Raw genomic sequence first — 255712 nt, forward strand, 5'->3', positions numbered from 1 at the left:
TTTAATCTGCAGCCCGCTAAAGCACACGTGGCTTCACCCTTTTTGCTTTCCTTTCATTTTCCTTTTGATTTACCCCTTTCAAAAAAAGTGAGCCCGGGTTAAGCAGTGAGGGGGCAAGCCAGGGTGAAGGCGTGAGAGACGGTAGGGGGAAATGAAACAACCCGTCTGCAATTGTCGCCATGTAGCACTGGATAAGGGTGACAAGGTGCTGTGGGGTGGTGGCAGTGTCATGCGCTTGTGTTTGTAGAATGTGGTGATTTGGTGGTATGTAGAAAGAAAGGCTTCTGCAGGCGAATTAGTTCGGATAGTGGCGGCGGACCCCACTCTGCCATCCTCGTAGGCAGCGACTGCAGTGAAAAATCCTACTTTAGAATTCCCTGCCGCATCGACATAGAGGATATCAGAGCAGTTGCGGTATCTTTTGGTGTAATAGCTGGCGCTAACTTTCCGCCTTCCCTGATAAAGGCAAGCGCCCATGTTGCGTGGTAGGGGCTTCTGGTATATGTGATCCTGCGTGCCCGGAGAGATCATGAAAGGTGTAGCACTTGCTGGGGTGGCGATGGGTGGATTGAGACGGAGATGTCGCAGTAGGCATCGTCCTGTTTCCGTGCGACTGAGGCGGCCTAATTGGTTGGTGCGTTGAGATTCTATTAATTCGTTCACGGTATTGTGAGTACCAGTGGCCAGCAAACGTTCTGTGCTAACCGTCCGTGGAAGACGTAGGGCGGAGGTTACGGCCATGCGTATTAGGATGTCCGCCTGCTCTGTTTGGCGCTGAGTGAGTATATGATATGGGAGGTGGTATGTGATTCGGCTAATGATTAACGCATTGGTCATATTGAGGGTTTCGCGTTCCGACAGCCCATGGTTGCGCGCAGCCACACGCCTGATTAGTCCAGCAACCTGCTTAGTCTGTCTTTGCAAGAGTTGAAGGGTGGCGGTTGCATCAAGTGCGTTGTTAATGAGAAGGTCGAGAATCTTCATCTGAGACACAATGGGCACTGGGTTACCGTAAATGTGAAGTTCAATGGGGGGATCACCAGGTATGGGTTTAAGCTGCATTAGTTCCGATTTAGTTGGGGAACATCGGAGGCCTGTGTTTTCTAGATAGGTGGTGGTGATGTCTATGGCAGACTGCAAGATATCCTGGGCTGTTCCAAGGGATCCGCCTGTTGTCCAGAGGGTTATATCATCTGCATATAAGGCTGTGTGGAGCTCTGGGATAGCAGCAGGGGCCTTTGCTAATGGCGCTAGGGCCACGTTAAAACGTAGCGGTGATAGGACCGCCCCTTGAGGTGTTCCGCGGTTAGGCAGGGGGAAAGGCTGGGAGGCAATATCCCCAAGGTAAAGTTGTGCCGTGCGTCCCTGAAAAAAGGCCCGAACATACTGCCATATGCGCGTGCCGCAGCCCGTACTGGCTAATGTCGTCAGGATATGGTCATGGCTTATAGTGTCAAATGCCTTGTGAATATCCAGGGCCAGTATGGCGCGCGTAGAGGCTGTACGGCGCTTAGTGTGTAAGAGAGACTCTTTAAGGGCGAGAAGTACGTCTTGTGCCGAGAGGTTTAGGCGGAATCCAAATTGAACATGGGAGAGAAAGCCTGTTGCTTCTAGGAACGGTTGCAGACGATTGAGAATGACATGGTCGAAGAGCTTGCCGACACAACTCGTTAAGGATATAGGGCGCAGGTTTTGAAGAGTGAGGGAAGAGTGAGGGCGTGGGTCCAGGTTGATGGGAGCGCCCCAGCGTGCCAGTGGTTATTAACGAGTTCCGTGAGTTCCTGGAGAGAGACTTCGTCCAGATTGAGTAATGCCTTGTACGTTATGACGTCTGGTCCTGGCGCCGTGGAGCGGCGAATCTTAAGGAGTGCTCGGCGAACTCCACTTAAGGTGATGTCAGCATCAAGTTCGGAGTTAGGCAGAGGTGGATTTAGTGGATCTGCTGACTGAAGGGATATGGGTATATAGGTGTCCCGTAGTTGACCAATTACGTCGGTGCCTTTTTAGAGTTCTAGCTGTATCAGACGTTGTGTGTTTACTTGTGTCTGTGCTTTAGTGGTTGTTGGATCTAAAAGAGCGCGTAGGAGGGCCCACGTGCGTTTAGTGCTTAATGTACCCTTGAGGTCGTTACAAAGGTTGCCCAGTTTGCAGGGGCTAAGGCGTTGGCGTATTCTTCTGCCTCACGAGTGAGAGCGGCTATGCGGAGTCTTAATTTAAGATTGTGTCGCTGGTGACACCAGCGTTTGAGAAGTCCCTGTCGGGCCTCCCATAGATGAGCCAGGTGCGGATCAACCTGTGGTGCAGTAGGAGTATTTTTAATGCATTTGCTGTTCACCCGGATGGCCTCCACCAGGCGGCCTGTCCAGTCGGTGACGGTAGGGACTTCGATAGAGTCAGCTGCCAGGTATGAGCGCAATTTATCCCAGTCGGTGAGAAGGTGTGTGCGAGGGCTAAAAATCTTGGAATCGTAAGCGATAGTAGTGGACACTGGGAAGTGGTCACTCCCAAGGCTGTCTTGTAGAACCATATGAGATTTAACAATTAAATTTGGTGAGGCCCATGTGAGGTCCGGCGTGGTATCACGAGTGACACTTGTGCCGATGCGAGTGGGTACAGTGGGGTTTGTGATCAGGCTGAGGTTATGATCAGCCATTGCGGTAGATATTAGGTTACCTTTGGGTGCGTCTGAGGTGTATCCCCATTGCGTGTGGCGTGCATTAAAGTCCCCCACCACAAGGAGTTGTGAGGTGCGAAAGGAGCCCAGGATTCCCGGAATAGATCTGCCTTTATCTTTAGGGTTGCTGTATATGTTAATAATTGTGAGGCTGCTTGTCTGCCCGCGTGAGCTGAGCTCTATCGCGGTATATTGAGTGTCTTTACTGTCGGGCGTGCTTGTCGGTGTGCGGTCTAGCACCGGCATTGATGCGAGTGTGAGGATTGCCGTACGTGACGTAAGGGCTGCTGTCCGATAACCACGGATATGAATGCGATTTGTTTCCGTCTCTTGCAGAACGATGACATGCGGGGGATTAGGGGACTTTGCGATATATGCTGCTAGTTGCGCTTGTTTTCTGCGTATGCTGCGGCAGTTCCATTGCCAAATTATTGTTTCTGTTTGCGTAGTGGATTGGCGTCGCTGCCGACGTTTTCGCGTGCTATTGTTCTGTGCCATGTTGTTGAGCTGCCGACGCTGAATGAGAGCAGGCTTCGGGTTGAACTACGCGCTGCTTGCGAGGCAATTACTGATGGGGTACAAGTTCGAAAAGTTTGTTGATGCCGGCTTCATGTTTATCCAAGCGTGTGTTGATCGTGGCTTCTATCCTCTCGGTCATGGATTGTATGAGCTGTGCCTGGACTTGTATGAGCTGTTTCTGCATCACTCCGATTTGTTCGGCAGCTATGGTGTTGATTATACTAGTAACCTCTGACCGAAATTCGGCGGAACGTATATATTGTTTAACTGCCTCTTGAGGTGTAATGGGAAGAATGGGAGGGTTAGGGGTTGGATGGGGTAAAGTAGCGGAGGCTGCTTGGACGGACAACTCACCTTTTTTAGCAGGGCCGGCTCCTTTCTCGGATGTGGCTTGCCGCGCCGACAGCGCCTCCTGGGTCTCCTTGATGCGAGCTGAGGACTCACTGGCTTTCGACTAGATGCCTCAGACTCGGGGTCTCGAACGGCAGACACTATGTCACGAACGCCGGATGAGGGACCACGGACGCTAGTTTCTTTACTGCGAACGCTGGACGCGGAGTCATTGTCTGGCCTGGCAAACACAGGGCGCGTCTTGAAACGGCGCTTGCATTGCGGAGCACCAGTTTGATGGTTTTCTTTACAAATAACGCAGGAGGGCTCACAGTCATGGTCCATGGCTGGATTATCTGCTCCACATCGCGGGCACAGCGAAAGGCCTGTACCGGGGCAGACGTCCGGACGATGGCCGAGCTTGCGACAAAGGTTGCAGGCTTCAACCTTGTGTCTGAAGGGAACGCAGCGGGTTACACATCCTTGATAAAGTATGTAATAGGGGACTCTGATGCCACGGAATGTGATCAGAACAGACTCGCTAGAGCCCATACGCCTACCCATAATCATGGTATCGTGCCGGTCAAAGTCAAGAAGACTAGAAGTGATTTCCTCTGCGGAATGGTCCAAGGGAATTCCGTGGATGATGCCTCTGCACGAATTCAGGGGATCAGCGACGTGCGTGGCAACGTCGTAGGTAGTATTGTTAAACTGGAGGGCTTTAATTTTGTGATAAGCTTCAGTATGACGCACGTTAGGCATGCTGATAAGGAGGGTGTTATTGACGGGATTAGGTCGAAATATATCAGTACTTGCTTCAGCAGTTGAGATTTTCGAGGCTTGCAGAACGGCTTGGCGAAGAGCGTGAGCAGGAATCTTGGAGCAGTCAAGGTCCCCGCGAAGACGAATAATAACCTTGTAGTCGCTGGCTGGTAATGGCGGTGGGCGAGGCGTGCGCCTGCGAGGCACTTGCGGGGTAGTTTCCTTCATCTCCGACTGGAGGGTGATGGATTTCTTGAGTGAAGGATTTCTTGAGTTTTGGGCGCATCTGTCGTGCACTACACGCCAGCTGCTGTCGGTGGCTTCTTCCGGGGAGATCTCTTCCCCACCGACTGTGTATGCGTTGAGCGTAGTGGGAGGGTAGGCCTAGGACGCCAGGCCTAGCAATGATGTCGGGGCCGAAGTCCCAATATCGGCCTGATTCCAGGGGAACGGCGCACAGTAACCAGATGATGGTGGTCCAGGGTAGTCTTGAGACACTCACGATGATCTCAAAAATCTGGAAGTGCTTTAGAGAACTTCTGAAGCCACTAATTAGGAAAATCGCCGGAGCCCATCAGAGACGCGTCCAGTCGCTCCGGCCCCCTAGCGTGAGTCCTCAAAGGTGGACTGGACATCTAGGAGGGCGAGAAAGGCGACGTCTCCCACATGCTTTGCCTCCTCCAGGGTGGACACCACGTCCGCGATAGAGTACGTGGCACAACTGTGTCTCCGGAACCTGGACTGGCTTTCAGGGAGATAGTTTTTCACCCGGGCAATCTTAGAAACGCTCCAGGGCCACGGACTCCATGGCCTTGCAGGCTGCGGATGTCAGGGACATGGGGCGGTAGGAGGAGAGCTGCTGGGGGGACTTCTTTGCCTTGAAGATGGGCACCACGATGGCCGTGGTCCAGCTCTCGGGAAGGGTGCCGCTCTCCCAGATCACGTTGATCACCTGCAGGAGGCGGGCCTTTTCGGGGTGTCAAGGTTGCGTAGCATTTGAAGGGTGATCCTATCTGCACCTGGAGCTGTCTTTATCTTGGACCGGTTTAGGGCCCGAAGAAGCTCGTGGGTGGTGATGGGATCCGAGCACTGGGCAGCGACCTCGGAGATTTCTGCGCAGGGAGGGAGTGATGGCTCTGATGCTCACGTAGCAGAGAGCTGGGTTGAGGGCCGAGGACAGGGCAGGCAGCCTTGGACAGGTGGTCTGCCAGCTCCTCGGCTAACACCTGGTAGGACACCCCGCTGGAAATGGCTGCTCCCAGAACAGGATGGCGGTTAACGGTCACCTGGAGGAGGGATCGAAAGAGTCGACATGCTGTCACCGACTGCCGGGCGGTCTGCAGCTTGTGGCAGATGCTGGCCCCTGTAGCCTTCTCGTCCCCGTCGGTTGGCCTGTCGGCGGCAGCAGGAATCGACCTTCCGCCATTTGGACCAGTCCTGTGGGAGCTCCATCCGCTTGGCCGTGCGTCCCGCCCTTCGCCTAGCTGCTCGAAGGCCCAGCAGCCGGAGGTCAGGCACCGGGGTCAGTCTGGGGATGTGGGCAAACACGGTGGCACTCTGGGCACATTCTTACAGGAGGGTCAGGAAGTCACCTGCATGCGGGATACCTTTGGTCAGCTCCCTAAACTGCGACCCCCTCGTTACCCATACACCCTGTCTCGTTGTCGAGGCTGCTTGGTAGGTGTCAGGTAGAAGTGGTCAGAGCCCATGGAGTCAGCTGCTCGCTCCCAGGTGAAGAAGGCCTCCGTCAGCAGGTCCAGGTCAAGGATGGAAGAGCATCGAGGCCTGATGAAGGTTGGGGCCGTGGGCTTCAGGAACCACAGGCCAGCAGCTGAGATGGCATCCAGCAGCTCCCTGCACCTGGCTGAGGACGTCTGGCTGCCCCAGGCCCTGTGGTAGGAATTTAAATCACCACAGATTACAGCATCATTACCTAGGCGGCAGTGCAGGGCCGTGAGGCAGGAAGGATCCCAGGGGACGCCCGGGGGGAAGTAGACCAAGGCCACCGAAGTGTCCGTGTTGCCAAGACGAACACGGATGGCACAGATCTCGAGGTGGCTCAGGTCCTGTAAGTAACATCTAGCATCGTGTGCGGGATGGAGTTGCGCACGTATATGGCAGTGTGAGGTGGATCCTGAGGATGGTTGGGGTCCAGGCATGGGGCGTCTGCGCACGTCCCGAGGGCACAGCAGGACAGGCCAGAGTAACCAGTGTAGCCTGGTATAGGCAAGCAGATTCCGCAGGTATCCTGGTCTCCTGAAGTGCCAAGATGTCGACGTTCAGGGTTCCCTGCAAAATCAGATCGGTCCGTTCACACTACACCAAATTTTCGGCGAGCGAAGCGGATTCGCTTCGCCGAAAAAGAATGGCCTGTTCTCATCTACTCCTCCCGCGGCGGCGGCACCGACGCGGAACTGCGGCTGCTTCTCGCTTTTTCACGAAAGCAGCGAGATCTCACGGCAGTTTCTTTTCCGGTATCGAGAGTTCGCGAATGAAGCGAGAGCGCGCGTGAGCCCCGGAGACAGTTCGCGCGCTTTTCTGTCTGTTGCGTGGCTGCATACTGTCTTGCGTTGTTATATTGCAGTTCTCGTTCATTTTCCAGTTGCGCGCTTGTAGCGGATAAGTAATGACGACCATTTCAGAGAATGAAGAGATCGTTTCGATTCTCCTCGGCAACTATGTAATGGTCATGCTGGAAGAGTTGCGAAAGCAGATGAAAAATCAGGTTCGCGGCGGAGGCGGTGGTGGGTGCACCCATCTTTGCAGGAACGCGCCCGGTTGGTCCAAGGCTACAACCTCTTGCCGCTGCTTCATGACTAGGACGTGGAACATTACAGAGAGTAAGTTAATGTGAACTTCATAGTGACTTTATTATGCCAAGCGCTATCACCTCACTGGCTTGTCACCTCACTGGCTTGTTCTCTTCCCGGCAGCTGCCTGCATATGTCACCCAGCAGCTTCGGAGCCCTTGTAGAGCTCCTTCATCCTCGTATCCAGAAAAAAGACATGCGATTTCGCAAGGTGATACTTCCAGATCCACGCCAGGGGTAGGTTATCAGGTAAGGTGGTTTCTGTATTTTTGGTTTCATTTTTATTTGATTTATGGAGAACGTCCCAACGCGACTCTGGTACGTGATACTTTGGTTTGGATTGCCATTTTTATTGTGATTGTCGAGCATTCGATTGTCATGCCTGAGCAGTTATAGTAACGTGTATATAAATTGTGCAGTGCTAATATTATAAACCAACTTTGCGCAGTTTAAGTCGTTCTTTTTTTTTTTTGGTCTGTCCGCCCACTTGTGAGCTCTTTTATTTTGGGAGCTGAGTTGTCTACAGTTGTGCTGCCCCAGTCCCGCGGTAGCGTAATGTAAAGCCCTCATGTGAGGTCCTGGACTTCTTGCACATGTTTTACGCGCATGCTTAGTGACAGTGTTAATAAAAATAATTATTCAGGAAAGAATGTCCTACACCAGTGCAGTAAATATGAAGGGCAACATATAAAGAACACAAAACTGTCAAAAAATTTTTGTTATCATACCAGTCATTACCATACCAATAACAAATAGGCTAAGTTTGTTCATTTTAAATGGAACGTTTTGGGTGTGTTTATCTGACAAGCTTGTTTTAAGCATAATAATTATAATGTAAAGAACAACAAATAGTATTTGTCTTATTCTGCTCCAAACCAAGGTCGTCAAAGATTTTCAATAAATCTGGCAAATACCTCACTGCATAGAGTCTGGCAAACATGTAAACATTGAGTGTCCAGCCAACTCAGGAAGTGTTGACCGAAATTACAAGAATGCGTTTAGCAAGTCTATGCTGGCAGTCATTGATGCTTGCTACAGGTATTCAAGTATATTTGCTTTGCTAACTGGTTCTTATAACCTTTCTATCCTATGAACACCTTTAAATTTGATATCCTATCAAGCAGCAAGCTTTTTTTTTCTATGGTTAGTCCTCGGTTGTCTAATGAAATGGTAATGCCATTTGATATCCTTGTGTAAACTAAATTACGACAAAGCTACCCATGCCTAAGAATAAATGAGGCGAAATGTTTATGCATGCAGGTGAAATGTTTATGCAAATGTGTGCCCTTTAGGCTAATATTAACCAGAAGATACAAGTGAATTTTAATTTGCTCATTTAGGTTCTTGTTGGTGGAGATGGGCCACAATTGGAGCGAGTCTGATGGTGGAAATTATGGTCGAAGCACATTTTTCAAAAATGTAGCTAGGCCAGGTAGGCATCTCAAAAGACGCACCGTTGAATGATAATAGCAGAATGCCTTCTTTCTTTGTGGGAGATGAGGCCTTCCTTCTGAAAATCTTCATGTGACTGTACGCAAGAAAAGTAAGTAATTCAATTTGTTGTATTCTTCAATAAGTCAATTTGTTAGAACTGAGATTAACTGGTGTCATATCACCTTCAGCGCCATTTGATATGACAAGCTGCTTAATGTTCACCAGCCAAAGTTATGAACGTAAAATGAGGCATCATATAAAAGGCTTAAAGATCTTTTACTTCAGTCAACCCAACCACTATACGGGTATTGGTTGCAAATAAAAGGCAGTATCTGCCTCACTCTTCTGATAGGAATTAAACATTCTGCCTGGGATTGTCATAGAACAAAACAATATACACTGAACACTGAGTAGGCCAAAATGTATGATTAAACTGAATTTGATTTTTATTTTCAAATTAAACTTAATTTGTTATTTTGCAAGTCTTTCTTCCTAGTTTTCTAGTCCTGAGGAACTAGATGACCAGTCAGCTGCAGGAACACCCAGCCAATTCTCTCAAATACATGCAAAACGAGTATTTAGTTACTGATGAGTTGAGCGAGGCGTGTCGTAGAAAACGTCTTTGGATTCTCGCCCAACAATGGCTCATCTTACGCCAGCCATTCAAGACAAAAGAAGAGAACATCAGTCGCATTATCACATCCTGCATGTCACTGCACAAATGCATGGTGTTTGAGGAGAAACCAGCTTCCCGTGCAGTCTACTCCCCCCCCCCCTTCCAGCACCACATACTATTGGCAAGGGCAGCTGATCGAGGGAACCTGGAGGTAGGAGACAGAGGGAAACGGAAGGCTACCTCCTCTTCCAGCCTTAGGTTGTCACCCAGCCATGTAATCATGCTGTTGGCCAATAAGCTTAGAGAAACTGAATTACTGGTTACTTTTAACTCATCGAAATGAGCTTATAACTAGGAGTCAGAGCTGTCAGTTTGATGATTTGGAAAGGGAGCCCTTTCTCTTTAATGTTCCATGTTCTCTCCTTTCAGGCCTGCACAGGCTATCAGGGAAACGCTGTGCGAATACTTCATCAGAAGCAGCCAAGTAAATTTCGTGGCAGGAGAAAATAATCAGAGGCAGCCAAATGAAGACAATGGTGACATTTATTTTTGCTTTGTACTTACAGCATACTTTGTAGTTCAAGGTTAATATTGTCCTGAAAACGTGCTTACTGTCCTGTATGCAGAGAAGAAACAAAAAGAAATAGGCATGTAATATGTCAATAGTATATGCCTTAGGTATTTCCTGTCATTAATTTGAAAATACATGACAATGTCGTTAATTTGTAGGAGCTCGTCTTTGGACTTGGCCTTCTATAAAATGGAATGCTTGTGAAGAGAAAATTAAATTCACTTCAGAAGCAAGCACTGCAGTCACTAGTTAGGTTCAAGTAAGCATGCATTACAAGAGAGATGAACGACAGGATGTCATATTGCAGATTTATCTTTCCACATCTGAATCACAGTCCTCTACTCTGCTTTCCAGTTGGCTGCAAATATTAGGGCAGATGACGTGCACTAAATTTCAGTGACTTCAAGTGCACACCTTACTTTGTCAGATGGTGCAAGCTCTGGAACGGCAACTTGAGTGGTGGCATCTGGCTGGTCTTCAGATCTATTTTCAATCAATAAACAATACCATGAATTGTACAGGATTTTTTTATCATTTTAACTCAATCCACACATGAATCCTTTGAACAGAATTTCTAGGCATGGGTCATGGGCAATGAAGTTACAACCTGTGAAGAATGAAAAGTTGCACACTGTTTTAAAACTTACTCTTGAGACTGGGTGAAATGAACGCTTATACAGTCTGCAAAATATTCAGCCACATATAACAAACACAACACTATATCACATTTATAATAGTGCACCTAAATATTTATATTGTGCTTGATAATACAATCATGAAATGAGCACCCTGAGAGTGCACACTAATGAATACTGAGAAAATATTGAGAGAATATTGGTTCATCTTGACACATACTCCATTATGGGCTGCATTTGCTTGAAGTGTTTCCATTTCACAGTAGCAACGTTGACCGCTCCAGCTTCACCCCTCATACTGGACCTAATTTGGTTTTCAATTTTGAAAAAAAATGTGTCTTTTAAGTTCTTAAAATATTTTTCTGACAGATGGCCCCTACAGGAAAAAAATAAGTCTGGTTATCAAGCACAGTAAACAAGAATTGGCGTTTGCTTATTTTTTGTTCACATGTTCTATCGGTCTCTTCAGCGTTGCCACTGTAAATTATTTAATATGAACTGCACAGCACTCCAGCACAGCACGATCACTCCAATATTAGTTTTTAAATGCACGAAACCTGAAAAACTCGGGATTATCCCTTCGCCACACGAAATAAGTCTGTAAAAACGCATCACGCTCGCGGTCCGCCCTAAAGCTTGTCACGGAGCACACAGCGCCGCTACCGTGATGCTACACGCTCCAACATATTCGTACGAGCTGAATATTCACGACCCAGGAACCCGCAACGGCACAAGTAAAGTAAAAGAAGTACGTAGTGCATGCTCGCTGTACCTGCGCATGCATGCGATAGGTGCAAATAGCGGGAATGAGCGAAATGATCAGTGTTATCGCTTCGCAGCACACATGGGTTGTACACGATCGCGCGAGGTCCGCTTGCATGGGACAAAAGAAAGTTAGCAGCAGCGTGAACACAACCAAGGCTGGATACGCAAAGCATACCGCACTGGCACTCGAAAAAAAAAAAACTAGTTCTCAAACAGTGGCATGAGCCAAATGGTCATCAATGCGCTGGTTCCGAAGTACGTAATAAATGCGTCGTACACGATCGCGCGAGGTACGAATGCATAGGATAAAGCTAGCAGTAGCGTGAGAACAGAGCGAAACGTACTTGTACCGGCATCCGTAATGTTCTCGCGACCATCGGCGTGATGCAAGATATAAAAGCAATTTTTCTTACCTCTCACTCCCAGTCCTTGGCCAGTATGTTCCCACAGGTCCTCGTTGTAAATCATGACCTTGAAATTTAAATGTCGCTTGGATTGGGGCTTCCTTTATGGCATCAGGCAGCACCCCCGCAGAAACAGCGTCGGCCCACTCCGCTGCAGTGCTTGCCGCCATACTGGATTTTGAGTAGACGTGACGTCAACGACCCATCGCCGTACCGCGGCGAACGCGGAAAAATCGGTCTCGGACCGATCGCCCTCGCCGCGTTCCGTCCTCGACGGCGTCAAAAGCAGCCGAATCCGCTTCGCTCGCCGGAAATTTGGTGTAGTGTGAACGCGCCTTTAGTCAGCCAGGCGAGCACGTAGGGAATTCACTCCAATGGAGATCACGTGGCCTCTCTGTGGTTCTACGGATTTTAGGAAACGTAGCGCAGACAAGGACAAAATGAGGGATAAACACACGAGCGCTTACTCACAACCGATTTTTTTTATTGAAAATGCTAACAGAATATATAGGGTACAAAAAAATTATCAAAGACATGAAATAAAGGAGGTGAACTGACAAAATTGTGGAAAAAGCAAGTCTGGAAAGGTACACAAAACACGTGAAAAAAACTACTTGACAACTGATTCAAGGTATGCAATCTCTACTTCTGTTAAGTTAATGGATGCTTCGCTAACACTTATTCCCTCCTTTCGTGATATGATATGCCTCTATAATTTCTCTTGTACGTTGATTGCGCGATGTGCCAAGCACGATAGGCTTACCGAAAATGGGGTGGCATTTACATTTCGAGCAATGTTTTTTCTATGTTCAAAGTGACAGACATTCAGCATTCTTGTGCAGTTCCTCTACGGCTCACCATGATTAAGGAGAGAAGGGCTCAACAGCGAGTCTGGACCGCCAGTCAGATGGCAGCGGTCACGCATGGTTGCACTGCTTTCACTGTGACTGGCTTGGCAGCGGCTTGGGCAGCAGGGCGAGGTGGTCTCTGCGGCACGCCACCTCGTACCGATCTTGCACATGGACGGCATTTCCCTCCCGTGGCGAGACACTGTTCGCTACCTGGGGCTAACTATTAAATACAGACTCACTTAGCGGCCTGCGGTAGAAAAGCTCCGAAAACAAGCAAACCTAACTGCAGCGGTGGGGGAGAAGGAGACCAAGACTGAAGATAAGCACTGACTGCGTTTAGAGGGCTTGAGCTGCCTGCAAATTTCCCTCCTTTGGAGAGTTGAGTCACTACAGCAGAGAGCAATATCGTTCGCGTAAATGCACATTTTTACCTGAAAAAATGTCGATTTTGGCGATGACATGAGGAAGCCCGCTCAGTACTAAATTGAATACAAATGGGCTAAGCACACTCCCCTGAGGAACGCCAGCAGTTAATGATGGGGGGGGGGGACTTTTAGTGTTGTTTATCTTGATAAAGAAAGTTCTGTTCATGAGAAATGCCTGAATATAGAGCAGGAGGTTGCCGGTGACGTGGATCGATTTGAGAGCTTGGAGAATAGCTGTGTGGGAGACTAAGTAAAATGCTATCTTGATGTCTAAAAGTACCAAAAAAGCCACTTTGCGTTTGTAGTTTGCCTCTTCTAGGAAAGTGGCTATGTCGAAAATGCAGTCGGCTGTAGAGCGGGAATGATGGAAGCCGCTTTGTTCCGGCGCCAATGCATACGCTACGTCAGCAATCAATTGCAATCTTCATAAGGCTATGCCCTCTGATTTTACCAGCTGAAATGCCAATGAAACCCTCATTTTTTCTACGTTATTGGGATTCGTGTGGCTGTTTGTGATGCCATGCAGTGCCTACAAAGTGACATCATTCCGGGTACAGTCCTTTTTGAGGGTCTTCCGAACTACCCGCATGGAAGCCTGAAATAAATGTAATAGTCACTGAATATATGGCTATTATGAGAAAGCTAATTCAATACAGAACTGCATTGTACAAATTGCTTAAACAATTATTCAAACTTGCCATTCCATCTGAAACTTGGTAGTCAGACTTCAGAAGCCCGTTCCGCAAAAACTTAATCAAATGCGGAAAATCTGACAGGAAGTAGAGTTGACGAGCAGGGTCGGCAAGGCGCACAGAACTGCACTTAGTGCCGGTGAGTGATGCAGAAATGCCCATTTTGGTCCACATTTTTTGATTTCAGATTGCTCCATCTGAAATAATGAAATCAACTCGCAGTCCAGCCTTTTCTGCAAGAATCACAGCTTCAACTATAATTTCGCTAGAAGACTGTCTTCTATGTTTCCCAATGTGGCAAATGCCCCAAGTATTTGAGTCCATTTGCCTACAAAAGGAACAAACATGATGACTATGCCATGGTCACACTTCATGCTTGTCTTCTGCTGTGGTGAAGGGGCCAAGGTCTACAAATCCATCCACTTGACTTGCAGTGGTCATGGAAAGGTGCTCCGATAGTTTCATTCATCCGCTATTAGGCCACCGTGACATGAAAAATTATCAAATGAGGAGGTTGTCTTGCTCAGCACTGCACGTGGAGATGCACAACACACGGTCAGCATGAGAACACCAGACCTTCACATGAAAGTTCAGTTTAGTGGGGTTTAATGGCACATAGGCTACAAGGCCATTATGAACTAAGCATGAAGTTTAGTGGGTTGTGTGTGAAGGGTCTAAAAAGTTAGTTAAAAATTCTATCCCATTTAAAAATGTACCTTCTTTTAGGAATTAAGCAACACATGATGTATTGACAGGTGTGATTTCCTAAAAGTAGGTGAGGATGAAAAGGAATATGTTCACTGAAGAATTGTGGGAAGTTTATTATCTTGACCAGTGTTTTGCATGAGCATAAAATGTGGATTATTGCCATCTCTTTTCCACGAAATCCACATGTCGGTCTCCTGTTTTGCAAGAATAAAGCTGTGTGTGTCCGATGCGTAGGCAACATGACTTCAATAAAACGTTCTTGATGATAGCATGACTTCCATTCTCCTATGGCAGGTTTTTCTTAAGTGCTCTTTATTTTTCAATTCTTTATTGCATTCGGACTGCATTTTTCTTTCATCTTGTAGTGCACTAACTTTAACTTCATGTTGTGCTTGTGCAGCACACTCATCTGCTTTCTCTTGCCTGCAGTTGCAATGACTTGGAACCCAACACGATACTATGCTCTGTCCTTGTGCTGTGGCTTTTGCTGTTTTGTATATCAGCAAGCAATGGTGCAAATGAATTTCTAGGGTGAAGCGCTGAGTACATTTAGGGAACCGGTGTAAATCCCACGGAAATCGCATAGCACTCGGCAGTGAAAATGGAAGCACAGAAGGTAACCTAATTTTTGTTGGTCTTCCACTATGGCACTTACATAAAATGCAGTTTTAAAACCATCAGTGTAAAATGATTTTAAATTCTGTATTTATCACTGATGGTCAAAAACTTGTAACAGATGTTCATGTGGTGTCCGGTTTATGTGGAATTTTTTAAGTGTTAAATCAAATACATTGAGGAAATTGTACCAGGGCGGCAGTGGGTGGGGACATTGTGCAACAGCAGGTAGTGTATCGAGTATGTTTCGGTAGTGAACAATTTTTCAGGATTTACGAAATGTAAGCGTGGTTGTTCGTTATGCAAGAGATGGCTCATTTGTTTCCATGTAGACTTAATTGGTGAGGTCCTGTAGGCACCAGTGGATAGACGCAGTTGTGGAGTGGATAGAGTTTTTCACGTACGAGGGTCTTGCAGATCCACACTATACAACCGTAATCTCAGCACGAGCGAACAGAACGATAAATATGCAATATGCATGTCCTGTCGCATCCCCAGCATTTATGTGACAGAACTTTAAGTCTGTTCAAATATCGGGAGGCTTTCTTTTTGAGTGTGTTATGTGAGGGAGGAAAGTCAGCTTTCTGTCGGATGTCCCATAAGGCTATCTTCATCCATCCATCATCCTCAGCCTGACTATACCCACTGCAGGGCGAAGGCCTCTCCCATATTCCTCCAATTAACCCGGTCCTGTGCTAGCTGCATCCACTTGACCCCTGCAAACTTCTTAACCTAATTCGCCCACCTAATTTTCTGCCGCCCCCTGCTACGCTTTCCTTTCCTTGGAATCTAGTTTGTTGCCCTAAGCGACCATCGGTTATCGTTTCTTTGCACTACATGTCCTTCCCATGCGCATTTCTTCTTGATTTCGATTAGAATGCAGTGACTTATTTCTCTCACCCATTTCGCTTCCCATTTCTCAACGTTATTCCTACAGTTTTTCTTTCCGTAGCTCTCTGCCTTGTCCTCAACTTAAGTAGATCTCTGTTAGCTTTGACATTTCAGCCCCATAGGTAAGTACAGGTAAGATGCTAGCTTATTTACAGTTAACTGAATCTGTCTCGCATGTTGATACACTGAAAGACGTACATGCTATTCGCAAGTCGACATACACTGAGTACATGATGGACTTTGGAATTAACACCCTTCTACTGTGTGAAATTTCTTGACAGGGTGGCACCCAGACATACTTAAAATGAACGGTGGGACAAAAAGTCAAGCGGTTAAGCATTCTGCCGCAGATGCCAAGGTGACCAGGTCACACAGGACTCCAAATCTCCATGTCGTGTCGTAAGCTTTTTCTAAATCAAAAAAGGGCTGCGAGGCAATGTTGTCTGTGTATGAATGCTTCTCGGACTGCATTTTCCAAGCGTACAAGATGGTCGTCAGTGAACATGTATTTTTTAAAACAACATCGGTGATCAAGAAGTTTGCGAGATTCCAGTGTAAACATGAGCCTAATATTTAGGGCACTCAAAGAATTTTGCGAGGCAACTCGTTAGGACTATGGGTCTATAACTGCTTTGAGAGGTTGGTGACTCAAGGTTTCAATAAAGGAACAATCGCTTTCTTCCATGTCATCGGTATTTCTCTTAACGTCCATAGTTTATTCAAAAATATCACGAGTCTCAACTGCAGACAGAAAATGGGCCAGCATTTGATAATGTATTTCACCTGGGCATGGTGCAGTCTTTTTACCTGAAGAGAGGACAAGATTTATTTCCTGTAGTGTAAAAGGACTGTTGTATAGCTCTTCAGCATTTCCTTTTGTAGGTAGTCTGGCTTTCAACTTTGTTTCTATACTTTAAAAATGATTCCGTAGTGTGATGAGCTAGATACCATAAAAAATACCTAAAATGTTTGCTTGCTCTTCAATACTTGTCTGGGTATTTGGATCTGTAAGAAGGAGGACTTGTGAAAAGGGAGTACCTGCTATTTAATTAATTTACTTGCATCCACATATTCTTGGGTGTTACCCAGTTATTTATAGAGGAGATACAACATTGCCATGATGCTTTTTCAGCATTTTGTCATATAGCGAGCTTTAGCTCCAACTTTTTAAAAGCAATATTCTCTTGTGTGGGGTACCTACGAAATATGCCCCATGCATTTTGTTCTTTCTTCGCCTCTTTACAATATTGCGTCCACCAAACATTAGGGTTTTGTCGCACTACTGATGATTGAGGGATGGTAAGGCGTGTGCCAGCTATGAAACTATCTCCGACTAAAAAATATGGATTTGCCGATTGGTTTGAAAGATCTTCAATATGATTAAGGTATGGATCTAGATAAACACTGCAAATTGTGATGGTTTTGAATGTAAGAAGTGTGGCAGCTACTGCTTCTAGTCGAGTCTGGAGCCTGTGCTCACAAGCTGCGATACGTCTTAGGACTATTATGGTAACGCCAGCCGAGAGCCTGCTTGTACGCTCTCGGTGATGGTGGAAAACTATATATTTAGGATATTCGTGTGTTGGAGACTCGGGTTTGTTTCCTGTAAGCACAAGGCCACAGGTGAGTATGTCGCTAATAAGTGTTCATGTCACCTAAGTTATCAAGTAGTCCTCTGCAAATCCAGCTTATTACAAAAGCCATATTTTATGAGTAGGTAGGAGGCTAGGTTGTTTCTGGCCCGGTAATTCGAGCTTTGTCCTTTTTCCGATCCAAGGAATCCCACCATGGTGCAGGACTACCCTGGGTTGTGTCGTGTCTGTTGCATATTGAGGTGCTCTGGATGGCCGTGGACAATGCACAGGAATGCCCAAAGTACACATTGCCATATGAGGGGAGACCTTTGGCCCCGCTGACCTGGAGGGTAACGAAGCCTGCAGTGGAGCAGCGCCAGCTGCATCCACAGCGGGTGTAGATGGCCTTGTGGCAGATGCCAAGGTCTGCGGTGACGCTGCGTCCTGTTGCTTCACAACAGAGTAAGTTAGATTCTGTACCAACGAAAGCCGTTTTCTTGCCTCTCCCAAAAGTAATGTTCTCAATGACTTTCAAAGTAACAATCTTTTTCCTTTTTCCATGTAGGGCAAGATTGTGAGTAGGCTGGATGATTGTTCTCACAGTTTATGCAAATGTTTGCTTCGGTGTGACAGTTATCAGTGGCATGTTCGCTGGAAGCACATTTTGCACGGGTGAGGTGGCCTCGGCAGCTTTGGGAGCTGTGACCATATCTTTGGCAATTGTAGCAGCGGCGTGGGTTGATAATGTAGTCAGAGTTTCGTTTTTGGTAGCCTACTTCAACTTAGTCAGGGAGGGTGCTCAGTGCAAATGTCAACATGATGTGTTTAGTATGAATCTCGTTATTATCTCTCCCGATTTTGACTGGATAAAGATTGGTTACAATTTGGTCCCCGAGTTTTAGTAATCCTCCTCGGTTAGGTACCAGAGGTCATTATCTGAAATGACTCCACAAACTGTACTGAGGGATCTGCGGGGCTGATTGAGACAGGGATGTCTCCAAACAAGGTAATGGTTGTTAGCTTTGCACTTTGATGGTTAAACAGCACTTCTAGGAGGAGGCCACCATTTGGTAGTTTCTTGATTTTGTAGCCCTGATTTACGGCGCCTGTGAGCGTCTTTGTCACCACGAATGGCGAGATTTGATGCGCAGTTTTTTCAGGGTGTTCACAGTGCACGACATGGAAGTGGGGAAAGCTGTTCACATTTTTTGCGAAGAACTTGTTTGCAACATCGCTGCACTCTCTCTTAGTGGGAGGTCAATCAGTTTCACAAAGGAAAGAGGCCATGTAATTCAATTTTTGTTCAGTTATGATGCCAGCCACCCACCACAGGGGACGGGACAGGAGCTTAAGCAAGCACCCTGCGCACACCAGCTGTACATCTTAACTATCCTACTATTGGGCAATACAGGGTAGTTACTCCACACAAGGTTAACCCTCACTGCTGGGAAGTAAGGAAAAACCAAAAAGAGTAGAGGACAGGAAAGCGAAAGATGGTGAGGAGGATAGGAAAAGGCGACTGCCGATTTGCCCAAGGTGGATCAGCCTGGAGGTGGTCTGGGAAGCGTGGGCCAAAGTGGTGTGTTGCCTCCACCGAAGGGTTTCAAAGGTCCAAATACTCGGCATTGATTCAACCACCAGGATCCCCTTTTCCCCAGGCACGGTGATAGAACCCATGGCTAAGCATGGATGCTCGGAGTGCGTGGTGTCGCACATTACATGCAAACATCCGCTTTAACAGATGCTCCCTGCAGGGCCTTCACATGAAACACAGGCACGAAGCCAAGGGCTGGACACATAACTACAACTCAGCCAAATGTAGCAGAGATGGCCCAACAACCATCTCTCTGGTGCAAGGCCGGTGTCACCCCTCAGCAATAGCTAGCCGGCCATGCCGCACTAATATGAGACCAGCAGCGCCCCTAGCGGCTTTCCAGAGCATAACGGGCCACCGGAAAGCCATGTGTGCCTTGCAGGACGTGCCACTAGAATATACTCTAGTTCACTATACTTCTAGTCTTGGATTCGTACCTTGGATTTGGTTGGACGGATGTTTATTGCTCGCTGTGTGGAAGAGGAAATCTTTTTTTTCATGCACGCAAAGGTGACGATTGACATAAAAGTTATTCAACTAACTTTTCTTCTAGTTATGATGCGTCATGGCAATTTTCAAAATACCGATTATTACTCATTCTTTCTTGCATTGGCAATGCCAGCTGCTGGTGGGCTTGCCACAATTTATTTTTATTTTAAAGTGATTTATGCCTTTTTTTGGTCAGACCCCTTTGTGGTGGTTGCCCGTTGAAAAGAGTATGGCCTCATTGCCATCGCACTTGTGCAATGCTTCACTGTTATGTGCTTTGTGGTGAACTTTATAGCTGTGCTTAGGTGTTTTTTTTTTGTGTTTTCCGAGATATCCTGCCAGGCAGCGATGTTCGCTGTTGTGCAATTTCTTTGTGACCACAATAACTGTCTTCATGTCATTCCTGGCAGTGATATCGAAGACTGCACCCGCAAATGAGAAAGACTTCTGTAACCAGACCGTGTACAATGCTCATTGGCATGACCCGGTTGATGGTGTCAAAAGCGGCTATTAAAGCGCCGAAGTTCTGATGCTGGCTGGTATGTGTCGCTGGCTGATATGTGTCGATGGCTTATCTGTCTGCATGCAGTGACGCCTATTTTATTATTTTATTGCAAAACCAAGACTACAGCAAGTTTTGGCCTTTAGCATAGTCCGTGGCCACAGTCACAAATGGCCTTGAACAGCCGCAAAGACGAACACTCGCTCACCTGTAGCCAATGCTTTTGCTCCATATTTAGTTCAACAGTGTTGAACCCTTCTCATTTGCAGCGTTGAACCTTTGTCTGAAGCTTCCGCCGTTGCTTTTGCAATTCAACTAGGGTTAATCAGAGCTGAACCACAACTAATTTTTGTTTTTATTGCAGAGAGCAAAAATGGTGCCCATGAGAGGATGCGCGCCCAAAAGTGATGATCCCGAAAATTCGTGTCTCAGAGGAGACGACATGAGGATGAGGAGGCAGCTGTCGAAGGAAAGAGAAAACAAGGCTGAAAAAAAGGGTTAGCCATTTAAAGTCATTTATTCCTTAAATAAATGGCAAATTTAGATATCTCGCTCCCGTAAGTTCCACTTCATGTTCTTTCAGAAACAGAAGAATGATGCGGCTACCTCAAAAAACGTTATGTATATTGAAATTTTGAAAAAAAAACCTAGAATCACACATAAAAGGCAAGGCAGTTCTCAAATTTGGCACACGTGTAAGTGTGGCATTTTAGCACATTGAATTATATATAAAAAAGCATATCCCGCAGTTAACACATAATATGCATCCTTTTTCAGTCAAAGAACTCTATGCCAGTCTGCTGGGTCATCATCAGAAACAGATGATGACCTGTGCTCAAAAAGTGAGCTCCGGGAAATGAAAAGGCAAAAAGACTTCTGGATATCCCGTGCTCAAGAGCTCAAGGCAGACAATTCCTTTTTTAAAGGAACATATTCAAAGTATAGAAGTGCTTTGAGAGCAAAAGTTTTGACGGCAAGGTTGCGTTAGGATGTACTCTGGTGTTTCTGTTGATCCTGGATGTAAAATTAGTTTAAAAGTAAGAGCTCATGTGCTTTTTGCCTGCTCGTCATTATGCTTTAATACAAGAAGTTGAACAAGCACACCACTTCAACATACTCACTGTCAAGGCACAATTGCAGATTTGTTTTACATTTGCATATCATAAGATGTTTTTGAAGGGGTGGCACAATATGTTGCAGTTCTCATGATGCAGCCAGCAATAATAAGCCGCTAATGATAAATGGGAGCCAGGTGCACCTGGACTGCTTCAACTGGCATCGCACAAATGGGACGCTATATGGCGGTGGTCAGATATGTGCAGCCATACTAATCAGACGTAAGGTATCAAATATTACTCCTGTGCACAAGCTGCTTAGACGTTAAAGCAGCTGCTGTGGTTGAGTTCAAAAAGCACTGAAAAACTGGTGTTCAACTAATCTACTTGTTGCATACTTTTTGCCTTGTATTTTAGATGGTAGCCTCGGTACTCCAAGGTGACACCTGTGATGTGCAATCTATTGCAATATAGGTACTATCTGCACAAACCATTCGAACTTGAGGCATTATCCTTGAAATGATATTTTTGTTACAGCCCCTTCTGCAATAGCTGCCACAGAAAGCTCGATGGAAGGTAATTACTTAAGTGAATTTTGTAATATTCTGCATTGCCGAACCATTTCCAAACTTCACTATTATTTCATATATCTGACTTGAGAAGATATGTATTTATTTGAAACTTGCCTTGAAGTCAAGTTCCGCTCTGTAACATTTCCTTTTGTACTGTAAGATCATGATTTATTGATTGCCGAATGTTCTGCAGCACCATTTGCAGAAACTAGGCAAGGGCAGGAGGAATGACAATGCAGGCGTGAAAACTAGCATCTACTTACAGCTCCAGGTAGGCAAGAGGCTGAGGTAGGACTAAATAAAGTTACCTGCATATAGCATGAGAAAGAATCTTGCTTAGTCTCTTCTATCATGCAGTTCCAAGTGGACACTTCGTTTACATCGAAGACGGTTCTGGGTGTATAATCTGAACAGTTATATAACAATTTTTTAAAGCTGTTTTCATGCTTGACATCCTTTTGTTTTCCGCGGGGTTCTGTTGTATGTAGTTTTGTTTTCGGTTTGTATTCTTTATTCCCTAGGGGGCATTTCTGTTCGTTATATACGTGTGTATGTGTGAATAAATGGATTGTGTTCGTTCGGGACGCCTGGAGTCTGCTTCCACCTTTAAAAACACGTTGGCGACGAGGATGCTGTGAACCTACCCCCACCCCGCCACACCATGTGTAAAAACGTGCGGAAAATTTTTTCCTTAACTCCTCTAGTTCAGTGCATGAAAGTAGGACGTGGTTTATTGTTAGTTCACCTCCACATCTTTCACAGAAAGGTCTGTCGTCTTTTTTAGAATAAAGCTATGTGTCAGATGAGTGTGTCCAATGCGAAGAAGACATAAAATGACTTCGATGAAGGATTTTTGGTGACAGCATGATTTCCATTCTGCTATGATCGACTTGACAAGGTGCAATTTATTATTTATTTCGTTGTTCCATGAGGTCTTCCATTTTACTCTGTTCTACAGGCTGCTGCAGCACATGCATCAGCTCTTTCATTGCCGCTGATTCCAACGTGGCTTGGTACCCAACAGTTTAATTGTATGCCCCTGTGTTTCTGCTGCTATTATATTATGAATGATGTTTCCGATTAGAGGTTCTGTAGCATTTCTATGATTTAATGCTGTGATAACGCTGAGAGAATCGGTATAAATGACGCTATTTTCAAAGCCTGTCCTTAATATTTTTTCTACCGCCAAAGAAATAGCGACATTCAGCTGTGAAAATTGATGAGAAATTCGGTAACTGTACTATTTTTTCCCATTTTTCTTGTACCACAGCACTTCCAACGTGAGATACTGTTTTCGACCCATCTGTACAGACAAGCGTCATGTTTGTAAACAAAGGTGGTGCTGCGATCGTCAGCGACATGGGGTGTAGGCAAAAACACAGCTTGCCAGCGACGCTGCTTTCGAAACCAGTTCGCGCGTGCGAATATTCTGCAGCGTTAGCTTCGCTTCTACGTAGAAATAGTTTGGCTTATACCTGGAGAGTAGTTCAGCCCGTTATCAGCCGATTACTGTTGGAATTACATGGCGAAGAGCGCTGCATTGGCTTCCTTCTCCGTGGCCTGAACAGCGCGCGTGCAGCTATGGTATGTAGGCGACTTGTTGCAGTGAGTGATTAGGTTAAACAAAAACGAGAAAGCGCAATGCGCAAGAAAGACTAATAGTCAACAGTGTTCAACTCCCAATTCTATTCCTAGCGCATGCAAGGAGGCTGACGATATGAATGACTGGAAATGTGTTTTTCATATGACGACCCTTTCGACTGGCTTTCTGCAGCTGCTTCAAGCACTTTCGCTCTAAAGAGCAATATTATCGGCAACTATAGTGAACTAGAAATCACATTTCTAGCTCACTGTACCGGCAACTTAAGAAATTGAATTTCATATTTAATAAGAACTCATTCTTTTAGTTCTTTGTAACAGATTCGCCGAGTGCGCTGCGAACTTGTTTTAGCCTGCTGGATAAAAAAGGACATTTGACGTCCGTGTCATCTTACAGACGTAGGCAGGTCATTCACAGGTTAATATACACATGAAGGCCCGTAAAAATGCTCATTTTGTTCTCTTTGCTCTATAGGAGATGCGCATGAGTGCAGATGCAACGTTCTTCACGATCGCTTACACAGGGTTCGTACAGGTGGCAAAGAAAAAAATTCAAGGATATTCAAGGAATTTCAAGCCCCCATAGGAGGATTTTCAAGGCCCCCTTCGAGGGCTTAATTTTTTTTTTTTTCATGTATAAGATCTTCAAACAGTGCTCTCAAAACGTCTGAAATATTTATTCCACAAAGAAAAAAAAAACATCACTATGCAGATTTGCTTCTATTGCACAGAAAAAAAATTAAATATAGCTTCATAAAATATCACAGTGAAAGTTTAGTCATATCCCGCAGAAAAGTAAAAAATTAGTTTTATAAAATTGTTGGTTATTTCCTATACCCTCACAAAATATTGTCCACTGCTTCAACTGCACAAAACAAAAAATCCTTAGGAAGCAGCTCCTCAGGGCTACTTCAGGGGAGCTCCAGCAGCTTTTGTTGAATTTGGAGCTTGATGGCGTGTAGCTCCTCACTCTTGTCTTTGGCCGTCTTTCTGAGGCTATTGGACTTTACAATGTGTGTCACATTGTTTTCTGCCTCTGCTTTATCAGCATAGGCATTTGCAGATGCCATGAGATCATCAATTGTCAATTCCAGCTTCTTTTTCTTTCTTTTCATTGAATCAAGCTCTTCCTCAATGCAGTGCTTTTTCTCTGCTTTGAAGCTTCAAGGTCCTGCTTTTTCTGGGCTTCCAGGTATGCTCCATACTTTTGCCTTGCAGCTGACACAGCGATCCTCAGTTCCTTGGTGATTGGAATGTTTAGAACACCACCTGCTTTCTCAACCGCATCGCACACGATCCGCTGTGAAATATATGAAAGGTCCTTCAGATTCTCAACGCACACCTGTCGGTTTACACTGAATCCACGCTCGACAGTTGCCTGGCCATGACTGAGGACAAGCAGAAGTTTCACAATGCTCCATAACTTGGAGTAGGTTGAACTGAACTTCAAGAGATCAGGGTAAAATTCATCCAGTCTGTCAGCGCACTTGTCAAATTGTCTAAGCTGATGTTTCTGCTGGTGCAGGAGCTCCGTGTACTCGGCCAGCACCGTGTCTCGAAGGTGATCAGCCATTCTACCTGCAGTGATGAGGGTGTCCAAACCTGCAAGGCATTCCTCTGGCTTCGAGCACATCTGCCGTGGGTCTAGTGAAGAAAGGCTCCTAGCAAATGCAAACTTTAAGGGGCTTCCGTCTAAAACTTTCTTTGTGGCACTGATCAAAAACTGTTTACATTCCATCCGGAATTGAAACACGTCCTTTGAGCTCACTTTAGAATTATTGAGAACTTGCTCTGCTTTGTAGCCTATCACAGCAGAACTCCCACAAGTTATTGAACGATGCACATTTTGGCAGGTTGACTTTTTTTTCTAGCAGCCTCAATGTACTTTTTCATGTCACACCACAACAGCAACGCCCACCCACCGGTGGGCGACAAACTTAAGAGGAAAGGTATCTTGGCCTGAAACTGCCGAAAAGTACTGTCTCCGTGCTGGAGCACCTTCAAAAATTGCACTCAGACTAGACAACAAGCAGTCAAGTCCCCATTTAGTCGCTGAAACTCCAGCCCTATAAGCATTGTGCACTGTGTGGAGCCCACAAGTGCCTAAGTCCACACACAGAACTTGGTGGTTTTGTTGCAAGTGCTCTTGAAGACCTTTGAAGAACTTCAGATTGACATTGGGCCCATCCATCGATATCTGAAGAATCTTGGCAAGAGGCAAAGGCTCGAGGGCGCTTAGCAACTTTTCCTGAATGTCATCGGCTCTGGAATGCCCCATAAAAACGGAGGTGTAATACCTGGTCGTCACTTGGTGAGCAGAGTCCCAACACTTCACGTGCACATCCATTTGCTTACTTTGTAGAAAGTCATTTGCCGACTCGTCAAACAGTACGACATAGAATTCACACTGTTCTATTTCTCGCTGCAATGCTGAAAGAAAGAAAGGCCTGAGACCGTGACACGTCATATAGGCGCATTTCTTCTCACCACAAGAAAACGCCTTTGCCACTTCACTGTCCGGAAACATGCGCTGAAATAGCTCCCCTGCTTGGGATGACGACCGGTACGAAAAGTGAGATGTCACAAATTTCAGAGTCCAAAGAGTTTCAGCGTCAGTGACAAGCTCGTGCGCTTTGCAAGCATCGTTTAGGCTTGGCGACTGCGAGGAACACGCGCTAGTAGACTGCTCTACCGCGACCGGCGTCAGGTACCTTTTCAACGCGCTCCCTTGCGCTAACTTCATTGCGCCAATATGCTTGCCGCTTTTCATGTGACTTTTTAAAGCGGATTCACCCATGGCAGTCACATCCACAGTTTTACCGCAAAGCTTGCACTTAGCCCGATGCGGACTCGTTGTATCAGGCGCAATCCACTGCTTGTATTCGTCATGGTGGAGCCACGTAGCCTGAAACTTGCTCTTTCCGGGCATTGTGTCACATATGAAAATATCACGTGCGCTGACAGGCAGAAGCCACGCTCATTCCAAAAATGCAAGCACTAGGGCAACGCCAGCGTAGACACGGCCGCACGGCTCGGTAAACCTATCTAAAAATGTTGGGCTCGGTGAGTGATGGCGATGCGATAGCGATGGGACGACGCAGCTATGCAGCCGCGCGCCCACTGCGGTGTTGCCAGCCGCCTAACGAGAATGCGCTAAATAGGCTAAAAATCGATACGTTTCCTTCCCCGCAGTTCATTCAGAACTCAGTCAAGAATAAAAGTTTAGCAACAAAAACGTTTTCATGACGAAAAACACCAGTTAAAATTTAGTATTCAAGGAATTCAAGAATCTTCAAGGACCAGTCATAAATTCAAGGTTTTTAAGGGCCTTGAAAACAGATTTCCGTAATTCAATGGTATTCAAGGTTTTCAAGCACCTGTGCGCACCCTGTTACAGCAAAATTTGCGCGATCTGCCGACCTTCTTTAAATATACTTCGAAATTTTGTACAAATGCACGTCATTTTATTCTGCTTATTTGCACCCCTCATAGCCTATTCTACTTTGGGACATTAAACTCCATGTATCATATCCTTCCCCGGTGACTGTGAGACTTCGCCCCCAGAACGCAAGGCCGCAAAATGTTTTTGAAAAGAGTAGCTAATAACGCAGTTACAGCCACCCAAATCACCCGATTCTGTCGTGTTTCTCTCCTTCCGTTCCCTCGCAAAGGTTTTCCACTCTCCTACCCGGTCGTCTAGCCTCCACAAGACAAATTCCCCTTCCTCCTTCGCGTTTGGCGGGAGGTGGGGCGTGGCACTCCGCCTGCGCGAAAAAAAAAAAACGGGCGAGGGAGCGCGCGCCTCTGAATTCAGTCAGGCCGTGGCGAGGGAAAAGCGCGCAGCGAGCGGTAGACACCCATCCTTCACCCTCAGACAGCGAGACGGACCAATGGACGTCGTTCGCGGAAACTACATCATTACTGTGGCTCGACGGGCCGGCGCAGGAAACGGGGAAGCTGGCTTCCCGAAGGAGAGCATGAGAGAGCTTTGATTTGTATTTTCGTTGCTTTGTGGCGCGCATGTCACTGTAGCATTTTGCACGGACTATCTCCGGTACCTGATCGAAACACTGGGCTCCTTTGCCTAAAAGGTCCTTCCCTGGACAGTGGCCCTTTAAGAATATGAGAAGGGTTGGGTTGGGTTTTTTGGCACATAGGCTACTATAGCCATCATGCGCCAAACACTAGGTTGCTGAGCTTCTTTATGAGTGAAAATGAAAAGTTTAGAAAATTACAGCTGATTTAGAATCCCTAACTCTTTAAGAAAACTAAAAACAGATGAAATTTCAAAAAGCGGGTTGTCTCCTAATAGTAAACAGGGGTGGAATGGGATGCGTTCATTATAGAATGGAGTAAAATATTTTTTCCTTAACTGTTCAAGTTCTGTGCACGAGATCAAAATGTGGTTCACGGTGAGCTCACCTCCACATTCTTTGCACAATGGTTTTTGCTCTTTTCTGAGTAAGAAATTGTGTGTCAAGTATGTCCGATTCGAAGACGGCACAAAATCACCTCACTGAAGCGTTTGTTCTGTGTACATGATTTCCATTCTCCTACTATGGGTTTTACTGTGTGTAGTTTATTTTGCTCTTCGTTATTCCATTTTTTTCTGCCATTTATCTATCAGGCTTCTTTTTACTAACTTAATACAATCCTTGTAGGGAATTGGTATTTTCTTTATTTTCTTAGTTCGAGCTTGTGCAGCACGAGTCGGCTACTTCGTTACCATCTATCCCAACATGGCTAGGAACCCAGCAAAAGATTATGGTTTGGCGTTGCGTTGTGATTTTTTCTATGCCGTGAATGATGTTCCCTACTATAGGCTCGACTGCATTTTTGGAATGTAATGCCGTAAGCACACTTAAAGAATCGGTATAGATTATGCTCTTTTCACAGTTCTGTTGCATAATTTTATTTACAGCTACATAGACAGCATAACATTCTGCAGTAAATATTGAGGCACTGTTAGGTAGCCTTACAACTTTTTCTCTATTGCCTTGCACGACAGCACATCCAACATAATTTGCTGTTTTTGATCCATCTGTGAAAAATTCTGTGAAGTTCATATACTTCTCTCGTAGTGCTAGGTATTCCTGTAATATGTGTTCGTGTGCTGTTTGATTTTTTTCGGAAGGCTGTCAGTGTGAGGTCACATGTAGAGGGAAGGCTGTACCAGGGCAGAAATGGATACTGTCTCTGGGCTACAGTTGGAAGTGCATCCAGTATTCCTAAATCTTGGCATATTTCTTCAAAGCGGAGTAGTAAAGGCCTGATAGCATGGGGTTTGTTTATGAACAGTGTTCTGGAAGGGCACTTTGTAACTAAGGGAAAACAGAGATGTTTTGGTAAAGATCTTATCCTGAGTATGTATTCACATGTAAGCACGCTCCTCCTGTCGGCAAGGGGTGGTTCATTTGTTTCTACATAGACGTTTTTAATGGGGGATGTTCTGTATGCACCACTAGAAAGACGTAAGCCGAGGTTATGTATTGGGTCTAATCACTTTAGATATGATGACCTCGCGGAGCCATACACAATACAACCGTAATCTAAACTGGAGCGTACAAGAGCGGTAAATGTGTAAAAGGCATGTTCGATCGGATCCCCAGTGCTTCTTTGAGAGAACTTTGAGTACGTTGAGGGACTTAGAAGCTTTCTTCTTAAGGTTAGTTATGTGAGGCAGGAATGTTAATTTTTTATCAAAAGTTATACCTAAAAATTTGTGTTTATTTTTTACTGGCAGTTCAGCTTCATTTAGGTATAAAGTTGGATCTGTCTGTAGGCCTCTCTTCAGTGAAAAAAGAACAGCTACTGTTTTTTGAGGGGAGAATTTAAACCCATTCCTGTCTGCCCATGTAGCTAACTTATTCAATGTTATCTGTATTTGCCTCTCACAGGATATGTTGGATGATGTGCAGGCAATTTGCAAATCATCAACGTAGAGTGAATACATAACAGACTCTGGGATTGCTTTACTTATACTATTCATTTTTACAACAAACAATGTAGTACTTAAAATACATCCCTGTGGTACGCCATTTTCTTGGATAAATGCTTTTGACATAGTTGTGCCTAGACGAACATCAAATGAGCGGTTAGAGAGGAAATCACGCAAGATGTTTAGCATTCTCCCACGGATGCCCAAGTCTGCCAGGTCACGCAATATTCCGAACCTCCATGTTGTGTCGTATGCCTTTTCAAGATCGAAGAAGACCGCTAGACAATGCTGTCTGTGTATGAATGCTTCTCTGACGGTATTTTCCAGACGGACAAGATGGTCAGTTGTACAACATGCCTTCTTAAAACCACACTGATGAATATGAAGAAGCTCTTGGGATTCTAGGATAAACATTAATCTAATATTAAGAATACTCTCAAATGATTTTGCCAGACAGCTAGTTAATGATATTGGCCTATAACTGCTGGCCGAAGTTGGTGGTTTGCCATGCTTCAAAAATGGTACAACAAGAGCTTTTTTCCACGCCTCCGGTATCTGTCCTACTACCCATATCTTGTTGAAAAACTTTAGAAGGGCTTCTACAGATGGCTCAGAGAGGTGGGACAACATTTCATAATGTATCTCGTCGGGGCCTGGGGCAGTCTTTTTGCCAGTAGATAGAACTCTATGAATTTCTTGTATTGTGATTAAACTGTTAATCAGTTCGTTGCTGCCACCGCTAGTTGGGAGTTTCTGTTTTTCAGCTGTGATTTTATATCTTAGGAATGATTCTGTGTAGTGGTTAGAGCTAGACACTCTGCAGAAATGCTCACCGAGTATATCTGCCTGCTCCTGCAAGCTAGTTTGCACACCTGGAGGGGTTAGGAGAGGGACTGTGTAGGGGGAGTAGGTACCATCTAGTTTGCGAACTTGTTCGCGTACCTTTTTGGATGTGATGGAACTGTTTATAGATGAAACATAGTTTTTCCAAGATGTTTTCTCTGCGCTGCGACGAATATATCTTGCTTTTGCTCTTGCTTTCTTAAAGTTCATTAGGTTCTCGTGCGTTGGGTACCTGCGAAAGACACCCCAGGCTTTATTTTGTTGTTTTTTTGCTTCCTTACATTCCTCTGTGTACCACAGTTTATGATTTGGTTGTATTTTGCCCGAGGACTGGGGGATAGCAAGGTGAGCAGTAGCAAGGATACGGGTCGTGAAAAGCTCATTTAATTCATCTACACTGAGGCTGTCTGAAAAAATGTTTTCTAAATTGGCTTCTGATTTGAACAATGACCAGTCGGCTAGGTGGAGCTTCCAGCGACGTGGTTTAGAAGGGATGATTGATGGAGAAGATAAAAGCTCAATAACAACAGGTAGATGATCACTTCCATAAGGGTTGTCTATCACGTCCCATTTAAAATAATTAAAAATCGATGGCGAGCAGAGGGATAGATTTAAACAGCTCATTTTTCCAGACCTTGGTGAGCAGTATGTTTGCTTTCCGGTGTTCAGCAAACATATGTTGTTACATAATATAAAATCTTCTAATATGCGGCCTCTAGTATCTGTTAATTCACTGCCCCAAAAAGATGAATGGGCATTAAAATCCCCAACTACCAGATAAGGCTCTGGCAGCTGGTCTAAAAGCTCCTCTAAGTCATGGAGGTTTACTGGTGAATGAGGTTGAAGATATAAGCAGCACATCGTTATCGTTTTAAAAAGCAAAGTGGTAACAGCTACGGCTTCGTATTTAGTTTTGAGCTTGATTTGTCTGGTTGCAACACCACTCTGGATAACAACAGCGACACCTCCTGATAATCTACCAGACTGCTCCCGGTCACACCGAAAGACTTTATAATTTTTTAGAATGTTTTTATATTCAGGTCCTAGGTTTGTTTCTTGTAAACAGATGACGAATGGAGAGAACGTGTTTAAGAGATCTTTTACATCACTATAGTTGTTAATTAGGCCTCGACAGTTCCAGTGAATGAGGAACGCCATGTTGGGTGGATTTTGTTGAGAGTTAAAAATTTAGGTTTCGGGTCTCTCAGGGCCCGTTATTCGGGGTTTGTCCCTTTTTTTCTTTTCAAGGGAGTTGTGCCGGCGCAGAAGCGGCGGCGAACTAAGACTAGTGTCCATCGCTTCCTCGGAGGCGCTGGACGTCCGCTGGTCAGCTGCGGGTGCTTGTGTTTCAGGCTTCTTCTGAAGGGAAGCCTTTTGGGCTGCCGGTTGTGAGACCGGTAGGCCCTGTTTTGCAGATGGCAAGGAAGCTTTCGCTGTCCCTGCCTGGGGCGGGGTGGTCCTGTCTGAGGCATTGCCTGGACAGGAGCCAGATTCAAGTGTGGCGTGTCGCCCCCACGCGCCACCTTGGAGTAGTCTGCCTTCGCTGTAAAAACAAATGGGTTTTTCTTTTTCAGTTTTTCGCGCGCTTCTTTGAAGCTGATGTTTTCTATTGTTTTTATGGCTATGATTTCCTTTTCATTTCTCCAAGTTTGGCATGATCTGGAGTAGGCAGGGTGCTTCCCATCGCAGTTGGCGCACGTGGCACAGCTGCACAGTTTTCAGAGGTGTGGTCATTTCCAGCACATCCTGCACATTTTGGACGGCCATGGCAGCTCTGTGAGCCATGACCGAAGCGTTGACAATTGAAACAGCGTCTGGGGTTGGGGATATAATGTCGCACAGTCACTTTGATATATCCTACTTCAATAGATTCGGGGAGTGTGGAGGTGGCAAAAGTTAGGGCAAGGTGCTTAGTGGGTATTTCTTTGTCATCTTTTCTTATTTTTATTCTGTGGACATTGGTTACATGCTGTTCTTTAAGCCCCTCAAGCATTTCTTCTTCTGTGAGGTTCAAGAAATCGCTCTCAGATATTACGCCACGGACAGTATTTATTGATGTGTGCAAAGACACTACAATTTGGATGTCCCCAAATGACTCAAGCTTTGGAATGTTGTCATATTGAGTTTTGTCTTTGACTTCAAGCAGGAGGTCCCCACTGCCCAGCTTGGATACTTTGTATCCTGGACCCAGGGCTTGTGTGAGAGACTTGGACACGATGAAGGGAGACACCATGCGGGCTGGCTTTTCTGGTTTTTCACTGTGGATAATGTGGAACTTGGGGAATATTTCTAGTTTTTCATTAAAGAATTGAGAGGTTACTTCGGTCCGCCTTTTCTTTGTTTGGCGATCATTTTGTCTTGAAGAAGCCATAAAGTAAGTACGCTGTTCGGTCACAGTGCCAGCCACCCACCATCGAGCCCAACAAGGGGACGGGGCAGGAGTTAAATAAATAAGTCCTACTCTCGCCAGCTGTACACAGTAACTATAACCTAATATGGGTAACTTAGGGTAGTTACACCACACACGGTTAACCCTAGCCGCCTGGAAGAAGGAAGAATCCAAGAAGAGAGAAGAAGACAGGAGAGCTGTAGGATAGAAGATAGGAAAGTGAAAGATGGTGGGGAGGATAGGAAAAGGCGACTGCCGGTTCCCCCCGGGTGGGTCAGCCCGGAGGTGCCGTCTATGGGAAGCGTGGGCCAAAGTGGTGTGTTGCCTCCGCCGAGGGGCCTTAAAGGTCCAAACACTCGGCATCGGCTCAACCACCAGGATCCCCTTTTCCCCAGACACGGCGATGCCACGCACGGCTAAGCGTGGGTGCTTGGGGTCCGTGGTGTCGCACAAAACACACAAACACCTGCTTTAACAGGTGCCCCCTGCGGGGGGATTGATTTTTGTGTTACAATGGCAACGCCACCAGAGGAGTGAGAGCTGCCTTGCCTGTCGTTCCTGAATACATTATATTGCTTAAGGAAATTTGAGTCTGCTGGTTTTAAATGGGTTTCTTGCAGACAAAGTATGTTTGGTTGATAGTCCGCAAGAATTCATATATATCATCTAAATTTTTAAAGAGTCCTCGGCAGTTCCAATAAATGAGGAGCGCCATAATTAAAAGTTATTTAGGGGACAAGTTTAAACTTAGGTTTGTAGGTCCTTGGGACCTGTTATTGGGACTTTTCCCCTTCTTTTTCGCTCCAATGAGCTTTGCCGCCTAGGCAGCTGGGGTGAAGTTGTGTCCATCGCATCTTCAGATGCGGTGGACGACTGCAGAAAGCACAGGATTGTCAGTTTTAGGCCTCGACTCATGGGTCGAGGCCTTTGAGCCGGCTGACCTGGGGGTCCGCGCAGCCAGCTTTGCGGGTGGTGGTGGAGTAGCGCTAGCTGACTCCACCGAGGGCGCAGGTGCCCTGGAAGAACTGTGTGCTTCCTGGGCAGGTGCCGACGACCGCTGTGATGCCGCGCCCTGCTCTGTCACAACGGAGTAGTGTGGCTTTTGAGGAAGAGAAAGCCGCTTTCGTGCCTCTCCGTAAGATATGTTTTCGGTGACTTTCAGTGTAATTATTTCTTTTTCTTTTTTCCAGTACGCGCATGAGCGTGAATAAGCTGGGTGGTTACCTTCACAGTTTGAGCAGAGAAGCGGCTGTTCTTTGCAGTTGTCTGTAGAGTGTTCGTGCGAGGCACACTTTGCACATGTGAGTTGGCCACGGCAACTCTGAGAGCCATGGCCATATTTCTGACATTTGAAGCAACGGCGTGGGTTAGGGATGTAGGGTGTGTTTTATCTTTGTGTAGCCTACTTCGACAGATTCTGGAAGAGTGCTTGCAGCAAAGGTGAGTACAATGTGCTTTGTTTCTATCTCTTTGTTATCTCGTCTGATCTTTATCCGGTAAACATCTGTGACATTTTGTTCCTTCAGGCCTTCAAGAAGTTCTTGTTCACTCACGTGCCTAAGGTCATCATCAGAGATGACTCCTCGGGCAGTGTTTAGTGATCGGTGCGGGCTAATCTGTACCGGTATTTCTCCAAATGATTCGACTGCACTGAGCTTCTGATACTGATGATTAATTCTAGTAGCAGGTCACCGTTTCCCAAGTTTCTTTATCTTATAGCCCTGGCCAATGGCCTCAGTCAACGTTCGAGAAAGAACAAATGTGTCAAACAAGTCGTGCAGTGATTTCCTCGTGGTCACTGTGGACCACGTGGAAACGAGGAAAGTTGTTTATGTTCTTTGAGAAGAACATGGTGGTCTCGGTGCGCCCCCTTTTAGAAGGAGGACGATCGGGGTTAAGGAGTTTAGATGCCATAAAAAAGTATATTGTTCGGCTGCAGTGCCAGCCACCCACCATGGAGCCCAACGAGGGGACGGGACAGAAATTGTCAATTCCTGCCCACGCCAGCTGTACACCGTAACTATAACCCAATATGGCCTAACTCAGGGTAGCTAGCCACACAAGGTTAACCCTCGCTGCCTGGAAGTAGAAAGAAATGAAGAAGGTAAGAGAGGACAGGACAGTTCTAAGAAAGAAAATAGGAAAGTGAAAGATGGAGGGGAGAACAGGAAAAGGCGACTGCCGATTTCCCCCGGGTGGGTCAGCCCGGATGTGCCGTCTACGTGAAGCTGGGGCCAAAGTGGTGTGTTGCCTCCGCCGAGGGGCCTTAAAGGTCCGAACACTCGGCATCGGCTCAACCACCAGGATCCCCTTTTCCCCGGACACGGCAATGCCACGCACGGCTAAGCGTGGGTGCTGGGGTCCGTGGTGTCGCACAAAACACACAAACACCTGCTTTAACAGGTGCCCCCTGCGGGGTCGTCCTTGCTGACTCTCTCGGTAGGGTACTGGACTTTGAAATCTATCAAGGTGCCACAACACAATTCCCTCTGAGCCCAAAGATCTCGGAATTGGAGGAGGGATTGTCATGCGACTTGCAGACACAATGCCTCGAGGGGATGATTACGTTTTTTGATAAATTTTTTACGTCCGTGCCATTATTCGAGCGCCTTCTAGAGCAGGGAATGTTCGGCCACGGCACTGTGATGACAGAGTCACGACAACTCTCAAATCCGATAGTTAGTTGCTGAAGGACAAGGATCAAGTCATGAGAAGGTGAGCGCTGAAGGAAGGCTGGTTATGGTGAGTTACTGTGAGTTATGGTGAGTTACTGTGCTGTCTTCATGTTGTGGAGCTGAGCCTGTGGACTCTACCAAGCGGTACGACAAGAAACAGAAAAAATATGTTGAAGTTGAAAGGGCTGCTAGGGTCCGTTTCTACAAGTCACAAGGAAGGAGTAGACCTGAACAACTTTCTCATCAGCCTGTATCGCATACGAATGAAAACTAAGAAATGGAATGTGAAAATCATTTTTCATTTCAGGGATCTCGCCTTGGTTCACAGCTGGCTGAATTACAAAGAAGACACCAAAGAGGCAGGCTACACGAAGAGTACCCTGACACATAAAATGCTTCACAAATTTGAAGCTGATTAGCTTGGTATGCTCTTTCAGCGGCATTGTTACACACGCACAAAAAAAAAAAAAAAAAAGAACTCAGGAACATAGGCGTGTTAAAAATGCTGTTTTGTACTTCCATTACTCGGCGGAAACGTAATCATAATACGTTTTCACAATGACGTGAATGTTTCTGGAAGAAATTATCATTTTCTACAGTATGACTTAAGGCATGTTTGCAAGAAAAAAAAAGGAATATTTGTTCTTAGTGAGTAGATTGCTCTGTGTTAAGTGTTGCATCTACATTTGCTCATTGCAGCTAAGCGATAAAGACCGCCAGATACAAGGTGGACATTGCAGCTGCAGGTACGGCGCGGCAGGAACCTGCAAGCACTGCGCCGCCGTCACACTTTATGTAAACCTACATGAAGCCGTATTGTGCACATCGCAGCGGCAGAAGTGGGGAAAACCAGCCAAGAAGCCGCGTGTGGATGACAAAGCATCAGTTGAACGTTTTGGTGGTAAGCAATGCATATAAGTACTGAACTCATGCATGATAAATGTACATTTTATTTTATTACCAGGCATTTTCGTGTGCAATTGTTAATCAATTAAAAACAGTGTTAGTGCTTTGGTTTTGAAATTGCAGTTCCCACAAAGTGTGCTGCAACTTCTTTATTTCATCTTACTTTCACATATTCTTACAGCTAACAAGCATCCATTGTAGGTGGAGCAGAAGCTCCAGGACCCTTAGACCCAAGCTTCCTGACAAAGCATTTTTCAGATTGACTGCCTAATGGCAAGGATTTTGAAGACGAAAAATGTAACTTGCAAGGGGTCATACAAGACTGTCCTCCAGGATATTGTAAACAAAATAGTGTTGGAGGAAGACATAACACAATTGAAAACAGTTCTGCATGAGCCAAAAGAGGCCTTGTACAGTTTAAAAGTTGTTGGAGACTTTCCAAAGGTAGTAATAAGAAAAAGAGAGCATGAAGAATGACAACAGAAGTGGCTGACTACTACGCAAAACATATAAAATGCACAAGTTCTCTGCGGCCGTGTGCCTTGACCAAATGGCAGGCTAGTAATTTTAGGTGAGTGTTTCTCCTCTCTGCCAACATGTCACACTTCATAGCAGTAATAGAATTCATCTCTTAAACGTTCTGACAGGTGGCACCAAGAAAGTAAGCCAAGAATAACGTGCTCACAGGCACACACAATCCTGAGAACAAGGAAGTCACCCCAAGATTTTGCAAACTATCTTTAATGGTCGAGGGTTTTATACAGAGGCCACTTCGTATGGTATGTTCCCCAACATCAGACCATTGCATGTTTGGTTCATTGAAATTGTTTTTTCAGGCATGAAGATGGAGCCAGTGGCACGCAAAGAGTTTGAAAAGAAAGTTGGCACACATGTGGTAGAGGTAATGCATGTGACCTGTTTGACTTAAAAGCTGACACAATGGATAGTCTTATTGCTCACATGAATGCACATAAACACCGCATTGTTTTTTCCATGAATTTATGAAGTGTGGACTGACATGACATGTATTTCAGAAGAGGACTTCTCTTTTCCAGACTCGACTTGCTGTGCACCCAACACAGCCGTGGCTGTGTGGAAGCCGCAATGGGCTTTTTGAAACTGCAAATGGCATCTGCCTGCAGATGCCTGCCTTGAGAACGGATAAAATGTCCGTTCTCAAGGAGAGACAATTTCATTATTGATGCCGAGCAGCTACTGACATTTGTGCCCTACATTAAGTATATGAACAACAAACTGACCCTGCGACCTAGCCATCAATATTATACACAGGTGCAGCTGCTTATGTATATATGTAACCTAACTGAATGCTTTCTCTTTGTTTACTCAACCAAGCACAGCATTTCTGTCACTGTACAGAGGGACAACAGTTTTCTATGCTCAGCTGTGCGAGCCTTAGAGGATTTTTACTTTACTTGGCTGCTCCCCACCCTCATCAAGAAGCCGTGAACTATTTGTATAGAATAAATCCCACTCTCATCAAGAAAAAGAAACTGAACTGTTTGTATAGAATAAATATTTCGGCCAACATCGTAGCCTCTTGCGTCTTGTCTTCTTCCGTCGATCCAGAGGTGACCTCCTGCGCCCGTCGTTTCGAAGCTCGACCCGCCGCCCCAAGCCCCCCGGCTCGATTCCCGGAAAAGCGTCTGGGCCACCTCGCGCTGCCGGCTCTCCGCCGCCGCTGGCTACGCCGGAGCTGGGCCTGGCAGGCCTAGCAACCGAAGCTCTCGACACCGAGGAGAATATCGGGGCTGCGATGCAGTACCAGGTGCCTGGGGAAACTATCACTCCGGCCGAAGCCCAAAGCGATGACTGGGAAACCGTCATTGCTCTCCGGAACCGCCACCGACCACCGAAAAAAGGCACCGACGCAGCTATTGAAGGTGGTGGGCGAAACGGAACACCACCTACCACACAAAAAGCTCTGTCGTCGCCGCTGCCACGCCGGCGAGGCACTCCATTGCCACGACTGCCGCAAGACGACTTAAAGATTGTTGTGCGCCCGCGAGGAGGATGGAATATCACCACAGCTATCCCGAAATCCATACTTCTAGCGTCCTGCAACGCTGCTAAGATACCCCCCCAAGAAGCCATCCATCAGGACAAAGTGCGGCTGCACCCGATCAACAACACATTCACCATCAGCACGCCAGCAGAAGCACGAGCACGAGCCTACGCCAAGCTCTCGGCCATCAGCATAGGGGGCCAAGAATTCACAGTGACAGCGCACCTTGCGCCGCCTGACGAAGCAGTAAGAGGGGTCATACACATGGCCTACGATGGGGAATCACGCGCAGAACTCCTAGAAGGACTGATCCCCTTCAACCCTCGTGCACCAATTGTTGATGCACGCCCCTTCGGGCGAAAGGGATCAGTCCTAATCACCTTCGCCAAAGGACCAATTCCAGATTCCATCTGCTACTGGGGAGGTGTACATGTGTGCTACCAACACAAACCCAAAGTAGAGGCCTGTTACAACTGCCGAGAAGCCGGCCACCGACGCGACGTGTGCCCCCTAGCAGATAGTGGGCGATGCCACAATTGTGGCGAACAACACACACCATCCGACCCCCCTACTTGCGCGCCCAAGTGTATTGTGTGCGGTGGAAACCATCACACTGGCAATATCTTATGCCAGCACCGATACCTACGACCACGAAGACCCCCGACCCAGTCAACGCAAGGCCACCAGCCCAGGACTGAAAACCATTCCCGCCAGTCAACACGGGACAACAGCCACTCCGAGACGAATTCCCGTTCACCATCCAGTGAAAAAAAGCCTAAAGTACAGAAAGGACTAACGTGGGCAGACAGAACCAAAGAAAAGCCAGCCACAATCCATCCAGAGGCCCGCGAATCTGGACAAGAGGAGCTCCGGGCCCTGAGGGCGGAGGTAAGTCGACTAACAGCTCTACTACATAACAGCCCCACCATTCCCGCTCCACAACACCTAACCCCTGCCCCAGTGCCACCCCCACCCCCGCCGCATGCCGCAATGGAGACGAATCAAAGCCCAGTAGAAGATAAACCTAAAGAAACCAACTCCAGCCCCCCAGCAAAAAAGCAACGAATTACCCCCAACCCAAAAACGCAAACCGATTCCGCCCCTGCCGAACAACTCGACAAACATATTCACAAACTAGTCGAACAATTCGACAAAAAGCTTCAAACCCTTAACTCTCAATTTGAGAGCCAGTACCAAACTTTGTCAGCAAAGTTTGCCGAATATGCCGCTGCCTTAGAACGGCGCATGGAAGCCCATATGGAGGCAATGTTTCAGAAACTGGTAGTCATGCAGACCACCGCACTTCATGCAGCTCCCCTACCCCCACCTCAGATAGGAGAGGCTGCACGGCCAGCAGACGCCTCTGCTGCTCCCGTTTTAAAACCCCCAACGCTTCAACATGGCGGGGCGGGCCCGACTTGATTCCCTGAACATTCTGACATGGAACTGCTGTGGCTTTCGCGGCAAGCGAGCACCATTTCAGCTTCTTCTCCCTACCTTCCTCCCCACCCCTCAAATTCTCCTCTTACAAGAAGCCGGGACGAAATCCCACATCCCCGGCTACACTCCCATATATTCCGACTCCACAGACGCACCGCGCGCTGCCACATTTATACACCGTAGTCTCACCTATATCACACACCAGGTAGCTGCAGATGCCCCATGCGTAGTTACAGAAATCATACACTCCACCCACTCTCTCCCATCCATCTACGTCGCCAACATATACCATTCACACTCATTACCCATTGCCTCGCTAGAATCTCTCCTAAAGAGTATATATAAATTGGCGGGTAAGCACCCTCTACTCATTGGGGGGGACTTTAACAGTCCCCACACAGACTGGGGCTACATCAAAACCACACACAGAGGCCGCAGATTATGGACCCTTCTTCAAAACCTTAATTTTTCCGTCCACAACAACTTCAACACACCCACGAGAATTGGCAATAGTGTATGTGTCGACACCAGCCCCGACCTCGTATTCAGCCGCTGTTTAACAAATGTGACATGGGACAGAACTCAACATACATTAGGCAGCGACCACTACATCATTCTCGCCTCCATCCCCTTTCAACAAAAGCGCAAAGCCTACACCACACACAAACTCATCAACTGGGACCACTTCAGGGCTACCCGGCAATCACGTGAGTCAGAGCCCATCACTGACATAGAGGCCTGGATGAACTCGCTCACACAGGATCTCCAGACCCACCTCCGATACATTGAGACAAAAGGGGAGATTCCTACCCTTGACAGCCGCCTCGCTCACCTCTGGGAAGCTCACCATAGCCTCTTAGAGCGATGGAAAAGCCAAAAACTGAACAGAACGCTAAAGAAGCGTCTCTCAGCACTTCAAGCACAAATCCAACAGCACTCTGAAGACCTCTGCCGCTCCAATTGGAACCAGATCTGTGACAGCATGTCTGGCAAACTATCCTCCAAAAAAGCCTGGCAACTCCTTCGCCACCTCATAGATTCAACACGAACAAAATCTGCCACGCAACACCATGTTACTCGCCTCATTCATAAAAACATAGATGACACAGATATCCTAATCGACACCCTCAAAATCACATACACGTCTCCGGGCACTCCTACCGCTCTCCCATGTTACAACGGATGCCCGAACCCAACATTAGACGAAGAAATCACGGTGGCAGAAGTCCGAGCGGCACTTCTTGCGCTACGAACAAATTCTGCTCCAGGGGCAGATCAAATCACAAATTCCCTTCTCCGTAACTTGGACGATAATTCTATCGTGCAGATTACGGATTACTTCAACAAATGCTGGAATGAAGGCACTCTGCCCCAATCATGGCGGCATGGCAAAATCGTCTTCATTCCCAAGTCAAACAAACCCCTCACGCTACAGAACCTTCGCCCCATTTCCCAGACATCATGCCTCGGAAAGCTCTTCGAGCATGTTATTCAAAACAGACTTGCCCGCCATATGGCTGACAACGACTTGTATCCGCACAGCATGGTCGGCTTTCGTCCGCACCTGTCGGCTCAGGACGCTATGCTGCAGTTAACGAACGACATTTACAACCCCCTCACACCAGGACACACCAAAGCAGTTCTCGCTTTAGATCTCTCCAAAGCCTTCGATCGCATCCACCACTTAGCGATCGTTAGTGCACTCTCCTCCCTCAATGTTGGAGAACGCACGTACTCATACATCAAGGCCTTCTTATCAGATAGAACAGCTGAAATCCATTTTGGCCCCCTAACCTCAGAGAAATTCACCCTCAAAAGTGTAGGCACCCCACAGGGGTCTGTACTATCGCCTCTCCTCTTCAATATCACCCTCATACCCCTTGCTAGCAAATTGAACACCATCCCACACCTACGCCACACACTATATGCTGACGACATAACCATATGGACCACACATGGCAACGACGGAGAAATAGAGGAAGCCCTACAAACAGCAGCTACCACCACCCAAACTCACGCAAGCAGCATAGGGCTATCATGCTCTGCGGAGAAGTCAGAGCTCCTCATCATCCGTCCACGAAACTCTCCGTGTGCCCCGATTTCAGTCACCATTGAAGACCGGCCCGTCCCTGAGGTTCCCAACCTCAGGATACTAGGACTCCACATCCAATCCAATGGGAAAAACACCATCACACTCAAGAAACTCCAGCAGATTACTGGTACCATATCGCACCTCATTAGGAGAGTAACAGTAAGGCACAGGGGAATGAAAGAACGCGATTTATGTCGCCTCATTCAAGCCTTTGTCCTTAGTCGGGTGCTCTACACAACTCCCTACCTCTCACTTGCAAAACACGACATCAACGCTTTAAATATACTCATTCGCAAAGCCTATAAGACCGCACTCAAACTACCCTGCAACACGCCTAACGAACGCCTTGCAGCCCTAGGCATACACAATAGCATTGAGGAGCTCATTGAAGCCCACAAACATGCCCAATACATACGACTCACACGCACATCAACGGGTCGCCACATACTCTCTCATCTCGGAGTCAGGATACCCGCAAATGACCCAGACCTCTTCCCTATACCCAAGCATATCCACAAGGAGCTTATTATTAAGCCCCTTCCCCGAAATATGCATCCCCATCTCCACGAACAGCGCCGTATAGCCCGTGCTAAGGCACTCCACCGACAGTACGGCTCCGACTCCGAAACCGCATGGGTGGATGCAGCATGCACAGGCAGCAGTAAACTCCTCTCTCTCCCCACTTTTTAAGCTGCCACTTCTACCAAACCTCACCTCTGAAGAAGCCGAAGAAGCTGCAATAGCTGCCGCCATAACGCATACGAAAGCAAATTACATTCTCAGTGACTCCAAAACTGCCATTCAAAATTTTGCGCGAGGCAGAGTCCATAGTCCAGCCTTTGACATTCTAAGCTCGTCTGCTGCGCAAAACCCGTCCCGCCAAGTGGAGCTGATTTGGGTGCCGGCACACTCCGGGAACCCTGGCAACGAGGCTGCCAACTTTTTAGCCCGAGGTACCATACACCGGGCACAGGAAGCCTCCGACCTGGGATTCACGAGGGAACGCATGCACACTTTCAGCGAGCTGACCGAGGCCTACAGAGCCACTCGGCAGCTATACCCTCCGCCTCACTCATCCCTAGACAATAGACGTGCCACTATTTGGAGACGTCTCCAAACGCACACCTTCCCATCCCCTCAATCTCTTTCTTACTATCATCCCCTCTGTCCTACACCCGCATGCACCCTCTGTCCCGAATTACACGCTAACGCCCTTCACATCTTAACACTCTGCCCGGCGGACCCTCCCCCGCGGGGCCTGGAGCACCTTATCACCTGGGAGGACTGGGAGACCCTGCTGCGCTCTACGGACCCGGCTGATCAGGAAACTGTCACAAGCCGGGCTACCAGCGTAATGGACCTTCGGGGCGTGAACGCTTGAGTACAGTGGGGCCGTGCGGGGGCCCAGGGATCTGCGAGTCCCAAACTCCTTTGCTCAAATAAAGTTTTATCCATCCATCCAATAAATATTTCTGCAAAAATAGTACAGGCCTGCTCACTGAAGGGGGTACACAGTTTCAAGAATCACTTCCCATAGCGTATAATAGGTGGCTGCAGATTTGCTAAAGTGCAGCAGACATGAAATATGTAGCTCATTGCTGGAATCAGCTCTGTGGGCACACGTGTGTTAAGTATATTGTACATCTTGATAGGCTGGATAATCCTTTCTACATGAATTCGTACTTGTGCAATGTGATAAGTCTCGTGCACCTCACTTTCTGAAAATTGGTCATGTCCTTGCAAAAAAGGGGGCATCACTAATACAGCCTGTGCACCTTGAAGGCTTCCCCTTATACTTGGAAACCCCTTGTCAGCCATGACAACATCGCCTGACTGAACCAGCACTAGAAATCCAGAGTCCACTGTAATAAAGGCATCGGAACACCTGCCTTGATAAGTCTCGTGCACCTCACTTTCTGAAAATTGGTCATGTCCTTGCAAAAAAGGGGGCATCACTAATACAGCCTGTGCACCTTGTCCCTTTATACTTGGAAACCCCTTGTCAGCCATGACAACATCGCCTGACTGAACCAGCTTTAGAAATCCAGAGTCCACTGTAATAAAGGCATCGGAACACCTGCCTCCATATGCTTTCGAGCAGAAGCAAACTGTGCCACATGGTGTGATTCCAACAAGGAATTTTAGTGTATATCCTCCCTTGTAGTGTGAATACAGCACTCTTTGCTGCTGCACAGTGCTGGGCTGTTCTGTATGAACCTCAGTACAGTCAATTATCATTGAACGCTCCTTGTAATGTGCTTTGAAGCAATTTGGCATTGTCTGCCTAGTGACATCCACGGGAGAGCGATATATCCACTTCCATGTGGAAACGCTCAAAGTTCGAAGGACACTCTTCAAGTGGCGAGACACAGTATTCCTTGATACAGAAAGAGCACTGCAAGGGAAGAGTAAGTGATCCCAAGCTAAATCTTCATCAAGAATAACACAAGTCTGTCGGTCATTGGAACATCACATGACCGCTCTGCAGAACGAGGCAATATGCTTAGCAAGAGGGCAAATACATCAAGGGACACTCCGCACTAGTCTTTCATGGCAGCAGCGCAGACTTGGACGCTGTCATACCCTGTGAAGCAAGCTGTCCTAGGGAAACCACAGGGGGCTTGCACTGGACTTCTGCGTCACAAACACCTTTGTGGTTCACTTGAGTGCACGCATCATTCTCTCTTGAGGAACATAAAAACACTGAAAATGTGTCTGAAAAGCCCGCGTGGTCGTCTGTTTGGCAAGCCTGCACAGAAAAACAAAATAAATGCTGGTGATTAGTAAACATCGCATAACAAAAATGCACAGCACATTAATCAGTTGTAGTGTAACGAGAGAATATACATAACTTAACAGTTAAAGCTTCAATCATAATAAACACAGCATGCACGCAGCTACTGCAATGTAATTTGGACCACCCAAGTTTGGGCAGTGCGCACTTCACATAAACAAGATGCATTTCTATGAATTTAATCAATTGCAATATGCACTTTAACAGTGCTGCCCATAATGATGACATTTATTTTTGTCGCACAGTCATTATAAACTACCCAGAGCTATGGGCAAGACCACATGGGAAAAGTAGTGCAATTTGATTTCCACTACTTCCTTGGGCCGTGCGACCGAGGTTGTTCACCACATCGACACCGGCAGTCATGCCCCTCGTCGCCAGCGCCCTTACCATGTTTAGCCTAAGGAGCGCAATGTTAATGCTGACCAACTCGACGACATGCTACAACGTGGTGTAATTCAGCCTTCATGTAGTCCGTGGTTGTCTCCCGTGGTACTTGTGAAAAAGAAGGCAGGCTCCATAAGATTTTGCGTTGACTACCGCCGTCTTAACAAAATTACTCATAAAGACGTATACCCACTACCCCGCATTGACGACGTCATCGATTGTTTACAAGGAGCAGAGTTCTTTTCATCCCTGGACCTGCGTTCTGGCAAGTCCCTATGGCTGAGTCCGACTGACCCAGGACAGCCTTTGTTACACCTGATAGATTATATGAGTTCACTGTGATGCCGTTTGGTCTTCGCAACGCTCCTGCTACGTTTGAGCGAATGGTGGACAACATACTACGCGGCCCCAAGTGGAACATTTGTCTTTGTTATTTGGATGACATCGTCGTTTTCACTTTTCAGTGACTGCGGCCGCGGCTTCCTATCTCAAGTGGTCAATGAGTTGTTGGAAGCTTGCCAAACAATACATCGAACCACCACAGCTTACCATCCTGAAACCAACAGCCTCACAGAAAGGTTTAACCGAACTCTTTGTGACATGCTCGCCATGTACATTTCTTCTGATGCGTCTAATTGGGATCAGGTGCTTCCGTACATCCCCTATGCCTATAACACAGTGTCTCAGGCAACGACAGAATTTTCCCCATTCTTTTTCCTATACGGTCATGAGCCTTCCTGTCTACTGGACACCATACTTCCTAACCACCCCGACAGTTCAGAGTACACTTCTCTTTCTGCTGTTGCCCGTAATGCTGAGCAGTGCCGTCAGCTGGCGCGCTCATTCACGTCAGACATTCAAGATCTTCGCCGACATCACGGAAAGCCCGGAAAGCCCGCTGCTGACTTTCCTACCAACACCCTCATCTGGCTGTGTGTTCTGGCTGATCCCAAATTCCCTGCAAAGATAATGGCCCTTATCGTGTATTAGAGCGTACATCACCAGTTAACTACGTCGTGGAGCTGGCAACGCCTTCTTCAGACCACCGTCGCTGAGGGCGAGAAGTTGTTCACGTCAGTCAACATAAGCCATACTGCGACCCCCTTGTCATACCCTCGCCCTAAGTCGCCAGGATAGCTCCCTCTTTCCGCCGGGGCAATTGTAAGGAAGATAATACAGCACCGAAGCTAACGACGATAAAGACGCCGATCAGGTGGCGCGCGCACTGAGAGCTCGGACCGTCTTGTGTCACCGGTCGCCGTCTCCAGTCCTCCGAATACCCACCAATAAACCCCTCTTCAGATACATATATTGTCCACAAAAAACCAACTTGAGCCTTTGCAGCATGCCTTCTTTGTATTCTGTTCCTAAAGGCGCGGTACAAAATTGTGTTGTTTTGGGTTTTATGGCGCATAAGCGACTAAGGCTATCATGCACCACATACGAGGTGTAAATTTATTTTTGTACAGAAATTATTTAAATGCTGCTAGGCTATTATAGCTTGTTTATTAGCATAGTTTCGTTTAGGTAATTAAAACACATGAAAATAACAATTGCATTCTCTCCTAGAAGTGAAGGATGGAATGGTATCTGTTCGGTGTAAAACTCGATAAAATGTTTTTTTTCCAGTTTTTCAAAATGTTACATGACATTAATATGCGGTTTACTGCGCTATATCTACACACCCTTCACATATTGGTTTATTCTCTTAATTGAGGACGAAGTTGTGCGTCAGATGTGTGTGGCCAATGCGAAGACTACATGTTACCCCGAAGAAATGTTTTTGGTGACTGCATGATTTCCATTCATGAATAACAGGTTTAACACAGTGTAGTTTGCTATTTCAGAGTTCCACGAAACCTGCCATTTTGATCTTAACTTTCTCTGCACAAATTTTATATCTTTGTGCGGTATGTTCATGTTTTGTATTTTAGCCTTGCGGGCGGTTGATGCACATTCATCAGCTTGTTCATTACCTCTAATGCCTACATGGCTAGGCACCTAGCGAAACTTGATCTCATGCCCGTGTTTAAGCTAATACTACCAGACATAGCAGTGCTGTGATTGCACTGAGGGAGTCTTGTAGATTATACTGTTTTTAATGCTGTTCTTAGCTATTTGTTCTACGGCTAGGAAAACTGCATAGCATTCAGTAGTGAAGATTGATGCACACTGAGAGGCAACCTTGCTATTTTTTCCCCTTTCATTCACTATGGCGCTACCAATATGGTGTAAAATGTTTTGTAATTTCTGTAGTTTTCTTCCAGGACTTTGGGATTTCATTTGCTATGGAGTTGATTTTTACTATGAATAGTGTAAAACGTAAGATGCACCTTTGAGGCACACCATTTTTTTGTATGAAGTTCTCTGAAAGGGTGGCCCCAAGATGTACCCGAAATGAACGGGCAGAAAGAGTCTTCCATGCATTTCAACATTCCGCCATGAATGCCAAAGTCACATAGAATTCCGAACCTCCATGTAGTGTTATAAGCTTTCTCGAGATAAAAGACTGCAAGGCAGTCTTGCCTGTGTATAAAGGCTTTTCTGACTCTTTTCAAACTGGACGAAATGGTCACTTGTTGAGCCGCCCTGATTTACGTCAAGAAGTCTGTGTATGGGTCTGTAGCTGCTGGAAGATTGGTGTTTCGCCAGGTTTCAAGAACAGTATAGTTACAGCTTCTTTCCAAGCTTCTGGTATTTTGCCTGATATCCATATGTAGTTGAAAAATTGCAGGAGTTTCTATGGACCGATCAGATAGGTGGGCAAGCATTTTGTAATGTATTCCATCTGGCCCTGGTGCCGTCTGTTTGCCAGCTATTACATTATTTATATCCTGAAGTGATTAGACGGTTGGAAGGTTCATTTTCATTACCGCTTGTTGGAAGTCTCTTTTTCGGCTGTGATTTTGTGCTTCAAAAATGACTGCGTAATGTGAAGCTCCCCAAGTATGTTCGCCTGTTCCTCTATGCTTGTTTGTACGCCTGGGTTTGTTAGAAGTGGAATTGTGAAAGGCGAGTATCTGCCATTTAGTTTATGCACTTGCTCCCACATTTGTCTGATGTGATAGAGGTGTTGATGTCAGATTGCCCAAGATGAATTTACAGCATTGCAGCTGATATATATCGTGCATGGGCTCTTGCTTTTTTTGATATTTATAAGGCTCTCGTAAGTAGGGTAGCTACCAAGAACTCCCCAAATTATTTTGCTTCCTTTTGGCAATTTTGCATTCTTTTGTATACCAAATTTTGAAATTTTCCCGTATTATACCCAAGGACTGGGGTATAGCTAGGTGTGCAGCAGTAATGATACATGTCGTAACCATTTCATTCATTTCATTTACATCAAGGCTGTCTACAAATATTTTTTCTAGGGTTGCATTTTCACAAAATATTTGTCCAGTTGGCCAAATGCATTTTCCAATGGCGTGATTTGTGTAAGGTGATGGAAGGTGAGAGTGCTAAAGTGATGACAGGAAAATGATCACTACCATATGGGTTGTCCAAAACATCCCACTTAAAATCTGTAAAATTAGAAGGTGAAGTAGAAGACATGTCTAAGTAGCTCATTTTTCCACTGTTAGGTGAACATTGTGTGTGTTTCCCTGAATTTAGAAAACATTGTTAGAAATAATAAAATGCTATAAAATCTGCCCTCTGGTGTTAGTATTCTCACTTCCCCAAAGCAACTGGGAATGAGCATTAAAATCTCCCACTATAGGTATGGTTCTGACAACTGACTTTTTTTTTAAGTCTTCCAACTCGTGCAAGGTTAGCTTTAGATGTGGTTCCAGGTATACCGAGCACACCGTAATAGCTTTATATTTAGAAGTATAACTGCTACAGCTTTGAATTTTGTTTTTAATTTTAGCACATGTGCTGCTATACGCCTCTTTACTATGATTGCTACTCCTCTCGAGAGCCTATTTGTTTGCTCCCGGTCGCAGCGGAAGACAACCTTTTTTTTAAGACATTTGCATGTTTAGGGCCTAAATTCGTTTCCTGTAAGCAGAGTGCTAGAGTAGAATGTGCTTAAAATGTCTTTTGTCACCTATGTTGTCGAAAAGTCCCCTGCAGTTCCAATGGATTATGAAGGCCATCTTATTTTATTTGAAAAAAGAAACTATGCAAATTTTTCAGGAGATGCGACTCAGGCCTTGTCTTTTCTGGACCGATCCAAGCAGCTCCGCCGTCTCTGTGACGACGACGGCAGAGAGCAGAGGCACTGAATGAACATGCTATAGGCACATCTTCAGTTTTTTAGACCTTGCCTTGCGGGCAGAGGTCTTGAGGCCCGCAAACCCTAAGGGAAGCGTAGCCTGTTTTGGAAGCAGTGGAGTAGCCTGAGCTACTTCCACCGAGGGCGGGGATGGTACTAGGTCAGGCCCACTTTGCATAGCCTAGGCAGATACCGAAAGCTGGTGTAGTGCTCTGCCCTTTCGCACATCGGCGATATTTTGTTTAGCTGTGAACTGGTACGTGGTCTTTATTGTATCTGTTCTGTTTCTTTGTATGTAATGGTTTGTTTTCAGCAAATGATTTCTTTCTCGTCTTTCCATACTTGACAGAATCTAGAGTACGCGGGGTGTAAGGTCGTAAATAGTGCATGTTTACTCGGGTTTTCCTTTTGTGTGTGTTTGTGTGCTTCCTCCAGTTTCGGAGAGCCGGCCCGCGAGACGCACGGGTTGAGCGGCGTCCGTACCCAGGGAGGGGGCACCTTTTTCTTGTTTTTGTTTATAGTGGGAAGTGTCTTTGCGTGTGCGCGTTGTCTGTTTTATGTCTTTCTTGAGGGGCGGGGGCTCTCGCGCATTGAAAGGCGCTCGATCGTTCTGTGTTTGGCTTGGTGGATAGCGCGCGAGGCTCCGAACGCTGTCGGCAGACCCCGTCGAGTGCCCGTAGGGTGTTTTTTTTTGGTATGTGTAACAGGTAGCCGTAAATCTCGTGCGCGTCCTCGAGTGGAATGCCAGTGGTGGAAAGGCCGGGGTTTGGACGCTTCGACGAACTGAACCTTGGCTGCGATTTTCCACGAATCTGTGTGAACGGGGGGGACACCAGGGACGTTTCACGGAAACGTGGGACCGCGCGAAAACGACGAGGTACGATGGGTGGCCCAGGGAGTTGCGGCCCGAGCGAAGGAGAAGACTGACGTTGTCCCGTACGCTCGCTTGGGATGACGGACTGTCCTAAGCCGGAGGCGACCCAACTCAGTGTCTCTTCTGTTCTTTATTTCGACTGTGCTGTGCTTGTTTATCCAACCAACCTATTATTTTAATTAAATCAGTTTGTTAATTTAATTCGGCCCATTGCGATTCTTTCGGCGAAGCAAGGAGACTGAACCACCACCAACAAGAAGAAAAAAAAAAGGAACTTCAAGAAACAGCAAAAAGAAGTTTACTGGCACAGCCGACAGGATCACCGTCTCCCGTCAGCCTTCGGCGATCACAAAACAACTTGTTGAGCAGGAAGACTTCCGGGCCGATGGACAGCGCCTGAGGAGGAGGTCTCCGTCGAAAGAAGGCAGCACGAGAAGACAGCAACATTGTGGCCGACGGACCGAGCCATCACTTCAGATCAATGGACAGGCGCAGCATTGAAAGACGCCCAGCATGGTGGCCAACGGACTGAGCCATCAGTGTGCGTAAGGTGCGAGCCGCGCAGGCAGCAAAAGACGCCCCCACGCATCACGGCCAATGGACCGTACCAGCAGTGCTCAGCGCATCAAAGAACAAACTTCCAGCGCACCAGCCATGATCGGGCCACGAAAGTGACATCAGCCGCTGATGGACTAGCGGTGGACTTTTCATGTGTTTTCCAAGTGTTACATCGCGCATTGGCAGCGGAGATGTGCAAAGCCAGGACGCAGGAACGGCAGACGACGCGGTAGTCGGTGAAAGCAGGGTGGCTACGCCAGCGGCAAGGTGAGTGGCCCTTATGCTGGTCCTCGGAGCCTACTGGTGCCGTGCGTTGTGTAGAGAGTAACAGGAATTGTGCATGATACTGCGTAGCGCCGCAAGGATTGCAATAATGAGTGTGGAGGAGAGCAGAAGCGGTAGCGGAGATTCAAGGGGAGAGGAGTTGACAGGGGCAGACGAGAGAATGGGAACAAAAGGGCCTGCAGGAGCAGATGGGAGCGCTGGAGAAACCCCCGATTCAGCTATGCGACGGCTAGAAATGGAGCTGGAGCTGAGCAAAACCACGCTGCTCATCAAGTGAGAGAAAACGTGGCAGTTGGAGCTGCAGAGCGGTTTAATGAAGTGATTGCACTCAGGCGTGGGGCAAATGCGCGAAGAGAGGCTGGCGTATTTCGCTAAGCGCCTAAAGAGTTTGCTCACCCCGATTCCGACAGACCCAGAAGTGGTGGTATGGCTGGAGGGACTCGAGGGCATATTCCGCTCCTATCAGGGGCCCGACAATGTTAGGAGCCATTTAGTTTTGCCTCTGGTGACCAAGAGAATTCCGCACCTGTTCTCAAAGCTCTCTATCGAAGAGCTAGATAATTACGATAGGGTCAAAAAGACCATTTTGTCCGAGCTGCGACTGTCTCCAGGTGATTACCTAAGGCAGTTCCAAAATGCGCTGCCGGCTGAAAACGAGACCTGGCAACATTTTGCGTTGCGAATCAAAAGCTACCATACTTTTTATACGGCGGTGCGGGGATCAAGACGCTCGAGGACCTGATTGCTCTGAATGTGGCAGATCAGATGAAGCAGGCACTGAGCACTGAGGCTCACAAGTATGTCAAACGAGAGGAAGGGGACAGCTGAGTGAAGCCACACGAGATAGCAAAATTGGTGGAGGATTTCGAAGGAAAGGGGTCAGGAAGGAAACAAATAATTGCAGGCCGAAGCCCCTCTGGCAAACAATAACCAACTTTGCAAAAATCAACTTTCTCCGCCGGCGCACCCAGGGTCTTCCAAATCTCCTGCGTGCTTCATTTGTGATGGCCCACATTTTGCAAGGTCTTGCCCTGAAAACCCCACCAACAGGGGAGCCGGCAAAATGCGGTGGAATAGAGAAAACATTGTAGGCCAGGGGAGTTGCGGAGATGCTAGCAGCGGCGGCGGCGGAGCTATGGATGAGGGTGGACGGATAGCCACTGTTGATGTTACGACATGTGCAGTGTCATTGTTAAGGAAGGGAAAAGCCTCACGCGACTGCGTCAACCTGAGATGTGGTGACGCGGTTCTGCCAGCGCTGGCTGACAGTGGCACCGAAATAACTGTCGTAAAAGAGGGCGCGCTACCTAACAATGGAACGGAGAAGGTGGGAGACGTCACACTTGTGGATGCATTTGGCAATAGAGTGCTAGCAAAACTAGCTCGAGTTCCACTCAGCTTAGAGGCAAACCAGGGTCAGCATGTCGGGAAAAGCGCGTCACTGCTCTGCGCCGTAACAGGGGAACTGGCTTCCGAGGAGGCAGACTGCCTGCTTTCTGCAGACGCTTGGCACGCGCTTGGACAACAGGCACGCAACAGCGGTTGCGAGGTGCCCGATATGAGAGGACAGGCAGCCGTCACCTTGGAGGCAGGTAGCGGTAAGGGAGGTAGAACCTCGCTCGTTGGGAAACGCCGAGAGGGACCGGAGAGCGGAGGAGGTTATTGGAGACGCAGAAGGAAGATGTCGCAAAAACCTGAGAGCACCATAGGAACTAGGGGTAAGCTGCGGCAAAATCAAACCTGTGATGCAAATCATCGGCAGCTCTACCATGGCGCAGCAGGCCACCAGAGCTGTTGCCGCCCACTGTGGTTTCCGAGGGCAGGCATGGGGACCACTATGAAAAATGTTTTTTGTGTCGGATGCGTTCACATGGCACCATGCTAGATGCCTCGCATGCGGAGGTTGCCTTGTGTCTCAATACCTAATTGTTGAAAGTGGCGTTACGTTTTTTTTTGTGCGTTGTAATGAATTTGTGACGACCTTTGTGTTATTTATTGTGTGCAACAACCAGTGAGGTTGTTGCAACGATCTTAGGAGGGGCATGTAAGGTCGTCAATAGTGCATGTTTACTCGGGTTTTCCTTTTGTGTGTGTTTGTGTGCTTCCTCCAGTTTCGAAGAGCCGGCCCGTGAGGCGCGGGTGGAGCGGCACCCGTACCCAGGGAGGGGGGACCTTTTTCTTGTTTACAGTGGGAAGTGTCCCTGCGTGTGCGCGTTGTCTGTTTTGTCTTTATTGAGGGGCGGGGGCTCTCGCGCATTGAAAGGCGCTCAGTCGTTCTGTGTTTGGCCTGGTGGTTAGCGCGCGAGGATCCAAACGCCGTCAGGGGACCCCGTCGAGTCCCCGTAGGGTGTTTTTTTTTTTTTTGGTAAGTGTAACAGGCAGCCGTGAATCTCGTGCGCGTCCTCGAGAGTGGAATGCCAGTGGTGGAAAGGCCGGGGTTGGGACGCTTCGGCGAACTGGACCTCGGCTGTGATTTTCCACGAATCTGTGTGAACGGGGGGGACACCAGGGACGTTTCACGGAAATGTCGGACCGCGTGAAAACGACGCGGTGTGATGGGTGGCCCGGGGAGTTGCGGCCCGAGCGAAGGAGAAGACGGACGTTCTCCCGTACGCTCGCTTGGGACGACGGACTGTCCTAAGCCGGAGGGCGACCCAACTCAGTGTCTCTTCTGTTCTTTATTTCGACTGTGCTGTGCTTGTTTATCCAACCAACCTATTATTTTAATTAAATCAGTTTAATTTAATTCGGCCCATTGCGATTCTTTCGGCGAAGCAAGGAGACGGAACCACCACCAACAACAAGAAGAAAAAAAAAAGGAACTTCAAGAAACAGCAAAAAGAAGTTTACTCGGTGTAAGCACCCTCACAGTTGGCACAGTGTGGCCTTGAGGTGCAGCTTTAAGACTTGATGTTCATTTGGTGCACATTTGGCACAGGTTGTGGGGCCGCGGCAGCTCTGCGATCCGTGGCCGAACTCTGGCCCTTAAAACATTTTCTTGGGTTTGGGATATATGGTCAACATTTATTTTAACATATCCCACTGTAATCGATTCTGGGAGCATGCTGGCGTTAAATGTCAAGACTAGCTGTTTGGTTGGGATCTCGCAATGCAGGAAGGTGCACATACTTCCCAGATCCAAAAACTACAGATCCCAAACTCAAAATCTTGGCAGCATCATTTAACACGTTCTGTGAGCTGCATGAGTCCGAACAGAATGAGCTTTTGCAGATTGCTCCAACATTGTCATTGAAGACATTGAATACTTCAAACACAGAGAAGCAAAATGCAGTTGGCACCGAGAATATTCAATTCATCAACTGTGGCAGCACTTCATAATACCAACATTCAGCATGCTGATGGTATGGCTCAGTATATTAGCATGGTGCTAACATGGTGGAATGTTAAGATTAGAACTCATCGAAAGGGCCAGTAGCTTTCAGATGACCTGAAAAAACCCATATCATCGACATCTTGTCCCCAGTTCAGAGTTTTTGGGGAAAATGATGCACACAACTCATAGGCTCCATGAGGTCGCTATCTACTGCCTTGAAGAACTTGGTATGCAGTATGTTTTGCTAAGCAAATTTAAGACAGATTCCCTCAAGGATCGCTTTGGTCAGTACTGTCAGTTGTCTGGTGCCAACTATCATGTGTCAGTTAGGCAGATTTATGAGTCCGAGACAAAGCTACGGCTACAAAAAGTGCTCAAATTACCAGACATTGGCATGGTGCACATTGTTCCTGTCATTGCAGAGCCAGTTTGATGTCACAGTTAGCAACAGTGATATTAAGATCAAAGTGGCAAGGCTGCCAGCTGCGACATATATTGCCATTTACTGCACTCCTGCAGCTGTGAACAAACTGTTGCGCCACTCGTGCAAAGAAAATCTGGTAATAAATGATGCAGAGATACAATGCCAGAAATGTCCCAATTACCAGCATGACAAGAGGTGAGCTGAACTTCTCACGCGAACTTGTGAATGCTGTTCTAACCAAAGAGTAGTGCTGGACAAGCTTAGAAGTCCACGCTTCGCGAAACAGTTCTTTGCACTTCCTAAGCAGAAAGAAGTGCTAGTGGTCCGTGTGTATGGCATCATCAATAATAATGACCTGGATGTTTGTGTTAATGGCCATGCTCTCAACAAGTCATGCATTACATTTTAAATGTAGTAGCAAACACCCTTTTGAACAACTTGTGCAAAGCAGCAAACAAGTTAGCAAACGAAAAGTGTGCCACAAAGGCAAAGCAAAAACTTGAAACTTAAAAATTGAGGTGTCATTTATGCAGTTTTGCTTCCACCAGTGTTGTTTGTAAAAAAAAAATACCTTTTTCTCTCATCAATGCCAAATAGAATGCCTTTCATCCTACCTTCATTATCAAGAAGGCTTCTGATGTTATAAAATCTCTCTGTTCTGTGTCGCAGAAAACTGTACACGCCTGGATTTCCTTACTTCAAGCAATACTGTGTGCTGAAGCAGTCAAGTGTATTTGCAGAAAATTTACCCTACCAACATTTTTTCCTGATACTGACAAGCATCACATTTATGTTCATTTTACCAACAATGTGTTCTTGCACAAAGAAGAGACTGTCAAGCTGTATAATAAAGGATTCTGTATTACTGCCAAGCAGAAATGAGTTTGTGCCATTTTACGAGTGTTGCTTTCTTAGACTTTGAAGTCGACATTTTACATTCATGTAATGTCAACTTTTGCCATTTTTATAACATCCCTGATAGGGCTTTTGAAAGTATAAAAAAAGGAACAAAGTGTTAAATATATTATATAATCATGCGGTACCTTGAAAAGTGAATAGCTTATTTAGTAGATCATAGAGTTGATGCTCGACAGTGATGGTAACATTTTAGATATAGAGCTTCCAATCAGTCAGAAAACGGTTCTTACATGTGTAAGCATGCAAAACGCCGCCTTAAGGCATGAGGCTACAAACTGGCGATTTTGCCCGGCCAAGCTTCGTACATAACTGTCGACACAGCATATTAGTTCCTATTCGTAACACAAGCGAGCGAATGTAATTTTATTTCACGGCAATGCAGCTTATGTGGAGAGAGCGGGCGCAATGAAGTCCACTTCCATGACCATCTGGCTTGTAGTTAGGGCGGTTAGAGTCAACCAGCGACGCAACGTCAGTGCTGTGGATAGACACCCCTCTGCTGACCTTGACCCTCTCCCGGCCATCAACACTTACGGTGTCAAAGTACGAGTCAAAGAGGCAGGTGGCAAGACTTCCACTGGACTCATTTTTTTCAGCTGACAGCAGTCTCTGTGAGGATAAGATCCTTAACGGCCTCGAAAGCAGCGTCCCTATCCTGGGATGTTGGCGCAGCAGCAAAGACCTCGCAGTTTGCTTCACAGGAACCGAATCACAAGAAGTAGCCCTCTATAAGCTTCGCAATTCTTGCGCACTCGCCGCCCAAGCCCCCTTCAATGCCACAAATGTGGAGCTTATGGACATGCCACTGCGGCCAGCACCTTCCCCCTCCCCCACCGCTGTCTTCACTGCGGTGCTCAACACCCAACTGACGACTGTGATGCAGACGCACCTCACTGTCAACTGCAAGGGGAAAGATGCTAATACTGAGCCCAGGTGCCCACACTTGCAGCTGAGAGGCAGGTCGCCCTTACTCTGGCCTCAGCGAAAACTTGGATTGCACGGCAAGAGGTCATTGAACTAGTGACAAAGGACAAAGCTGAGTCTACTAGCACAAATGCTGGCAAAGCAGAAGAATCGAATAACACTGTCCAACGCCCACAAGACCACTCAGCAATCAGACTCCTGCAACTCCACATCGTCTCATGATCCTAATTCGTACTATGGTGTCGCGAGTTCACCTCCACGCTCAGCCCCTGCACCATGCCCTGCTCACACCGACCAGCGCAAAGCAGTCACAGCTGCCGTGGCGGCACTCATGGGACACCTCCCTGCTGAGTCACCTGCGCGACAACTATGCGCGGCGGCTCTCGCCGCTAACGAAGCTCTCCACCAACATGGCTAATGACCAACGGGTACATCAGCCGTAAGTGGTTCAGTGAAACTGTTCCTCCACCACCGTCAACCAGAGCTCGCAGCCATCCTGCCACTTAAGCAGTGGAATATCCTGGCTCTCCAGGAAACCGATGCTCGAGCATACTTCCTCCTACCTGGGATAGAGTGGTGCGACACCATGTGCTTCATTTCAGTGTAGTGCTAATCCGTAATTCGACCCCTCTCATCCTTCCGGCACACCTCGCACCGCTATTTACGTCCCCTTCACTCTGTAGTAGCGGTGGAAGACCTTACAGGTGGACCCACCCAGTGTGCTGCCATCAGAGTGCGTGTGGAAAAAACGGACACCACGGTCGCATCCGTTTACGTTCGCCCGGCCACCTGTGACTACAGGTGGAAAACTTTGGCGGACACAGCTGGGCCAGATTATGTTCGCATAGAAATTACTCCACTCCAAGAACAGTCGCCTGAGAACATCTACTATGTTGTGCAGTGGAATCTCGGGAGTTGTGTTAGTGATGAATGTGCCAATGCAGACTTCTTTTGACACATAGCAGCGTGTGCTACCTCCGCCACAATACACTGTGCTGCAAGTCCTGGATCCCCGGTCCCAGATGTTAAACTGCTTAATTTGCGCTCTGCTCAACGCAGACCACAGCGCAAAGCACACCGCATGGGCAAACCCAAGCACTGGAGATTCTCTCCTGGATTACGCAACCGACAAGACGTTTTTCGCCCGCTCTAGTTTGGTGATCCCCATCCCACCCCATCCCGACCCACTCCCTCTATAATAATCCCTTCATAACTTTCTTCATACCTTTCCTTACCTACCTTTTATCTCTTCTACATTACCTTTTTTTATATATTTCTACTTTTTTCTATTTATTTTCAAATCTACCTATTTATTCATTTATTACTAATCTTTTTTTCTCTTCCTTTATCTTCATCCTTTTTTTTTCTATCTGTACAATGGCCTTACACGCTCGCCTCTCATTAGTCCTCCCTGTTTGATATATTTTACACAGGTCTCGCTAGGCTCAATCCATTAACAGAATGGATGACCCATCTGACCAAGTATTCGATGTTGCCAGCATTCGTGCCCGCAATAGTCGCCACAGACGTGCAAGAAGCGTGGGCTGCTCATGTGCCCTTCAGCAGCTTCTCGGTCATGCGTCCAGCATCTGCAAAGAGCATGACGAGGCAAACGTATGCTCAATGCCACCCAGAGGCCACCTGTTGTGGAGGGAGCTGTGGATCTCTGTACCTCTCAGGAGAGCTTCTCATCGGCGCAAGAACAACCAGGTGATGCACTTTTTGATTCCTCCATCCAGGAGGCTGACATGTCGTTTGTTTACTCAACCATTCAACTACAAACAGGGCATGCGTCCTTCCCCACTCAACACCACCCATTATGAAGCCACTCAGAATAGTCCCACCACCTCAAACGCAGAGGGTGGCACAAACTGAGTCCGCCAGCCAAGCTGCTCCTGTTCTTAGCACAGCGCCTGCAGCAGAGGTTATACTATCCGCTAATGAGCGACAACCCGCTATCGCAGATGCCTTTAGCGATGAAGGCTATGTTCGGCAGGAGCAAAGGGGTAATCCCCGCCACCAACCAAACTCACCCACCAGTCGCGACCCCCGTTCCAACATTTCAAATGACAGCCAGATCTATTTTTCGGTGTTGACCAAAACCTCAGCGTTGATGAGATCACAGCCTCAGTTGAGAGCACCGTCCCTGTAGTGGGATGCCAGAGCAGTGGGAACGCAGTGGTTATTCACTTTGAGGGTATGCAGCTGCCTGAACAAGTGGCCCTCTTTAAGCTTCACCGTACAGTCCGCACTAGACGGCCACGCCCCACACAGTGCCTCAAGTGTGGATTGCTGGGGTGCGCCACAGCTGCTTGCCGAAACGACAAGCATTGCTTCCGTTGCGGAGCTGTAGAGCACACCATGGCGGACTGCAAAGCAGAAAAGCCGCGTTGCGTCAATTGCAACGGCACTCATGCCGCAACAGAGCCTCGCTGCCAATTGAAAAAGAAGCTGGCAACTCTTCTGGCTACATCAGAAAAGCCACTTACGCGCTGTCAGGCAGTGCAGATCGTTCAGGGCACGGGGAACGAGACAGAGCCCGCTCAAGCACGCATTCGTACTACAACTGTTTCCGGAAAGCAAAGCATCGCACGCGGGACTCCCGCGCACAAGCCCGTAACAAACAAATCTCGCGCTGAGGCAACTGCGGGCAAAACACAGCCTTACAAGGCAGCTATGATGGGTAACACCACATCTGCGTCTGAAGCGCAGAAAGATAGTCATCGCTGCCCTCTCGGCAGCGGTACAAGCCCTATTGGAGCACCTCCCCGAAAACTTGGCAGCGTGTCAGCTTTGCCAGGCGGCTTTGGCTGCCCAACAGTCACTCAGCCACAATGGCTAATCAGCTAGCAGTCAGGCAGCGGATATTTCAATGGAACTGCCATTCCCTCCGCCGCCGGCAGGCAGAATTATCTCGCATCCACCCGCTTCGCACGTATGATGTTCTCGCGTTACAAGAAACATATGTGCGAGCGGAGAACCTGGCGCTACCTGCCTTCATCAGGTACAGCAGCGAAACCCAGTGCAAACTCGATTCAAGTCAGAATTCGCCATGTCTCGACTCCTACCCTCCCGGCGCACCTCGCACGGCTGTTTACATACTATTTGCTCTCCCGCACGCGGCTATCTCACTGCACGGCACCGGAATGGATTGCATAGAGTGTGTAGCGGTCAAGGTCCGCCTCTCTGGTACTGACACCTCTGTTGCATCAGTGTATGTGCGCCCCCTTTTCTCCCCATGGAATGCACACTTTCTCAACCGCCTCTCCCAGGCTGCCATTTGTGGCCTCATCCACCACCGCCGAGCTGGCTGCCCTCCACCTGGCGGCGGACATCCTAGCGGAGAGTCCGGACATCCGAAAGGCGGCCATTCTCACGGACTCCCGCTCCACCCTCCAGCTCCGGCAGAAAACAGATGCTGGCCCTCCTATGGTGCGTAGCCTGGCTGCACGACTCACCACCATTGGACTCTGGGGTACCACCCTGATCCTCTGCTGGGTGCCGGGCCACTCTGGAGTGGCTGGCAACGAGGCAGCCGATTCCCTGGCCAGGACTGCCCGCGATCCTGGCACCCCCACCAGCACCGCAGTGGGACCTCTGGACGTGGCGAGAGACATCCGACGCCACCTCCTCCTGGAACACCCGGACTCCAGAGTTGCGGGCGGATCTCCCCCCGTCCGCTTCCCACCACGGGCCTTTCCTTTGCCGACCGGTCCTTCCTTCTCCAACTCCGAGTCGGCTCCGCTCGGACGTCTTCCAGTCTCCACCGGTTCGGCCTCACCCCCTCTCCGGCATGTCTGGAGTGTGGACACCAGGAAGAGACACTCAGACATCTGTGTGAGTGCCCAGCCTTCGCGCTGCAGCGTGCCGTCCTCTCTTCTGGCTATCGCTCTCTTTCCCTCCCCTCTTCCACCTCAGAAAAGGTTCTGTTTCCTCGTGGGCCGATATCTGACAAGCCCTTCCGCCTGCTCCTCGCCTTCTTGGCGGCAACCGGCCTCGACAACCTTCTCTAGATGCCCTGGGGGGGCACGATTGCTTTTACGTAGCGCCTGCGTTTCTTTCTTCCTTATCTTTCTCCCCCCCCCCCCCCCTTCTCCAACTATCTGCACTCGGCAGTGGCGATGTCGACACCGTCGGCAGTCAACCGGCCAGTGCACTCCCCCTTCATCTTCCTATCAACCACCACCACCCCACCCCTCCGCATGCTTATCACCTGATAAAGTTACCTGCGGGGATTTCAATGCCCATCATTCTGAGTGGGACTGCAGCAACAGCACTAAACAGGGTCGTGATCTACTGGATGCAATTCGGGTGGTGGGTCTCACTATACTCAACGCCGGCAGCCCCACCCGCGTCAGTCTGAGCACCACCCCTTCTGCCATAGACTTCACCCTTGCGTCACCGTGCTCCTCCTACAGCTGGAAAACCAGTCCTGACACACAGGGCTCTGACCATCTGGGGATTGAGATAACACCAAGACACAATCTCCCCAGTACTATTCACAGCTTGTTTAGAGGAAGTATTCAGAGACTTGGAATGGGAGCAGTTAGGGATAAGGGTAGATGGAGAATACCTCAGTAATCTGCGATTTGCTGATGACATTGCCTTGCTAAGCAACTCGGGGGATGAATTGCAAATAACGATTGATGACCTAGACAGAAAAAGTAGAAAGGTAGGCTTGAAAATCAATATGCAGAAGACTAAGGTATTGTTCAACAGCCTCGGGAAGGAACAGCAGTTTATATTAGGTAGCGAAATATTGGAAGTAGTAGGCGAATATGTCTACTTAGGACAGGTAGTAACTGCAGATCCGGACCATGAAAAGGAAATAACAAAAAGAATAAGATTGGGATGGAGCGCATTTGGCAAGCACTCGCAGATTATGACTAGCAGCTTACCGGTATCGCTCAAGAGGAAAGTATACAACAGTTGCATCTTGCCTGTACTCACCTATGGGGCTGAAACGTGGAGGCTAACCAAGAGAGTTCTACTTAAGTTGAGGACAACCCAGAGGGCTATGGAACGAAAAATGGTAGGGGAACATTAAGAGATAGAAAGCGCGCAGAGTGGGTCAGAGAAATAACTCAAGTTACCGACGTTCTAGTAGAAATTAAGAAGAAGAAATGGACATGGGCAGGACATGTAGTGCGAAGAGAGGATAACCGATGGTCGCTGAGGGTAACAAACTGGATTCCAAGGGAAGGAAAGCGTAGCAGGGGGCGGCAGAAAGTTAGGTGGGCGGATGAGATTAAGAAGTTCGCAGGGGTCAAGTGGATGCAGCTAGCACAGAACCGGGTTAGTGGAGAATTATGGGAGAGGCCTTCGCCCTACAGTGGGTATAATCGGGCTGATGATGATAACACCAAGGGCTGCCCCACCAGCAAGCAAAAAGGTGTATGCAGTTGTACGGTGATCACGATTCCGCGAACTGACAGCCCGCAAGACCAGCGGCAGCTGTTCTGGCAGGCCTGCAGGATTGAGGCGGCACATGGAGCCCTGAACTGAGGGCTCCACTCAGGAAGAAAAGGAAGTTTATATAATAAATGTTTTTCCTCCTCCTCCAGGGAGTGTTTTCTCATATAGCCGAGTGCGTACGTGTAGCTACATAATTATGCTCTGTTGTTTTTGGGGCGGCCGTCCCAGACATCAAACTCCTCAATGTACGAGCCGCCAGGCGCAGAGCGCAACGCAGGGCGAGACGGACTGGCAAGGCGGAACATTGGACGCTATATAACCGCTTAGACACGGTTTGTCGCCGCCACGCCAAAGGACTACGCTGACGTAGCTGGGCTCGGCTCTGCAAATCCCTCTACAGCAATATCTCGCTAGCCAAAGGATGGCACATATTGAATGTGCTTCTTCGGCCTAGGACCCCCCCACCACCCCGTCCTCGCGATAGCTGTTACTAGGGGCCTCACCAATGCTGAATTGGCCGAAGTCCTAGCTGACAATTTCTTAGGCGCTAGGAGTGGGCAGACGTCGACACCGCCTCCACTGGTACTCACTATTGTTCCAGCCCATCTCGCACCCAACGTCCTGGCACTTTGCACAGAGGAATTTTCAATGCGGGAACTGAAGGAGTGTCTCGCGGGGAAGAATACTAGAAGTGCGCCAGGCCCCGACGGTGTCACATATCGAACGTTAAAAAATGTGGACACGAATGAACGGCACCGCTTGCTCCGCAGCTATAATGCCATATTCAGCGACGGCAATCTTCCCGAAGTATGGCTTACAGCAACTGTTATACCCATTCATAAAAAAGGGAAGCCGGCAAATGATTTAAACATGTACAGACCCGTGTCATTCACATCTGCACCCTGCAAAATCATGGAAGCGATGATGCTTAAAAGGCTGCACTGGATTGCAGACACAACCGAAGCCCTCGCACCGGAGCAAAGCGGATTCCACAATTCCCAATCCACCATCGATGCCATCGCAGATATTGCGGCTTTTTTAGAGCAGGCCAAACATAATAAGAAGGCCGCCTACCTCTTATTATCGGACATTCAGAGTGCCTTCAATTGCCTGTCACATGAATCCATAATCATGACTGTGCGATCAATGGGCGTGACAGGCAATCTTTACAACTTTGCTAAAGCATTCCTCTCTAGGCGCATATTTCGCGTCAAGGCCGGTGGACATCTCAGCGCTCCTCATCCTATCACTGCAGGAGTGCCGCAGGGCAGCGTGCTTAGCCTGTTATTTAATTTAGTCATGGCCAAACTCTCCTCCCTTATACCGAGCAATTGTATATTTCCAGTTCGTGTATGTCTATATGCCGACGACATAGCACTTTTTTTTCCGTGGTCCCAAACTTAAAGGCGAACCGTTCGAGCGAATCCGCAGTATGCTCACCCTCCCTTATACTGAGCAATTGTATATTTCCAGTTCGCGTGTGTCTATACGCCGACGACATAGCACTTCTTTTTCCGCGGCCCCATGCTTAGAGGGCGAACCGTTCGAGCGAATCTGCAGTATGCTCTTAACATCACACAGGACTTTCTCAAATCTGTCGGGCTGGCACTATCTGTCACCAAAATGGTAGCCCTGGTTTTCCACCCACGCCCCACAGCAAGAAGCCTTATTCCCCCCCTCCAGCTAAACGGAGAGGTTATCTCATGGAGGAGAACGGCCAAATAGCTTGGCCTGACATTAGACTGCCAACTAACTTGGCAACCAGCGGTCAGACGACTTAGAAAAGAGGCCAACCAAGTACTCACGGCAGCCTCCAAACTCAAGGCCAAAGGTGATGGCTGATCCCCTTTGCTGGCTCTCCGCTTTTATGAGGGCATCGCGGTAGCCAAGTTCCTTTACGCCCTCCCGTACTTTGAAATTCGTATGAGTCTATGGGACTCCATAAACAGCGACCACCACAACACTATTAGGCGCTTTTTGCGGATTCCCAGCTATTCGGAGATCGCGGCAACCTACGCTGAGGCAGCGCCATGGCCAGACTCTGCGGGCGGAATGCCCGGTGCTCAATGTATCGAACGCATTAGAAGGGCGCCTGGAACAAAGCCCCTTATCGTGTGCCTCAAAGCAGCACCAGAACCTAAGATGGGGTGCATGCTCAACCTCTTTGACGCCCACATAGCCGAGCCTCCTCCCCGAGCTCCCATGCCCACACCCCCGCATCGCTACTGCTCTCTAGATCTTGGGCTTACCATACCTGGCATAAAGAGTAAGCACAGCACCCCTGTGTGTGCTTTAAAGCAGGAAACTGCAACTATAATTAACGAGAAATTTAGTGGTAAGACGTTCCTTTACACAGACGGCTCGGTCTCACGCGACGGTGCTTCTGCAACTGCAGCCTGCATTGTTCCCGCACTGAACTTGAGCAGGCAGTGCAGACAGCATCCCCTATCGCGCGTCCTCCACAACTGCAGAGCTAGCGGCCCTGCACTTGGCGGCGGAGCTGCTATTATGCAGCTAAAGAACGACAAGCCCCTCCCAGTTACCCGGTCACTGGAAGGAAAAATCTGCGAAGCGGAAACAGACGGCAAAAGCGTGTGCCTGCAATGGCTCCCCTCCCATGTTGGGATTGCAGGCAATGAAGCGGACGAACTTGCCAAACGGGCGCATAATAACAATGCCCCCATTTCTAATGCGATCACGCGCTTTGATGTAGTGCGTCTCAGCATTTTTCACCGGACCTACAGAAGCACCCTGATAGCCGCGTCACCTCAGGCAATGCACCCCGCGCCCTGCATCATGCTGACTAGGACGTCACTGAGAGATCAAGCATCCTCAAGATGCGAATTGGCTGTGTCTGGACGGCAAAGCGCCTGAGCAGACTTCACGGCATCGGTTCCACTCTGTCAGGACTGTGGAGCAGTGGATACATTCGCATTTGGTGTGTGACTGCCCCGCTCTAGACGCACACCGGCATACTCTTTGGGATGCCCTCGGCAAACTTGGGCTGCCGGGCCTCCTCAAATGATTTGCTATTTCCTAGGGCATCGCGGGAAAAAACGCGACGCAAATTCGCCGAGGACCCGCGCCTTCTTGAGCGACTGTAAAGCCAGTTAAACTCTTTTTTTTTTCTCCCTTCTCTATCTTTCTATTCTCTAACTACTTCACTTCCTTCCTCTTCAAACGCACAACTTGCGCCTTTACCACGCAATCCAACGCGCACTCTAAGCCTGCTAACTTGCTAGACCAGTTCCAGCATTCTGGCGACCTCCGCTAACCCTCGGAGATTGGCCCAAAGACGCTTCCAGCGCGCCAACCAGCTCCTGCGCCCCCCCATAGGTCCGCGCACCGGAGGCTCCGCCTACTCTCTCGCACTTCGTGAGCGCGCTCTTGGCGCGGGTCTGCTCTTTTCCTCCTCCTTGTCTCCATTCTCACTTCCAACCCCTTCTTTTCTTTTATTCCCACAACCCTCGAGTGTTGCAAAGGCAGCAATTCCCTATATCGAGGAGACAGTTGAACGCACCACGTAACCCCTTTCCATCCATTCCCCACAAGAACATCACCCCCCAAGCACTGGACTATCTACAACCTTTAGATGCCTGTTGCTGCAGTCACGCCAAAAAACTGTGCCGACGAAGCTGGATTAATCTGCGCAGTCCATGACAATCCCCGTTCTCAGAAACGAGGATGGCGTATTGTTTTTGTGAATGCTGCGGCCCTGTGACCCCCGAAACCCTGTCCTCGCTATCTTGGTAGCGCGTGGCATCACTGACTCACCCCTTTCAGAGCATCTTGCTGACCACTTTGCTGCCTCCCTAGCTGTGAGTGGACAGCACTTCCCATGCCCGCATCACCCTTGTACCTGCTCATCTCGCTGCTGACATCCTAGAATTCTCCATGCATGACTTCACTCCTCACGAGCTGGAGGCAAGCCTAACCTCCAGGAAACAATGGTGTGCCCCCGGGCTTGATGGTATCACGTATCAAATGTTCAAGAACTTGGACACTAACCAGTGTGCCAGACTTCTAGAAGCGTGTAATGCTCTAATCGATTGTGGCGCCCTTCTCGATGAGTGGTGCTCAGCCACTCTCATCCCTGTCTTGAAGAAGGGTAAACAAGCATCACAGCTGAGCTCATATCGACCTATCTCCCTTACCTCAATGCCGTTCCACCGTTGACAGCATCACAGAGATCATTTCCTTTCTTTGAATGGCCACGGCTACCCATAAATGCACATACTTCCTCCTATTTGATGTCCAGAATGCTTTTAACTATGTCTGACATTCTCTGACAGTTCTCAGATTCTCTTCGCTCCCTTGGTGTAGTCGGGAACCTCTCGTTACGTTCGAAACTTTCTCTCTGACCGCACCTCGAGTGTAAAGGCTGGCTCCTCTGTAAGCTATCCTCGCAGGCTCTACTCTGGCGTCCCTCCGAGTAGCATATTGAGCCCCTCTCTTTAATCTCGTCCTGCGGCAGTGATAATGCCCTTCGTGAACAACTCATTTAGCTTGTTGACACTAAAGGTACTTAAGAAAAGTTTTTCTAAATTCGCTTCTACTTTAAACAGCCCCCAATCTGCTAAGTGAAGTTTCTGTTTCGGTTTGGTCTGCATGACTGAAGGTGAGGATCTTAAAATCCATACATGCCCAGTGTCCTATATGTAGGGCGCTTCTTTGATGTCTTCTGAGATCGCTATTTTTTTAACTGAAGACTACAGTGAATCAAGCAGGCCTCAACGTCGTTGTGCGCAAGCGCACACTTTACTTGCCCTTCCTGTTGCCACTGCAGACTGCTTATTCCGAGCGGATCCGTGTTCTGTACGAAAGACGTCATGGAGCAGCAGAAAAAGTAAGTTATGATACTTCTGTAGTTGCAGAGTAATTGCAATACTTTTCGGACCAGCTCGTAACAGTTGCGAAATTAACTGGGGTCAGTTGTGTTGTTCAAATCTGAGATTATAAGTTACACCGTGGTAAACCCAGCTGTCCTATGACACTGGGCAAATAAGGTGTAGGGGAGATGTGAAGAATGAAAGGAACGGTTACAGACTTTCTGCTTGTTCACACGCCGCTTATAGACATGTTACACCATCTGGTGTATCATAGATGAACTTTGATAGTTGCCCTCTTTTAGCGGTGTTATGAAAGACTGAAGATGCGTTTTTTCCGTTGCACTACACGATTTGCACCTATAACTACATAATAAAACATTTACTAGGAACATTTACGCTATGTTGAATATCTAAATACGAGCTCATCTTATTTCATGCTTTTTTTTTTCAGGAAATGAATACCATGTCCAGTGTTCTATGCGAAGACTTCACCACTCAGATGTCTGAATAATGTTCTAGACATAGTTCATTCAGAGGCAGCAGGTTAAAATACCCTCCGCCCCACAAGCGACTCACACAAGAAGAAGCGACCAGCTGGAGAAGACTGCAGACTGGCACCTTCCACAACTTATACATTCTAAACAAAATGTTTCCCACACAGTATAGAGATAGCTGCCCCTGGTGCGGAGACAGTCCGACCCTATACCACGTCACATGGGAATGTAAACACAACTACACTTTCCACAAACAAACTAACCTGAGTGCGGAGCAATGGGAGGGCCTGCTAACCAGCTGCGAGCTCACCGCCCAAAGGGCATTGGTGCAGCACGCATGCGAGGTAGCCAGGACCAGTGGAGCCCTGGAATGAGGGAACCACCTGTGCTAAGGAGTCTCCAACGGTGGCGAAGAAGCGGCTGCAGGAAGACTCTCCGAGACTAACCAAAAGACCTCAATAAAGTTTTTTCACTCACTCACTCACTCTAGACACAGTTGATGCTGAAGGCAGCGTGCCCTCTACACAGGCAATATTGCCTCCTGATAATTTTGCAGCCATGGTCACCGACAAAGAAAGCGGCAATGAAAATGACACTGACATAGCTCGCTTGCCTGGAAGCCTCCTTCGAGCAGAAATTGTGGAACTCAACAATACATCCAGTGAAGACGATGATGACTGTGAGCCACCCAAGGTCACCAAATGCACCGCTCAATGGAGAGAGACTTGAAAACAAAATTACCTCAGAGTGGCTGGAGGACCAAGAGGATGAAAGTTTACTTTCTCCAGCGGAAGAATTCGACAAATTCTTTGACATCATCACACTTCTCATGCAGGAAACAAACTGTTATGCGGAGCAAAAAATCAGAGCCTAGGAGTTTTATAGGCGTGCTTCTTCTTAGTGGCTACATGCCTGTACCTGGCCGAAGAATGTTATGGGCAATCTCCGATGACTGCCACAACGAACTCGATGAGGCCTAACCGCTTCGAAGAAATTTTCTCATGCATGTTGCGGACAACAGCCTGCCTCAAAATGACAGATTTGCCAAGATGTGGCAGCTATTGAAGATTTTGATTAAGAAATATCTTTTGCATGCACTGCTTTCGAAATGCTACAGTATCGATGATAGCATGCGTGAATATTTTGGAAAACATGGTTGTAAACAGTTTCTGAAAGGAAAACCAATCATATACGGATATAAACTATGGTGCATGTGCCCTCCTCTTGGCTATTTACTGTCAGCTGAGCCCTACCAAGGAACGTTTGGCCTGACCACTGAAAGCAAAAATGACCTTGGTCTTGGAGGTTCTGTTGTGATGGGCCATGGTTGGTCGACTCAAAGCTAAAACTGGCCACTGTTTTCATGTATTTTTTGACAATTTCTTCACGAGCATGAAGCTTTGCCGAAAACTGACAGCTATTGGCGTGAAATGCACTGGAACAGGATTGAAAAATGTCTACTTTTTTCACAAAAAACTATGAAATGTAAAGATGGAGGCACAATCGATTGCAGGGTGGACACAGCGAAGTAATCCTATGCAGTCTCTAATTTTATGTATTATTACTGCCGTCTCTAATGCACATGGTGTTGAGCCAACACAACACGTGAAACGTTACTCGAGAGGGAAAAAAACAAATGTTGCCGTAAATGCACCATTATTGATTGCTAAGTATAACGCCAACATGGGATGGGTAGACAGAATGAACCAGAACCGTACAGCTATGAGAAAAGTGGTGCTCCTCTCTGTTCACCAACCATCTTGACGCATCCATGAACGATGCTGTGCAGTTGTGCAGGCTCAAGAATGGGAACATCGACCATCTCTATTTCCGGAGGTCTATTGCAGTGGCCTACCTCAAGAATTATGGATGCAAGAACTCCCGCGGAAAATGCCACCAGTGCGCCATTCAGGCACAGTCGTTTGACCACCCGCTGTTCACTAATGCGTGCACTGGCATTGCTCAGTACACAGGTCCCTTGCACATTTTGCCTGCATCGAAGTGTGGAGCATCCGTCACTGCTGTGCCTGTGGCATCGAGTGCGTTACACTATTAATACTCGGAGCTTCGAGCCGGAGTACTTGCAGATTCGAGCCTGGCCGCATTGCGATTTGAAGATGTGATAGGAAGGAGTTGCTGTGGAGACGTGGTTGCTGATTAATTGTGCGAATGGCATGGAGGCGAACCGAAAATGCCACCCGTGCACTGTACTATCTCGGCGTGGAGTTTTGCTGACTGTCCGGCTTTTCATTCACTAAGTGAAATAAGTTAAAGACAATGCAGCAGCAACACAGATGAAATGTGAGCCCAGTGCGTCTGAGAAAAGGTAGTTTTGTTGACTTGTGTATTACTTCTTGCCCCGCCGTGGTGAATGAGCGGCTAAGGTTTAATGGGTTTAATCCTGGCTGCGGCCACCAAGAGGGAAAAAAATACCGGCCTTGTACTTTGCGATTTCAGCACACGCTAAAGAACCCTATATGTGGTAAAAAGTATTAGGAGACTTCTACTGCGGCGTCCCCAATAGTCCGAGGTGTCCTGTGCCCGTAAGCCCCAAGAACATAGTCTTTATTCTTTTTTTTGTTGTTTTTGGATGAGCGCTGTAGTTTAGTCATGATCTGAGCCGTAGATTGAGTCTATCAGCGTCGCTCACGGCACATTGTGCAAGTAATTCTTAAAGCACGCATGGCCACGTTGGGCAGTATAGGGGCATAAGTTAAATGGTTGTTCTCTGCGATTGAAGAGCAGTAGTCACGGAGAGCTCTCGCGTGTTCAAAAGCACAAAACCTGGCAGCGGGCTAAGTGTGACAGATACTGTGCCTTTCCCTTAATCTGAACCAATTATTAAAAAAAAAAGATATTGTGGTGTTGAGCGAAGTGACGTAACGCCTTCGCACGGTTCATATTTTCAATGTGTACATTCACCTGCTAAAGCACATGACAACGGTGGCTGCTTCATTTTTTTTGGAAATTACCTTTCTATTAAAAAGCATGGCGCATTTTTTGTTTTTGTTACCACTGGTGACTGCTGATCAACATTGGAAGGATGAATGTCCGATGGATGGCGAGCTGCCATCTGTTTTAAGATTGTTTTCTCTCTGACGTCTAAGCCGGCAGGGCAGGATATGTGCGTGCGCGGTACACATTTTGTTTTGAAGACCCGCGTCTTGCTGACGCTCATTGGGTCGAATTACTCAAGCGGCGGCGCCTAACGCCCTCCTGAAGGGAGCGGCTAAAACTCGCCATGAATAATTCCAGTATTGCTTGGATTTTCGCACACCAGCCGCCCTGAATCCCCAGCATTCCCTAGCCCGAAATGTCCCTAGTGTGCCTAGCCCCAGCCGGTCACCCGCTCAGCGGTCGGCGTTAGTTCCATATCGGGTAGGGTGAACTCTTTTGGGCGGCGATTCCGCGAGGCGCTTGCGACCGTGTAGCTATGAGTAATCCTGGGACGTCTGTTGCAGCCATGGAGGAAACTTCGGAAGAGAAAGATAAGTATCCTTGTCCGCTTTGCGAAAAGTGTTACTCTTCTCATTCAGCAAAGAATCTTCATCTAAGAACAAAGCACCCTGATGAGTGTGTATCCTTTGTGCCAAATGCTAAGCCTTATGCATGCGACGTTTGCGACGATGGCCCGTTTGCTAACCGTTCTTTTCTGATGCAACATTGTCAGCACCTGCATGGATTTGTCCCGAGGTACACAACGCATAAGTTCAGCACAACCGAAGGTGAGCACGGCGCATGTGCATTATTTTTTACCTGTGCGCTGATTATGTTTTGGCGGTTCGTTTTAGATAGCAGACTCCTGCAGCTGCAGCTCATTGTTGCCGCGAACCATTCACATCCTTGCTTGTTGTTTTTCCGCAGCCGCCGACATGCCGACTTGGCACTGTGATTGTGACGCACTGACCGATTTTGGGCTCGTTGTTTATGGCCGGTGTTGCGAAACGCGCCTTTATCGCTTTCTTTGCAGCGCGAGATGCGCCGAGATTAGTCTGGAATGATTGCAGGCAAGCACAACTATTTCAGTATTATTCTGGACTTTTCCAGTCTTCCTTGAGCGGACGATATATCTAGACGTTTCTGCGTCGACTTTAAATTGAGCACTGCCGAATGCAACGGGCACTCTTGCTGCCATCGCCGCCGCCGAATTTCGTAGTTCTTTTGCAAGCGCAAGCGAAATCACACGGTCAGGTTTGCTAGCATTCTTTTGTCATGGATTAGGTATATCAAGTGCAGGAGGAACGTGTGTGACAGTGTAACCACAGATGACTTACGCGTCTGTACACAGGTTAAGCGAGAGACCAGCCCTGTACTGTTTACTATTTGGAAAATAAACGCATCCCGCTATTGCGAAAGAGGGGTGCGATACTGGAAGAAAATCTATTTTGCAATGGACTATCACTTACACCTGTCAAACAATATAGCATACTTGTTAAGGTCTTTATCCCCTTTTTACTGATGGCTAGTGATGCCTTTATTTGGGTAGTGCAATGTGAGGTAACAAACTTAGTTTACTATTCTAACATTCTTGGTAAGTAGATGCATGCATGCACTCCCATACACATTTCCTACATTTGAATGAACACATCCACGAGCACCTTTTTAAAGAAAGCAGCAGCAATTATTCACAAATACCTGTACAAGGATGTACAAGAGAAGATATTGCCTTACATTTAACAGAGCGACGTTTTCCCTGAGCAGCATCATGCGCTAATTAGGTCGGGCCGGGCTTTATGTCGAGCACTGGTCCGAGCTAAGGCCCTTTAAGTGTTTGGCTGGGCTCGGTCCTGTGGAGTAGGGCCGGGCTCAGAATTTCAGCCCGTACACACTTCTAGAATACAGCTGTTAGATAATTAGAATGCATAAGCGACGGGTCACAAATCAATTCAAGTGTTACCGGATTTAAATTTTTTCGTAGTCGCAAACCAATTTATGATGATGATGATGATGGATTTTAATGGCGCAAGGGCGACTCAGGCCAAAGAGCGCCAAACTCAAGGTTAATGGTGCACTCAAGTTTATATGATGGAATAGTTGTGATTTTTCATGAAGGGATAAAAAACTGGTGTATAGGGCCTAAAAATGTATTCGCTCTGTAATATCGCTAAAAACAATGGTGTATAGGGCCTAAAATTCATTTGTGATATATAATGGATGCGAAATGTATAAGTAGGTGTATTAAAAGATCTCATCCGTCCTCTCAAGGAGGAGCGGGCTGAGACCCACGTCGATAAAAAATTTCATGTAAAAAGCCTACTTGTGATAAAAATTTAAGCACCTGTTTTAAAGGAAACATTGGGTTGTCGCCAATAAAAATGGATGGGTGTGCAGGTATTTGATGAGTGAACAAGGAGGGAAAATGACGTCTTCTTTCTGGTTCCAGTCGTGCACATATGATTAAAACATGTATGACAGTGAGTCGATCACCACATCTCGAGCAGTGTGGTGCAGGAGAGTTGGTTAAAAGATATGTATGGGTTATGTATGTGTGGCCAATTCTCAGCCTGCACAGGGCTACTTCTTTAAATCTGTGTTGTTTTTCTGTGTTGTACCTGCCTATTTTTGCCTTTATTGTGTGTAGTTTATTTTCTGATGCTGCGTCCCATTCCTCTTGCCATTGTTGTCGAATCATGTTTTTTATGTGTGGTTTGAGGTCATGATAAGTTATCTTATCAATGTCTGTGTCATTTCTAAGGGCAGCTGAAGCAGCTAGCCTATCAGCTGCCTCATTACCAGGTATACAGCGGTGGCCTGGCACCCAACACAGTGTAATTTTAATTTCTTGTTCATGGGCAAACATAAGGGTGTTATAAAGAGAGTTCAGTACTGGGTTCTTATTTTGCCATTTCCAAAAGGATAGGGACTTTAAAACACTGAGGGAGTCTGTGTAGATGATCGACGTCTGTATTTTATTTTCTATAATGTGTCTCACAGCTAAAAGGATACCATTGCATTCAGCGGTAAATATACTAGTATTTCTGTTCAGGGTTTTTGACTGTGAAAACTGTGGTCCATGTGCTGCACAGGAGACTTGAGCAGACTTCGAAGCATCAGTGTAATATTCGTCACAAGTGTACTTCTCCTGAAGTGACATGAAATGCTGCTGTATGGCAATAGGGGATGCATGTTTGCCCACTTCAAGAAACGACAGGTCGCAATTAACACCGTGCATTTCCCAAGGAGCAATTAGGTCTTTTATGGAAGTTGTATGAAGACTGGTAACCGAAACATTCAGATATTCAATGTGCGTGGCAACTCTGATTGGATATGGTGGTGTTAGAGATGGTTTTTTTGAGAAAAGTGCTGTGCCAGTTTTGTCAAGCAGGAGCCGACGACATGGATGGTCCAGTTGGCATAGTACCTTCATAGCATAAGTTAGAGAAGTAAATTGTCTCCTTCGTTGCAGTGACCATCGGTTCGCCTCGACATAGAGGCTAGCAATTGGGCTAGTTCGGAAAGCGCCTGTAGCGAGGCGAAGGCCGAGGTGGTGCACGGGATCGAGCAATTTTAGCGCAGAGGATGATGCTGACCCATAAACCATCGAGCAATAGTCAATGCGTGATAGAACTACACTATTCAGAAGGTTCAGAAGGCAGTCGCGGTCTGTGCCCCATGACCGGTGAGAGAGAATTTTTAGCAAATTCATCGCTTTGAGACACTTCAGTCGCAACTGTTTTATGTGGGGAATGAAGGAAAGTTTTTCGTCAACAACTACGCCAAGAAATTTATGTTCTTTTTTAAAGGCAAGGCTCTGGCCATTCAGTGTAATGTTGGGGTCAGGCCTGATGCCACGCTGCTTAGAGAAAAGTACACAAACACTCTTTCCAGAGTTAAATTTAAACCCATTGTCATCAGCCCACCTGGACAATTTGTTTACACCTAGCTGAATTTGTCGTTCACAGATGGCCAAGTTGCAAGATTTGAAGCTTATCTGGACGTCATCAACATATACAGAACAAGAAATAGTTTTTGGCAGCACGCTTTTTAAAGAGTTCATTTTGACTACAAAAAGTGTGCAACTGAGAACACCACCTTGAGGGACACCATTTTCTTGAATGTACTGCTTTGAATACGCATTGCCAACACGAACTTTGAAGGTCCGTTCAGACAAGTAACTTCGAATTGTGCTCAACATGTTTCCTGTGATGCCAAGAGAGAAGAGGTCGCAGATGATACCATAGCGCCAAGTGGTATCATATGCTTTTTCAAGATCGAAAAAGACAGATAAACAATGTTGTTTATGTGCAAAAGCATCCCTTGCATAAGACTCAAAGGCAATGAGCTGATCAGCTGTTGATCGCCCAGCTCTAAAACCAGCTTGGTTTTGATAAAGAAGACCATTGTATTCAAGGAAATGGAGAAGGCGACGATTTACCATTTTCTCAAAAAGCTTGCATAGACAGCTGGTTAGTGCGATAGGCCGATAACTAGCAGCAAGTGTGGGTTCTTTTCCGGGTTTTAATATTGGGATGATGATCGCTTCCTTCCATGCTTTAGGAAAGCGTCCTGTGGCCCATACTTTATTATACAGGTAGAGTAGGGTTTCAACAGTGTTCACATGCAGATGCCTGAGCATTCCATATGTGATCCTGTCAGAACCTGGAGCTGTGTTACCACATGTGTCTAGTGCAATCTTCAGCTCCTGCATGGTGAATGGGCTATTGTATCCTCCTGAGGATGGCCTTTTATCATGTATGTGCTTCCTCTCCTCTCTTGCCTTGTGCCGCAAAAAGGAATCTGTATAGTGTGCTGAGCTGAATATGTATTCAAAGTGTTGCCCTAGTGTGTCTGCTTGATGTTCAAGAGAGTCACCACTGGTGCTGACAAGGGGCGTTGGGACTGTGCTATATCCTTTAAGTGCTCTTATCCTGTTGTGAACTTTGTGTGCGTCAGAATAGGAGTTCACTGAAGACAGGAATGATGACCAGCTTTCTCGCTTGGAGATGCGTCGAATACGCCTGCCATTTGCCTTTGCACGCTTAAAGGCTATTAGGTTTTCGGCTGTGGGGTATCGGCGTAGTTTCGACCATGCCCTGTTTTGAGTTTCACGAGCAGTCTTACATTCTGCATTCCACCAGGGTCTTCGTTTATTTCGTGGCTTACTTGACGTCTGTGGAATGTATTTTTCTGCTGCCTCTATGATGTGCAGCGTGATTAAGCGTTGAGTTTCATCAACGCCTAAGTCAGTAACTGATGAACTGGCCAATGATGACTGTTCCCTGAACATCTTCCAGTTGGCTGCATTTTCTTTGAATTTTCTGGGATTCGACACATTTTCATTTCCGTTCCCAGTATATTTTATTAAGATCGGAAAATGGTCACTTCCGTATAGATTGTTAATGACAGTCCACTCTGTAGCTGCCAGGAACATCGAGGAGCCAATGGCTAGGTCTATAGATGTGTAAGAGTTATAAGCTATATTGTAGTAAGTTGGCTGTTTCGTGTTTAGTAAGCATGATCCCGAGGACAATAAGAATTTTTCGATTAGAACACCTCGGGAGTCCGTTCTTGTACATCCCCATAATGGGTGGTGAGCATTAAAGTCTCCGACCAGCAACCAAGGTTCCGGAAGTTGATCAATCAATTTTTCAAAACTTTCGCTACTTAGCTTATAAGTTGGAGCAATATACAGGGAACATACGGTTGTTATTTTGCCATAAACTAAGCTTCTGATTGCCACTGCCTCTAAGTCTGTGTTGAGTGAGATGTTTCGAGAGGGGATTGATTTTTGTGTTACAATGGCAACGCCACCAGAGGAGTGAGAGCTGCCTTGCCTGTCGTTCCTGAATACATTATATTGCTTAAGGAAATTTGAGTCTGCTGGTTTTAAATGGGTTTCTTGCAGACAAAGTATGTTTGGCTGATAGTCCGCAAGAATTTCATATATATCATCTAAATTTTTAAAGAGTCCTCGGCAGTTCAAATAAATGAGGAGCGCCATAATTAAAAGTTATTTAAGGGACAAGTTTAAATTTAGGTTTGTAGGTCCTTGGGACCTGTTATTGGGACTTTTCCCTTTCTTTTTCGCTCCAGTGAGCTTTGCCGCCTAGGCAGCTGGGGTGAAGAAGTTGTGTCCATCGCATCTTCAGATGCGGTGGACGACTGTGCAGAAAGCACAGGATTGTCAGTTTTAGGCCTCGACTCATGGGTCGAGGCCTTTGGGCCGGCTGACCTGGGGGTCCGCGCAGCCAGCTTTGCGGGTGGTGGTGGAGTAGCGCTAGCTGACTCCACCGAGGGCGCAGGTGGCGCTGCCCTGGAAGAACTGTGTGCTTCCTGGGCAGGTGCCGACGACCGCTGTGATGCCGCGCCCTGCTGCGTCACAACGGAGTATTGTGGCTTTTGAGGAAGAGAAAGCCGCTTTCGTGCCTCTCCGTAAGATATGTTTTCGGTGACTTTCAGTGTAATTATTTCTTTTTCTTTTTTCCAGTATGGGCATGAGCGTGAATAAGCTGGGTGGTTACCTTCACAGTTTGAGCAGAGAAGCAGCTGTTCTTCGCAGTTGTCTGTAGGGTGTTCGTGCGAGGCACACTTTGCACATGTGAGTTGGCCACGGCAACTCTGAGAGCCATGGCCATATTTCTGACATTTGAAGCAGCGGCGTGGGTTAGGGATGTAGGGCCTCAGTTTTATCTTTGTGTAGCCTACTTCGACTGATTCTGGGAGAGTGCTTGCAGCAAAGGTGAGTACAATGTGCTTTGTTTCTATCTCTTTGTTATCTCGTCTGATCTTTATCCAGTAAACATCTGTGACATTTTGTTCCTTCAGGCCTTCAAGAAGTTCTTGTTCACTGACGTACCTAAGGTCATCATCAGAGATGACTCCTCGGGCAGTGTTTAGTGATCGGTGCGGGCTAATCTGTACCGGTATTTCTCCAAATGATTCGACTGCACTTAGCTTCTGATACTGATGGTTGTATATTAATTCTAGTAGCAGGTCATCGTTTCCAAGTTTCTTTATCTTATAGCCCTGGCCAATGGCCTCAGTCAACGTTCGAGAAACAACAAATGGGGACACAAGTCGTGCAGTGATTTCCTCGTGGTCACTGTGGACCACGTGGAAACGAGGAAAGTTGTTTATGTTCTTTGAGAAGAACATGGTGGTCTCGGTGCGCCCCCTTTTAGAAGGAGGACGATCGGGGTTAAGGTGTTTAGATGCCATAAAAAGTGTATTTTTCGGCTGCAGTGCCAGCCACCCACCATGGAGCCCAACGAGGGGACGGGACAGAAATTGTCTATTCCTGCCCACGCCAGCTGTACACCGCAACTATAACCCAATATGGCGTAACTCAGGGTAGCTAGCCACACAAGGTTAACCCTCGCCGCCTGGAAGTAGGAAGAAATGAAGAAGGTAAGAGAGGACAGGACAGTTCTAAGAAAGAAAATAGGAAAGTGAAAGATGGATGGGAGAACAGGAAAAGGCGACTGCCGATTTCCCCCGGGTGGGTCAGCCCGGAGGTGCCGTCTATGGGAAGCGTGGGCCAAAGTGGTGTGTTGCCTCCGCCGAGGGGCCTTAAAGGTCCAAACACTCGGCATCGGCTCAACCACCAGGATCCCCTTTTCCCCAGACACGACGATGCCAGGCACGGCTAAGCGTGGGTGCTCGGGGTCCGTGGTGTCGCACAAAACACACAAACACCTGCTTTAACAGGTGCCCCCTGCGGGGCGCAAACCAATTTATCTACGTACATAAGACCAACTCAGCAGAAGACTTCTGTGCCCAAGTCACAAACATAATATATTATGCAGGGCTAACAGTGTACTACAAATAGTTTCACCTTGTAACATTTCAGATGTTTTTATTTGACAAATTTTGCAGCACGTAGGTCGAACTCACAGATATACATATGGTTCTCCACACAGTGGGCAGCAGTGGTTTTGCCACCCGCCCATCTCTCTGACTTCGAAGTTAGCTGGGACAACTTTCTTTGACTGTGATGTTGCCAGTCACGCCATTTAAGATGCTGCAGCGGGTTGGTGTCACATTATTCTAATGCATACTCATCTATTTCTCTTGAATCCACGTGCTGCTTCCACTCTTTGGGTACGCTGAACCGTTACTGTTTTAAGATGCTTCACTGCACGGGTCACAGTCCGTGCGGTGAAGCATCACTTCTACTGCGTCGCACTGCGAAAAGGGCGTTAGTGATACTTTTGATTTTGGAGCAATACTTCTACGCTGTGTTTTAAGCGCCTTATGTTGCTAATGAATATGTCTAGTTTTTTTATGCGGAGCTTGGAGGTTTGCTGTAGTCTGTTCGGCCATTCATGTACAGCAGGGTTGTTTTTGCACTGTCTCGTCGATAGACTCACTTTCCCGTCTTTAGTTAATGTAGGAGGTGCATCAGTTATGGCTTCTGTATTTGCAATAATATAATTTGAGGTGGAGGAGATGTCTTTTTTTAATTGCGAAAGCAATACTATGCCAGGTCCAACAGCCTGTCGCTGTGTGCCGTGTACGTGGTCCCTTAGCAGGAGCTGCCAACTTGTGTCTCTTATTTCACATGGGATGGTTATGTCAGAATCAGCCTGCCTGGACTCTGGCCCTATAGGCCACTAAGGCACATTCATACGGCTTGGTTAAAGCGGGGCCTTATATGTGGGCTGGGGGAAGGAGAAGAACGCTCGGTCACCGGCAACTAATGCTTTCACTCCACATTCGGTTCAGCAACGTTGAAACTCTCTTAGATTTTGAATTCCATAACGCCACAATGGAGCCCACGACTGCCAAAATTAATATTTACAGATGCTGGAGCATCGAACTACTACTATAATTTCTGCATTGTGCACGAAATGTATGACCTACCGAGAAAGCATAAATCAGAGGCCGAAGACGCGCTTGTTCGACAGTTTTCTCTGCTAACGACTTGCTTGCTTATTTGCTTTTGAATCAACTTTTTTTTTTTGTACTGCGCTCGTTTTTGGGCACAGGCTGCCCTCATGACACAAGGTGTGGATTTTACAGACAGTAAAACATACTTTAACGAGTCTTGCGAGCAAGATGCCGTGACAGCTGATTGTCAAACCGTCGTAGAAGGAAAAAAAAATTGCATATTTTCTTGCTTTTTGTATTTTTTTTTTATCATGAAGTTTGAAATTCCGCTCGTACGTTTATGGTCGCCCCTTTGAAGTTGTGATCAATCATTATGTGCTCTACTAGCTTTCCGCCTTGAAAGATCCATCCGGTCCTCTTGCTAGGTGGGCTCTTCATCTACAGGAATTTGATGTAAACGTAGTCAACCGCTCTGGCTGCAAGCATCAAGATGCCGATGCCCTTTTTTCGCTGCCCCCTTCCAACTGACGTCGCCAGCCTTTTCACCTTAGGACGCTGCTTTTTGAATCTTGATGCTTCCCAATGCACGTTCAACGGAACGCGCTGTTTGAGTTCGATGCTAGACTCGAGGACTGTATCGCAAATTGTACAACGGAATGACGTTTCATCTACACTGTCAATGTTTCTCAGTCTTCAATTTTATTATATATTAACCGCGACCCATTCAAATCTTCATTTCATGAACGCGGTGATCCTATGACATGTCAGCCAAGAAAATCACACCAAAAATCTCGTGATTTTTAACAGTTTCCAAGGGTGCCTCTTCATGAACTAGCCTTTGTTTATCCATGCCTGCTTGCCTCGAGCCACGAGTAATATGGCATTGGATTTATTGTTGTTCTTATTAATGATTTTTATTGCAAGCTTTCTTTTTTTGGATTCTCATAGTCTCCATCTTCATTTTTACTACTGAAAAATATGCTCATGTCGTCTGCGTAGAGCACGTATATTGTAGTTTTCCCTCACCATCATCGGTTTTATGACTCACTTCTCCTTTTTTTTTTTGTGATACCATGGCTTGTGGTACAAAACACTTATTTACAAGAATAGGTTCATGCCGGATTCCAAAATGAAATATGCCTGCGCCGCTGATAGGTGGCCCTTTCTAGATTTCCTCTGATCTCATTCATACGGCCTGACATTCACATCTCTTGAAGTTTTTTAATTTTTTTATTTTTGTGCTGAAAGTAAGGTTTATTCCCTGTTTAACCACTCTGAAATTTGAATTTGCGCTGCAAAGTGCAGTTTTTATTTCTCCTGTAAGCTGCTCCAAATATGGATATTACTGCTCCAAAGCTAAGATTTTGCTGCTCAAAAATTGCTATAAATCCTATTTCACGTGTTGCACCCCTGTAATTAGGATAGTTATCTTGCCATATCTTCTTCTTGAGATATTGGAAATCTAAATGATTTTTGAAATCAGCATTCTATTTTGTATTTGCATGGTAAGTTTCAACAAAATATGATGAAAAAGAAAAAGTTCTCAAGCCTTGTCCCCTCCCCCCTCGTCCTCAAATGTCTACCTCTGAAAATTTTCTGGGGAGAACCCAGGATATTATAATGACTGTGTTTTCATGGCCTGGTTAAGCAGGCGTAATACCAATCAGTAGGCTCTCGAAACTACTACTTCCTCCTCTGGTTGTATGCTAGCGAGTTAAACGGTGATTCCAGTGCAAAAGTGTGACCTAAAGGTAACACATACCCACTGAAGCCTGGAAAATAATTACTGAAGTAATGACGGAACTAAATAATGCGAGCATTGCCATACCACAGCATTTGATGCCGGCTCGTACACTGCTGGTTTTATGGCTACTTATATAAAAAAACATCACATAATGCAACCCAAAAAGGGAATATATCTCCATGAAATATGTAAATTTATTTTAGTGTTGTTAATTTCAAAAAAGGGGAATGTAGAAAAAAAGCATTGCAGGAAGTGGATTCGAATCGCTCTTTCAGGATTTCGAAATGCATCATTAATCCGTTGTGCCACAGAAGCGATGAGACGAGCGGGCTTTAATTGCGCTGTTCTTTGTTTCTGCAATATTTCTGCCATTTGTCACCAGGTGATGCTGCTCAGAGGACCCTACCATTGAGAGTGGAATCATGCATTAAGGAGTGCTGGGAATTAACAGCCTCTAACTACATGGATTGTTTCACCTTTGACAAATTTCAAATTTTTATCAAAACTGGAAATCATGAAAAGTGTAAGATAGCAGTATGACGGCTCTTCGACCGTGTAGGCTGGAATTGCCACAAATACGAGTTTTCATAGCAGGGTCGCGAATGAACAGTTAAGTGCACCTTATAAAACGTTGCCCTCACTTTGTCTACCTTTTCATTGCATCTGGACTCTCGTTTAATTATATGAAAATCTTTTCCTGCCCACAGAGTTCAAAGCTTGGAAAGACAGCCAGGAAACTCGAGACACAGCTCATTTTGTTACTTCAGGTGGGCCAAAACAGCCAACTCCAGGTGTGACAAAGAGTTACTTTGTCTGCCATCGTTCTGGTTTTTACGAAAAAAAAGGATTAGGCAAACGGAGGGCAAAATCACAGGGTAGTGTAAAGTGCAACGGTCACTGTTTTGCTACTATGGCAGTGACCACAACACACAAAGAGGTGACTGTAGAATTTCAGACTGAGCACTATGGTCATCAAAAGGAACTGAAGCATCAGCACTTGTCAGAAATTCATAAGATTTGTATGAAGGAAAAACTTCTATTGGGCGTACCATCAAGAGTTGTTGTTGGGGATGCACGTTCATCTTCTGGCCAGCTGGGTCGATGCCATCTGCTAACTTCAAAGGAAGTGAGAAACCTCCGCGTGAGGTACTGAATTGGTTTTAAAGAACAGCAAAACAAAGATGATCTTATAAGTATGGGGATATGGATTGAGCAGCTTAGAAAGAGCTCGGACCCAATTCTCCTGTATGCAGATAAAGATAAGTTGATAAACCAAAAAGTGGGTGAGTTTGAAATGGCGTTCATGAACATTGCCGAGCAGGATGAGTTGATAAAATGTGGTCCGCAAGCAGTGTGCATTGACTCAACGCATGGCACAAATGGGCACAACCTCCAGCTCACAACATTGATGGTAATTGGAGGCAATGGTTCAGGAATTCCATGTGCCTACCTCCTCTCAAAAAGTACGTCAGAGATGACAATGGTGAGATTTTTTGAAGCCATCAAGGAAAGGCTTGGTGGGCCGCTGAATTGCAAATTCTTTATGTCGGATGGTGCACAAATGTATGCCAATGCCTGGACTCGGCTCATGGGTGCTCCTGGCAGACGTTTGCTCTGCATCTTCCATGTGTGGCGAAGCTGGGAGACAAATATCAACAAAGTCATTGGATCTGAAAACAAAATATCTAAAAAATGCACTGCATGCATTGATGCATTGCCCAGATGAGCCGCAGTTCCAGGCACTTGTCAAAATTTATTTCTGCAATAACCGAACCTGGACTGACAAACTTTGTTGAATACTTCGAAAGGATGTACTCCCATCACCCAGAGCAGTGGGCCCTGTGCTACAGAGCGTGCACTGATCTTACTACGAATAACCACATAGAGTCTATGCATAATGACATCAAGAGAAATTATTTTGAAGGGAAATGCAACCATAGGCTGGACAAGCTGTTGCTTGTATTATTCGAGCTAACTCGTGACAGATTTATCAAACTGCTCACTTTCCAGATCAAGGGCCAATCAGACCACCGTACAACTAGTCAATACAGGAAACACCTTGTTGGTGTGGAAATTGCTAACTCTGGAGGTGTTTCAAAATTGTCTGAAGGGCAGTGGACAGTGGCGTCTCAGCCCCAGGTACGTGTGAACTACAATGTTGTCCTCACTAATCAGTGTAAGCAGTGCACATATGCCTGTAAGGACTGCTATGCCTGTGTTCACAAGTTCTGGTGTGAGTGTACACATTTTCATGTACACCTCACCATGTGCAAGCATGTCCATGCTGTAGCACACTGGGAGTTGTTGCAGGGAGGTGGCTGACACAATCAGGCTAATGAGGATGCAGAGGTTCCTTTGTCAACTGCTGATGATCAGTCACCTTTGTTGTACAATCCTCAGGCTCTGCTTAATAATATCCAAAGCAGCACGAGCCTTGAGGCACTGAATTCTGATCGGGCGGCACGTCTCCGTGCTGACTTAGCTGTTGCTGACCGCATTATTGCAGCAGCAAACACAGCTATTAGTGAGACATTAGAACAAGAGGTTCGCAAACATACTGCACAGATTATCCAGCTTGTGCAAGGAGCCCTTGGAAAGGATGTGTCAGTTTCTTCCGTCACTCCTGCCAATAAAAACCTCGAGAAGCAACCAATAAATTGGCAGAGGAGCAAGCGTGCCTCCAGTAGTGCTTCTGTTCAAAAAAAAGGTCCCACACCTTTGCAGCAGCATTATATTACGCAGCAGCTATTAGAGGGTGGAGAAGTTCCAGTAATCCACACAGGAAGTGATCACAGCTATCAAAAGGACTAGTTGCTAGTTGGCATTTCATCCTATGATTGAAATATGCTAACTTGCTCATGGTGACAAGGCTAAGTGGGAGGAATAGTGTTGGATTTGACAAGGTGCATGTTCCTGCCACCTCGCCACGGTGGTGCAGTAGTAAGACGCCAGACTACTGTGCCAGAGTACCTAGGTTCAATCCTGACCACCGGCGGCTCCATTTCGAAGGAGGCGAAACGAAGAGGCGTTTTTGTGCTGTGCAGTGTACGTTAAGGCACGGCCGGTCTCGAGGGAGAGAGCGCGCGCTCTTTCTTACGGCCTTCTCAATCGCCGCGTGAACAATGGGAATTTTTCTCCTTGAGTCACGCTCTCCGCCGCCGCAAGGGGCGCGACCTGCTCACTGTTCGCTCCGCATCTGCTTCAGTGGCGGCGGGTGGCTTTTGCCTGGTTTCGCGCTGTCGCCCGCGGGTTTCGTGGTGAGTGCAGCCCCTAAATGAAAGATTACAGAAGGTAGATGCTGCAGCAGCATCCTGTCAACGTGCTACACACGTGAATGGAGTCTTTATATTAAAAAAAACACTGTCGCTCAGCAAACGTTCGACAAGCATATGACATACATTGTATTGCGGCATGGTATCTACATTTGTTAATTTTAATCTGAATTTTTTTCAAAGCCTGTACAAGAAGATGAAAAAAAAAAAATGAATGAGCAGTGATCACATCGAAGCTTCTTCAAGGCAAACATAACAGCAACAATAGCAAAACCGTCTTTCAGCGCTAGATGAGAAACCATCGAGGTAACACCGAAGATGAAAAAATTTTTATAAAAATGGAATATAAGTTGCACAATGCTTACATGACATAAAGTATTAGTATAAAGTCAGAGTAAAAGTTTTGTTATCAATTTTGCTATAATTTATAGACCAGCAAATGTTTTATGTTGTATTATAAACATTATTTTAATTTTGTAAATAAACGTTGGTTTAATGAAATGTTTACATGATATCATGATTATTTCATGAAAAAAAAAACAGGAAATCTATTTCAAGCACTAATTCCTAGCAATGTGTTCTTTCTTTTTCTAGTATGTTTTTGAACTAATAGTTTTTGTAACTATCTGTGCAGTGTAATGCCTGCCTTAGAGAGCATCGCTGCCCCATTATTTTGGTAGAATGCTTTGCTTATTACACACTAGCCACTGTTACTCAAGGGACACTCCTGAATAATGGATATAAAAACTTTTCTCTGTGCTATTTATTCAGAGGTGACTATAGGAGTTGTGTGTCGCGCTGTATTGCGTAGTTGTGTACCATCACCAATGGTAGGCTACATGCTCGTGCAGGGTTGTTTTATCATTTTCAAGAACGCTAGTATAATGCTGCATATATATTAGATATATGTTGTTAAAATGTTTATAGAAAGGTTATGCTAACGTTTATTTATAGCTATATTAGGCGTTAAAAAAAAGAACGTTAGGAACACTGAAATAACATTTGACCAAAACTGAAATTGAACCCTACTGTAATATTTTGAGCGATAGCTGGGCCGAAATGGAGGAGAACAAAAAAAAAATTACAGTCGTGCCTCATTAATATGGACAGTTTTGTTCCCGAGCAAATTTGTCCTTAAAACGAGTTGTCCGTAATAACGAATCGCGAATAAAAATTTTTCAAATATTATGCCATGATAGGATCTGCTTCTGCGCATAGTGGGGTTCATTGAAGTTGGAATTAGACAATATTTTTGCCGCTCCAATCTCATTATCCTCGTTGTAATTATGCCTGAAATAACATAGTTCCGCTTCACTCGCTTGGATATTTATACGTTTAATGGCATATCTTATGTCTAGATGACTTACTCTTACCACGGCTGTTCATGCGATTGAATAGCTTGGTCCCCAGAAAAACTGCCCAAAATTCGAGTTGTCCATATCAACGCAGCTTATATGTTAACGATCGAGGAACTTTAGCTTGTAGATAAATTTCCGGTCTGACCTATATGTACACGGTCTTGCGGAATATTGATGTCTGCCTCCTTTCTTTTTTTTTTAAACAAACCCACTTGAGTGGCGCCGGGTAGGCCGCTACACGATTGTTACAGGGTTGTGGCGGCCACCCGTGCCCTGGGGCACCTGAGGAGGGCACGGGCAGCGGCGTCCAGAAAGCGTACCGCACACGTGGTAGACAGATTGGGTCTTTTCTTTTTTTTTTTCTTTTTCCCCCCGCTTCTTGCCTGTGCACACAGATGGACTCGGGTGCCATCAAGAAAGCACTCACAGGAACCATCTGGGACACTGCATTAAAGTCATGAACGCGTGCGCTAAAGCGCCCCAACCTAACTTCCATTTTCTTCCATTCGCAAAGCGATCGGCAGCCCGTGCTTTGCCGGTTTTTTCTCGAGACTCGCGTTTTGTTTCCTTGAGCTTGGTGCACACGCCGCGTGCTCTCATCGCACTATGCCGTTGCAGCCAGCGTTGTGCTTTGTGCCGTGAATTTTGGTGTGGATTTCAACCCGTTCCAAGCTTGCTCTGATTACGTGTTGTATGCCGGCGTGGACTGCTCACCGCCGACTCTTCGACGCGCCGATGGTGTACTGTTGGGTACTACGAAGAGCGAGCGCGCGTTTCCCTTGCGCGTGAACGACTGTAGCGGAGGAGTAGCAGTGGGGCGGTGGCGACCCCACCGAGGCGCGGAGGGCGGTGGAAACAGACCCCATTGGAGAGGCCGTAAGAGAAGAGAGAAACGCGCTCTCCCTCGAGACCGGCCGTGGTTAAGGATACCCAGGTGGTCAAAATTACTCCGTAGTCCTACACTACCCAGCACCCCTTTCTCTCCACTTTCACTCCCACCTTCCTCTCTTCCCTTATGGTGTGGTTCAGGTGTTCACAGAACAAATATGACAGATACTGCGCCTTTCCTTTCCTGTGAATCAATTATGTTCCTGCCAGGTAGTCCTGTGCCTATTTGCAAGGCAGTGCTTTTCAAGCATAAGATCATGTCTGTTATGTAGTCCATTTATGGTAAATGCCACTTATTGAGCCGTAGTTTGAAGATTTTCATGTAACTGGCACAAGAGTCAAGCTTGTGTAATATGGCACATTGGTGTATAAAAATGACAACAGGCAAATACTTTAAATTACTTTTATATGGAGCGATGGAGTCTAGCTCTATTATTTGGCAGTATATGCTGTGTTTCTGATTGCTCTCACGATTCAGTGCCCTTATTGCAATATAAGAGACCATGTAAGAACTCGCATTCTGTAATTTTTGTCATAAGTGGGTTGTGCCGTATGCATTTCCACCTATATGTTAATTGGTAAATTGTATATATCAAAGGTCTCCAACGTGTGGCCCGCGGACTGCATTTTGCCCGCAGAGATGTGTGATGCGGCCTTCCAATAACATGCCAGCTTCATGAATTGGCTTTGCTACCAGACTTTTCCAACTAAATTCAAGAAGCCTAACCCCTATAGGGTATACGCATTCTTTGTGGAAATGAAAAGAGGCATTGGCTCTTTATCTGCATGAATTTTGGATAGATGTCAGCTGCTTTCAAGATGACAAAGCTACGCATTGCACTCTGTTTTTGTCATCATGTCTCCTTTTTTTTTTTTTTACTGACAGGAATATTTAATAATTGTTTTACCTTTTCAGTAGCCCTCTCAAAGGCATCCTGAAATCGTGCCCATTTGGCATTTAGGCATACCAGAGCACACACCACTTTTCTTTTCCACAAAGAACGGTAGGGTGTGGTCTGGGAACCAGCTGGTTTTGCTGAATATGTAGTTATTAAACTTATTGTTCCCACTTTTATTTTTCTGTAGTTTGTGTTTCCAGGCTCGCAAGGGACTAAATTTTCTCAGTGTGGCCAGCATTGGGGTATAAGTTTGAGACAGGTGGCATCATTTGCTGTGTGGATTCATATCTTCCATATGGAATAAATGATAGTATGCAAGCTTTTGCTATGGGTTATGATGTTAAAACCATGAAATGTAGCTGCTGCCTTGTCCTTGTCAACTGTTGCCGAGTCACTTTATTGGGCACCACGCTACGAGGCAAAAGGTGTAATGGCCTGCTTGAAGTAATTGGTAATCTTTTCAAAGGTTGGCTCATGTGCAAAGGATGGCATGTGCTTTCAGGCAAGAGATGTGTCCTTTGTCATGAGCCACTTGACAGGTTTTCTGTTTCTCATTTTCAGTTTGTCAGATAGCAGAGTAATAACCATAAAAATTTTTTACTCTGGTTTTGCAGAAGACAGGCATCCCATCAATTGTTCTCTGTGCATTAAATTTGTTTACATACTTCTTGTGCAGTTCATATTCATGCATGTGTGGTTCACTTTGTTTTCAGTAGTGACTGCAATGTGTGAAGCAGTGCAGACATTTTAAAATTTCGTACCTTTATTTTGCAGCCCTTTCACAGGTGGTAGGACTTTATCAAGCTTCTTGTCAACGTTGTTCTTGTATTATAAGAATGTTTGGGGACAAGAATACCATTCCCAGGGAAAACCTAAAAGCTGCCTGTATCATTCCATTACAGTGTTTTGACCATGTTTATGCTGGCGTGCCAACTGGAAGCATGGTTGATCGCTAAACTGCATGCTGTGGCACATGCATAATTCCACTGCATGTTTATGCTGGAACGTTAACTGGAAGCATGGTTGATTATTAAACTACATGCTGTGGCACATACATCTCCATTAGAGTGCTTTAACCTGGCGTGCCAACTTGAAGCATGGCTGATCGTTAAATTGCATGCTGTGGCACATATGTCATTTCATTACAGTGCTTTAACAATGTTCATGCTGGTGTGCCAACTGGAAGCATGGCTGATCATTAAACTGCATGCTGCTGTGGCACATACATCATTCCATTACAGTGCTTTAACCATGTTTATGCTGGAATGCTAACTGGAAGCAGGTTGATTGTTAAACCACATGCTGTGGCACATACATAATTCCATTAAGTTAACCATGTTCATGCTGGTGTGCCAACTGGAAGCATGGCTGATCATTAAACTGCATGCTGCTGTGGCACATGCATCATTTCATTACAGCTTGTTAACCATGCTTATGCTGGTGTGCCAACTGGAAGCATGGCTGATCATTAAACTGCATGCTGCTGTGGCACATACATCATTCCATTACAGTGCTTTAACCATGTTTATGCTGGCACGCTGACTGGAAGCATGGTTGATCATTAATCTACATGCTATGGCACATAATTTTAATACAGTGCTTTAACCATGTTAATGCTGGCGTGCCAACTGGAAGCATGGCTGATTGTTAAACTGCATACTGCTTTGGCACATAAAAAATTCCATTACAATGTTTTAACGTGCCAACTGGAAGCATGGCTGATCGTTAAACTGCATGCTGTGGCACATGCATAATTCTATTACAGTGCTTTAACCATGTTTATGCTGGCACGCTAACTGGAAGCATGGTTCATTGCTAAACTACATGCTGTGGCACATAATTTTATTACAGTGCTTTAACCATGTTTATGCTGGCGTGCCAACTGGAACCATGGTTGACCGTTAAGCTGCATGCTGTGGCACATACATTATTCCATTACATTGCTTTAGCTGGAATGCTAATTGGAAGCATGGCTGATCATTAAACTGCATGCTGCTGTGGCACATACATAATTCCATTACAGTGCTTTAACCTGGCGTGCCAACTGGAAGCATGGCTGATCATTAAACTGCTTGCTGCTGTGGCACATACCTCATTCCATTACAGTGCTTTAATCATGTTTATATAAGCTGGTGTGCCAACTGGAAGCATGGTTGATTGTTAAACTGCATGCTGTGGCACATACATTATTCCATTACATTGCTTTAGCTGGAATGCTAACTGGAAGCAGGTTGATTGTTAAAATACATGCTGTGACACATACATCCTTCCATTACAGTGACTTAACCTGACATGCCAATTGGAAGCATGGCTGATCATTAAACTGCATGCTGCAGTGGCACATACATAATTCCATTACAGTGCTTTAACGTGCCAACTGGAACGTTAAACGCATGCTGTGGCACATACATCATTCTATTATGGTGCTTTAACCTGGCGTGCCAACTGGAAGCATGGCTGATCATTAAACTGCTTGCTGCTGTGGCACATACCTCATTCCATTACAGTGCTTTAATCATGTTTATATAAGCTGGTGTGCCAAATGGAAGCATGGTTGATTGTTAAACTGCATGCTGTGGCATATACATCATTCCATTACAGTGCGTTAACCATGTTTATACTGGCACGCTAACTGGAAGCATGGTTGATCTTTAAACTACATGCTATGGCATACAGCATACAGACTTTTGCAAAAGTTTTGTTCTTAAAATTTGATGGCACATTCCTTGTGCAGTGTGTGTGTTCTTAAATGCTTGTTCCCTTTATTTTTGAGCTTTGGCTGGGTGTTGTTCTCGCTTGTCTAAAGAATTATGAGAATGCTTGGAGGTCGGAATACTGCTCCGAGGGGAAACCTGCAAGCTGGCTGTATTATTTATGACAATGCACTAGTCATGTCTGTGCTGGCATGCACACCGGAAGCAATGCATCTAGCATACACATCATTCCATTAGTCCTTCAATCATTTTTATGCTGCCGTGCCAGCTATATATAACGATTGCAGATCATTAAAGGGCAATTCCAGTGGTATTTTCATTTTGAGCTTTTGATTGCATTATATTCCACAGTGTGCCCCGACTCCAACGCAAAAAAACAGTTTTTCAAAATGCCAAGTAGAACTGTTTAAAAAAAAAAAAACAGCAAACCGAAACTGCTTTCGTGGCCAGAAACGACATTCCAGGCGACGAAACGGTGACGTCACATACAGTATTTGAAAAACACTCACGTGCGCGTTGGATGGTGGAAATAAAGCATGAAAATCATGACTGAGTGCATAAAATATCTGAGATAGTCAAATACGGGCCTCAAATTTTCATGATCACGTGGAGAGTGGGCAGTAACACTGGCATACCGTTTGTGACATCACAAACGCAGTGTTGCCCGTAAAAATCATTTCAAGCGACGCCACGAAAACTGCACATGTTAAGATCGTGTTGCATGCGAAGGAATTATCGCACGGTGCCCAAATTTAGTAGAATATGTGAGGGCGGAGAGGACAACCTACAGTAAAATTTTTACAATAATCGAATGTTGAGAAACCTCCGGAGTTGCCCTTTAAATTATATGCTGTGTTATGCGGGGTTTTGCAAAAGCTCATGTGCCTGCTTTTTCAGTAACATGTACATTTCCTAGGCATTTTTTTTTTCCCTTGGTTTAATGTTCCTTTTATATGTTTCGCATGTTTGCTATGGCCTAAATTGTGAGCTTCTGCATATGTGCAATTTCTTGTTCTTATCTTGATTCTTTTGAATTACTCTGCATGAAGTTTGATTACACATTCTTTGTGCACTGTGTGTGATGGTGCATGCGTGCGTGTTTCACTTTTTGAGCAGTGGTTGCAATCATCTGAGCCACCCCTGACCTTTGAAATTTTTGTATGTCTATTTTCAGACCACAGTTGACAGAGAGCCCTCTCAAACTTCTCATCCATGTTCTTGCCTGACCAGAGCATTGGTATGCTTGGAGGCAAGAATGCCGCTCCCAGGGGAAACCTGCAAGCTGCCTGCATAACCGAGTTTCAAAACTACTTGCTGTGGCAGTATGGGTTTTGTAAAGTGGCGTATTCCTGCTATACCTTGCGACAGCATGTGCAACCTCTTCGGCATCTTGTTTTGCAGCGTTTAACTATGTTCCTTGTTTTAGTATGTTTCGCACACGTGCCATAGCCTAAACTGTCGGTTACGGCATGTATGCAGTTTTTTCCTGTCCCAATTTTTTTCGACTACTCAGATGCTTGCAGGTCGGCAAGATGTCCCACCTAGGCTGTAATGGAGCTAGAAAGCGAGCGTGCCCGCGAGGTACCAAAATTGGTCCCTTGTGGGAAATTTGAAGGCACATGCAACCGCAGGTGGGCTTTAGGTTCAAAAACAACACCCAGCCATATTGGGGCTGCCCACACAAAACCGCTGTAGGTCCCACATCGGCCGCAATGGGGCTAGAAGGTGTGCGTGCAATAGGAGATATGCAAAATAGGTAGCGCCATCTAGTTATAGCAAAAGTAACCATGTCAGCCATGTTTGTTGGGTCAAGGAACGTAGCCGACGGCAGCCGCCAGCCAGCAGTCGCCGTCGACGCAGTGTATCTTGGTACAGCGTGCTGCTTGTTCGGAGCATATTTGTGTTCTACACGATTTTTAATTGCTCGCTCTTTGCTCGCTGGACGATGCCGTCGCACTGCTGCGTTCCGCTATGTAAACAGCGAGGAATCATCGATAGCGACGGAAAAAAGGTACATGCTGCTCGATGTTGCGGTTGTTGCTCCGTGATGAAATGGCCGCGTCTGAAGAGCTACCGCAATTGTTCTTGGCGCATGAGCCAAGGTGTGTAAACTAAGCTAGTTTTATGCTAGCCGGTGTTTGTAGCGAAACTCAATGACTGCGCCGTTTGATAACGTCCTCGGCGCTTAGTTATCGCGCATGATGCAGAGTGCGTCCATCTCGCGTTTCCCACGGTGCCGCGATAGTTCTCAGGCTTGATGCAGCAAGCAACTTAGCAGGGCTTAGCTGTATAAACGGCTGATTTGTGCCGCATGCAGAACCAAACGCTAGCGATTATTTCTGCACCCGGTCGCGTCGAAGATTGTTGGCGGCTCCGATGCGCGATGTGGCCGCGAATGAACTTCATACGTCCAGAAATCTTCCGTGGCGAAAGCTGGTAACACGCATAAATAAAAGCTTACGTTCATTTGTGTATGTTCTCCACAAGTGCGGACATTATCGAAAATAATCGTGCAACGAACCTTGCCTAAGCGACGTGAACATGCAGGCTTGTCTAGAGCGTTCCGTTCGAGTGCTCCGCTGGTTAGCTGTAGAAGAAGCGCCTCTGGCTGTAGAAACAGCTGCAAGAGCTGCACACGGAACCAAACGCTAGGGCTCGATTATTTCTGCACCCGGTCGCGTTGAAGATTGTGGGCTGCTTCGAACTGCTGTGTGCCCGCGATCGCGCTTAAATACGTCCAGCATTACTTCGTGGCGAAAGCTGGTAACACACGCAAATAAGCTTACATTCATTTGTGTACGTTCTGCACAGGTGCAGACATCATTGTAAAATCGTGCAACGAATATTGCCTAAGCGGCGTGAGCAGGCTTGTCTATAGCGTTCGAGCGGTCCACTGAGGAGCAAAGGCTACTAGTTTTGAAGCTCGGGCTCTGCTCTAGCGAGGCTGTATAAGACAGGCAAGAAAGGCGGAAACACAGTGCCTTTAGCACTGCAGCTATGCTATGATTTCACTTTGCTGGTAACTGCAGGGCTTTAGACAAGTCTGCTTGTTGTGTTCGGAGTTTAGCGGTGGGGCAGTTGCGCGTTCCTGCCGCGGTGTGGTGCGAGTGTGCTCCAGACTAGTAACCAGGCGTGGGAGACTGGCGTCACACATATCAGCGGTGCAGTGGAATGCGGTGTGTGTTTTTCTTGAGTGTTGTCACGGCTGGGGCCGGACGAAGTTAAATAAAATGTTGTGAACCCGACGTAACATTGGCGACGAGGATGGGATGCTGGGTCGACGTCGTTTCTGCTGCGGCTAAGGGAAGTTGACATCGCGGACGCCCACCTGTGCAGCATGGCCGCCACCGCCAGCGAGGGCTACATTGAAGTTTTTGACTTGTCCCGCCCCGAGGACTGGGAAGATTATGCACAGCGTTTCGAGTTCTTCCTGGATGCGCAAGGTATAACAGACGGCGGGAAAAAGCGGTCCACGTTCCTTAGTCGTTGCGGCTCCGCCACTTTTCAGTTGGTGAAAGCGCTCGTCGCGCCGGCCCAGCTCGGAGATACCCCGTTCGAAACAATACTCGCCGTGCTCAGGGAGCACCTGGCCCCGAGGCCGCCGGAGCTCGCAAGGCGATACGTACGAGTTCCACCGACGCGACCAGGCACAGGGAGAGCCGGTGGCCGCCTACCTTGCTGCCCTTCGAACCACGGCGCAGCATTGTAATTTCACCACCCTGGACACCGCGCTTCGAGACCGTTTTGTTTTCGGGTTGCGGAACGACAAGGTAAAGCGACAACTTTTGGCCGAGAAAGAAGTGACCCTCGCTAGTGCTGTGGAGGAGGCAACCGCTGCCGAGGCCATCGACCGGGAAGCTAACCGCGGCGTCCGTCCAGGTCCAACCACGCCGCGCATCGAGCCAGTACATCAGGGAACGAGCTCGGACGTCGATAATGAGCAAGACGCCACCGAAGATGTCTTGCGTCTACGGAACATTCCTGCCCAGCGGACGGACCCAGAAGGAACAGGGGGCGTCACCTGTGCTGGTTGCGGCGGCCCCCACGAACGTCGTCTGTGCCGTTTCAGGAACGCCCAGTGTAGGGGCTGCGGAAAAATTGGTCACATATTGAGGGTCTGCCGTTCGCGGAAGCCAAGGAACTACCGCCAGAACTCCGAGACTGACAGCAGGACGCCTGGCGCGAATATTTCCTACTGCGACGACCAAACTGCGACCGCTATACACGATGTGCCTGCACCCGCCCTGAAGAAGGTACATGAGGTGGTCGAAATTGAAGGTAATCCATGCCGAATGGAGGTGGATTCGGGGTCAACTTTTTCACTCGTATCTGAAGCCACAGCCAGGCGGATTTTCCCGAGCGGCCGTTTGCCATTGCTGAAACCACTGGATATCATGATGAAGGATTACCAGGCCAATCGCATAGCCGTGCATGGGTATGGCACGTTCAGAGTGAAGTTTAAGGATTTCGATGGCCTGTTACGTCTTATCATTGTCAAGGGTGAGCGTCCAAGTCTGCTTGGACTGGACTGGTTCCCAGCATTGGGTATCAACATTACAGGAGTGCAGCATATCAACCAGCCATTCCACTTGAGTGCTGACATATTCCAGGAGTTCAGTTCAGTGTTTGATGGAGCACTGGGGTGTTACAAAGGGCCACCTGTGCAGTTTGCACTCAATGCCAAGGTTGAGCCAATCCGACTGAGGGCACGCAGAGTACCTTTTGCACTTCGTCCAAAAATCGATGCAGAGCTGGACAAGCTCATTCAGCAAGGGGTCCTGGAGCCAGTTGATCATGCAAGATGGGAAACACCTATCGTCACTCCTTTGAAGGCTAATGGGGACATCCGTATCTGTGCAGACTACAAGTGCACAATAAACAAAGCATTGCAGCAACATGCATATCCAGTACCAGTGGTGAGCCATGTGCTGTCGTCCCTCTCCGGTGCAACTGTGTTTGCTAAACTCGATTTGGCTCAGGCTTACCAGCAACTGCCAGTGACCAAGGAAGCGGCGGAAGTGCAGACTATCGTAACCCACCGGGGAGCTTTCCGTGTCCACAGACTTCAATTTGGGGTCAGCACCGCACCCGTCATTTTCCAGAGTCTCATGGAAAACCTTCTACGGGGAGTGCCTGGGGTTGTTGCTTACTTTGATGATGTCATTGTTGCTGGAACCTCGGAAGAAGAGCTGCTCAGTCGTCTTCGTGAAGTTCTCAGAAGGTTCCAAGATGTGGGGCTTAAGGTCAAGAAAGAGAAATGCCAGCTTGGGGTGGCTGAAGTAGATTTTTTGGGGTTTAGAGTCGACGCCGAGGGAATTCATCCAATGCCGGAGAAGACTCAAGCGATTGTGAAGGCACCACGTCCTGCAGGCAAGACAGAGCTACAGGCATTCCTGGGGCTCCTCAACTTTTATCATGCATTTCTGCCCCATAAGGCAACTGTCGCAGAACCACTGCATCGGCTCTTGAACAAAAATGCGCCCTGGGTCTGGGGTCACACACAGCAGAGAGCGTTTGATAATGTGAAGCACCTCCTGTCATCCAACCAGGTCTTGGTGCATTTTGATGAGAACAAACCACTCATTCTGGCTTGTGATGCCTCACCATATGGAATAGGGGCTGTGCTAAGTCACAAAATGCCAGATGGCAGAGAAGCACCAATTGCATTCTACTCAAGGACGCTGTCTACTACTGAGCGGAATTATGCTCAGATTGATAAAGAGGCACTTGCAGTAGTTGCAGGCGTAAAAAAGTTCCACGACTATGTATATGGCCGGCCGTTTCAGATCCACACGGACCACAAGCCACTTCTGGGATTGTTTGCACCAGACCGCCAGACGCCGCAGATGTTGTCCCCTCGGATGCTGCGCTGGTCCATTTTTCTGAATGGGTACCAATACTCTCTCCTTCACCAGCCTGGAAAACAGCTGGGCCACGCGGACGGCCTCAGCAGAATTCCCCTGACAAACCAGCAACCCGAGGATCCGTCCCCAGCTGAGATCATTATGCTCTTGGACACTCTTCCAGAACCCCCACTCCATGCGGCTCACATTGCCACGTATTCTGCCAAGGACCGTATAATATCCCGTGTACTCAACTGGGCATGGAAGGGGTGGCCACCAAAGCACAGCATTAGTTCTGAGTTCACACCATTCGTGGTCAGGCAAAATCAACTATCGGCCCACAAGGGCTGTTTATTGTGGGGTGACCGTGTAGTTATTCCGCAGAAGTTACATTCCAGGATTCTTGAAGCCTTGCATGCCGGGCACCCAGGAATTGTTCGGATGAAGGCACTTGCCCGCAGTTATGTATGGTGGCCGGGAATCGATGCAGCTATTGAGGAATGGGTGCGACGATGCTCTCCATGTCAGGAGACACGGCCAGAGATGCCCAGAGCACCAGTCCATCCATGGGAGACGACGCGGACACCATGGTCCCGCCTACACATTGACTTTGCAGGGCCGTTCCAAGGACAGACGTTCTTGATCGTGGTGGACTCGTATTCAAAGTGGCTGGAGGTCATTCCAGTTTCATCGATGACATCACTCACTGTGATCAACGCTCTGCGGAAGCTGTTTGCAACACATGGCCTTCCAGCCACTATCGTGTCTGACAACGGGCCTCAGTTTACGTCTGCCGAGTTTCGGGGGTTTCTCGATGCCAACCTAATTCGTCAGGTGACTTCTGCACCCTTTCACCCGTCCACAAATGGTAAAGCTGAAAGGATGGTGCGAACCACTAAAGAAGCACTGTCCCGCATTATTCAGGGGAATTGGTCACGGCGGCTAGCAGATTTCATGTTACAGCAACATGTAACCCCGCACACAGGCACAGGGCGATCACCAGCCGAACTTTTGATGGGCCGCCGGCTGTTAACCATGCTGGACCGGTTGCATCCGGACAGGGCCCCAGACAGGTCTTCCCAGCATACAGGAACGCTGCCGATGCCACGTTCATTCCAACCTGAAGACCCGGTGTTTGCACGCAACTATGGCCAGGGGCCTCCATGGGTCTCTGCTGTGGTAGCCCGAGCCACAGGCCCAATCTCCTACGAAGTTACGCTGCCAGATGGCCGAGTGTTGCGCCGGCATGTGGACCAGCTCCGTCGACGGGCCGCTACCCCTTGCATAGGTGAAGGACCAGTACCCACAGAACAGCAGCCAGAAGTCTGCCCCTCACAAGGAGGGCCACCGGTAGAAGCTTGTCCTATGCAGGGAACACCACCCGAAGTAGTGAGCAGCGAGCCACCTGAAGACCAACCAGTGGAGGAGCAGCCAACAGCTGAACCTTCCTCTGACGATACTGTCACACCACAAACAGTACCAATGGCTATGCCTCTACCACTGTCGTCAGGGGAGAAAAGTGACCCTGCTGAGCCACCAACCCTACGTCGCTCACTTCGAGCTCGGAAGGCTCCGTCCCATCTGCGGGACTTTGTGCTGGCTCTGGCCGACTGTTGAGTCCGAACTAAGGGTGGAGGAGTGTTGTGTTCGGAGTTTAGCGGTGGGGCAGTTGCGCGTTCCTGCCGCGGTGTGGTGCGAGTGTGCTCTAGACTAGTAACCAGGCGTGGGAGACTGGCGTCACACATATCAGCGGTGCAGTGGAATGCGGTGTGTGTTTTTCTTGAGTGTTGTCACGGCTGGGGCCGGACGAAGTTAAATAAAATGTTGTGAACCCGACGTAACACTGCTCATGACTTTATATTAATGACGAGTTGATATCACTCAGGCCGCAGTCACCTGAGACTCTATGCCACTGACCGGGAGTGCGTGTCCGATGTTAGCATCAATACACAGTTGTTCACAGGTGCTCCCTGACTTTTTCAAAGTAAGCAAGTTTCATGTGGTGACTGGAATCAAAGCAGCTCCTAACAAGTTATTTGTTATTCATTGTAGCTAAAGGAACTTTAGGTCATCATGTTACCTCAAGATTTAGGTTAAGTAACAGTTGTTCATGTTTTTTTTTATAGGTGTCTTTTCACCGTTTCCCCAAGGATATCGCGCTTCGCAAGAAGTGGATCATCGCGATCAAGAGAGATGAAGGCCCGAATTTTAAAGTGTCTGAGTATACGAAAGTATGCTCGAAACACTTTCGAGTGTGTGACTACATTCCTGGAGTGGCTAGTGGTCACAACATCCTCAGAGACACAGCAGTACCTTCTGTGTTTAACTTTGCCAAACAGCGCAAGCAGCGGAAGCCCCCGAAGCAGCGTGCAGCACTGCCAGCCAGGCAAGCCGCCAAGCTGCAGGATCAACTGCTGCCGGTGCAAGATTTAACGCCAAATGCACCACAGCAGACTCCACCTGATTCTAGCGACGGCAACATGGATGTGCAGACTGGAGATATGTCTGAGCATGCTGGTGCAGATCATGCGCACCATGAAAAAGTTGAACATCTGGTCGCTGTGATTGACAGACAAGACAAGGATATCAGAAAACTTCGTGATGAATGCAGCCATCTGAGAGAGCAGCTGCAATCAGCAAGGGCTGAAATTCAAGAGCTGCGATCAGAAAAAGATAGCGTGACTCAGCAGCTCAATGTAGAAAAAGAAAGAACATCTCCTTTTTGTATCGACCGGTTCAAGCAATCAGATGAAGCTCTTCAGTTCTATACCGGGCTGCCGAGCTATGAGCACTTCACATCCCTCCTTGTATTCCTGGAGGCTGGCGATGGTGGCTGCAATGTGTTGCGTGCCGAGGGATCCTCTGCAACAAGGGGCCGCAAGAGAAAGCTCAGCACTGAGAACCAGCTTTTCTTGGTTTTGGTTAGGTTGCGCCTGGGATTGTTTGAGACTGACCTTGCACATAGGTTTGGCATTACGCAGTCAACAGTGTCTAGGATATGCACATCATGGCTGAATTTCCTTTATGGTAAATTGGGCACTTTGCCATTGTGGGCATCTAGGAAAGTGGTCGATGACTACATGCCAATTGTATTTGTTGGGGATTATGCATCAACAAGGGTAATCTTGGATGCTACTGAGATCCGTTGTGAGGTGCCATCATCTCTCTCACTTCAGTCAAGCACCTACTACTCATACAAGTCCTCAAACACATTTAAAGGGCTGATAGGCGTTTCTCCTAATGGACTTGTAACATTTGTTTCTGAGCTTTTCACAGGGTCCACTTCAGACAGGGAGTGTGTCGTAAGGAGTGGGTTTCTAGAGCTGGACTTTGAAGAGAATGATGGCGTGATGGCAGACAAGGGATTCGTTATTGAGGATCTGTTGGAAAGCAAGGGTGTGAAGCTAAACATACCCCCATTTCTAAGAGGTGGAACATTCTCAAAAGGCCAGGTGCAAGAAACTAAAGAGATTGCTTCACTCAGGATACATGTGGAGCGGAGAATACAGCGGATCAAAGGGTACCATATTTTTGACCGACCGATTCCACTTACTCTGGCACCAGTTATTAATCAGATTTGGACAGTAGCAGCTATCCTCACGAATTTCCAAACTGCTCTAATTCAGCGTCAAAGCAATACAGATGTTTTGTGGGCGTTTGATGACTCCACATGAGGTTATATGATGCACCGCTGCATATCCAGCAGTGTCAGCTACTTGGTGTTTGTTGTGTTTGCAGCCACATGCACAGAATGACCAACTCGTGCAAAGTTCCATTCCTGCACCGTGTCATTCAGAGGATGATGAATTCTTTATATAGTTGATTGGATGACAAAACCATTAAATGTTGCATGAGTGCCATGCTTGATGGAGCATTTATTATGAAACTAGAGGCAGTGCTCCACCCTGTCTTTTGTATTGCTTTATTTCTTCTTTGCGAGCTTTGTACAACCAGTTCACTCTATGCAGCTTGTGTTGTTGTATGCTCGACTGTCCTATTCATTAATGTCGATAACAAAATAGAATATGAAGAACAAAATAACAGGATTAACATGCAACTGCACCCATTATCATGAAAGTTTGTGCACTTCGTCTAGATTAGCTATTGTGTTCCACTGGACTGCATATCAGAAATTGTGATTAACATTGCATTTAACTGCATAGAGGTCATGTACGGAAGGTAATAGGTCATGCTGGAACGCTACTTATATTTTCATGTTTTGTATGTAATGGTGAGAAGATTCATTTCTGTTAATGTGCGTTGCTATAGTGTTTTGCTCTTTATTGTTGTGTTCATATTTCTGGCGTTGCAAAGACTAGTGATATGGGCTTTTTTTCTCATAATTTTTTCATTGTGATATTGTGGTCTGTACTGTGGATTTTCACTGCATGTTTTGTATTCTCATATTCAGAGCATTTGAATAAGGAGGCAAAACAACTCTAAGTATTATGTATATTCACATTTGAGATCAGGCAGGATTTCGTAAACGCTACTGTACAATGAATTATACCCACACTATCAATCAGGTGATAGAAAATTGCTTGTAATATAATCAATCTTTATACATAGATTACAAAAAAGCACTTGACACCGTTGAAACCTTGGCAGGCATTGTGAAATCGTGGTTTAGAGGAGCCATATGTGAAATTATCGGAAGATATTTATATTTCCACGTCTTACGAGACATTCCTATTGTGCTGTCGCAACCTCCCATTCACACACTTGCCAGTCTGACCCACATAGGCCTTACCGCAAGAGAGTGGAATCTTGTAAACCACTCCTTCAGCACAGGCCACCAACTTGTTTTGGTGCCTGACACAACATGATCATTGTTTTTATCGGATCAGAAAAGGAGGGTTAGGTGCTTTAGCTTTTGGTTGTACTTTCGTTCCCAGTTTTTTGTCTCATCCTCATTCATGTAGGTGAAGATGAAAATGCAGCAAGTTTGCGCTTGTGTTTTGTGCTGTCTTTTTGTATTCTGTTAGCGCACCGCTACTTTAAAGTGTAACATTAAGAGACTGCTGTCTCTTAATGTTAGCGTGCAGAATGGTTCAGAAAAAGACAGGAAGCGTGCCGAATGGTTCAGAAAACAAACGCGAAGAAAGAGGCCTTTGCCCTGTGTGGCTACAGTCCGGCTGATAACTTCTGTTTAGCCTGCATGCGAAAATTAAAGGCTCCTCCTACTTACAACATATTGCAGCATATGACTGAAAAAGAAGCTATCCAGCTTTGCCTTCATGCGTGTCCACTCTGCTTCATCAAAGCAAATGCGCTCTATGACAATCCACTTTTCTGAACAGACAACAAAGTCCCCCCACTTGCATTCTGTCAGAGCCATTTGGCCAAGTACTTGGGCGTAGTATTCATGGTCTCTTTTTAGACTTGGTACATCATTTTCAGTAAATGTCATGCAGAACTCTGCCGACCTAGCTTGCTCTGGCTCGCTGTCCTTTAAAGAGTATGGACACTTGACCTCAAGGACCCCGTATGTTTGTTCTTCTGGGTCATACACAAGCCTGTCGGGGCTAGCGCCTAGCCATGGGCATTCTGGGTGTACTACCAAGCCGCAGTGCTGCAGTGTAACATGATGTCCTAGGTTCCACATGGTGACACAATACCGGTCTGAGGCCGCACTTTCATTCCTTTGTCCATACTGAATAGCACGTACACGGGACAAGTCCTTCGGTTCAATAAGATTCCGCAGGCCCTTGTCCGTCCACTGGTCCCTTTTGAGTACTCTCCCAAAGCACGACGCAGTTAACCTGTTCAACCGGCCCTCCTTCCAGCATTCACTTCGTGCTTGTTGCCTTGAATTGAGCTCTAGTCGCCTGGCATCCTCAGGGGATACTTGCATATAAACAAATAGAACAAAGCATAAAGCGACAAGTTCCAGCAGCTGGCTGTTGAGAGCCACATTTTAGTGTGAAAACTACACGCGGGCAAACTCAGCCAAGAATGTTATGGTTTTCATCTGCCAAGCTCGGGGAAAAAAAAAAAAAAAAACTTGTCAAAGCAGAACATTTCGATCCCAGGAATTTCTCATGGGAAACAATTATTCAACGTCGTAGCTATCACTACGGCTGATCAGCCCCCATGTTAAACTGAAACACACTTACTCTGTGCATTCTACATTGTCTCCATCAACTTCTATCGATGGGCAAACAGCTTTCGCACGTCCTACTCTAACTATCTTTAAATAATGAAAATCATACCATATTTTGTTACCCCATCAAGTTGAAATAAGTTCCATGATATATGTCCTCAGTGTTCTCACTGTGGCTGAGTACACTGTCTTCATGCAGGATTAAACCGTGCTGTTTCTACAGGGTTGCATCTCTACAAGTAGACTATACAGCTATTAAAGAGTGCAGTGCTGTGAATGCTTGCAGTATATAAGCCTGCCATATTACAGGGTTACAGTTAACAATACTGCACTAGGGGGAAGTGAGGTGAGGTACTTTAAGCTCCACTCACCCTCAATATACTCCATTCATCTGCACTGAATCTGTCGACAAATGTATGCGGCACAGCTTGGTCGAACAGGAATAATTCTGGGACTAATAGGAATACTCCACTTCCATCTGGAATATTTTTCCATGTCTTGAAGCCTGCAGGCAGCTTTTTTTGCTGGTAGGACAGTGCTGAGCCAGGAGGTGCCATCCCTAGTTTGGTATCCTTAAAAGGTCCCTTTGCGGTGCACAGGGCAGCTGCAAATTCATCATTTCCAAGTCGACGGAGACTTTCACCCAACTTGTGAAAACTGTCCAGTTGCTGCAGCTCCTCTAACTTCTTAGCTCGTGCATCATACACTTTTGCAGGTGTTGGTAGAAGGGTGCCATCTTCACGAGGGCTCCTCCAATCGACGTCGAGCACACTCATTGGCCTGATGTTATGTTGTCGAGGGCGCCTCCATTGCTGAGGAAGCTCCGTGCATGACAGCTCTGGTGGTGCTTCTTTAAATCCTTTTTTTTTTAACAAAATCATGAGCCGCAGGGCAGCAAGAATATGGCTGCACGATCCGCTTGTCCCAGCAGCACATTCACATGTTGTGTCAGTGACTGTAGAACTGTTCAACTGAAATGCCAGATGAACCTTGTAAGGCCGGCCTGTTTTTTTCTGGCTTCTAAAGCATGTCGCTCTCGCGTAGACGATGCCAAGTCTGTAAAAAAATATATTTTAAGTACACAGAATGACTTGCCTCTTATGTCCACTGGACAACAACTTAAAATCCCTCTGTAACCTTTGTGTAATGAACATTTTATCAATAAATAAGATATCAGTTAATAAACATGAACTGCATGATAACCCTGCTTCGTGCTATGTCCTTCATACGATTCGTGCAAATTATTGTCCCTCCTACTACAGCTCAGCCACAGTCCTACTCTTGTATGTGTCCGCTATAAGTATGCAGGTGACGTAAAAAAAGTCCGTGCAAGCCACGGCGAAGCAACGCATTGCTTTTACATCTGCGGCACAAGGCATGCGTTAATGAATGGGAAGAATGCCAACGAGAAGCTGGTTTATCGCCATACACATTGCAGAGCAGACACAAAGATAGTACGAACGCTCATCCGAGGAAAGAATAATGGGTGAAGTCTGGCGTACAAAGTATTGTTTCCCGTGCTTTTTACACTCGCGCATAATACTGACTGCAGCATGTCAGCTGAGCCGCGGCCACGACGCGATGTCCCACCAAGTTTGGTGTGTAGCTGCGAGCACGACGCGCAGCTTGCTTAAGGAACTATGGAATACATTGTTTGCCCTTTTTTTTTTTTTGCCGTTCTTGCCGCTTAAACTCAGACTAAACTGGCGTACGTCTATCTCGAAACGCGGAGCACACGGTCGTACGGGGGTGTCACTAGGGCGTCAGAAGTAGCCCACATTCGCGCAAATGGCTTCTGGCTAGGAGCAATGCTGGCTAAAAATTGTAGCTCATATCATGCATACATACCTTGAGTCGCAAATGTTAGTCGACACCGATGAAGGCAATGTATAGGCTTCGACGGCAAAGATGTACGACTTGTTTTGCTGCCGACTCGACGGACCTGCCGACGCACATAAGCCTGCTAACGTGCCCTCAGACAAATGTGGAAGGGCTTCCAAGTCGTTTTTCCACATCGCATGGTCAGAATTTGGGAAACGCCGTTGTTCTGCCATGTCAACGTCGCACGCTACTCAGGGACTGTCCGGCTGCAAGGTGATACGTGCGGCAATGCAATATGCTCCGTACCAGCCGGCGCTTGACCTAACAAAGATGGCGGCCCGACTTTTGCACCCAGTGTTGGCCGACGTCGAAGTAATTTTGCATATCCCCTATTGTGTAATGATTCTTTCTAACCTTTATTTGTATTAGATGTTGCCCTACATTACTATTATAGATGATTTGTATAACAGTTGTTTCCATGTTAAGTCGGTTAGAAATATTACGTGGCTTAGGTTCTCGCGCTCATGCAAATTGCACTAAAAATACTAAAACATACTGATTGCAACTGTTGCTCCTAATGTGGTTGCTGGGGATAGCCTGCAACACTCGGCACAATATTACTGTTCAGAACACACATCTCCATAGCCTGAACAAGATGCACACGAAGTTATTTAGGCAAGATTAATGTTATGAATTATTGTAAAATTTAATATTGTGGCTGTTTAGAAAGGGCAGACATGCATAAAATAATTACTTAATTATGTGTATAAATAATGACTGGGAAAACTTAGACAGGGGCTTCCCATCAATTTCCTGTGTCGGACCCCTATGAGAATAATGTGGGCAAGCCCAAGTGCGGCTTGCGCTATAGAACCTGCATCGGTCCTATGTCATTATCTGAGGGGCTAACCGATATAAAAAAAATAAATGTTCATCCAGAGCGGCTGCCCGAATCTGTCCAAAGTAGGACCATCATGGGGAGTTGACGGGATGTGCCCTTTTAGCGATGCGGGAAAAATGTGCCCCGCAAGGGCTGCCTGCATCGGTCCCTAGTAGGGCCCATCGGGGCTTTGTCGACAGCCCCCTTCAGGCCTATGTCGGCCCCTCTTGCAGCACCCACACTGAGCCCACCGGGGCTGTCCTGCATTGCCTACATCGGACCCACCAGGGGCCCCCCTTCATAGCCCACTTGGTGCTACATATATATGTTGCAACTCATAATTGTTTTACGTACCCGTAATGGTGTTTTATGTGAAGTGATTTGGTTTTCGCATGCAGGCTCACACATGGGTGACATCCTTCGAGTTGTGCTGGTAGGAGATGGAGAAGAGTGCATTAGCACTGCAAGCATGGAAAAAGCAATGGCACTACTACTTGGAGTGTCCTTCATGTTCAACATCTCCTGTTCACCTGGCACCCTCTTACTATGATCTTTTCAGAGATAAATAAGTTTCATATGATGAAAAAATCTCTTGTAATATGTTGTAAGGGTTGTAATTTCTGTACAGGTTACCTATTTAAGACATAAGCTTTACTAAAGATAAAGCACCTTGGCTGCTAGGAAGCAAATAGAATTTCATCTCTAGTTTTTAAGTAATTTAATCATTGCTGTGACTTTTTTGCATGTATTGGGTTCCATATAACAATTTGCACAACTGAAATCTTTTACTTTGATGATTTAAAAAAGTGAGTTAACACTCTGCACTTGGATTAAACATGGCATTATGAAACTCTTTGATGGCATTTGCTGAACGGACTTGAAGAGCAACTGCTTGTTCATTCTTTAGTTGTACCTGACAATCGTGCGTAAACAAATAACTTAGCAGGTAATTAGCATGGCAAGATGGCAGTTTTAAACAATTTACACTAGTAAATATGCATATGAGAAATGCATTTTATATCATGTGCTTAATATATTTCTGACGCATAAAAATTTCTGAAAATGTAGTCGCACTCAATATTCACTACAATGCACAAGATGAGTTAGGAGTTAAGTTCTTGGCACACACTGACTATAACCTTGCTCACAATTTATTCATTCAGTTGAAGAAACAGAGAACAGAGTTCATTTATTATTTTTGCAAGTTGCATGCTCTCTCTAAATGCTCAGTGATTTATTATTGTATAGATGTCAGAATTGATTCACTCGGGATGTGTTGCAACTCATATTGAGTGTGACAGTACATTCTCTTTACTTTGAAGACCACGTAACTACCTGGAGGTTTTGAGTTTGCATCCTGCGTTTTTTGGGCTGATATTTAAGGCTTGCACGATACTAATGTGAAAAAGTTGTTTCATTGCTGTCGCTTATTGTCATATGTAGAGGCTACTCCGATTTCTTTAGCTGCATCTTGATGTAAATTTAGTCTTTTGCGCTAACTGCAACCTACTACTGTTGAAGATTAGACTCTTTCCCCCCTTGAAGTACGTATAGTAGGAAATGATTGTGTATAGTTGAGCAGAATAACAGCGTGAACATGCCTGCCATCAGTATATCCCGAGCATGTTTCTCTTTATTTCAGCATACTCACCCTCACAGAAGGTTACGCAATATAAATATTCAAGGCATTCCAGACAACTATACCAAAATATACAAGTCACAGTACATGACATGAAAATTAATTTTGAGTATGTCGAGAATTATTTTCCTTGCCTCCCCCTTTCTGTTTATTCTTGCTTTGTTAATGTCGCAAAAACGAAATAATTGTTAAACCTAGCTTGCCATTATTTTGCGGTTATCTCATGGGATATCTTCCATATATTGTTATAAACTGAGCCAAATTTCCATATTCGTTTTCACCTTTCCCACGTCTTTTTTAGTAGCCTATATCTATGACGTAATCAAACTTTATTACGCAGCTTAACAAAAATATTTCGATTTATTTATACCACGCATTAGTTTTGATTAGGATAGCCTGTTGGTTTTTGTGGCTTAACCAGCTTTTTCCTATTCAAACTGGCTTTCTCTTTGCACTTCAATGCAGTGGTGGCAAGGCTCTTGACAATTTGCCTGCCACATTCTTTGCTGCCACATCAATGCATCAATGACAGTGCAGAAAAACCCCTTTCAACAGGTAGAAACCACCAATGGAGGCTAGCCAATTAGAGCATATTCAAACAAATGTTAGCTGGCTGGCGGCTCAAGCCAAAGCAATAGTAAGTAAAAAGTCACCAACCATGCACAGCATGTGCAGATGCCACCCATTTCAAAGGGTTCAGCTGTACTCATTCACTCTTGCCGATGGCATTGTGGTAAAAGAGCTGCTTGAAAAAAATGCACATTCGACACCATGTACATGATAAAGTAGGATTAATCAGCAATACTGCCAGAGCAAACTCAGAAAAAGGCTTGCACTTCACTATAAGACATGGCAGAAAGCATGCAGACATTTTGTCTGAGATATGGCACTATCCTGAACTGCTCCATCTTATTTATAATGATAAAAGAGTGCTGCAGTGAAAGAAAATGTCCAAAATGCCGCACGTTCTCGGCTTGGCTTCCAATAACTAAGAGGAGTTGGTCAACAAGAGTGTTGCCAGTGTTCGACACACTATTACAGAAAGCCCATGAACAGAAAATGAAGCCCTGGGGAAACCCCAGCCTATATTGGCTTTATGTGGCCCCGTATCAGCATTCATGGGCTGCAGCACAAAACCTATGGCAGTCTTTGCTTATTTCTTTTCAATGTCAATGCTATAAAACCACAGTGGACCATGGACGTTATGTCGTATGTCTTCTATGAAAGTAATCACACCATCGTCAGGCATAGCACAGCTCGGTAACAAGACATGCATCAGAGCTGGCAAAACTGGCCTCGCCTGTATGCTTATAGGTCTCCGGTAAACATGGAGAAATATAAGCATAAAGACTAAGTGTTTTACGATGTTTGGGTGAGACAGATTCCAGTCGCCGTAAATATGAAGAGAGACGAAGTGGCATTGATGCTTCAGCGTCTTGCCTACTTCAGGACCTGTGCTACAGGCCTTGCAGACAGTCATGGCGACAAACAAATGTGCCTTGACACTGATACTATCACCGCAGTACCTGCCCCAGCCAATCGCACAAGCGCTCGAGTTGCTGGGAAATGACAAAAGCCTGAAAACTAGCTAATCAGATATCATACAGGCAGAGGATAGCAAGGCTGTGGTCATCAGAGGAGATTGCTAAGTGGCAATTTTTCATGGATCGTCTCGGGAATCCACCAGGTGATTTCGACAGATGCCGCATCTTTCAGGTTGACGTACGTCTTCCACCCATGACTGGCCCATCCGTGCGAGGCGACGTGGGTTGCCGCAGCGGGCCCCACTTGCCACCGTCCTGAACAGAATGTGGATCTGAGCTCTGCTCTCCACACCCACGACGCAAGGCAAAGATTGTGACCATAATAGCACAGATTTAGGGTCCCCTAGGGTGGCTCTCATCTATCATCATACGAGCGAAGGTGCTGTTTCAATAGCTTTGGCACCTGAACATCGGATGGGATGACGCCGTGCCCGAGGAGATCGCAGCAGAGTGGCCAAATCGGACTGAGGTCGAGGTACCGCGATACTACAAGGCAAAAGCAAGCACAGACGAGGCAACCAGTTTGAACATTTTTGCGGATGCAAGTACAGTAGCTTACGGAGTCAGTTCAGTTCAGTCGTTCAGTCGTGTCCAACTCTTCGTGACCCTATGGACCATGTCACGCCACGCTTTCCGGTCTCTCACTTCCTAACATCACATAACTTCATCTGCAGTGCCTCGAGGATGCCATCTAACCATCGCGTTCGCTGCCTACCCCTTCTCCGGCGACCCTAGCTTACGGAGTAGTTGCCTACATTACAGATGGCGACAGTCGACACAACCTTCCCTGGCCGCGACGGGCGAATTCGGTCATGCATTGTGCGGCTTCCCAAAAGGACAATGCTGCGTTGTCCACCACAAGAGCTCTACCCAATAGAGGTTGTACAGTGAGTGCATTTGTGAGTAAAATGCTAGTGCCGTTTCGGGCGGAAATGTGTTAACGCAATTCATGAAAAAAAAAAAAAAAAAAAAAAGACAGTTCTCCACGTGGGGAATGCTTGGACTACCAACTCTGCTCTTTCGGACACTCGGGCGGTCTATTTTATGGCCTCCTGGCCTCTTCGAAGAGAAGGCCATTTGGGGAGAGGACGTGAGGAGGGGGGACAACGAAAAAGGCATCAGTGGGACTCAGTGGCAAGCAGTCGTAAACAAACTGTGCGAACCAAATGTGTTGAAAGTGCTTCCTTTTTTCTAACCAGTAAATTCAGTTGTTTGTTCATTGGGTTGCTTTTCTTCCTTAACGACAACATACTAACGAAAAGACTGAACATAGCAGTGCTGAGCAAAATAGCATTTGATCAGCACATGAAGTGGCTGTGTAGGACTGCCGGAAGCGATCAAGTACGGCTACAGGAGGCAGAAGTATCTCCCCTTGAGAGCTTACAAGCTGAGGATGAACTTGAAACGTTTCTTATCAAAAGAGAAGACTGCCTGAAAGGACCTTGTGAGGGCAGCAATTCTCTCAAAATTGAAGTACAGAGCCTGCTTGATGTTCTTGAACATGTCCCAAGTATAAGCAAAGGCTGAAGTGTTCCGTAATTTTGTGAGGGGGGGAAGTTGCAGCCCCCATAACTGTATTCACTAGCTACAGACTACACAAGTCAGCGTCGAGAAAACATTTTCTGAAATAAAGCAATCCTCTCTTGTCATCGAACACGAATGACTTCAACAACCCTCGACAATGTCCCCTTCCTTTGGTCTTTCTATGCTGGCAAATAAAGAAGTTGGTAGCACTTACTGAGCGCATAATAAAATATTTAGAAGCGGCCATGATTTCATATGCTTGCTAAAAATTATGCAACTAAACATAGCAGTCTAGCCTCAAAGCGGTTCTAGAAGAAGGTATAGCGTGCCTATGCACGAAATTACCAACGCTACAAGACGGCTGTTGCACTGGGTCGTTGCCACAAGAGCGGAACAATTGATCCGGTTCTCCGGCAAATACAATAATGACTCTAACCCTAATAAGTGGCAGAGAGGACTTTTGTCATCACTTTTCGAGACACAACACATGGGTGTTGCAGTTGAAAGTTGATGTGAACTTTGCAGTTCACCTCATAGAAACATGAAATACAAAAGCGTCCATATGCTATGCAATATATAGCCTCACATATAGTATATATATCATTTGTCTTGGGGTCTATGCTTGGTTTGAACTTGATCTGATTTCAAAGTACTTTAGTTCACGTTGAAATGACAATGTAAGACGCTATAAAAAATATTATTTCAGCTGTGAGGATAGGAGCAAACTATTTGAATGGAAAGTCTGCTCTGAACAGCTTCAGCTAGTATACCCATTATATGGTAGCCCACTCTGACAGAAGCAATATTCGATCAGCGATGAGATCCTCGAGCTTTTTCACAAAGCCGTACCACTGACTGAATGGATAAAGGAGGCCTTTTTGGTCACAGTAGTTCGTTAGCCTTCCCTCTTTGCTGACCTCACCCCCCCCCCCCCCCCACCCCTTTTCTTTTTTTTTTGATGTGCACCTAAACACTAAGCAGATATCACACGGCTCGAAATGGAGCTCACATACTACGCTCCAGGCATTCATCAGCTCTGTGGTCCGCTGAGGTTCTCCTACGCTTTCCGCCTACCTCCATACTTGAAAATGCCAGACTTCTGCCCATCCTTCGCATAAACGTAGCAACCCTTTTTTATATATATCGGTATGCGGCATGGCTCAGTCACTGCAAAGCGCACTTATCTCTTGCACGCTATGTGCGACAAAAACACTGAAGCAAAAAACAAAAACCACGCAACGACGTCCATAGCAAACTAATGCAACAGTAACTTGCACTATTACGCGCGGGCCGCTCCGCTACAGCAGCTGGGCTGCTCAGCCGTTTTCACCCCCTCCACCTCCCACGTTCCATTTCAAAGAATCTCAAGGGGAAAGGGAAAATCATGAAATCACAGCTTTTGAAAAGGCTCAAGCTCAAAAAGGTGGCCAGGAAATGGGTACGGAAGGTTGTGCGGTATTGTCCCAGTGTACCGAAACTGTCTCTACAACATGCATCACGAACTGGTATGACAACAAACCTATCTTGTTGGCCTCCACCCACGTGCGCATGGAGCCTGTGGAAGAGTGCACACGATTTTCAAAGCAGGAGTGAAAGAAAGGTGCTGTCAAGAGAGCGTCAAAAGACCAGCAGTTGTCGGAGAGTACAACGCTTACATCGGGGGTGTTGATCTCTGTGACAGCGCTGAGCTACTACCCCACTACCATGCGCACAAAGAAGTCAACGATTCGGACCCTCATTTTCATGGTGGATGTCGGAGTTCGTGAGCCCTCAATTGACTAGTGTATGAGCCAATTGGTGGTGAGGGGAGGAGAAGTCTCAGCTGAGGAGGAATCCTTGAGTAGTGTGGAGGGAAGCACCACTGCTGATGCAGTGGAATGGGAACTGTTTTGGACGGCGTCAACAGCGCATCCGAGTGGATTAATAGAGGCTACTGCTTGGAGAAGAGATTCGGGGCTGTTAGGGCGCCGTTAGGACGATTGACTTCCTGGGAGTTGTCACTGGTGATGCCAAGACTCTTGACACTTGGAGCATGTCTGGCGATGGTGTCGAGCACAGCGGGAAGCTCCGAGTTGTCATTTATATTAAGTTCGTTTTGATCTTGGCAATCACGTGTTCTTTCGTAGGTTTGCACGTGCAGTGATGAAAGCAGCATTTTATCTTTTGTAGCATATTTCGGAGCAGTAAAAATGCCAGTTCGGAGCAACCATTGTTTTTTTTGGAACGGTTGGCAAATTTTGTCAAAACGCCTCCCAAGTTGAAAATGTCACTGAAGCGACTGATAGTTACAGTTTGTTATGAAGCATACTGCACATTTCATATCTACAATAATCAACATGTGCATCAAGTAACAGACAATTGTGAATGTGGCTAGTTACAGGATGTATGGTGAAACAGTAAAATTTATAGAACTGGTTCTTGCAGAAATAAGATCAAAGCCACCACAGGTGACCATCAAAATGTGAACTTTGAAGTGATCACAGTAGGATATCCCACTTCCCCAACAGCAAACAGAAATTCAGAATCGATCTGAGACCAAAGTAGTCGGTCACTCAACACATTTCACAATAGTCTGCATGTTGAACTCTACGAACTCGCACTTTTCTTCTTCGCACTTTTCTTTTTAAAGCTTCTAGATTACAAATAGCATTCGCAAGCATTTCCGGCCCTTTCCTAAGCAGTTCCAGGCCTCAAAGTCATCAAAAGCTTCTGCATTGCAAAGCACCTTTCCTGCTGTCTGAATTTCCATTTGCATGTCCTGCTTTTGACATCCTTCGATTGAATTGTGGCCTTGGTCTAGCTTTCTTTTTTTTTTTGGCAGCTGGTTCACAGTCAGCAGTCAGTCTTTCCTGGTAGCGTTTATGTAACTATTTCACAGCACAGCATGTCACGTTCTACTGGAATGGTAGAGGTGTTCTGTCATACGTTTTCGCAAATGACTTTACGGCATGCAATCTTATCACGCTTTCTATAGACAGCTTTCCTGCACTCCTGTAAGATTCATTGATTTTCACTGAAATCCCGTTCTAATCGGCGTTGCTATGTGAAAGAGGAAGCGGGACATTTACAAGCTTTCCTACCAGAGGATATTTAATGCCACCATTTTTGTTTTTTGGGCTGAAGACAAGTTTCCATGGGCTGTCAAGTCGTTCACATGGATCAATGCCCAGCACTTCAAATGTGCATATCCATCCATCATGGTCGAGACTTCTTTGGGTGCAATCACCTCGAGAACTTGCTGGACCAAGTTTCGAAATGCCACAGCCTAACTTTTTTTCGCATGCTGCCTGGGTCAAGACATCTAAATCCTTTTTACACACCATTCTCAAAGGGCAACCTTGAATGAAGGTAACCCGCAGACTTAATACAGACAGACGCGCAGTAGGGTGTGGCCGCTACGCTTGCCTGACGGCCGTATTGGGTGCAGCGTTCCTGCAGTGAACGTTCCATGCTCGTAGCTTCTCTCGCGAAATCTGCGACAGTTCTTGGAGGGTCACGAATGAGGCCAGCGAACAACTGTTCCTTCACCCCGCGCATGAGGTGCCGTACTTTCGTTGCCTCGGGCATGGTAGTGTCGGCCCGATTGAAAAGTCGCGTCATGTCCTCGACAAACATGGCCACGCTCTCATTTGACTGCTGAGACCTCGAACGGATTGCTATCTCTGCGTTTTCGTTGCGCGTACTCGAGCTGAACGTTGTGAGCAACTCACGGCGAAAGACGGCCCAGTTGACGAAGGACGTCTCGTGGTTCTCAAACCACGTCTTGGCCGAGTCTTGCAGCGCAAAGTACACATTCATTAACTTCCGCTCGTCGTCCCATTGGTTGAATGCGGCCACACGGTCAAAAGTGGCCAACCAGTCTTCGACATCCTCGAACCGGTCACCGTGGAATGATGGCGGTGATCGAGGTGCGAGAAGGACGTACGGTGGGGTGTTGCTGGAATGCTGACTTGTCTGGCTGCCCGTCGTAGATGTCATGGTTCGCAGCGGAGCGGTGTGGTCAGTGGTTCGAATTCGGGTTGTAGGCCTCGGAGGCGACGGCTCGCTTTATGGACGGGAGTGGCGTCGGAGCGAAGATGGGCAGCGTCACTGACGTCTTCGGGGGCAACGTACATGGGATCTTACCCCGCACCTCCACCAAATGTCACCAACACACGTAGCAAACAGAACAACCGAGCTGCCCTTTTTTTAATCAAGCGAAGCTCGAGACAGACGAGGACGACGCTCAGCCACGCGCCAAGACGTTCGGCCACTTGGTGGCGCTAGAAGATGGGCAGCGGTGTGGCAATATAATAATTGCGAGCCCTCAGTCTAAACGACTTTTTTTTCTTCTGCTGATCAGTCCGTGATGGAGCCCTCAGTGTCCACACCTATATCAGCAACATCTTTCCAGTTTCCTGGACGCTCAACGTAGAGATTTCAGCTCTTTCCCAGTCAGATCGCAGTACACATCACTCCTCATGAAACGGCTGAAAACATTCTTGGTCAGCTGTTTGATTTCGTAGTCGTTTCGAGCGCTAATAATGTTCAAGATTCCGGAAAAACTACCTTTGGGAAGAGGTCTTTCTTGCCGAGCCTTTGTCAGAGGCACTTGTACATTGTGCCAGAAGAGAGCAGTTTGCTGCTCATCTAGTAGCGTGGACTGAAGAGCTCCATACTGCTCAATAAAGTGATCAAGAGCTGGGCCTAGGGTGAGCCAACGTGAATTTACATGTCAAATAAAGATGTTTTCTGCTGCTTTTTGCCGAAAAAAGAACCCCTTGTATAGAAATTTCCGGAGGCCTCCACCACGGTGTCTCCCATAGTCTATGTAGCTGTGAGACAATGAACACACGAACCAAACCAAACCGGAAGACGCAAACCGGAAGACGCTTTCTTGCAGACCAAGACACTTTTGGTGCGTTTTGAGCACAGCGCTTCAGACAGCAGTTTTTCAGGTAGTAGTACACATCTAAAAGTCTATTCCACATCGTTGCCAAATGCTTCAATTCTTTTGCAAAACTGTTGTGAACTTTGTACAAGTTACACTCTCCTATGTTCAGCAGTGCAGGATTTATTTATTCCTCAGAGGTCCGGAGAGATTACATGAGGGGTGGGCTGTGAAATGCAATTAACATGGATACAGGATATCTTTGATAGCAGTTTTGTAGTGGCTGAAGTTTACATCTTGCTTAAGCTTTCTTTTCAAATTCTTCATGTAGAGAGCGCCCCACCGAAGTGAAATCATGCTAGAACAACAGCGCCCGCCAGAACAGCGGTGGGTTGGTGGGCTGATTGAGCTTAGAGGTGTCACTCACGGCTACCACTGATTTCACAGAGGGCCAACTGGCAACTGCTTGGGAGGTGTTTTTTCGACCAGCCAGGAGAGAGAAGGCATGGTTTTTCACCTGCATTTATCGGGCCAGGGCAACGGTTACGCAAGGAACCCAGAAAGGATGTAACCGGGAGGTGCATTGCGAGGGAGTGGGCGCAGGTTTGTTTTAAGCCCGGGCAATGATACCTCCACATATGGCGCCCTCTTATCGGGTACAAGGGGCAATGGCAGAATAACGCCCTCCCCGAAGTCCTGTGCGCCAAACGTGCGATGTAATCGGGTTGATGGGGTTGCCAGCCCCTCGACCTTAAAGCACTTGGCCAGGACAGTCAAAAGAATCAGAAAGAAAGTGGCCGCCGAGTGGGGCTCGGCCTAACCAATGCAAGGTCCAGATCAATGACAACCAGGAAGCTAGCGCGGTCCTTTCCGACTTTCCAGCAGGGAGAGAGGGTGGCACTTTGCCTGAACAGGTAGATGCACCTCATTCGCAGTCAGCCTGGAAGGATACGGGAGATAGACCAAGGAGCAGGCCGATGACTCTTAAGCCTGCCTCAGAGACAGTTCACTCCTCCGAAGCTGTGTTCTACAGCGACGGGGTTGAAGTTGGAGAGATGAATCACAGTGACTCGGAGTATTCAGCGAGCAGCTGCGGGGCCTAAAGCAGCGGCCACCATAGCTGTCCAGAATGCGGGAGGGCCTTCTAAAAGAAAAGTGGCCTCGGTCTGCACAGACGGAGAGCACATCTGGAGGAATACAGTAGAGCGATCGATATCACCCGGACAAAGCCGCGGTGGAGTACAGAGGAGGAGTACGTGATGGCAAGGAAGGAGGCGGACATAACCAGAACAGGTCAGAGGCCTAACATCAATGAATTGCTGAAAGACCGCCTACCAGGGCGCAGTCTTGACGCCATCAGGTCCCTTTGCAAGAGTCCCCGGTACAGGGAACTGGTCGCGAAGCTGCGATCGGACGCAGATTCCGGGGACGGTGACTGCAGGGTCCCTGACTCGACCACTCTAATAGCAGGGAAACTGCCTCCTCAACCACAGTCATCACACGATAGGATTGAGGCCATTGAAGAGGAGCTAAAAGCTCTGGTGGCAAAGACACCGCCGCCTGAATTTGATGGACCCAGGCTGTGGGAGATCATGAAGCTCTATTTAGGACGCCAGATCACTAAGAAAGATCTAGGTGACGCATTGAACAACTATGTGTGTGAGGCCCTTCAGCAAGACGCCTTAAAAAACGACAACCACGGCCCAGGCCGCCGTGGAAACCCGAGAGCAGGCGGGCGTACAAGAGACATATGTACGCAGTAACGCAGGAGTGTTTTAAACGCCGCCAGGGGCGATGCACTTGGAAGATTCTGGATGGTGAGGTGACTGCCGCGGTGGAGGACCCCAAAGCCTTGCTGAATGAGTGGAAACTGGTGATGGAATCGATGTCCACAGGAACTGTCTCTCCCAAGGTGGAGCCGGTACTTAATGTCCAAATCAATCCCTACAGGCCGATCAGCATAGCTGAGATTAAGACGAGCATGCCGTCACAAGGGAGCTCGGCCGGTCCCGGTAATATCACGGGCAAGTTGCTGCGAACGGTGCCCATGGCGATACTCCGTGTGCTTCTTAATGCACTACAGATCCTCAAAAGGCTTCTTATGTGTCTGCAGACCACGATAACTGTGTTCATCCCTAAGAAGATGTGCGCCTTGCGGGCTGCAGACTTCAGACCTATTACGATGTCATCAGTAATAGTAGACTACTCCATCGGATTTATGCCAGCAGGATACTAGGAGAGGTGAAACTGGATGTACGTCAAAGGGCTTTTATCCCTGTCGATGGGTGCGCCGAAACATCGAATTCTGGCCACAGCTCTGGAGGAGGCCAAAAGCCGAATCCGGCCGCTTTGTATGGCATCAGTGGATGTAGCTAAGGCGTTCGACAGGGTGAACCTGGCAGCCATCCTGAGAGGGCTCAGGAGGAAAGGGATTGCAGAGGAATTTGTAGGATACATAGTCATTCTACACGGCGTCGAGTACAGTGCTCACCTATGGTGATGAAAGTCTGCTAGTTAAGCCTACTGTAGGGGTACGGCAAGGCGATCCGCTGTCCCCGCTACTGTTCAACTTGGTGGTGGACGAACGGTTGGAGACCTTGGGCCCAAACATAAAGTTCGTCGGAGCGACGGTGGAGGTGAATGCCATGGCATTTGCCGATGACATCGTCGTAATGGCAACTACGCCCGAAGGGCTGCAGGAGCAGCTGAACAGCCTTGAAGGCTTGGTAGAGCGTGGGTTGAAGCTGAACGCCGCCAAGTCACTATCCCTCACTCTGTTACCGAGTGGGAGAAGGAAGGTGGTAAAGCTTGATACTGCCAATACCTATTACTTGCATGGCGAGTCCATACCGAAGGCCGATACAGCCAGTAGCTGGCGTTACCTGGGGGTGTGTTACATGGCGTCGGGATTGGAGAAAGCTCGCATAGACACGGAGGTAAAGGATCTGCTGACCAGGGTGTCTAAGGGGCCCCTGAAGCCTCAGCAGCGTCTGGTTTTCCTTAAATTATATCTCCTGCCGTGGCTTTATCACCAGCTAATACTAGGTCCTATTTCGGCAAAGCTACTCCTTAAACTCGATAGACTAGTGCGATCCTCGGTCCGCCGGTGGCTAATGCTTCCGCATGACGTCCCGGTGGGGTTTTTCCACGCGGAGGTGAAGCATGGTGGACTAGGTATCCCCAGCCTGCGAACCTCAATTCCAGGCTTACGCATCCAGCGGATCGAACGTCTGAGGGACTCCGACAGCCTGTTGTGTCGGCAAGCAGCTGCAGGAGCGTATGTGGGGCTCTGCCTGGACCAAGCCATGCGGCTCTCAACATACCGGGGGAAGGAGATCCGCACGAAAAAGGATTACCAAGCGACTTGGTGAGACAGTCTCCATAACAGTGCCGATGGGAACGCACTGAAGGGATGCAAACATGCAAAGGGGAGCACCCGATGGTTGGGCGAGGGGACGACCTTCCTTCGAGGGAGGGAGTTCATTAACCTCATAAAGATTTGGATCAATGCTCTCCCAACCCTTACAAGGCTCTGGAGAGGCCGTGAGGCCAGTATCAGATGCAGAGCAGACTGTCTCGCCGACAAAAGCTTGGGGCATATCCTGCAGAAGTTCCACTGCACACATCAGGAAAGAATCCGTCGTCATGACGGGATTGTGCGGTATGTGGCAAAGCGATTGCATGATAAAGGAATGAAAGTCATGGTGGAACCATTATACAAGACCGATGTAGGCGATCGGAAACCAGACATTGTCCTTCAAAACGAGGGGCAGTGGTGGATTCTGGATGTGCAGGCAGTCGGGACGAGGGCACCGCTGAAGTATGTTACACCAAAAAGGTGCAGAAGTACAGTGAGCCCTCGATCTTGGCCCTGGTACAGGGGAAGACATCAGGGCCATCACAGTAGAAGCTCAGAGTATTCCTTTGATGAAGATCTTGCATGGCTTCCTTCACGCATGCAAGGAGAACATCTGTGGTTGCGTACCCATAGTGAACACAAGTGCTTCCCCACAACGTCCTTTCAAACTTCAGAAAAGTACCTAACTACAGTGTCAAGTTGCTGGCGCCATTATTCTGGACAGGAGTCATGTCTATTTGGATGGTGTAGTACACACCCGCTTTATTAAGTTCATCTACAACTGCTCTTTTAAAATATGGCCCAAGGCTTTCCGACACTATGCATGAGACTCTCTGCCCTTCTGGTAAGCTTTTGCAACCTATGAATCTGAAAACATCAGAGGGAAGAGCGACGTTGCGGTATCCACCAATGAGTACGGTAACCCAGAAACAGTCACACAAAGAACAAAGTAAGTCTCCACCAATGTGTCAATCTGCTTCAGATATATCCGATGCTGCGAGAAGGTAGGATGTGTACAGCTCTCGTGCTGCATATGCGGCACAATGCAGTGTACCGTCAACGGTGTGGCTCAGAAAGATCCGCTTGCTTCACTTTTATTTTCTTTAAAGAGAACTTGAATATGTTTAAAGAGCTTGTTGATAACAGTTACTCTGAAGCAGACGGTCGACGACAATATACGACTAGACGTGAAGTGCGCTTTGGACGTTAGCGAATATACCGTACACTCTGCATTCTTCATTTTATATACAGCTAGTCATTTTGCTATTGCTCAAAATACTGAACACTAAGCGCTACAAATCAAAGCACTGAATGGTGCACTTGATATTCTGCGCTCTCGGGAAGAGCATGCTTTGTTCCTTTATCCTCCTGAAACCCGGGACATGACAGGAAAATCCAGATAACGTTTTTAAATAATTGAATTTAAAATGTACGCAGATTATTCTGATGTCATTCTTTATTTCTTATGACATTTCGCTGAAAAGCTATCAGATGTGCAATATATTGCATGTTGGTATTAAGTTTTCTAAAATACCATGGAGCATGATGTCAGACGTGCTTTTATTCATCCCTCTGATCTCATTTCTTGTGAAATTCTTTGAAGCAGTTGCAGCTAGCTGTGAAGCAAAGAATAGCTTACACTTGCAGCATCAGAACTTTGTCCTTTCGCAGCAGCCGGGGTTCCGACACCTTCTTGCGGATATTTTGGGGCACGAGCTCTGGCATGTGTGACGCACCCAGTTTGCGCACGGATGGAAGTGGCGCACAACTACTGGCCTTTGGAGTTGCAAGGCTTTGCAGTCACTCTCAGTTGAGGTAAACCCGCTGTAAGAGGCAAGGTTAGAGTGAACAGTCAGAAAAACATCGTATCAGCTGATGTCAAGTCCAGATTTCCTAAACTCCCTCCTTTTGACCACTTCGCGATTCACTTCCATCTGTGCTTTCGAGAATGCAGCCAACCTTGACTGCGTTAGAGCAATCTATGGGCTAGACTACGAACTCTTAGCAGCGATGTAGGTGGCCAGATGGAATCCAGAGCTGAAATTACATCCATGTGGAAGCAACAGAGCCCTGTCATCGTACTGCGGAGGCTACAATCATAAGGCAACCTAGCTGCATCTACCTCCTGCGTTAAGTGCAGTGACACACAGTCAAAAGGAATGTACTTCCTCCTCTCTCTTATGCATGCACTGCAAGGACATACATCGCACCACTGACCCTGTCTGTCGACCGGCGGGCGAGATCTTTGGAGACCTTTGAGGAGAACAGACGTGCATCGCTGCGCTCCCGCGAAGCTCCGCCCCCTTTTCCCAGCGGCACTCCGCTCCCAACCACCGGCGCGACCGGTCGCATGGCGCGCCCGCTCTAAGGAGTAAAGGATCGCTTCCCGCGGCAGCTATTCTCCATGCGCAGCTCAGAATAACATCGCTCGTGCTTGTGCTGTCTGGATTATCGCGCCGTGGAGCTGAGGACGCCCCCGCGGCTTCGGTGAGTCGTTGTTGCTGTTTTTGTTGAGATTGTAGAGGCAGGCGGGTAGCGCTCCTTTCTCCGGCGCGGCGTGCACACACGTGTGCGTAGTGCCTGGTGGCGTGGCCGCTATGGCATCGCCCTCCTCTTCGTCGCGGCTTCGGCCGTATGTGTTTTTTTCGCGCGTGCCGAAAGGCATTTTGAATGTTCATCTGTGTGAGGACCTCGTCAAGAGGTTTAACAAGAACGAGCTGAAATGTGTGCAGGATTTTGGTGGTGGTAGGTTCGAGGTCACCTTTAAGACCAAACAGGCGGTTGATCGCTTTTTAGCAGATCCTGTCGTGCGTGTCAAGGATGTCGAGATTAAGTTTGAGTACTGCGGAGTCCGCTCCCGGTACGTGAAAGTGTTTGGTTTCCCGTCGGACTTGCCGGCCGCCCTGCTCGTGTCTGAGCTTGAGGCGTACGGAAAGGTACAGACTAGGCGGTTGGAAAACGTTCCGGGGTTCCCGGACGTTGAGAGCGGTAACCTCAGAATTAAGATGGAGATGGCTAGACCAGTTCCAAACCTTTTGAAAGTTGGAGAGAGGGTCGTTCAGTGCGAGTACAAAGGAGTAACGCGTCTTTGCCGCTTGTGCAGGCGCGTGGGGCATCTTGCAGCAGCGTGCCCAACTCCTAAGAGCAAGCGCTGCGCGCAGTATGGACACGAGGATTGTGACGCCGATTGCGCGCGTTGCGGTGGTGACCACGCCATTTCCGCATGCACGAAACGGTCGTTTGCTTCGGTGACTGTCGCCGCAGCCTCGAGCGGGCCGGCAGCCGCCGCTGCCGCCCCCATCCCTGGCGCAGGTTGCTGTTGAGTCACCAGCCAAGGAGAACGGAGAGGAGGAGTAGCTTGTCGATGGCGTGAGTGAGGAGGCCATTGTCGCCATGCCCGCTGCTGCGGAGGAGATCCCCGTCACGCAAGCTTCAGCCGAGGTATGCGAGTGGTTGGCTCCACCCGCGCCCGATGCGGCGCCGGCATTGGAAGCGACCACGCCGGCGGCCGCTGCCGACGCCGCACAGGCTGAAAAGGAGCCTGAGGATGCAGCCTTGCAGAGGGCCGCTGCGGCGGTCCCGGCTGCTGAGCCGACGCAAACCGCCGCTATCGACGCGGGATTTGTGGCGGCAAAGGCAAAGCGGCGCAGGAAGCGCGCGCAAAAACAAGACGGAGCGGAGATCGACACCGACTCCGAGGATACTTCCTCCCAGGCAAAGACCGGACGGCCTGCTGCCAAGCGGGTGGTCGTGGCCGTGGCGCGGAACCCCTCCGACGGGGACGAGGAACCTGGTGCGACATCTTCCAGCCAGGACGAAGGTTCAGACATGGAACAGGAAGTCGGCATTGGTGAGAGGCAGCATTTTACTTCTCCCATTGAGCTAGCTCCCTGTTTGTTATGTTAGGGCAAGGGATGTGAGTGTTTTGCTGAGGCCGATGAGGCAGAGCTTCCCCCCTCGTCCTCACCGTCCGTACGGTCCGCTTGCTCCTTCTGTAATGTGGTTGACTGTGAATGCTCTCAGCGTTCCAGTTCCTCCTCGTCCTCGTCTCCTTCCCCCTTCACTTCCGACTCCTCTGCTAAAGAGGAGTCACCCCCGACCGTCAGGTTGGGGCAGCCCCAGGTTCTCAATAGGGTGTTTATTTTTCCAGGTCTCTTGCTCCGATAGTTCCGCCTTTCGCGGGTTTTCTTTTCCATTTATTAGGCTTCTAGGCAGCTTCTTCCTCAATTCATCATGGCATCGCTCACATTAGCTACTTTTAACTGTCGTGGCATGTCCCGTCGTCCCAAGCAAGCTGAGATCGTTCAGCTTGCTCGCTCTAAAAACATAGGTATTTTGTCTTGCAAGAGACCTACATCCATCGCCTTGGCCAGATCAGGAGCTTTGACAGAACATTTGGCACCAGGTCTTACTGGAGCTATGGCGCGTCGGGTTCCCGTGGCGTTGGTATTATCCTTATGCCACGCTTCCGCGGCTCGGTTTTGCGCCACTCCAGGAATGCTGAGGGCCGCGTCCTGTCTGTAGGCCTTGATTCTCGCATTCGCATAGTTAACATTTATGCTCCGAACAGGGGTCGTGATCAGGGTGCCTTCTACAAGCACCTTGACTCCCAGCTAATAGGTCCATCCAGGATAGTTCTAGTGGGTGATTTCAACTGTGTCCTTGACAGGGCGGATCGCCTCTCTTTTCGAGGCCCTCCGCCCAAGGAGCGGGATAGGCAGGGGGCGCGTGCACTTAGGGAGCTGGTCGAGGAGCTAGATTTGGTTGATGCCTGAAGGTGCTCCGCTCAGGACAGTCAGGGATGACTTGGACTGGGAGGCGCCTTCAGAGTAGGCTAGACCGCTTCTACGTCTCTCCAACACTAGTCCCCGGCATGCACTCCATGTGGTCGGTCCCCTCCGCGTTGAGCGATCACAAGTGCGTCATCCTTCGCTTCAGTGATGGGATCCTGGTCCCTCGCGGGAAGGGGACCTGGCGCCTCAACTAGCGGCCTTTAGAGGACCAGGAGGTTGTTAAGGAGGTCTCTGGTATTCTTAGAAACTCTCCGCAGTCCAACTCAGGCTTAGACGGTGCCGGATGGGATGGCATTAAGGCAGATGTGCGTGACTGTTTCAAGGCAGCGGGAATGAGGCGGGCACGTGAGGAACGACAGGAGATCACCATTGTCTCTGATGTCATCCTCCTGCTTTCGAAGCCTCTTTCTGCTGGCCAAGGGGTCACCGAAGCACTCGCCTCGCAGCGCATCCGGCTCCGAAAATTGCTCCAACAACGCTGGGATGGTCTTAGGGCTATGGCGCGAGCTGAGCGGTGGGAGAGGGAACATTGGTGCAGCAGACACCTCCTCCGACGCCGCTTAGCGCGCACAGAGACTTCCCTCACTGAATTGGTAGACCCGGATACGGGGTCCATCTCCAACACGCCGGACGCTGTTCTTAAAGCAGCACGGCAGTTTTATTCCGTCCTATATCAGGCTCCAGCTCCAACCACAGCTACTTTTCCACTTGAATCCCCCTTCAACCCAGTTCACCTATCAGGAGCTCCCTTGGATGAGACAGAACTAAAGGCAGCGCTCAAGTCGTTCCACAGAAATCGTAGTCCAGGTTCAGACGGCCTGACTGTTGAGTTTTATGTCAAGTTCTGGAAGCAGCTCGGGAAGCCTTTCACCGCTCTTGTTAACAGGCTCCTGGGTGAGGGGACGCTCTCAGGTAATCAGAGGGAAGGGCTGATCACTCTCCTTTGTAAGGGATGAGTCGAGCCGCACTGACCTACGAGCCTGGCGTCCCATCACGCTCCTGAACGTCGACTACAAGCTCATAGCCAAGTGCCTGTCGTCTCGGTTAACTTCGTTTCTTCCAGAAATCATAGGTCCATACCAGGCTTGTAGTGTTCCTGGTCGTTCCACTCAGCTTCACGGTTTTGACCTTAGGGACCTTTTCCTCTGGGCTCAACATAGAAATCTTCAGGGTATTCTTTGTTCATTTGATCAGGAGAAGGCTTTTGATGTTAGTCATTCCTACTTATTTCAAGTCCTGGAGGAAGCTGGTATAGACTCTGATTTCCAGCGCATGGTCAGAGCTCTATATACCAGGCCAGTTTCAGCCGTTACTGTGCTAGGACGCACCTCCGAAGTTTTCGACGTGGGCCGTGGAGTCAGGGATGCCCCCATCTCCTGCCCTCTACGTGCTCGCATTTGAACCCCTGTTACAAAGGCTCTCTCGAGACAGTCACATAGCTCGCTTTCCGCTCCCGCCAGGTTCTCCACCAGCTCCCATCTTTGCCTATGCAGATGACCTAACCATTGTCGTCCCGGATGAGGCTTCTGTCTCCTCCGTTCTGGATGTCATGGAGGTGTACTGTAAGGCGAGTGGGGCTAAGGTTAATAGGTCGAAGAGTGCCACCCTCTATTTTGGGTGTGCACCATCCAGTCCTCAGCCCGCTCATGGTCTTCCCGTGAAGGCTGAAGTCTGCCTCCTTGGTTTTTATTTTAATTCACAAGGCCTTTCAGATAGGAATTGGTCCTCTGCTCAAGAGAAAATTGAATCGAGGGCAAGAGTATGAGAAGCTCTCGTGTCCGCTTACGGCTCAATCCACTATCACGCGGTCCCTCCTGTTCTCGGTGCTGACCTATGTCGCTGGCATAACACCTTTGTCAGCACGGACGAAGCTTCACCTGGAGCGGATCCTTTTCCGTTTTTTATGGAGTGGAACTCCTGACAAGGTCAAAAGACTTGTGGTGAAGCTGCCTAGGGAGAGGGGAGGCCTCGGCATCTCCGACCTGGGCATTGTAGCCTCAGCCTTCCATGTCAGGTGGACCCAAGTGGCATTGAACTCGGACATGCCTCTGACTCGAAGCCTGACTTCGTTTTTTCTGAGTACTCGACTCCGCCTTTTCGCCCAGAGCACATATTCTCATTGCGTGCCACGATCGGGCTCTCCTTCCCATTTTTATGCTCAGGCAGCTACCTGCCTTGAGCATCTGCGTAAGGAGGAGGCGGACATTGATGTGGTTTCAGTTCCCCTAAAGGAACTAGTTAGGCTTCTGACTCCCAGTCTCCCCCCTCACCTCCGTCTTTACGACCTTGCTAATGTTAAGCCCAGCTGGCGGTATATCACAGCAGATTTTTTGGAAGCAAGCAGAGCGTCCTTTATGTACCGCTTCGCCAGGGGAGACCTCCCCATTAAGGCGCCGGCGTTTACACGGACCAGCCTGCGACCAACTTGTCCGACTTGTGGTGGTAGAGAAGACACTGTGCACATATCCTCGCAGTGTCTCCTTCCTGAAGCGCTTCTCCGTCGTGTAGCCAACCTCTTCCAGCTTCCAGGTATACCGTACCAGACCGTGCAATACCTGAACCCGTTGCCAGGCGTGGCCGTTAACCAGTTCGTCCTCTTGCTTGTGGAGCGCGCGTACCAAGTATGGCTGGCACGCTGCGCGGCAGCATACAACAGCAGAGTTCCGGACCTCCATGAAGTAATCGCAAAGATATGGAAAGAGGTCTGGTTCTGCCTGCAGCGGGAACGTCGCATCCTTGGCGAGCAGAGGTTCTCGAAGGTTTGGTGCGGGCCATCTGTGATTTTCTCGGTTAAGGGTGGAACACTCTCTGTGTCATTATGATTCTCTCACAGGGATTGGTTGTCCTTAGTGACACTTCTGCTGTCATGAAGGTTCGCCTCGTTGGCTCGATGCCACGATGGCGCTGCAGGCCGTCTTTGCGTCTGATGACACTCACTCCTGTGAGGGCATCATGCGGCGGCCCCCTTGTCCGGGTAGGACCCTCACCTCGAACTAAAAAACTCTCCCAGACCCACACAGTCAGAACTGGGCATGGTCTTACTGATTGGTTTCCGATTGAGAAAGGGGTGAGGCAAGGCTGCATACTGTTGCCCTGCCTATTTAACCTATATGCAGAGTATATCATGAGGAAGGCCGGTCTGGACGAGTCTTCAGCTGGAGTGAAGATTGCTGGAAAACGTATCAACAACCTTAGATATGCGGATGATACCACTTTAATGGCAGAAAGTGAAGTGGAACTCAATAGACTTCTGATGCGCGTACAAGAAGAGAGTGAGAAGTTTGGGCTTAAACTGAACGTTAAAAAGACGAAGATCATGGCGTCTTGCCCTATCAAGTCCTGGAGCATCAATGGACAAGAAGTGGAAACTGTGACAGATTTTCTGTTCTTGGGCGCCAAGATTACCTCGGAAGGAGACTGCAGCCATGAAATTAGGAGACGCCTGCTTCTGGGAAAGAGAGCAATGGTTAGCCTTGACCGCCTAGTAAAGAGCAGAGACATTAGTCTGCCAACCAAGATCCGTATAACCCGTGCTATGGTCTTTCCAGTTGTGATGTATGGATGCGAGAGTTGGACTGTGAAAAAGGCTGACCGCCGAAGAATTGACGCGTTTCAATTGTGGTGCTGGCAAAGACTCTTAAGAGTTCCTTGGACTGCCAGAAGATCAAATCAGTCGATATTGTCGACCATAAACCCTGACTGCTCATTGGAGGGTCAAATTCTAAAGTTAAAGCTCAGCTACTTTGGTCATCTGATGAGAAGAGAGGAGTCGCTGGAGAAAGATTTGATGTTGGGAAAGGTTGAGGGTCGCCGGAGAAGGGGTAGGCAGCGAACGCGATGGTTAGATGGCATTCTCGAGGCATTGCAGATGAAGCTATGTGATGTTAAGAAGATAGTGAGAGACCGGAAAGCGTGGCGTGACATGGTGCATAGGGTCACGAAGAGTCGGACACGACTGAACGCCTGAACTGGAACTGGATGAGTTATGTGTGACTCTGGGGCACGGCACCTTCGGGTGTCAATCCCCCTCCCCATCTGACAACGGCAGGAGTACAGGCGCGTTCTCTCCCGTCGCGTGCTTGCCTGGACGAGTACGTGTGCATCACCATCGGCGCTGACCGCGACTTTTCGTCGCGTGCTCGCCTGGACAAAAGCGCGCGCGGCTACTGGTGCCGCCACCGACATTGGAGCATTGCGCCCCTGTTCGCGCCTCACCGGCGCCCGGTCCTGATCATCGTCGGCTGCCCGTGTGCCGCACCCGTGGACGACAATCTTGCGGCCCCCTGCAGCAGCCCGGGTGCCCGGCGGCTGTGACTGTGCGCTCGGTCCCGATCATCTTCGGCCGCCTGGGTTCCGCATCGGTGGACGACAGCCTTGCGGCCCCCTGCATCAGCCTGGATGTCCTACCACTGCGACTTTCCTTCGCCGTGACTCTCCTTCCTGCCCCATGTGTGTGTGTGTGTCCTGTGTTGGTGTTTCGCTTCTGACTCCATCCTGATTGACGGTACCTCCGGCTGACCGGGGACTATCGCAGCCCACCCTTCCGCTGCCGAGTGAGCAAACGCTGACACACCGCGCCGCATGCCGCAGACTGGGTGAGCAGACTTTGTTTCACTGCGAGCCCCCTTCGGCGCGGCCGCTCCCCGCGATCGCCGCTTCGCGTCTCAGTCGTTCCGTGCCGCTCCGCTAGGGGCGCGACGAGCTCGCTCTCCCCGCCCACTCTCTCCCTAGTGGCCCGCGCGCGCCCGCTCCGCCCCGTCGCGTAGGCCCCGCCTCCCGGGGAAAATTTTCCGCCAGCGAGCGTGTCACTCTCCCCGCGACCGCCGAGCGGACCGGACCCCGTACTCGTGCGCTCCCGCCGCCTCGGTCGCTGTACCCCGCGAGTCTTCGGCGCTTCACCATGGCCTCCGCTGCCCAGCCGCAACGCGTCCGAAGTGCTAGTGCGGGTGGTGACCCCTCCGATATTGCGTTCCGCCTCGAGAGGAGCGCTTACCAACTCTTCAAAAGGCACCACCAAACCCGCCGCATCCTCGATGGTGCCGCGTCCCTGGCGCTTCCGCGCCAACGCGGCCGCCCGCCCCGCGCCCTCGCTCGGGACGCCCCGGTCCAAACGCGCCGTATGGCCAAGGCCAAGGCAACAGCGGCGGACTTCATAGGAAGGCCAAGGGAGCCTCCGCCGCCCGCTTCCAAGAAGAAGAAATCGACGCCACCTGCCGACAATAACAAGGATGTGCCTGCTGACCAGGATGATCCGGCGTCGGGGGCCCTGGCCTCACAGGGCTTGAGCCCTCTTGTCCGGCTGGCGCTGGCCTCGCAGGGCCACCCCATCCCACGGGTGGCAGTGGAGGACCCCTCGGCCCGTGGCTCGCCCGCACCCGGAGAGGCTTCCGTCCAGGGAGCCCCACTGGACAATCCGATGGCCTCGATTCCCCCTGGTGATGGCCCGGAGGATTCGGAGAGCCCCCCACCACCAGCTGGACCTGTCCAGGAGTCCCTCCTACTGAGCCAGGAGGACGAGGTCTCGTCCCAGGTGCCAGGGGAGGTCGAGTGGCAGACACAGGGCCCCAGGAGGCGCCGCCGTGGACCTCGCCAGCGCCTTCCCCCAGAACAGCCACCGGGTCGAGTGGGCACTGCCCTTTTCCAGCCAACCCAGAGAGGGATCTCCTTCTTAAGCCGCTCCAAGGTGACCATCGCGGCAGACCTGGCTGCTACACCAGGGGTCCTGGCAGTGAGGGTCACCCCTCACGGAACATCGTGGCGGTTGATGCTGCCACCGAGGCAGCCCTCACCGAGCTCCTGGACATCCAGACCCTGGCAGGGGTTGCAGTCTGGGGCCGTCCAGCCTCTGAGAGGGGCACCTCCATGGGGTACGTCCATGGGGTGCCGATGGACATCAGGGTGGAGGACCTCCGGGCTGCCATTGAGGCACCTGTCCCTGTGCTGGGGGTCCACCGGGCTCGGGGCAGTGCACTCCGGGTGCGATTTGGAGCCCCGGTTCCTTCTGCCTGAGTGACTATGTTCCGACTGCACCTCCCAGTCCGAACAGCTCTCCCACGTCCAATCCAGTGCGGTCGCTGCGGCCGCTTGGACCACGTCACGGCTTCCTGCCAAGAAGCCATCCGCTGCAGGCGGTGTGGCCGCCACCATCAAACCAACACCTGCAATGCTGCGGCTCCCCGCTGCACCAACTGTGGAGGACCGCACCCGGCGGACACCCCCTCCTGCCCCCTTGGCAGGAGGAACGCCAGGTGGCCACTGCAATGGCAGCATCCCTCCAGCCTCTCTCACGAAGGGAGGTGAGGGCCAGTCTGCGGGAGAACCCGGGCGCCCCCACATATTCCAGGGTCCTCCAGACACCTTCCCGGACCCAGGCGGCTAAGGACTGCGGCCTGGCCTCCCCCTCAACATCGGCGAATGGGGCTCCGGCCGGTCCACTGTCCCCGGCCACATTGAATGGGAGGTTGGAGGAGCTGTCCCGGACCCTGGACACCACACTCCGGGCAATCTCAGCGCTCCTCCCAGCAGCTGTCCTCCAGCAGTCCACCCGCCAGGGGGGGGCCGGCCACCTCCAGCACCATCATGGCTAGGCCCACACTAAAGTCCCTAGATCCGTTTTTTAACAAAAACTAAGTAGCGAAAACGTTTGCGGCGCCGCCGACGCATTTTATTGGACAGAACGCACTTCCGGTTGGGAGCTTCTTCCGTCGGCCATGTTTTTCTTACGCAGTACCAGTGGTGCATAGCTCTGCCGGCTTGGCGGCGTGTCGCGCTTGATTTCTTGCTCGTGAAGTTCATTCGGCGACATATTTTCAGCGGTGGCCACTTGTATATTTGTCGCCGTTTGCTGCAAGTCGCATTACAGTCCCGGGCGCTTCTTGCTGCCTGCAGCAGAAGCCGAAATGGCGGGCTGTTGTGCCTTCGGGTGCACAACCCAGTCGGGAAAAGGGTTGGCAATGTTCACAGTGCCACTTGGGAAGAGTGATATTGCGAGACAGAAAGTGTGGCTCCATAGGATTGCGAGAAAAGATTTCAAGCCAACAAACTCTAGCAAGCTATGCGAGGTAAGTTCTATTAATGCTTTCCAATGTAGATTCGCTGCTCTAATAGCGAGCGCTGGCTAGCATGCGAGATTTGGTAAGGGGTGTGTTTGTTGATAACACGCGTTGTAAAAGTATGCCAGTTGAAGAATGTGCGCATATTTCAGCCTCCGCAATGCCCGGAACTCTTCCGGCTCGAACTGCAGCTAATTAATTGAGATAAAGTTAACGAAAACCATTTCATGCGTGCACCACGACGTTTCGCCCAGTAATGCGCTCCGAAATTGTAGCCTCTTGCGAAGTGTTGTGCAGTATATAACGCGCTCCAAATTGATGCATTTACATTTATTCGTTCTCGCGCATAGCGCATGAGCGAATTGCTGTTTGCAGTGTTAGGTGCACATGTGCACTGCATGGCAAAAGTTCACGGGGACGCGGGTACAAAAGTGTTTTATTTTCATGCTGCACCGAAGGGCAGTCTCAACGTAAAGTGTCCATAACATTCGCGTGCTCTCATTCCCGCGACACGACTAATCCGCAAGACAGTCTGTAATAAATTATTTCATGCCCACCGATCTATCTTAAAAGCCTAAATTGCTTTATTCTGACCGACCGCACAGCTAGATTTTTTATGTTTCGTCTTCATACCTAATATTGGTACTATTGCCCTTTACAGCTTCATTTTACTGAAGATCAGTTCGAGCCAGTGATTCTAAGGAATTTTAGAGTAAAGAAGCTGAAATGTACTGCTGTTCCATCAGTATTTTCACATCGGCCAGCCAAACCGTCCCGCAAACCACCACATGCTCGCGGTACTGACCACACCTTGGGTGAGTGCGCTTTGAAAATTTGAAAAATTACAAGTTACATAGTGCCAAATTCCTTAATTGTTTTAGTCTAACCAGTGATTTACTTATTAAGCCTCCATTACCCAGGATTTTAATTGAGACTGCATTGTTGCTTCCACACAGTTACGCCTGCGGCCTGTTCTTCAGGGTCATCTGCAGATGGTGTGCTGGATGCTTCAGGTGAGATAGCTGTGTATTATTATTTTACAGCTGTGTGGTATTGCAAACCTGTGTACAAGGCGGCCTCGGTGATGACACTCTTCTTTTTTTACAGATAGAAACACGGCACAGGAGGTTCCATTTGACACTGAGGAGAATCCATGCACAAATGCCTGTGTTATGCAGAGTGTTGTAATTGAGCCTCCGGGGAAGACAGTACTGCTCTGCACATCTGACAATGCAGCACTGACGATTACAGTGGCTCCAACACACATGCAAGGTAAATTTTTATTACATTTTGTATGCATTTCCACAAATGGCAAGGCTCAGCAATTGGTAAAATAATCATTATTTGCAGGCACTGTCAGCCATTCGCTTCTCAAATCCCAGAAGAAACCTGTCACAACCACACTGTCGTCTGTCAGCCATTCCCAATCATCAATAGGAAATGCGCCTACCTTACAGCGTAAGTGAACTATATCATGCAATTTTCATATCACGAAAGTGCTTTAATTTGGCCTCCACAATTAACTACTTTAAGTTTATATATTGTCAGGGATGCGCACAGAAGAGGAGAAGGAAGTGCAAAAAGAGGCTCTCCGGAATAGAGAAAGAAGAAGCTCACCATCTGTTACTTAGCACATCAGGCTAAGGTGCAGAATCGCTCTGTAAATAAACCCTAACAGTGTGGTGGAAGGTGCTGCAAAGATCACCACGGATTCCTCTCTACCGCGTTCGAGCCGACGACTCGCTGGGCTTCCCCCTTTGACCACCACAATGCTCCAGGACGGCGACGCACAGCAGCCAGGTCCAGCGGCACCCGTATGGCAGCATTACCGTGAGCCGCGGACCTTTTCTGGCAAGGCTGGCGAAGATGTGGATAAGTGGCTCACCAATTACCAGCGGGTGAGCAAGTACAATCGCTGGGATGCCACTGTAATGCTGGCAAATGTTGTTTTTTTCTTAGACTCCACAGCCCTGACATGGTTTGAGAACCATGAAGCGTCTCTAACGAGCTGGGATCGTTTTGAAGAGGAGATTCGAAATTGTTTCGGGGATACCACGGCAAAACGGAAATGTGCTGAGCAGACTTTATTCCAGCGAGCCCAAGGGCCTGGTGAAACATGCACAATGTACATAGAAGAGGTCCTAAAACTCTGCAAAGCGGTGAATCCGAGCATGTCTGACGAAGACAGAGTTGGCCACCTCTTAAAGGGCATCGCGGCGGATGTATATAACTTTTTAATTACAAAAGAAAACTTAGATTCTCCCGCGGCCGTGATCAAGCACTGTCGAACATTCGAAACTTTAAAGTTGCGTCGCATAACCCCGAAATTCGGCCGTCTGCCTAACGTGACCACTGTTGCAAGCGTGGATTCTCACGAGCATTCACATGAGCCTCCGAATTTGGCAGAGATGATTCGCCAAATTGTCCGTGATGAGCTCTCCCGCCATCAAGATGTGAACCGCAGTGCAATCCCCTGTGATAGCTGCTCCCTGCAGGCAGCTCCCATCCAGCGCTCTTCTTGGTGTTCTACCGCTCCTCCTCCCGTCCGTGACCACCGAAACGACTCATATGGCCCTGCTCCCCTAGCTCGTTCCCACTACAGGGCGCCACCTCCTCCGCAACAACCCCAGCGGCTGGACTTTGCTGATCGCTGCGATCCTGTTACCGAGGGCTATTATTTGGACCGTGCTCGTGAACCACCCGTCTGTTACCGCTGTGGTATGTTTGGCCACATATCCAGATTCTGCCGCCGCCGGAGCCCGCCACCACGCTACCAGCGCCAATGGACAAATCGCCGTTCTACTGTGAGCCCAGAAGTCCATGACTCGACCTATCCCCCTCCTTCGGGCTCCAACCGCTACGTACCACCACGCAACGACTCGCCACTTTCTGATCGCAGCCTGACTCCTCCTGCCCGCCGCTCCCGACAATCGCCTTCTCCCCGCCTTTCTTCTCCGCCACCGGGAAACTAGCGTGTGCGGCCGATGGAGGTGCAGTCGGCAGGTCATCGATATTGCCAATTCCTCTACCGGTCATTATGCTGAAGAACCGCTTAGAAGTGTCAGTGGATGGTGTTCGTGTTATGGCCTTAGTGGATACTGGTGCTACAGTTTCCGTGATGAGCTTAGATTTTAAGAACCGTCTCGGCCGCAAAATTATGTTTGGCTGGGATAGTATTTGTTATGTAAATGTAGCGATGGCTGGACATGAGTTTAGAACTGAATTTACGGTGCTCCCTCGCTCTACGCACGACGTAATTCTAGGAGTTGACTTTTTACAGCAGTGTGGCGCAACTCTCGACTTCAACAGTGGCGAGATATCAATAAGCCCCAGCCTTCGATCGGCCCTCATAGAAGAATCGCCGCGGGCGGTCCAAGTGTTTTCTGTCTTCGAAGATACCGTCATTCCGGCGATGTCCGCCATCTTCGTCCCAGTTGTGTCTTCGGGTGCGGTTCCCAATGCCTTCGACGCTCTGGTGGAACCCACTTCCCTTTCCGGTGCCAAAAAGAGTGTGTTGGTGCCCCGCAGCGTTGTTCGAGTGAACGAGGGCCTTGCCACGCTTTGGACTGTCAACCATACCAATGAACCCGCCGTATTGCCGCGTGGTTTGAAACTCGCCGACTTTGAAGAACGCCTTTCTATGCACATCGCCGCGTTCAATGAAGGCGTTGCTCGTTCAACTAGACGCCCCGATCATGCTGATTCCCAGTTTAAGTCTATGATAAATGAATCGCTACCCACCAACGACCAGCGAATATTGATGGAGGTTCTTATGAAACATGCGGACATGTTCGACTTTGCTCGAGATCAGCCACCACCGATTCCGCCTTCCTGCACCCATCACATGATCGACACTGGATCTGCACACCCGATTAGACAGACACCATACCGTGTTTCACCTTCAGAACGTAAGATAATTGAAGAACAGGTCCGTGATATGATGCAAAGAGGAATCATTCAGGAATCATCTAGCCCATGGGCCGCCCCTGTGATTCTCGTGAAAAAGAAAGATGGCACCTGGCGATTTTGTGTCGACTATCGCCGCCTTAATACTGTCACCAAGAAGGATGTTTACCCGCTCCCACGTGTTGATGATGCCATTGACTGCCTCCATTCAGCTTCCTACTTTTCATCTGTTGATTTACGGTCCGGATACTGGCAGATACCGATGCATCCGAAAGACAAGTAGAAGACGGCATTCGTGACTCCCGATGGGTTATATGAATTTAACGTGATGCCTTTCGGCCTATGCAACGCTCCGGCTACCTTTGAAAGATTTATGGACACTCTTTTGCGTGGTCTGAAGTGGCAAATTTGCATGTGTTACCTAGATGACGTAGTGATTTTTGGGAGGACCTTCGCCGAGCATAACAGCCGTTTAGCTGTGGTCCTTAACTGCATGGAGAAAGCGGGTCTCGTGCTGAACTCTAAGAAGTGCCGCTTCGGTGAACGCCAGATCGTTGTGCTTGGGCATTTGGTTGACAAAGACGGTGTTAGGCCTGACCCACAGAAGATTGAAGCTGTCAGCTGCATCAAAGAGCCCAAGTCTGTGAAAGAACTCAGGACCTTCCTGGGACTTTGCTCTTACTTTCGACGCTTCATCCCTAAGTTTGCTGACGTAGCCTACCCCCTCACATGCCTCTTGCAGAAAGATATTCCTTTCAAGTGGACTCCTGAATGTGATTCTGCGTTTCGCCAGCTCAAGTTTCTTCTTACCTAGCGGCCCATACTGCGTCATTTCAGCCCGACAGCTCCCACTGAACTCCACACTGACGCAAGTAGCATCGGCGTGGGTGCTGTGCTCATACAACGGCATGACGGAAACCAACACGTTGTCGCTTACGCAAGTCGCAACCTTAGCAAGTCTGAACGCAACTATACCGTGACGGAGCAAGAGTGCCTTGCCGTCGTTTTTGGCGTACAGCGGTTTCGCTCGTACCTTTATGGACGTTCCTTTACAGTCATCACCGATCATCATTCGCTTTGCTGGCTGGTGAATCTACGCGACCCCTGCGGTCGGTTGGCCCGCTGGGCATTACGCCTTCAGGAGTTCAACTTTACAGTGTCGTACAAAAGTGGCCGCCAACACGCCGACGCTGACTGCCTCTCGCGGCTGCCTCTCGCAACTACCCTCTGCGATGACAACTTTGACGACTATCTTGCCGCCATTTCCGTACAATTTCCGGATCTTGCCACTTTCCAGCGAGAACAATGAAAAGATCAAGACTTGGTAGCACTTTTTAAAAAAGCTCGTGATCCGGCATCTGCGAACCCTTTCTGCATTCGCGATGATTTGCTGTATCGAAAAAATTACTCGTCTGGCGGTGCCCGCTTTCTGCCAGTCGTTCCGGCTAGATTCTATTCCTCTGTTCTACACTCTATGCACGATGACGTTACAGCTGGGCACTTGGGGTTTGCCAGGACTCTTACGCGCATTAAGGAACGTTTCTACTGGCCAAATATGCGTCGAACGACTCAGCGTTACGTGAACTCCTGCGTGCAGCGCCAGCGGTTCAAGCTCCCCACGACTTCTCCGCCGGGCCACTTACATCCGGTGACACCACCGACCACACCATATGAGCAAGTGGGTGTTGACCTCATAGGCCCGTTTCGCCGCTCGTCCAAAGGCAATCGCTGGGTCATCGTGTGCGTTGATCATCTCACGCGTTACTGTGAAACTGCCGCCATCCCTTCCGCCACCGCCGCTGACGTCTCGTTCTTTCTTCTTCACGCTGTCGTCCTCCGTCATGGACCTCCTCGTGTAATTATCAGTGACCGAGGCCAGCAGTTTACGGCAGATTTTGTGGAACAGCTTCTGCGCTATTGTACTTGCCAGTTGCGTCACTCTACGCCGTACCATCCCCAAACAAATGGCCTCGTCGAACGTACAAACCGGACACTGACAAACATGCTTGCGATGTATGTTGACTCGCAGCACAAGAACTGGGATGACGTGCTTCCCTTCATTACTTACGCCTATAACATCTCAAAGCATGAGACAACTTCTTATAGTCCATTTTTCCTCCTCTACGCCCGTCCGCCTCGACGTACTCTTGACACCATTTTGCCGTTCTCTCTCGACACCGAGCCGTCTGTTTCGAGCACTCTCTGCCGCGCTGAAGAGGCTCGTCGGGTCGCCCGATTACGCACTCTGGCCTCGCAGGACCGCTCTAAGCAGCGCTACGATCGTGGGCATCAGGATGTCTCTTACCTTCCCGGCGACTTAGTGTGGCTCTGGACACCTCTCCGCAAGCGTGATTTGTCCCAGAAGCTGTTGTCGCACTACATAGGCCCATTTATTGTGCTCAAACGCATCAACGAGTTGAATTACGTCGTGTCTCGCCAATGTTTCCACGGTCGCCTCTCTCGGAAAACACGGGTAGTTCATGTCGCAAGAATGAAGCGCTGCCACTCTCGCTCGGGACTCTCGACAGCCCAGGGGCTTCGTCTGCCAAGGGGGAAATGTCAGGGATGCGCACAGAAGAGGAGAAGGAAGTGCAAAAAAGAGGCTCTCCGGAATAGAGAAAGAAAAAGAAGAAGCTCACCATCTGTTACTTAGCACATCAGGCTAAGGTGCAGAATCGCTCTGTAAATAAACCCTAACAATATATATATATATATATATATATATATATATATATATATATGTGTATAGCAGGAAGGTTTAGCCATCGGCCGATCCACAAACTATTACTACACCTATGTTTCAAGTCCGACTCTTGACTGCAGATATGCTGATGTCAGTGCACTTCCAATTCTACTAGCCGCTTGACAATAATGTGCAATTCAATGATTGTATAAGACACTCTTAGTGCACGTCTGCATGCCCTACCGTTGCGATGTACAGAAAATGCATCGGTTGGACATGCTCTGTCTGCTGTGCGTTCACTGCATTAAACCTCCATCGCAGATTGGCTTCAATCATTGCCTACTCATGGTACATACAGTGCCGATGTGACAGTGTAAAGCATGCAAGATTTCTATGTGCCCTCAATGGGTCCAACTGATAGATAATTATTAGCATGCCGGGCCCTTTTAATGTTGTGGCTACATTTGCTAGACACATTTGAAGAACTTGGTCGAATGACACCACAATTCATCAAATATTCATTATAAACATTTTATTCACTTCTTTATTTTTTTTTTCTGACAAGCTTTCACTACAAGTGAACGCTGTGTGCTTTTTTTTTTCTCTCCCATTCCCGGTCGTCTGCAGTGAATGTCACTCATGTTTTCGCTTTCGTGTCACCGCAGGTAACCGAGCCGGGCAGCGGCCCAACGGTACCCGAAAAAGCGGTAGTAGTGTTCCAGTATGGTGGTTACGAGGACGGAAAGCCTAAAGAGCCTTTTGATTCCAGGTGGCTCAGAAACACTTCCCACCGATCCACGCGAGTGTGCTGCTATATATGCCATATTATTGAGCTATAATATGTGACCTTAGTGATCTTTAGACTTGTTTTGAGCTTCATATAGATTGTCAAGGAGGCCAAAATCGATGGCCTCGTGCTACACTATTTAACCCTTTATGGGGTCAGATTACCAATTGGTAACATACCGCACACTACCCGTCCACAGAGACACGCAAGCGTATCTGTTCACTGATGCACCAATCAACCATTTGGTAACGGCACCTATTTCTCAATGTGCCTGGTTCCCATTTTCTCCCTGAGGCAGCCACACCTGCAGTTTTCCCGTCAAGGCTGGAGCGCATACGCTTGAGCTATTTACGGTAAGTTTTATTTTTATATTTACGCATGCCCTGAAATCTGGAATACTAAAATGATGCACAAATGCAGCAATAAGCGACAGATGCGTGCGCCTAATTTAAAATTCGCGGCATTTGTTACGAATTTGTTACACTGAAATTTACATTCGTAACCGTATGGTAACATGGTGCAATATTGAACAAAACTTGTCCTTTTGCTAGGGTGCCGTGTTTTGAACTTTCATGAGTCTGCGGCTCCCTTTCAGCTACACACATACTTGTAGCACACTGACACGATAAAAAAATCCACAAGAGAACTTTTTTTTGGAGAGAGCAGCTTTGCGGGTGAAAATAAGGCGCTCAAAATCCTGTATGTAACCAGATGGTAACATGGCGCGTTAGGTGATGTATAGGCTCTTCATGTATTCCTATTCAACTCTCTCGGATTCTATTCAATGCATTCTAAGCATTTTTCTTTTCTTTTTAGATGGATCCCGGATTTTTCTATAAGCGTCTATCGGTACGCGTCAGATGTGTACCAAGTGGGAGTGAAAACTCTGAACTATAAGGCGACGACAACCCTGACTGTACATTTGTATGCTTTGTGTCACGATTCACCTCATTGTTATCATTTTATTTTGTTTTTGAGGAGTGGTCTGTTGGAATATGGAAGCATTTTATACCTATTTCTTTGAGGTCTTTGTGGTTAAAAATAGTTTTTTTTTAGATGTGCCCAGTGCTGGCGGCGTGCTCTTTGGATGGATTCTGACATGAATTCAGAAACTGAGGCATCGGACCCCGAAGAGTGTGATCCACTGGATCATTGAGCACGAGCTGTGCCTTCAAACAGCAACAGTCTGCGTACCACTTCTTTGACACCTGCACCATCTGGCCGTGGCGTGCAACCTGCTGCATCACCTTTGGCATGCAGGAAAGGAAACCAAAAGGTATCCTGGAAAGCATAAACCATGGAGACAAGAACTGTGGATTTCAAGGGATCAGAAGCACTGCCAGGGCTTATTCCTGGGTATGGAAACACCTGACAATTTTTTCAAGCATTCTTTTACCGCTTCTCTCGCTAACCAAGATACTTTGTTGGGCGAGTTGGTACTTATTCATTATTGATATAAACAGCGCGAACACAAAAACAAGGGACAAGAACCAAGAAAGCCACAGGGGCTTTTCACGTGACTGTTTCGTTTTCTTCATGTTTGTTTTTCTGGGCCTTGGAGTAAACGGCTTAGGCTTAGTTGTGAGTCAGCGCATGTACTGTGGCTTTCTTGGTTCTTGTCCCTTGTTTTCGTGTTCGCGCTGTTTATATCAATAATGAATTCTCTCGCTAACCTTTTTGTGGAGCAGTCAAACCTGTACTGTACGCAAAACTCTCCCAACCCTGCTTGGCACTTCACTGCAGAACTAGAAAAGTTCACTGGCATCGCTTTATGCATGTCAATCACACGGCTTCAAGGTTCATGGTACTATTGGACCGAAGAATTGAAAGTACCGAGGGTTTCATCCGTTTTGACCTGCAAACGATTTGAGTAAATCAAAGCCAATATCCATTTCAAAGGCAACCAGACAATTCCGCCCGAGAACAGATTGTCTAGACAAGATCCGGCCCCTTCTTGCCGAGCTACTTAAGCCAACGAGACATATCCCAAAAGAAGAGAACCTAACAGTGGATGAGCAGATCATTCTTTTCACAGGAAGGCACAAAGCATAACAGTAGCTTCCAAATAAGCCGAAAAGGTGGGGCTACAAAGTGTACATCCTTACAGGAGTTAGTGGTTTCTGCTAAACACTTGTGATTTTCAGTGTGCAGAGATGACAATGATGAACCCAATTTCGGAGCTAGTTCGAATGTTGTCATGAGACTGGCTAAGGAGGTCCCAGCTGGAATGTCCCATAAGCTGTACTACAGCTGAACCCCTCTATAACGAAAGCCCTCAAGAACGAAATTCTCGCGACAACGAAAAATTCTGGCACCCCGGCGAACTCCCATAGGGTTCAACGCATTTGTCCCCTCTCAACAGCGAAGGGTTTTTAAACAGCAGTCCCGCATTAACGAAAGTTTGAGGTAGTGATCTGCAACATTTTTTCGGCACATCAGCCAGTCGGGAACATAGAATGGGCGAAACTGCAGCAGCACACTCATCCGACAAGTCGAGCCCGTTCATTTCACCTGCCAACAAGCACCGGCGCAGCCATTTTTGTTTACTTTCGGTTGGTTTGGTAATGATGATGATAGCAAAGCATTTTTTTTTTTTTTTTGCCCGCTGAAAGCAGCTTTTTGCTAGCCTGTCTGTTGGCCACTACGCATGTATGTGACGCTTCACGCCACGTGACGACACCTCCGGCCAACCGGGGTAGAGCAAGGAACCTCCTTTTTTTTTCTTTTCGCTAGTGCGCAGACCACGCGACCACGCTATCTCGCCGATCTCGCCATCCGCCTTGTGCCGCTCGCGACTTGCCTGTGTACAGTGCTTTTTGTTGTTTTTTTTTTTACTGTCGGAAACATGCCGCCTCCTGTAAAGAAGCGCAAGTTTTTGACGCTGCAGGAAAAGGCTGCAATTATCGCCGAAACTGAAAAAGGCAGGAAGAAGACTGATATTGCGGAGGAGTTCGGTATCCCGTGCAGCTCACTTCCTACGATTCTGAAATCAAGGAATGGCATCATGGCGGCACTCCAGAACGGCGCGCGCGCTCAGAACAAGACTTTGGCAGCGCCGGTCTATGAAGACGTGGACAAAGCCGTATTTCGGTGGTTCCTGGACAAGAGAGCGAACAAGGTGCCTTTGTCCGGAAGCCTCCTGCAGCAAAAGGCGATTGACTACGCGTGCATTCTGGGGCACGACAACTTTAAGGCGAGTGCCGGATGGCTAAGTCGATTTAAAGCGCGGCACTGCATCGTCGCCAAAGTGTTGTCGGAGGAGTGTGCGAGCGTAGACGCTGAAGCAGCATCTTCCTGGATGGAGAAAAGTTACGAAGGCATAATGGACGAGTACGAGCCCTCCGAAATTTATAATGCGGACGAAACGGGCTTCTTCTATGAAATGTTGCCTTCAAAAACGCTAGACCTGAAAGGAAAAAAATGCCATGGCGGCAAGCTGAGCAAAAAGCGGGTCACCATTCTTTTATGCTCAAACATGGATGGATCTGACAAGCGTCCCCTCCTCGTGATCGGCCGGAGCAAGACTCCATGGTGTTTTAAACGTAACCGAAAGCTTCCGGTCCAGTACACTGCAAACCAAAAAGCGTGGATGACGCGCGCAATATTCACAAGCTGGCTGGAAGCCTTTGATACGGACATGCGAAAGCAGGGCAGATCTGTCTGCCTTTTTTTGGACAACTGCAGTGCGCACCACATTGAAGACGTTGCCCTGACGAGCATCCGCTTGATTTTTTTCCCCGCGAACTGCACATCCGTTATCCAGCCTCTTGATCAGGGGGTTATCAAAAGTGTGAAGTCTGCGTACCGAAGAAGGCTCATACAGCGGGTGTTGCTAAACATCGAAATGAAGCGACCGACAGAAATTGACCTCTTCATGGCGCTGGAGATGCTTGCCGGCGCGTGGATTGCTACTTCGGCCACGCTTGTCCAGAACTGCTTCAGGCACGCCGGTTTCGCAGCTGGTCAGCACGCCTTGGCAGAACCGGAAGCTGCAAGCGATGACGATCTGCAGCCACTAACCGAAGCATGGAATGCGCTTCGCAGTGTACATAGATATAATGGTGCCAGAGGCTGTTGAACCGGAGGACTTTTTGTGTGCGGACGCCGACTTGATCGTGCACGAGGAATTCAGCGACGACGCTATTATCGACAGTGTGCGCAAAGGAAATGAGGCGAGTGACGACGAAGATAGCGAAAACCAAGCACAAGGTAAGCAAGTAAGCTCGCGTGATGTGCTTGATGCATTCGATGTGATCCGGACTTTTCTCGGCGACCACGACGACGACGACGAAGCTATGCATAGCTTATCAAGCTGCGAAGCCAGAGTCGTCAAGCTCCTGCACAGCAATGTCAAGCAGAGCAAAATAAGCGACTTTTTTAATTAAATCTTGGTTCTGGAAGGTAATGGGTATGCTTATTTGTCCGCTTTCGCGACAACGAAAAGGTTTTCCTTCCCCGGCGGTTTCGTTATTGCGGGGTTCGACTGTATAACTATTTTACCGACATTCAGCTTCATGTCTACTTTTCTAAAAAGGGGATTGAGAGCACTGGGCCTGTTAGTGCCAATTGCCTCCATGGTTGCCAGTTCAAAGCAGATAAAGAACTGAACAAGGAGGGACGTGGTGCTGCGGATTCCAAGGAGGCCGACGTGGATGGAGAGCTGTTGAAAGCAACCAAGGGGTTAACGCACAGGCTATGCAGAATCAGAAAAATTCCTAAGAGCCTTGGTCCTGTCGATCAGTTGCAACAGCACGAAAGAGAGGACCTCGTTGTCATCCGGTACTTTCTATGCCAGAAACCAGATTTTCGACCTCTGCTGCCAAAGTTGGAGGGGTATACACGGCTGTCGCAAGTGTATACATCCATCCTGTAATCCCATAGGATGCTTCCTTGTTGTCATACCATGTCCGACTTATGGGTGACGACTCGTCTGCTCTACGAGGACGTCAAGGTGGCACAACTGCAGTGGGAAAACTAAAGTTCATTCCTTTGTGTCCAGACATTTGCTCACCACATATAAAAATATCATGGCAAACAGAAGTGGTCATGGAAAATCAATTACCATTCTTATCTGAACACACCCACACAAACATACATATATATATATAGTGATATATATAGTGATTTTACATGTCGGACAAGCGGACATCGTGGCAGCCGGTGCTTCGGGTGCCTTGTCATTTATGAGGGAGCTCCTGAAGACGATAGGCCGTGGGCGGCCCTCGATCAGGCTCTACATGAGCCTCCCTCTCCACCGTGCACAGAACCGCCGACGCCACGGAGCCAACCGGCGGTTCGTCAACCGGTTCAAAGGACAAATACACTGTTATGTGTTCCAGGTGCGTCGTCTGTGTCACCGACGACAGCTCGGAAGAGGTGTGGTATACTTGAACCACACAATCGAGGAGCTGCCACCGTGGAGGGTCCTCGCGGCTGATGGGTTCCACCTGAGCTTCGAGGGCGTGGCTATCGTGTGCGAACACGTGAAACGCACACTTGGCGTCTGGACCCCGACGACAGGGTGGAACTCCCGTCAACATCCGACGCCAAGGACTTCAGGTGGCTGCCGGACAGTAGTGAATTCAACTGGAACTCGCCCGCTGTCTCAGGAACCCGAGACACCCCCCGTGCCGCCCCGCCGCCGATACATGACCAGGGAGGCCTGCAGCGAGGCGGCACGGCACGGCCACCGCAGCGATTGACTCGCTACCGCCACAGGTACGGCCCGCTCCCCAAATACGCATTCGCGTTCATTCCTAAAAATCCGTAAGATTACAGAAAAACGCATCCGATACCGCGCTCACGTTACAACACTAGCGCAGTACTGTGAATCGCAAACAATACCAAAGGGTTTGCGGCTACAGCTATCCCCGGCTATGACAACTCTGAACGACGATGAAGAGGTGGAGTGGAATGGCATTCTACATGACAGCTCACTGCACCTTACGGACCTAATCATAAGACACAGCCATAGAAAAGCTCTCGAACTTGAACATATGGAAGAATGCTGCCGCCGCGAACAATCATTCACGGAAAATGAACTAATTGAGCTCCGCGAATTTGAAAATCGCAAAACAACAGAAACCCACAAAAAGAAAATAAAAAGAAACCAGCCAGGATGGTGTGGTCCCTACGCCTAGCTATCCTTTAACACCGCCTGTGACCAAGGATAAACCAGCCCCACCCGTGGCTCAAGATAAAGTAGCTCCTCGCCAGCCTTGCGGGTCTGCTGGAAGCCAGTCTACTATGGCTACTGATAATGTAGTGAATGTGTCGAGTCTGCCGCTCTCTCCTTCAGGACGAACGTCGCTCTCTAGGGGTCTAACATTCTGCCCTACGACAGGAAAATTCAATGAATTTCAGTTATTTCAAGATTTAGATAACTTTGCAAGGAGTCTGTGTCTCCGTGAATACTTCAGTAACCACGAAATGAAGCGTGAAATTAACATACCTGGGATATCCGATAAATCATGGACACCAAGGGAACACAGAGATAAACATTTAGATATGTACATCGCTGCTGTTCAAAAGGATATTCTGGCTGCGTATACAAAATCAACACCTAATGCAGTCCGTAACAACCTGTCACCCGAAGAGCACCAAGCCCTCGACGCTTTGAGTCAGCGGTCCGACATCATCATCAAACCTGCGGACAAAGGCGGCGCTATTGTTGTTATGAACAAGGCAGAATATTTAACAGAAGGATTCCGACAATTGGAAGATAAACGTTTCTACACTAAATTGGATAGCGATCCCACAAGAGATTTTGAAACCAAAATCAACAATCAATTAGAATCTCTGTTTCAAAAGCAAAAGATATCTCAGTATAATTTTAAAGCAATGAAGCCCATCAAACCGGTTCCCGGGCGAATCTACCTCCTCCCGAAAATTCACAAACACAACCGTCCCGGCCGCCCAATTGTGTGATCAAGTAACAGTACACTCACCGAAAATATTTCCGCAGTCCTTGACTTCCTCTTTAAGGACATTATACCAACTATCCCTGCCTACATTAAGGACACAAATCATTTCCTCAGGGTCGTGTCCAACCTCGAAATTCCAACGGAAAGCTTTTTAGTCACAATGGACGTAACATCCCTGTACACGAATATCCCCCTTCAGACGGCATACGCGCGGCAGTGGATGCATACCTTAAGACGGACCCCTCGGTGAACCTGGATGAGGAAACCCTCTCCACTGTTCTTAGCCTGGTGCTTAATCACAATAACTTCGAATCTGAGGGAAGGCACTACCTTCAGGTTAACGGTACGGCGATGGGAACTAAGGTGGCACAGGCCTATGCCAATACAGTCGAACCCGGTTATATCAAACCCAGATATATCGAATTTTGGTTATATCGAACTCACGAAATATCCCCTTGAAAATCCCATGTAAAAGTATAGGAAAGCCGCGTCATATATCGAACTCAATTTCACCGGTCGTTCGATATATCGAACTCCGCACCACGCACTGGAAAATGTGCCTTCCCCAAAGACGATCGCATCACCCTTGGCCGTTTGCCGCGTGACGTTTTCAAGCCACGAGCGGAAGGAATGACAGTTCGGCGACAGCAGGTCTGGGCAGCGCCGCACCTATTCCTCAAAGGCGCTCGCATCTGCAGTTGTCGTTTCCCGCGCGCCAACACATGACGTTTGCAAGCCATGTGCGTGGGTGTGCCCATTCTTTTGCTGAGCTATCTCTCTCCTTCAGCACGCGCTACGCATGCGCCAAGCCAGCTCAGCCCGTTTTCAGACAGACGTCAGCACGGCGGCGGACGTGGCTATGGCGCCTGCGGATGTTAAGAAGCGGCAGCTCTTTTTTTTCTCTCTCTCTCTCTCTTTTTTTTTTGCACGAGTCATTCTTTCTTATTGTTGTGCTGTACGCGCAGCGTAGCGTAAGATATGGCGGCTGCGGACGTTAATGAAGGTGCATGCGGCATCAGGAGAGTGCTCGACAAGCTCGAAATAGAATATGGAACCTAGACAAAGAGGTATGCCCAGCAGGCAACAATGGAGAGCATTTCACGAGCGCAGACAAGGGCGCTGGACAACTGTAAAGCTGAAAAAAAGAGAAGGCGACTCAAAGCAATCGCCACAGAGCAGCGTCGAGTTGAAGAGGAGGGCCCTATGTATGCAGCAGGGCACTTTAATTATTTTTGGTCCGAAAATTAAACAGCATGTTCCGAAATGTTTGAACTCATTTTTCTAAGTTTGCACTTTTTGCGAAAACACAACCTTAGGAAAACTATCATTTCCAAACTCTTTTGCTATAAGCGGCTTTCAAGGTGGTTTCTGGACTATATTTTTGTTGGGAACAAGATAAGGCACATTTTAGATCACTAATTACTATCCAAGTTAAAAAAAATTGAGATATCTGACATACAATGACAACAAAAAAAAATGAAGTTTGTTTTCCAAATGCAGAAATTTTTACAAAAATGCCGTAAAAAGCCCGCAATTCTCCTTATCCTGCACGATGAGCTATCTAGAAGGTATTCAATCACAAAAAATTAGTACCGTATTTACTCGAATCTAAAGCGCCCTCGATTGTAACGCGCACCCGTTTTTCGTGACCCCCACCCCCGAAAAAAAAAAAAAGCTCCGATTGTAACGCGCACCCGTTCTCCGCGAAAAAGAGTACCGCGCACCTAACGCTTTCATACAGCAATACAACTTTGTCTCGTTTGGAAAAGCAAAGATTTAATCTCGGTGCACTAAAAAACACACACACAAAAGGAAACGGCTTATCTTGCCAAGATTGTCACTATGCCGGCACAAGGTTCACTCGTCGTCGCTGTCAGACAACTCCTTGTCACTGCTGACGGACCAAAGCATCTCATCCTCGGTGCCGTCCATGGCATTCGATATGCCACATTTTTTAAAGGCCTTGATGACCATGGCAGACGGTATCGTGCACCACGCATCTTTCGCCCATCCAGTGAACTCTTGCAGCGAGGCACGCTTCATTCTGTTGCTGGGAGTGAATTCATGGCAGCCACTCACAAGCCATTCGGTGTACAGCGCCCGAATCCTATCTTTCACTGGCTTGTTCAAGCAAACATCGAGCGGCTGGAGCTGCGATGTCATGCCACCTGGTATCACGACAAGGTCGGTGTTGCACGCAGCGAGCTTGTCCTTGATGAGTTGGTCGAGATGGCACTTGAAAGCGTCGAGCACAAGCATCGCACGCAGGCCCAAACTGCCGCCGGGTCTCTTGCGCCAGACGTTATCGATCCAGTCGGCGACCAAGTCCGTTGTCATCCAACCTTTTTCATTGGCGCGCACAATCACGCCACTCGGAAACACGATTCCTTTCGGGAGCGTCCTGCGCTTGAATATGAGATACGGGGGCAGGTTGTGTCCATCCGCGGTGCAACAAAGCATTGCGGTGACGCGTGTTTTTTCGTGGCCGGAAGACAACACGCGCACTTGCTTCGCCCCCTTCTTTTCAACGGTTGTGGTGGCAGGCATGTCAAAGTACAGCGGTGTCTGATCGGCATTTCCAATCTGGCCGAGGTGGTAGCCGTACTTGCGGCGCAAACTTAGAACGAACCGCTGAAAACTGTGCAGCTTTTCTTCGTACTCTTCAGGCAACTTCTGGCATATCCCTGTCCGCCTTCGAAGAGAAAAGCCTTTTCTCTTCATAAAATTAGACAGCCAGCACCTGCTCGCTTTAAAGTCGCTCCGCGTTAGCCCTGTTTGTAGGGCTAGCTGCATCGCCCGGACTTTGAGCAGGTCCGTCGTCACTGGCCGCTGCGCCGCTCGCTGCTCTAGAACATATTCTGCGAGCCGCTCTTCTATTTCGGTGAACCGGCCCTGCTTCGGTCCACTGAAACCTTTTCGTGTAGCCTTGCTGCCGAAAATCTTTTCCTTCTGCTTGCGCCAGTCCCGCACGCATGTTTCCGGAACTCCGAATGCGCGTGATGCGGCCCGATTTCCGTCCGTCTCTGCACACACGATGACTTTCCGTTTAAATGCGGCATCATGATGAACTCGACGAATCTTTGGCACGTCCATACTGGTCGGTCAATCGCAGAAAACGGGTAGGCTAACCAAAGCACATGTACCAGAGCACACGAAGGACGCTACTGCAGCTAGGCATAGACAGCTAGACCAGCTAGTAGGCTCGAAGTACGGTGGCTAGATGGGTGGGTGTGCCGACCGGCAGGGCACAAAGCGTAGTTCCGCGTGCCTCCGCTTCATGACGACGAAACTGGCGCTGCTGTTCTCCGCCCGGTGCTCACCGGCGGATCGTCTGCTACTTGTCGCAATCGCATCGCGCGTTTTGTTAACCTCATTTTTGTTTAAAAACATTACTTATTACTTGCGTTATCAGTCAAAATAGTAGCTGAAACTGAGACTTTTGCGGTCTGGCATTAAAACAATAAACAGACGACACTAGCTACCTGTTTTCTCGTCTGTTTGCTGTCTGTCATCGTCCACATGCAAGCGCCGTAGCGGAGCAGGCGCTGCGCTTTTTGTGAGAAGTGATCGGAATGAAGACCAAAAAGGACAGAACTTGTTTCACACCCTTCTGCAAATCCGGCTACAAGTCATCGAGAAAAGGACTGAAAGTCTCGCTGTTTTCGGCGCCGCGGGATTCCGAACTCTTCAAAAGGTGGGAGCTTGCGCTCTTCATCGTGCCGACGAGGTTGAAGCCACACTCCGTTGTGTGTGAGCGGCATTTGACCAAGAGTGTATCGAACGGGATTACAAATATATGATAGAAGGCAACGTTGTTAGCCTCCCACGTTCTCACCGATTGACGAAAGATGCCGTGCCTTCTGCCCTGCCCGATGCTTACCTGTCAAGAAAGGTGACCGCGAAACGAAAGACGAAGAATGCACACGAAATGCTCAGAGCTTGCCAGCTTGACAACGACCACAGCAGCCTGGCGGTAGGAAAAAGTGATTCGAGGCTGATTTTCTATTTGGCAGGATACGTGGCGCGAAAGTTTCTTTCAAAGACTAATGTGCCGATTGTGCCACGTGTTTTGCTGGCATCGCCAGAAGCTCCCCTTCCGCCTGTGGCCGCTCTCACAGCCCACGTAAGCATGGGGAACTTAATATTCCCATCTGATGCTTTGAACAGTATCGTGACATCTCTCGAGGAGACCTTCAGTCACTGCCTCACAGTCACTGAACTGAGGCGAGAGAGTCTCGCAGACTTCGCCTCTTTTCTGCAGCTCAAACCTCCGCCTATGATCAGTTGCGAGGAGCACAAGATTGAGATCACTAACAGCGTCGTGAAGTTTTACTCTATCATGCGCCTCCACTTCTTGGTCAAGAGCAAGAACCTGGCCCGTGAAAACGCGCGAAAAAAAAGAAAACACCTGAAATTGAGACGCGTGCTTTGAACCAGCGCCTCCTATATTTTTTCAATGCCCGTCAGACCGGGTGCCGAACAATGGGAGCTCCCAAGCCGCCGCGCTTTGCACGCTGGCCGCAGGTTGGCGCTGCTAGCTGACACTATCGCCAGGCCGGCCAGGCTGCGCTCTTCGCTCGCGCAGCATGCGCGCAGCGCTTTCAGAGGCTAGCGCTAGCGCAATGATGCTCGGTGCTGCACTTTTCTGTTTATCGAAGACGATAAATAGCGGTTATTTCTTACGTCATGGTAATTCAGTGGGTATGGCAGTTGCTGAGCCAAAATACGCGAGACCAAATTCTGAAAATGCGGCGGTAACAATTGGATGGAGGCGAAATGCAAAAGCGCCCATGAATTGTGCAACATCTTTGCACATAAGAGAACACAGATGCCTGAAATTATTCCGGAGTCCTTAACTACTGAATCTGTTTAATAACCCCTCTGAATCCTCTCAACAACGGCACGGTTCATATTTTTCACTGAGGGGGACAATTACTGCATCTTAACTTGTGTTGCCAAGTGCCAGTACTCGACTATTTCTGTGTCAAGAAATCGGGTTTTACGATATGAGAAGGAAATTAGGAATTTAAGAACAAATTTGAATGATGGACAACAAGAGAATGGCATTTATTTTTCACATTGTGAAGCAATTCATAGAACAAAAACAAAAGCACTCTGCACACTACAGTTTTAGAACTTTACGCGACAGTGGTTTTTTTGCGTACATTTTCATCACAGAGTTCTTATCTGTAATATTCATTGCATGGTTGGTGAGCAATGGCTTAATGAACTTGCGGCACAAAAGTTCCAGGAACTGCTTCCTGTGATCTGCATCTTTGTTTTTGCACTGCAAAACAGGGGTGTCCATCAAAATGCCAACAGCGCGCTCCACACTGGATTCCAGAGGTTTTTCAATGGCTTTTCTGTAGTACAGAACAATGTCGACAAACCTCTTGAGACTCAACAACACATCAATTAGCTCTCTTGTTGGGTACTTCAATCCTCCCCTATCCTGATACGCTATAAGTCCATCCACAGGTGCATTGCCTTTCGGTTTTTCTACAGTGTCAATGCAGTCTTGACAGCTCAGTTTTTCCGTCATGACACGGGTTATATACCCTCCAATCAGAGCTATGCTTGCGATCTCTGGGTTGGGAAGCCACTGCTTTGGCCAGGTGCAGACCTCTCGCAGCCTATTTTCGGCTGCTGATGGAAAAAATGGCTTCTCCAGGCGGTTGACGCTTTGGGTGCTTGGGCCCGAAACTGCTCTGGCAGCACAAAACGATGTCGACGCATTGACATTGCTTCTGATTGATGAAGAAACAATACCAGTCTTCAGCATCTTTTCCAGGCCACTGAGCACACTTCTCATGTCCATTGCGTCGTTGCACCCGGCTGTCCTTCGAAGAAGACCAAACAACGCCTCGATGGGGTCGGTAGAAAATTTTCTGGTGAGGACGAAAATGAATTTTTTTTCTTTTAGAAGAAATCGAATGCACATGACATTAGATACTGTTGTGTGAACAAGTGCATGATATGTTTCTTTGCTCAAAAAATTATCCGGGTGACTTGCATCTTTTAGAGACTTGAAGTATGCAAGGAAGGTGTCTTCCAACCACTGCAACCTTGAATCATCCGGGTCACTAAAATGTCGAGTGTCTGGATCATTCTTGTGAATATATTGCTGGGTGTTACTTACATCCATAAGGACAAACCATCTGTGCACTGCTATCATGAATTCTACAGTGGGACCCACTGTTTGAAACATAACATCACATGTATGTCCAGCTTGATCCTTCATGTACTGCAGTGCTGCAGTCACAGGGGGTGAGAAAATCTGCACAGCGTGCCTGACACTCATCTTCTCCAGATTTGAAGGATAAAGGTGTTTACGTGTCAAAAACCTTACTGGTTTCACTGTAGATCCACTCTGCATTTTGTAGAGTTCTTTCAAAGGTGCTGATGAAATTTCTTTCTTCCCACCTATGCACTTCGCAAGGAACTGCGATCTTATATTCTTCAATATATGGCACTGATCAAATGCCAAGAAGAGCTGTCTAGAAGGGTCAGCTGGGTGTGGGGCTGATATCTGCATCTGCCCTTTGCACAAAATGTCCATTGCTGCCACATTAATCTTGTGGTTGTCGGCCACAAGACGAACAATCTCAAACCCTAGTTGTTCAGTTTTCTTCACAACATGTGTGATTACCGAAGCGAGGTCTGACCCCGTGCAGCATTTCGTGAAAAAATAACCAACTGGAATTTTAAAATTCGCAGCTAGGCCGCACAGCAGGAAACACAGCAGCGAGTTTGCCAGGTGGTCATTTTTGTCACTTGGTTCCAAGTGCTCCAAATCGGAGCCCATACTGACATCCCCGATGAATGAATCACGCTGCTTATTATATTCTAACCTCTGCCTTATGCGCATCTCGTCGACAATTAAACTGCACATTTTTGACTGCTCTGCAGGTAAGTTTGCCAGCTCTGCTTCAAGTCTTAAACGCACCAAAGGGCTAAAACCAACGTCACCAGTTGATGTACCTATATACTTGTGCAGCGTATTCCTGCATGGCAAACGAAGAAGCCCTTCAGAACGTATGTATTCATAGGCTTTGGTGGATAGGTTCCTGAGAACAATGCAATACCTTACAGTTGTCTCGCCCCATGTTGCTCTCTTCTTGGTATAGTTTTTCACCTGATCCACAATAATTGCAGCTTTCACACTTTTCTGCTCGGCGTCTGCAGTGACAACCAGGAAAGAGCTCACATTACAATCCTCTTTCAATTTCCGCAGCTCCTCTTTGTATTTGTCGACTGTATGCCTCAGTCTTGCGACCTGGAGACGAAGAGCACGCTCCTTTTCTTTGCACCTCTTGTGATGCAAAAAACTGTTGGCGCTAATTCTGGCCGATTCTGTCTGCGTTCCGAACGCCCGCCTTGCGAACACAAATGGCTGGAGAGAAGCCGGTGTTGTGTGCTCCTCGCCGATGGTGACATCAAGCTGGGGACAAGCCGTGGCCGGCGAAGCTGGGGCTGCGTCGTCACGAAATGGCGTGCTACTTGGCTCTGCGACCGCAGTTGAGACGTCTTCGGGCTCCGCAGCGCTGTCAACGGGTCTTAAGCCACTCGCGTCAGACGAAACTGTCGTTTTGCATCTTTTCTTCGCAGAGCAGCCGCTGGTGTTTAGCCCCGAAGCGCGCTTGCGACTGCTTGGGTCACTGCGCACTATCGAAGGTGCAGGCTGTTTGTAAGATGGGTAGCAAGGAAACACACTCGGTACTGCTCCCTTCTTTAACTGGCGGATTTTGGTATTGTCTTTAAAATCGGAGATCTTGAAGTGCTTGCTGCACACAACTGAATAGTTCGATGTAGAATTTGGCTCCCAATCCCTACGTGAAATCACCTTGATCCACTGTTGTCGCAACTCGAGGTCAGCCGGGATCTCGTGAAAGGATACCCCTGCATCTTTCTTCCTAGCACTCGATGTGCACTTTGGCACGCAGCAGTACCGCATGGTGAACGCGATCGATAAGCACCAAAGTGGACGTTTCTCGTGCAAGGAGAGAGCTTGCCCATCCAGCGACGCCTTGATCAACAGAGCGAGAAGGCAGAGACACGGGACGGCCGCCGACAGCGTAGTGTCAGCCAGAAGCGCCACGGGTGGCGAAATCAAGCGAACGGGAGAGAGTACAGGAAAGGGTTCGCGGGGCGGAGGGAGGCCTTTCTGCCGGGCATTGAAAAAATATAGGAGGCGCTGTTTGAACGCATAGGCATCATTTTGGGGTGTGTTACTTCACTGACTCGAAAACACTAATGTGTGCATGTCATTTATTGCACTTTCAAAAGTTCAGCTAGAAGATACCGTTTTGCAATACAAGCTTATGCACTCGTTTTATTTTATTTATTCGCACAGTCTGCTTACGCCCATGCACACACATAAATCACAACTGAGCACTGTGTTAATACATATTCGCGTTGCCTTGTGATGGCGTGGAACATTTAATGAAAAAAAATTAAGAACGAGGAAGTGACATAACAGTGTTTGGAGTTGCTTGCCTGAAAACTCGGGAACGCAGCAAACACGCTGTACGTAAAAAAACAGCCTTAAACTCGGCTCCCCTGCCTTTGTAATATGTTTACATCCCTTCCCTATTCCCGTAAGACAGCTTGTTTGCAATAAACTCATTTGCACTTGGAAAAAAGTGAAGCGAGTCGCTTTCTGTCATGCGTGGCGACGGCCGGAGGAAACGGTCATGAACCGGGCTTTCGCTGGTGGCGCCACTGCGGCGTCATGAAGAAAAGGCACGCGTTACCCCCACCGGTCGGCACACCTACCCATCTAGACACCGTACTCGAAGTGCATACCAGGCGGCCATTTTGAAATGCCGATGGCGATATGATATCGGAGATTTAGGGTCGTACTCGATTCTAGCGCGCACCCAATTTTTGGACACGATATATCGGAAAAAAGGTGCGCGTTAGATTCGAGTAAATACGGTATATCTTCATTGTTTTTGAAATGATAGTTTTCCTAAGCTGACACATTTCTTTGTTCAGTATAGCAGCTACAAGTTATTACCTATTTGTGCTAGGGCAATGAAATTTAGAATATATTCTAATAAGAGGAAGGTAAGCCACTGCAGAAAATTTCATGAAAATTGGTACAGCCGTTCAAAAGTTGAACCTTTAGCCTAGCATCCCCCCTTAAGGGGAGACGCTCCTCGAAAACTTTTTTTTTTTAATATTGATGTTAAGTGAATGAAAATTGCACAACTTACAAAGATTGATCTCCTCTTTCCAAATATGTTTTTATTTTTAAGATGGCTTGATGGCTTCATATTCTAAATGCCATGCATAAGTGAAAAACAGTGCATGCTTGTGCAGCTGATGGGCATAGCAGCAAACATGGTAGGGCAGTACCAACTAATTTTTCTTGCTTCCAACACTCCACTGAGTGTAAATAAGCAATATAATGACATTCGTTTAGCATGCAGAATTTTGAGACAATTTTCTATGTGGTGCTTGATTTCCAGTGGGTAGTGCCAGAGAATTTTAAAAATTTTCATATCAAAAAATATTGCTGATTGCATTTAAACCTAGATATTGGCACTCTACGCACCCTAAAGAATATGTATGCCAAATTTGGTCTTGATTGGACTACAATAAGAACATGAAATTTTGTGCACAAAAGCCATGTTTGGCCCAAAATAAGAAGTTGAGAAAACTGCAATTGAAAGTTACAAAAGATGTTTATTGCTGTTGCTGCAGCCATATATAGATGAAAATTGCACACAATGCAGGCCAGAATACCTAGATCTAGTGCACAGCTTTAAAATTTACCGGCACCATATGTTGCTCCCTCAGAGGCCTTGTGAGCAGCATCCTCAAGACGTGCCTTCTTGGCTGGACAGCGACGCTGGGACCTTGCCTCTGCTGTCAGCTTCAGTGACTTGACATCCTTCGCTTGTCACTATTTTTTCTTAGTGCAACCAGTTCCCTTGAGGGAAGTACTCCCAGTTCCTCGAGAACTTGTTCGAAGCCCTTGTGGCCTTGATTGAACCACAGCACAGCGAGTGAAGTTGCCATCTCCACGACTGTGCGCGAGGCAAATCTTGTCTTCGGGCACAACAGCCAAATCTTACTGTTGAGTGATTCGGCTGCATTTTGGGTTTTTCCCTTCACACAGCGAGTGAGCAGCTGTTCATCTGTGAGCCTTTTGTATGTGGGCAGCATTGCCTTGGCCTGGCTGTTGGTCAGAATAGGGGTGTGTGCTGGGGCTGCCTGGCCCAACGCTTCTGCCCGCTTGAACTTGCACCAGGAGTCCTCTCCATCCGGGCAGAACTTGTGGCTCTTGGCTGCATCCGTTGAGCATGAATGGAAAAAAGATGCCCAAATGGCACAATACATCCCACGCACACTTCCTCTGTTAGCAGTGATGGCTACTTGGAAGTAGCCATGTAGTTTCTGGATGACTACGTCTGCAAGCTTCTCCCCTCGTGGCATTTTGAGCTTTCGCAGCGCAGTCCCAAGGCGCTTGGCAACATGGTTTGTGCAGTCTTCTTTAGCGATGGGCAGAAACTGAGACTTCCATACACCTTTGCCGCTGACACAGCTGCATAGGCCTTGCTGTCGCCGTCGCTGAGGAAGGTTGTAAATCTTAGTGGAGTACTGTAGGACTCCGTCCTCTTCCAAATCCTTTCTGCAGCAGTCGTTTCCATAGCATGTGCTGAGCAATGTGCATTTTTTTCACACACTGGCATGTGAAAAGCTTGCCATATTTCTTCTTCTTGTTCACTTTCAAATGCCTTCCGTGTACTGCAGCTCTGGCAGTAGTTGGACAATACCTGAAAGTCAAGGCAAAGCCCTGTTTCCAGAGAAATGGCTGTGCCTATGCCATTGTGGCTCTTGTGGCCTCTTTTCTGCCAAGTTCCATCAAACATGACAGCTACATTGGCAGACCCCGCTTCTTGTGCTGTTATTTTCCGGGCCAACTCCAAGTTGTCAGCCACCGCTTTCGTCGCAGCCAGGTGCACTTTCTTTGTAATGGCATTGAATCCCTTATGGTGCATTGGTTTTGGTAGACCAAGAACGGCACAAAATCGGGAAAGCTGATTGTGTCCAACACCAATAGCCCGCGCCGCAACCACGGCCTTCACGTTCACGGCAAAACTTTCTCTCGGGCTTCCTGACGATTGCGCTCGATCGCTAGCGCCGTCCACCGGAGCTGCACGCCGCGACGAGTACGTTGACGATACAACGGACTTAGGGCACGCTAAATTGCTGCAACGCAGCTCCAGAAATGACGCAAGTCCTTTCCGCTTCTCGACCAACTCGTGGACGGCAAGTTCGCACCGCCCGCACTCCGGACATGCTGCTCCGCTCACCAGTGCGTTCGCGGCGCCGATCTCGCTGATAAAGGCACTCGCCGACTCGTCAATGCTGCCGTCTCCATTCTCAAAGATCCTTATCTTCTTCTCCGATGCGCTGACGAAATCATCTACGCTGTCAAGGAAACTTGAGTGTACAGCCGGCTCCGAACCGTCGCCTTCGCCGACGTTAGGCCTAGCTGACGCGGACGCCTCGGCTGCACGCCGTTTCACTCAAGACCGACTGAAATACAGACCTGCACAGATAGCACTGCTCCAGCACGCACCTTCTAGTTCATAGCCTTTGCCGCTAGGGAATGAACGCTACGGGTAACCTGGCGCTATTGTAAACCTGTTAATAAGAAGGGTCTATTAGTTCTGTCATTTTTCTTCGTCGTTATACTTTATTTATCTGTCCACGCTGTAATGCACAAGCACCTGTTCTGCGCATGTGCAGCGAGTAACTGCAGTGCCGCCGCACAAAGCGGAATCGCGGTATGTCTTCTAGCGAGAGAAAAACAATATAAAGAGAAAAACTCTCCGCTAAAATACAAAAAGGCAAAATTTTAGAAGTATAACTTGGGCAAAGGTCTTTTTTTTTTTTTTTAATTTGGGTACAGTTTGTTTATATTAAATTGTGATTTGATGATGATGAAAATAATAGACGAACAGGTCAACCGAGCGCCCTCAACGACGAGAAAGGTAACGAAAGTTGGCGCACGAGGTCCCATAGGACCCTGTTTTTTGTGCAGGTCTGTATTTCAGTCGGTCTTGGTTTCACTTTGCGGCGGCGTCCCTTGAACGAGTGCTTTGAGCGATGCTTTCGGCGTCGAAAATCGCGTTTTTCCTCGGCGTCCATGAGAAGCACGAAGATGCGTGAAAGCACTGGTGAAAGCTTCAAAACACGTCGAGAAAATGCTTATGAAGAAACGTGAGCTGCGCGTCGCATGAAGAGCAGACGAGCTATGGCCGCTTCACGCCACAACAGCCAATGGCGTGGACGAAATCGCACCACGTGATTTAAAAGGCCAGTGAGAACGCACGGTTTTGGCGGCGAAATGTTTTTTTTATTATTACTTCCTGAGGGCTTTCGAAGCGGCAAAGCCGGCTTTAGGGAGAAAAAGCATAGGCCTACCACCATGCAAGATTCCAACGGCGTGCGACGCCGTGATTTGACGCATCACGCGCTTGAAAATGGGTCATATCTGCCTCTTTTCTAGCCACCTCGAGTGCTTTAACAGAGTTTTTAAATAGTTTTCCGATTGTTTTCGGCTCTGATTTTTTATGTGAAAGAGGAAGGATCAATATAGCTCGAACAGTCAAAAACACAAAAGTGATTTTTTTACTAAAAATCGCCGTTTTTCGACCCGCGTCTCCCCTTAAGAAGCGGCAGGGTTTTTTTTTTTTTTTTGCGGGGATGTTTATTTTTTTTCTTTATCGTTTAACCTTGCATGTATGAATCGGCGAAAGCACGCTGTCAGCTGCTGCGATCATGACGCCCACCCCAAGCGCGGCGTGATAAATCGAACCAATCAAGCCATCACGGGCACTCTGCCAAGTTCGCTCCCCGCCACCGCAGGAGCGATCAAAAGATAAACGTGCCCTGACGTTATCGCTGCGCAGCATCTTGGCACGCTGCCAATGAGCTGTGGATGAGACGACCGAAACGGACTGACGTGCGCCATCCACATGCAAGCGAAAATGCTCACGATTTCTGCCGCCGCGGCGACACAGAAACCCTGTTTTGAGCTGCCACGGTGGCTCGAGCGGCGAGAGGGACGCAGTTCCAACAAGTTTTAACATTTTCGCTCTGTCGCTGCAGCTCGTCGCTGAGATCGCTCAGTCGCTTGCATGTGAGCGAGCTGGCCTTAACGCATTTTTTTTTTTTTTTTCAAATTCTCCGGTGCAAAAGTGGAGGGTGGGTTCATTATGCGAATGGGTTGATTATGCGACAAATACGGTATCGTTTTTTCGCATCGTAAGTGCCGTCACAAGCCGATTTCTGTATATCGAATTATCGATATATCCGGGTTCGACTGTATATTCATGGCGGCCCTCGAGAAGCAATTCCTGGACACTCAGTCTCTGAAACCCCTCCTCTATAAACGTTTGCTTGACGATATTTTCCTCATTTGGCCCCACGACGAAGCCAGCCTGTTAACATTTATACAAAATTACAATTCATTTCACCCATCCATATCGTTTACTCACAGCTTTTCTAAATCCTTAATTAACTTCTTGGACATTACAATACAGAGAAAAGGCAACGGTCTTAAGACTACCTTATACTGGAAACCTACCGACCGCCAGCAGTACCTACATTTCAAAAGCAGCCACCCACACCACTGTAAAACCAGCATACCCTACTCACAGGCCCATAGATTCCGACGGATTTGCTCTGAGCTAGAGGACTTTGACCGCCATGCGGAGCAACTAAAAACAAATCTTCTGCAAAAGGAATACCCCCCCTTCATTGTTGATGATGCTATTGGGAAAGCTCGAGGCTTAGACAGAAATGAAATAATCAACTTTGAAAAATCACAGCAGAACGACAGGGCAACAAACCTCGTTCTTACACATTCCTCAAACATGCCACGGGTTAATAATATCCTCTCTAAACATTTCAATATAATCCAGCAAAGCAGTCACTTGTCTTCCATTTTCAAACAGCCACCGAGAGCAGTGTATCGGCGCTCTAGAAACCTAAAGGACATGTTAGTTAAATCTAAAACGACCGCCAATACTAACCCTAACCCCGGATGTAAACCGTGCAGAAAACCACGCTGTCAAGTTTGCAATCATGTGCAGACGACAAATATTGTAAAAGGCAACTTCTCTGATTTCACCTTTAAGATCAAAGAATCCTTGAACTGCGACAGTGCCAATGTGGTATACATGCTAGGCTGCGGTGTGTGCGGCATGGAATACGTCGGCCAGACCGAAACACCATTCAGGTTTCGTTTCAATAACAACAAGGCCCACGTTCACACACTGCCAAATCTCCCTTTTTCTAAGCACCTGTGCCTTCCAAACCACACTTTCGAAAAAATTCGGGTCATTCTTTTTCAATCAGGCTTCCAAACAAGTCGACAAAGAGAACAAAGAGAATCGTACTTCATACACAAATTTCAGACTCTAACCCATGGAATTAATGAAACATTGGGCAACTTTGCCTTTCTGAAAAGCCTACATAACTAATAGACGAGGCCTTTATCTCCATTTGCCCACTCCTAAGAATTTCCTCCTCACGCAAACTATACTGTTCGTTATTTAGCTCCTTGGCCTCCCCCCTCTGGTCAGTTTTCTATCCCGCAACAAACGTCTTCACTTAGGACACGCTCGCGGGAATGACTTGACGCGAATGCCCGGCTGCGGCATCAAGTTTCGGGAGAGCGCGTCTGGCCGACGGCTCATTCGTCGCCGCGGCGGCGCGCTGCCCTGGCTCCGATCTCTGGCGCGTCACGGGGTGGAACAACTTTGTCTAGAACACAGAACTCCTATCCCAACGGTTTTTTGAACACCTGCACCGCGGGGGAGCGGGCCGTCCTGGTATGCATGCTCGCGTTGTCTGTTTTTAACTTTTTTTTTTTCTAATGTTATTCTGAACCTTTGCTCAATTTTTGGCTTCCTTTGAGGGAGACTTGTCTTGCTTTTAGTGTAGTCTTCGTGGAAGCACAGCGCGTATGTAACATTCGTCGGCTCTCCACTTTCCCTTTTTGCCCCCCCCCCCCTTTCTTTTTTTTTTCTCTTTCTCTCAGTGTTTGTTGCATTACCAGCCAATAATCAACGGGAGCTTTTCGCCCTTTCTATCTATTCAGTAATGTTTGCTTCTCCAAAGACGGAGAGCAAGAATTCCTCCTCTCTCTCCTAACAGTGGCGTAATGTGCGGACTTAATCTCCACTCTCAATTCTACCTTGAAGAAGGATGGTCCACCGTCCGAAACTGTTGGAATAAAATAGATAATCAGGAAAGTTGTGTGACATCCTGTTTGAATTTAACTCTGGCCCATTAGTAACAAGCAAACCATATCTATATATATATATAACAGGAAGGTTTAGCCCTAGGCCAATCCAAAATCTATTATTATACCTATGTTTCGAGTCCGACTCTTGATTGGAGATATGCTGATGTCGGCGCACTTTCAGTTTTACTCGCCGCTTGACAATAACGTGCAATTCAATGGTTGTATACGATATTCTCGGCGCTTGTGTGCACGCTCGATTATCGTGATGCACAGAAAATGAGGCAGCTGGACCCGCTCGTATCTGCTGTGCGTTTACTGCATTAAACCTCCATCGCAGCCCGGCTTCAATCATTGCCTACTCATGGTGCGTACAGTGCCAAGGAGACCGTGTAAAGCATGCATGATTTCTACGTACCCTCAATGGACCCGAGTGATAGATAATTAGCATACCGGGCCTTTTAATGGTGTGGCTACATTTGCTAGACACTTTTCGAGACCCTGGTCATATGACATCACAATTAACGACAATAAAATCTTCATCATCACAACAATTCGCCTTAACTGGTCTGTGCGACGCCTGAAATATTCGAAGCAAGTAGACGAGCGGCAGCAGCACGGCACACTTTTGCCCCGTTTGAGACAGCATGCGTAAGTAACTGCAGCGTGCGTCGCCCGAGAGGAAGCAAAATGGGTGCGCATGTACTCCTTAGATGATGAAGTTCCATTTCTCTTCTGAAAGAAGCTAATATTAAGAATATTATTTTGCTTTACCTCTTCATTCTTCTCTTGTTATTACTATGTACAGGCTAAACAAAATTTTTACACGTCATTTACAACACTTCATTTTCTGTGTGCTGAAATAGCCACTACCAAAATACAGTAGACTCACGATAATTCAAACTCTGATAATTCGTACTTTCGGTTAATTCAAACGAAATTCAAAATTTTGGTTGGCCCACTATGCTTTCAATGTATTTAAAAACCACTTAATTCAAACTCTGCCATTCGGTTAGTTCGTACTTTTTGCGTGTTCATACCGAAAAATATCTGCTACTTCGCTGCAACTAGCTCAAAATTTGCATTTTTATATCGTAACAGTCAAAAAGTAAAAAAATGTAACAATAAGTGCACCTCACCGCAAATCATTCGTCAACATGCCGCGCGAGGAAAAAAAAAAAAAAGAGCCGACGGGTACGAAAGTGACGCTTGTCGGCCGACTCTGTAGCACGTGACCTAAAGAGCTGACGGGTACGAAAGTGACGCTTGTCGACCGACTTTGTAGCACGTGACCTGCTTTTTGAACTGACTGCGCCAGCCGCAGCACGCTCGTTCCCCGATCGATCATGTCGCCGCGGGGAAAGTATCAGACGCTCTCCATCAAAGAGAAATTGGCGGCCATCGAAGAGGTCGACGCTGGAGTTAAGAAGACTGCAGTGGCAGCAAAATATGGAATCACTAAAAGTACGCTGACAACAATCCTAAAAGTTAAAGACAAGCTGCGGAGCAACGCAAGCCGCTTCGCGCCCGACAGAAAAAGGCTTAGGGAAGCGGCGCACCCAGAACTCCAAAAGGCTGTTCTCCTTTGGCTGAAGCGCGCACGGAGCTCCATTCTGCCAGTGAGTGGACCAATCCTGCGGGAGAAAGCTGAACAGCTGTCGCTGCGCTTCGGAATTGAAGGCTTTAAGTGCAGCGATGGCTGGATTTCTCGCTTTAAGGAGCGACACGGCCTCGCCTTCAAAAGTGTAAGTGGTGAAGCGGCAGAGGTCAATGAAGCTGTAACTACTGACTGGCAGCAGACGCGACTGAAGAGCCTGCTGCATGAATACTCCCCAGCTGACATTTACAACGCCGACGAAATGGGGCTGTTTTTCAAGTGCCTTCCTGATCAGACCTTGTGTCGAAAGGGCGAGCGGTGCACTGGCGGAAAACTTAGTAAAGAGAGGCTGACAGTCATGGTTTGTGCCAACATGGACGGAAGCCATAAGCCTGAACTTTTTGTTGTCGAAAGTCAAAGCGCCCCAGGTGCTTCAAAGGTGTCCGAACACTGCCAGTTGATTATGTGGGAAACACGCGTGCATGGATGACGCAATCCTTATTTGAGGATTGGCTCCGTAAACTGGACGGGCAGTTCAAGCGGGCGAAGAGGAAAGTATTGCTCATCGTCGACAATTGCCCTGCACATGGCGAAGTGGAGGGGCTTCCATTCGTCTCGAATTTTTGCCTCCCAATACAACAGCTGTCCTCCAGCCCCTGGATCAAGGGGTAATAAAATGCCTCAAAGTCCACTACAGGAAGCTGCTACTTAAGAGAATGTTGGTGTGTATGGATAATTCAATGCCATACACCATAACACTGCATTCATCGTTGGGGATGCTTGCTGCTGCATGGAGTGCTGTGACGCCAACAATTCGAAATTGTTTTCAGCACGCCTTCCGCATCCCTGGCTGCAGCAGTGACTTGCTTGACTGCCAGCAAAGTGAAGATGAAGGTTGCCTGCAAAGCGACGATGCAAACCAAGTGCTCTCTGCTCTGCAAGTGCACAACATAGCTGCCGACCTCAGCGATTATGCAGCTGCTGATGATGACCTGTGTGTGTGCAGGGAGGACGCACTTGATGACTTGGCAGCGGAGGTGATGCCACCAGAATGCAGTAGTGAAAGTGAGGAGGAGTTGCAAGAGCAATCCACTGTGACATCTGCACAAGCATTCCATCACATTGCTCAAGTCTGCCAATTTCTGATGACAACAGAAAACTCTGAAAATGAACTGGCTGCTCTCACGGGCATAGAGAGCTTTGTGTTGAAAGCTCATGTAGCACGGAAGCAGTCGACCATTCACAATTTTTTTAGAAGGTCTGGTCAACAGTAGATGATGACCAATAAACTTGTTGTGTACCTTCCACCTCTGCTTGTTTATTTTGTGTAGTTGAGGTATGGAAGTGCATAAAAATGATTCAAATAGATGCCTGGTCATAGTGTGCTCTGTCATCTTGCCCAGAGCTGCATATGCAAAAACTTCTGATAATTCAAACTTCCTGATAATTCAAACAAAATCCTGGGGTCCCTTCGAGTTTGAATTAATGAGAGTCTACTGTTATAATGGAGCGTCCTGATGGGTCTTTGACAAGCTAAAACTTTGAAATTTATCAGGCTCAATCTTGATTTGTCACATTCTTTGTTCATTCCAGGTTGTTCTAATGAGTTATTTTCTCCATAGTACTTGCATTTTTACAGGCAGGCAACTTCCAGATGAAGATATTTGAAACCAGCACAGACAAGTGCATAAATAAAACACCTTTCACTAACATCTACCAGTTCACAAAAAAAAAAAAAACAAGATCTGATGGAAGAAGGTCCAACTGCAATAGCACTTTCTTAAGGTATAAGCAATACTGAGATTTCATTACTTGACTACTCCCCGATTTCAGTGCCATCTTTTCTGAGCACTTTCATCAATCTGAACTTAGGTTAGTCTGAACTGTGCTGGCGCCCCATGCAGCTTGAATTAAGAAGTGTTTACTTCGCTTTTTGTTATCTGGTGTAATAATATTCTAAGTTGTAAGCAAAAATGCTTGCTATAAAGCCGGAAAACCAAATTCTGGCATTTGTCCTGTAGTAGTTTAGAGCCAACTTGGAAAAAAAAAAAACTAATCCTTGTCCACCAAACTTGACTGGCAAAGTTCTGAGAGAAAAGAAAAATTCTCGAATTAAATATTAGCGAGTGGGGGTTTGGATCATGGGTGCAAGTTATGTCCATAGAGTAGGCAGACACGAGCATGAAATTTGCTGTCAAAATTTAACACCCTATTGGAATATGCCACTGGTAAATGTCTTCATGCTGCTGAACAAGTTATTAGATTCCAGTGAAAGGAATTTTTTTTTTTCCTTCAGCATTTTAGGATCACCAGACAATTTATCCTTCTTCGTAAGTAAAACAATGCCAGCATTGGCTGGTCTTGCAGCCCCTTGATTACAGACTACACATTGATGCGTGGTGCTAAATTTACCACTGGAATGCTCCAAGTGTACCTGTATCCGACGGGGCATAAATGGGCCCGTTACCAGCCAGATAAGTCAGTCAAGACCAGTAAAAACTTAAGACCTATTAACGGATGCCCACTCACCTGACAGGGCTGCTCATCATGGTTACCTTACCTGTAATGTGAGTGCCAGCAGGTAATCCCCAATCCTAGCCACATTAACGATCTGGTTCCTCCATCGCACAAGATGTTGCCAAGCCTGCACAGATGCACATCCAACTTAGCACTGACTGCCAGTTGGGAAGGTTGTGGAGAAGCTTTTTTTTAAGGGGGGAGACTACCCTTGAACACCAACTTTTTATTTCTTGAGGTATTTGAATGAAATTTTCAGGGTATGCTCATAGTACGCACATTTGAAGAACTACCAAGTTTCATGGAGCTGGGCTCATCGGTTCTCAAGTTAGAGGAGTATATCAAGATAGTTTACATAGGTCCCTAGGGGCGGGCCTGGAGAATTTGCAAAATGTGCTAGCAGTGTGAAATTTGTTATGGTCATTCCTGGATAGTTTCCCCAGGGCAAGACAATTCCCTTTTTCCAAATTTCCTCTCTGAAAAATTTTAGTACAGCCCCAAATGTAGTGTTCAAATTTACACCTGACTTAACAATATTTTAATTGACTGCCCCTAATTACACATTAAATATTTTGAAAAAATCGAATTGTCTTGCCCTCAGAATTTTACTTAGGTATATAACAAAAATAAACACATGAAAATCCAATAAGCGGTTCTTGAGCTATGACTTTCCCTAGCAGCCACACCATGCAAAAAATTGATTCTGAGAAAACGGCTCTCAAAGGTTGAGAGAACAATAACTTCTTTGCTTCTCAAGTTATCATGATGAAATTTTCAAGACAGACTCATGACGTTAACAAATGAAAAACAACCAAGTTTCATAGAATTGTGCACGCTAGTTCTCAAGTTACAGAAGCATATCAAACTGGTTTCAATAGGTCCTTTATATCAAGCCTGGAGAAATTGTGAAAGGTACTGGCATTGTGCAATTTGTCATGCTATTTCCTAGATAGGTTCCTCAGGGCAAGACAAAGCCCTTTTTCTAAATTTTCTTGTTGAAAAATAGCATAGAATTGGATTGTTATCAATTAGACCTATGTTGATTAACCAAATTAATTATGACAAATTTCAGACGTAATATTTTGAATACATGGGCTTGCCTTGCCCTCAAAAATTTGTTCAGGTACAGTCGGCCCCACTTAAGACGAACACTCGCAATTATCACGAACAAGTCCGGTGCGACCGTCAAAATATACATTAGGGCTATGGCGCTCCGTCGATCACGAACATCTGTGCGACTAGCCAATCGGCTACAGCGAACATCTGTGCGACTAGCCGATCGGCTACAGCGAACGCCTTGGTGCCGCGGACCACTTTCCACATGCTGAGATCCGTCGATCCTGTGCTCTGCAAGCCGCGACAATCGGCATTCCCGATTCCCCCGCGGCATTTTGCCCTAGCATGATGGGCGGCGCAGATGCAGCAAGCGGTTTCCCGGTTTATCTATCGCAGCATCTCGCCGGAGGAACGAGGAGCGGCCCAAACGCCACAAGCGACTTCCCGGGTTATCTTCCGTGGCATAAGCGCCGAAACAAAAAAAAAAAAAAAAAGCTAGCCAAGTCTGCACTGAATGTGTGTCGCACCTCGAGGCATCGTGAGCGACCACGCACGTTGCACGAAACCGTTCAGAGGGCACGACGAGAGATTGTAAATCCGGCGATCGCAAAAATGGCGAAAGGCGAACAGAACGTACGAAGTACAAAGACAGCCAGCAACGACAGCAAGCAAAGAGCCGTAGCAGACGACGCGGGGAGGCGGAGACCGACGCGTCAGCGGCCGCAGCAGCCAATAGGGAGTTTTAGAATAGGGGGACCCTATCGGTTAGGGGGATAGGGTGATAGCGGGGCGCGAGTGTGCATGCGCAGTACCCAAGCGGGCCTTGGGTTTTTGGGTCAGCGGAGGACGGTCACCCTATCTCGACGAAATAGCGTGGACCCTATCGCCGGATACGGTCAGGGAAAATGGCGGCGTCCGGCTAAGCGGCGGCCGCTCGCCTCGGCACACATTCGTCGTTACCGCTCCATCGTGTCACGCGTTCAAGGCAAACGAAAGGCCAACGAAGCTTGTGCTATGTCTCATGATGCCCGCACCACCAAATTTAAGCGATAAAACGCCCCATATTTTCTGATTGCTTCCGGATTTACCGAGCTGCGAGGCTTAGCGAGTTCACCTCGTTTTGTTGCCATGGGGACCAGGCGTCGGGAAAAGCGCGGAAGGTTCAAATGAGGTTTCCCGGCTCAGCCTGGATTGGTTAAGATTGGCCGATTTCGTCTTGTCTGAAAAAAACAGTTTATATAACTGGTATTTTTAAGATAGCTTTGTACAATCACAGCAGTTTCTGTTTATTAAAATAGCGTTGTTGGCTTTTATATATTTATATGCTTTTCACGGTTTACCGTCTGGGTGGTGCAATCGACAAGCGCAAGCCCCGCCCCGCTGCGTCGGGAAAACCCTATTCTAAAACTCGCCGGTCGGCTCGAATGTTGCGCCGCAGCACGCTATTTTCTTAGGGGCCCCAAGCTTTGGGTTCCCCTATTCTAAAACTCCCTAATAGTAGTCGTCCGATCCCCCGTGTTCTCGCGGAGCGTGCGCTTTGCCCATTCGCAGCCTTGAATTCGAGCGCGGGAAACTTGAAAGCCGCCACGAGGCTCTCAATCGGTAGCAAGCCATGCCTCGACCGCGCCGCCGAGGGTGGCAGAAGAAAGTGCAAGAATTCACAAACAAAACAAGACCAAGATGGCGGCGCTCAGTTCGGCGGGAGAGGAATGGCGCGCGCGCGAAGTTTGGGAATCCGCCTTTTGCGCGAGTTTTCTGCGCATGCGCGAAGTCGTAGCGGCGACCGATGGAAACACATTGAGCGGCGTCGACGGCGTTTCTCGGCGCCGCCAGTGCACGGGGGCTGGCGGCACCGGGCGGCACGGTGGCCGTCACAGGCTTGGCAAAGCGATGCCAACCACATCTGCCGCGTACGGTTGCCACTCTCTAAGCGCGCCAAGATGCAAGACGCGGTTTTTCAGGTTTCCTTCGCCGAGCCGCGGCCAACAGCGACGTGAAGCTACAATTAGGGCCACCAAGCGTCAAGATGTGAATGGCCGACCTTAGCTACCTACTGCGTACTCTCGACTGTGCGAAAAACACTTCGTTACAGGTATGTATGCATCTAAAGGAAATGTGCATAATGAAAAGTATCTACCGGAGTTTGCACCAACCCTGTAACCCACCAGTGATAGCCGCAATGAGCATTTGTTCGGCGCGTCTGATGGCGATGTATTTTGTCGTTTGTTTTCTTTATGTGCGAAGGGGCCCGGTAGCGCAGATATCACAGGTGGCTGTGTGCGCTAGACCGTAATATTTAGCATGTTTTATCACGACTGCCACCTGACTAAAAGGAAAAGAAAAATTGGACGTTTGTTGTGATGCACCGCCGTTCGCGAGCCGAGTGGTTGAGCTGGTCATGAGGCTCGCGAACGGCAGTGCATTAAAACGCCGTATTTTTTTTTTCTTGTTAGACAGTCACGATAAAACATGCTAAATATTATGGCCTAGCGCACAGAGCCGCCTGTGATATCTAAGCTACCTAGCCCTTTCACACATAAAGAAAAGAAAGGACAAAATACATCGCCTTCAGGCCCCGGCGCAACTAAAGCAATCACGCACCGAAAAAATCCTCATTGCAGCTATCCCTGGTGCGCTACAGCCTGGGTGAAAAATCCAGTAGGTACTTTTCATCATGCATATTTCGTTTAGATGCATACATACCTGTAGTATCTGTGTCTTTGCCGCTCGAAGCATATGACGCACTTGACACTCTTGCACAACGCACAGTATTTTTTTTTTTAAATTAAAGCCTCGCCTTCGTGCACGCCAAAGCATCCGGATTTTGTTCCTTTGGTGTACGCAATCAGATGCACTTCATTAGGGAGCTTGATAATCGTCGTCTACGTCCAACCGTTTGCAACGGCAAGGAAACTGTCCGGCACAATAAATGAGTCTCCTGGAGGGTTCGTGCTCGTTCACTTGCAGAGTGAATCGCTCTGGACGTAGAACAGGGTTGGTTCCTGACAGAGATGCGCATCCGATATGTAGGAGATTCACATGTGTCACCAAGTTGTTGATTCCGCAGATATCGCGGCGGAGGCAGAAATGAACGTTGGAGATCTTTTCACAACAGAATGACCATTCTCTGCGCACCGAGAACCTTTTCACCACTGCGACCACATCCGTTCTGACTCCTGAGGCCAGAAACCGGCTACAGCTCTGAATCATCCATTGCCAGAAAAATGCAGCGCGTTTCCTGCAGGTGTGCATTCCGGCTGGGACAATGCCCTTTTCACGGGGTGTACCCCTCTGCCGATCTTCGTGGATGAAATCCTATAGCTGCACAGTTGTAGATGACGCGAGGAGGAAGCGACGCCCATTGCACCATGCCGGCGCCGCGGTGACCACATTGTGCTCGGTAACTCAAGACACCCCGCGCATATGCGCCACTCAAAGTCACAGGAGACGATTCCACCTAGCTCTGCAGCATCAACAAACCCCTGGCTGCTTTGCCCTTTGAGATCCCTCTCTCTCTCTCTCTCTCTCTGGCCCCACGCTCTCCTGTCTGCCGAAAACCTGCACGCTGAGAGCGTCTCATTCTGTCACGTCGAACACGGCCCGCGCTACACGCTCTTACAATACGAAGATAGTATATGCGTACGTGCGTTATGAGTGGATTGTGAAAACGCTCTACCTTCCCCCATACTGCGTGAACATGATATGCTACAATCACTGTCACTACTTTCCGCTCCGAGGCCAAGAAAGGAGGGAAGCTTTCGCTTTCTACCAGCGTAGGCGTGGCCATTTCGCATGGTGCGCTTTCGCGTCGTCTGCTACACTGCCGCTCAATGTGTTTCCCGCCCGCTCCCGCATGATGGTGCCACATCCTAGCGCAAAAGGCGGATTTTCGGCGCTAGCTCGCTGCTCCGCGGCTGCCGCCGCTTTTTAAATAATTAATTTCGAGTATTTCTACGGCGAGTTAGGCAATGATAATTACAGAAATGGTGGTTTATGAGACATACTACCGGAATATATAATCTTCCAAAAATCGACTGTTTCGCGATTTTTCGGTTTTCAACGGTCGCGTCCCCCCTTTAATGCAGGCCAACCTGAGTTGTAACAATTTTCCAATTGAGTCGAATCCACGGCCCTTGTCATGCATGTGCCTGTTTGAACACCAATAGGTACTGAAAGAACCAAGAAGCTATTTGGCACAGCGGGGCCACTGTCTTCCATGATTTCAACTATTTTCAAGTAAAGTAAATAAATGCACAATGCAAACGAAAACCTCGTTTATTCCAAGTCATTGGGACCGCGAAAATATTCAAATTAGGCAAGCACAGAAAAAAAATGGTCACGAAAAAATTTATTATGGCAGGTACCGTCTTTGCCAAAAGTAACCAGGCTGCTCCGAAGGCTGCCGGAGCAAGCCCGCGGCCGTGTGGCGGCGTTGCGCTTTCTGTGGCTTATCGGTGCTCGTCAGCTCCGAGGGTACAACAGCTGACGTAACTTCGCACCCTCACCCGTCGGATGATAAAAACTAGGCGCGTATGATGTGCGGGCTGCGGTTTTACGTGTGCAAAGCGTGATTGTGCCCAGCGAGGGCGCTCAGTATAGCGACCGGGCTATTCGCTCTTTTCGGCAACTACCCTGAAGCAGATATTATGAGTCGTGTTTCTCACTATATAATTATACATGCTTGTGTTCTGTAATCCACTGCTGAAATGCACCAGCACAATTGCGCTTTCTTGCATGTGAGATGCGCCTGTACATTAAGAATGATAACGCACTTCAAAATTTTAATATGCTTTCTCCGAGGTGCCGTGCGTACTGCCACTTTACGGGCCGCGACTCCGGTACAAAGATATAGGAAAGCTTGTGAATTTTTTCAGGTTGCCATCGCTCTGGCGATCTCGGAGGCCGAGTGTCGCACCGTGCTCAGCGACTCGAGGAACGCTGTGCGCAACTTTGCCAAGGGGCGAGTGTGCGCGCCGGCGGCCGCCATCATCAGTAAGCTCCAGTTTTAAGACCGCGGCAACACTATCCGCATCAAGTGGTTCCCGGCGCACGCGGGAGATTGTGCATCCTCACCGAATCACAACGAGATGGCCCATTCGGCGGCGCGAGCGCTTACCTTCTGCGTCCCCGAGAAGGACCGTTCTGAATGGTGGTTCGAAACAAAAGACCGAATGACCAGTTACGAGGAAGTGACAAAATTTTACCGCCTAGCTCGACGGAAAATGCCGCCGCCTCACCCGGCACTTAGTCGGGAGGAGGCGGTCATCCTAAGGCAAATGCAAACCGGGTCCCTCCTAGCCCCAGCAATGCTACACGTCCTCCACCCAGATATCTACACGAGTGATATGTGCAGTGTATGTCAAGTGGGTCCGGCGGACCAATGGCACATCATGTGGGACTGTGCCAGGTTCCCGACCGAAGCTGCATCCAGGACATACCCGCCGGAACATCAAAGTGCTGTGCAGAATACAGACAAGGACATGCAACTATGGGCCGTCCAGCAGGCCCGGGGTGCGCTCGAAAAGCACATGCCTCACAACCCACCACAAACGGGCCAAATGAGGTAGTGCAGAGTAGGGCTTAACTCCGGGTAGACGCTTGGCCAGCGTCACAACGCTTTAACCCGTCGTTTGCCGGCTCCCTAATAAAGTTATACATACATATGTTAGCCCCTTGGGGCCGGTGGCTGAGTATAAATAAGTGCAATGATTGATTCTAACATATTCTTGCATTTGCTTGTAGGTAGGTTTTGGTTTAAGTAACGAACTATAATGAAACCTTCCTCACGCTTAGCCATGAGATGCACATGATTACTTTCTCGTTCGCGGAATCCTTATTTCAGGGCAACACTGTCTGGCAAACCTAGTACATATTCGTCCTAGAAACAAACAACCAGAGCTCACTGTTTCTACTATTACCTACTTTTCTGTTTTCGGCAGTTGCCGAGAAGATCGAACGAATAGCCCGGTCGCCATACTGAGCGCCCTCGCTGGGCACAACGAGGCTTTCACACGGGTGGTGGTGGTGGTGGTGGTTGTTAGGAAGATGAAGGGGGGAGTGCACTGGCCAGTTGACTGCCGACGGTGTCGACACCGCCACTGCCGAGTGCAGATAGCAGCAGAAGGGGAAGGGGAAGAAAGATAAGGAAGAAAGAAACACAGGCGCTAAGCGAAAGCAATCATGCCCCCCAGGGCGTCTAGAGAAGGTCAGCGAGGCCGGTTGCCACCAAGGCGAGGAGCAGGCGGAAGGGCTTGTCCGATGTCGGCCCACGAGGAAACAAAACCTCTTCTGAGGTGGAAGAGGGGAGGGAAAGGGAGCGATAGCCAGAAGAGAGGGCGGCACGCTGCAGTGCGAAGGCTGGGCACTCACACAGAAGATGGTCGAGAGTCTCTTCCTGGTGTCCACACTGCAGACATGCCGGAGAGGGGGTAAGGCCGAACCGGTAGAGACGGGAAGACGTCCGAGCAGAGCCGACTCGGAGTTGGAGAAGGAAGGACCGGTCGGCAAAGGAAAGGCCCTTGGTGGGAAGCGGACAGGGCGGAGATCCGCCCACAACTCTGGAGTCCGGGTGTTCCAGGAGGAGGTGGCATCGGATGATGTCCCTCGCCACGTCCAGAGGTCCCACCGCGGTGCTGGTGGGGGTGCCAGGACCGTGGGCAGTCCTGGACAGGGAATCGGCTGCCTCGTTGCCAGCCACTCCAGAGCGGCCCGGCACCCAGCAGAGGATCAGGGTGGTGCCCCGGAGTCCAATGGTGGTGAGTCGTGCAGCCAGGCTACGCACCATAGGAGGGGCACCATCCGGTTTCTGCAGGAGCTGGAGGGCTGAGCGGGAGTCCGTGAGAATGGCCGCCTTCCGGATGTGTGGACTCTCCGCTAGGATGTCCGCCGCCAGGTGGAGGGCACAAATGGCAGCCTGGCTTGCCTGGACATGCCGAGGGCCGGGACAGTGCAGGCAGCCGCAGCCGACGGGCAGGGCTCAGGAAGCACCGATCCGTCGGTGAAGAGCTGGGTTGCCCCAGCAAGGTCCTCCTCCAGGAGGCAGGCAACCTCCTGCTGCGGGCATGCAGCAGCCGCAGTCCTCCTGGTCCCAGCCCCAGGCAGGAACAGCCGGATAGAGTACGGCCGGCCCAGGTCCGGTCGTGGTGGAAGGGGATGGTCCTTGCTGGTGCCACCCACGAGCTGCTCAAACTCACCCGCCAGGTGGCCCATGCGGGAGCGAGGGCAGCCCAGGAGGCGGTCCGCAGCCTGCACATCATACGCGCCTAGTGTTTATCATCCGACGGGTGAGAGTGAGGGTGCGATGTTACGTCAGCGGTTGTACCCTCGGAGCTGACGAGCACCGATAAGCCACAGCAAGCGCAACGCCGCCACACGGCCGCGCGCTTGCTCCGACAGCCTTCGGAGCAGCCTGGTTACTTTTGGCAAAGACGGTACGTGAAACCTTCACTGGTTGAGCTTTTATATACAACTCGATACTGTTCAAACCAATAAACGCACAACGATGTGGTAACGCAGAAAGCAGTCTTCAATCCAATGGAAATCAACAGCGGGAAAAACATCCCCTCGCGTTCGCAAAAAACATAGTCGCGTTCGGCCCGACCGACCAGTGGCAAAATGGACGGAAAACGGCCCCGTAGTTACGAATTCCGGCGTGCGTGCGTGTGCACGCCTCGGAGATCATCAGGTCTGCTCCTACGGTAGTACCCTACCGCGCGCCCAATGAAGTGATCGCCAGCGCGCACAAGCCATGCCAGTTTTAATCAGTGGAACGGTTATAATTTTGCTATTTTGTGTGTATGTCCGGAACAGGGAACTCGCTGAACGGCAGCTGACAGGCATTGCCTAACAAACTGGACATCACACCATTATTTGTGTTACTGCAGTTTACCACGAAACACACACGCAGCAGCCAAAGCCTGAAGGCTGGGACGAAAATTATTCAATATGAAGACGACACTACTGCTATGCTGAGCAGAACTACACCGCTTCTGTATTCACGCACATTTAACCGCGTCTAATATGCCATGCTTACCTCCTTCTTTGCTGTCGTAGTCAACCTACTCGACATGCTGCTTCCTCGGGGCTGGCAGGCAAGGCCAATCTACCAAGCTGCACACGTGGCAGCCTTTGTTTGGCCACTAGGTCGTGGTTCGGCCCAACACGTGATGACAGCAGGCCGCGTACACAAACACACGTGCGCCGTCATGCTGCTGAAGTTCCCTGTAGAGTATATTCTAGACACTATACCTGTAGCTTCGGGTCACTCAGCCGAAGGTTTCAGTTCCACACAAAGCTAGAGGTTTTCCAGGTAGAGAACAAACACCAAACTATGGCCGAACTACCACGCTGCCTCGCGCGCGCTTCGCTCTTCGTGCCGCCCGCCCGTCCCGCGTTCAGGAACCGACAAAACGTGGACAAAACAGCCAAAAGCACCAAAAGTATGAAAACAACCGAAACAAAATTTTCAAAACTTAATGAGTTAAACGCAGTCAAGTAAATGGTTTATTACAAAAACTAGGATAACTACTTAATTTATTTTGGTTTAATACAACTTTACGAAAGGCCATCGGCGGTCGCGCCAAGACCATGGTCGCGCTCGTGGTCGCGCCGGTCGCGCTACATGAGAGGCGCGTGGCCCAAATCTCTGCATGTGCGCTCTTGTGTGCGCGCCAAAATCGCCCAAAATGTGTGAATGCGGCTAGACAAGCCATCCTGCGCGTTCTGTTCAGGCTCTTCGTTCTTGAATTCATCTTGGCATGCAAACATGTGGACAGCGGGGCGCAGGCGAAAGACGCCTTTGCTTCATCTGAGAGCTTTCACGGAGCGAGTAGGCTGTTCGATGGAAGCCACGAACGCAAGTTGCTGGACGCGGATTAAGTTCCAAAGGTGTGTGTGTGTCGTGCTTGCCTGCGCTGCAGTCGTTAAGCATTTTGGTTTCGTCTGCAGTGCCTTATAGCTAGTAGTGTGAGGTTAACACCGTGGCTTAATTCATTTTGAATTTTGCCACTGGCTTCGCGGAATAAAATTTACTGCTGCGGTAACCAGTCGTTCCATTGAATGGAACATGTATGTTCACTCTCGTTTATCGTGTTTTTTAGTGAATAAGTTCGCCTCGCAGGAGAAAAATATTCCTTTGCAGCAATATCGTACGTACATACGTAGTAATATCGAGGTCGCGCTTCAAATCCGACATCTTTTGATACTAATTGGCTGTTGATATTTATATATCGCCATAACAATATAACAATGAAGAGTAAAAACTAAATAAGCATGCATTCCCAACACGTGCAACCTATGAAGAGCTCGTACTGTGATGTGCATTTCTGTATCTACTTATTTTCTGTGCAAATATTTCTCGAAATTGTGATTATTTCATAATTATTGAGGCACCATACTCCAGAGCTTCATTATCACCAAATAAAGCACATGAAGTAAACTGCAGTTAACTGGAGATGAAAATCAAATCGAAGAAAAAAATTTCACGGCCATTGTAAAACTTTTTTATAAACTTCTCTTTTACAGTGTGGTCTGCCATGTCATAGCCCTCTCTCTACCATCTACCACCTGCAACACATGGAGTGCATTCATGATAGAGATGAAGATGTGAAAGGTTATCAGAGGCACTGAAAAATAGGCAGAATTTTTTATGAAAACCAACCACTTCGTGCTTCCTTCCAGTTGATAGAGAAGCACAGCCATCATGTGAAGAGTGCAGTGCCTTTACATCTGTACTGCAGCAAAGAGACAGGCATATCCTTTACAGTATGCCTTCCAAGGCTGCTCTCTGAAGCTCTGCTGAAGCTCTGTGTCTGCGCAAGAACTACTTGTTCGCTGATAATAATTCTTTAAGTGTTCTCTTGGTTATTGTGGCTTGAAATCCCCCAATAATGCCTGCCTACCAGTTTTGCGAGAATTGGCGACAGCGGAACCTTGAACAAATTCTTTACCCTTTCGCCATGGTCTAGGAGAAGCTCCCGGAGTAGTTAAATCTAGGTGAGTATAACCTATGACATTCTGACCCTTTCGCTGTACTCATGCTTTACACGCTTCATATCAGCTGCTGAGCGTGAAACCTGTTCTGTAAAAAAAAAAAAAAAAGAAAGTACCAGATCGTGAGAAAGAGGGTAAATTTCAGCAAATTTATAGCACACACACACACACAGAGAAAAAACTGCAGACTGGGCTATGACACTCCCATGTTTTGTTTTTTTTAAACCTTGTTACTTTTAGGTGAAATAGCCAGTATGCGTTCTGTAATGCAAAAATAACTTGAGCACCAGTATTTTCGCTTTGTTGTCTGGATATCACAATAAAGCCTCTGTTATTTCAGCATGCCGCACTGCTTCCATGTGGCACAAGCCGCCAAATGACAGTGGTTAGCGTTTGCCAAGCATGGTGTTGCTTCAGCGTAGAGAAAGATGCTCATTTCAGCTCTTCAGAAAGTGCTCACTGTTCATTGTGAGCTAAAAATGACAATTTGGTGATGTGACCTTTTTCCTTTGCGAGTATTTGAATTGATTTTATTTTTTTTTCGTTGACATCATAGACTTACATTGGCCCTCACTTTAGTGTCCGCTCATAACTGGCTTCAAACCTAACCACTCAAGTTTTTGATCTTGAAATCAAATACCATGCTTCTTTTCCCTGCACTATCCACGCTGGCTTAGTGGCCATGGGCTTGGAGAGGCGAGTACAAGTTTGTGGTGAAAAATTCTCGTCACTGTGGCTACGCATTGATGAAGATGAAACACAAAAGACACTGTTGTGCGATGATGCGTCTAGACTTGCTGCAATACAGACACGAAATTTGCCTTAGTGTATTTCTGTTTTGGCACCATATGCATAACGCAGTAGAAAGCGCATATCACCGGGTGAACTTTGTCTATGCTTAGTAAATAATTTGTAATTGAATTTTAGTTTCACTAGATGATGATTTTATGATTGCGACGTTACAAGAAGCCACGTGAGGCGTAAAGACACTTCAATATAGGGAGTATTTGTGCATTGCTGCCATCTTGGCTTCTGAAGGAGTTACCATAAGAGTGCTGGCGAATTGTGCTTGGGGGTCCTTGTTTACTAATGTCAAAGTATCATTCCAAAATGAAAACAGGTTTGGACTAGTTTACTATGTCCGCCCCTTTACGGAACAATGGGTCGTCACTATTAACCTGAATCCTTCCACTGCTGTGACTCTGGTTTCTCCTTTTACTCCCTTTACCCTTTCACTGGCACTGTGTTTCAGGCTTTCACCAACAGTGCAGTCGAGTTCACCTACAATGTCGATAGTTGTAATAAATTCTCGCATAGTACGAACAAGTTTGATGGCACCTTCAAAATATGCATTAGGGTTATGACTTTGTGTCTCCGATGTTATGAATGGAGGCTACCCAACACTGTTAGGATGAACTCGGGCACTCTGAACTTGCTCCCTTAGTCGAAAAATGCATTTCTCATAAGCTTGAGGCTACACAGTGTCTCCTGGGTAACATGATTCTCCTGCCTCCTTCCCAGATGAACATGACAATATCGAAAAATAATAAGAAGGGGAGCAATTAAAATGCAGTTAACCGTCGGCCATGCACATACTGAGAGACCACAAATGAAACATATGTCAGTTGGGCAAATCATTTGAAGCGGGAACAGAAGTATGGTAGTATTCGTGTCGTCAGTGGTCAGTTAATGACTAAGATTTGTAGACCAGTCACATCATATACCTTACTAGCCCAGCTGTCACAAGGTGTGTGGTCTGGCCAGTTGTCTCTACATTTTTCACTGCTACCACACATATGCAATATGCAATAAGCAGACGGTGTGTTCTGCAAGTGTATGCTCTGCTAGCCTCGTTGCTGTAGCCTTACAACTTTGCCGACAAGTGAAACACAGAAGGCACCTTTATGCTGCAAATTGTTTGTGCATGTTAAAGTTTTCTTAAGTAATGTGATTTAATCCAGAACCTTTAACTTGCAGCATATGTCACAGTCTGTGCAGCTCTGGCATGTTATTTCTCATGTAACACTAGCATATGCCATCGCTTCAATCATGCTTAGCAATACTGCATCCTTAACCTTCGTGGGACCATAGAAAAAACAGGCAATTCTGATAGACATTAGAAATTACCTGTTAGTAAATTGATTTTCTAAACAACCTTATTATAATATATACAAATTGCAGCAAAATAAGGGGGCTTTCACAGCAAAAAAAAAATGAAATGCGGAATCTTATTGCTAAACTAGAAAGATCTCAATATAAAAGTTTCTGAACACTAACAAAAATATTGAATATACTAGACTTCGGCATTCAGAAACCATATTGAAGAATTCAAAAATACCCAGAATATGGCCATTTGCCTTTGTTTTAGCTTTGGCAGGAAAAGAAATGGCAGGCTTTTTTTTTTTTCGTGCTTTCTCGCAGTAGTGTTCACCACTTATTTCTGTACTCGGAGCTTATGCCAATGATGGAAACATTTGGTCATTTTGGTATGCAGATTTACTTTGCGTCATTTACTGCAATAATAGTAGTTTTCACCCGGATCTTCTTCTGTATATAACGCAGGTTGCAGCGTTTTTTGTTTTTGAATATTTTGCGTCTCTTGGAGCAGGTGCTCTGTGAAGGGCGAGGGAGGAATGCAAACTTGCTTGTCATGTCAAGGTTGAGAAGCTAGAATCTTCGTCTAGGCATATTCGTTTGTGTTTTTTAAAATGATATGTATCACTTGGCAAAAAAAAAACTAAAAAATTCAGAGCAGTCAGAAACTTTCCTTGCTCTGAATCTGAGCACCATATTCTCACTGCTGCTGAGGCTTAAACCAAGTTCCTGTCTCGGTGAAAACTCTACAGTCTTGCTGTAGCAATACAGTATTTTTACTGTTGTTTGCGGAAACCCAGCAAAATAGATACGAAATAGTGTGAACGTTCAGTAGTCATACATACCTTTTTCACAGTGAATGAAAGCTGAAAAATTGCTCATTTTTGGCCAGTACCTAATGGTTCTGGTCGCTGTGCTTCTATATCACTGTCTGAGCTGAAGTCTGAGCTTTCAAAGTCATCTTTTGATTCTTCGCTGCTTTTATCTCCATAAAATAGGGAGCTGACGTGGTTGATGCCGGTTTCTCTGTGCAGTCTAGTGCCAATTCACACCATTTTCCTAACTGAAATGCCCCCATGCTCTGGATGCTCTAGTTCAAAATCTCCACCTGTTGAGAAAATAACAAACTAAGCCAAAACTGAAAGATGCCAAACTACACATCTACATATCAGTATGTGCCCTCATCCTGGTATGTGCGCAGTATATGTCTCTCTCCTTCCTGTGACCTGACCTGTTTTACTCTGGGTTAATACGAGAATCACTCCCACTTTCTCTTCCAGGAGGATGCTGTCCCTTCCCTTGTCTCCTGAATGCCCTTGCAGAGTTCCACTCCCAGGTGTCTGTCCAGGGGCACTTGCCACGGCTCACAATCACCACAGCCCAGTCCAGCTGCCCCGGCTTTGCACCCACAATGGATATCCCTGGGCAGTTCCGGCCTCTTCTCATAAGGGCCCCTCCAACCTCCCCCTGATCAGGGACCAAACACTCTTCCTTAGGAAGAGCGAACAATGCAGAGGCGACGGAGACTATGACACAGGCCTCGCTGCCCACGATTCCCTCTGGAGCATCTCCCAAACCTGGCTGGCACTGTCCTCTTGGTCATCCTTAAAGGGCAGTGGCTTCCAGAACTGCTTTCAGCTCTCTATCGCAGCAGAGCTATCTGCAACTTCAGGAGTTGTGGCTGTAAGGATCAACCCCTGGTTCAACATCATGGCCGTGGCTGCCCCAGGGGCCCTGTTGAATTTCCTCGAAAAATTTAAATCCTGGCAGGGATGCCAGTTTGCATCTGGCCTGCAGCGGACAGGGTACGTCCATGGGGTTCCTGCGGACCTTGAGGCCTCTGTCCCGATCCTGAAGTCCACCAGGCACGGGACGCGGCTCTCTGCATCCAGTGCAGGGTGCCTCCTTCCTGGGTGTCAGTCTACAAACTGCGGCTCCCGATCCAGTGCAGTCACTGCGGTCACCTGGACCATATCTCGACATCGTACACAGAGATGCCGTGTTGCAGGTGCTGTGGCTACAACCAGGAGACTGGGCCCTTTGATGCCGCAGTTTCACGCTGAAATTACGGCTGGAGCGGCCACCCCACTGACACCCCCACCTGCCCTCGGTAGCAGGAAGAATGGCACGTGGTGGTGGCTGCTTCCCTGGAGCCCATCTCATGGAGGGTCATCAGGGCCACCTTGCGGGGAGACCCTGGCGTGCCTTTGTAGGCCCAAGTGCTGCAGCGGTCAGCAAGCCTCCAGCATTCGAACCCCATCAGCCTGTCTCGCCCTTCATACCACTCAGCATGACATCGGCACTTCCCATCCCGCTGTCACCATCAATCCTGAGCAGGAGGCTGGAAAAGCTATACAGGACCCTGGATGCCACACTCTGGGCCATCTCCTCCCTCCTTCCGGTGGCCATTCTGCAGCAGCTCAAACAGACAGGCTATGCAGAATCAAATTTCCAAAGAGCCTTGGTCCTGCCGATCAGTTGCAACAGCGCCGAAGAGAGGCCCTCGTTGTCATCCGGTCCCTTGTGTGCCAGAATCCAGAATTTCTGCCTCAGCTGCCAAAGTTTTGGAGATGATGCAGCTCTCTCCAGCACCAGACCGTCATGGCTAGGCAGCCACTGCAGATACCCCATCCATGGGTCCTCCAGTGGAACTGCCAAGCTGTGTACCCCGTAGAGTGGAGTTCATCAGCTGGTTCTGGGCCGAACCCCACACCCCGGACATCCTGGCCCTCCAGAAGGTCAACATCCACCATGGAGAGTGCCACCTGCCTGGGTACCTGAGCTACCTTATCAAGATGGCCATCTGCGAGGCTGACCCCTGCCTCAACTCCCTCCACCCACCAGGCAGATCCAGGGCAGCCCTATTCATCTGGTCCTCCCTTCCCCAGGAGGAAATTTTGGTGAGGGATGCTGTAGTGGCCCACATCCACATAATGTGTCTATGTCAGAGTTTGACTTGGTGGGGTATACACGGCTGTCAAAAGTGTATAGGATGCTTCTTTCTTGTCATATTGTGTCCGACTTATAAGTGGTGACTGTCTGTTCTACAAGGACTTCAAGGCGGCACAAATGCGGTGGGGCAACAGTATTTAACATCACCATATTCCACATTTAAGCCAGCATTGTAACTTAAGGTAAAAGGTGTTGTTGCGATGTTAGCTTTTGCACTTTTTATTGCCTAAATTTCCAGTGACACTGTATCAAGTGAGCCATGTAAACCGCTAAAGAGTGTTTGTCTACATTGCTGACTACTATGAATATTGATCAAACTATCTGTCAGTATTTTTAACACATGAATTTTTTATGTAATAATGTACATACATTAATGCATTTTTAATACAGTCGCTGACGTGTCCAGAATACGAGACAGTCTGAACAAATAGGCTCACAATAATAGCATATCTTTATTTATCGAGCGCTTTAAAAACTGGTCAGTCTGTTCCTGTGTCAATGTCCTCATTCTTACAGCCGGTTGCCTCTCTTGTGCGACGTGGACGGTGGGGACAACCGCACGATGAGTGGAGTGGCGCGGTGTTCGAACAAAAAGAGGCGCAGGACACTGGCAAACCAGTTCAGGCAGAGGCTTGCCGCTTCCACGCGACTCTGAGTGAGCACCTTTTTCTGTTTCCTCCTACGGGAAAAAAAAATTAAAAAATTGCGGCTGTGGTGGCTGTTCTTATGGGAACGATGGAAGTCGCATACTGTGTGCGTCAATTTAAAACAAAAAAGTGAAGCCGTCTCACGAGCTCTCTTGAAGATTTTGTTTAATGGGGCACCTGGCGTATCACAGAATGAAGTGAAACGAGTGTCTGTTGTCATTTAACAGCGCTTTTCAGGGCGTAAGACAAGCAGACAATTTTTATTTTCCCCTCCATGCTCGCGTATTGCCATCTGCAAAAGGACTCGTGCCGCAGCGACCTGCGTCGCCGGTTGTCTCGCTCGCAGCTACACGCAAGTCGTGACACATGGTCACGTGATAGAAGCACACTCACTAACTGACCTGTTCTCCATGGGGTGGAGGTCTGTTGCTGCCGCTCGATGGAACCGTGAAGCAGGGGCCCTTGGTGCAGGCCGCCCTATTTCGGGGAGTAATGGGTTCATCGAATCGCCACAGCTAACAGCGCCTATTATTGAGAGCATAGGGGTATGCGGGATGCATGCAACGCGTGTTTGAGATTGCAGAAAAACTAAATGGCAGCGGTGTTGTGACAATTCTTCTTAGCTTATGAGCTGCGTTAGAAAAATCGGAAACTCGAATGACAAAAGTTTCAAACGTCCGATATTTTGGTCGGTGTTACGCATTGACTCTGTGAAGCGTGTGACGGTGCCATAGCATGGTCCAAATAATCGGGCAGGTCCAGGAAATGGGGCGTCCAGAAAATTGATTAGCAACAGTAAGAACATTGAGTAATGCAAGATGTAACAAACACTGGTAGAACTGCTAGTGCTTCGCAGAAACGAAAGTTTACAAACTTACTATCAAAATGGTGCGTTGCTTACTAGATCAGTATAAATCTGACACTTTCCTCATGAAGTGCTTCTTAAAATGACTTTGAAATAAATGTCGATTACATGAAGAAAATATTTCATGGGGTGAAGCATTCCATAGTGATATGCCAGAGAATTCAGTAATCAATCTTTAATAGTTTGTAATGGAAATTATGGGCCCAGGATCGGTCTACTTGCGCTCAGAGGCAGCCGAGAGTTCCACTCGCCTGTCAGTCTGTGGCAACGCCAGATCCAGTGTCGTGGATTATGCGAAGACGTGGCTGTGGGTGTGGTGTCGACACCTGGAGGTCTGCTCCAGATGCTTGGGTCCTGGGGATGGTCACAAATGACTGAAATGCAGAGCCAGAACGATGAACTAGCGAACATGCTCCAACGCTGTTTTACTACCTCTTCTCACTCCGCACTTCTTCCTCCTCCTCTTTCTCTACTCGCACTACCACCATAAGCTATGCTACAACTTTATGACACTACGTCCCACTTTAAGACAGTTACAGTGGTACTGTTCTAATCTAGCAAATGGAGGTCCAGGCTGTCAGTGCACGTGACTTGCGCAGCAGTAACACATGTAACGTAACACACCACTAAAACACTGGTATGAGCAATACAAGGCTGACGAATACAGGCCAAAGTTCACACACGACTTAAGTAGTCAGCACCCACATTGTCACTTCCCTAGATGTACTCAACGCTGAAACAATATTCTTGTAGCATTAGGCTCCACCGTAAAACTCAATTGTTCACATTTCGAGCCGATTGCAAGTACTGAAGCGATTGATGGTCACATTGAATTATGAATGGTTTGCCGTAGAGGTACATGTAAAATTTCCCAACAGCCCGGATGAGCGCTAGACACTCCCGCTCTATGGTAGAACAACGTGTTTCTCGCGGTAGCAAGTTGCGGCTCGCGTACGCCGCGGGATACAGTATTTCATTGTCACCTGTTTGCAGCAAAACTGCACCCAAGCTGATGCCTGAAGCGTCTGTGCGCAGCACGAATGGTCGTGAAAGATCGGGAGTTTGAAGTATTGGAGAAGTACTAAGGTTCTTCTTGAGGGTCTCGAACGATTCTTCTTGTACTGAACCCCAAGGGACGACGTTGGGCTGGCCCTTTGTTGTGAGTTCAGTCAAGGGCTTAGCTTTGCAGCTAAGATCTTGTCCCACATCTTCAACATTGGTTCCACCTTCGACCCACCAATGCGATGGCCAAGGAAATAAATTGTGCGCTCAACAATCTCGCACTTGCTTAGCTTCATGGTGAGACTGGCATCACATATTCTCTCGAAGACAAATCTCAAGGTTTCCATATGTTCAGGTCACGTCTCATTTGTGACTACCACGTCGTCGAAGTAGTGATACACATTTTGATGTCGCCTAACGCAGCTCTCATGAGGCGCGTGAGTATGGCTGGTGCTGTTTTGATGACAAAAAGCATGTATCAGATGTGGTATATTCCTGAAATACTGGAAAAAGTCTTTTTCCCTGCTTCCAGCAGCTATAGGGACCTGCCAATAACCCTTCAAAAAATTGAACTTTGAGAATAACGTTTTTTGTCCTGCAAGGGTGAGGACGACATCAATGCGTGGAATGGGCTTACAGGACCTTATTGAGCTCCTGGAAGTCGATGCACAATCATATGCTATTGTCTGGTTTCTTGATAACCACAATTGGCGCATAGTATGCGAACTTCAACTTCTCGATAATGCCAAGATGCATCATCTCCTATACTTCGTGCTCGACACTCGCGGAGAGCCAGGGGAATAATGGGATACTGGGGAACCAAAACTGGTGTCTCCGAGATTAAGTCGAACTGCACTGGCACTGGCTATGTTTTTCCGGGAAGGGGTCCGAAAGTATTTCTGTGAATCTTTGACAGAGCTGTCGAACTTCCTCAATCTGAGAAGTTTCCAGAGCTTGCGATATCTTGACATCAGCAGCAGTCTGTGTGCGCGACAAACTTAACGGCTGGATACAGTCGTCGTAATCATTTTCCTAGCGACAGGTGGGATTAGTGTTTGACGTGTTTTTTTGTACGGCCACAACAGACACGGTGGAGAAAATCGGTGGCTGTTCCTCATATTTTTTCAGCATGTTAATATGAAACAGTTCCTTCTTACTTCCCAAGTCAATGAGGTAATCTACTTCGTTCTTCACGCCCTCTACTTCAAAGGGACCTCACCATTGCATGAATAGTTTGTTTGAATCAGTCAGCAGGAGAATGAGCACTTTGTCTCCAGTTTGTAACTTTTGTGGTCGACTCTTGCGGTCATAGTAAATCTTTTGTTTTGCACGGGCCTTTTCCAGGTGGTGGTGGGCGAGGTTACATGTTTCTTAGAGCCTGTTCCGAAGGTCAAGATAGGTGTACGTTGTTCGAACCTCCCCATCCAGATTCTCATTGGTCTACAATTCTTTGAGAACACTCAAAGGTCCACGCACATGACAACAGTAAATTAACTCTAAAGGAGAAAACCCCAAGCTGGCTTGCGGTACCTCCCGATAAGCGAAAAGCAATGGCGCTAGATAGCGGTCCCAGGATCGAGGTCGCTCTTGACAAGTTCGTTTAATCATTTTTAAAGTTCCATTGAACTTTTCTATGAGGCCAGTAGACATAGCATGGTAAGGTGTTGTTCACAAGAGCTTGACGGACATAAGGCGGCTTTTCCTCTTGCATCAGTTCCAAAGTGAAACTGCGGCCTTGATCCGTAACCATCTCTTGAGGAAGGTCAACTCAAGAAAACATTTCCAACAATGCATCCGCGATGCTCGCAGCATCAATAGCTAGAAGTGCCATGGCATCTGGGCAATGCAAGCAAAGTCAGCGAGACTAAGGACGTAAGTTTTTTTCTGTGATGTCAGGGAAAGTGGACCTATTAAATCAACTGTCACCTGTTGGAATGGTGTTGTAATCAGAGGCTGTTGCTCAAATGAAATACGCCGACTTTGCCTTTGGATGTCCTTGGCATATAGTATCGCACTATTTAATGAAACGGGTGACATTGTCATGCACGCCCGGCCAGTAAAAATCTCCTAGTATTCGGTCAGTGGTCCTGCTTTTGGTGTACAGCCATGGTACTCTCATGACCGAAGTAGAGAATGATTAACCGAAACTTACTCGGCACCGCCAGTTGCTTGAAGTGTCTGCCAGGGAAGAGTAAAATGACGGTGTAAGAGGTCACACTCCACGGAAAAGTAATAGGCATTCCCTTTTCCGGAACTGAATTCCCGGTCAATTTTTGCAAAGCAGGTTTTTAAGCTTCGGTCATTCTGCTATTCTGCAAATAACTCTTTTTTTTTGTGATTTCATAAGATCCGAGTAAGTGCCTCTTTGGTGAAACATCGGATTCCTGCTTTGTTTGGCGACTGCAGAAAGTAGTGACTGTGTCGAAGGAGGCGTGCTTCCTGTTCGCTGAGTAGTAACTTCTGTAACAGCGGCAGTGTACTCCTATACAGGATCCAGATCATGCGGCGCCCTTATGCCTAGTATATTGCCAAGCACAATGTCGTAGAGAGGTACATCCAGGACACGCACACGTCCTTGAAAACCCTTGAATTTGAAAATTTCGTTTTCAAGGCCCTTGAAAATCCTGGAATTTTTTCTGCTCCTTGAAAATCCTTGAACTTCTAGTGTACTGCATGCAAATGATTATTAATAAAAAAAAATGTGGTTAAAATATTTGTACTTTCAATAATGTGTTTCAGTATCTGCATTTCAGGCCTAAAAAATCAGTTTGTGCTAATATAGCCAACGTTGCGCGTCTGTTAGCCACATTGGAGCCACTCGCTCTGAAGCCAACTTGAGCCGATTCAATCCAATCAGATTTTGGCGCTTTGTTATGGTGGTTGATGGCATTGTACTTTTACATCAGTTCTGCAACCGACTTTTTGCGGCTGAAGCATCCAACTGCAAAGCTAATGCCTGGGAAATGCAAATTTCAAGGCACATGGCTTCACAACGACGCTTACAAAAACTGGATTGCACCAGATATGACGAGTGAGCACCGTGCAAGATGCAGGCCTTGCAGCAAGACCTTGTTAAAGAGCCATATGAAGAGTGCTAAGCATGCTGGTGTCATGAAGATTGCAGCCAACAGCTCGGTGCAAAAGTATTTAGTTCCAAGTACGAGCCAACAGTCAGCCGCCCTGCCTCCTTCGCAATCGGGAAAGCTAAATGATGCCTGCAAGGCACACGAGCTGGTGATGAACGCAGAGATTCTGTGGACTTTGAAGGTTGTCACATCGCATTCCTTCTATCGATCATCATCGGAAGCAGGCCAGCTATTCCAGCATATGTTCCCGGACAGTGACGTGGCCAAAGCATTTTCTTGCGGAGAGAAAAAAATGTGCCTACGTGGCGTGCCATGGTCTGAGGCCCTTCTTTTTATCTGCTTTGCAGCGGGAGATAAAAGATTGTGAATACTACGTGGTACTCTTCTACGAATCCACAAACGACTATCTCCAGCGGAAACAAATGGATGTTCACTTCCGGTTTTGGAATTCGTCTCACAAGGCGGCAACGAGGTACTATACCTCGGTGTTTATGGGGCACTCTACATCCGAGGACATCCAAGGAAAGCTGCTGAGGGTGCTCGAGCCTTTCCCTCTTGAGAAAATTCTTCAGATTTTAATAGATGGTCACAATGTTAACCTTAAGTTACTCAAGAATTTCCAAGAGCACCTGCATCAAGCATCAAGGACATGGGGACCTGTGGCCTCGACATCATGCACAACGCCTACAGGGCAGGTGTTACAGCAAGTAAGTGGGGAGTTGGCTGTCTGCTCTCCAGTCTGAGCGCACTTTTCCATGGTTCTTCTGCAAGTAGGGACGACTTCTCAGCAGTTACCGGTCAGGAGACTTTTCCCCTGAACTTTGTTGCACACTGGTTTCACCGGCTTGCACCACTTGCTTTTGCACCGGTTTCACACCGGCTTCAGCAGAAACGTATGCTAAAAGGCAGAGGCAGCTAATGATCTGAAGTAAATTGTCAGATCCAATTGCCTGAGGAAGGCTGCACGAAGCAAGACTGAGGAACTGTGTAGCCTCAACGAGAAGATTCAGGAAAAGCGGCAGGAGCTCCCCTGAAGTTTCCATTAGCAGATTTGTAGAATGGATTGCTTTTCAACATTGGTGCAATGCATTGCAAGGTGTTTTTCAAGACTGAACATTTTTTAATTATTTTGGCTTAGTGCAATACTGGCTTTATTATGTTGGCTTAGTACTGTGTTGGCTTAGTGCAATACAAGCTATTCCTTAAAATGTTTCTTTTTCGATTTTGTTCATTAAAATCGGTACCTGATATTGAAAACTGCTGCGTGTAGCGTTGCGTTGAGTCCTTGAAAATACTCCAACTGGGCCTTGAAACTCCTTGAATATCCTTGAATTTGCCTGTTTTGAATCTGTACGAACCCTGGACCGTACATCCATACATACGACTGTTACTGTTCTGATGGAAAACATTGTATGCACCCGGATCACAGCCTCGGGTAATACCTTGACACGTTCATCCAAAAGTGAAATGCTACTGCTTCTCCCCGTGAACGAGTCTAAAGGCACCAGATCTTATCGAACAATCACGGTATTGCTCCCTATGTCTCTGAGGACGTCGACTTCGTGAGAGAACACGCAGCCTTAAGCAACCGGCAATTTCGACTAACAAAAAGGAGACACGTGTGGTTTCTCTTCTGTGGCCAGTGGGATTGCTCAACTTGGGCACGCTGAGGAGCTCTGAAGCCATGTGTCTCGAAGCTCGCTTTGGCATATTTCAGAAGGCACATGAAGCAGATTTTTTCTTTTGTCGCGTTCGGCAGTCGTTGGCGTGTCCAAATCGACCACACGCATCGCACTTGGGCACATCACTGGCAGCAAGTCAACAGTCTGTGGCAATATGCTCCAACTTGTGACACAGAATACACCATGGTAGTTGCTTCTTTCTCTCGCTGTGCTTCAGTTCATCCCCAACTCTAACGATGTTGGCAAGGCTCTGGGCTTCAATGAAACAATCTGTCATATCAGCGGAATCAGTCAGTCTTGCAACCCCGTTCTTTAAGGAAGACTACGAGCTTTGGGTGGCAACATCGCTGGAATTGCTCTGCGATCATTAATTCTCTTATTTCTTCAAACGTCCTGTTGACCTCAACCAAAGAACTGGAGATACGAGCAATCAGCTGCTTTCCTGTTTCACAATCTTTTACCTGTGCTTGTCGAAATTTCTCCTGATATTCATGTGCACTGAACTGAAACCGCTGCAGCAAGGACTTTTTAACCTTTACATCATAACCTTTACGGTCTATAGATCCCTGAGGAAACTCCCGTAGTTTTAGGATTTGCATAAAAATGGTTTTGTTCATTTGAGTGGTTTGAGGTCAGCTACGTAAATAGCTTTGAATTAATAGTAAATGTGGGCCATAAATTCGTAACAAGCAAACACTGGCTTATTGTAGCAGTTTTTTATAGATAATAAATACCGCTGTGATAGATTCATTGTTTCTTGGTTCTTTAATTTTTTCAGTAAATTGCATCATAAATCGATTATTGGGAAAATCCCATATGAAAACTGAAATGTGTTGAAAGTAAATTTAATTTAGATAGGTATGTCAAAAGTCATGTATTGAGCAGATTTTCAAATAGGAGGATAATCAGTGTTAGGATCCTACAGGAATAATAAACAATGATAACATCTGGAAGAATGCCAGAAAAATGTGTTCTTAAACTTGCAAGTATGTGAGATGTTTTTTTTTGGAAACAGGTTTACTTTTGAAAACATCATTCTGCAATTGACCTTGTTGTTTTGAGCGAAATACTTTTTAAATGCTTCACTGGTGTCTGTAAGACACGAGTGAAATTAAAAATTGGACGGATGCATTTATGCAAGTTTGGTTTTTCTGGTTATTCATCTGAAGCATAGAAAGACCTACTAAATGTGTTATAAATATTGTTAGTTTCAGTGTATATGGATGTGCTGACCTTTGGTTTAGTTTGGTGAGAGTTATTTTTAGGCAACGCATTAATTCTCATATATGAACCATGTGGTGTTCTTGATGGTCCGTTGGTCCGGGGACACATTGCAGGAAACAGATGGGACAACTTCTTCTGGTGCTACAGGCACTTTATTGCACGGGTCAAAAACACATTTTGCTTCCGCAATACAGTCCGCGACTTCCTCCCCCGGTCGTAAGTCAGAAGCCAGTCTCCTCCTTTTCACGCCCAAACACCCCTCTTAAGTATACATTTTCAGTATCCTGGGGACCAACCTCGTGGCCAATCGGAGGAAAAGAGCATCTTCAAGCTAATCGGAATGACAAAGCAACATTTTAGATAGCCAATGCAACGTCGGCACCTACGAAATTGGTCCCTCGCGAGCACCGCATTCCTCCCACCAATCGTTCGCCCTTTATCCCTGTCGAGATGGTGCACAGATCTCAAAATCAGGGGCGAGACAAAACAAAGTAACAAAGACACATGAACGCCACTTTCACCAGCAATACATACACATGCAAGGGCACATGGGGCGGCAAGATATACGAGGGTAATATCCGGACCCCACTGGCCCTAAGCAGAGCAGAAAAGAAGAGAACTTATTGCTACCACGTTCATCAACACGAGCGCCGTGTGCTGCGGCGATGTTTCCGCCAACTTTAGAACCGACAGCACAGGATGTGCCTTACTGTTCTCCCGCGTCTGGGCCGGCTCAGCGAAAGTGCCGCGGGGATATTTATGTTCAGTCGAGAGTCGATGGCGCGGTGCACACCTTACCGCTTGAATACCATGGCCGTTCTCCCGCTGCCCTTCTCGATGCCTCTTTCCTTTCTGCACATGCCAGTTCCTCATCCTCTCTTCCTGACCAGTTCCTTTCCCGAGTGGCCAAATCTCGCCGGCTTGCTCGCGTCAACACGGAAGCTAGCCAGGAAGACCGCAAGTGCCGCTGTGATGCAATCCACCGCCAAGTTTCGTTCCGTCCGGGCAACGAGGTGTTACTTTGGACACCATTACGCACTCCTGGCCTTTGTGACAAGTTCCAGCGCCGTTACATTGGTCCTTACACAGTTCTTGCAAAAACCTCCCCGGACAGTCATCGCGTCTCCCCTGTTTACCCTCCTCTGGACAGTCGTTACCGTGGCACTGAAGTTGTCCACGTTTCACGCATGAAGCCTTTTATTCGGCGCAATCCTGCGGACTAATTGCGGCCAGGCTGGCCGCTTGAAAATCAATATGCACAACACTAAGGTAATGTTCAACAGCCTCGGGAAGGAACAGCAGTTTACATTAGGTAGCGAAATGCTGGAAGTAGTAGGCGAATATGTCTACTTAGGACAGGTAGTAACCGCAGATCCGGACCATGAAAAGGAAATAACAAGAAGAATAAGATTGGGATGGAGCGCATTTGGCAAACACTCGCAGATTATGACTAGCAGCTTACCGGTATCGCTCAAGAGGAAAGTATACAACAGTTGCATCTTGCCTGTACTCACCTATGGGGCTGAAACGTGGAGGCTAACCAAGAGAGTTCTACTTAAGTTGAGGACAACCCAGAGGGCTATGGAACGAAAAATGGTAGGGGTAACATTAAGAGATAGGAAGCGTGCAGAGTGGGTCAGAGAAATAACTCAAGTTACCGACATTCTAGTGGAAATTAAGAAGAAGAAATGGACATGGGCAGGACATGTAGTGCGAAGAGAGGATAACCGATGGTCGCTGAGGGTAACAAACTGGATTCCAAGGGAAGGAAAGCGTAGCAGGGGGCGGCAGAAAGTTAGGTGGGCGGATGAGATTAAGAAGTTCGCAGGGGTCAAGTGGATGCAGCTTGCACAGAACCGGGTTAAGTGGAGAAATATGGGAGAGGCCTTTGCCCTGCCGTGGGTATAATCAGGCTGATGATGATGATGATGATGATGGCCGCTTCAACTGCGTGGGCGAAATAGTGTGAGCACTGTGTGGCACTTCATCTTCCACACGGGCGAACGTGCTGCTTCATCTTCATCCTGCTCTCTGTTGTAGATACCCATCGTCATCGCGGAGTGTGGTTCGCTACAGTGTGCGACCAGGGCTTCAGGTCTCGAATAAAACCTGATCCACCAAGTCTGACCTTCACGTTACCTTACAATAGGATGAATACTATACTGCGAGGCTGGTAGTACAGCAAAACATTGTACCAAAAAAATGATAGATGGTTTAACTCTGTTAATCACGGAATATTGTGTAGCAGCAGGTCGTTGGGACAGGATTGTGTTTGCTGTGTCTCATTTAGTAGATGTTACTTTGCCGTGTTAATCAGGCAGCTTTACTTCTAGACCGCACATTGCATGTACTTCACAGACACAACCTTCTTAAATTGAGGCTTTTATTGGCGATGGCGTTGGATATGAATCACACTTTGTACGCAAGCCTGAGCGTTGCTGCGTCACATGGCACACTGTGTGCCTCTTGTCGAACACAACCAGCCTTCCGTTGAACGCATCAGAGTTCACCAGCGTCCAATAATTGATTTACAGGAAAGGAAAGGCGCAGTATCAGTCACACTTGTTTGTATGGGTACCTGAAGTCTCTCGGAAAGGTAAAATTGGCTTCAGACATTGGGTTTTTGCAATAATGCAGTAGTTCTGCAGCATGAAAACAAGCCAGAAAGAAAAGGGCGTGGCATAATTTCTTTTTCTAAAGAAAGATACACTTGTGAAGAAATAAACAGACTAGGTGGTTTTCAACTGATGAATTTCTGAATCATGACCGTAAAATAAAGGGGGCATATATAAACCGTGAAAAATGCAAAATTTCAGCATGCAAAAATACTGAGGCCGATTACAAATAACTAAAAGGAAGGTGATATGGTAGATGCCACCAGGATTATAACATGGTAGCAATGTGGGCTGTTTTGTATACATCCGGAGTAGCAGAACCAGCAACAATAGTGAGAACTGGTGGATGTGCTGTCTTGTGGTTCAGCTTCTTTTTGCTGGTTTTACCAACTCCGGATAAGGACTATTAAAGTTCTGAATATGCAAAAAATAACTGCACTTGCCTTTGCATGAATGACGGAGACTAAATGAATAGTTAACCAAAACAAGGTTAGCCCATTGGATCACGCATGCAGGGATGTGCTTAGGTATAACAATTGAGAATTGAACAGGCCAGTAGTAAAAGGACAACTCAAACACACTGAAAAGGACTGAAGTGATGAAAGAAGCAAGCGATCATTTGAGGTCTTGAATGGCTGCAGCGAAGCTTGCAAAAGGCATGTCTGCCGCACATAAAAAATAAGCAAAAAGCAGGCAATGTACAAGAAGTGGGAACACATTGAAGTCACCTTGCATCATGTGATTTATAATTTGTGCAATATAGCTTACTTATGCATCCAGGTCGAGAACTTTCCAGTGCATATGGACGCCATGTTGATGGAATGTATTTAGCCATAAAAGGGCCATTTGGAGTTGGGCAATGGCATGCGTCACCAGGCTTGATTTTATGAGGAATTGAGTTTTACTTCTCATTTTAACAATAGACAAGCGTCAGCTCGTGACGTCAGTGGAGATGCGGCGGCGCTGACGACAGCAGTGACTTTCGTGGTGTAGGCAAAAGCTCGGGTCGTCTGCATGGGATGCGTGGTGCTTGCTGTGTTTTCGGGCATAATTCCCAATATTCCTGCAAGCTGTGGTGTGGTTGGTTTCGCCACGAGGCACAAGAAGGAAAATAGCACCTGCTTTCACATGTTTCTTGCGGTCGAACAAATATGAGCGCAATGGGCAGCAGCGTTGAGCGCGACATGTAGACCCTTCGGCAACGGATTGCCTTCGTGGCTAACGTGCATTGCACAATTCTGCACTGAAACTTCATCAGTTCATTCACAACTCTTAATTGTCGTGACTGCTTTTCGGCCGCACGATGACTGGCGCAATAGCAAATGACTGCAGCTCGTGCACATTTTCTTCTATATAATATATCAAGTTAAGACGCCGCCCGCCCTGTGAGTTCTGTTCACTTGTGCCTGTGCTTATATTCGCACAGAAAAGGACACAGAAGTTGCTGCGAAGGTAACTACTGTTAGTTTGATCAGTCACTCCAGCGCGATATTGCCGAAACAGACCTGAACTTGTGAAGCAGTTCTTCTCTGATATCACTTTCGCGAGTTTCAACGAGTGACTTCATCACCGGCCCCATAGAAAGCAAGTAAACATTGTTAGGATCCGGCAAAGTGATGCAGCGTCATTTTTCAAAACTTTCTTTCTTAAGGTCATTAAGATTTTGACGAACGAATTAAATATCCATGTACAACGTAGCTCTGATCAAGCAGGATATATTTAGGTATGGAATATATGGTACATGCAATCTAATGTCCCAAAAAGTAATCGGCATGAGGGGTGCAAAATAAGCAGATAAGATGACGCACTTTTGAATAAACAGTTTCAGAGTATATTAAAAAAAGCTTAACAGATCGTGCAAAGTTCTCTGCAAGCGATCGTAGAGAATTTTGCATTTCCGTTCGTGCACCTCTCCTAAACTCCCCCCCCCCCAAAGAAAAAAAAATAGAACATTCTTATGGGCCTTCATGTATCTATTAACCTTTCAATGACCTTGACTACGTCTGTACGATGAAACAGACGTCAAACGTCTTTTTATCGAGCAGGATAAAACATTGGCAGCGCGCACTATAGGCGAATATGTTACAAAGAACTAAAAGATTGAGTTCTTATTCAGTGAAATTCTGACTTAAGTTGCCGGTACACTGAGCTAGAAATGTGATTTCTAGTTCACTATAGTTGTCGGTAATATATTGTTCTTTAGAGCGAAGGTGCTTGGAGCATCAGAAAGCCAATTAAGAGTTGTCATATGAAAAACACACTTCCAGTCATTCATTCGTCGTCCTTGCATGCGCTAGCAGTAGGCACGGGAGTTGAATAATGTTGGCTGTTAGTTTTTCATATACATTGCGCTTTCTGGTTTGCATTTTGTTAACTCAATCACTACAGTCGCCCACCACAGCCGCGCGCTGCTGAAGCCACGGAGAAGAAAGCCAATTCAGCGCTCTTCGCCAGGTAATTCCAGAAGTAATCGGCTGATAAAGTGCTGAACTACTCTCCAGGCATAAACAAGACTATTTCTATGCACAAACGAAGCTTACGCTTCAGAATATTCGCATGCGCAAACTGGTTTTGAAGGCAGCGTCGCTTGGCGCTGTGTAGGTACGCTGCATGTTTGCCTACACCCCATGTCGCTGCCGATCGCAGCGCCACTTTTGTTTACAAACATGACGCTTGTCTATAGCCTTTCTTTGTTGAAAGAGAAGTTAAGACCCACATAATGCATCATGTGAATCATCTTGTGTATATTTCCTGCTAACTACACGTTCTGAAGCACTCCAATGTTGTTTAAAGTCCCTGCCCAATGATTTCTCTTTGTGTTCTCCGTTTCTTGTAGTCAGTACGCAGTGATCAGAGACATGCTACGTTCGTCTTAGCGACAGGTGTCCCATGCATTTCATAGCCATTGGTTGCCATTTTGTCCTCTTCTGCAGATACCCCCCCCCCCCCCCCCCTTTCGATTGTTTTACCTGGTATACTGACACTACTGAGCAGTGTTCGTCACATTTAAAGCACGGCTCCTGTACGTCCATTGAGCCCTTGAATTTGCATTCCCTGAGTTTGTCCAGTGTAGCCCTGCACACATGGGGCATAAAGGGCTCTTGTCGTTCTCAAATCTGGATTCGCAAAGTGCAAAGATGAAAATAGAGTAGTTTGATGTAAATTTGGCAATGGCGGCACAGATGCACTAGAGATGCCATAGCCGACCTGGTGTCCACCCTGGAGGATGCCCGGCACTCCAGACACATTGTCTGCCTGGCCCTCCTCGACATCCGGGGAGCGTTCGATAGCCTGTCCCATGGGGCCAACCAGGGGGCCCTGGCGATTCTGGGCATCCATGGGAACATACTGGCTTACATCACCGGCTTCCTGGCCAACCGGAAAGTCCAGGTATGCCTGGGTGGTGTTGCCAGCACCCCCCGGTTCCCGCGGAGGGGAGTCCAGCAAAGAAGCGTGCTGAGCCTATTCCTCTTAAACCTGGTCCTGGCCTTCCTGCCCAACTTCCTGCCACGGGGCCTCCGGCACCCAGTCCGCATAGCCAACTATGCGGACGACATCGCCATCTGGTGCCGGGGGCCCCGCCATCAGAGGCCACAGGTCATCAGGGGCGTCCAGAGCAACGTTACTAGAACAAGCTCAGTTTCACAGCTCCCCATACCGCCCAGCGGAGGAGCGTGTACCAAGTGGCGGTCACGAGAACTAGCGGCGCTGTGGTTGACTCTTGCTTCTTCCCGGGCGCGTCATCTGCTACACGCGGCGCGGAAGCATGGAGCGGCTAGCGCACAAATAGTTTTAGCGAACTGCAGTTGCGCTCTACATGGCTGGCTGCAGTAAAATTATAACTAAATTACGAAAGCTTTGGCTTCGAAGCTAAGTGTTACCTGGGAGAGCGCGTTTATGTGCTGCGAAATTCCCTCATTAATGCCATGAAACAAATCTGACAACGCCGTCGACTTGCTCACCAATGCTGTTCGCTGCTTTACCCACTGGCTTCTGTTTTGTAGCGAGTATTCCAGTACTGATTAGAAGAAGATTCAATGCCAGCAAACGGTTTACGTCGTTGTCTAATCAGAACGTCTGTTCTTAGTGTCCTATTTTGGAGGTCTGACGCAGAATAACGATCCGTTAGCATTTCTAAAAAAAAGTTTTGTTGCTTATCTTATACAAGAACGTAGGATGGGTGGAGTTAATTAGCGAATCAACTGAGAAAGGATTCAGCGGAAATGGACATAAGCAGAGCAAAATCAAATAACTGAACAAACACGAGTCCCTCTCTTTAAAAAAAAAAAACATTTATAGCAAGTTATCACAGGTAGTTGAGATTTTATTTGCACAATGGCCTTGAGAAATCACCCCCCCCCCCCCCCCCATCCACACACACACAGAGAAAACAAAAGAAGTAACGATGCTATTTTTTGCAATTGTAGGGGTAATTGTAATGAAATTCAACTGGTAACGCAACTAAAGAAAAATAAGCAAAATGCAGTAATTGTCAACAACAGTAATGTGCAGATGAAGTGCAGCAAACAAGAACTTGATTTCCTCAACGTTGATAAAAATTGCAAGAATCGACAGCAATTCAAAGCACACTGCTTCCTCTTTGGCAAATATTTGACTATACAGCACAACCTATTATTTTGTTTGAGGGAGAATGAGCATTTAGACATAGAATAATTAGGCAGTGATACAGCGAATACGATTGCACACATTCTTATTTATATATAAACATCACAATCCATGTATATATATAATAATAGCACGTGCATTGATAGTAAGCACAACTGCAGAGAGCGAGAATTCTATCAGAGCAGCTTGACCTTTTTCTTTGCTACTCTTGACTTTTTTCTGCAAGCTCCATGCCACTCTAAATCTTCTTCCAAGTTCTTTTCGAGGTTTTCTTTTAACTGAGCTATTTCTTCTTTCTTTTTCTTGTTTGCTGCCGAAGCTCGCAGAAGTGCTTTTCTTAGCAGTCATGTCTTCAGTTGTTGAAGTCGTTTTCTTTTTTCTGACCCTCTTGCTTGCCGAATTTTTCTGCGCAGCCTTAAACAATTAGACCAGACTTGTCGCGAATTGTTAGCACAGAGCAGTTTTTATGGGGCATTCGCTCTTCTCATAAGCTCTGAACTGCGGCCCCCTCATACAATTTCATTTCATTGGCCTGCTTAAGATCTACTTATCCAACCCTTTGCACATTATATAAGAACTTTTTGTGCACTTTACCGGTGTACGCGTTCATTTCACATGACAACCGCTCGTCGATCACAAAAGTCTTCAACTAGTAAGTTTCCTCGAACTAGACGACGGGTGTAAAACAGCCCGCGTCTTTCATCTGTCTCCTCATCACGAAAGTACTCAAATTTCCATTGAGTTGTTGCCAAGGAAATCGAGAATAAAGTCAGAGTCCGTTTGTTGAGTGCTGCTGTCCTGTTCGTGCTGCTCTAATACGGTGTCTTGTAGGTTCGCTTCCGACACCACTGTCGAAACACATGTGGATGACTTTTTTTTCGGTCTAGAATGCTTCGGTTTTGAAATGTGTGCTGACAATGAAAGAAAGAAATGAAAGAAAAACCCTTGGTAGAGTGCCTGGTGCCAACATCCATTTCCCTCTATCCAAAATTACTTTCTTACCTTGAATTATATGCCAATAGGTCTTTAGGACGTCTTCCTCTTCGAAATGCAGATCACAAACCTTGCATTTCGAAGTCAGTTTTTCATCTTTTCTGTGAAGGGCTTGCTCCCATCTTTTAAATTCGACAGGGTCTTTCGTTGGCGCGAAGAACAAGACCGCTGCAGCCGCTGACGCTGACAGCCGTGGGGCGAAGAATGGCGTCGAGGGAGCAAGAGTAGTTATAATTTTACTACAGCCATGTAAGTGCAACGGCAACACGTCGATGGGTTATATGATACCTTGAGGCGCGGAGCCTTATGCAACCAAACCTCCCCCCATCTGACAATGCCATGGCAACACGTAACAGCTACGTGTGTGCCGGCCGCTCCATGCTTCCGTGTTGCGTGTAGCAGACGACACGCCCGGCAAGGAGCAAGAGTTGACTGCAGCGCGCCGCTAGTTCTCGCGACCGCCACTTGGGACACCTCTCCGGGCGAAGCTGTGAAACTGAGTTTGTTCTAGTAACGTTGGTCCAGAGGGCGATGGACGGGATCAGCACGTTCCTGCTCTCGGTCGGCCTGGCCCTGTCTCCTTTGCAAGACAGAGGCCATGCTACTCAACACCAGACCAGGAGCCCGCCAGGGCACCACCTGCCTCTATGTGTGGATGGCCGCCAACTGCCATGGAGCAGGGAGGTGCGCTACCTGGGCCTGCGGATCGACAACCGCCTAGCCTGGCGACCGGCAGTCCGCCACATCCTGGCCCTGGCTGCCAGGATCCAAGGGGCTATCCGAGCCCTCCTGGCAAGAGGACGGGGCATCACTGCCAGACTGGGCCTCCGGCTCTTCCAGGGCATGGCGGTGGCCCAGTTCCTCTATGCCCTCCCCCTGGTTCACGTCATCGTGGCCCAGCTGCTCGCCATTGACAGGCTCCAACGTGCGGCCATCAGGCTCTGCCTGGGGCTCTCCCAGAGTACCGCTATAGGGGAGAAAACCTGGGCCAGGGGGCACTGCGCCACTCTGTGCATCAGCGCCCTCCATGGAGACACCATCAAAACCTCCGCGCAGTGCGGCCGCGTCGTCTGCTCCCCGCCGCATAGAAAAGCATGCTGTCGTTTCCAGCACGTGTTTGCACGCGCGCGCTCGGTTGTTTCTCTCCTCCTCCGGCCGCATTCTGGCTGCCGTCGCGCTCCAACAAAGGAGGCAAGGAAAAAAAAGATGAAAAAGTGACTCGTGAAAGTGTTTTTCTCTCTTTCGTGTTGAAACGATGTTTGTCGGTTTTTTTTTTTAGGTATCTCGCACCTCTGTTTGTAATGGCTGTGCCGCAGCAGCCATCGCGGAACCAAGTCGGCCTCAAGAAACAGATATATGTCATTAATGCCATCACTCGGCGCTTATAAAGGGAAAACACATATGTCAGTCGTTCTATCCTCATACGCGATCCTGCTTCGGGAGCTCAAAACTGCGCATTCGCTAGAGGAGATAACTGAACTAGGGATTGCGCAGCGTAGCTGTGGAATTAAGAAGACAAAGGTTTACTTGGAGAGATGTCCCCGCCTGCATGAAAAGTCGTCAGGCATTTCCTCGCTCTTCGTCTCGTAGAGAGAGGAAACTGCCGCAAAAATGGCACGCCTCGGCTTCTCGTCAGTGATCCAGGTCGTTAAGAAACTTCTCATCGTTAAAGGTAGATAAGTCATTGATTTCGGATGGCAGCGCCACAGCAGCGAACTCCCCCTGACCGCTGTCAGCAGGAACCAAAGGGCATGCTTTGTGCCTTTGTAGGGAAGGCGTCCTAAACGCGCCGAAAACAAGCACCACAGCGCCGGCAGCATTGCCTAAAACGTCTGTCCCCAAAGAGTTGAATAGGCCCTTTTCAAGTGAGCAGTCACAAATGGAAAGGAAGCTCCCCAACCAGCGCTCGGAGCACTCGTCGCTGTGTACACGCGTATCAATTCTCAACGAGAAGGCTGGACCCTTCATTCTCTGAACAACATGGAAGAGACATCAAGAGGTGCCGCCTCAAGTCTTTCAAAATACCTGTCGCTTGCCTCTGCCTTCGAGTACCGAATTCGCGTTCATGTTTTTTTTTTTTTTTTGTCTGAGCCTGCCAACAAGCGCTCTTTGATAACAATGTCCGCGGCGATCAATTAATCATAATTTCTCACTTTCGAAAGCACCGATAAAAAGCGTGCCTCCAGCCAGCCTCTATGTCAGCCGAGGCACAGAAAAAAGCAAAAATAAGGAACACCACTGGCAAAGAGCGCCGGCTTTTCACGCACAGACGCACGACCATCCCCCCTCGTCCTCACTCTCCTTCTCCCGCTCCGCGTGCACGTGCGGCTGCCTGTAGCACGCGCTCCCGAGCGAGCGGGCTGCGCAGACAGCCGCACGCAGCGCGGGCGCGAATGCGCGTAGGTTTTGTAGTTCCTCTCCGTTCCACTGGAAACCGAGCGCTGGCGTCGCGGAGCAAACTCCAGCTTTGGTTCCCTATTGTGGCCACACTGGCCGAGGCCGGGTGCCGACCGATGGAGCTCCTGGCCAGGAGGACAGCCCTCCACCACATCGAGCGCCTCCACAATGCCCCTGATGGCCGTCCCCTCCTGGGTTTCCCTCGCTCCCGCATGGGCCACCTGGCGGGCGAATTCGAGCAGCTGGTGGGCGGCATCGACGAGGACCATCCTCTTCCACCACGACCGGACCTGGGCCGGCCATACTTGATCCAGCTGTCTCTGCTTGGGGCTGTGACCAGGCGGACCACGGCTGCTGCTTGCCTCCAGCAGGAGGTCGCCTGCCTCCTGGAGGAGGACCTCATTGGGGCGGTCCAGGTCTTCACCGATGGCTCAGTCCTTCCTGGGCCCTGTCCGTCGGCTGCGACTGCCTGCACCGTTCTGGCCCTCGGCATCTCCAGGCAGGCCAGGCTGCCATTTGTGGCCTCCTCCACCACTACCGAGCTGGCTGCCCTCCACCTGGCAGCGGACATCCGGAAGGCGGCCATCCTCACGGACTCCCGCTCCGCCCTCCACCTCCTGCATGGTGCGCAGTCTGGTGGCGCGACTTACCGCCATCGGGCTTGGGGGCACTGCCCTGACCCTCTGCTGGGTTCCGGGCCACACTGGGGTGGCTGGCAACGAGGCAACCAACTCTCTGGCCAGGGCTGCTCATGAGCCTGCCACCACCATCAGCACCGCAGTGGGGCCTCTGGGCGTGGCAAGAGACCTTATCCGCCGCCACCTGCTCCTGGACCATCCGGACTCCAGAGTGGCGGGCGGGTGTCCCCCCCCCCCCCCTTCCGCTCCTCACCAAGGGTCCTTCCTTCGCCGACCGGTCCTTTCTCCTTCGACTCCGAGTCGGCTCCACTCAGACTGCCTCCCGACGTCACCTGTTCGGCCTCACCCCCTTTTTGGTATGTCTGCAGTGCGGACACCCAGGTGAAACACTGGAACATCCTCTCTGCGAGTGTCCATCTTTCGCGCTGCAGCGTGCCGCCCTTTCCTCAGGCTATCGCACTCTCTCCCTCCCCTCTTGCACCTCACAAGAGGTTCTGTTTCCTCGTGGGTCCGTCTCGCGCAAGCCCTTCGGCCTCACCGACCTCCTGTAGACGCCCTGAGGGGCATGACATCTTGACATTGGCTGCGTAGCACAAGCGATCCTTTCTCTCTGATCTGTCCTCCCCTCCCCCCTTCTCCAGCTATCTGCACATCAGCAGTGGTGGTGTCGACTCCGTCGGCAGTCAACCGGCCAGTGCATTCCCCCTCCTATTTCAAAACCAGCCATGAAGAAGAAGAAGGCAGTGGAATTTGTTTCAGGCTTCTGTGAGCGTGGGTGTTACTTGTGGTGGCACATGATTTCAGAAAAAAAAGCTGGTACAAAGTAGGCACATGGGTCCATATTTGTAGGGGGCGCAGAGCCATAGTTGTATACCGAGATTACTGCAGTCAAACCTCGATATAACGAACACACATGCAATGAATTATTGAACGTATTGAACTCTTCCAAAATATTTTTGTCAAACACTTGTATTTTTAGCTTCCTATAGCGAACGCAGTTCGACATAAAACGGATGTAACGAACATCGCCACACCAAGCACTACCTCACTTTAATAGCAGGAGGCAGGCTTAGTTGCACTACAAGTGTGTGATGCGGCGCAGCAGACGTTCGGGACTACCTCGCAGGCGCTGACAGCGCCACAGATGCCACGTTGGCATTGAGAGTTGACAGCCAAAGAAATAGTTCGCATCTCAGAATCGCTGACAGCGCCGCTTCAGCAGCGGCGGAAGCGGTGCAATCAAATGTTGTATTGCCCTTTTGCGTTTTAGTGTTAGCAGCGGCGTGGCCGTCGGAACTTTTTACGGAACTTTGTTGTAGTGAAACATGACAAAAATTTCAAAATGGATTTCATAACTAATGAACATGATTTATTTTTAAGAAATCTGTCAGTGGTGTCTCTCCCGGTTTCGAAATTGGAACTTGGGCGCAATTTTAACTTCTTCAACTGATGTGCTGTCCGCCATCACACAGAGCGCTGGAGGATTGTTGCACGCCACATGCCTGGTGCTGCTAGACCTGTCTCCGCACTTAAGCAGCACCTCCACTATGAAAGTGCTTTGGAGCTAGCCGGCATTTATCATGAAAAGTCTGACTTAGTTGCCTGTCGTCCTGGGCGCAGTAATGTCACGTTAAAATTAATGCAGAACTGATTTCCTTTAGCCTTTTGTTAGGGAACTGAGTGAAATAGTCGTAAGCCTGCTTTCTCTAACAGGCGTGTTTTGCAAACGCGGAGTCCAAGCTGAGTCCCCGTTGCAGGCATATACACAATGGATCACAGCCTGGTGCGCAGGTGCCAGCTCGTTAAGTCCAATTTCATTTGGGGGGCGCAGCGCTAGTGAAATTGCGAACTGAGTGCGGCAGTCTTTTTTTTTTGGGGGCAAAATAAAAGGCTGAAATTGACATACGTATTTGGATGCAAAAAAAAAGTTGCTACTGCTGCACGAAAATTTCGTTGAAGCGAAACTTCGGTGTAAAACCTGTTTGTTAAATCGCGAAAGCCTACTGCTTTGTAGGCTTGCTGACTTGGAATCGGAACTACTTCATTGTGGTGAAGATTTCGTTATAGCAGCATTAGTTGTTGTGGGATTGAACTGTAATTTAGTGGAACAGGAGGGGAATGCTGCTCCATTTACTCCAAGACTGCTCCAAACCAGCTGCCTTGATGTTTGGGCATCGAATTTGGCAGAGCATGGTTTTGGCACATATTGGGACATTCATGATATCGCCTACAAAAAATTAGGTAACTGTGAAAAGCGCAGCAGGACGATGGCATGTGAGTTCCGTGTACATGCATAGGGGCTGCCATAGTCAAAACAGTGGCCGCTCACCAGTGACAGAGATATAATGCATTTCACGCGGGGCCTATTGCATATATCGATGAAATTGCTTAAACAGGTTCGGGGTGCGACCTGATGCCGTTGAACACCTCCGGCAATGCACTCCCTGACCAGAACAGAAGTTGGCCACCCTGGTGCAATAATTGGCCGCAACCTCTCATGATTAGTCCTATAAAACCTCGGCCCTCAGTCACCAGCGGCTGCACAACTGACCATAGTGGCGGTCAGACCTATGACGCAGCAGGGGGTGCTAAGAATTCCTGGCTCCGCTGGACAGGCCGCCATTGGAAACTGGCCCTTGCAACGTTTAATGGTAGAACCCTAGCTAGTGAAGCTAGTTTAGAAGTGCTCTAAGAAGAACTAGAGGGTATGAAATAGAATGTCATAGGGCTTAGTGAGGTTAGGAGACCGAATGAGGCATATACTGTACTGAAGGATGGGCACGTGCTGTGTTATTGAGATTTACTGGAGAGGCGAGAACTAGGAGTAGGTTTCCTTGTCAATAAGTATATAGCTGGTAATATAGATGAATTCTACAGTATTAATGAGAGGATGGCAGGCATCATAATTAGGCTTGATAAGCGGTATGAACTGAAGGTTGTACAAGCCTATGCACCTACATGTAGTTATGATGACCAGGCAGTCGAAAGCTTACGAAGATGTAGAATCGGCAATGCGAAAAAAAAAGTAAAGACGCAGTATACTGTACTAATGGGCGAGTTCAACGCCAAGGTAGGGAAAAAGCAGGCAGGGGACCAGGCAGTAGGAAACTATGGCATTGGTTCTAGGAATAGCAGGGGGGGGGGGGGGGGAATTTACTAGTTGAGTTTGCAGAGTGCAATAACTTAAGAATCATGAATACCTTCTTCAGCAAACGGACAAACCGGAAATGGACATGGAAAAGTTCTAACGAGGAGACTAAAAATGAAATTGGCTTGATACTGTGTTCAACCCCCGCCATTGTGCAAGATGTAGAGGTAATCGGGAAACTGCGATGCAGTGACCACAGGATGGTGAGGTCCCGAATTAGCCTAAATCTGAAGAAGGAATGCAACAGATTAGTAAGAAAGCAGTCCATCAACGAATTAGCGGTGAGGGGGAGGGCAGAAAAGTTCCGGATCTCGCTACAGAATAGATATTCAGCTCTCACCGAAGATGGTGACATTACCCTAGAAGCAATAAACAATAATTTCAGAGATATCCTTACTGAGTACTCTGTAGAAGGAGGCGGTAGGATAGTTAGAGAGGATACCAGTAAGCTGTCTAAGGAGACCAAAGATTTGATTAAGATACGCCAGAGTATGAAAGCTTCCAATTCAACAGACCGGATAGAATTGGTCGAGATATCAAAGCTAATCAATAAGCGCAAGGTGGCCGATATAAGGAAGTATAACATGGAGAAAATTTACCATGCTGTAAAGAACGGGGAAAGCCTGAAAGCGGTGAAGAAATTAGCCGTAGGAAAAGTGAGATGTATGCGCTAAAGGACCAGGCAGGCAATGTCATCACGAATATGGACAAAATAGTCAAAATAGCCGAGGAGTTCTATACTGATCTCTACAGTAGCCAAAGTAGTCAGGACCATAATGAGATTAGTGGTATGGAAAAACAGTCAGACTTTCCACCAGTGTCGAAGGATGAGGTCAAGAAAGCAATAGAAACTATGAAAAGGGGGAAAGCAGCTGGAGAGGATCAGATAACTGTAGATTTGTTGAAGGATGGGGAGGATATCATGCTAGAAAAACTCTCCACCCTGTATACGCAGTGCCTGTTGTCATCGACGGTACCAGAACAATGGAAGAACACAAACATTATCTTCATTAATAAGAAAGGGGATGCTAAGGACATTAAAAATTACAGACCAATCAGCTTACTGTCTGTTGCGTATAAGGTATTTACTAAGGTAATCGCTAATAGAATCAGGACAACCTTAGACTGCAGTCAAGCAAAGGATCAAGCAGGTTTTCGGAAACGGTACTCTATTATCGCTCATATTCATACCATCAACCAGGTGATAGAAAAATGCTCGGAATATAACCAGCCTTTATACATAGCGTTCATTGATTACGAAAAAGCATTTGACTCAGTAGAAAACTCTGCGGTGATGCAGGCATTGCGAAATCAGGGGATAAATGAACCGTACGTGAAAGTGCTGGAAGATATATATAGTGGCTGCACAGCAACCATAGTTTTGCATAAAGAAAGTAACAAAATTCCCATAAAGAAAGGTGTTAGGCAAGGAGACACGATCTCCCCAGTTCTATTCTCAGCTTGCTTAGAGGAAGTATTCAGAGACTTGGAATGGGAGCAGTTAGGGACAAGGGTAGTTGGAGAATACCTCAGTAATCTGTGATTTGCTGATGACATTGCCTTGCTAAGTAACTCGGGAGATGAACTGCAAAGAATGGTTGGTGAGCTATACAGGAAAAGTAGAAAGGTAGGATTGAAAATCAATATGCAGAAGACTAAAGTAATGTTCAACAGCCTCGGGAAGGAACAACAGTTTACGTTGAGTAGCGAAGCACTGGAAATAGTAGGCGAATATGTCTACTTAGGACAGGTAGTAACTGCGGATCCGGACCATGAAAAGGAAATAACAAGAAGAATAAGACTGGGATGGAGCGCATTTGGCAAGCACTTGCAGATTATGACTACCAGCTTACCGGTATCGCTCAAGAGGAAAGTATGCAACAGTTGCATTTACCTGTACTCACCTATGGGGCTGAAACGTGGAGGCTAACCAAGAGGGTTCTACTTAAGTTGAGAACAATGCAGAGGGCTATGGAACGAAAAATGGTAGGGGTACCATTAAGAGATAGGAAGCGTGCAGAGTGGGTCAGAGAAATAACGCAAGTTAATGACATTCTAGTGGAAATTAAGAAAAATAAATGGGCATGGGCAGGACATGTAGTGCGAAGAGAGGATAACCGATGGTCGCTTAGGGTAACAAACTGGACTCCAAGGGAAGGAAAGCGTAGCAGGGGGTGGCAGAAAGTTAGGTGAGCGGATGAGGTTAAGAAGTTCGCAGGGGTCAAGTGGATGCAGCTAGCACAGAACCGGGTTAATTGGAGAAATATGGGAAAGGCCGTCGCCCTGCAGTGGGTATAGTCAGGCTGATGATGATGACTTCAACAGGTACTCGCCTCTTCTATAATAAAAAGCATGTCAAGCGTCCATCAGGCTAAGGCATACTTGAAGTGTTATGGAGGTGACGCCACGAAGGTACCAGTCACAAGAAAGGAGTGTTGGAAAGTCGTGCAGAGCCTGTTGCTAACATGTTGCAATTAATGTAGCCCCACTGTTACTGAAGAAGAAACGTGAGCATTCACTCACAGAATGCTGCGAATTAAGGAATTGGAAGGCGGAAATGTCTGGCCTATAATGCTGTCCACCCTCCCTAAAGGCACTACTGACCAATGCCCATAAATTTATCAGCACATGCGTAAAATCAAAGGACATCCACATTATAAAGAGCGGAAATGTGCTGCTCTATTGATGTGAACTCCAAACTAGTACTGGTGCTTGAGCACATGAAAGTATGGACTCTGCGTTTACAGCTATCAAGTCGGAATGGTCAAAAGCCTATAGTCAAACTTGATGTTCCATTATGAGTGTAGAAGTACGGCACTCCATTTGCTGCTAGTCCACTCCCAATTGTTGCTAAGGTCAGTTACATGTTTTGGCTGTTCATCCTGTGGACAGTCAGCAAAGGATTGAACAGTGAATAACAAGGAATACAATTGGCTTCATGCTTCTGAGCATAATTCGAATGCTCCAAAACTTGATTTATTGCGACAAAGCTGCTCTAAAACGGCTTTATTGCTGCTCCTTGAGCTGCTCCAAAATGTTTGAGCCTGCTTCAACCCCTGTGTTTAGTAGGTAGGAGCTGTATTGTTTGTGCATTTTATAAGTTTTGAATGAACAGTATTTGCAAAAACAAACGAAGTAAATTACTTTTTCACTCTCCTTGTAGCATGCCACAAACCATTTTATACTTACCGTATTTACTCGCATAATGATCGCACTCGCGTAATGATCGCACCTCTGAATTTTGAGGTCAAAATTCCATTTTTTAAATTCCCCGCGTAATGATCGCACCCCGAACATGGAGCCGCCTGGTGGTTGGTCTGCAGTCATTCCGCAGTGAATGCATTCCGACGAGTTCCCAACCTAGCCTAGTAACGTTGGAGTTCCCATGATTCCATGCTTTGCGGCATTCGTCATTTTGCAATTCGGCAGCGTTATAGTGCCTAGAATATACTGGCTAGTGTGCCGAGGGCGCGCGCTGGCGTGTCCGCCGCGGTGATGCCTTCCCGCCGCCACCGCGGGGCGGCGCTACCAATAGCTAATGTGCTATCGCTCCGTGTTCGCGGCCTTGGCAGAATGGTCCGGATAGCGCGCTGTGCTTTTCACTGCGAAACCTGTCTCTTGACGGTTTAAGCGCACTTTGTGTCTAAAAACAGTCTTGGTGGAAGACATTCATACCGTCCTAATACTGTGCGGAGAAAATCATACGCTCAAATAGCGCTCGAGGAAGTGTTTAACAAATACTGTCTGGTCCATGTCTGCTATATATCTGTTTTATTTATTCAGCTGAACCGGATAAGGTCTTAAGCAGAACACATTGACTTCCTGATATCCAGCGAGAGAAGAAATTTGAAACAACCACCTAAAGTTGACACGTTGGTTGCAATAGTTTGTTTTGATTATACGATGGAGTCCGGGCCGGGTTCAATATATTGCTATGAAATATTCCGATGACGATTTGATTTGATCTAGAGCCACTCGATTGCGATCCACACATCGCGATTGCGGATGTAAGGTATCGTATGCATCTTCCTTCTGAGTGAGCGCTCAGTCAGCTAGCCCAGGTGGTTGTCCCGAATTATGGGAACTATATTCTCAATCGCGATCTAACCCGGAACGGATCGACGACGACTGTTATTGTCCGTGTGACACAGGTATCAGAAAATACCCTTAATATTTTACACTGTTCATTAATCCAACTTTGAATTTTATTTACTCTTCGGTCTTTTCTTATGGTCCATGGTATATCGCGATGCCGCAGTCAAGTGCTACGAACGTTAATACGTATACGGGCCTCATGCTTTCGGATAGGTTACGTCGACGTTTCTGCAATTCAGTCATGCTTATTGCTAAGGTGATATATATCAGGTTAGTGACGTTTTATAGCGTCACATATATGCTACAGAAAAGAAGGGCGATCTTGCTTTTTCGTAACATATATTGCACGCGCGCATGTTTTCAAAGATCGCATGCGACAATAAACACAAGCAGTCTGAATCTGACTTCAGTTTTTGTTCTTACTCTTTATTCATTTGTTTTATTAGGAAGTCACTTAATTGTTGCTTCATACATAAATGATTATTATGCGGTGTGCTTTCTTTTGTAACAGAAGGAAAGGCAAGAAACAAAAGTGGTGATTGTATCACTGATTCTTTTTTTTTTTTACAAAGTCTACAATATAGTAAAATTTGAGCAAAAAGGCGCAGCAACAATAAACAAGTAAAAATATAGAAATGCACCACTAAAGGTTTTGGAGAAAGGCCGCACATATGACACCGCAATAATTTTAAAGTAGTCTGATACCAATTTTTGGTGGTATTTTTTTTTTCACTTGCTAATGATGCGCTAGATATTCCTGTATAATTCTCCACGTGGTTTCTCGCTTACCACCACTAAGTAATTTATAATTAATTTTACTTTCTTCACCAGTTTCGGCTTCGCGGTTTCAGCAGCCGAGCGGTTGTTGTACGGTCACAGTTGTCTAGGTCACGCGCGGGATTAAAAAAAAAAAAAACTAACCACAGACTCACTTATTAGCTCCTCATTTTGTGCTTTCAATAGAGCCACTTGTTCTGCGCTCCATGCCAGTTTTTTCTTAGTTCTTCTCTTAAGAGCTAAGAGTTTTCTCTTAGCTCTTAGAAATGTTGCAGCATTTATTTGGCTAGTTGCATGCCTTTTCCTTCTTTCTGCGCATCTTGTGTAAGCCTCCGCTGGTATTTGCATTAGCGCAGCTAACCCCTTCAGAGTTGACGGTCAAGCGACACTTTTTCTGCAAAATATATTCCCATGAATGATATGTGCTTCCTGAATCAGCTGGTTGCAGGCCACATTCGGAACAAAGACCCTCCAGTGCACTCTACCTATATATAGCTCTATGTTCAGCTTTAGATATTGTTGTCTTGTACGCGCTTGTTTTCTTCTTTTCCGAGAATATACACTGTAGTGTCCACAGAACTGCGTTCAGGCTTCCAAAAGTTATCACTTTTTCTATGTAAAAAGTGACAAAGTTCTTTTTCTTTTTTTTTTTTTAGGCTCGATAACGCGCGTAGGCTACAGATCCAGCATTGGTCCAAGTTGCAGGTATGTAAATTGAGTCAAACGGATCCCGAGGCTCAAAGCTGCACGTCTGCTGCTGCGGGCATGAGTTCTCGCTCGGCTATTCTACTGCCAGCTCCTTGGAAGCATTGTCAAACATCCTTGACGGTGCGTGCATGGCTGTCGTCTGCACCACTGGCATTACAGCACTGCGTTTTTGTCGTTTAGCGGCCGGTTGGCCACAGAGGTTCTTCAACTTTCTTTTCGATGTCCTCTTAGGCAGAAAATGGTTCGGATAATGGTCGAATAGCGTTGGCACGGTTTCGGGCTTAATTCGTGGTCTATCTCTAGCGAGCTCGTTGACGATGCCGTTCACTGTCACTTTGAACGTTCTCTCGATGTAGCTCTCCTCAAAATATTTTTCGCAGACAACACATGTTGAAGTCAACTTGCGGTCCTGTCTTTTAATCAGCCGCTTCCACTACGCAAGCTGCGCAGGGTCCGATGACACACCGAACATAGAAACCTAGTCCTGATTCGAACGGTAGCCGCTCAGACAGAGCGACACGAAACATATGTCTTTTCCCTGCCCTGATGCTTTATTTTAAACATCATTAGTCGTTGAAAATTTAATTCTCTCACATGAATGCAAGGAACAGAACGAATAAAACAAAAGAACAGCGTAGACGTGTCCAAAGCGCTCGAACCACTGATGGCTCGGCCAGCGCAACTGCGGCAAATCAAGGGCGCGCCGGCGGCCGACGGCGTCGACGGCACCTTTACGATGAGCAGCGCCCCTGGCAGCCAAAGTTGGAAGGCATCGCCGGCGCGGACACCTCCTCCCATTGAGAGACCCCTCCGCACGGCACACTAGCAAGTATATTCTAGGCACTATAGCAGCGTCGTAGCGTGCTTTGTGTTTTTGTGCGAGTTTACACCATTTCACCATGGGGCGGTATGCCAGTTACACCGCCGCGTTCAAGCTCAAGGCTGTCGACTATGCACTGGAGCATGGCAACCGCGCTGCTGGTAGGCATTTCGGCATGGACGAAATGAGGATACGCTATTGGAAGAAGCAGCGCGAGAAGCTGATGGCTACGAACAAGACACGGCGGGCTTTCCGTGAACCCAAAACGGGCAAGTGCCCTCGTGTTGAGGAGGCGGTCCTAGAATACGTGAGGGACCTGCGCAAGGATGGTTGTGCAGTGTCATTAGAAATGATACAGACGCAGGCGCGCACAACTGCCAGGAAGCTGGGAATCGCCGCAAAGGATTTCCACGCTAGCTCTGGTTGGACGACTCACTTTATGCGATGGAATGGACTTTCCCTGGGGCGGCGTACATCGTTGTGCCAGCGGCTCCCAGCCGCGTATGAAAGCAAAGTGATAGACTTCCATCACTTCGTCACTAGGCTTCGCGAAAAATGCGGCTACCTCATGTCGCAAATTGGAAACGCCGATCAAACTCCACTGACGTTCGACATGCCCCGGAATACAACTGTCAACGAGAAGGGTGCTCGGAGCGTCCTCGGAAGATGACTTTCTGTGGGATTGTGAAGATGCTCCCAGCGACGACACTGCCGTTTCCGATGAGTCGTGCAGCAGTGAAAGCGAGGATGGCAAGGATTCAGACTTTGATTAGAGTACTGACGAAAAAAAATAAATGGGCATTGTGCACTCCATGTGATGCTTAAAGGGGTCATGCAATGCCTAAAACGGGGTAAAGCAAATCGGTCGAGAGATAGGTACTCCCTCACAGGTCAATTCACCGCAAGAATTTTTTAGCTAGCTTCATTAACACCAGAGATATCGGCGATTAAAAATGGCGCTCCTCCTCGCTCCCCTCAACTGAACACTCCAAGACACCAAAAAAAAAAAAAACGAAGAAAACAGCTCGGGAACTCCGCCCCGTTAGCCCCGCCCACGAAGCTTCATCGGGTGACGCTCGGTTCTCAGACTTCCGGTCGTCGCGCCTGTTTTCCCAAGAGCGTCGCCCATGCATTCACGGTCTCTGCCTTTCCCGTCCCGTCTGCGTTTGCATAGCTTTCAACCTTGTCTGCTGTCTTCCTCGGCCGCCGCGGTGTCTTCAGTTTCTTGACCTCTCGGAATTGTGTGCGACAGCAGCCCGAACGACTCGGGTCGTTCGCGAGCGCATACCTGCAGGTGGGAGTCCACACATACCGGCGGCCGCCGCGGAGGGAGCACTTTCCTTCATATCCCTGTCCCATTCAGCGCAAATTAGCTTGCACTCCTGCCGAGCACGGCTTTCTACAAGACCGCTTTCTTCTCTCGCGCTGCCTGGCTCAGTCTCTTTGGTACCGTCTTCTGCGGTTTGACCAACGGCGGCCGGTGACTCCTCGCGGAGTTGACGCGATAGCATCGACTCTGCATGGATGCCGGCGGACGATCGAGCGTGCGAGTTGCCCGCGTGCAAACATATGTCGTTCGTCGTCGCTTTTAGTCCGGAGCTGCTTTCATTATGGTCGGCGAGAGGCATCTCTTGTGCATCACGAATGGAATGTATACGCGTGCGTATCGCCGACGAGAGCACGGACTGATGACCCTAGCAAAAAAGACCAATAGGGAGCGTTACTGGTTCTATAAGAATCGGTGTTGGTTCTGTAGGTATTGTATGTGTTGTATCTGCATTTCTATGGGACTTATGCAGAAACCCATAAATCTTATAGACTGGTACATATTTGTCCTATAAGCAATAGTATTGGTTTTATAGGTTTATCTGTGGGTTGTATAAGAAAAGTATCAGACCAGTGCAGAAGCCCATACATCTTATAGGCTGATACATGCTTGTCTTATAGACCACTACATATTGGTTCATGTGTCTGATACATCAGTATGCCTTTGTTTATGGGTCTTACATGCAGGATCAGTCAGTTGGAGATTTTAGGTCTTTGTCATTGTTTCCTTTTCCATCTAGGAACATCCCCAAAACTCACGCATTCATCCCGTTTATTGAGTGTTGCCGTAACATACAATACTAGCCGTAATAACAATTCAGAACGCCGCGACACAAAATATTCTCACTTAATTCTGCGCGAGGTCTCACCAAACTACGTACCGTTGGAGCCGCAAGACGCGCGACGCTGTTGCTACTGGATCACTGAATGGCGGTGAAATGGATTGAGAGGCGCGCGTCCAAGCAACTGCAACCGCCGCCGAAGCGAGAGGAGTCGACATCGAGCACGCGACGAGTACGGCGAGCTGCCGCCGCGGTAGCGCGATGCCGGCGGTGCTTCGCAGCGGAGAGGTAGGTTTCCTTTCTCTCACTCCTACTCCCGTGCAAGCGTTCCTGTGCTGGCCTCTCTCATCCTCCTTTCCACCTCTCCTCTGGGCGCGCATGCGCAGCTTCGTAGAGGCATTGGCGCTGCCGCAATCGCTGATCGGGCTGGCGGCAGTTCGGTCGGTGCCCTGTGTTTATAAGTTTTCGCTGTTTTTCGGGGTGCTTCTCGAGGATATCAACGTTCCAGCGCATGTTCAGCTTTTGATCAGGTGCGTGTGCATCACTTGCAACTTCGGGCTGACGTTTATACTTTGTCAGTGTATGATGTGACTTTGCGTTGCAGAATGCCGTTGCCTGCACGCCAACAAAGGAATTTGAATCGCGCGGTGTGATATAACGCAGCGCCAAGTTTGAAAGTTGTCGGCACGATTTCTTGAAAGTATTGATGGAACGTTTTAGTGTTAATCCTTTTTGGAATGTTGTGCGCACTGTGTTCAACTGGCAGAACCTTGGTGAGGCGCAAGATGGAATGTTGGTTCAGCAGATACCTCGCCGTTCAATAATGGCGTCGCGTCCCCTATCTGCCTCCGCATGAATACGCGCGCAATCGCTGTTGCCGGTCGCTGACGGTATATATGTGCGCCGATTTTTTTAAGTCGTGGTGGTGTCGCGCTCTTGAAATCGCTTATTTTTCAAGCTGTACCACAATTTTTTATTTCTTTCAGGTGCCTTAGTATTGGAGAGACTACATCATCGGGCCGAAGTCCGCAATCTTGGAATCGAGGGCTACCTGGATGCAGTCAATGTTTGGAATATGTGCTAGTATACGTTGCCGCTGTCATTGTGAAATAAAATGTGTATACATGCACCTGCTGCGTAACTCATCCCTAGAAAATGGAACATAGCTGCCCTCTCCCTTCAGGTGTCCGGAGAGGTAACACACGCAGGTACTCGATGAGACCAATATTCCATAGGGCCTACAAAGCCAATAGAAAGCCTACTGGTTTTGTAGGTCTATCAGATTATTGACACCTATGGGTGTACTAGCATTATAGACCTATCTGTTTTACCAGATGCCATAGGACCGATAAAACCATAGCCTATACGACCAGTAAACAATTGACCTATAAAACCAATACTCCAGCAGACCTGTAAAACCAATATCAATAATCTGATAGGCTATTAGTTTTCTATTGGATTTTTTTGCTAGGGGATCGCTACAGAGTTGATATCGGATGACAGGTGAGCACGAATTATTCGTCCGTGAATCTTAAAATTGAGGTTAACAAAAAGGATAGTGTAGTGTTTTTTTTTTTGACGTCCTTTCGCACATCGTTTAGGAAGTGCCAATGCGCAGCGTGCACGCGTGTTTATCTCGTGTACGCATCGTCCGAGCCAGAATCGACGGCGCAAAACATCAGCAAAGCAGCTCGGCACATTCAGTTCGGCAGCGCAGGTTGTCACTGATTTTCGCACCGACACGCAAGAATCGCGCATATGAGCATGCGAGCGGCTACGCTAGAGACGCAGCGAAGCGGGTGATTCCAAAACGCTGTCCGCCGTGGCTTCGACGCAAATAAGGCCTAGCGACGACCAGGGAGCAGCGCACGATCGGAGTGCCGTCGGTCGCAGCGCCCGCGGACGGCATCTCTGTGGTAACCTGGCGGCATCCGGTGCTGCACATGAGGGGTGCAAATTTGTGTACTTTCGCGATGAAGCTGAGGACAGACCTTTTTTGACGCATGTTTCATTTACACGAAGGTTGATGCTGCCTTTTTAATCGGTACGGTGTTGAATCGGACCTGCGTGCTCTTTTCGCACTGCTGCACCGACGCGCACTTTCAGTCGGACGCACATAGTTTAGGAAGTGCCAGTGCGTAACGTGCACACGTGTTTTATCTCATGTGTACGCATCGGCCGATCCAGAAACAACGGCGCAAAACATGAGCAAAGCAGCTCGCCACATGCAGTTCGGCAGCGCAGGTTTTCACTGTTTTCCGAAGCTACACGCAAGAATCGTGCACAGGAGCACGCGAGCGACTGCACTAGAGACTCAGCGAAGCGGACGATTCTAAAATGCCGTCCGCCGTGGCTGCGATGCAAAAGAAACGGCCTATCGACGAGCAGGGAGCAGCGCACGACTGGAGTGCCGTCGGCCGCAGCGCCCGCGCCTGGCGGCATCGGGTGCTGCACTTAAGCGGTGCGAATTTGTGTACTTTCGCGATGAAGCTGAGGGTACACCTTTTTTTGACGCACGTTCCATTTAATTATTAACACGCCGCACAAATGGTCGATGCGGCAAAGACGAGATGGGAGGGACTACAGTACGTTGCTGCGCCGTCGGTCGGTACATAAAGGTTGATGCTGCCTATTTAATCGGTACGGTGTTAAATCGGACCAGCTAGTGCTCTTCGCACTCCTGCACCGACGCGCACTTTCAGTCGGATGCCACCACCTCGGTTAACATCGCGAACCGAAGCGCCAAGCTCGGGTTCACGCATGCATTGCAGCACTCGAGCAGACGACTTTCGCAGCTACCGGAAGTGTGTCAGTGACGTATGGGCGTCGCGGCTGCAGCCAATGGCAGCCTGTCGTGGCCTGTCACTCTGGGACTGGTGACGTAGGAAATCACGGCTGAATAGTCCCAAATTTCGCCGCCACGCGGAAATGGTGCAGCCCGCGAATTTCAAAAAACGCTGTTTTTAAAAATTATTAACAAATCGCTGGATTTTTTCCGATGAGTTTTACTTTGAACGAATGCTCGGAAGCATTTGTTCTGCGCATTGAAAACATTTGTCAGTAACCTTTCTAGCCGTTTCATGCCCCCTTTAATGTGCGTGTTTATTGCGAAGGTAAGCCTTACTCAGCTTTTATTTTTGGTTGTAATCGAGATATATGTTCTAAGACGTCTGACCTGCAACTTGTTTGCGTTTTCGGTGCTCAAAACTTTTTGGTAGAAAATTTACCCCGCGTAATGATCGCACCCCGAAATTTGCGTCAGTATTTTTTAAAAAAAAAGTGCAATCATTTTGCGAGTAAATACGGTAGTACATCTTTTCAAGTCGGTGCAGGGAATTCTAAACCAATATCAGAAGCATATGAAATCGAAGAGCAAGTTTCAATGGGCAGTAGCTGCACAAACTTATATCAAACCAGGACGCTTAGTGAGATTTTTTTTTTTTTCTTTAAGAAAATGCATGGCTTCGGATATTTCATCAAACAACCTTGACACGTTTCATATGTAGAATTGCTGCAACTTTTCAGCTACATTCCTGCAAGCTGTCTTATCTATTGAGATGCCAGATACATTTCATGGCTCTTAGGTATTTGTAATACAGTGAAACTTCAGTTGCACGAATTTCAAGGGACCTCAGGAAAATGTTTGTTAAAATGAAAGTTCGCTGAATTCAAATAAGTGCGTTCAAGGTTGATTCCATTAGCCAAGTCATATCTCAACCCATTTGTAACAGCGTTCATTTGCAAACAAAGAATGCGGTAACCTCTTGCAGCCCTTTTCGAAATTAGGCCTGCAGTGTTCTTGAACTAAATCACTGTGTGCAAGCTCCCGCGAATCTTGTCCGGCACAACGGTCTGCTGGGCAGCAAAGGCCTTCATTTTCTCCAAGCAGATCTCTGCTTCAGCAGATTATGGTTAAGCAGCATGCATATGTACCCCTTTCTTGAAGTTAAAAGCCTAGTAGAGCCGATGCTCTCGCTATGGCTGGATAGGACTGTCGAGCCAATTAAGTGTGCAAAGCAAGATATATATTCTGCTGGCTACAAGCCAATTCAGTTTAAAGCTAATTGACGGCCACTTTTCTTCATGCTGTAAGAAAAGTAGTTCTCAATGTAAACATATGCCACAGAAAGTGCGAGCTGTGCTTGTTGAAGTTCTCAATATGACGTGAGAGACTCAGAATGATGTCGCGGAAAATGTTTGTAGAACTGAAATGAGCATAACTAATTTCGTTAAAATGAAGGGTGTTTGCATATGTATGTTAAAGTGGTGTGACAGGGATACATTTAGTTTTCAGCACATGTGTCATTGCAGTTCTCTTTTTAAATTTTCATGATTATGAAACCATATACATATCTTGCATTCGCATTAAAATTCATTTCTGTTTTGTCTATTGTGGCACCAAGAATCCAAAAGCAATATTTCAACATTTTTTGCGTTTTGATTTCTTTGTGCAGTTACTGTATTTAACCACCCTGTGCATCCTTTTTTGTATTTCCAGAGTGCTTCAGCATGCTTGAGGCAGATTTTTTGTTATAAATCGTGCAGGTCATATGTGCTGACAAGTCTGAATGTATTGGGGAAGCCAAGGAGGGCAGTCTCCACCAAAGCTGTTCATGTTACGTCTCACATGTGGAGGCGCTCCTGGATAAAGGCCAGAGCGGTTGCTTCTGTTTCATCTGCCCATAAAGACAAAGGGGAACAAAATAAACAGCTATTCTTTGGTCATACGTCCAGGTTCTAGAGAATATCTACTCTGAACAAAGGGCTTTAACACTGACTTTGGGGCAGTTTTTAAATGTAACTCTGGAAAACATTCCCAGAACCAAAATTCAGTGCATGCACAGTGTGCCTCTGCTGATGACCACAGGTTTTAGGTTGAGAAGTGGTTGAGAAGTAGTTGAAGATGATGCCTGATGGACTTAAAGGGGCCCAAAACAGCCATAGCAATAGTTTCCCTATGCCTAGTATGTGAAAGAATGTCGATGTAAGATAACCTTCCCGCAAAAATTTTTTAAATGCGGCATTTGGAAGCAGAGTTATTTGCAATCAAATTTCGAATATCTGCGCCTTCGCGGCTTTCCTCCTCTTTTCAACTTTTTAGAGCGCCAAAGGCTGGCTCTCCTCCAAGGCCTCGCCCACTGACACGTCACAACTGACGCATCTGCGCTTTTACTTTTTTTGCTTAGCGCCGCACGCCGCAACTTCCGTTTTGGCGCGCTTGCTTGCCGACGCGCCGCCGGGGGCCTCTTGTCGTCTGCTTCATCGTCATCGCCCTTCGGCAATACTCACAAGTTTTGTTGCCACGCTATACATCCCTGGCGTTGACCTCACCTTTGATTTTGTGTTACGTCGTGTGCGCGACGGGTGCAGGACAGTTTTGGGCTAGACTGGTCGCTCTCTTGAATTCGCGAAGGCAGTTATCGAAGCGCTGAGTTGTTGTTGACGGGACATGAGCGGGAGGTTGTTACAGTGTGCAGTCCCTGGCTGTGAAGGTATTGCTAGTGACGGGAGGAAAAAAATTCTGCATCAAGTGCTTCAAAACGCCAACCTCCGGAAACAGTGGCTACAGATCATCGGATAGCCAGCATCGGTGAAGACAGCGTTTATTTACGTTTGCTTTACCCGGATATGTGGTTCGCGATTTGGGGATCCCAACAAGACTGAGTCTGCGTGAAGGAGCGGTACCAACGCTGTTTCTTCCAACCCTGCCGGTAAGTGTAAATTGAAAAGATTGTGATAATATTAGCTTTAGACGCGTTATCACAGTAGTGTGTTTTTTTTTTTAACTCAGGCGATCTTGCTCGGCGTTGTGGCGTGCATATAGCAAGATTTGTCATGATCACTGTGAACTACACTGCTCAAAATAAACCAGTGGCAAGCTTACGACGAGATTTTATTTTTTAATGTTACGCTAGTCGACCCCACGCACCAGTGCACCCATATAAGCCGTATACTATCATCGTCGGGGTTCAGCAGCGGATTCTTCAACGGCGTGTACTTATGGGGGTCGAGTCCCTTCTTGGTACTCATTCGCCGAAGTCGCTTTTCGAGCTCGGGGTCCATAATATCCGTACCGCAGCAAGGGCATGAGATGTTAGCGAAAGACTAGAAATTCAGAATCGAGATCGCAGAGAGCGGTCTTCCGGGCGTTGCGGAGGGAAACTCTCGTGCACCTTGCCCGAACCGCCCGAACCTGGAAACCTTCGTGTTTAGGCTCCTCTTGCGTTTGACTATACGATGCCCCTTCGTGAAAGATAACGATCAATTGTAAAGAAAAAGAAGGAAGGGGATGAGGAGAAGGGGACTGCGTAGTTGTGCGCTGTGGTGTAGTTTTTCAGCCGCGGTTCGGCGTCAGCTGACTGCAACGAAGAACGCGCGCGCCGACAGGAAGTAAACAAACTCTTTTCAGTGCCCGATTATTATCGCAGCATGACTCCCGCCCTGTAGCATTTTTTCTTTTTTTTTACGCCATGTGGTGTTTGTACAGAGCGCACTCTGAAATGTCGCGCGAATGGAGCCGCGTCCAAGTTCACCAACCGAGGCAGCCAGGAAAGGAACACGTGAGACCGAGATGGGCGTTGATAGGAAAAAAGTGAAGAAAGGAGGGACACTGTCAGGAATGAAGAGATGGAAACAGAAAAAAAGTGCCAAGAGGCTTTACCCTTCAGCAAAAAGGGGGGAGGGGGGGATCGCAAAATAATCGTTATCACTCGCGTGAACTGGCTTAGTCGCTCAAAGTTGTGCCTCTTTATCCCTAAGCGATCAGCTGCCGATCGGAAGTGTAAGAGTTGGTTTTGACAGGAGCATAGACAGGAGTTATACACAACTAGATTTTTCCTGCGGAAAGGGTGGGGGGGGAGGGGGGGAGATAAACCGTAACAAGGGAAGAGGACTTCTCCAAATGGCTCACCGACAGCAATAAGAGCAGGAGCCTTCTCCGGTTCCTAACGGAAAATAATTTGCACGGGTTCTTATAATATGCCTTATGGCAAGGTTGCGTAATAAAAAAAGAAAAAACAGCGCGCGCATGCAGTAGTGCAACGATCGAGTGGCACAGTTCGGCACAATGTTACAAGTGGCTCAAATGCACATTTATTTTTGTCCCAGATTTTTCAGGAACAGCGGGTACAGATCATCAGCCAGCTGGATGGAATGGAAGTGGACCTCGCAGGGATGGGCGTTGCGACTCCCTGGGCTACAGCGCCATGTACTGCACATACAACGTTGTTATCATTCAGACTGACCATATTCTACAACAGGAACAGGTAAGAATAGGAGAGGTAAGGCAATGCTGCGATACGAAAATTAGCAAGCTGCAATTCCTATTAACTGTGTGAAGTCAGCTGCAGTGCCCAATAGTGCGAGCATGGGGCCTGGCCTCAACTAACGAGTCTCAGTGCAGTCTTTAACAAAAGGCGCCAATTTCTGCATATTATTAGGAGAAATTTATTTCAGCCTCACCAAGAGTGCCCTTGGCAAGTGCTGCTTGCATGTCTATATATAAAAAGAATCAAATAATCATTATATAATACAAACAATTGAATTACAAAGTGTTTCATCGTTGCAAACCATTGGGGAAGAGGTACATTTGCTGACATATATTATTATGTAATGAGATTTTAATTTCATCTATCTACAAACTGCCACCCAGCTATCTGGACATATTGCAAGAGCAGCAAATCGCCCATACAGCACTACTTTGATGCTTGGCGCATTACTAAAGATGCATGCAGTTGCTTGCTTTAATAATTAGGGTGAATACATGGTAATAACATTATTCTATACTGCATTTACTAAGTTAAAAGCTGTGAGCAGGTCAAAGGGCTGTAAAGCAATAGAACCATGGATCCAGACAATCCAAGTCTATGTTGCTGCCCTGGGCCAGGGTAATGATGACCTGGTCATCAGCATGTAGTGCAGCCTGTTGAACCACATATGCGATAAGCGTGATGGCCATGATAGACCATACAGCAAATGCCTGCATTAGCTCCTTGCAGACAGGCAATGGATGAGCAGAGGTAATCTGTTTTGTATAGGTTTTTTTTTCTAAAGTTTTTCACTTTGATGTTGTTTGGAAGGTGCACGGCTCACACTTGTGGCATTTGTCAACCAATGATAAATTTAAGAGATAGGTAATGCAAATAGAACTTCACGGAAAAAACCTTTTACACATCCGCACATTACAGCAAGACATAGCCAAGAAAGAAACCCATAATGAAGTGAAGAAACAACATAATGTAAATGTGAGTGCTGAGACTGCGAGAATAATTTAATACTGAGGCAGCTTGGTTATAACACCAGTAAGAAACACAAAAACAATGGGATGTTCTATACTTTCTTATACTGACAATTGTTTGGTCAACAACACCTCTTAGATTTCTTGTCACAGTAAAATAGCAGTACAAGACCAGGTGTCTTTTACTTTTAACAAATATGTTGCTAAAACTGTTTTCAACTGCAATGCAGCAGCTGTAAGCAGGTTCAGCATCTATGATTGACTAGAATACACACCAACACTACCAACTCATCAGTCAAATTTATATATATACCGTCGGCGTGTTGTTTTTCCTTCCGATTTGCATTTAATGCTCTTTATTCCAATAATCATCATAAGAGGAATTCCTGTAAATGTCAACAGTATAAACATTAAAAAAAAAATGTTTGCCTTGCACTCGCAGACTGTTCGCTCCTTTAAATGCTATATATATATATATGTATATATGTACATTTTTTACAGATTCATGTGCTTTCAGGAAGCTAAACTGCATTCTCATGAACTCCCTGTTCCTGAAGGACATTCGACAACTCTCCCCTAAAGCCCAAACATCCTCCCTTGAATCATTTCATAATTTGGTCATCAGATTTGCTCCCAAATCAATTGCATACTCGGATGTGGGATGCAAGCAAGGTAAGTTGAATGAAAGAGAAGGACACGTTATTTTTTACTCCAGTGCCAGTACGCATTCAAATTTTCTGCATTGCATTCGCAAACAATCAATCCTTGCATGAAGCATTTAATGTATGTTCATAATATTGTCATTGTAAAAGGAACAGAGGCCAGAGGAAATAGAACTCAGTAAAAAAAAAAAAAATCAGAAGTTCATCTATGAAAGCCTGTGCTTCATTCGCACCATATCCTTTTTCTCCTTCCGATTCTTCAACTTGCTAAGTAGCTAAACTAAGCAGATCGCGTTTAGTTAATGCTACAATAGCCACAACGACCAGCACTCCCCTTAGTACAGTGCTTGATCTGGAGCTGTCATGTTATCAGGCCAGGTAATATGACACCTTACAATTACGACTCACAGGAGTCAATTCTGACTTCTGACATCTGCCAAAAAAGGGCACCCACTATGTCAAGTGAATCCCAACTCCTGCTCAAAGTATGCACCCAATGAGAAATTTTCCACAATCCTTCCATCCTGACATTAAATACTCTGCTGTAAAATTAGCTGAATCTATCTTGTGTCTTTCTCTTCGAATCTCAAGACTGCTGCCATGTCAAAGGTAGTTTTCATACATTTTGAGGAGACTGCGGTGCACACTTCTGACATTCTAAGAATGCTTCAGATAATATCGTAAAAACATATTTGCTAGCATGGTAGCACTAGCCATTCTATAATCCCCTTCCATAGAAAAAGTGAGACAGGAGGCTGCAGACTGCACAGGCCATCTAAGGGTCCTTATTGGAAGTCACTGCTCTTATGTTAGAATAGGCAGATGGGATGACATAAAGGACGAAGTTGAGGACAAGCATGAAGTGCAGGCTGAAAAAACACCTCGTCTCTCTTTTGTGCTCCTCATCTTAGTGCAGTCCCAAGACAAAGGCAGTTTTTAAAGAACTGGAAGTTATCAGCGCAAGTTTCCGACCCCTCTAGAACCATCTCGAATGTCCCGAGGCTACTGTATTGAAGCTGCAAGAATGCTCAAGGTTCACTTGACCACTTGAACTAATGATGATCGCTAGAATACAGCAGCAGGGAGAACACAGGTGATTCACGATATGATGTTGTATAGCCCATGTCATACATTCATTTTGCTGCTTGGAGATCATTGCATCACATTCTTAATTCTAAAGGCGCTGAACATAGTAGCTAAATCAGAAGCAATTTCTGCTGCAGCGTTGTGATTATAATGCATAATGGTTCCTTATGGTAGCCTCTTCTGTATAATTTTGCTGGTAGGCAACAAGAAACACATTTTTTTCCAAAGTATGAAAAATTAATTCATATTTACCTTCTTTATAGGTCACATCTGGCTGTAATTCACTTTAATGAAAATTCCTCAAGGCTCCAGGCACAAACAAAAAAAGGAGATGACCGCTGGAAAGTAAAGATGGCAAAAGCAAGGAAAGGACATTTCAGTGTCGCTCCAGTGATAACGCAGCCTACGTTTTGTAAGTTCAAAGTTTGTTCTACTTATAATATTACACGAAAAACTAAGTGCACTGTTGTAATCTCGATGACTATTTCATGCAGCGTACGTCCACAAGCTCCTCCAAGATGTGGAGAAACGGTCTGAGGGCTCTTCGCACAGAGAGACAGCTGCAAGCACAGCTTCAGAGCATCACTTTATGACGGATGCCTATGAAAGACCGTCAAAAGAAGAACTGATTGCTGCTCACAGACACAGATTTGCTCTTCACAATGACTAGTCAATTACACAGTACAACTGTCAGTGAGCTTAACCTAAATGCTAAACAGACTGGATTATTTTTTTTAAATACACAGCGCAACAAACATAGGACAAGCGAGTAGACTGGAACAGCGCTATCAACTGCATGATTTATTGAAAGAACACTAATATATACAAAAATGCTCTGACAACCAAGTGCGCATGTTGGCAGATGTTGTTTTATCTGCGAACATGCGCACTTGGTTGTCAGAGCATTTTTGTATATATTAGTGTTCTTTCAATAAATCATGCAGTTGATAGTCAGCGCTGTTCCTGTCTACTCGCTTGTCCTATGTTTGTTGCGCTGTGTATTTTTAAAAAATGATGCACCAACTAGCTCAACTCACAGTTCTCTTGAGACTGGCATCAGCGACGCAAAGCATTGGGCACTGGAGCCAAGAAAGTTGTTTCAATATGTTTGCTGCGGCTGACAATAGCTGGAGCGCAGTTTCATATGACTTTTGTTGTCTGAGTGAGTGCAATATTGTACCCATATCTCTGCGTTTTCTTTGTGGCTGCGGCTAAGCAAAAATTCCACACAAAACATGCTGCTGTTTGCTTATCGCGGCAACTACACATGGTGTGCGACCGCTCGCAGACCTTTCAAGTTTTATATCAAAGGTGCCGCTTGAAACAAAAGTAAAAAAGGCAGAGCAACTGTGGGTTTAAGGTGTGTAAGGCTAGATTGCGAATAATTATGCCAGTCAGAGTTTTTCAGCTTCTTGAGGCCAAACTAGAAGTAAATGGAAATTTCAAGTGAGCCGGCTTCACAAGTGACCATGTAACATCTCTCTTTTCATGGGCTTGCTGTTCCCCATCCGTTAAGCTACACAGTTTACAAGACAACAGTGTAATTATGCTGATTATTATTATGTGCGCAAAATAATGCAGTGTTCTTAGCGGCAATTTAAACTGCTGAGCGACTCAATCAACTTCATACATATTTTTTTCCTCCTGTCGACAGAAAAACAAATGCTAAGGTAGGAACAAAAGGCTACTAATACAGTAGTTTGACGAGGTTTTTACCCCTGTTTGACATGGACGACAGACAGTCATATTTTTACAGTGATCTGCTAGCGAAAAAAAAAAAATCAGCAAGTAAAAGAAATGTGCAATATGGACAGGTGCTGTGTCAGAAACAAAGTGTGAGAAATGTACATGTATTTACATTCACTTGCCACTGACTCTTGTACACACTTTGAGGAGTATCTTTAACGTGCAGAACATAAAAGAAAGACATGGTGACAAAAAAAATAATAAAGTGTCACATACATTCGAATGTACACCGGCTCAAGCATGAGAAACAACAAGGTGGTCAGTTATAAAACTAAGAAAGCACAGTTTTTCGCCGAGGAGAGCAATTCTCTAGGAATAATCTCGAAATAAAGTCGTTTTCTTTGTTTCTTCGGTGCGTCCTCATCACTGCACGTCATGTGAAACCTTGCAAGAGCCAGATACAGCATGCGTATCCGTATCCTAATACCACATGTTTACCGCGGCGGCTTGTACCTCTCCGGCTCTACCGCTCAGTCGTTTGTGGTGAAACTGCGCACAGAGCTTTGATATTTCGGTAAACTTTATTTGCTCGTAGGAAGTTAGGTAAGGGTGCTTAATTCGTTGCTGCTGCGTAAAATGCAAACCCGCAGTCTGTACCGGGATCGGGGCCTAAAGCCGCCAACGCCGGCACACGATTCCGCGGGTTCGCGCACGGCCGAGCCAAGTAGGCTCAGTTGTCTTAGGTAATTTACTATAAGGCAAAAGTTTATAACCTACAAACTTACTACGAGACAAAATGCAACCTCCATGAGTAGTTTCACGCAATCAAGTCAACGGTTAAGACGGTAGGATTTTAATAGCCGCCACAGTAATGATGCATCACAATGACTAACTCATTGCACCTGTGAAACTGTCGCTTATCTGTGCGATATGTTCAAGCTAGTAAACACATTACTTACCAGCGTATGTTGTCGCCTTGACTTGATCCGAGGTGCGTATTTTGGTTTGGTGGACACAGGAACGGAGCAGCGGTTGCCTCCGAAATTTTGCTGCACTACGTAAGGCGCAGTGGATTGGGGCCCGACATTTAAAGCACCGACTTAACGCTGTAAACCTGTAAGCCGACTTCAAAGTTCATTTCGCATGGGCGACACAAGAAACGAGAACATTCACAGGCGGAAAGTGCCCCGCAAGTACACTGCAAGGAACTGAAACGAGACCGCCGCTTGCGACCGCGCCGCGATTGCCGTGGTGCCTGCGCGAAGGGCAAAGATGCGCGCGTGCGCGCGCGAGACTGGAAGTGCAGGAAAAAAAAGCTTTGAAAAAATGTTTCTGTCTACAGAACATCCTAATTTTCTTTCCTGATAATTAAAAGTTAAGCGTATTTCAATTTTTCTGGCATAAGCGATAGTTTAATGGCTGTGTGACGTCGCAAAGAAGCAGACCAATAGTCATTCGAAAACACATGCACGTAGCAGCGTTGCACAGAGGAGGAGGAGGACTGGCAAAAGTCGAAGGAAAGAACGCGCCAACTTTCGAATGGGATTGTGGGACCTGCACTGCGCGTAGACGTGTATTATTGCGTTCAAATGTGTATCGCAGCATAATCTAGCGACAGATAGTTTGTGAGGAGTGCTCGGGAGGTGTTTGTGGGCCCCTTTAACTAGTCCATCCTATGGGAGACGGACAGAACAGGTGCTCACAGAATGATTTGGAATGCCACTAAGGCAGCCGGTTACCGGCAGAACGCACCTGCGGAACATTACAGCCACGGCGTGCACATCTGTTGGCTCCCTAACGAGTGAGCCTCATTCCCTAGTGAACCTAGATAAGTGCTGCCATGCTACAAAATGACACTGCTAGGACTCTTGGCACTCTTATGACTCATAGCATTGGCACAAGCAGCTAGGTGTAGAGAGGACTGTGACATGCTGTGCTCATGTGCTATGCACCATAATCTCTAATCGCACGTTTGTTTGCTGTATGCCGGTGCCAGCATCTGCATTCATTTTGTGATGCCTCCAAGCTCTCCATCATGGTGTGCGAGTTCTGAGGTCTAGATACCATCCCACTGCTGGCCTCCCTTCAAAATCTTTGGCCAGGCATTCAGTCTTATTTCTTATGCAATTACTTTGAGAGTTTCATCTTATATCGTAAATAAAATGAGCATTTTGAACAGGGCACAGTGGATCCAGTAGTTAGAGCGGAACGGCTAGCAGTAATAAAATTATGTGGCCTGTTTCTGAGTGTCTATTTCATGCACAGGAAGTATTTTCTGGCATGCAGTACTATATTAAAATTGTGATCAAGGCTGCAAAGTTTTGTTCAGGTTCCCACATATTTATGCACTGACCACTTGCGGTATCTGGTCACATTAATGCATCCTTTGGCGAGTCTGCTTACATTTGATGGGGCAACTGCATTGTTGAATGGAATGGGTAAGGAGAGCGGCTTACATCTGTATAGCAGGAAGCATGCTGTGTTTATTTTTCTCTACAACAAAAATAAAACAATGGAAACGTAAATCTGCATTGCCTTTAACGTGGTTGGCATCTCCCATATCGACATTTAGGGGTGCATTAATGTGCCTTCTATACAGAAAGCAGCCTCTAGCTAGCAACGAAGGCAGTTGTAGAGCACCTCGATAAATTATTGTTTTTCAACAAGGCGTTTCCACTCACCGCTAATGGTTCATCATAGTTTGTTGGCACTGACAGCTCCCAGATATGTGTGGAATTGTGTGGAACTGTTTTTCTGCAATTTTATCTCATACAGAAAGCAGCCTCTAGCTAGCAACGAAGGCAGTTGTAGAGCACCTCGATAAATTCTTGTTTTTCAACAAGGCGTTTCCACTCACCGCTAATGGTTCATCATAGTTTGTTGGCACTGACAGCTCCCAGATATGTGTATGACAAACTCTCCTTCATTGTGCCCCCAAACATTTTCAATCACTTTCATATCCACTCCTTTTGAGGCCTCAAGTAAGCACACAGTGCATTATTGAAGGAGTTCCTGCACCACTCTGATGGTGTGCTGACGGCTTGAATCATGTTGAAAGCCGAAGCACCTATCCTTAAATGGGTTTCCTAAGTGCATGGAAGCATGTAGACATTGAGAACTTACAGTAGGCAGCAGCTGTGAAAGCTATAATCAGCCAAACTGGTGGACCGAGTCCCCCTTTGCTGATGGCTTCCCAAACATTCACAGTGCACCAGCTGCTACTGTCTTTCAGAAAGGTAGCCAGCTGCAGAAAAGGGAGGGCAATAGTGGGATTCATATGTGAAAACGTGTTTTGTGAACAAAGAATTATTGCTGCAGAATGCAATTACTTGCAGCAGTACAGCTTCCAAACTTTGCACTGTTGGTCCCACCCTGATGTAAACGTGGATTCGTCGGAAAAGATGGCCTCCTTCCGATCATCTACTGTTCAATGCTCATGTTTCCTTTGAAATTGCAGGCGCTGGAGTTTTGGCTGCTCCGTGAGCTCGGGCTTCTGAGCTGCCACAAATTCATTAAGACCGGCACCTCGCATCTCCTAGTTATCTCTTTGCTTACTTGGAGGTTAATTTCATCCTTATTTTGGTCTTCCTCTCATTTTATTTTATCTGACGTTGCTTTTCCTTAGAGAAGTTTCTCCTTCAGCTCCTAACCCCTATTTTTGTCCACTTATTCACCCTTTTTACAGTCAATGGATCTGCCACAGCAAAAGCATGTTGCTCCTTCAAGAATCAATTATTAGCTCTTTATATTTGCCCATTGACCTCAATTTACTAATGTAGGCACACAAATATCATTGCAACTCATGATAGTTCGAGTTGCCAGGCTCACTTAGCATTGCAGGAGCAGCGAAAAACGAGCATGAGTAGTCTGACACCAGTCTGTCTCGCTTGTATAATTCGGTGTAATACTGATATAATCGATTATGTATCAGGTGGCACTAGTGCCAAGTGTAAATTTTAGCTACCGGTCGTATGCCTTCAGGCTGTTCTTGATGGAGAGTGAAAGACCTGTAGCACATACATGCTATATGTGCTGCAGGAAATGCGGGTTGTACACTGTGGCTAGATGCAATGGCACCAACTTTGAAGATTGTGAGTGAGAGCAGTGCTGCGAAGCGGTTTAGCAAGACTCTGCCAGAGGTATGTTGTCCTCATTAATATTTTTTTTTCTTTCTATATGCGTGTGTTTAAACATGTGTGGAACTGTTTTTCTACAATTTTATCTCATACAGATGAGATTACAGCTAGGCATTGTATATTGCTGATGTATCCATGCGTTGTTCCTGTGTCTTGAAATATATCTGAATAGCAATCAAGATAAGCTGTGACTTCTAGAAGCTTTCCTACCTCCTCCAAAATCTAATATTGCATAGAAGCTAGTTGTGTGCGTCACCCATTGACCTCTCTTTTCTTCCCAGCTAGACGTCTGGGGTTGGCACCTAGCCTGAGTGAGTTGAAAATTTTCTTGCTTCTTGTGTGCCGATTGAACTTGAATTAACTACACAAAACAATATTTTCCGGTGTATGTTTTATATTTGTTTGGTGGAATTTGTTGCATTGTACCACTTTCTGCAATGTGGTGTGGCAGTGCTATAGTTGGTGCTTGTAGCATATAATGCAGTGATTGTTGGAGCAGCATGTTCTACCTGCAGATATTCCGCTTCCCTAAGAGATTTGGCTTGACTTGGCGCTGTGCACACCCTTTGACGTCTGTCACTGCTATGGGTGCTTGTGGTACTTGTACTTTTTTGCTGTCAAATAAAGCCTAGAGGTAAAATCTGCCCCATGTTGTGCATTAATTGCCCTGCTAGATATCTGGAGTTGGCACCTAATGTGTATGGTATGAGCAAGTAAGCATTGCTGCAAGCAGGGGGTGGCACTGGTAGTGATTTATTAAAAAATGCTAAAAAAGGATTCCAGGCACTGGCCACATTAATGTCAGGTTCCTGATCCATGGTTGGCAGAAATATTAAGAACAATGTAAGGAAGTAAGGAATTCAACATGCAAATCATATTAAACGAATTAAACTAATCATTTAAGCAGGCACAAAAAACAATGCATAAAATATGTCGCCATTGACGTGCTGTAAAACAACACTCAAAAACTCCCTATGGAACTACAATTACACCTCCCTCTTATATTCTGGCGAAATGGTGACATCCCGATATCACTGCGGTAGCAAGCAGTACTGCAGGCTGCACTGCGGGCTGCACATGCCGCGCGGACCTCAGCCACTTAATCTGGCAACGCTGTGCTTTTGAAATAGGAAGAATGTCAATAGAGTCCCTCCAACATGCAGATTACCGTACCGCGCTGCTCGCGGGTACTGACAGAGCTCGTATTGTCAAAATATGGACGCTGAACCTGTGATCATGGTGGTGTAGGGCTGTCGACTAAGGCCCTTCTTATCGAGTCCAGATAGAGAAAAATGAACTATACACTGCCTCGGACCTTAATACGGTAACATTCTTTCTCCACTTCCCCTAACAGTGGCCTTGTGCCTGCCGTCATAATAAAGGACATTCAAAAAATAATTTACACTTTCCGTCAAAGAAAAAAAAAGCCCAATGTTCAAAAATTTTACGACAGAATAAAAAGCGATGGTAGTGCAGGCTGATATGCGGCAAGTTTCTTATTTTTGCGATCTTGGAAAGCAGACAGGAACACTCGCTGATTACCAATACAAGGGGAGGGTTGTGGTAGCTTGCTAGTGCGCAAACAATGAGAAGATTTGAATCACATGATCTGTACGAGATCAAGGATGGAGTGCCGGTCTGATGTTTACTTCGGAAAAGTTATCTTCCTTAAGATAGAGCGTACAGGAAAATAAACACCTGGCAAGTACTTGAAGGTCAACGGCGTGAGTAGAAGGAGCTAATAAATCTTGCAGCTTTGTTTTAGACAAAATCACAGATGATCAGTCTTATCACAATGATGAGGATCCCAGTCTAGTGACGCATGCTTTCATTAACATCTCAGAAGCTTTTTCAATACCTTATGCGTATGTTCCTGAATAGGCTTGTATGAAGGTTAATTCTTAAGTTGGTAAACGCAGAACTGCTTCAATCAACATAATAGTAATTGTGTACTAACTCGAGCACACTTCGAATGTGTTTGAGAATCTTAAATATTTAGCTATGTAAAAAGTAATGTTTAACAGCTCATAACGGGATTTCATTAGAAACACTACAGAGTGCGTATTGTGGAATAGTGAAGGAAAACATAATGGTATGAGTGACAAACGATATCGAAAAAGCATGTCTGAAAGTACGCAATATGCATGGAAGCATCGTTTTAACTAACTAAAGGTTAGCAGTAGTGGTTCTCTCATCTAAAAATACAGTAGGGTTCGTTCAATTCTCTTGTCCACTGGTTATATATTTTAACAAACAAAACAGGCGTGGCATTTACATTTGGTACAATGCTTAAGCAAATTTTCCAGGCTAAAGAATTCTTGTGTTCGAACAGGTGAACATTCAGCAAGCGCACAATGAGAAGAGAAGTGATCAAAGTTTACAATATCTTGAAGTTGAGGAGAGCATGTTGCAGGGCTAGTGGTGATCCATGAAGTAAAAAATTTAGCGCAAAAAAAGAACACAAAGGGCAAAGAAGAACACATCAAACGTCTTATGTGTTCTTTTTTTGCACTAAATTTTTTACTTAATATCTTGAAGGGTGGGGACAACTTAGTAAGTGATATATATATATTACCTTACCAAAGAATGAGATTGCTTACCTCCAGTCTGTCACCAAGTAGTAATGCTACCATACACATATTTGATGTATTTGTTAACATCATTTGTCTCTTCCTTCTCTTTCAATGTTTTCTATTGTCTTTGTCCATTTTACAGGTAATGTAATGTAAGAATGTTGAAAGAATGTAATGTAATGTAAGAATGAAAGTAGCGAGATGTATTGGAATGTTAAACCGCCTTCGAAATCTTATCCCTGTCAGGCTCAAAAAGCAGCTCTATTTCTCACTAATACACTCTCTCTTTAATTACTGTTGTTTAGTATGGGGTACCAGAATTAAGACTGATAATGACAGACTATTTGCACTGCAGCAGAGGGCCATTAGAGCATTATAAGGAAAGTTTAGACACTGTAACTTTCATGGCAACACAATATCCTACCTTTTCATGATATATATAAGCAGAAATTATCTGTGTACTTTCTGAGGTGTCGAGCAATTATAATAGATTTTCTAGTCATTATCTAAATAGGGATACTGGTCACAATCTGCGGAGGACTTTCATTGTTGTAGATAAACCTCGGACTAATTATGCTAAACAGATAAATTGATCATCAAATCATGAAACTATGTAATAATTACCCAGACATACTTGATATCGCAAGAACAAGTAGAAGTCTGCCAACTTTCAAACGGAGAATAAAACCTCTTTTCACTTCAATAGAAAACCAAATACATGACTAAAGTAGATGTGAAATCACAATGTATTGTGCTATTCCTTTACATTGTTCCAGAGCTTCATAACGGCTGTTACATTTCCTTATGTTTTGTTATTGGCACGTGTCTGAATGCGTATTTTGTACTGCGGTGATAGTTTTTAACTCTGTGTTTTTGTTTCATGTGTAGTTATATACGGTGAATATTGTTGTATGTAGTTTCATGTGCATTGCCTGTACTTTGTACCCACTGCTGTTGCGCCCAGTGGGGCCAGGACCTTGTCAGGAGACTAATTACCTCCTTTTGTCCTGCCCCACGGGCAGTACCATGTATTGCCCACACAATCACTGAATAAAAACCCTTCAAATAAAATTGGATTTGAGAAAGCGCTCGTGTGTGTGGGTCTTCTTTTTTTGAGCTACTTTTTCAATATGCAGCACCTGTAACTTGCGCAGTTTTCTGTCCTCGTACTATTAAGGTAGTATAGTTACAGACAAGTGAGGAATTACTGATTTTCTGTAAACTACACACTATTCCACAAAAAAGGCATATTAATAAAGCTAACTTAATAAGTCGAAGGCTATGCTATTTAAGCAAATAAGAAATATAAGGCGCCAAATTGCATATCCTTTCGGAACCCGATATAATAGTGACATGGTTAAAATGCACTGGTCAAGCTTCAGAGCCTCAAATTGGTTAAGTATAATACAGTCACCCGTTTTAGAGTTAAGCTCAACGTTACGTTTTAGCAACAAACTTTCCCGTGGTACATGGTGAAATGTATTTGAACAGTACATAAAAATTGCACCGTAAATATTTCCTTTATTCACAGTTATAGGACGTATATAAGTAACGATGATAATGAATTGCAGTATCAAACATATTGGAATACCTAAGCTCTACCTCGAGGGCTAGACAGAATATCAGCTTTATGGTCCATTCGGGTGCTTTTGTACCGAGGTGAAAGACGGCATGACGTATACAGAAACCCTTTTTGTACCTAAGCTGCACAAGCATTCCTCAAATGGCCTACGGGGTAGCGTGTGACTCGCAACCAAGTGCCCGCTAGGCCCAAAGCGGAACATTTTTTCTAAAAATTAATTTTAAGGGGAAATGGTTTACTCTATATAATATATAGTTACACAGTCTGTGATTGTGCTTATCGCTCATTAAAAGATATTTATGTAGCATTTAAATGTCGCCAATTGAGGTTATTAGAGGAGGCACGTTCACTTTTTCCATTACATACTGTTTTATTGTGATTTATATGTGTTTCATTGCTTGTTTCTGTTTCAGTTCTTGTTTTGGTTCTGTGGATTGTCTTGTACTTGTCTTTAGATTTGTGTTGTGACGTCGTTTTTCTTGTATATATATATACCGTGTCCCGCCAATAAACAAGGCTCTGGCGGCGCAGCAAGCCATCTCCCGCAATGCCTAAAACCGCACAGTCGAGACCGCGCATACTGTAGTGGAACTGCCACTCGCTGCGCCGCCGGCAGGCTGAGCTCGTGGAACGGCTGCCACAGCACCCCTTTGACGTCCTCGCCCTGCAAGAAGTTTACTGTCGAGCAGAGGACATGAAACTGCCATGGTACATCGGATACGGCAGTGAAAGCGAATGTGGAACGACAGTCTGCACAGACTCCCCGTGCCGCAACAGCAGCCACCCCCCTGGAAAACCTCGTGTTGCCCTATATATACGCGCGGACATACCGCACCTCGTGCATGATGTCGCGAGTGCACCCGTTGAGTGTGTGGCGGTGACGGTTCGCGTGGGACACACAGACACCGGCGTGGCAAGCATATATGTTCGCCCGGGCACACCCTGTGATGTGACATACCTGCGCAAGCTAAGACACAAGCTTCCCAGGGACTGTGTGATATGCGGGGACTTCAACGCGCATCATGCCGCCTGGGGCTCTTGCCGCAACGACCGTCGCGGAAAGGAGTTACTGAATGCGACGCTAGCCGCCGGACTCCTCCCAATAAACAAGGGGCTCCCCACTTTCAGCAACGCGCAGGGAGCGGCGCCCACCGCAATCGACGTGGCGTACGCAACTCAGGACTGCGCGCGTGCCTACGAGTGGACAATCGTGCCGGACACACACGGATCGGACCATTACCCTATCGCCCTCGTCTCATCAGGGACACGTCCCAAAACAAGATCATACAGGGTGGTGCAGTGGTCGCGATTTCGTGAACTATACCTATGCGCTAATATAGACTCCGGCGCGGGCCTTCTCGGGTGTGTGGCGCAGTGTGCGCGCGACGCCACGAAGATCTGCAAGGTGCCGTACGGGACCCCCGTCCCTTATCCAGAAACCCTAAACCTCTGGGCCGACCGAGGGCGCGCACAGAAACGCTTCCTTCGCACGCGGACGGCGCCGCACAGAACAGTATATAATAGAATGGATGCTGTCTACGACGACGAAACCAAAGCTGGGCCGCCCTCTGCAACACTCTAGAGGACCCACATAATTAGTCGCGCGCATGGCGCATCTACAGCACTACTGGAGCCCACTCTACCAAGGTGCCCCGTCCTCGCAGTGGCCATCCATCTCAGCGGAGGAGCTGGTGGAGCGCTTGGCGGCGCAGTTTCTTTGTTTTTGTCTTAACTGAATAAAGTTTATTCACTCACTCACTCCCAACGGCGCCAGCGACACGCCCACCTCCCTCGGCGCTAGCACTGCCAGCGCTTCATCGCACGCCGCAGGTGCGCGAGCGAGTACGCGTCCTGTGCGAAGCGAAATTCAACCCTCAAGAGCTGGACAGGGCGCTGGCCTCAAAGAAGAAACGCAGTGCACCGGGTGAGGACGGCATCACGTACTAAATGCTCCGGAACCTGGATTCCCCACAGCGAGCTGCCCTTCTCGCCGCCTACAACGAGGCGTGGGAGAGCGGCACCCCCCCCCCCCCCCCTCGGAGAGCTGCGGTCATCCCGATTCTTAAAAAAGGAAAACCAAGGAAGCATCTGTCTTCCTACCGTCCGATCTCGCTGACAGGAGGAGGAGGAGGAAAAAACTTTATTAAACGAGCGAGTTTGGACCCTTCAAGGGCCCAGGGCCACCGCACGGCCCTCACATTACGCGCATGTGTCCAGGTCACGTAGGGCCATGGCACTGGCACCCCGGTCCACACAGCGAAGTTGTATGTCCAGGTCCTGCAACGTAAGGAGGGCCTCCCATGATCCGATGGCGGGCTGTCCCTGCGGGGGAGGATCGGCAGGGCAGCCGAAAAGAATGTGGTCCAAGGTGGCGTGCAACTCTCCACAGAGTGCACTCAGGGGAAACGGGTCGGTAGTAGGATAGGCGTTGAGGGGTCAGAAGCGTTCGGGTTTGAAGACGCCTCCAGAGGATTTGTTGGGGGTGGGGAGGGGGGTAGAGTCGACGGGCAAGGCGTGCTTGGTGTGTGAGCTCAGAAAATGTATGTGCCCGCTCCCTCGAGAAATCCCGGCATGGGTCCCCATTTGCCCGGCTAATAATTCCTCGGGCTATGCTATCGGCGGCCCCATTTCCGGGATTGCCAGAGTGAGCCGGCACCCATATAAGCTCAATACGCCTGTCAGAATTCAGGGTGCACATTCTCAATATTTGCCACGCGGGAGGATGGACGCGTCCGCGGGCAAAGTAAAGTATGGCTGTTTTGGAGTCGCTAAGTATGTAAGCCGCATCTGTTTGGGCGATTGCTAAGGCTATAGCCACTTCCTCTGCTTCTTCCGAGTTACAGGGAGGGTCTATGAAGTGACTGAGTGGGGGGGGGGGGGGGGGGGGCTGCTGGATTGTAGGCCACAGCTACCGAATGGTCTGAACCACATGCGGCGTCCACCCAGCGGACATCCTCTGCAGTCCCATAGTGTTTATGGAGAGCTTTGGCTCGCGCGACGCGGCGGGATTGATGGTGTTCTGGGTGGACGTTCTTAGGAAGAGGTTTGAGGATAAGCGCTGAATGCACGGCCTGAGGGAGAGGGTTTAACTCTTCAGCATGTGCGGGTATGCGAATGCCGAGAGTATCTAGTATATGTCGTCCTGTTTGCGTGCCAGCCAACCGAAGGTACTTTGTGTACCGATGTGCCTCTATAAGCTCTTGTATATTGTTGTGCATTCCTAGTTTTAAGAGCCTGTCCGTGCTAGTGGTCTTCGATAGGTTGAGCGCTGCTTTGGTAGCCATGCGGATTAAGGCATTGATTTTATCTTTGTCTGCACAGGAGAGGTTCAGGTAAGGAGAGGTGTAAAGAATGCGACTGAGCACAAAGGCATGTAGTACCTTTAAATTGTCAGCTTCATCTAGGCCGGCTCGTGAGTGTGAAACCCTTCTCTAAAGATGGATGACGGAGTATGTAGACTGTTTTAGTGCCTTCAGGGTAAGGTCGTTTTTCCCCGTGTCCTGTAAGTTCAGACCAAGAATGCGGAGGTTGGGGGTTTGTGGTATGGGAGTATCGTGCAGATAAATTGTTATGGGGGCGGTAGGAACCCGCCGCGGCCGGAGTAGAAAGAGTGCTGACTTTGTCGGGGAGCATTCAAGGCCAATTTTTTCCATGTAGGTAGATATAGCTGTGGCCGCTTCTTGAAGTGTAGATTCTATGTCTCCATCCGAGCCGTATGTGATCCAAACCGTGATATCATCCGCGTAAATGGTGTGTCCCGAGTGTGGGATACTGCTTAAAGCCTTTGCCAGCGGGATCATGGTAATATTAAAAAGGAATGGCGACAACACTGCGCCTTGCGGGGTGCCAATGTTACCAAGTGTGAAAGAGGGGGTCTGTATATCATCTGTATATCAGGGAGGCGGTGCGTCCGTTCAGGAAGGCCCTGATATAGTTATAGGCCTTAGGCCCTAGCTGCAGCTCTTGAATGCCTTGCAGGATAGCACTGTGCGTGACCTTATAAAATGCTTTGGTGAGGTCTACTGCCAGTATTGCTCTGGTGTGGTGTGGCATATATCATTGAGGATAGCATTTGAAATCTTTAGTAGGGCGTCCTGCGCCGATAAATGAGCTCGAAAACCTAGCATGCTATGGGGATACAGTCCATGGGAGTCCATGTGTTGCGTAAGACGTGTGAGGATGACATGCTCAAAGAGTTTCCCCAGACATGATGTCAGGGAGATGGGACGGAGATTTTGGGCATTTATGGGCTTGTTTGGTTTAGGAATAAATATTATTTTACCGTGCTTCCATTCATCCGGCAGCTGCCCCGCTTCCCAGCAATCGTTAAAGTATTCAGTGAGCAGGGAAATAGAACGGTCATCTAGGTTTCTGAGCATGACATTGGTGATTTTGTCCTCTCCAGGGGTTGAGTTGCGTAGCTTAAGGAGGGCTGATCTAACTTCGATCTCCATAATGGCGGCATCTAGGGAGGGTTGATCAGGGCCTATGTAGTCTGGATAGGATATTGCTTGGCCCACAGTAGTATAAGTTGATTGCAGTTGGGCTAGGAGCGATTGCTGACTACATCGATGTTTATGGTTAAGCCTTTTGAAGGTAAGCCAAGTTTCCTTTTTATTTTGTGTGGGGTCTATCGTGTCGAAGAAGATGCCAGGCCCTGGAGGAGGAGAGATTACCTCGCAACCCATCGCATATTTGGTGCCAGCTATGTTTACTGAGGGCGGTGCTGTGCTCCTCTACTTGCTTTTGAATTTGATCCAGTGTAAGTTTAAGCTTTCGATTATGCTTATGTTTTTTCCAGCGCGCAAGGATACTTTTCTGTGCTTCGAGAAGGTGCATTAACCTACTATCTGCAATGGGAGTCTCGGGGGTGGTGTCTAAAGTTTGCGTGAAAGCCTGGACATCCTCCTTGATCTGTGTCATCCATGTGTGGAGGTTAAAGGGGGTCTTTAATGTTCTGGCCTCTCTGTGCTTACGCAGATTATCCCAGCTAGTTTGCCGGACACGGTAGATTTTAGCTTTTTTCGCAAAGTCAAGCTCTATAGGAGGAGGCGGAAGAAACTTTATTAAAAAAAATATATAAACACTCCCAGGAGGACCTCTTAGTCCAGGAGCCCTCTGGCTGTTCCTTCTAGCTTAGCCCGCTCGACCAGCCGTAACTGATCTGCAGGTTGCGTGGCTCTATAGTTATTATATAATGGTCACTGCCCAGGGTCTCATTCGAGTTGCTCCATACCAGTGTTGGAAGGTTTCGGCCGAATGTAAGGTCTGGGCTAGTATCGGTGGTGACACTATTGCCGATTCTTGTAGGTGTGCTGAGATCGTTATATATAGAGAGGCCCTGCATCTAAAGGGTGTTGTGTAATTCTGCTCCTCTCTTGTTGGTGCGCATGTAGCCCCAGTCTACATGTGCGCAGTTAAAGTCGCCTATAATAATGAGGGGTCCTTTTTTGCCAGTGTGGATGCAGCTTTAATGAGAGCAATTAATTCGGAGACCGGCTGTCTCGGAAGGAGGTAACAGTTAAGGATGAATAGGGGATAGGATTTCTGAGCAGACGGGATTAATTCTAAATATGTGTGAGCCACCGGGGAGTGTATTTCGTGACAAGTGTATGGAATTAAGTGTTGAACACACGTGGTAACCCTAGGGTTAGGAGTGATGTAAGAGGGTACCAGAGCGTATCCTGGCAATGATACATTTGTTCCAGCATCCTGAAACGCTAATATATCGGGGTGTGTGGAGAAAGCAGAGAGTAGTTGCTGCAGGGGGTCTCGTTTGCGGCGAAACCCCCTGCAGTTCCACTGCAAAATGCGTAGTCGGGGGTTACTGCCTCCTGTCGACAGGGCCATGCTGGAGGGTAGGAGGGCGAAGGATGGAAGTTGGTGTAAGGTTGTCAGCTGGGGTGTTCGAAGACATTCCAGCAATCATTTTTGGAATCTGTTGCATAATGGCTGTGGTTACTTGTCTGATAATTGTTTCTGTAAGCCTAGCCATGGCGGTTTCAATGTACGTTTGAGTCTGAGCCAGAATCTTGGCTTCTAGGTTTTGGGCAAAGTCTTTGAATTTGGAGTCAATGTCTGGAACGTCTTCTGGTCTCCGTTTTTTTTTGGGGGGAGGGGGTGTGAACGATTGGGGTGTTGGCGATTGAGGGGGTTGGTTGGATGTGGAAGGGGAGGGGGTGTGAACGATTGGGGTGTTGGCGATTGGGGGGTTGGTTGGATGTGGAAGGAATAGAGCTAACAGCTGCCCTTAAATGCCTTACCTCTTCCCGCAGGAGTGCTATCTCTTCCTCCCGCAGTGATGTTTGGGGTGTACTGCTGGCTTTGGTCCAGGCTGGCTGGCGATCCTGACGAGGCACTACGGGTGGAAAGTCCTTTGCCGTGGGCACTGCTGTTTTGGGTTTCGGCGCTGTCCGTCGTCGAGGCTGGGGGGTCCTGGCTTTGCATGAGCCTGTACCGGTAAGGTGGTTCCCACCACAAAGAATGCATTTCGGCGTGCAAGTGTCTTCTTGCCTGTCGTGATTCTCTCCACATCGGGGACAGAGTCCGCTTTTTGGGAGAGGGCACACATCGTACCTGTGACCAGGTTTCCGGCAGTTTGTACAAGCTTCAGGGCTGCCCTTGTATTTGGTGCATCGATGTACAACACACATGTACTTGATGGTGTGGGGTACCGGACCAGAAGCAAATGTTATTAGAATTGACGACGTTTTCCCCATGCGTCGAGCCGCTATGATATTGGCCTCCGGGTTGCGATACTGCAAGTCCTTTAGTATTTCATCTGGTGCTTCATTCCAGTATGCACGGGAAATAACACCCTTGACTGCCGCTGGAGATGCCGCGATATACGCGGCTACCGGGAATTTCTTGCCATCTATAGGGATTTCCTGCATGTTCACTAAGGCGAGAGCTGTTGCCTCCGCCACCGTCGCTACCGTGAAGGTATTTTTTGTGGGATGAACTCTGATGCGCAGTTCGCTCATCACTGAGCAGCTCGGAGTTGCATGCAGTGCCTGCAAGAGACTTGGAGCTGGAAGCTTTTCCAGGGAGAGCCCGCCTCTCGGGCGAAATACGACTCGGATCGTGCCTGCCGGCAGCGCGGCAAGTTGTTTACTTTTGTGCACAACCGCGCGCGTCATGCGTAGTAAGTGCGGCGTCTCCTGGAGCGGGGCTCGAGAGGTTCCAGGCGCAGCGTCCGACGGCGCGCCGGCGTTGCTTCCGTTAGGGTTGCCGTGACCTGAGGCCGTTGATGGGTTTTTTGAGGCCGCGTTTGAATCTGAGGTTTGAGCTCGATAAGCACGTAGGACAGTTTTCCACTCACCAGGGCGATAGTCTTGTGGGTTGGGTATCTCTGCATCCACTGGTTCCTCCATGGTTGTTGGGGACTGAGGAACGCGACGCGCCGGACAGGGTCGCCTCGATGAGACGAGGCCTAGTGCGGCGGCGTGGCTGTCAGAGGCGTTTTCACTGGATGATTCTCGAAGATCGCAGGGCACATCCAAAAGATGGCAGCGGTTAGGGTCCGTGTACCTTCCTGGATCCGTTGATCGTTTTGACGTGTCACAGGAAAGATTGGCGGAGCTGTTGCGAACCGCACCCGCTCCACAGCACACGGACGTCAGCAGCGGGGAAGGCGATGGAGACCATGGCGCTGCGCCGGCTTGACTGGATAACCGCAGCAAGCGATACAATCGCCTCCCAGCAGAGCGGATTCCGCCGAAATCGCGCCACGGCGGACTGCATTGCGGACGTCGTGGCAACACTACAACAGGCGAGGAAAACAGGGCAGGCTGGGTTCCTGATCCTACTAGACATAAAAAGCGCATTCGACATGCTGCCGCACTGGGCAATTACGGATGCGCTTGCTGCCATATGGGAGTACACGGCAGGTTATACAAGTCCATTGAGGCCTTCCTCTCCGACCGAGCAATGTACGTGTGTGCGCGTGGGATCGACGACAAGCACAGACCACTCAGTGCCTTGTGGAGTGCCGCAGGGAAGTGTCCTCAGTCCCTTCCTCTTTAATGTTGCTCTTGCGCAGCTCCCAAGTTCATCCCAAAAAAGGCCAGGAAAGTGATGCGCGTGACCCTGTACGCGGACGACATCGCAGTCTTCGCGCGCTGCCCAATTCGGCACACACGCAGGACAAGAAGCGCACTGCAAGCGACGCTCGACGCGATAGCGGGCCACCTGCGAACGCTGGGCTGGTGTTCTCACCACAGAAGTGCGAAGCACTCCTCACGCACCCGAAAAACTTTGTGGCGCGCAGAAGCAACAAGCCGCTCTCAGTAGACGGCAGCCCTCTTCTTTGGACGATGACGGTGACCTACATCGGCGTACCAGGAGGCTAAGCGGCAGTGCAGGGCAGCTAAAACAACAGCGTGCATCGCAATACGCTTCCTGGTAAGGGGAGAGGGCTGCTCACCAGCTCACTGCCTCAGACTTCATGAGGCGGTTTCGACAGAGCAAGGCAGCTGTACGCCCTCCCCCTGCTCGGCCTCTCCACCGCACAGTGGAATAACATACACACAGCGCATCGCTGTGCCATCAGAGAGCTGTATGGGCTGCCGCGGAGCTCGAACAGTGCACGAACATATGCCGAGACCCGCTCATGGCCTGTCTCGCTCCGCGCGCAGCTCACCGCCCTCAACCATGTTGAGCGGATGCAGCGATCTCGCAGCTGCACAGAACTCATCAGACACCTCCGAGCGCAGCCCCTCTCCCACATCGGAAAAACAGAGCAACTCTACGAGCAGCTGCTCGGCCCGCCACCACCACCTGGGCCACTCCCCCCACCGCCGCATTGCCCTCGCCCGCTCAGCATAACAACCGAGCTACCGAGAATCCGCTCCAAGCGCAAAGCACCACGCTGCGCGCTGCAGCAGGAGGCGGTGGCGGTGCTTTACGAGGAGCACGCAGGGCTTACACTGGTGTTTACGGATGGCTCCGTCCGCGAGGATGAGAACAGCGCAACTGCTGCCTGCACGGCTCCAGAGCTGAGGACATCGAGGCAGTGCAGGCTGCAGATGCCAGCCTCGTCTATGACATCTCATGGCCATCTCCCTCGAGGCAGACCTCATTCGCCAACACAACATATCAAAGGCTGCCATATGCACCGACTCCAGGGTCTCCCTTGAGGCTTTGCGCAACCCTGATGGAGGCACACGGTTGCTAAGGATTGTGGCCGCCAAGCTTTATCAGCTCTCCGAAAACGGCTCCGACCTGACCCTTCAATGGGTCCCATCACATGTCGGTGTCGACGGCAACGAGGCGGCCGACGCTCTTACGGGGGCCGCGCACCACCCGGACACACCGCTGACTCAGCTGGTGACGCCGCATGACAGCGCCCGCCTCGTCATAAGGAGACACACCCGCGCTCTCCACCCGGACTCCCGGATTGCGAATTCAACATTATTCGCAATCATCAACACACTGAAGTTCGCGCGGGGAGACTACATCCTTCTTCTGCATGTCCGAATTGGATGCGGCTGGTCATCTGACCGGCGAAAGCGGCTCCCAGCTGGTGCTCCTGCGTTCTGTGCGTCGTGCGGTGACGAGGAAAAACTTGAACACATCCTGTGTACGTGCCCAGCCACCGCGCAGCGACGTGCGCATATGCAGCGGAGCTACCGCGACCTGGGTCTGCCCAGCGCCACGCTGGATGACATCCTACTCCCGGCCGGATCGACCAGCCCGCTCCAGAACTTCAGCTCTCAAAAACCTGCTGGCTTCCGTGGGAGCCAGTAACCTCCGCCCCCGCCTTTAACGCGGGCGCGACCAGCCGCTAACAGCGGTCCGCGGACAGAGCGCGGGCATCCCCGCATGGACCTGTGCCGGTGTGTGTGTGTGTGTGTGTGTGTGTGTGTGTGTGTGTGTGTGTGTGTGTGTGTGTGTGTGTGTGTGTGTGTGTGTGTGTGTGTGTGTGTGTGTGTGTGTGTGTGTGTGTGTGTGTGTGTGTGTGTGTGTGTGTGTGTGTGTGTGTGTGTGTGCGGGACTTGGCCGAGCGGACGTGACCCAGGGAAGGGTAGGGACGCCTGGTCACACAGTGGGCGCCAGAGTAGCCAGCTGTACCCCCCTCACAACAACTCTGGAATATGTCGCCCCTGCTTCGCCAGCGCCCAAGACCCGCGAAGCTCTTCATCGGCTCCGGGCGGCGGCCGCTTGGCTCACAGGAGCCTTGCTCTCCCTAGCAAAAAAGACCAATAGGGAGCGTTATTGGTTCTATAAGAATCGGTATTGGTTCTGTAGGTATTCTATGTGTTTTATCTGCATTTCTATGAGACTTATTCAGAAACTCATAAATCTTATAGACTGGTACATATTTGTCCTATAGGCAATAGTATTGGTTTCATAGGTTTATCTGTGGGTTGTATAAGAAAAGTATCAGACCAGTGCAGAAGCCCATACATCTTATAGGCTGATACATGCTTGTCTTGTAGACTACTACATGTTGGTTCATGTGTCTGATACATCAGTATGCCTTTGTTTATGGGTCTTGCATGCAGGATCAATAGTTGGAAATTTTAGGTCTTTGTCATTGTTTCCTTTTCTATCTCGGACACATCCCCAAAACTCACGCATTCATCCCGTTTATTGAGTGTTGCCGTAACGTACAATATTAGCCGCAATAACAATTGAGAACGCCGCGACACAAAATATTCTCATCTAATTCTGCGCGCGGTCTCAACAAACTACGTACGGTTGGAGCCGCAAGACGCGCGACGCTGTTGCTACTGGATCACTGAATGGAGATGGGAAAGCACGCGGATATAGCACGGTGCAGAGCAGGGCGGTGAAATGGATTAAGAGGCGCGCGTCCAAGCAACTGCAACCGCCGCCGAAGCGAGAGGAGTCGACATCGAGCACGTGATGAGTACGGCTCGAACTGCCGACGCGGCAGCGCGATGCCGGCGGTGCTTCGCAGCGGAGAGGTAGGTCTCCTTTCTCTCACTCCAGCGCAAGCGTTCCCGTGCTGGCCTGAAACGAAGAGGCGTCCGTGTGCTGTGCGATGTCAGTGCACGTTAAAGATCCCCAGGTGGTCGAAATTACACCGTAGCCCTCCACTACGGCTCCTCTTTCTCTTTTCCACTTTCACTCCCACCTTCCTCCCTTCCCTTACGGCGCGGTTGCGGTGTCCACAGAAAACAAGTGAGACAGTTACCGCGCCTTTCCCTTCCTATAGGGGAGAAAACCTGGGCCAGGGGGCGCTGCGCCGCTCTGTGCATCAGCACCCTCCATGGAGACCCCGTCAAAACCTCCGCGCAACGCGGCCGCGTCGTCTGCTCCCCGCCGCATCGAAAAGCGTGCTGTCGTCTGCTCCGCGCTGCTTTCCAGCACGTGTTTGCGAGCGGTTTCTTTCCTTCTCCGGCCACGTTCTGGCCGCCGTCGCGCTCCAATAAAGGGGGATACAGTGAACTGGAATAAAAAGTGACGGCGCGCTTTTTCGCAAAACTTGTGTGGAAACGGTAACGGGATGGTTGTCGGCATTTTTTAGGTATCTCGTACCGCCCGTATCTCGCACCTCTGTACCTGGCGGTGCCGCAGCAGCCATCGCGGAACCAAGTCGGCCTCAACAAACAGATATATGTCATTAATGCCGTCACTTGCGTTTATGAAGGAAAAACACATACGTCAATCTTTCTATCCTCATACGCGATCCTGCTTCGAGAGCTCAAAACTGCGCATTCGCTAGAGGAGATAACTGAAGGAATTGTACAGCGTAGCTGTGGAATTAAGAAGACAAAGGTTTACTTGGAAAGATGTCCCCGCGTGCATGGAAGGTCGTCAGGCATTTCTTCGCTCTTCTTCTCGTGGAGAGAGGAAATTGCCGCAAAAAAAATGGCATGCCGCGGCTTCTCGTCAGTGACCCAGGTCGTTAAGAAACCTGGCCCTCATCGTTAAAGGCAGATAGGTCATTGATTTCGGATGACAGCGCCGCAGCAGCGAACTCCCCCTGACCGCTGTCAGCAGGAACCAAAGGGTAAGGCGGCATGCTTTGTGCCTTTGTAGGGAACGCGTCCTAAACACGCCGAAAACAGGCCCCACGGCGCCGGTAGCATCGCCTAAAACGTCTGTCCCCAAAGAGTTGAATAGGCCTCTTTTTAAGTGCGCAGTCACAAATAGAAAGGAAGCTCCCCAACCAGCGGCCGGAGCCCTCGTCGCTGTGTACACGCGTATCAATTCTCAACAAGAAGGCTGGACCCTTCATTCTCTGAACAACATGGACAGACATCAAGAGGTGCCGCCTCAAGTCCTTCAAAATACCTGTCGCTTGCCTCTGCCTTCAAGTAGCGAATTCGTGTTCATGTTGATTTTTTTTTAATTGTCTGAGCCTGCCACCAAGCCTTCTTTGAAAACAATGTCCGCGGCGATCAATTAATAATAATTTCTCACTTTCGAAAGAACCGATAAAAAACGTGCCTCCAGCCAGCCTCTATGTCAGCCGGGGCACAGAAAAAAGCGAAAATAAGAAGCCCCACTGGCAATGAGCGCCGGCTTTGAGCGCGCAGACGCGCGACCATCCCCCCTCGTCCTCATTCTCCTTCTCCCGCTCCGCGTGCACGTGCGGCTGCCTGTAGCACGCGCTCCCGAGCGAGCGGGCTGCGCAGACTCCGGAGACAGCCGTGCGCAGCACGGGCGCGGATGCGCGTAGGTTTTGTAGTTCCTCTCCGCTCCGCTAGAAACCGAGCGCTGGCGTCGCGGAGCAAACTCCAGCTTTGGTTCCCTATAAATCAATCAATCAGTAGCCCGTGCTGGCCTCTCTCATCCTCCTTTCCACCTCTCCTCTAGGCGCGCATGCGCAGCTCCGTAGAGGCATTGGCGCTAGCGCGATCGCTGATCGGGCTGGCGGCAGTTCGGTCGGTGCCCTGTATTTATAAATTTTCGCCGTTTTTCGGGGTGTTCTCGAGGATATCAACGTTCCAGCGCACGTTCAGCTTTTGATCAGGTGTGTGTGCATCACTTGCAACTTCGGGCTGACGGTTATACTTTGTCAGTGTATGATGTAGCTTTGCGTTGCAGAATGTCGTTGCCTGCGCACCAACAAAGGAATTTGAATCGCGTGGTGTGATATAACGCAGCGTCGAGTTTGAAAGTTGTCGGCACGATTTCTTCAAAGTATTGATGGACCTTTTTAGCGTTAATCTGTTTTCGAATATCGTACGCACTATGTTCAAGTGGCAGAACCTGTGGTGAGGCGCAAGGCGGAATGTTGGTTCAGCAGCTACCTCGGCGTTCAATAATGGCGGCGCCTCTCCCAACTGCCTCCGCATGAATACGCGCGCAATCGCGGTTGCCTGTATATGTGTGGACCGGTTTTTTGAAGTTGTGGTGGTGTCGCGCTCTTGAAATCGCTTATTTTTCAAGCTGTAACGCAATTTTTTATTCTTTCAGGCGCCTTAGTATTCGAGAGACTACATCATCGGGCCGAAATCCGCAATCTTGGAATCGAGGGCTACCTAGATGCAGTCAATGTTTGGATTATGTGCCAGTATGCGTTGCCGCTGTCATTGTGAATTAAAATGTGGATTAACATGTGTATACATGCACCTGGTGCGTAACTCATCCCTAGAAAATGGAACATAGCTGCCCTCTCCTTTCAGGTGTGCGGAGAGGTAAACACCCGCAGCTACTCGATGAGACCAATATTCCATAGGGCCTTCAAAACCAATAGGAAGCCTACTGGTTTTGTAGGTCTATCAGATCATTGACAGCTATGGGTGTACTAGCATTACAGACCTATCAGTTTTACCAGATGCCATAGGACCGATAAAACCATAACCTACGCAACCAGTAAACAATTGACCTATAAAACCAATACTCCAGCAGACCTGTAAAACCAATAGGATAGGATACCCATAAGACCAATACTCTGGCAGACCTATAAAACCAATATCAACAATCTGATAGGCTATTAGTTTTCAACTGGATTTTTTTGCTAGGGCTGTGCCGTCCACGCACTGCAGCGGCAACTATCATTGGCCCCGGGCGGCGAGAGTGCGCCTTACACGCGCTCACACTCTGTGGTTAGGGGGGGGGGGGGTGAGAGCCGAACCGCCGGGATCGGAAGGGCCACATTGCGCGCTGAAAAGTGGGAAAGGGAGACGTGGTGCAGTATGCATCTGCTCCGACGCCACTTAGCACGCACAGAGTCCACCCTTTCAGCTGTAACTAACCCCGATACAGGTTCCATTGAAAAAACACCTGAGGGCATTTTGAAATTGGCAAGGCAGTTTTATGTTAATTTGTACACAGCTCCTCCTCCGTCAACGACCTCTTTTCCTTTTGAGAGGCCGTCAAAAATGGTAGATGTCCCAGGTGGTCCTTTAGAGGCAGAGGAAATTTTAGCAGCCATTAAGGCTTCCAATCGGAATCGTAGTCCAGGGACGGACGGCCTCCCCGTTGAGTTTTACGTCAAATTTTTGTTGCAACTGGGGGGTCCTTTCACCTGATTAGTGAATAGGCTCCCTAGTGAGGGGGCTTTGTCAGATACTCAAAGGGAGGGGCTGATCACTCTGCTGTGTAAGGACGAGTCGAGACGCACTGACCTGAGAGCCTGCCATCCCATCACGCTCCTGAACTGCGACTACAAGCTCATCGCGAGATGCCTGTCCAAACGGTTAACATTTCCTTGGCGACCTATTAGGTCCGTATCAGGCTTGTTGTGTTCCAGGCCGCTCCACGCAGCTTCATGGTTTCGCCCTTAGAGACCTCTTTCTTTGGGCGCAGGCGCGTAATGTATCAGGCATTCTTTGTTCTTTTGACTAAGAGGCATTCGACATCATTAGTCATGCTACTTGTTCAGAGTGTCAGAGGAGGCTGGCCTCCACTCTGATTTTCAGAGGATAGTGAGAGTCTTGTACTTAAGGCCTACCTCTGCGGTAATAGTTCAAGGTATGGTTTCGCAGGCTTTCGATGTAGGCCGTGGAGTTCGACAGGGATGTCCCATATCACCTGCTCTCTATGTGCTTGCAATCGAACCTCTCCTCCAAATACTAGCAAAAGACTCCCAGATAGGCAGGTTCCCGTTACCGCCAGCCTCTCCGCCTGTCCCCATGTTTGCCTATGCAGACGACCTGACTATCGCGTTTCCGAGCGAAGCATCTGTGTGCTCCGTCCTGAACGTCATAGAAGGGTACTGCAGGGCTAGTGGGGCTAGGCTGAATAAATCCAAGAGTGCCACCCTGTATATCAGGCAAGCACCATCCAGTCCAAACCCCTCTCATGGCCTTCCTGTGAGGGATGAAGTTCGTATACTAGGATTTCACTTCCGTTCCGACGGGTTGTCAGAGACCAACTGGCCTCTTGCTAAAGAGAAGCTTGAGAAGAGAGTTAGAGAATATGGGACGTTGGCGTGCCCTCTCACGGCGCGGGCTACTGTCGTTCGGTCAATTCTGTTCTCGTTCCTGACGTATGTTGCCTGATTAACACCTCTGCCGGCACGTACCAAGCTGCAGCTTGAGAGAATCCTCTTCCGTTTCCTGTGGAACGGAATGATAGATCAATTCGGGAGGCCTGTGGTGAAACAGCCTTGGGACAAGGGAGGCCATGGCCTTTCCGAACTGGGCATAGTAACCGCAGTGCTACACGTCAGATGGACCCAGACAGCCCTGAATTCAGACATGTCCCTGACTCAAAGCTTGACCTCGTTCTTCCTGAGCACCCGCCTTCGTCTTTTTTCGCAAAGCACGTTTTCCCACTGAATTCGCCGTTCTGGCTCTCCTTCACCCTTTTATGCACAAGCAGCTAACTGCTTGGAGCGACTCAGAGGCCTCCAGGCCGACATAGATATTCTGGCAGTACCGTTAAAGGATCTAGCCAATCTTTTGACGCCGAAGCTCCCCCCTAGGTATATTCAAACACATCTGTCTAATATGCGTCCAAGCTGGAATCTGATACTGGCAAACTTTTTGGATGCAAGCAGAGTAACGTTCATGTATCGCTTTGCACACGGACGGCTCCCCATCCGCAGCAAGGCGTTCACACGAGCGAGCTTGCATCCAGTTTACCCGTTCTGTGGTGGTCGTGAAGACATGGTACACATCTTTACACAATGTCTTCTCCCAGCAGCCCTCCTTCGATGAGTGGCTACCTTTTTTTATTATTCCAGGAGTGTGGCATATCAAACTGTCAGGTACCTCAACCCGTTACCCAGGCATGCTGTGAAACAGTTTGTGCTCTTGCTCGTTGAGTGCATGTACCAAGTCTGGTCTGCCAGGTGCGCCGCTGCGTTTGCGCGCAGTGTTCCGGGCCTTCATGGGGTGCTCGCACGAGTCCGTAGGGAGGTCTGGTTTCACCTAAGCCGTGAGCAGCGTCACCTCTGCGAGCAAGAGTTCATAGACACGTGGAGCAGGCCACCGATTATTTGCGAGGTTTCTGGGAATACCTTAACAGTGTCAATATGAAGCACTTTAAGGTTACAGTTGTCCTTCAGGACATCCGAGGTCCCAAGAAGGTCCGGTCTCCCTATATTCGGCCTACTGTCACAGCTGGGACATTAAACACAGTTGGCATAGTGTTCGGTGACTGCTGTGTGCGTGTCACCACACGACTGCCCCCTTGCCAAGGTACGGCCGTCATTCCGAAACAAAATCCTCCTCCCCCGGACATCCGGGAGAAGGGGGAGGTACCGGGGATGATATATGAATGATGACGGGCAGATAGGTTATGTGAGACCTTGAGGTGCGGCGCCTTCTGGAGCCAAACCTCCTGCCATCTGACAACGGTACTCTGTGTGCGCGGTGCGGTGCCATCGGCCGGCGGACGCTGCAACTGTGATGGTGCGGTGTCTGTGCTCGGGGCTGGCTGCAGGATTCCGGCACCGAGGAAGGGAAAGGATTGCCGGGGCGCCAAGTGAGCGGCGAGGTACCCCCTGAACCACCCGTCCTTAAAAAACCCCGGATACTGCTGGAGTTCGCCGCCACCGCCTCGCCCTGGGAGCGGGCACGCGGACTATTGCTTCAGGTGCCGCCGCCGATTGACTTTCCGCACTGTGGGTACTGTACGACTTCCCCGATCGACCTCGCCCCCCTCCATCTCCTTGCCCAGGTGCCCCCTGCCACAAACAGACCCACCTCCCTCCCTCTATCCTATTATAATTTTTTATTATTATTATTATTATCCTCCACCCCCATGCATAGCCCCCTATCAGTGCCCCTCTCATGAGGAGGCAATAGGGGGACAAAGCACCCCACTCTTCACTCCCCCCTAGAATGCGTCCACCCGTAAATTTAAGAATCACTCAGTCAGTCAGTCCCCGGCTTTATAGTACACTATATACCCCGGCTCTCATTACTAATGGCCGTCCCGGCCGACACTACACATACGCCCTCCTGCAAACCGCGGTACCTAGTTGCTTCTTGAGTTCCTGCGCCACTGTGTGACACCTCATCACTGTTGTGCTTTCCGATTCCTGAATATTTTTTTTTTTCTGTTCCTCAACTTCACCATTTTGAAAATGCCGATGTTTATTTGTATCCGAACTGCACGCTGTACGAGCGACTGAGTATTCGCTCCAATGGTATTTTAGATCTTCTTGGCATGCCAGGTTTCCCTTTTGAGAAGACCGTCATTTATCGTTGTAAAATTCGTGCTCATGTCCAGGTGTACGTATTCGTATACGTACTTGTTAAAGGCGTATGGCGGCAAATTTTAACGAGAATAAAACGCGTAATAAATTTTGAGGAGGCAAGTTACGCAAATACATATTGATGAACGATGACGATCACCATCGAGCCAATATGAAATCGCACGATTCCTTTGCACGTATACCTTCTCTTTTAATTCGTCTGGCATTTATTTGCAATATCCAATGCTGTGGGCAGCGCAGGAAAACGCCATTAATTTTACTCTCACAGGCCTCCTTGAAATTTATTCGGGGATATTGCATTCGACTAAGCACATCAGTACATAAACAAAACATAAAGTGCCACTATCCACACAAAAGCACTCAAATCTAAAGCGCGGTGTCTCTCCATGTAGTGCCTGTCATCTTCATAAGGAACGGCCAGAACGCTGCTGGCCATCATACATATGATGCCCGTGGAGAGCAGCATTGTCTTTCGCCTGCGTGAAATCGAACAGGAGCTGGCTTGCCACTTCAGCCGCGGACTCGTTAGGTATACAGCGTGATCATTATTTGGAACCTATTTCGTTGGGCTTGGGTGTGGTGAATATTTAATATATCTTTTGTGGATGTGCAAGCTTATCTCGAAGCGCGTTTGTCTTTTTTTCTCTCTTCTTCGTGCATAGATCAACATTTTTGTCATCTTGCTCGAGCTCTTTGCCACTTGCGTCGCAAACTTGCTTTATTTAAAATTAAAGAGCACTGCAGAATCTGCATTGGAGTAATGCGAAAGCATGGATGTTGCTGTTGGTTGCATCATGGTTGCTTCTAGTTGCTTAATTCGCTACATGTCCTTTCAAATTGCGCGCCAATCCCTTCCTATGCCCTTTTCCGGCTCTATTTCCGGTTTCGTGGCGTCACATCTTCTACGTCACAATAATTCACTTCTTGCTTGCGCATTTTAGTTCTTGGTGCTTTCAAATTGCACGTCAATTCCTTTCTATGGCCTTTTTCGGCTCTACTTCCGGTTGCGTGACATCACATCCTTGACGTCACATTAATTCACTTCTTGTTTGCCTAGTTTTGTCTTTGGTACTTTCAAATTGAGCGCCAACCCCTTACTATGCCCTTTTTTTGGCTCGACTTCAGGTTGCGTTACGTCACATCGTTCATGTCACCGTAATTGACTGATTTAATTAATTATTTTAGTATTTCATGCATTCAAATGTGGCGCCAAGCCATTGATTGCCTAATGAGACCATTTTCGCCTTTAATTTTTCATTTTTTTTCCTCAAATTATTTACCTAATTATGGGCCTAATTATTTTTCGAACACAACACGTCACCCTCTATCGATTGACATCGCTCATTAACCTCTACCACTTCTCAATTACAACTGCTGCGGACACGATTTTGCGTGTTTTGCCTCTAATTATTTACCTAAGTAGGTTATTTGCCTAATTATTTTTTCGGACACTCACCCTCTGTCGATTGACACCACTCATTAACTTCTACCACTTCTCAATTACTAAAAACTGCTGCGGACATAATTTTGCGGACACGTTCTGCGGACGCGGCCTGCGGACAGAAATCTGTGAACATAGCGAAGTAAGGCTTTCGCATTAATAATTAACAGAAATGGCTGCGTTTCAGTGCGTCTTTGGTTTTCAGTTTTTCTTATGCAAGTCATACTTCCAAGCCACAAAATGTTTTCATCCTGAAACTGCGGCCACTTTTCGCTGATAGTGTTTCGTCACTTTTTCCGCGTTCTTGATTTTTACGTAAAATCAAGACACAGGACGTTCCACGTCCACCGCTATGGTTGAGGATGGTGCTGGTGAACACTCTCAAAGTTCGTATTCATAATAAAGTAACAGGTGGGACAGCTGTCGATGTAGCTCAGTTGGAAGAACACCGGACGCGATATTCGGAGGTCGTGGGTTCGGTTCCCACCATCGGCACGTTGTTTTTCCTTCTACTTTGTGTTTAATTACCTTTCCCCTAAACAGATTACATTACAAATTTTTGTGATTACCGCAGTAAAAGTTAAAAAAAAAGGCCTCACCGACTGTTCGCTTCTTTCCTTCATGTATAATAACGAGCACTCTCATTTTATTTCCCCTTCTATATATATAGAGAGTGAGAGAGAGAGATAGAAACAACAGAAGGCAGGGAGGTAAACGAGGCGATGCTCAGTCAAAGTTGCAAAAATTTATTGGACCAAGCATGGTAAATCATCAATGGCCAATGCCTCCATATTTGGCGCAATGCTAGACACCAATCGAAATTTGTGCTTGGATGTGGGGACAAGCTCCCCATTGGCCATGTCAAGGAAGGTCAAGCATGAATAATCATTGGAGAGTTTATGGACCAAGATAACACCTACATGCGGACAGCATGTTTAATCCAAGCAGTTTCATTGTGCGCCAATCATGTTGGCCAATGTGTACTTTAGCCTCTTCCTATAGCACCTGTTTTCAGCAACAACCAGGTGCTTCCACGCTCCTGTAGTCTTGTACAACATTTGATACCTGTACACGTTTGGGCCACTACTTCGGGATATAACAAATATATCGAGGCCTTCTAGGAGGCCTGATAAACACTGGACATGGCCACTTGACAAGCTGGTGTGAGAATGCTGCAGTAAGCAGTTGATAGCGATGATGCAAGTCTCCTGCAAAGTGCTAGGTACTCTTAGAACAGGCTTCCAAATAATTAATGCAACGTTTTCATATATATGCCAAGCAAGCTGACTTGCTGCAAGTCTACATGATTGAGAGGTATAATTAATTGTATTGTGTAGTTTTACAATTCATAAGCTTGAATATCTGCAATAAATTAGCAATGTCTTCATATCTTATGTTCTTGCACACATGTGTATCTGCAAATCCAAGTGGAATATTGTTTGATTTATGACAGTTGAGTACTGCAAAATACATCACAATAGGGTAGTACACTGATTTTGTATGTTTTTTTTGTTTGTTTCAGCCAAGCTACTCAATCAGCGCTAGTTGCATAGTTCGTGCACTTTTTGACGCTGCAATGGCACGACGCTTAGCTGTGCGGCCCCCGTTCTGATCGCCTGCAAACATGAGTCACCTTTTGGTGGCGTCTGCGCCGCATGCCTCCGTCGTGTCAAAAAGCCTGCGTGTTGCACCTGCAAAATAGAGTACATGTACAAATGTAAAAAAAAAAAAAAGAAGCAGTCTGAACACTGAAACCAGTTAGCAATGACATTGCATCTTTAAAAAGAAAAACACCGCAAAAAAACAACAACTAAAAGTGAGACTAAACGAAAAAGCTAAGAACACAAACTGGCCAAGAACACAAACGGCCGGCGGCGTCGTTGGGCGCCACGTGGGCGCATTACATACCCCCTATATGATTAGGCGCGCGCGTAGTTTTTTTCTAAGCCTTTTTTTATGTGACTGCCCACGACCTCCTAGCACCTAACGGTCACAGTTGCAGGCTGCAGCACCAGATGCGCACCGCAAAATGCCTATATAACTCGGAGGAGCCGCTTGCTGATTTACGCCGAAATTCAGAGCACATATAGTTGAATGCCACATTCACACGAAGGACTCTTAGTTCGATCAGAACTGACTATACATCCTTGCGCACAGTCTGCAACTTTGGTGATGCAAAACAAGGACAACAAAGTCTATAGAAGACTATGCAGGCGACGCGCAGAGTTCTAATTGTGATCAAACTACTGAGCACATTGACCAAACCTGAATTTAAAATTACAGGTAGTGCGTCGTACGTCACATACGCCGTCTGTGGGCAAAATGTGAGCGCGAAGGAGTGGGCGGTTCAACAGACTGAGCCCTTTGCGGTGAGTTTATTTCCCGTCATAACCACGTTTTCCTTTAGAGCGCTAGCGATTTCGAATTCCGATCCACGTATACAGCCTCTGTTAAAAGTGTAGCGCCCAAGGGGTCTGCTTGTGAGCCATGCAGTGGCATTAATTTAGCATTACTGGATGTCCTCCTCATTGGAGAAGACAAAAATATTCTTAACATCAAGAGGTTCGGAACACTGTAAATGAATTACAAGCCGTACGATGTGTCTCAGAAGCAGATCCTATAGGCTCTATACTTTTGAAAAATTCTGTACCTGCCAAAGCGGCCATTAAAAACTCTACCAGCCCAGGAATACACAAAATAAGCAAGGTTCGGCTTCCAAAACTCCCCTTGCCTTATACATATATGCAGCTCCAGCAGGCGACACACGTGTACCGACCGAGTTCCGATATTGTGACAAAGTGAAATGTGCGGCATGCCCAGGCGGACGTATACAGATTCATTCTACAAACTACTTCAGTGTAACTTCATATGCACAATTGTTACCATGTGCATTCTGCATAAAACATGTTGCTTTAGTTAAATGTCATTTAGCTTATGTACAGTAGATTTCTATATTATAATTGAATTTTCTTATCAGAACTATTTGTTTTATTGCCGTTGTTCGCCGGCCTCGCGCGCGCGAATCCAAGCAAGCAGGCTAGATTGGCTTGATTGGCGCTTGCGCATCAGAAGAGCATGCGTGAAACGGGCTACTAGATAAAAACGATTGTAGGTAGCTGTATAGGCCCTGCCAGCGTATTTGCAGCATGGGTGTGTGACCTATTCTGTGAACTGTTGGATCATGCACGGAGGTGAAAAGAGTTGCCAAGTTTAGTGACCGATAATTTTCCTATTGGGAGCTTGCATGAAGCGATGGATGCCGGGTAATCCTCCATGATGTTGTCGCTGGAATCAGACGGCGGGCAGCGCAGCCAGGCTGAATTGAGAAAGTGCCTTGTTTTTTTTCGATGGCCCACCGAGCAAATACGCGGCTTTTCATGCGCTGCCCTTAGGTGCGTGCAGTTGTCGGCAGATTCCTGAGAAACGTACGCGTCGGACTCGACGCTGTGCCCGAAAAGTCGGCCGCGCTATGAAGAAATGCAAAGCAGTGCGACGCGGACCTGTTCAAGCTACGCGACAACGACTGGCTGCACTATGCGTCTGGACCTGGCCACCCGTCGACATCGCCAACATTAATGATTTCTAGTTCTAGCAAGTAGTTTGATACTTGTCCGGTTTGGCGTCGATCTCGCGTGTGTTGGCCCATGCGAGCCGTTCGCGTCAGCGTCGCTAGAAGAATCACTTGCCTTCTCGCCCTCGTGCAGGCATATTTTTGCAAATGTGAAGAACACGCAGTCGACCTGTCCGATCGCGCCAGCATCGCCTGCGCGCATACGCGACCATGCAGACGAGGCTGTGTGTCAGTGCCGTGCTGCGTCGTCGGCTGCCAACGGCAACATCATGGCGGATTACCCAGCATGCATCGCTTCATGCAAGCTCCCTATACAGTTGCATTCTGCATGCCATCCAAACTATTTGGTGCATAGTGTTGCCCAAGTATGATGGCCACCGAGGGGATTCCAAGACGTGTCCAATGAAAGGTCATCGATCATTGCTGCTTGGGAGTACAGGCTCCCTACACGAGTGGAGGCCAGCACAGGTAGACAAAGCAAAGAAAGGGCGGCAGTGGAATGAGTCAATGAAATGGGTGACCGTAGTCCACTAAGTTTAAGGGACACAGGGCGCGTACTCCTCCTCGAGTTCTTTAATAACTTCAAAAAAAGCCTTCACCGCTTTCCTTTGGGATGAAGGTTTTGGCCAATGTCCTAGAATATTTTCTCGTGTGGTAGGACGAGAGATCAAGAGGCGGAGTGCAACAGCCCAGAAGGCACGCTTTCGCACAAAGTATGTGCCCGATGGTTTTTGTCACACCCGCACGTTTACACATTGGAGAGTGTGCCATTGCGATAAGGTGGGGGTAGGCGCTTGTAAACGGCACTCCAGCCACAGGCGACACAATAAAGTAGCATAACAGCGAGGGAGGCCGAATGGTATTAAGGCGAAAGGGCTCATACTGTTGGCTTTCGTTCGTTCAGTCACTCTATAGCTGTCAATCAAATTACGTCATGATGACGTCATTAGAAAAATAAAAATCTTGTCTCCATATGGAACCTACTTCCCTTTGATCCCCATCCGAGCGCTTTAACCAACTGTGCCACACCCGGTTTTTTTCTTTACTGCCTGTCAACAAAGAATATACAAGCATAAATATAGCTATAGCCTAGCTGTGGCTAAAGCGATATATGAACTTTTTCATGTTGATCAATCCGTAGACCACATCCATCCACTGAGGTTGCTCAGGCCGACTGCGGAGAACATCTCTGAAAAATGTTACTCTTTCAATGAAGTTGTCCCTGGCAGCTTCATTTTTGTCTGCAGGCCTAAATGCCATCTGCGTTTTCCAAATGCTGTGGAGGCCCAGCACTATAATGTTGTACGGGATCACGTTCCTTTGTACGGGTAGAAACCGCATCCCGTAAGGATTAATGAGTAGTTCTTTAAATGTCTTTGTAATATTTCCCAGTGAAAAAGAGGATCCCAGCAGCTATCAAAACGCGATTGCTGGTCTTAGGGTTTTTGCAGATTCTGCAGTTGAGGGTCCAAGGTACAAACGTATCTTTATCATTAAGCCACATATTTACGGCAAGGGTACCAGAGTGAAGCTTGGAGAAGAAAATTACGAACGATTTTCTAGTTAATCAAATGCGAAGTAGGTACGTAGCACTGCTTATCCATGCTACACATTTCCATCGCTTGCAGCGGCACAGCCCGTTGTCCTGGAGTTTCTACACGTTTGTTCCTCTTAGCTTCGGCATTCGTTTCACGACGACGCTGAGTGTCTTGAGCAGTTTCCTGAGCACGCTCCGCACGCTTCCTTATTCGTTGTGTTTCTAGGTTCATGCACCGTTTAGCAGCAATATCAGAATCAGTAGACTTACGATCCCGCTGCCTTCTTAACTGTTGTACTTCAGCCCGTCGAACCTCCGCCGCTGTGGTAGACGGCCCGGCTTTATCCATTGCGACGCGAAACAAACGCGCGATGCAGCCACGTCCTCAGCTTTCCTTACACCATTTTCAGAAATGAACGAAAACAGGCACAATGTACCCCTTTACAATGCACTGCTCTGCTGCCGAAAGGTCTAGGGTGGGATCATAGGGGGAGAGAAAGAGAGAGGAAAACACGCTTGAAGGCGAGCGCCAGTTAAGATGCGGAGGTGAGCACAAGCTGCTTCACGACGCGGCCAGCGGCTCGGAGCCGAGATCCAGTGAGCACCGCGCGTACAAACCTGCTGTCCGTGAAGGCTGAGGAGTGACTGATGCGAGGGGAGAGATGCCGAAGTTGAGGACGCGCGAGCGACACACGACTGCTCGCTCTGGAGTAACACACCTTTGTGCAACGTTGCCCAGTAACGGCCGCCACGTCCGCGCCTGACACGCCCCTCTCTCTCCTCTCACTGGGTGCATCTATGCGGCCGCTAAGTTGCGTGATGCGGACATCGCCACTTTCCCTTCCTCCTCTTCAAGTTCACGGAGAGGCGGAAGGACAGAGGGAGAGGGAGATAGGCTTCTGCTGCAGCCGTGCGACTGCTCCGCCTCCTCAATGCTGAGCCGCGCGACGCGTCCGTCGCCACTTTCTCTTTCTTCACTTCAAGTTCACGAAGAGAAAAAGAGTGAGAGGCTTCGGACAGACATCGGCGAAATCCGTGGTGCTACGCACTAAAACGATTTGACGGTCTTCTTAACCGGCATCTTCCCAACTATCTTTAGGACATCTTGTCCTGGGCATCCACAATAAATGGATAGTGATAAGAGTACGGATACAAAGAGGTTGAACAAGTCCTTATACAGTTTTTTTCCTGGGTACAGTACAAAGATACTCCACCGAAAAATGTGCACGCAAAAAAATGTGCAAGGCAAAACAACCTCTTGTAAAAATCAAGTGACAGCGGGATTTATGGTCGGACAATCAGGCACATCAAAGTCCGGTATCACATTACCTAAGTGTATCTGCAGTGCGCATAAAAGGGTCTGTTTGATCACACACACACGCACAAATTGGACAAAACTTGTTTCAGAAACAAGTTCGAAAGATCAAGATCACCCCTTTTCGTGAGAAACAAATTAGTGGACTAGTTTCTGTGAAACTTCAAATAGTTATGGATA

The 255712-nt window shown here is 47.8% G+C and overlaps 7 protein-coding genes and 2 pseudogenes across 11 annotated transcripts; 4 read left to right on the forward strand and 5 right to left on the reverse strand.

Annotated features, from left to right (window-relative positions):
• Positions 1-34964: 34964 nt before the first annotated feature.
• Positions 34965-39283, forward strand: LOC146174597 (uncharacterized). The gene is made up of 2 exons (XM_084585415.1): positions 34965-34972; positions 37426-39283. The coding sequence occupies exons 1-2, from the start codon at positions 34965-34967 to the stop codon at positions 39281-39283; spliced, it is 1866 nt and encodes a 621-aa protein (XP_084441541.1).
• Positions 39284-40512: 1229 nt separating this feature from the next.
• On the forward strand, positions 40513-42844 carry LOC146174598 (uncharacterized; annotated as a pseudogene).
• A 233-nt stretch (positions 42845-43077) lies between these two features.
• On the reverse strand, positions 43078-172036 carry LOC146174599 (uncharacterized). Of its 4 annotated transcripts, none has more exons than XM_084583761.1 (4): positions 171686-172036; positions 170023-170898; positions 162641-162724; positions 109792-118895 (listed from the first exon to the last, which is right to left on the reverse strand). In XM_084583761.1, exon 4 carries the CDS (start codon positions 112819-112821, stop codon positions 112156-112158), a length of 666 nt encoding a protein of 221 aa, XP_084439887.1. In that variant the 5' UTR covers positions 112822-118895; positions 162641-162724; positions 170023-170898; positions 171686-172036; the 3' UTR covers positions 109792-112155. The 4 variants fall into 3 exon arrangements, with proteins under 4 accessions (XP_084439891.1, XP_084439887.1, XP_084439889.1 ...); XM_084583765.1 differs by lacking the exon at positions 109792-118895 and adding an exon at positions 43078-44142; XM_084583762.1 differs by lacking the exons at positions 109792-118895; positions 162641-162724 and having other exon boundaries at positions 167716-170898.
• LOC146174600 (uncharacterized) lies at positions 91434-99006 on the forward strand. The gene is made up of 2 exons (XM_084583759.1): positions 91434-91500; positions 97459-99006. Exons 1-2 carry the CDS (start codon positions 91435-91437, stop codon positions 99004-99006), a joined length of 1614 nt encoding a protein of 537 aa, XP_084439885.1. The 5' UTR covers position 91434.
• Positions 99201-101186, reverse strand: LOC146174601 (uncharacterized). Its single transcript, XM_084584272.1, has one exon. It carries the CDS (start codon positions 101184-101186, stop codon positions 100500-100502), a length of 687 nt encoding a protein of 228 aa, XP_084440398.1. The 3' UTR covers positions 99201-100499.
• Positions 101279-108257, reverse strand: LOC146174602 (uncharacterized). Its single transcript, XM_084583760.1, has 2 exons — positions 103284-108257; positions 101279-102491 (listed from the first exon to the last, which is right to left on the reverse strand). The coding sequence occupies exons 1-2, from the start codon at positions 103487-103489 to the stop codon at positions 101792-101794; spliced, it is 906 nt and encodes a 301-aa protein (XP_084439886.1). The 5' UTR covers positions 103490-108257; the 3' UTR covers positions 101279-101791.
• LOC146174603 (uncharacterized) lies at positions 151276-154323 on the reverse strand (annotated as a pseudogene).
• Positions 172037-172260: 224 nt separating the features above from the next.
• Positions 172261-193251, forward strand: LOC146174604 (uncharacterized). 2 transcript variants are annotated; one of them, XR_014701911.1, is made up of 5 exons: positions 172261-172539; positions 173176-173646; positions 177018-178637; positions 179206-179344; positions 192993-193243. XR_014701911.1 is itself a non-coding variant. In XM_084583766.1 (5 exons), the coding sequence occupies exons 3-5, from the start codon at positions 178371-178373 to the stop codon at positions 193010-193012; spliced, it is 426 nt and encodes a 141-aa protein (XP_084439892.1). In that variant the 5' UTR covers positions 172261-172539; positions 173176-173646; positions 177018-178370; the 3' UTR covers positions 193013-193251. The 2 variants fall into 2 exon arrangements, 1 of the variants encoding a protein (XP_084439892.1); XM_084583766.1 differs by having other exon boundaries at positions 192993-193251.
• A 31612-nt stretch (positions 193252-224863) lies between these two features.
• LOC146174605 (uncharacterized) lies at positions 224864-237454 on the reverse strand. The gene is made up of 2 exons (XM_084585416.1): positions 236345-237454; positions 224864-225034 (listed from the first exon to the last, which is right to left on the reverse strand). Exons 1-2 carry the CDS (start codon positions 237452-237454, stop codon positions 224864-224866), a joined length of 1281 nt encoding a protein of 426 aa, XP_084441542.1.
• Positions 237455-255712: the final 18258 nt, after the last annotated feature.

The sequence above is a fragment of the Amblyomma maculatum genome, chromosome 11, assembly GCF_055883805.1.
Source record: "Amblyomma maculatum isolate TAMU_Amacu chromosome 11, ASM5588380v1, whole genome shotgun sequence".
Classification (NCBI taxonomy): domain Eukaryota; kingdom Metazoa; phylum Arthropoda; class Arachnida; order Ixodida; family Ixodidae; genus Amblyomma; species Amblyomma maculatum.

Bases quoted from the DNA above. Each gene is read 5' to 3' on its own strand.
- LOC146174602 (XM_084583760.1), bottom strand. From the start codon at position 103,489: ATGGCAGAACAACGGCGTTTCCCAAATTCTGACCATGCGATGTGGAAA. The intron at 102,492-103,283 runs GTATGTATGCAT...ATTTTTTTACAG, and splicing joins ACTAACATTTGCGACTCAAG to ACTTGGCATCGTCTACGCGA.
- LOC146174599 (XM_084583761.1), bottom strand. From the start codon at position 112,821: ATGACATCTACGACGGGCAGCCAGACAAGTCAGCATTCCAGCAACACC.
- LOC146174601 (XM_084584272.1), bottom strand. From the start codon at position 101,186: ATGCAAGTATCCCCTGAGGATGCCAGGCGACTAGAGCTCAATTCAAGG.
- LOC146174600 (XM_084583759.1), top strand. From the start codon at position 91,435: ATGCCGTCGCACTGCTGCGTTCCGCTATGTAAACAGCGAGGAATCATC. The intron at 91,501-97,458 runs GTACATGCTGCT...TTTTTTTTATAG, and splicing joins TCGATAGCGACGGAAAAAAG to GTGTCTTTTCACCGTTTCCC.
- LOC146174604 (XM_084583766.1), top strand. From the start codon at position 178,371: ATGGGTCCTCCAGTGGAACTGCCAAGCTGTGTACCCCGTAGAGTGGAG. The intron at 178,638-179,205 runs GTGAGGGATGCT...TCATTCTTACAG, and splicing joins TTCCCCAGGAGGAAATTTTG to CCGGTTGCCTCTCTTGTGCG. The intron at 179,345-192,992 runs GTGAGCACCTTT...ATGGCGGCACAG, and splicing joins CCGCTTCCACGCGACTCTGA to ATGCACTAGAGATGCCATAG.
- LOC146174605 (XM_084585416.1), bottom strand. From the start codon at position 237,454: ATGGAGGAACCAGTGGATGCAGAGATACCCAACCCACAAGACTATCGC. The intron at 225,035-236,344 runs GTAAGGCATTTA...CCTTTTCTGCAG, and splicing joins TAGCACTCCTGCGGGAAGAG to CTGGCTACCTTTCTGAAAGA.